The 288,358-nt window shown below is 39.8% G+C and overlaps 5 protein-coding genes across 6 annotated transcripts; 3 read left to right on the top strand and 2 right to left on the bottom strand.

Moving 5' to 3' along the window:
• The first annotated feature begins 17,571 nt into the window (after nucleotides 1-17,571).
• Nucleotides 17,572-23,345, top strand: LOC129771353 (mucin-2-like). The gene has a single exon (XM_055774904.1). The coding sequence runs from the start codon at nucleotides 17,694-17,696 to the stop codon at nucleotides 23,187-23,189; it is 5,496 nt and encodes a 1,831-aa protein (XP_055630879.1). The 5' UTR covers nucleotides 17,572-17,693; the 3' UTR covers nucleotides 23,190-23,345.
• A 529-nt stretch (nucleotides 23,346-23,874) lies between these two features.
• LOC129770055 (salivary glue protein Sgs-3-like) lies at nucleotides 23,875-25,462 on the top strand. The gene has a single exon (XM_055772657.1). The coding sequence runs from the start codon at nucleotides 23,892-23,894 to the stop codon at nucleotides 25,347-25,349; it is 1,458 nt and encodes a 485-aa protein (XP_055628632.1). The 5' UTR covers nucleotides 23,875-23,891; the 3' UTR covers nucleotides 25,350-25,462.
• A 1,041-nt stretch (nucleotides 25,463-26,503) lies between these two features.
• Nucleotides 26,504-28,833, bottom strand: LOC129768396 (mucin-2-like). The gene has a single exon (XM_055770030.1). The coding sequence runs from the start codon at nucleotides 28,788-28,790 to the stop codon at nucleotides 26,562-26,564; it is 2,229 nt and encodes a 742-aa protein (XP_055626005.1). The 5' UTR covers nucleotides 28,791-28,833; the 3' UTR covers nucleotides 26,504-26,561.
• Nucleotides 28,834-46,028: 17,195 nt separating this feature from the next.
• Nucleotides 46,029-47,127, top strand: LOC129768658 (uncharacterized). Its single transcript, XM_055770436.1, has 2 exons — nucleotides 46,029-46,488; nucleotides 46,557-47,127. The coding sequence occupies exons 1-2, from the start codon at nucleotides 46,032-46,034 to the stop codon at nucleotides 47,015-47,017; spliced, it is 918 nt and encodes a 305-aa protein (XP_055626411.1). The 5' UTR covers nucleotides 46,029-46,031; the 3' UTR covers nucleotides 47,018-47,127.
• Nucleotides 46,869-197,849, bottom strand: LOC129768657 (protein gooseberry-neuro). 2 transcript variants are annotated; one of them, XM_055770434.1, is made up of 6 exons: nucleotides 196,784-197,849; nucleotides 172,006-172,319; nucleotides 159,848-159,925; nucleotides 142,507-142,636; nucleotides 47,844-48,302; nucleotides 46,869-47,783 (listed from the first exon to the last, which is right to left on the bottom strand). In XM_055770434.1, the coding sequence occupies exons 1-6, from the start codon at nucleotides 196,857-196,859 to the stop codon at nucleotides 47,443-47,445; spliced, it is 1,398 nt and encodes a 465-aa protein (XP_055626409.1). In that variant the 5' UTR covers nucleotides 196,860-197,849; the 3' UTR covers nucleotides 46,869-47,442. The 2 variants fall into 2 exon arrangements, with proteins under 2 accessions (XP_055626409.1, XP_055626410.1); XM_055770435.1 differs by lacking the exon at nucleotides 159,848-159,925 and having other exon boundaries at nucleotides 46,871-47,783; nucleotides 196,784-197,845.
• Between the last annotated feature and the right edge of the window lie 90,509 nt (nucleotides 197,850-288,358).

Raw genomic sequence — 288,358 nt, forward strand, 5'->3', positions numbered from 1 at the left:
GTGTAAATTCAAACGATCGAGCAATGCTTTCTTCGATGACGAATGATATTCTTTGTTATTTTCGTCGATTTTTTTTTTTTTTTTTAATAAATTCGTTTATTTTTACAGGCTCAGTTACATAAGTTTAAAGGAGCCGAAATCTTAAATATATTTTTAAAACTATATATATGAACAATTTTCTTAAATCTATGGTTAGTAATGTGGGAAACCGATTACTCGTGGTGGACTCGAGATTAGAAGGGTGACATTTTCTCAGGAAAAGGATGGGGTATAAGGAAATTATTACAATGTTGATAATCACACACACTCAATTCTTAAATCTATTCGTACATCAGTTGTGAATTTACATTTCATTCTTCTGTTTATAGCAAGCGGACCAATTACTCACAAAGGAAGAAATGGAGGGTATAAGGATATATGGATAATCACACACGAACATCGATAGATTTAAGGAAAACATATATTTGGGACATGTAATCAAGGTCTAACCGAGCCAACACATCTCTCACCGGCACATTGGGCTGCCTTCCTCTAGCCCGAAGGGAGTCCTCTAAATTCGATCTGGCAACAAGATACACCTCACACGACCAAACAACGTGTTCGATGTCGTGGTAACCTCGGCCACAAACGCAGATATTGCTGCCGGCCAGATTGAAACGAAAGAGTAGCGCGTCTAACGAACAGTGATTGGACATGAGTCGGGAGAAGGTGCGAATAAAGTCCCGACTCAAGTCCAGACTTTTGAACCATGGTTTGAGGCTAACCTTAGGGATAATCGAGTGAAGCCACCGGCCCAATTCATCTTCGTTCCATTTGCGTTGCCAGTTAGCGATGGTATTTTTACGGACTAAAGAGTAAAATTCATTGAAGGCGATTTGACGCTGATAAATATCGCCTTCAATCGCACCTACCTTTGCTAATGAGTCAGCCCTCTCATTACCCGGAATTGAGCAATGAGAAGGGACCCACACAAAGGTAATGACATAACAGCGTCTGGATAAAGCACTCAAAAATTTTCGTATTCTCTCAAGGAAGTACGGCGAGTGCTTTTCCGGCCTCACTGAACGGATAGCTTCGACAGAGCTAAGACTATCCGTTACAATGTAATAGTGTTCAACAGGTCGTGAGGCGACGCTGTCCAGCGCCCAATGAATTGCTGCCAATTCAGCAATATACACTGAGCAAGGATTCTGAAGACTGTGTGAGGTGCTAAAAAGTTCGTTGAACACTCCAAATCCTGTGGACTCATTTATAGTGGACCCATCAGTAAAGTACATATTATCACAATTGATACCCCTATATTTTTCATCGAAGATCGTTGGAGCGATCCTCGATCGTTGGTAATCTGAATATCCATGGATATCTTGCTTCATGGACAGATCAAAATGCACAGAGGAATTGATGTAGTCAGGGAAACAAACACGGTTGGGAATATACGAAGAAGAATCAACCTGCATGGAGATGAATTCATGATATGAACTCATGAATCCGGAGTGAAAATTTAGCTCGATCAGCCGCTCAAAATTTCCGATCACCAATAGGTTCATGACCTTACACCGGATGAAGAACCGAAGAGATAATAAATTGAAGCGATCTTTTAGTGGGAGTAGGCCTGCTAAAACCTCGAGACTCATGGTATGCGTTGAGGGCATACATCCCAACGCAATACGGAGACAAAGATACTGAATTCGCTCGAGTTTAATTAAGTGTGTTTTGGCAGCTGATTGAAAACAGAAACTGCCATACTCCATCACTGAGAGAATAGTTGTTCTATACAACATTATAAGATCTTCGGGATGGGCTCCCCACCAGGTGCCGGTAATTGTACGGAGAAAATTTATTCTTTGTTGGCATTTTTTACTCAGATACCTAATATGGGCCCCCCAAGTACATTTGGAGTCGAACCAGACCCCAAGATACTTGAATGACATAGCATGAGTGATCGGTTTACCCAAAAGTTGAAGCTTTGGTTTTGCTGGTCTATGCTTCCTAGAAAAAACCACCATCTCTGTTTTCTCCGTGGAGAATTCGATCCCTAGCCCAATGGCCCAGGTTGAAAAATTGTTCAAAGTATCTTGTAAGGGTTCTTGTAGGTCGGATTCTGTTGATCCTACGACAGAGACCACTCCATCATCTGCAAGTTGTCTTAGGCTGCAATTTTGTGTAAGGCATTTGTCGATGTCGCTTACATAGAAGTTGTACAAAAGGGGGCTTAAACATGAGCCCTGGGGGAGGCCCATGTAAGAGACCCGACTTACTGCCGAATCTCCGTGAGAAAAGTTCAAATGCTTCTCACAAAGCAAGTTATATAACATATTATTCAATAGAGGCGGCAGACCCCGAGAGTGTAATTTGTCTGTCAAAACCTCTATTGAAACAGAATCAAAGGCCCCCTTTATGTCCAAGAATACTGAAGCCATTTGTTTTTTTCCGGCGTAAGCCATTTGAATTTCTGAAGAAAGCAACGCAAGACAATCATTCGTCCCCTTGCCCCTGCGGAACCCATATTGTGTATCTGAAAGTAGGCCATTCGTTTCAACCCATCGATCAAGGCGAAACAAGATCATTTTCTCCAACAATTTCCGTATACAAGACAGCATTGCTATTGGGCGGTACGAATTGAAGTCGGACGCGGGTTTTCCGGGTTTTTGAATAGCTATAACTCGTACTTGTCTCCAATCATCTGGAATAGCATTATTCTCCAGAAACCGATTGAATAAATTCAACAAGCGATGTTTCGCCACATCAGGGAGATTTTTCAGCAAGTTGAACTTAATTCTATCCGATCCCGGAGCAGAATTGTTACATGAAAGCAGAGCAAGAGAGAATTCTACCATCGAAAACTCGGAATCAAGATCGCACCTATCTTGTGGTATATCTCGAACAATTTTTTGCACAGGAGCGGAATCAGGACAAACCTTCCGTGCAAAATTAAAAATCCATCGATGTGAATATTCCTTGCTTTCATTGGATGAAGAGCGATTTCTCATGTTTCGAGCCACTTTCCATAATTTTTTCATTGACGTTTCTCGTGACAAACCTCCCACGAAATTTCGCCAATAAGCACGTTTTTTCCCTTTGATCAAGTTTTTAAATTGATTTTCAAGGTCCAAATACGATTGAAAATTTTCAATGGTTCCACGTTTCCGAAAAGCTTTGAATGCGTTCGATTTATCCTGATAAAGCTTGAAACATTGGCTATCCCACCATGGATTGGGAGGCCTTCGACGAATAGTGGAGCCTGGGATGGGTTTCGTTTGAGCGCGAACCGCGCTGTCATAGATCAAACGAGAAAGGAAGTTATACTCCTCCAATGGAGGTAAACCATCTCTGGAATTGATGGCTAGAGCAATCGCGTCCGCATATTTTTTCCAGTCAATGTGTCTTGTGAGGTCATATGCCATGTTTATAGATTCAGAAAAATTCGACCCAATGGTGATGGAAATTTTGATTGGCAAGTGATCACTACCGTTGGGGTCCTGGATTACATTCCACTTGCAATCTAACGATAGTGAATTCGAGCAAAGCGAGAGGTCAAGAGCACTTGGGTTAGCAGGAGGTTTAGGTACACGTGTTGTTTCCCCAGTGTTCAAAAGTGTCATATTGAAGCTGTTACAAAGATCATATATCAACAGTGAACGATTGTCGTCGTACTGTTCCCCCCAGGCAGTTCCGTGAGAATTGAAGTCTCCCAAGATCAATCGTGGCTCAGGAAGGAGTGAGCACATGTCAACAAGTTGCTTGCGGCTAACCGCAGCTCTCGGAGGCCAATACAAGCTGACAATACAGAGGTCTTTTCCTCTGATGTTTGCATGACAAGCAACAGCTTCAATCCCTCCAATAGGTGGAAGGTCAATTCGAAAAAATGAGTGGCACTTATTGATCCCCAATAGCACCCCTCCGTATCTGTCATCACGGTCCAAGCGTATAATATTAAAATCGTGGAAAGAGAGATCATCTCGCGAAGAAAGCCAAGTTTCGGACAGAGCAAAAACATCACAATTGAAGTTATGAATTAAAAATTTGAATGTATCCAATTTAGGGATAAGACTACGACAATTCCACTGTAAAACAGTGATATCTCCGACCTCTCTATTTGAATTAGACATCAAGAGAGATAATCATTGCAAGGAGGGGCCATGTTTGCATCAGTTGTTGCAAAATTGTCTTTAATACTGGAAGCATTGATATGACAATGGTTCTGATGGAGTCGGAAACATTAAAGCATGTGAAGATTTGAGTCACAAGGTCAGTCAACTTTATAAATCCCGATTGGGAAGTTGAACTGGACGGTAAAATAGGGACAGTTGGGGTTTTTGATGTCCCTTCGAGTGCTGGGTCGTTCGAAGGTGAATTATTCCCACGGAAGCCAGGAGGAACCTGATTTTGCTTGTCCGCTGCACTCGATTTTTTAGGCATGCTAACAGAGGGTATAACCGGAGGGGCTTGTCCTTGAACTTTGGGAGTGGTCACATTTTTGCGCCGGGGATTCCCTTGGAAGATGTACGGTGTGCCCTCGTTAGCTGTATCCGCTTCCATTTCGTCAACTGGCAGCGAAGCGAAGACATTGTTTGCGGTTAAAGGTTGTTGCTGTTGGGCCAATGGAGAAGCGCCCTTCAAAATTTCCGCAAAAGTGCGCTTCGAGCGTTCCTTTAAAGAGCGCTTCTGTTTCTCCCAGCGACTCTTGTAAATTTCACAAGCCGAGAGCACGTGCGGATTTCCTCCGCAATATGGACACTTTTGCTCAATCGCACTGCAGGATTTGTCCACATGTTGCTCTCCGCAAGTGGCACAGCGCTCCTTGTTGGCGCAGTAAGCTGCTGTGTGACCAACTGACTTGCATTTCAGGCAAGTCATGGGCTTTGGCACGAAGAGTCGCAGCGGTAGCCTCAATTTGTCCACCATAACGTAGTCAGGGAGGGCGGAGCCAGCAAAAGTGACTCTAAACGAGTCGGACGGCGTAAATTTCGATTCTTTCCCTTCCTGGGAGACTTTGCCGAGTTGTCGGCATTCTAAGATTTTAACCTTAATCAAAGGCAGCTTTTTAAATCTGCCATCTCCTTCCATAATTGATTTGCACGTCAGACCCGTTTCGGTTATCACCCCCGAGATTTCTACGTCATGGGAAGGCACGTAGACACGATATTCCAGGGTAAACCTCTGGTCGACGACAATACCGTTTGCGTCTTTCCGATCAGCCACGACAACACGCAGTTTGGTCGGTCTAACCTTCGTAATTTCTGTCACGGAAGAGTATCTTGCCAGATCTTTCATGATCTGAATAACATTAAGTGCTTTTCCGTTTGGCTTAGGCCTGAAGAAAACAACCCACGGACCAGTTCCAGGTGCATCTTCAGGATAGACCTTGACACGTGGAGAGAAGACAACAGGAGGAGAAGGAGATGACGAGGATTGAAGGGGATCGGGGACAACAGGATGGGGAGGCGAAATCTGAGCTGGGGTAGGAGCGAGGGGGGTTGGAGAGGAGATATTTGCAGGTTTTTTAGAGGGGGGCTTGCTAGAGTTAGCAGACTCGTCCCCGGACGAAACATCCTCTGATGTAGGAACGCGTTTAAGTGTCTTCGCTGTTCCTTTATTTGTTTTTTCAACCAGAGGGGAGTCATCATCAGAGATCTCCATATCTGGAGATCCTCTCCCTCCTTCTGCCATTCTGTAATTGGTACTTATAATCTAATATTTTGTTTCAATAATAATAATAATTAAAAAAAAAAAATAAAAATAAAAAAAAATCTTATATCTTATTTATTTCTATTCACCACAATGCACCCAGTGCTGATGAACTGGCAACCGCTGCTTGCTTCTCAATCGGAGCGCTTGAGCGCTCGGCACTATCACACACCACTAAGAAGTGATGCTCTCCTTCACACTGCTGTAAGTGAACAGCGAATCGCGCTGGTATTGTGTGCGTGCAACTGAGCACCGATGTCCGACTTCGATTGCGATGGCGACAAATCGGCGAAAACTGAAAGCCGGCTGGCCTTGCCAGGCTTTGATGATTCTGCTTTTCTCACTAATTCCGAGTTCACACTGCGTTTTACGATATCTCGAACAGTTCGAAAACGCGCGAAAAAAGCACACCCGGGCGATAAAAAAAAATAACAGCCAACGGTAACCGAAAACAATGCTTTAACGGAGACGCTCACAGCACATGACCGGTTACTCGAAGCTTATGCCGAAGAATGATTTTCGTCGATTTCATTCGATTGAGATTGAATCTTCACGGCACTGCGTGAGACGTCCCAAGACGCAGTATCTCCGAAGGCGAATGGCGTGACTATAGTTCGTTACTAGATAAGATTTGAAGTCGTGTCCTCATATGTTATCGGATATAAAATAGGAGTAAAAAATTAAGGCGGGGTCCAGAATAAAATGAGAAACTTTATTATCTAACGTCACTCGCGGTGCATATTAAAGGGAATTTCCGCAATATTTCGTGAGAAATTAAGTGCTGCTCGGCAAGTGCGTGTTCCATCGATAGAAACGAATGGTAATCAGGAGGAGCCAAGTCTGTTCAATAAGCCACAAGACAATAAGACAATAATCCTCAATGAATAACGGAAACTGTTCGGACCCGTTCCAATGAACCTTGGACACGAATTTTATTCACGACGAATTTTCTCGCACAAACTAAAAATAACTCGCGGTATTGAAAGTTCGATTTATTTCATCGCAGTGAGCAGAGATGCCTACCAATCTTTATTCATAACAATAGCAATTTTTATAAAAATCGAAAAAACTGGAAAAATACCGGAATAATTGATTTTTCGTTTGACTTAGGACTAAGACTTTCATTTCTGTACCGCGGTGTTGTAATATCCTGAAAATCTCGGATGAGCTTCTATAAAATAAAAACGACCCATAGTGTCTACGACTTATGCCTTTATTTTCCACACACAGACTAATCTTCAATCTCGTTCTCTCTATGAGTGCCACATCACTCTCTCGAGGTGTCACTCTCATTCTCTCAGGATACCACATCCTCCCAGTACACAAAAATATGAAAAATGACTTGAAATTGATTCATTCACTTTTTACAGTCTCAATGATGATCTGTTATTTCTACAGCATCAAGGTATCGTTGTGGACGTCTTGGATTCTGATGCTTACGAAATTCACTCTTTCCGACCGGCTCTTCAAGCTCACTCTGAAGTTTGTCTGTGGCTTCCTCGCTTGATGTTTCCCCAGGCTTCGTTGGATGCGTTTGAGAACGTGAACCTGTGGAGAAGTAACAATTTATAACAAAGGGTAAAAAAGAATAAAAGATACGAATGATAGTTACTTAATCCTGTTGGTGTGTTTATCCTGTTTTACTTCTGAGAAGAGGATTCGTTAACATTTCCCACAGCTTCTTCCACCTTTTGTTGAACAAATTTTTTGAGCAATTTTATATTACGATCGTATATCCTATTCGTTGACATATCCATTATCGTAGCTCGCCCTGCTCCAGTGATTTGGACGACCTTGTGTAGTATTTTATTATATGTGGAATCAGCCTTATCTCGCTTCTTTTGGTTAACCAACACCATATCTTCAACCTTGATCAGCGACTCCTGGGCATGACGGCTAGCATCTGCTCGCAGGTTTCGATTGAATTTAGCAATCTGATCTAGGTCCCGTCGCTCTCCATCAGCCTTATGGTTGCTGTTCGTTCGCGCATCTGGTAAAAAACATCTGACAGCTCTGTCAAACATCAGTTCTGCTGGAGTTCTTCGTTACATGATGCGGCCATGAATTGTAAGCTGCAACGTAATCAGCTAAAGATTCTTTCCAGTTTAGCTGTCCAAGCTTCGCGATAGCAGTTACTTTATTTATTCTCTGCACACTCCTTTCAACCAGCCCATTATCTGTGGGATTCAACGGCGTACTATGGATCAACTTAATACCCCATACTTCCTTCAGCCACTTCTCAAGTTCGACACTGTTGAAAGGTGGCCCATTTTCTGCTTTCAATATTTTCGGAACATAATAAGTATTAAAAACTCTTATAAGCGCTTTCTTTACGGCTTCAAAATCAGTTTTTCCCATTGGAATTGCAACTAAAAACCGAGAGTAGTTGTCTGTTAGAACCAGTGCTTTCCAGTTGTTTATCTCCGTTGCTGTTGAGAAATCCATCGAAACATAATCCCAAGATTTTTTAGGAAGCTCTGTCATTTACCTGCTCAAATCCAATACGAATCAAATTCAAACGATACGCTGTCTCATATCTAAGAAGCGACAAATTCGCCCCTTTCACAACGAATAATTTGGCTAATTGCGCTGATTGACTATGACCAGTAACTCTGATATAAGCCCTGAAGGAGCATTCGACATCGAGCAGACTACGATTAGTATAGCTCTTAAGCATTTCTTCAGGATGAACCACTACGTCCTGAATTACAGTCCGATAGTTACGTTTAATCGCATCCCACTCGCAACTCGTGATTGTGTTGACAGTAGCTATTGAGTCTACCAAAAACTTGAAACATTCTGTTCCAACGGTACAGTGAACAAACCTTTGATCTGTCGGTGATTCTGAAAGCTTTGCATGTCTGGTAATCAACTGTAAAATAAAAAAAATAATATTGACCAAAAAAAAATATAAAAATTTATTGATATAGAAAATTTGATTCATATGAAGTTTATTTATCGACTTTTGTTATCAAATAGCATTCGAGGAATGAAACAAGTTTATTCCAAAGGTTAGTCGCTATCTACCTGGTTGATCAATCCCGCCTCCTTTTTCAACTTCTCGTCACGGTTCTAGGTTCATTCGCTTTCTCGAATTCACGAAGCTTGAATTGTTTCTCGGCGACCGACAAAACTGAGCAAAATGCCCCACCTTATCGCAGTTATAGCACTTCCTACGATAAGCTTTACATTCCCGAGGGGCATAAGATCGTTCACACCTGTTACAGTTGTTGCTTGATGGCTGATCTCTAGAGCCCCAGGAACGGTTTAGCGATTTTGAGTTATAAGGCTCGAACCGTACATTGGATGGATCGCGATAACGATCAACATGAGTATTGCGGAACCCGAGTTTCCGATCATGTAGTACATTAATCGACTTCATAATTGTGGCCGAAGATGTGTCCTCTGTACTTTTAGAAATGTGGGCGTCTTCTTTTTTCGCCTCATCAGTTTCCGATCGTATATGATCTAGGTGCTTACCATGGTTGATGATACGATCTAAATTATTTCTCAAGAAATCGGACATCTCAAACAGCTTTTCTCCAATTCAGCGCCGTAATGGTTTCCTGGTAAATATCTACAGCTGAATCTGACAACGAATTTTGTTGTATCTTGATGATACTCAACAGGTAATCTCCAGCATTTTTAATTCATCTCCAGATTCTTAATCCAGCTTTGTTGAGCTTTGTTGCTGCATCAACAGACGGTTTGCAAGAGACTATACGCTCAAATTGGTCTAGATATCGGGTCCATTCGGCCTTTCTTTTATTAGTTGGCAATGATCCGTCGAAACTTTGCAGCGGCCATGATCCTGCAAGCCATTCCGATCTGACGCCCCCGCGTTCTAGTTTTTGCCCTGATTCAACTTTAGTATTCCTCGGTGGTCTTACAGCGGCGTCAATTTCATCACCAGCGTCATCACTAACCAAAATGTCGATACCACAGGTGTAAGTTCAAAGTTTCAAAACGAGAGCGTTACACTTGAAGTGCAAGTTTTGAACTATAACATCTCTTTGCTGGCTGAACGTGGTGGTAAAATGTCCAAGAGTTATATGCTTGCTACTTATTGACAATAGCCTAAAATTGCTTTGAAAACATGCTATTGAAATTACACAAATCTGTATTGAAACTGGCACCCACTCGGAAATACATTCAGTAGTGATTGCGATGTGACATGAGAATGTTCTCGCTCACACGCCTATGCATTATGCTCGTCTCTCCCAATCCCTTTTTATTTTATGCAGGCAGATTGATCGGAGGAATTATCGATGAAAATTCGATATAGATTGCATACAAATGGTGCTATTGGCTATGGATTCGATAGCGGAGAACACTAAATGTTTAATATAGAGAATATTTCACCATGTTATTGGTTTACATATCGGTGCAGAGAGTTTGTGTACACGCACAAGGGTTGTTGATTTTATTCGTGGACAAAAAAATGTATAATTGGGGTCGTTGAAGAAATTATAATCCGTGTGTTAAGGCAGCAAATGTCTAGAAGAAGAGATACCTACTGGCAATAAGGACATATGTCTTGTGCATTGTTCTCGAGGGAAAACGAATTAATTATGTATCAACCATCTTTAGTTGCTTCTACAAACAAACCATCGACCCTTTTCAGGACCACCAGTCAGTTCAAAAGAGTCGAGTTTTATATACTTCGCTGTATCAATTATAATTTGAATACGTATTCAGCAAATTCTCAAAAATCATTTATACATTGGCAATTGATTCAGATGATGAACTTCAAACAAAATATTACTAGGCTAACGGTAGTCCTACGTCCACCCTGCGGTTCTCTAGTATGCCCCCACGAGAACAATACGACAAGCAAAAATAATGAGCATGCATACACACATAGACACGGCTACATGCGATCACTAGTTCTGAAAAGAACTGATCTCTTACTACCTCATGAAACGGTAAAAAAAAAACGCGCGGCAACAGGAGTAAAGTACAAATACTAACGTTGTCCTTTATTTCACGTCGTCACAGAAAATTAAACACTCTCTTGTTGCAGCTGCCTTTGCTGCCATTTTTTGGAAAAAATAAAAATCATAGGGTATATATATATATATATATATATATATATATATATATATATATATATATATATATATATATATATATATATATATATATATATATATATATATATATATATATATATATATATATATATATATATATATATATATATATATATTAGGCTGTCAAAAAAGTCTTGCGTTATTTTTTTTTAATGTTCATTTGTTCATAAAATTAGTTACAATCATCTGTTTTTAGTCAAATATGCGCCGTTTAGTTCGATGACTTGTTCCCAACGAGATGCTCACTTCATAATACCCCTGTTATAGAAGCTCGCTTCCTTATTGGCACAAAAAACTCGGATAGCCAATTTCCACAGGCCTCTTTTGTGGCTAACTTCTGACTACCTAGCTCGTTCGCCATGTACAAAAATAGGTGGTAGTCACTTGGTGCAAGGTCCGGACTATATGGCGGATGCAAAAGAACCTCCCATCCGAGCTCCCGGAGCTTCTGGCGCGTCACCGAAGAAGTGTGTGGCCAGGCGTTGTCCTGATGGAAGACAATGCGGCCTCTGTTTATCAAAGATGGCTTCTTCTTCATGAGTGCTACCTTCAAGCGGTCCAGTTGTTGGCAGTACAGGTCCGAATTGAGCGTTTGGCCATAGGTAAGCAGCTCATAATAGATTATTCCTTGACAATCCCTCCAAACACACAGCAGAACCTTCCTGGCCGTTAGTGAGTTGTCGTAAGTGACCCACTTTTCATAGCCAGTCACCATCCGCTTGAGAAACGGGTCGATTTTGTTGCGATTCAGCAGCGATTCACATGCGTCGATACGGTCAAAGATGTTTTTTTGCGTCAACGTGTGTGGCACCCATACATCGAGCTTCTTTGTGAATCCAAGCTTCTTCAAATGGTTAATAACGGTTTGATGACTTATCCCCAGCTCTTGGCCGATGCTACGGCTAATTCAGCGATTTTGTCGCAATTTTCGACGACAGGCCTTCCGGAGCGTGGCGCATCTTCGACGACCTCTACACCAGAACGAAAGCAGGCCCTGCAAGCCATCCGTAAAAATAAAACGCACAGGAAAATTCACAAAGAAATTCGAGACAGGACAATCGGACTAGACCCACGCAAAGAACACGGACTAGAGATTGGAAACTCGGAACATGGAACTGCAAGTCTCTCAATTTTCTTGCGAGTACCCGAATTCTTTCGGAAATATTGAGAGCCCGCAATTTCAACATCGTAGCGCTGCAGGAGGTGTGCTGGAAAGGTTCGATGGTGCGATCGTTCCATGGTGGATATACCATCTATCAGAGCTGCGGCAACACACACGAGCTGGGTACAGCTTTCATCGTGATGGGGGAGATGCAAAAACGGGTGATTGGTTGGTGGCCGATCAATGAGAGAATGCTCAGGTCAGCCAGGAGGAGGAATTCAGACCGGTAATTGGTAGGTTCAGCGCCCATCAGCGAACCAACGAAAACGGCCTAAGACTTATCGACTTCGCTGCCTCCAAGAACATGGCCATACGTAGCACCTTCTTCCAGCACAGCCTCCAATACCGTTACACCTGGAGATCACCACAGCAAACAGAAACACAAATTGACCACGTTTTGATCGACGGTCGGCACTTCTCGGATATCATCGACGTCAGAACCTATCGTGGCGCTAACATCGATTCAGACCACTACCTGGTGATGGTCAAACTGCGTTCTAAACTGTCAGTCGTCAATAACATAAGACACCAGCGCTCACCACGGTACCACCTACGACGACTACAGGAGCCGAACGTTGCTCCAACATATTCGCAGCGTCTTGAAGCTGCGTTACCGGGGGTAGACGAACTGGATGCTGTTCCCCTCGATGAATGCTGGAACTCCTTAAAATCAGCAATTAGCAGCACAGCAGAGACCGTCATCGGGTATGAACAACGAGGACAACGGAACGAATGGTTTGACGACGAGTGCCGAGCGCTCCTGAACGAGAAGGATGCAGCACGCGCAGCCATGCTGCAACGGGCGACTCGACAAAACGTGGAACGATACAGACTGAAACGAAGGCAGCAAACACATCTCTTTCGGGAAAAAAAGCGCCGCCTGGAAGAGAAAGAGTGTGAGGAGATGGAGCTGCGGAAGTTCTTCAAGAAACTAAACGCCTCGCACACAGGCTTTGTGCCGCGGGCCGAAATGTGCAGAAACAAGGAAGGAGGCATCTTGACGAACGAACGCGAGGTGATCGAAAGGTGGAGGCAGCACTACGATGAACACCTGAACAGCGCGCAGACAGGATACCTAGACGGCGTTGAGGAGGACTACACCGGTGCAATGAACAACGACGACGTACCACCCCCGACGATGGGTGAAGTTAAGGAGGCCATTAATCATCTCCCGTGGCCGAGTGGTTAGCGTCATAACTAACATGCCGGGTGTTCGGGTTCGATTCCCGTTCTGGTCGGGGGAATTTTTTCGTCAAAGAAATTTCCTCCGACTTGCACTGTGATCACGCGTATTCTAGAGCTTGCCACTCAGAATGCATTCAAGGCGTGTTATTTGGCATAGAAATTTCAACTAAGTACTAATAAAAATGACGCAAGTAATACTACGTTGAGACGGCGAAGTTCCTCTAGGAACGTTAGTGCCATTGAAGAAGAAGAAGAATTAATCAGCTCAAGAACCACAAAGCAGCTGGTAAGGATGGCCTCGTAGCGGAGCTCTTCAAGGGAGGGCCGAGAAAACTTGTAGAGTGTAAAGGGTGTGTCACATCAAATTGCATCACGGAAAAAACACTGTAGAAATTTTATTTTTAGGAATTATATCTTCAGCTTTCGCTTATATTCAGATAAGAGTGTATAGATCACGTTGGCCATGCTTCACTGTCAATTTTTCGTAAATTTGGAAAAATGTCGTCTAATGAAAAAGAGCGTCGTAAATTAATCCTGCGCACTCATTTCGAGAATCCGGAGTTGTCACATTGGGACATCGGTAAGATGCTGGGAATCGTCCAATCCACGATCAGCAGAGTACTAAAACGATACTTCGAGAACCTAACCATCGACCGGAAGGTGAAGAACGGCAAAAATGGATGCTCCGTCAGTGAAAAAGATCACAAGCGCGTAGTTAAGCAGTTTAGACGTGATTCGAGAAGTTCGGTCCGGGATGTCGCCAATAAGCTGAATTTGTCAAGTTCATTCGTCCAACGGACCAAACAGCGGGAGGGCCTGCGTACATACAAGGTTCAGAAGGCTCTTAACCGCGACGAAAGGCAAAACATGGTGGGGAAGACGCGAGCCCGGAAGCTGTACACCGAAATGCTGACGAAGCCGCATTGCTTGGTAATAGACGACGAAACCTACGTCAAAGCGGACTTTCGTCAGCTGCCGGGCCTGTTGTTCTTCTTCGCAGAGGACAAATTCAGCGTTCCGGAGGAGATTCGCAAGCAGAAACTATCCAAGTTTGCCAAAAAGTACATGGTGTGGCAAGCGATCTGCTCTTGCGGAAAGCGGAGCGCCCCCTTCGTGATGACCGGCACGGTAAACGGGCAGGTTTACCTTAAGGAGTGCCTACAGAAGCGCTTACTACCACTATTGAAGCAGCACGAGGGCCCGACCATCTTCTGGCCGGATCTCGCTTCGTGCCACTATTCAAAGGACGTGTTGGAGTGGTACGAAGCCAACGGGGTCACCTTAGTGCCAAAGGAAATGAACCCGCCCAACGCGCCAGAGCTTCGCCCAATAGAGAAATATTGGGCGATTATGAAGCAGGCCCTCCGGAAGAACCCAAAAGTTGTCAAATCGGAGGCGGACTTCAAGAGAAAATGGATTTCTGTTCAAAAAAAACTACAACCTGACGTTGTACAGAACCTTATGGACGAGGTAAAGAGGAAGGTGCGAGCATACGGGCTTGGGCTCGAAGTATGAATAAAAAGAAAATGCCAAAAGTTGTTTAATAGTTTTTATTTTACTGTCTAAAATTTTCAAAAGGATCGGTCTACTGGGCGAATTTCTACTGCGTTTTTTCCGTGATGCAATTTGATGTGACACACCCTTTATGCACCGGTTGATAGTCAGGATCTGGGACACAGAACAGCTACCGGAGGAGTAGAAGGACGGGGTAATCTGCCACATCTATAAAAAAGGCGACAATTTGGATTGTGGGAACTATCGTGCCATCACAATCCTGAATGGTGCCTACAAAATTTTGTCTCAGATCCTCTTCCGCCGCCTATCGCCAATAGTAAGTAGATTTGTGGGAAGTTATCAGGCCGGATTCATGCCCGGTTGCTCGACGACGGACCAGATTTTTACACTGCGGCAGATCCTCCAAAAGTGCCGCGAGTATCAGGTCCCTACACACCACATCTTCGTTGACTTCAAGGCCGAATATGATACAATCGACCGACGACAGCTATGGAGGATCATGGACGAACACGGCTTTCCCCGAAAGCTGACAAGACTGAATCAGGCAACGATGAACGGTGTGCGGATCTCAGGTGAGCTGTCGGAATCATTTGAGACTCACAGGGGACTTCGACAAGGCGATGGAATCTCCTGTCTGCTCTTCAACGTGGCGCTGGAAGGTGTTATGCGGAGAGCGGGCTTCAACATGCGGGGCACGATTTTCAACAAGTCTAGTCAGTTTATCTGCTTCGCCGATGACGTGGACATAATCGGAAGAACACATGCGACGGTAGCCGACTTGTGTACCCGACTGAAACACGAAGCAGGGCTGATTGGGCTTGGGATCAATGCGTCTAAGACTAAATACATGCTAGCAGGAGGGACTGATCGCAACAGAGTTCTTCTTGGTAGTAGTGTTGTGATCGACGGCGACAAGCTCGAGGTGGTAGAGGAATTTGTCTACCTTGGCTCGTTGATAACAACTGACAACAACAACAGCCGTGAAATTCGAAGACGCATTGTCAATGGAAGTCGAGCCTACTATGGGCTCCGCAAATCCTTGACGTCCAACAAACTCCGACCCCGTACGAAGTGTACCATGTACAAATCCCTAATTCGATCGGTTGTTCTCTATGGGCACGAAGCATGGACGATGCTTGAAGAGGACTCACAAGCGCTTGGAGTTTTTGAACGCCGAGTGCTCAGAACAGTATACGGTGGTGTACAGGAAAGCGGAGTATGGATAAGGAGAATGAACCACGAACTGGCGCAACTCTACGGCGAACCCAGCATTCAGAAAGTCGCCAAGGCTGGACGAGTGCGATGGGCAGGACATGTTGCAAGATTGCCGGACAGCAGCCCTGCAAAGATGGTGTTCGCATCGAATCCGGTAGGAACAAGAAGTAGAGGAGCCCAGCGAGCGAGGTGGTTGGACCAGGTGGAGCAGGACTTGGCAAGAATCGGTGCAGCCGGGAGTTGGAGAACTGCAGCCATGGATCGGGATTATTGGCGAAAAATTGTGAAGAAGATCTAATCTCTCAATGGGATGTAGTATCATTATAAATAAAAAAAAACCAGAACGAAAACGTTGAAACCATCGTTGTGAGGTGGAAATGGAAACTGTATCGGGTCCATAAACTGCACAAATTTTATTGGCAGCTTGAGATGCATTTTTGCCTTTGTCATAGTAGTACTGTAAAATATGTCGGATTTTCTCTTTATTTTGCTCCATATTTGCGACACTATAACTCACGAACGACTTAACCAAACAAAACACTGAAAAGGACTATATTATTAAATACCTTTCCAACAAGCTATAGTATGACTCGATACAATGAATACAACTACGCGCTTGCAACGACACCTCGCGGAAATACCGCAGGACTTTTTTGACAGCCTAATATATACATATATATATATATATATATATATATATATATATATATATATATATATATATATATATATATATATATATATATATATATATATATATATATATATATATATATATATATATATATATATACATTAGTTGAATGTGAATCATTCGCTTCGCGTAATCCGTATGAATAAACTTTGTGCACAGAAAAAAACATGACGGTTTTGTTTGCGTGCTGATGTATCATGAAGTGCGAACCGAAGCAGAGTTGTCTCGTTCTCTTTTGTACCGTGATTTGTAGCACGTAACAATAAAAGAATGCCGCTGGGGGAAATTATTTCTGCAAGATCATATATGAACGAACGAAAGCGATTTATTCGATGAATGGATCAATTGGCAAACACTGCTATAATCCACAAATCTGGCAACGTTAATTTCGTCAATAACTACCGTGAAGTACCTGTAACTACAGACATATTTGATTTGAACCGAAGTTATTGCCTAATGAAGTAATACAAAATTAAATGAGAATGATGGTAAGTGTAAAATTTTGTATAAAAACATTACCATATGATTGCGTTCCGAAGACTTGAAAAGTTATCAAAATTGCCGTTTGATTTCTCGAACAGTTGGCCGTAAATGGGTTAAATCTTCAATGAGACTGTTAGAACCAAAACTGGATAATCCTAATTTATTGATCACTTAATTTTTCACTGTATTTAAATTTAACGCTATAGCTGAAAATTCAAAGGATGGTTCACTCTGACTATGACTGTTTTAAATAATCAACCATATATTGCAGTGCCAATAAAAGGTATAAGAAAAATTACAAACAAATGATTCAACATTCAGCTTACATGATGCATAGCGAGAAACCCAAACGTTCATTTCACCTAAATTACTGCGGAAAGAGCGCTACTGCAACATATAAACCCCCTTTCGTTTACAGTGGCATCATGCGTCAATCCCAAGTCTTATCTCAGTCGCCCCGAATATATTTAAGATAAACTTTCGTCAATAGTGAAGGTCGAGTTTTTCGAAGCTGTTAGTCGAAATGAAGCCGCTCTTCTTGATAAACGTAGGAATAGTACTGCTGTTTCTGCAACAAAGTTCGCAAGCTGAAATCAGTGAATGTGGGATTGTTCTGAGCAAGGATGTGGTCGGCACTAAATGCATCAACTGCGAGTCCATGCAGGTCTGCATTCTCGGCATGCCAACGTTGGCCTATATGAACTGTTCGCAAAATACATACTGCAATGAGGCCTCAACTGGGCCCGGGAAGGCATACTGTAGCGATGTGATGCCACGGGATTGTGTGGGACCGCCGCCACCTATTATAGGAGATTCACCGCTAGAAGATGATTTTTTGCAAATGACTCCTTCAGATGCAATTTCAACGAATACTACGGAAACACCATTGACCAACTCCACACTTAATGAGTCATCTCCAGTGGATACTTCTTCAGTAGAACCCAATACGGTAGCACCAAATACAACAGAAACAAGCGCGTCCAGTTCAAGTACGGTATCGCTCGAAACTAAGCCAGTGGACGATCATACGAAAGATTCTACAGGAGCGGAAACTGTAACCGATGAATCATCCTCAGTTGAGCCAAACACGACCGAACCATCATCGACAATATCATCACCAGCTGAGATTTCTACAGCAGAAATCACGACACCAGCTGAACCATCATCAGCTGATCAAACGTCAGTCGTATCAACTTCTATTGCACCGTCATCTACTGAACCATCGACCATAGCTCCAACTTTATCTGAACTATCAACGAATGCGCCATCAACCGTAGAACCTTCAACTTTTGACCCATCTTCTACTGAACCATCAACGAGTGGGCCATCAACCGTAGAGCCTTCATCAATAGCTCCAACTTCATCTGAACCATCAACGAGTGAGCCACCAATCGTAGAAATTTCGTCTGTTGATCAATCTTCTTCCGAACCATCAACGAGTGAGCCATCAACCGTAGAACCTTCAACTTTTGACCCATCCTCTACTGAACCATCAACGAGTAGTTCATCAACGAGTGGGCCATCAACCGTAGAACCTTCGTCTGTTGATCCATCTTCTACTGAACCATCAACGAGTGGGCCACCAACCGTAGAAATTTCGTCTGTTGATCAATCTTCTTCCGAACCATCAACGAGTGAGCCATCAACCGTAGAACCTTCAACTTTTGACCCATCCTCTACTGAACCATCAACGAGTAGTTCATCAACGAGTGGGCCATCAACCGTAGAACCTTCGTCTGTTGATCCATCTTCTACTGAACCATCAACGAGTGGGCCACCAACCGTAGAAATTTCGTCTGTTGATCAATCTTCTTCCGAACCATCAACGAGTGAGCCATCAACCGTAGAACCTTCAACTTTTGACCCATCCTCTACTGAACCATCAACGAGTAGTTCATCAACGAGTGGGCCATCAACCGTAAAACCTTCGTCTGTTGATCCATCTTCTACTGAACCATCAACGAGTGGGCCACCAACCGTAGAAATTTCGTCTGTTGATCAATCTTCTTCCGAACCATCAACGAGTGAGCCATCAACCGTAGAACCTTCAACTTTTGACCCATCCTCTACTGAACCATCAATGAGTAGTTCATCAACGAGTGCGCCATCTACCATAGAATCTTCATCAGTTGATCCATCTTCTACTGAACCATCAACGAGTGGGCCATCAACCGTACAACCTTCGTCAATAGCTCCAACTTCATCTGACCAATCAACGAGTGGGCCATCAACCGTAAAACCCTCGTCTGTTGACCCATCTTCTACTGAACCATCAACGAGTGAGCCATCAACCGTAGAACCTTCGTCAATAGCTCCAACTTCATCTGAACCATCAACGAGTGAGCCACCAACCGAAGAAACTTCGTCTGTGGATCCATCTTCTTCCGAACCATCAACGAGTGAGCCTACAACCGTAGAACCTTCGACTGTTGACCCATCTTCTACTGAACCATCAACGAGTAGTTCATCAACGAGTGGGTCATCAACCGTAGAACCTTCGTCAGTTGACCCATCTTCTACTGAACCATCAACGAGTGAGCCATCAACCGTAGAACCTTCGACTGTTGACCCATCTTCTACTGAACCATCGACGAGTAGTTCATCAACGAGTGGGTCATCAACCATAGAACCTTCGACAATAGTTCCAACTTCGCCACCAACCGTAGAACCTTCGTCTGTTGATCCATCTTCTTCCGAACCATTAACGAGTGAGCCTACAACCGTAGAACCTTCGTCAGTTGACCCATCTTCTACTGAACCATCAACGAGTGAGCCATCAACCGTAGAACCTTCGACTGTTGAGCCATCTTCTACTGAACCATCGACGAGTAGTTCATCAACGAGTGGGTCATCAACCATAGAACCTTCGACAATAGTTCCAACTTCGCCACCAACCGTAGAACCTTCGTCTGTTGATCCATCTTCTTCCGAACCATTAACGAGTGAGCCTACAACCGTAGAACCTTCGTCAGTTGACCCATCTTCTACTGAACCATCAACGAGTGAACCATCAACCGTTGAACCTTCAACTTTTTACCCATCTTCTACTGAACCATCAACGAGTGGGCCATCAACCGTAGAACCTTCGTCAATAGCTCCAACTTCATCTGAACCATCAACGAGTGAGCCACCCACCGTAGAAACTTCGTCTGTGGATCCATCTTCTTCCGAACCATCAACCGTAGAACCTTCAACTTTTGACCCATCTTCCACTGAACCATCAACGAGTAGTTCATCAACGAGTGGGCCATCAACCGTAGAACCATCGTCAGTTGACCTATCTTCTACTGAACCATCAACGAGTAGCTCATCAACAAGTGGGCCATCAACCGTAGAACCTTCGTCAATAGCTCCAACTTCATCTGAACCATCAACGAGTGAGCCACCAACCGAAGAAACTTCGTCTGTGGATCCATCTTCTTCCGAACCATCAACGAGTGAGCCTACAACCGTAGAACCTTCAACTTTTGACCCATCTTCTACTGAACCATCAACGAGTGGGCCATCAACCGTAGAACCTTCGTCAGTTGATCCATCTTCTACTGAACCATCAACGAGTGAGCCATCAACGAGTGAGCCATCAACCGTAGAACCTTCAACTTTTGACCCATCTTCTACTGAACCATCAACGAGTAGCTCATCAACGAGTGGGCCATCAACCGTAGAACCTTCGTCAATAGCTCCAACTTCATCTGAACCATCAACGAGTGAGCCACCCACCGTAGAAACTTCGTCTGTGGATCCATCTTCTTCCGAACCATCAACGAGTGAGCCATCAACCGTAGAACCTTCGTCAATAGCTCCAACTTCATCTGAACCATCAACGAGTGAGCCACCAACCGAAGAAACTTCGTCTGTGGATCCATCTTCTTCCGAACCATCAACGAGTGAGCCTACAACCGTAGAACCATCAACTTTTGACCCATCTTCTACTGAACCATCAACGAGTGGGCCATCAACCGTAGAACCTTCGTCAGTTGACCCATCTTCTACTGAACCATCAACGAGTGAGCCATCAACCGTAGAACCTTCAACTTTTGACCCATCTTCTACTGAACCATCAACGAGTGGGCCATCAACCGTAGAACCTTCGTCAATAGCTCCAACTTCATCTGAACCATCAACGAGTGAGCCACCCACCGTAGAAACTTCGTCTGTGGATCCATCTTCTTCCGAACCATCAACGAGTGAGCCATCAACCGTAGAACCTTCAACTTTAGACCCATCTTCCACTGAACCATCAACGAGTAGTTCATCAACGAGCGAGCCATCAACCGTAGAACCTTCGTCAATAGCTTCAACTCCATTTGAACCATCAACGAGTGAGCCACCGACCGTAGAAACTTCGTCTGTGGATCCATCTTCTTCCGAACCATCAACGAGTGAGCCATCAACCGTAGAACCTTCAACTTTTGACCCATCTTTTACTGAACCATCAATGAGTGGACCATCAACCGTAGAGCCTGTTGATCCATCTTCTACTGAAGCATCAATGAGTAGTTCATCAACGAGTGCGCCATCAACCAATGAACCTTCATCAGCTGATCCATCTTCTATTGAACCATCAACGAGTGGGCCATCAACCGTAGAACCTTCGTCAATAGCTCCAACTTCATCTGAACCGTCAACGAGTGAGCCACCAACCGTAGAAAATTCGTCAGTTGACCCATCTTCTGCTGAACCATCAACGAGTGAGCCATCAATCGTAGAGCCTTCATCAGTTGATCCATCTTCTACTGAACCATCAATGAGTAGTTCATCAACGAGTGCGCCATCAACCGTAGAACCTTCGTCAGTTGATCCATCTTCTACTTTACCATCAACGAGCGCGCCATCAACCATAGAACCTTCGTCTGTTGATCCATCTTCTACTGAACCATCAATGAGTAGTTCATCAACGAGTGCGCCATCAACCGTAGAACTTTCGTCTGTTGATCCATCTGCTACTGAACCATCAACGAGTGGGTCATCAACTATAGAATCTTCTTCTGTTGATCCATCGTCTACTGAACTATCAACTAGTGAACCATCAACCGTAAAACCTTCGACTGTTGACCCATCTTCCACTGAACCATCAACGAGTGGACCATCAACCGTAGAACCTTCGTCAATAACTCCAACTTCATCAGAGCTATCAACGAGTAAGCCATCAACCGTAGAATCGTCAATTGCTGAACCATCGTCAATAGCTCCATCGTCAACAGAACCATCCACGAGAAGGCCATCAACTGTAGAACCATCGTCAATAACTCCAACTTCTTCTGAACAATCAACGAGTGGGCCATCCTCCGCGAAACCATCGTCCGTTGAGTCATCAGACGAATTTGATTCAGCTGAACATTCGTCCGACGAATCTTCCTCCGGTGAACATAGTTCCGATGAACCAACATCAATAGAAATCGTAGCATCCGTGTCGAAAGCTACAAGTCTGCCCACGATTGAACCCATTTCTGTTTTGCCATCGTCCCCCGTCAAGCCAAGCCAAGTCACTGATTCGGATTCCTCGGAAACAGATTCGAATGAATCTGATAGTGAAGAACCAGGCACAACACCGAAACCAACCCAACTCGTCCTAAGTATGAGTGCTTCCTCGGAATCTAACGAATCCGATTCGGGCGAAGCAAACTCCCACGAATCGAATTCGTCCAAATCATCTAACCATCATGGTGTTACGATCCAGTGCACAGGATGTGGAATCTATCCGGATCCTCGTGATTGTAGCAAATACCACTTTTGTTTGGCTAGCGGTAGATATTCCGTGGTTAAGAAGTGCCCATCGAATCAGGTATTTGACGAATCAGCTACCACTTCGGATGGCGGTAGCTATTGCAAACGGAAGCAGGATCGGTCTTCCTGCTTCCAGGTGGACTGTTCCGGAAGGTCGTTGTACAAGCACTATGGTACGACCAGGAAGTACTACGCGTTATGTGGACCGTCTGGACAGAGCACGGTTCTTATGATGAAATGTAGCGACGGGGCCAGCTTCAACGGGGTACGATGTGTGTACAAGTGTCCACGCGAAGGGTTGTTCCCGAACACCGTTGAACCGAGAGAGTATTATCGTTGCTACAAATCTGGAGGAAGACTAGCGTATACTTCATTGAAGTGCCCCACCAACAGAATGTTCGATGACAACAAAGGCATGTGTGTCTAGCGAAAAGTAGTGTTGCATTAACTTCAATAAACATTGTGATTAGAACTAGCAGCATACCCATTTTGGTTTGTTTCATTTGTGATGTATATTTTAGAAACAGTTTAGTTAAGTCATGAATTATGAATCATTTAACCATCTGCTTAACAGGTAGATTTATTAGAAGCATATGAATGGATAATAAAGATTGCAGCAAAATAAACGACTGTTTATAGTGTTTTACATACGATAAGATTATCTGTCTTTTTCCGAAAATAAATGTTTGTCAGAACATTGCAGTACTCGTTATTTTGTATTTGTTCCGTGTACCTTTGGCTCAAAGATAAAAAAGTCGAGTGAATTGCTCAGAAAAGCGCAGTGGTCGCAAACAACGGATAATGACGAACGCACCGCTGAGTTGCGCTGTTTGCTATCCACCAAACAAATTAGAAGCTCCGAAATTTCATGAAATACAGTAGGGTAGCATTGGCATTTTTTGCCAAGCATCTGCTGAAATTAACGTTATATATGAATGAATGAATGAATGGTTTTCGAAGAAAACAAAAAGCCAGCCCGTCGAAATCTGTTTACTCCACCCTATGATTGCGGATAATTTATCTTTTTTGGAAGAGTAAACATATTCTTTGATTCCAGGGAGTGATATAAAAGATGAGTTTACGCCAACGGAAACAGTTCAACCAAAGTTGAAGCGGTTTAGCATCCAGAATGAAGATTTACATCAGTCTCGCAGTATTACTGTTGGGTCACTTTTCGGAATCAGCGAACAACCAATGTGGAGTACCGCAGGGTACCTGTGGCATGGTGTGCCAAGGGTGCACCAGAATACGTGTTTGTCCGGTTATCGGGGAGCCACTAGTACTAAATTGTCTAAACTACAAATTCTGTAACACGTTGACGACTGCACCATTTGTGGGATGCGGAGATGTTGTCCCGATAGGCTGTGAAATGCTGACGACAACGATGTCTCCAGTCACTCCAACGGTATTACCTAGTACCACGGAGCCGTCTACTATGCAGCCTTCTTCAGCTGAACCTGGTACACAAGAACCATCCACAGTGGAACCAAGTACACAGGAGCCATCTTCCGTGCAGCCCTCATCAATAGTTCCAAGTACGCTAGAGACACCCACAGCAGAACCAAGCACTCAAGTACCATCAACAATTGAACCGTTGACACCAGAACCGTCAACTGTTGAACCAAGTACTGAAGTTCCGCCAACGGAAGTACCATCCACGATAGATCCAAGTACACAAAAACCACCTACAGTAGAACCTACACCGGCGGAACCAACTACTCAGGCTCCATCTACAGTACAGCCATCTTCCGTTGAACCAAGTACACAGAAACCGGCAGAACCAACTACGGCAATTCCCTCCACCGCCGAACCAAGTACACCTGAGCCATCCACAGGGGAACAAAGTACCCAAAACCCGACTTCTCCGCTACCTTCTACAGCAGATCCAAGTACTCTGGAGCCGTCCACTGCACAGTCTTCTACAGCTGAACCCATTACACAAGAACCAACCACTGTCAAATCAAGCACTGAAGCACCATCGACTCCAGAACCATCAACGGCAGAACCAAGTACTAAGGAGCCATCAACTCCGCAACCAAGTACAGTTACACCGCCCCCCGTGATTACTCCAAGTCCAGACACCATTTTTTGTACCGGAACGGGTATCTACCCGGATCCCTACGACTGCACAAAGTATCATTTTTGCAAAGCAACGAATGGTTATTCAGCGATACAAAGATGCCCACCCATATACGTATTCAATCAAGTTTGGGCAGGCAGTAGTGGGTCTCCCTGTATACCATTCATGAATACGCCATTCTATTGTGTCAAGCTCAATTGTACGGAAAGCCCGTCAGTGAAGCGGTATGGTGCAAGTACGAAATACTACGCGAACTGTAGCACCAACAGCACAACGGGAGAAAGCAAATTATTGATATACAAATGCGACGACGGAGAATCTTTTAATGGAGCGGAGTGTGTGTATACATGTCCCAATGAAGGGCTTTTTCCCAAGATTGCGGATCCCAATAAATATTACCGGTGCTCCTGGTTTGGAGGTCAGCTGATGAATAGTGAGGAGAGTTGTCCTCCCAAAAAACTTTTCGACGTAAACGTTAAGGCCTGTCGTACGCCCAAGGTTACATAACACAACTGGACTATTGATAAAGAAAACATCTGGCGAAGAAGTAAGTAACTGAGTGTAGATAATGTTGGAAAACAAATAAATAAACGAAATGCAATATGAATATTATAAGTCAATATCAATCGTATTCAAAAACTCCTCGTCCCAAAGAATCAAACAAATGAAACACAAATTTCTGCATAACTTAAAAACTAATCACACAAATGAAGCCAAATTTGGCATATTAAGGTTTTAGGGGGCAAGATATTATTCCATGGTGACTCGACACTCCTCCCCTCTCTCTAAGGGGAGGCTACCATACAAATGAAACACAAATTTCTGCACAACGCGAGAACTAATCAAGCAATAAATTTGGCATGTGGAGGTTTCTATGGTAAATTAAATCCTCCCCTCTCTCTAAGGGGAAGGGGGGAGGGGGGGTACCATACAGATGGAGCATGAGTTTCTGCATAACTCAAAAGCTAATCATGCAAATGGAGCCAAATTTGGGATGTAAGGGTTTTTGGGTACGAGAAATGGTTCTATGATGGTATGACACCTCTCCCTCCTCTGGAATGGAGGGGGGTCCCATAAAAATAATACACACATTTCAATCAAACATATTCCAACCCATATGTTCTACAATTTCATAGTGACAAGCGTTGTTAGTCCCTTCGATGTTTGCGCTAACTAAATTGATCTTTGTTCGGAAGTGGAAATGGTGGAATTAATGGAAATAATGTGATAAAACTCACAGGGCTGTCTTCATTCTATAATATTTTCTGTATCAAACATTTATTCCATGTAACGGAGAAACATGCTATTTGCAAGTGGTTGAAAAACCTTGAACGAGAATTGTGTCTGAAAATAATCTGTTATTGAAATGACGAGTTTTGGTAGAAGTACTAGGAATTTTATAGTAAAAGGTTATTTTAAAGGGTAGATTAGAAGATCAATCAATGAACAGTTCTGCGATTGGACCCATGAACGTGCGCTTAATATTTTTTTGTTTTATTCTTTATTTTTGAGACTTTCAGCCTCCTGGGCTGGTTCGTCTCAAGTGCGCTTAATAAGAAAACGTGAATGTGATAACGAAAAATAAATTTTAGGCGGGACGAAGTTTGCCGAGTCAGCGTTAATAAATGTTTTGTCAACAAGAAAACAACTTTAAGTCGCCATTACTAATCAGTTGAAAAACGGCTATTTTATTTTGTATATACTTCTTTGTGAACACTCCTAAATACTTGTCTGTTTGAGACATACACGTTTGGCTTCGTTGAAAACCTTACCCGAAGGGCAGCTCCTCTCAACGTACGCCAACTGATTTCCTGACCAGAAGCACTGGTAATACTTTCTTGGATCCGCAGCATTGACCCACATCCCTTCCCTGGGACATGTGTACACACACTTCGAACCGTTGAACGTTTCTCCGTCGGCGCACTTGAACATCGATACTTTGGTTTCCCCAGTGGTGCTGTCAGTCTCGCAGGTTGCGTAATATTTTTTGCTTGACCCGTACCGTTTAAAAGCCGAACTTCCCGAACAATCAACCTTGGCACAATCGAACAACATATTTATAGCGCGTCTGCAAGGGAAACCCAGGCCTCCGGCCCAGGTTTGGTTGAACACGTAATTAGGTGGACACTGCTGTATCGACGAACCGAATCCTTTACCGGGACAAAATTGGTACTTCGTACAGTTGAGTGGGTCCGGATAGATGCCTGCTTCGGTGCAAAGAATGGCGCCCGGGGCTGCCGTGACCGTGGTTGGTTGCAGTGTAGTTGGTTCCGCCGTTGAAGGTTCTTGTGTACTTGGTTCAGCTGTGGAAGGCTGCGCAGTAGAAGGCTGCGCAGTAGAAGGCTGCTGAGTACTGGGTTCTAGCGTCGATGGTGCTTGTGTACTTGGTTCGGCCGTAGAAGGCTGTGCACTAGACGGAACTTGAGTACTTGGTTCCGCCGTTGATGGTTCTTGGGTTGATGGTGCTTGAGTACTCGGTTGTACTGTTGAGGGTTCCTGTGTACTTGGTTCAGCTGTAGAAGGCTGCGCAGTAGACGGCTGCTGAGTACTGGGTTCTAGCGTCGATGGTGCTTGTGTACTTGGTTCGGCCGTAGAAGGCTGGGCACTAGACGGAACTTGAGTACTTGGTTCCGCCGTTGATGGTTCTTGGGTTGATGGTGCTTGAGTACTCGGTTGTACTGTTGAGGGTTCCTGTGTACTTGGTTCAGCTGTAGAAGGCTGCGCAGTAGACGGCTGCTGAGTACTGGGTTCTAGCGTCGATGGTGCTTGTGTACTTGGTTCGGCCGTAGAAGGCTGGGCACTAGACGGAACTTGAGTACTTGGTTCCGCCGTTGATGGTTCTTGGGTTGATGGTGCTTGAGTACTCGGTTGTACTGTTGAGGGTTCCTGTGTACTTGGTTCAGCTGTAGAAGGCTGAGCAGTAGACGGCTGCGGAGTACTGGGTTCTAGCGTCGATGGTGCTTGTGTACTTGGTTCGACCGTAGAAGGCTGTGCACTAGACGGAACTTGAGTACTTGGTTCCGCCGTTGATGGTTCTTGGGTTGATGGTGCTTGAGTACTCGGTTGTACTGTTGAGGGTTCCTGTGTACTTGGTTCAGCTGTAGAAGGCTGCGCAGTAGACGGCTGCTGAGTACTGGGTTCTGGCGTCGATGGTGCTTGTGTACTTGGTTCGGCTGTAGAAGGCTGTGCACTAGACGGAACTTGAGTACTTGGTTCTGCCGTGGATGGTAATGGTGTACTGGGTGCAGCTGTGGAGGGTATTGCGGTTGCTGGTTCACCCGTTGAAGGTTCTCCTGTTGTTGGTTCTTCTGTTGAAGATTCTCCCGTTGATGGCTCTCCCGTAGATGGTTCACCTGTTGAAGATTCTCCCGTTGATGGCTCTCCCGTAGATGGTTCACCCGTTGGAGGTTCTCCTGTTGATGGTTCACCTGTTGATGGCTCACCTGTTGAATGTTCACCCGTAGATGGTTCACTCGTTGAAGGTTCACCTGTAGATGGTTCACCCGTTGATTGTTCTCCCGTTGAGGGTTCCCCCGTTGACGGCTCTTGTATACCTGGCTCTGCCGATGAGGAATCTGCTTCTGCCGAGGAATGTTCAGTCGAGGACAGTTCCTCTGTACTGGCTTCGGTATTGATGGACGAAGGTTCCTGCTTTGTGAGACCCTCCGTTGTTGTACTTGAAGACAGCGTTGTGGTCAGCGGTTCACAACCAAACGGGACGCTATCTCCACATATCGCTGGTCTAACGTTTAGGTCACAGAATGTTGATTTGGGACAGCTTAATTGTATCGGTTTACCATTTGGCATGCAAACTAAAATTTCCGTACATCCCGTACACACCATATCAAAGGTTCCAACCGATACACCACATTCGTTGTTCTGCGCCCCCGAAAGGTAACTCTGGCCTAGCAGCAGTATCCCAAAACCGACGCAGAGGTGAACCTTCATCCTTGATGGCAATTCGTTCGACACTGACCAAAATGTTTCCGTTGGTAGTAACCTACCTTAAATAACGCTGTAAACGCTGTAAGATAAAAGGGGTGTTTACACAACGGATCTGCACAATAAGATAAATGAATTTATAACCCCACCACTCCACGTTTTACGCTCGAAGGAAGCATCTGTCACACATCTGAAATGCGTTCGTTATTGTTCTTGTCTCAAAGCTGAGGAGTGATTACGTTTAGTTCGAAGAATGCTATCAGGAATGATAAAATGTCGTAAAGGTTCGGTCCAACACATATGAAAAAAAAAGATTTGGATGAAACTTCCTCGGAAACTATCTGTTTTCACAGGAAAATACTTACTCTCTATTGTCTCATCTTAATATGTGTTATCTTCCGTCTTCCACATCGTGCATTTTTTCACATTATTGACTAACATAAAATAGTTGAAATGCGTAATAGAAAGTGATAACGCGTAGTGAAATATTATCATTGATATGCATCTGTTAGCTCTTTCATTTCACTCAAATAGATAGGTGGCTACTAGTGCCATACTGTTACCTCGGAAAATACAAATACAAATTACTCCGTTCTGGTTCTACATCAAAGGAAAGTTTTCATAAGGCTTAGCATTCGGTTGAAGGTACTTAATACGATTTTACGGCATTTCGCATTCTGATTGAATTACGTAAGTAGCGGTAGTGCAGTGATTATTAAGAGATAAAAAACCTTGAAATACTTGTTTTTTACTTGGATCTTATTTTGTGAAAGCGTCGAAAATCCGCTCTCGTAGAAATACTCAAAGGCAATCGGTATAAGGATACTCAATGCTGGCAAGGGGTAAGACTCAAAGGTGGAAACAAACCAAATAAATCAGACGACGACTCAACCACTTCTTCAGCGAACGCAGTCGAACGGTCGGTTCAGACGAGCTACTCGTCTGTTTTAGTCGAGCTCGGCTTCTGGAATATGAAAACAAACGAGACGAGCGTTCGTCTTCTATTTCTCTTTCAAGTAATCAACAAGTTTTGCCATTTTTGTTAGATTTCGTTTTCTTCCTTACATGACTTCTCTGATGTGTGCAAATATACGTTGACAAAAAACAGAAGCCCACCAACAAAAAAATATTAATATCATTCAGGACCTTTGAATAACCTCTCTTTTCTTCACGTTATGACGCTTAGAGCTTTGCGGTATTGTTAGCAATCGATATTGAAGCGATATAAACAAAGTGTTGTTTGCATTGTATTAAAACCAGCATTAGATAACGATTTTCTTTATTTTGTTTGAATAAAAAACAATTTTATTAGACCGATTTTAAAAGCCCGAGTACGAGAAATAAGAAATCACCCAATAAAAACAAAAAAGTTAAAAGTTAAAGCATCAGTATTTATTATGGCCACCTGAAGTTTCATTACCTTTTGAAGACGTTTGGGCATACTTTCGACCATGTTCTAGAAGTGCTGACGATCGATTTCGTTCCACGTCTGCTGGAGGGCCGTAAAGGAGGAGGGCTGTTTTCAACAAAGTTGTTACATATAATAGAGGACTCATTTTCATGTTGTCATAAATAGGGCAAACCAAAATGTTCGATGAAATAAAAAAATATTACTTTCTTACCTTTATAAATGAAAGATAATATGAAACATAGCTCAACAATATTGTAGCCCTAGTTATTTTAAGCAACTTTGTAGAACAAAGTTTTTTTATTTATTCTTATAACCGATATAGCGCTTTATTTCGAAGTTGGGTTAGGGTCAACGTGAAACTAACCATTGTTTTGCTTCAACCGTTTGTTTGCTCTAACACTTTATATTTCAATTCTTATATGCAAACAGCCTTCAGAAGACTTTTAGAGCTTACTAAAACAAACATTTTGCTATGCAGAATTTGTCAGTATCTCAACTTTACTCAAAGTGATTGATATGTTTTCCCTAAAAATACGATCTCTTCCTTGATTGTGGTTTTTTCTGGGGCATGAAAAGTGTTTATTGGCGGCATTTGAAGGGGCATGTTTGACTCTACATAATGTGATATTTTCAAATCTATGTTATTTTTTGTATTCGAGTGAATTAAATTCGAATTCATGAGTTTTTACGTAAAAACCATCAATAACTTTGAGTAGAATGAAGACATTGACAAGTTCTGCATCGCAAAATGTTGTTCTCGATAAGCTCTGAAAGTCGTCTGAAGACAGTTTTAATATGGAATTTGAAATATAAAAGTTACCGTTTTTTCATGGTGATCCTAACGCAACTTAGAAAGCGCTAAAACAACTTAATGAAAGATATTTATTCTCTAGACAAAAACTGTCTTCGACAAAGTTATCATATATGATGGAGCGCTCATTCCGATATTGTCAAAAACAGGGTGATCAATTTCTTAGGTGAAATTCATAACTCGAGAACAAAATGAGATGAAAACCCAAAACATTTATTGAATGTATAAAAGTATCCAGAATTGACATTTTTGGCAAAATTATTCGGTCATCTCTTCTTCACGTAGAGTCCAAAACGCTAAAGCCAATCGTTGTTTGACGATTGGTAATTCCAATGAAAACTGTGAATAATCCGATGGATTGCCAAATGGCCAATCATTTGAGGAGATGAAGTTTGATAGGTTTGTTGCTAGTCATGTTTTTTAACCATTCTAAAAGTTTTTTTTTTTGCATCGTTCCAAACATACTCGCTTCAATCTGGGCGTTGATAAATGACTCACATATCGATCAATAAATTTATTCAATTCATTTCGACTGATGAACACTTTTGTGTCCGAAGAGGATTGTGTTGAATACGTTCACAAACAACATAAATAACATTGTGCAACCGTACCGACTTCGGACGTCCCTTTTTTGGGCCTATCGCTCACATCAGCTGGTTCACCATACTGTTGTAGTGTACAGAGCACGAATCGTTCATTGATAGAAAACAGTTTCAGCAGCTCGTAGATCTGTTTAGACGTTTTCCGCAATTAAATAACGTGACAATTGCCACACGCTTTATGTACAGACCGCACTTTATCGTTGCTAGGAAACCGAACAAGTGCTAATGGAACCACAAAATTGGTGAGAGTGAAGGGAAACATCGAACTACACGACTACAGTGTTACCACTATTCTTCACTCCAAACTTCTTTACCGAGAGCAGTCGTGATTTCACTGACAGAATTATGGCTATACTTGTTAATGTGAATACGATATCACGATTGAATTGGACGTTCTTTCACTGATAGTGACTGACTATCAGTGAGTTTATTCCTCGACTTTGATTTCACTTCTTTCATAACTGAAACAATTGCTAACAAATATTTGTGGATTCAAACAAAGAAGTAATAAAATGAACATGTTTTATTAGTTCTGGAAATCGCGCTTCTGGATCATATCTGGAGTAGAAATCCAAGACATCATGATTTTAAAAATTTTCACGTAACTCCAAAGGTGGAAACAGAATACCGCGCTATGCGTCACGTTGCGACAATTATGCTTTGACACTTCATTTTAAATATGTGTGTTTCCATTTAGTCGAACACAATAATGCGTTGCGTCATTTGCATCGTTGTACTAAACGCTACCATTTGTTCTAAACTGCTTGCGCCGAATTCGCGATGACAGTGGCACGGTTTCGACGTCTGGTGGCAACTTCAAATTAGTGCCATAATTTGGGTCCCGAACTCATTAGTGTAATCTCTATCAGATTAGAAGACACGAAGCCGGTTTTAAAATTCTAAAATTTGAATAAAAATTTTCACATCATGTTATTTGATTACTTGAAACACGTGTTCTGACTTTCATTCAACCATATGGCTAAACAATTCCAACATTGTTGCTGAATTTTTTCATCATAATATAGAGTTGTCTTCATAAACAATTTTCGTATGAGACTTTTTCCCCACCTGCAAACAAAAATGTTTCTCATTTAAATACTAGTTTGATATGGAGAAGCTAATTTTCATTCATAATTTTAATTTTGAAAACGTGTTCATTCCGACTGAAAATCAGCTATTCTTTCACGCTCCCTCAAACTAGTAAACGAAGCTCAATGCCGCCAGCGCGGATATGTCAATGTGTTGTTTTTAAAAACATTTAACTGATCCATGGATCAGATTGACAACAAGAACAAGATTTTCATACGAATTTTATGTTGTTTTTGTTTACATGTGGTGACGCGAATGCTAGATTGTGACTGCAAATCAACAGACTGCGTCGGGCGAATGTTTTAGTACAAAACGCAAGCAATGACAGCTGATGAAAAGCAACACACAACGCGGCATTCTGTTTCCACCTTAAATCACACTGCGTTTCAATGAGTTCCATGTTTTCAGCGGCATGTACATCATCTAAACTGAATGGGGAAGAGAAGATTGGAGAATTCTTTCATGTGCTTTGAAGTATCACAATCTGTGAGAAAAATCAGCATCAATCGGCTGGAGTGCATCAACATTTTTCCTAGTTGTCGACACTTGAGAAATTCTCAATGTCAGAAAATGGTGAAAATGAAAATTTTCCATCTGTTACTTGAACTTGAGTTTGTTTTCGAGTGAACAGAAAGAATGAAGAAAAGAAGAAAAGAAGCTTGGAACTCACGATGATCAAATGAATGCGAGTTGATTGATGATATGGACGATATCCTTCAAGACATTCTCGAATCCTACTCAAACAAACAATTTTCGCTCCTAACTCAGCCAGTTTTCCAGCACAGGATGTGGCAACAAACTTGTCCATTTTTGACGCATGTTTCGACTCATATTTTCGTTTCAGATTGAACCTTCGAAACAGCAGCAGCTTTATTACAAATCAAATAAATCATAATGCACGTGGAAAAATATATTTCAGACAATTTTCCCTTAGATACACGTCCTTCGTTAGCCACTTTTCTTTTTTGTTACTAGTGCAGGCTCCCACTTTGCTTCAGTTTACACAACACACAGCGATAAAAAAGCGATTGCCAATAGACACTGAAATGGTGAATGACTGCACTCCAATGGCGAGAGCACAGCAAAAATCGAATGAAATTTCTCCCAAACATTCTCTCTTATATCTCTCTCATAAGACTCTTGAAAATGTTTCCAGCAGTTAAGCTTGGCGTTGTCAGTTAAGGTAACACGGGGTGATTTGGTCATATGGGGTGATTTGGACCACCCCTTTATCTCAAAAATTACGACTCAACTTGGATTTTTTATAATGTCATTTCCTTCTATTGTTGAACCGTATGTACCTAAAGTAAAAAAAAAAAAAACTTTGGTAAAACTTCACAAGTAGAGGGAAACGGTAGCATAAACACAGCAAGCACTTTGATCGTCAAAAAATGTGAGTTTTCCGATCGTGGTTTTAAGGTTTTTCCCGTTGATTAAACAAACTTTCCGTGTATTGTGCAGTAAAGTTCTGTTCGCCTACAGAAGAGGAACAATCTGACGTAGCGAAACTGTAAGTTTGATAACAATAAATGGAATTAATTGCATTTTTATTTTTGCATGTTGTGTGGGGTGACATGGACATGTTTCTGTGAGGTGAATTGGTCCTACAGGTTTGAGGCTTTTCTTTGATATAATTGATTCGAGATGTCACGCAATTACAAAAAGAGAATGGGCAGACAACGTTGAAAGAAGGAGGAGCTTGAAAGAGCAACTCAGGCCATCAAGAACTGATTTTCTTTGACCAACAACGAAAGTGTTTGAAAATGCTCGAACAACAGTGAAAAGATTCATGCAGAATTCGAGATGGTGTCAATCCAATTTTTCTGGTCTGGAATCTGGCCAAGACACCTGGTATCGATCCCAAAACACTGTTACTGATTGTATCATTATCCCAAAATACTTTACATGAACATAAGTATGTTTTTTCGATGAAACACACACTGGACCAAATCGCCCCACATTAAATTTTAATGTCCAAAAATCATCTCTTTTATTATATGATATATTTGGTAATTTGAAGCTTTATATAATGATTAAACATTATTTATTGAGAGAAAACAAGTGTAACTCAGTATACAATGTGACATTTTTTATTTAGATCGTATTGGTTTGGAAATATTAGGCGATTTGCTTAGGTGGTCCAAATTCCCCCCTTTTCCCCTACTTGGTTGCGAATAAACGACAAATGATCCGAAGAGTTACGAACGTACCCACACTACGATATTTTCCATTTGATTTGCATGTATGGCTACTCGCAACCAAGCTATTTCAAAGTTTTTTTGGATACTCACCCGTTTACCCAATATATAAAAATCAAAAGTCAAATTTCATGGTGTGGGTACGTTCGTGAATCTTCGGATCGTTTGGTGTATACTGGCAACCGAGTAACTGACAACGCAAAAACCCGATTGTACTGCCGTTACTTGCACGAATTTATGCGAGTGTGAGTAGAACAGTATCAAAAACGTGAAAAAGTCGTTTGAGTACTAACGAGAACAATTGTTAAATTAGCACGGAAAAAAAGGAAAAAGAAAACAGAAGATGATCAGCTTGGATACACACGATTGACAAGAATTACTCACAAAGTTTTTTTAATTGAATTGAATGGAAGAATTTTCAATTAAAGTAAATGATTTTGGTTTGTCCAGTCGAAAATGTGATCATGGTTTGTACATTGTTTTGAATGCTCTAGTTCAGCGCACCTGTGCCAAATTAAGTATTCAAATATTCAAAACATGTAAATAATATTCTTTTTGCATGATTTACAGTAGTTATATAGTATACTAGCTAACCCGGCAAACTTCGTCCCGCCCATTTACTAGATTAATTCTCGAGTAATGCATAAATTTGTGTTTTATTTGTATGGCAGCCACCCCTAAGAGAGGGGGGAGGGGTATCTAACCACCATAGAAACATTCATTGCACCCTAAAGTTTCCATATGCCTAATTTGGTTTAATTTGCTTGATTAATTCTCGGGTAATGCAAAAATTTGTGTTTCATTTGTACGGCAGCCCCCTCTAAGAGAGGGGGAAGGAGTATCTTAACACCATAGAAACATTTATTGCATCCTAAAACCTCCACATGCCAAATTTAGTTTCATTTGCTTGATTAATTCTCGAATAATGCAGAAATTTGTGTTTCATTTGTATGGCAGCCCCCCCTTTGAGTGGGGGAAGGACTGTCTAACCATGATAGAAACATTTATTGCACCCTAAAACTTTCACATGCCAACTTTGGTTTCGTTTGATTGATTAATTTCCGAGTAATGCAAAAAATTGTGTTTCATTTGTATAGCAGCCCCCTCTAAGAGAGGGGGAAGGAGTATCTTATCACCATAGAAACATTTATTGCATCCTAAAACCTCCACATGCCAAATTTGGTTTCATTTGCTTGATTAATTCTCGAATAATGCAGAAATTTGTGTTTCATTTGTATGGCAGCCCCCCCTTTGAGTGGGGGAAGGACTGTCTAACCATCATAGAAACATTTATTGCACCCTAAAACTTTCTCATGCCAACTTTGGTTTCGTTTGCTTGGTTAATTTCCGAGTAATGCAGAAATTTGTGTTTCATTTGTATGGCAGCCCCCCCTTAGAGAGGGGGGAGGGGTCTCAAAATATCACGAAAACCTTCCCCGGTCCCAAAAACCCCTACATACCAATTTTCATGTCGATCGGTTCAGTAGTTTCCGAGTCTATAAGAATCAGACAGACAGACAGACATCACTCCATTTTTATATATATAGATTGTTTCGGATTCACATGTTTTATAATTATAAGATCCACATTCTATTGGTGTCAATGCGCCCCTCACTTGAGCTAACTTTTAAACAACCAACAGAAATTATTTGGCACGTATTCAGACCATTTCTGGATTATAACACTTACAAATATTGTAAACATCATTCTTGCACACCATTTGTATCAAATTATCATAGCTAAACCATTAAATCAACGCATTTTAATGAACTCAATTCTGATCATGAGTTGTCCAATTCAATAATGTTGTTTTGTCCACATGCAATCAACACAAATCTGCAGTTTGTTTATTGTGTCCCTCGCTTATAGCAGAAATAAAGTTTCTCTATGTTGATTGTCTTGAGGTTTTGGGCACTTTTAAAATGCCCAAGAAAATGCAATAAAGCCTAAATTATGAATGGATCAATATGAAGACAGTATACTCAAGCAATGATAAATGCAACATCTACTTGAGAATTCGAATGTTTTCATTAAAAAATGGTGATTTCTAAAACCGGACAATAATATTGGACAATATTTTTGGACAAACCAAGATCAGAAGTGGTCAAACCATGATCATAATTCCTCTTTGAGGAAAATCGTTAAAAACATAAAAATTTGAATAATTTCAACGCCCTAACTAGAGACTTGGGGCTTTTCAACAAACCCAAACTCGTATCGATTATATGTGATTTTCATAAAGAAAAATCGATTTGCATTTACTAGTTGCGTAAAAACAACCCAAATTGGACAAACCAAGATCATTTACGCAATATTCTTTATTTCGCTCATATAACTTTTTTCAAATCAGACTGCGGGATCTTTCCTTCTTCGAGTTTTGCGCTTAGCAACACATTTGGCCTTCCATTTTTATTTATATAGATATAGAAGATAGAAGATCGATTTCAATGGCACAAACATCGAACGGACCGACCACGCTTAGCATGATGTCATTTTAAAACATATTGGAAGTAGATTTTCCGAATTTTCCGACCTTCCTTCAGAGTTTTCTGAATATTTTCCTATTTTTCTCTCCATAACTTTGATCTACGGTCGTCTCTGCCCATCTAAATAAAGATGAATGCTTACAATAAAGTAAATTTAACGTCAGTTTCCTTCAAAATAGTCGTTTGTTTATTTATTGGGATTAAATATGATGATTTCAGCTGTCTAGTTTTTATATGATCACTTCAAAATTCATAAGTTTTATCAATGAAAAATTCAAAACAATCGGCAGATTTACATGTCAATAATTGGTAATTTTGCCACATATACAAACATGACACTTGACAAATACAAACACATTTGTTTACGCTCACACATATGAAAATTATGCAGTGTATAGTAATTTCCATTCCCAATACACTAGAATATAAATTGAAGCATTGTTTGTTTACAATGACACAAAGCAGCAAGAGCAGCACCTGGTCTGATAAAGGGTGTGTCACATCAAATTGCATCACGGAAAAAACGCTGTAGAAATTCGCCCAGTAGACCGATCCTTTTGAAAATTTTAGACAGTAAAATAACAACTTTTGGCATTTTCTTTTTATTCATACTTCGAGCCCAAGCCCGTATGCTCGCACCTTCCTCTTTACCCCGTCTATAAGGTTCTGTACAACGTCAGGTTGTAGTTTTTTTTTAACAGAAATCCATTTTCTCTTGAAGTCCGCCTCCGATTTGACAACTTTTGGGTTCTTCCGGAGGGCCTGCTTCATAATCGCCCAATATTTCTCTTTTGGGGAAGCTCCGGCGTGTTGGGCGGGTTCATTTCCTTTGGCACGAAGGTGACCCCGTTGGCTTCGTACCACTCTAACACGTCCTTTGAATAGTGGCACGAAGCGAGATCCGGCCAGAAGATGGTCGGGCCCTCGTGCTGCTTCAATAGTGGTAGTAAGCGCTTCTGTAGGCACTCCTTAAGGTAAACCTGCCCGTTTACCGTGCCGGTCATCACGAAGGGGGCGCTCCGCTTTCCGCAAGAGCAGATCGCTTGCCACACCATGTACTTTTTGGCAAACTTGGATAGTTTCTGCTTGCGAATCTCCTCCGGAACGCTGAATTTGTCCTCTGTGGAGAAGAACAACAGGCCCGGCAGCTGACGAAAGTCCGCTTTGACGTAGGTTTCGTCGTCCATTACCAGGCAATGTGGCTTCGTCAGCATTTCGGTGTACAGCTTCCGGGCTCGCGTCTTCCCCACCATGTTTTACCTTTCGTCGCGGTTAGGAGCCTTCTGAACCATGTATGTACGCAGGCCCTCCCGCTGCTTGGTCCGCTGGACGAATGAACTTGACAGAATTCAGCTTATTGGCGACATCCCGGACCGAACTTCTCGGATCACGTCTAAACTGCTTAACTACGCGCTTGTGATCTTTTTCACTGACGGAGCATCCATTGTTGCCGTTCTTCACCTTCCGGTCGATGGTTAGGTTCTCGAAGTATCGTTTTAGTACTCTGCTGACCGTGGATTGGACGATTCCCAGCATCTTACCGATGTCCCGATGTGACAACTCCGGATTCTCGAAATGAGTGCGCAGGATTATTCCACGACGCTCTTTTTCGTTCGACGACATTTTTCCAAATTTACAAAAAATTGACAGTGAAGCATGGCCAACGTGATCTATACACTCTTATCTGATTATAAGCGAAAGCTGAAGATATAATTCCTAAAAATTTAATTTATACAGCGTTTTTTCCGTGATGCAATTTGATGTGACACACCCTTTAGTAGTTGGACAGAGTGTATATAGGCTTTAAAATTGAAAGCTCATTCGCAATATCTGAAATGACGTTTTCCCTAGGCTCCTCAGTTTAGAAGTAGGTGTTAAGGAAACCGTAAATGGGACCGATGAAAACGTGGCAGTTAGGGCGATTAGATAACGACATTTTACAGTTGTTTATCTCATGAAAAATGACATTTTATTAATTATGATAGATGAGTGAAATTATTTCCTATCAATTTATCCAAACATTTTTTTGATCTATTAAGAAATGTTCGAGTTATAAGCATTCGAAATCTTTAATTTTTTCTGCATGTTCTGTGTTTAGGCTCTCATTTTACCCCCCATATATTCCGGTTAGACGTAGTCTCACGTCAAAAAAATACTTACGTATTAACGGCACCGCAACGCGATTTTGATCTCCAATAATCAAAAATATTCCACACAAAACACGACAAGCAAACATTCAGTTATTGGAGACCTAAAATATTTTTTTGGTCTGTTCGTCGAACCTGTCGGCTTGAGTATTTCAGTCAACCTTTTTTTTCATGTTCGATGTTTGACATTGTTTGCCACTGTCGATAATTGATGAGTGGTAAATAAAATAGTGGTTGTACAAATATCAAACCAACCTTTATCTGTCAAAAAATGACAAATATTTGACCTCTGTATATACAGTTTATGGCTTAAGGAACCGAGGCGGTACCAAGCCACCGAGGTGACACAATCCGAGTTAGCAGCCGACCCGCTGTCGGAAACGGCGGCATTTCGCTAGCAAACCAGTGTTCCACCGATTGCTCGCTTAGCGTCGGACGGCATACGTTTGCCCGGTTTATTTTTGCTTTGAAATACACGAGGGTCGTTCAAAAAATAAGCTTCAGTGCCTCAGAAATCGCGGAAAAATAAAGTTAGGACAAAAAAAAGGTGATTTTCGTTATCTACGTTTTATCTTCTATTTTTCTACATAATCGCCGTAGCGTTCGAGGAATTTGTCATAGCGTGGCACGAGTTTTCCTATTCCGAGCGCGAAGCGCTTCCGTCCAACGTTTGGAAGTACGAATTTTCGCAGTGTTATCGAATCATTGACCGCCGAACGCCTGTTACATCACCGGGAATAAATGATAGTCGCTAGGTCGCTGAACGACCCTCGTATCATTCAATTCTCTCGTTATTGCTCCTTTTCTCCTTTTTGCTCTACCCACGAATTGTACTAGTTTTGACGTAGGACTACGTCTTTCATTTATGTACCGGGGTTTGAATTCAAAGTTTCGAAAACGAGAGAGTGGCGCTGGACTGCAAGGTTTCGAGCGTTAATGTCTCTTTACCGGCTGAATGAAGTGGTATAATAATCACCTCATCCAAAAGATAAAATGTCAACGAATTATATGATTGTCCTTTATTGGTCCAAAAAATCGTTTCAATAGCTTCAAAATTGCTTTGAAATAGCTTCAATCATAACAATCTAGCTCATTGATGATGATTGGTGATTGCAATGTGTTCCCGAACACGGACGCAAAATCTAGGCACCTGCAGAAACCGTCATAGCGAATACATGCAAGTTGTGATTTGTTTTGCTCGCTTGCATTAGTGTTTGGGAAACCATAGCGGACACACGCAAGACGTGAGTACTTTCACTCGCATCAGTTTCTGTTCTGCTTTCGCTACTCAAATGCAAGGCCACTCAAATTCCATCGGTTCGGGACCACCAACAAGTTCGAAAGAGTTGAATTTTATGTTAATAACAATTCCATACTTATACTCATCCACCCAGCTTTCTGCAATCTTTCAAAATATTCATTCATTCATGCATTAATAATTGATTCAGATGCAATTTCAAATAAATGATTACCAAGCCAACGGTAGTCCTACGTCTACCTCGCGGTTATATCACAGATGTAACCCACTTCTTGTTTTTTAGATACTAGTTAATGTATAAATGTGATCATCTAAATAACGCTCATCAGAATCAAATATAAATATACCTTCTAATTGAATATAGTTAGAAATAGTACAATCGGGTAGTTGTTGCATTCGGATAAATGTTCATTCGAATAAATGTTTATTCGGGTAGGTGCTCCTTTCGGGTAACTGTCGCATTCGGGTATTTCTTACATTCGGGCGAATGTCTTTCGGGTAATGTGCGATTCACATAGAACGTTACGGAAAAAAAACGTCCACGTTCCGTTAACGTCTCTATCAATTCACACATGCAGTCTTTGCTTGCATCGGCACCGTCGCGTCAAATGTCGAACGAATGATTTATTTAATATTATTCATGGTGTCGCCACCTACAACAGTTCTAAATTGCAATGCTCTCATTCGAATCAGCATATAGAATCAGTTCTAAATTTAGAAAAGTTCAATTAAAATCATTGAATTAAGTTAGTTAAATACCTAAATCTTGTTCTACCGACCCTTATTGAACAATAATAATATGTACAATATTTTTCTCAGCTAACCGCGAATGATTTTGACTCCGACATTTGAAACTTATATCGGTATGTTGTATGATATGTTGGCATAACAATTCAACCAAAATCAGAACAAGAGCCGAGATACATATCCCAGACCGTCAATTATTCTTTTCTACAAACCCTGCCGGTCGTATTCGATGAACGGTCGCTGACGGGTCGTTACGTTGCCGGTGTATGTGAATGTTTCCATAAGAATTGCATGGGAGAATAATTGACGTAACGTAACGTGACGTGACGGAAATATGACGTGGATGTTGTATGTGAATCGCTCTTGAATATGACACAATCGGTCTCACACGGTTTAGGCAGTGTTGCCACATTTTAATCTGTACCAGAAGGGAAAAAAGCTTACTTATCTGTACTTTTTCTTCAAAAAATCTGTACCATTGGAATTATTCATTGAATAATCATGAAATATGAGGGAACACTCATTTGTTTACCAGAAAATATTATATTTACCTGCATCCTTTATATTTAGATTTTCTTACTACAATTACTTACATATTAATGAAATTTATTCTGAAGTCAATGTAAGGGGGGCGAAGTCACCATCTAACGAGGAGACGGCCCCAAGCCGCCGAGGTGACGTAATCCGAGTCGAATTCAATGTATATTAACATTTGCTAGCCTCGAATCATTCGTGTGTTTGATGATGCTTATACATAGTCTTTCTGAATTTAGATTGCGTACCAGTATTCAATAAAATTTTCGAAAGAAATTTCACACGCGGAAAAAACCTGTACCAATCTGTACTTTTTGACGAAAATCTTTAATCTTAATTTAAATTATATCATATACTGTACAGAATCTGTACCAAAAATAACGTACCTTTCCAGAAAAATCTGTGCGTGTGGCAACACTGGGTGTAGGGTTAAAGAATAATTATAAAATGAAATGAAGTGAAGCTTATCATGACATGTCATATCACAAGTATCATTGCCGTTAATCGTGTAAGGGACACTTTACAATTGCTGTTGGCATAATTTAGGTCAAACCAAAGTCGGGGCATTGAGCCGAAACCTTGGAGGTGTAAGTTTGATGGTGGGGTTTTTTTATTACCATGCAAAACTTCCGATTTGTTTCATCTGAACCCGAATGCATTCCAGAATGTGTCTGAAGCTTCTGGGCATCGTTTAAGTCGGTCACATTGAATGAGAACATCATGTTGCACAAAAATCGATATGGAAACACTGCAGAAACGATGCCAAATCGTATTTTTGAAGTGATCCGAAGCGACGGCGGCCATACATAGCTATCGGTTCTCTTCGAATTCTGCAATCTCTTTGCTGAAGATGTCTAACCAATTTTCTTACGTTATTAACAAAATGTGAAGTTATTTACGGTTTCAACAATAAATCACTTTTAATGAAGATGGACTTTTCAATACGTACAAAAACAGTAATGGATTGTGTTTCATTTTCGAAAAACTTAGGAAAAAGGACTCGGCTAAACGAACGTCTGCCACTGTATGCGTAAGTATATCAAGGTAGGGGAAGTGGGGGCATAGTGGTCACCCTAAGGAATATGACCATTTCCAGCGTCCACATACCGATTCAATTTCCGTTTCTCGAAGAATATTATAGTTCAACTCATTGTTCTTCAAGATAGCAAACAACTTTTACTATGAAAATTCAAAATAGTACGCTTTTCATCATTAGGAAAAAAGGTGAAAAATCGATCTTTTTTGCTTGGAAGCAAAGTGGTCACTCGCAATGAGATAGATTTATGCGTTTTTTTTTTCGCCCAAATTTGTTCAAATCATATTTGATATAGTAGGTACATGTATGAAATAAGCTTGGCCTATTCACCTAGAATCTCCATTTAAATTATATCATGCTTACAAAAACGTAGTAAGAAACACATAACGTTCCGCATAATGAGGTTTGGCTTAGTTGGAGTGGCATATTTATACAGTATCAAAGCTACAAAAGGATCTTCTTCAAGAGCAGAATGCGATGAGGTATATCAGCTTTAGTAAACAGAACATTATAAGTCGTTATCCACCCATGACCACTTTGCCCTCAAACATAAAAATAATTTCTATGCTAACTAATCGCTGATATTAAACAAAATATATTCACATCTCCTAGAATATGTGAACAATGATGAAAAAAAATTCATAATATTTCATGAACATGACGGTATAACACGACAAACATATTAAAAGGGATTATTCACTATAAAAAAGACAATAAATTAGAAATATTTTTTTCAATATTTCGAGAATGGCTACATTTAGAAGGAGATTGATAATAACCTTTTTTGTTTCAAATCACATCAGGATTCATAATTTGTGGCGAAAAATGATTGTTAACATACAAAAATTCGAAGTTTCGGAAATTCCTAAAAATTCGATGTTCCACAAAGTTCGTCAAAAATAGTTTTACCATCTTGGGCCCATTTTCTAAATTTTCTGCATGACTTCTATTTTGTATAAAAAAATTAAAAACAAAAATTTAAAAATATGTATTTTGGATATAGCAAACTGAATTTTTATTTTGTAAATAAAAAAAGAGTACTAATCTTTTTTCTCAGTGTACATTTTTTTCATATTTAACCATCAATACTCTATAACTCTTTCTAAGACACTATTTTGGTACGACTCATAGTTTTTGAGATATAAATTATCAAAGATTTCTCTTACTCAAATCGATACGCCCTTTTCAGAAGTTACGCTTGAGTCAAAAAATTCCCAATTGCTGTGGAAAACTCATATTTCCTCTAACAAAAACGGAATACACACTTTCATTCGAATCAAAAATACTCATGTTTTGTCATTTGTCGTTTCATTTGGAATTACTCTATTTTGACATGCGGCAGCTCTACTGAAGTACTGAAGTTCTTCAAACATAAGGTGACTATCAGTACGGTATCTATAGTCAATAGTTATACTACCAAACAAGCAGGTGAACATTTTGCCCCCCATGACCAATTTGCCCCCACTACCCCTACTGATAAAAAAAATTATTCTCGTTACACGACGTGTAAATTAACAGAACTACTAAATGTATTGAAAATCACAGCCCATGAGCATTTACAGTGCTTCCCAATTAAGATGGTAATATTATGATATCTGTCGGTGGAGATCTTGGATTCTGCGAATCTAACGTTAGCAGATATTTGTTTTAACTCAGGCTCGTCATTTAATCTATATAAATAAAAATGGAAGGCCAAATGTGTTGGTAAGCGCAAACCCCGAAGAAGAAATGGTTCGATTTGAGCCGTCTTCAATTTGTTGTCTTCGTCTCTTCCCGTAGATCAATATTAAGGAGAGAAAAATTAGAAAATTTTCAGAACCCTCTGAAGGAAGGCTTAGAAATTCGGAAAATTGGATTCCCATAGTTTCACAATCACATCATGACAAACATTGTTAGTCCGTTCGATGTTTGCGCTAACGAAATTGATCTTTTATCGAAAGTGGAAGTTGATTTTCAGGTGGAATAACGCGTGTTTGGACGTATTTAAGTATGCAAACAATATACAAAAAAGGTAATAGATATATTTAATTGTTTTACATCACCGTATTTGTTGACAGACATCGCGAATTTATTGATTTCTTTACTTTTCATTATAGAAGCGGTAAAGTACAAAGTTCATTCGCACCAGTCTTGAAAAAGACCAATTTGAAGATCCATTAACGAATAGTTCGGATACTAAGCCCATGAACGTTCGCTTAGTAAAACACCCTTAAATTTGGGCGGGACGAATTTCGCCGGGTCAGCTAGTCATGAATAATTTCACACTTTCTTCTTCCACTTAGGATCCGACAGAAACAATAATTTCCAATGAGAATGTGAGTAGCGCGCGAATTTGTTAGAATCTTCTCTGCGTTAGAAAATCTGTTATAAATCTGCTATAAAAGACGATGAAAATAAACTTTCAAATCATTTATGATATTATTAGTTCCATATTCGATATGAAATTTTCATCATATGTCACACTGAATAGGCTCAAAGCTGTGGGAATCCCCGTGGATTGTGTGAAAACATACTTTATCGTTCCAACTTTTGTGTAATAAATATTATATCGAGCTTATCTCACGAAGAAATATTCCCAGATGATATAAAACACATTAAATGAGGAACTTGCTGTTCTGCCTATTAGCTTATGTCGTAAACACGTTGAATCACGACATCACATGCACTTGTATCTTGAGCAGAAACTACCTGATAACATGTGTTTCGTAAACTATTGAATGAAGTTTCGATATCATTGCAATTTTTGGCGTAACATGAAGGACGTGAAAGATGGCAATCGCCGTTATCAGTTAATGGAGTATAATTGATAAAACATATCTGCCTCGATTGATTTTCGGGGTGCTTCCCGCGAAAATTTTATACGCAGTATAAAGCAATGTTCTCGTTCATGGAAATCACAGTACATTTGAACCTTTCAACTTGCTCACGATGATGCCGAAGAAAGTCGTGATCGTGTTAACCTTAGCGGCCCTATCAAATGCCGCGATGGTCTCGCCGATGGCGAAACAAGATACCATAGAACCTCCCGCTAGTGAACCTTCTACTCTGAGTCCCATCATCACAAGTTCTGCAATGACTAGTCCTACTACAACGGAACTGATTACTTCCACCGATGCCGTTACCAATAATCCTTCAACTACCACGATCAAGCCTTCCACCGAGGATCCCAGGATTTGCTCACAAAGTACAAACACTGCCGTATGCTTGGACTGTAACAAGATCTCCGTCTGCTTGAATGAACGACCTCTCCCGGGGAAGGATTGCCCTCAGCAAACTCCGTACTGTGTAAACGCCGAATCGGGTAGCCACTGTTCCGCACAACCTGATCCAGAGAAAGTGCAGTGCCAGGATAGGTTCCAATGCACATCGCAAGGTTACTTCCCCGGTAAGTAGTTCGCTGTGCCTCGTAACGCGCAAGGGTGTTCACTACAGTAGATGGTTCGTATCCAACAGATCCCCACGATTGCCACTACTTCTACGTCTGTGACGCCGACCTGAAACCGTTCAAGTACGACTGTATGCCTGGTTACGTGTACGACGTGAACTCCAACAACTGTCGCTGGCCTGGATTCCTGTACGAGTGCCGGAAACTTGACTGCTCTCGATCGAACGGAGTCTGGACCTATTTCGGCTCGAATAGGCAATACTACGCGTACTGTTATCATACGGAGGTGGGCCGCAACGAGGTGGCAGTCTTCAAGTGCAGTGACGGTGCCACGTTCGATGGAATTCAGTGCCAGTACAAGTGTCGGGGTGAGGGTCGGTTCCCCGATTCGCAGAGTAAAAGTCGGTACTTCGAGTGTTACGTTTCCGGCTTGGCGCTCAGGTCTCGCGTGAAGGAATGCTCCCCCGGAATGGTGTTCGATAGGGAGCGAAAAATGTGTGTGCCCCAGCGGAGAACGGTTTCAGGATAGAATGATATATGCGGTCGAAGAATGGTGCAATTAAGGCAATTTATTTAGTCCCGTGTCAATGGTTTCATAAATCACTACACTTTGTTTGGTAAAAGGCTTAATGGTGCTAATTTGGGATCCAACATGATAAACTTGGCGCCTCTGAAGACGTCGAAAAAATAAATATCGAATGAATCTTAACCTAAAGCGGGTCCAAATGTTCCAACCGAAAGCATCGAATAGTTTTTTGTTTAAATAAAATTATTTCACATTTCACATATTTGGGTTTTCTGTGTCTTAAAAACTATCTCTTATTTAAAATCTATTGCGATAGTAGGAAGCTTTACGAAAAAAATAATTATTCAATCTAAACGGATTTCACTAAACAAAGAGGGAATCGCTTCTTCGAGGTGCTCTCGTATAGGTTTGTATGTTTGCGTGACTTATCATGACCAATATTTGGCCGTTGTGAGGCTATTGTTGGTGTAAGCTTGCTGCATCTGATGGTACTCCACTGCACCGGGAGGTCCCGTCGGGGTGCAACCACTGCCCAGATTCATTCCGTAGCTCTGTCCCGGATGAGGCGGATAAGATTGGCTCCAGGAGGTTTCCTGCGGTGTGATGGTGGGACCAGCAGCCGAGCTCAGTTTGGTTACGTAGCTATCCGTAAGCGAAGTGCCGCCTCCGTGAGTTGCTGTGGGGCTCAGCTTAACCGAGGAGGAATTTTCGTGTGCAGGTTTGATGTACTCCTCGTTCATCATTTTGGTATATTCCGGCGGAATGAAATCTGAAACGTTGGAACTCGATTAGCGCCGTTTTCTAAAACTCATCTTATCATCTAACTTACCTTGACTGCTTTGGTGGAAACTCATCGCATTCGGGCCAAAGTTTTGTCCCCCGAAGTGTCCATGTTGGAAACTGGCCGAGAACGAGGTCGGGGTTTGGTTAACAAAATCATAATTTGCTGCCGCTGCCATTTGGTAGGATTCCTGCGTGGGAACACCCGGATGATACTGACTCATTGGTATCGAGCCGAGAGATCCTAGCGGTGTGGGCATCTGAGATCCGGCGTGTTTGCGTAACCTTGCCCGTCTATTGCTGAACCAAACCTGTATCCGGGCCTCGGTTAGATTCGTGTTGGACGCTAGTTCCTCGCGGGTGTACACATCCGGGTACTGGGTTCGCTGGAAGGCCTTCTCCAGCGCTTCCAGCTGTTCACCGGTGAAAGTGGTTCGAGATCGACGCTGCTTGCGTTTCAATAAAATCCCGGGCTCGGATTCGGTGTCGCTTGAATCGGAACCACGACCTACAGCAACGAAAAAAAATGTGTGGGAAACGTAAAGTTAGTAAGGGCGAACCGAACAAAAACAAGAATTTGTCAAGCGTGGCAAGGCAAAACCGATATACATCTGGTGTAGAACTGTTACTAATTGTTTTCGATTATCCATGAAATTAGTATTAAATTTTGGTTGCGAGGCCACTCGCTAATAGTCAAAATTTAATTTCACGCCCGATTGGAGCGAAATAGTCCGGAAACTCCCGTCGAACGAAAGTGCCGCCTGTGAAGGAAACAGAAACGCTGCGAACATGTAACGCCGTTCAGTAGGCAACCATACTAACAAGTTGTATGCAACGACTCAATGTCTGATTGGAAAGTGCGCTTACCCATGCGGAGAATTTGTTTATTGACAGGGTCGTATTCAGTTTTGTTGTACGATCTTAATCTTTGCAATTGTCACTGAATGACTTCGCTGTGAAGTCGAAAAGAAGGATTTGTTTTAACGAGAATGAATTTCAAATCTCATATATTGAGCGGTCAGTTATATCAGAGAAACGATCATTTGTGATTTTCATACTGCACAACTATCCATTATCCCACATATCCCGCTAATTCTAACTATCCGGTCAAGTACGGAGTATTCAATGAATCTAAATATTTTCTTATACTCGTATAAATGGTATAAACCGTGCCATTATTGAATTCACGAAACAAAGATCGACTACTAGCATTCAATCTCCTGTCAAAAATATTACTATTATCAATGAATACTCGAAATTTACAAAACAAAATGGAAGTTAATCGTCATAACTTGTTCCAACAATTATAAAAAATGCTAAAATTGCCAACAATTACAAATACTTGTCTCAGAAATGATCATCATTCAGTACTCAAAATAATTATCAGAAAAATCCAGTTCAACAAATATTTTTTTTTGTTGCAACAAGCGATTCCGTTTGGCTCCGTAAACGAGGATAGCTTTTGCAAGAGAAATATAAAATATGCATTCTAGCAAACCTGAGTCCAAAAAAAAATTTTCGCCTGCGATTGAAGGATCTCCATAGACAAATTTCATGCAATCTCGACTGGCCATTGATACGAGGGTCACTATTTATATTTCGGGAATAGGAACAAAAACAAATAGTTAAGCTGCGAATATATTTTGATTGTTTTTCAAAGTACTCGCCACGATGATCGATACACTTTTGCATGCGCTTAAACCAATTTTCAAAGCATTTATTCCAATCGACACGAGCGTCTTTTTTTTGAGCGATTGTCAAATTATGTGGGATCCAACGTGAACATAATTTTCGCACAACTAAGTGTTCATGTAAAATCGCATATATGCTGGTGGAACTAATGCTTAGGGATGCCTCAATCTCACAATAGGTTACATGACGATCTTGCTTAATCATTTCGTGCATTTCGTACAGTCGATTTTGGACGACCTTCACGAAACTCGTCGGACAGCGAACTACGACCACGATTGAATTCACTATACCAGCGATACACAGTGGTTTTTGATGGAGCTTCATCGCCAAAAGTCAAATTAAGTTGATTGACGCACTCTTGTTGTGATAATCCACGTCGAAAGTCGTAAAAAATCATCGCACGAAAATGTTCACGATTCAGTTCCATTTTTTTGCCGAGACCAAACTTTCAACTAAATATAAAATAAACAAATAGCGTCCGTATGACAAAATGTTCTGAGTACGTATATCGTCAAAAATGTCAAACTTTACGATGGAACCGTCAGATGGACTCACATGACATCAGTGTTGCCAATTCCCGAAATATAAATAGTGACCCTCGTAGTAACATCTCAGATTGTAGTGAAACGTTGTGGGTGTAAAGACATTGATCATTCAAGAAACTATGCATACTTGATTTTTTTTTTCCTTCATTTATTTAATTAGGCTCAAGTGGATAAAGAGCGACCTAAATAATAACATTAGCGCTTCTTAGGATGACATATTATATATGGGGAACATAAAATTAGGGTCGCGAGTAGCTGAGATATCGCGAACTGGCATGCGTGAGTGTACTCCTTGAGCCTCTAAATCGGCAACCATACTTGAAATCTTCAAAAAAGAATTAGACTACTTTTTTTGTAAAGGACCAAATCAAAACTCTAGTCTTTGTATAATATAAAACAAGTATTCTAGAAAAAATGCAATTTTTTTTTAATTTGCTCTAAAAAATAAAAAAATTAAAAATTGAAATTCTTTTTTCTCAAAATCGTTTTTTCTTTAAATTTAAAAAAAATATATATGAATAGCCCCTACAATGTCCAACAAGTCACCCATGATCGAAAGAAGAAATAGTCTAGAAATAGTTCAAACAACTTTTTTTCAGCGAAATTTTCTTCCAAAAAAATTTTTGGTATTTTTTTGAGTGAATTTAACAATTTAAAATTTAACATTTCATCCTTTAACAAAAATATTGTGGATATCAGAGTTTTTATGTTATAATTTTTTGTAAAAAAATCAAGGAAAAAATTTGGCCTTTTCCAAAAAGTAGTCTAATTCTTTTTCGAATATTTCAAGTGTGCAAGTTGCTTAAATGACCCATTTCATTACACTCACAACGTTTCACTACTATCTGAGATGGTACTGCCAACTCCTAAGACGAGTTGGCATGAAAATTCGTCATAGGCAAAATAGAACAGGCAGTTTTACAGAATATTTTTTTCTAACAACAAGTTTTTCATATTTTATTTGAAAAATTACTATTAATGTTCAACTCGCAACATTTTAATGAATAAATTAACGCGATTCATATATTCTGCAATTTTTTTTCTATTCAGAAACATGTCAAGAATGTGTCAAACGCGAGAATTTACACAAAAAAATGTTAAGAGGAATTTTGCATGAGTCTTCATACAAAAATGCCATATATAGAAAATATGAAAATAAGTGAAAAAAACTTTTTAAGCTAAACGGTTTCATTGTGATTAAACATAATAATGTACTAAAAGCAAGAAAATAATTAGGCAAGTAGCAGTTAGCAGTTATCACACCTCTCCTTCATTAGTCTAGGGCATTGATAAGACTAAAATAAAATCGTGGGGCACGTTGGATTTCCATTATCCACAATTAGCGACTTCATCATCGTTGAACATGATTTTATTTTAGTCTTTTCAATGCCCTAGACTAATGAAGGAGAGGTGTGATAACTGCTAACTGCTACTTGCCTAATTATTTTCTAGCTTTTAGTACATTATTATGTTTGATCACAATCTAATCGTTTAACTTAAAAAGTTTTTTTTACTTATTTTATTTCCTAGTTTTTAGTACATTATATGCTTCATTAGAATATTTCTCTATAATAAACCACTGTACTGTATTCTATCAGTCAAATAATTTCATTTGATACCGATATTGTGGGACAACCCTACAGACATACAAACATACAAACAAACAGTTCAAGGTCAATAAAACCGTTTAATAAAGTAATTTGATATTTTGTGATTGCGGTCATCTTGGATTTGGATTTTTCATGATCTACTGTGATCTACTATTCAAGCCCTTTCATTTGATACCCATATTAATGAAGTATTGAGAAAATATATAGTCCGCCATTTTGTAGCGGCCGCCACCTTGGATTGTCAAGATCATGAAATACGCAGTTTTATAATAACTACAGAGATAAAGGTGTGTTCCAAATTTCAGATCAATCGGTCAACAGAAAGGGGGTCAAATTTCTATTAATGTGAGTCAGCGCTACAGACAAACATGTTACAAACATACAAACATACAAACAGATTACAGAGCAAGCTAAATAAAACTGTTTAATAAAAATGGAGTGATGTCTGTCTGTTTTCTGATTCCAATGGACTCGGAAATCACTGAACGGCCGACGTGAAAATTGGTATGTAGGCGTTTTCGGGGCCGGGGAAGGTTCTTATGATAGTTTGAGACCCCTCATCCCTCTCTAGGGGGGAGCTGGCATACAAATGAAACTCAAATATCTGCATAACTCGAGAATTAATCAAGCAAACGAAACCAAATTTAACATGTGGAGGTTTTATGGTGAGAACTAATAAAGCAAATGAAGCCAAATTCGGGATGTGAGGGTTTTTGGGTACGAGAAATGTTTATGACACACCTCACTCCTCTGGAATGGAGAGGGGTCCCATAAAAATATTACACATATTTCAACCAAACATGACAATTGAAAATTTTGTTAGTCCATTTAATGTTTGCGCTAATGAAATTGATATTTGTTCGAGAGTGGAAATGGATCTTAATGTGATAAAACGCACTCTTATATCTTCTTCTATCTATATAAATAAAAATGGATCGTGGAATGTAAGAGCAAAACTCGAGGAAGGAATTGTCCGATTTAGGGCTGCCTTTATTCTATCATACTTTCTGTACCAAACATTTATACCATGTAACGGAGAAATATGTTATTTGCAAGTGGATGAAAATCAGGAACAATAATTGTGTCTGAAAATAATCTGATATTATAATGACGAGTTTTGGTAGACGTTCTAAAATTTTTATAGTAAAAGGTAATTTTGAAGGGTAGATTAGAAGATCAATCAATGAACAGTTCTGCGATTGGACCCATGAACGTGCGCTCTGTAAGAAAACATGAATGTTTGAAGATATTGAAAACAAAAAATAAATTTTGGATGTGACGAAGTTTGCCGGGTCAGCTAGTTGAACATAAAAAAGAAAAACAATTTGAATAAATAATTAATCAATTTACAGGAATTCTTGTTTGATCAATTTTTGATCGTGACACTCTTCAAATTTTAGAAAGATTAGAATATTCAAAAACGTTCAGCAAGAATTGTATGTTGTGTTCCAAACTTTATAAAATTTCTTTAAATCTGAATATAACCATATTCCTTTATATTTCTTGAGTCAGAACATATCATTTGTGGTTCCATACAGTCAAATAAATAATGGGTTCATGAATTTGTTAATCTAAAAACAGTCAAGGCGTGTTATTTGATGACCAAACAACCAAGCTCGAAACAAAAAAGAGAAAGAAGTTTCCTTTGCTCCAACTTTATAGTCCGAGATTCTATCGTAACCTCAACGTCATTTTCACCTGATGTCACACATTTTCTCACCTTTTCTTTCAAGTGTCCTTCAGACATGCCCTTTACGTTTACTCGCTCTTTTTTTTTTTTTTTTATTTAAATCGTTTATTTTTACAGGCTCAGTTACATAGGTTTAAAGGAGCCGAACTCCTTACTGTATTGTTACTAGTATATATATACATTTTTCCTTAATTCTAATGTTAATAATATAGGAAACCGATTACTCGCGGTCAACTCGAGTTTAGAAGGGTGACATATTTTCTTCAGGAAAAGGAGGGGATATGAGGATATGTTGACATTGATCACACTCACACTCTCAATCACACTCATCACACTCAATTCTTAAACCTATCTTATATCTAATATGTATTTACATTTCATCTTATTCTTAAGAAGGGATCCGATCTCTCACAAAGGAAAAGGAAAAGGAAAAACTAAGGGTATAAGGACAATCACACACGAAGATCGATAGCTTTAAGGAATACATATATTTGGGACATGTAATCAAGGTCTAACCGAGCCAACACGTCTCTCACCGGCACATTGGGCTGCCTTCCTCGGGCCCGAATTACTCGCTCTTGAAATGAAACAAAATCATTTGCGATTAAATGCCACATTCTTTGTGCTGCCCTTTTCTCGAAACGCGACCGCCCCTTCATCACGTTGGGAAGTTATAAATGTCAAAACCAATTTCATTTCCCGTAGCCCGAAGAGAACGATGCTTTGAACGAGACCGAGTTCCGGACTTTTTGGGCGGTATTGTTTTGCCGTAAAATATCCCTGATCACCAGACGCTGGGGATGACGATGGAGTAACTTACGATGGTCAATCGGAAGCGAGAAGCTGGGGGAAGGCAACTGGCCGGCTTATAGAACGCGTTACCATAGTTTACGATTTGCTTGACATAAACTGCTAATTCGGTGCTTTGCTTAAGCAGGATAAAATGGTGGTTTTGCTCGTGAGACCAGGTGTAAACTGGAACGGTATGTTTTATTGTTTTTGGCGAAATGAAGACGCATCCTCGTGAACTGGGAAAAAGATTGCAACTTTCTGCACGAGTTTATCGCTTGTAAAGATGAAGACAATTTATGAGACCCACAATTCGTTCCAATTGTGGATGGAAGATATTCGTGAATGAAACTTTGTTGAAGAGTTGCATAATCTTACACTTTGTTCTTTACTCTCTTCCTCTAAGCCCCAGGATGTATTCCTGTCCACGAGCTAGCCCATTGAGGAGGACTAGGTTTCATTCTCACCCCACTCGATCTACTCAATTAAATTTCCATACACGCACCCCGAAATGTCTCACGTCATTAATCTTCACCGGCTCAACGTCTCAACAGCGACAGGTTTCGTATTTCAAGTTCACCGCCACGAAACGGCAGTCCCAAAACTTGTCACCGGCGGCATCCCTTCAAAGTCGATCCACGCTTTGATTCATGGGATTTCTCTCCCACAGCAGAAAAAAGGAAACCAAACGCCCGAAGAATGGGCTGGCGGTTGTTTTTTTTTTCCTTTAGTGTCCTTTCTTGCGTACCGGTAAGGTACAACGATACCGAAACCACCCGGGAAGCAAAATAATGTTGTACGACAACCCTCTAAATGTTGTCACCTCGCACGTCACCGGCAGAGGATCGTCATTGATGCTGGGAATGGGGTGAGATAGCAAGGGAGGCGTGAGGAAGCAAACGATCTGTTTTTGACACCATCTAAGAGAGGCTGAGATACATTAGAACGAGATGTATTTCCGTAGATTTGCGGACGCGAAAAGTTACTTCCATCATGATGTAAATGTAAATAGTGAATATTGCGAGCTTATGTAAATGAGTAAAATATATTGGACTAAAAAGTAGTTTCGACTGAGAGGCAAATATCTTCAATGCTGTTCGATGACCTTTGCTGTCATTCTGGTAGCTCACATTTGTTGAAACCTATTCTAACAATTTATCAACATTGAACTTGATAAACAAAATCTATAAGAACGTTAAACAATTCAGAACACCTTAACTGGTTTTAAAATGACTGTAACACCGCGTTGAACTATGTAGGTTTTTTTTTGCTGAAATTTCCACTGACACGCGACATAAAATTGACATCGATATTTCTGAAAAACTAACTTCCAGATAAATGAACATCTAGCGCTAAATCATTTCTGTATTTTTTTTAAATCAAGATAAATATCGGGTAAGGGATAAAATATTCTGTTATTAAAGAATTTAGTAAACTAAGACAATATTGTTGTAATGGATCGGTTACCCAACCATGCAAAATTAATCTGTCATACCTCTTTTATCACCGATATATTTCAATCAAAAATATTTCTGTAGTAAAAGGTCGTACTTGTACTTACTACTACCTGGCTTCTTCTTGGATGGCACTAACGTCTCAGTGGAATTTTTGCCTTTTCAACGCAGGTTTTACTTGCGTCATTTTTATTAGTAGTACTTTGTTGAGATTTCTATGCCGGATAACACGCCTTGAATGTATTCTTACATATAATAAAACAAGTAAAGCATGTCACAAAACAAAAAGTACCCCTACAGGTAATCTTCGATATAACGTACATTTCACTTTCAAAATTGTACGTTGTATCGAAGCACAATGAAGTACTCACAAACGTAGTCTATAATACATTATTGTGTTGCTGTTTTAGTACAGTTGATGAATAACTTCAATCAGAAGACGAAGCCAGCCTTTCTCATGATGTTTCCCTTCGTACTGTTGATTAAAGCTTGATTCATTTAGAATCCAGAATCACAAAACCAGCTGTATTTCGGGATTGGTTGAAGGTACAAAACTTGTTTTAGCATCACAATATAGATAATTAATTGTTCTATCAGAAAAAAATAATACTTTGGAAATGTGTACGTTATATCGAGGTAAAATGTAACGATAATACGTTAGATTTGTATGAATCATACCAACAGCAAGTTGGAAATTTATATAATATAATTGAACAGGGAAGTTAACGCCTAAACGACAACTACTACCGTGTAACCAGCAATTTATATAATCATAAACATATATACATACACACGATTAAAACCCGACTCGGACTAGAAGATTTTTTTTGTTATCAGAGAGAGAGAGAGAGAGAAAGAGAGAGAGAGAGAGAGAGAGATCTTAAAATCATAAAATCTTTTAGTGAGGGCAAGTTGAGACAGATGTTTTTTCGTTGCTTTCAATCCATTGTTTGGCCTATTGCGTGTACGTGTTATTGTGATTGTTTGTTCATTGATTGTTTGTGAAAATCGCTGCTGATTTTTTTCTCTGAATAAACATTATGAAATATGATCTTACATCGAACCTGTGTGTTGTAAAAACAGAAAATAAGAAAAATTGCACATATGTTGTTCATATCAAATTATAACATGTACTTTTGTCGGCCGATAAACATATTTTCACATACAGTTTGCGACTTTTGAAGAAGAAACATCTTATCTTTTCCCACTAAATTTCAAGAATATAAATCCCATATGTAAACTATCCAATCCAACGATATCTATGAATAGCTGTCTATTGTTGTTGGGTTCCAGCTAACATTTTATGTTGTTATTAATACCGCTGGACGAAATAGCGAAAGAACGGTTCAAAAGAACCGAAAGGCTTTAAACTGTTTGTATGTATGGGAGGAGACATCTCTTTTTTTCTTTTTTCATCTGTTTTGGGATTGCACCCAAAAAAAGTCCCAATGATCTCAACGGAGATCGAACCGAGGCCGGCTAGAATGCAAGGCTGTTTTACACGACCACGCTACACACATAGCCGCTGGTGCTGTTGCATCGGTCTGGGTCGTGTATGTGGCAAAGTTTGCGAATAGCTTTAATGCGTGCTTATTTACTATGTGTTTCTTGTTTCGCTCGCTCAAACTGACCTTATATTGATTAGTGTATATATATTATACAAATGATATACAACTATTGGGGAGTAGCGTATTTTTTGTTATTTTCAGGTTCATTTAATGTAATAAATCGGGATGCCAAAACTTGTGCTAAAAATTAGTTTTGGGTGTAATAAATTCAAAACACAGAACACATTCATTGGCAGGATTTTTCTGTGTTCACAACTTTCTTTGATGATTTGCATACCAATCGATTCGGAAATTCTCTAAGATTAGTTTGATGTGCTAAATATTACTATTTCCTAATCCCTAAACAGTGTAAATTAATGAAAACTGGAAGCATTCCATATACATATTTTGAAAAAAAAAAATCATTGACAATATAACAATATTTTGAAAAAATAAAAATTTATTTTTCTCGAAAACATGTTTTTTTTAAATTCTGAAAAAATATATATAAATAACCCACAAACTTTTCAAAAAGTCACCCATACATCGGAAGATGGGCACTTTTACAGGGAAAATGTTTTTCGAACATCAACTTTTTCATGTTTTTCTTTGAAAAATTACTGTGAATGTTTATTTCGTAACATTTGTATGTATAAATTACTGCGATTCACATGCTCTGCTACCTTTTTTTTATTCAGAAACATGTCGAACACGAGAATTTACACACAAAAAATGTAACGAGTGAAACATTATTTTTTTCCAGAGGTCTCCATACCAAAATGTCCTATATTCCAGAAACTATAAAAGATAGAAAGTTGACGTCTTCGAAGAAAGTTCATATTTTAATTAGATCTAAAACTTTGTTGAATACACTATATTGACGAATTTCATGCCAACTCGACTGGCCGTTGGCAGCACATTTCCTACATTTCATCCTTTGACATGAATTTTGTAGGTATCATAGTTTTCATGTTATAATTTTTTGTAAAAAATAAAGAAAAAAAATTGGTTTTTCCAAAAAGTAGTCTAATCATGTCTTTACACCCACAACGTTTCACTGCTATCTGAAATGGTGCTGCCAACTCCTAAGACAAGTTGGCATAAAATTAGTCTACTGCTGTCTTGACTTAAAACAAAATTAGGATTAGTTGTAATTTGTTCAAAGAAAACATGAAAAAAAACACGCTTTTCGTTAGAAAAACGTTGATCACTGACAGTTACAAAATAAGGAAATCTATATACAGTCAACTCTCCCTAACTCGATATCCAAGGGACCATCGAGTTAGGGAGGTATCGAGATACAGAACATTTTTTCATATTTTTTTTATGCCACAAATTGCAAATATATGATGTTAGGGTAAGTATCCCAATATTAGGGCTTAAAAATATGGCCCAATTAGGAATAAACTAATTATGGTACATGGGGTTTACTATAATTGGTACCATTGCGTATACAGGATATTACTATAATTGATTTGTTTTTGTGCATTAGTACATTTACCCTATATGTACTAATGCGCATGTACTATTATACATTCTTTTCTCAAATTTTAATATAAATTTAAAATACATAGGATGTTTGTTTAGTAGGCCAATTTTATTGTAAAATGGAATTGGAAATGGAAAAGGAACTAGGTTAACAAAGAAAATATTAATTATGTATGTAATTCAAACTAAATTGTAACGATCACGCAGGAACTGTTCAATCGCAAAGAAATGTTCAAATAGTTTCACGGGAACATTTTCAGTTGATTGCAATATTTCGGACATATTCTTTAGGTTCGATTTAACGTTCGAAGGTGTAATTTCAAAACAATCAGCTGAAACTTCCTGAACCTCCTCTAACTCCATAGGACTACTATTTTCAACGTTTTTTTCAGCTTCTTCAACACTTTCCAGTATATCGGTATCAGTCATTAGATCACAGCAAATCACGTTTAGATCCATTTCGCAATATTCATCAAATGACGATGAACAATCGAATGGTACTGCACTGTCGACAGCAGCAAGCTCACGACGCATTAATTCTGCCAGCGGAATATCATCATCATCATTTATGGAAAATCCGGCTTTCCTGAAGCAATTTTGAACAGTCTCAGATTTAACCTTGTTTATCCAAGAGCGTGAAAGTAATTCAATTGCATCCAATACCGATATATCTGAAGGGTCCTAGAGTATATTTGAATACAGCATGAGTGCTGAATAACACTCATACTGTATTCAAGGAAAAAAATACCGTTGTATCCTCCATTTCTAGCAGTCTTCGTTTTACTAATTCATGGCGATAGTACTGTTTCAGGTTCTTGATTATGCCCAAGTCCAGCGGCTGAACTACTGAAGTAGAGTTTGGTGGAAAAAACTGCAAATTTATCGATTTAAGCTTTGGTTGGATAGATTTTGGGTGCGCTGTACAATTACCAACGAACATGACCACCTTTGAGGAGAAAGAGATATAAGTATGATACATTCCCATTACACATAATTCTCGAGTCAATACCTTTCTATTTTCTTTGGAAAATCTTTCGTCTAGTTGCATAATCCATTTCTCAAAAAGAATAGAGGTCATCCAGGCCTTGGTGTTACTCTCGTATATCACTGGTAATGATTTCTTCTTTTTGAAACACCGTGGGTTTTTACTCTTTCCAATGACCAGCAATGGTAGTTTATCGCTTCCGTCCATGTTGGTTGCACACATGACTGTCAGACGTTGTTTCGAATATTTTCCTCCGTGGCAAGTTCTGATCGAAATGCAAATGTTTCGTCTGGCAAACATTTGTAGAAAAGTCCTGTTTCGTCTGCATTGTAGATATCACGTGCATCATACTCGGCGATTATACTGGGTAGGGTTTGCGAAATCCAGTTGTCCGTTACACTGAGATCTACACTGGCACTCTCGCCACATAGCTTCCGAAATGTCATCTTTTGCCGTTTTAAAAATTTACTTAGCCATCCAGAACTTCCTTTAAAATTGGGAATTCCCAGTTTCTGGGCAAATTCGCAAGCCTTCTCCCGAAGAATAGAACCTGAGAGAGGTAAATTATTCTCTCTGGCTTGATTGACAAAAATTTTCATTGACCGTTCCAGCTTCTCGTTCCCAACCAACCTTATACGCTTTTTGTCCACATTCAATTTTCCCATCCGATGCCATTTTTCCTTTTGCTTGAATAGTGTTGACACCGTACTTTGTGCAATACTGAAATCTTTTGCAACTTCAGACACCTTTCGCCTATACTTTTCGACCTGCTCGATGATGCTAAAACGTTGCGCTATGGTTAGCGTTTTAATCGTTCGCTTGAAAGGTTTTCCCTGGTTTTCCATACTTGAAAAAAAAAATCCTTGATAATACGAACACTTCGTCTTCACTTTCAAGAGCAATTGAAATGACAGCTAGAAGCGCACAAAAACAAGTACGCGAAAATCAATCGAGTTAGCGAGGTAAAAATCCATGGAAAAATGAAACAAAGCCCATCGAGTAAGAGAGGCATCGAGTAAGGGAGGTATCGAGTTAGGGAGAGAAGAATGCATGTAAAATCAAAGGTGCCATGAAATTCATCGAGTTAGGGAAAATATCAAGTTACAGAACATCTAGTAAGGGAGAGTTGACTGTATATATATATATATCTATATATATATATATATATATATATATATATATATATATATATATATATATATATATATATATATATATATATATATATATATATATATATATATATATATATATATATAAATCATATATATATATATATATATATATATATATATATATATATATATATATATATGGATTTCTGTCTGTCTGTCTGTCTGATTCTTATGGACAGTAGTTTCCGAGTCCATAATAATCAGACAGACAGAATCGATCGACGTAAAAAATTGTATGTAGGGGATTTTGAGACCGGGGAAGGTTTTTACGACAGTTCGAGACCCCTCCTCACTCTCCCAGGGGGGCTGCTATACAAATGAAACACAAATTTCAGTATAACTCGAGAATTAATTAAGCAAACGAACCCAAATTTGCATATTTTAGAATACAATAAAAGTTTCTATGTTGGATAGACACTACTCCTGCTCTCTAAGGGGGGGGGGGGGGCGGTGGAGTTTACCATACAAATGAAACACAATTTTTTTATTATGTCGTCTTACTTTGTCCTCCTCTATATGGATTAAAGTTGAATAATCTTTTCTCAATGATTTGCCAGTTGCCCTCCGAGAGACGCTGACATGATAGGGGAAGTGGGAGCATAGTGGTCACCCTAAGGAATAGCACATTTTTTATCATTATAAAAAAGGTGAGAAATGGACCTTTTTTTTGCTTGGAGGTAGAGTGGTCACTTGCACATATCAAGCTAAATGGGATAGATTTATGCGTTTTTTCGTTCAAATTTCTTCAAATCATATTTGCTTTAGTAGGCACATATATAAAATAAGTTTGGCCTATTTACCTAGAGTCTCAATTTAAATTTTCTCATGCATATAAAAACGTAGTAGGACGTAAGTCGTGACTTCATTCGTGTAATGAGTAGACTTATGTCCAACCACTACTCGCTAGATGTGCATCTCCACAGAATAAATCTTGTTCAAAGCAACGTCTGTCGGTGTGGAAACGGTTACGATGACATCGCTCACGCAGTTTGGCAATGTACGGATAATTACGCAGCCAGAGAGTACCTTTTGAATGCCCTTGAGGCCCGAGGAAGACCACCCTATGTTCCTGTTAGAGACGTGTTGGGAACTCGCGACATCTGCTATATGCAGTTGATCTATATGTTTGTGAAACGGTCTAGTATAAGAATTTAATGCTTTTGTGTTTTTTTTTCATTTTCGTTATTAGTTTGTTTGTCTTGTCCCTTCATCTCACCGTCGCCCACCCTCGACAGATAGTCGAGCACCAGATGCTATCCCTGGTCATTTTGCACAATGCTACAGTGCGTGCGGCAACTCTCGGTTGAGACAACGATACCACATATCCATATCCCTAACCTGATTCGTCCCACAAAAAAATGTTGCCCTTTTAACCTCGAGTAAACCGCGAGTAAAGGGTGTGTCACATCAAATTGCAACACGGAAAAAACGCTGTAGAAATTCGCCCAGTAGACCGATCCTTTTGAAAATTTAAGACAGTAAAATAAAAACTATTAAACAACTTTTGGCATTTTCTTTTTATACATATTTCGAGCCCGTATGCTCGCACCTTCCTCTTTACCCCGTCCATAAGGTTCTGTACAACGTCAGGTTGTAGTTTTTTTTGAACAGAAATCCATTTTCTCTTGAAGTCCGCCTCCGATTTGACAACTTTTGGGTTCTTCCGGAGGGCCTGGTTCATAATCGCCCAATATTTCTCTATTGGGCGAAGCTCCGGTGCGTTGGGCGGGTTCATTTCCTTTGGCACTTTGGTCCTTTGAATAGTGGCACGAAGCGAGATCCGGCCAGAAGATGGTCGGGCCCTCGTGCTGCTTCAATAGTGGTAGTAAGCGCTTCTGTAGGCACTCCTTAAGGTAAACCTGCCCGTTTACCGTGCCGGTCATCACGAAGGGGGCGCCCCGCTTTCCGCAAGAGCAGATCGCTTGCCACATCATGTACTTTTTGGCAAACTTGGATAGTTTCTGCTTGCGAATCTCCTCCGGAACGCTGAATTTGTCCTCTGCGGAGAAGAACAACAGGCCCGACAGCTGACGAAAGTCCGCTTTGACGTAGGTTTCGTCGTCCATTACCAGGCAATGCGGCTTCGTCAGCATTTCGGTGTACAGCTTCCGGGCTCGCGTCTTCCCCACCATGTTTTGCCTTTCGTCGCGGTTAGGAGCCTTCTGAACCTTGTATGTACGCAGGCCCTGCCGCTGCTTGGTCCGCTGGACGAATGAACTTGACAAATTCAGCTTATTGGCGACATCCCGGACCGAACTTCTCGGATCACGTCTAAACTGCTTAACTACGCGCTTGTGATCTTTTTCACTGACGGAGTATCCATTCTTGCCGTTCTTCACCTTCTGGTCGATGGTTAGGTTCTCGAAGTATCGTTTTAGTACTCTGCTGACCGTGGATTGGACGATTCCCAGCATCTTACCGATGTCCCGATGTGACAACTCCGGATTCTCGAAATGAGTGCGCAGGATTAATTCACGACGCTCTTTTTCGTTCGACGACATTTTTCCAAATTTACGAAAAATTTACAGTGAAGCGTGGCCAACGTGATCTATACACTCTTATCTGATTATAAGCGAAAGCTGAAGATATAATTCCTAAAAATTAAATTTCTACAACGTTTTTCCGTGATGCAATTTGATGTGACACACCCTTTATTCGGTCGAATCCTACTAAACATAGCAATTAGTTGAAACTTTGTATAAACGATTGCGATTGTATATACAAGTATGCGATTGAGCCTTACAAATAAATGAATTGGAAAAAAAATAAAAACGTTGTAAGATACACATAACGTTCCACATAATGAGGCTTGGCTTAGTTGGAGTGGCATATTTTCCAGGGCCAAAGCTACAAAAGGAGCCTCTCCCAGAGCAGAATGTGATAAGGTATATCAGCTTTAGTAAACAGAACATTGTAAGTCGTTATTCACCTATGACCACTTTGTCCCCAAACATCAAAGTAATTTCTATGCTAATTATTGGCTGAGATTAAACAAAATATCGGTTCATCTCTCCTAAAATATGTGAACAGTCGTTCAAACTGTTGATTTGTCCAACATATATGATTGAATGAACTAAATTTCACGAGAAATTCCTTAGATACCATGCGCACAGAACTACGGCCGAATGGATATCGAGAGAGCAATTTCTGTTTTTATGTATATTTTGACATGTAACAACTCTACTGAAGTACAGGGTGACTCAAAAGTCATTAAATTCTTCAAACATAAGGTGCCTATCTATACGTCATCCATAGTTAATAGTTATACTACCAAACACGCAGGTGACCAATTTGCCCCCACTACCCCTACACGAGTCAAATGAAGTGTTCGTTCTATGGACTATGAGGGAGGAGCGAGGAAATATAGTGATTTAAGCACCGTCATTTCTCGATATATATGGATATGACATATTTTTACGGATCTATTACAATAAAGAAAATTATACATTCTTTGATTCGATTTGTTACCTTAGCATCTTCGATACAAACCCTAGTCAAAAAAGTCATAAAAACTCAAGTCAATGTATTAAGTTTTTTTTCATAACATCAGATTTGGTAGTAGAATTCTCCAATTTCTACAGACAAGAAATTCTTTCTAAGTATCGTAAGAGTGAGTGTACATAAGTGTACATGTACATCAAATATTTGAATATGTTCAACGAACGAAAAATATGTAATTTAGATAAGACCCTCGCGGAGCTCTGTCGGACGTGGATCAACGGTTGGGAATCATTCATGAGTCACTTGTAAACCTTGTGTAGGTCTTGTCCCAGGAGATTGAAGTTCGCTGTCTCCTATCTTAATTCAGGCTAAGATATAAATAGTTTCAGGTACGAGTATAGAATAAATAAATGTCTAAAACTGCCCCCTTATAATCAAATTATGAGCTGAAACGCTGAACTATTCAAAACAATATGAATAATATAACCCTTCAATATTCTACACATTGTTGCATGTTCATTCCACACAAATTCCATCACTGTCCATTAACGTCAACAGCAATCCTCATCGATGTTCCAACAACACAAATCAATCTAATCAAGCCGCCGATCGGCAGTCTCGGAAGTCCGCAATGACAAGAGGGAGGCGCGAAAACATCGCTCACTCGTTTGTCTTACCAACCAAGGTTCCAAGTCGTGGTTCGATTCACGCTTCCTCCTATTTATCCCCCGAGGGTTTGATGTTTGCTGGCTCTGCTTTCCGACTGAGCGGGGAAACCAACAATATTCCCGTTCTCGTTCTCACACCCCCACCACCGGATTCTCGGCGTGTCAGCATGCATTCAGGGGGGGGGGGCGAAGGTGGAAGAAGAGAACATAACTAATCGACCGGCATTCCGCCTGGCGGTTGTCGGTTCCCGCTCCTTTGATAGGATTAATTTCAAACAATAATAGCGCCGAAAAAAAACCCTCTAGAATCGACTAAACTGGATCAATTTCAGGTCGGAATCAGGAACCGAACGGAAGATGGATGGATCCGTTACGAATGCGGTGTGTGCGGAGTGTTAGGATGTAACAATGATTTGCAGGATGAACTTTCGAAATTCCGACAGGACTAACTGTGAAAAATAGGTGCGGGACTTGCTGTAATTTCTAGAGGATGAGATTCATTTTTTTATTAATTGGAGAATTTTTTTTTCTTTCCGTCGCGGTTGTGAGATACTCGTTGGTAGCAGGTGAACAATTAATGTTCTTGACGTTGGCGTTCCCTGGTGGGTGGAAGCATTCCCGCGTGACCACTAGAGCTGAAGTAGAAGCTACACACCCGAACAGAAACAATTTCGGCAAGTGACACGCTGGGACTTTATTCGGTTGACCCAAACACGACAAGTGACTTTTGCGGCACCCAAGAATGCCTTCAAACATCCAGTCATGCCATCGAACAAATAAGGCACCGATCAAAAGGAGGCGGTATTCCCAACCTTGAAGTTCGGGCCAACAACGAGAGAATGAAAAATGGATCATCCTTGTTTAACTTTCACACGTCCCTGGAAGGCAAACACGCAGAAATGGCTCATTTCGGTGGTGGCTCAAAGGAAACAGTGGCAGTTTCGGCACCGAAATTGATGCTAGAGAGTTCGGTCGGGATGAAAAGATGAGAACACAAAAAAAAGAGGCGCAAAAGACAGCGTCGGTTAGGTTTGATTTCATTTTGCCAATGCCGAAAATAATTCTACGCCCATCAGCCAAATAATGGGATATAATGGGTTCAAATGAAAATATTTTGCCTTCTTTTCGGTGGCGGCGGCGTTGTTACAAGGATGTTATTGCGGAGAAAGAATTCCAATAAAACCGATGGTGGGTGGAAAATTGGATGACAAAGTAATGAATAATTGTTTGCGAAACAGCTCGAGAATCGGGTATCGGAGGATGATAGTTCAAATGTGCCGGCAACGACTTTGAAGGGCATTAGGGAGTTCCACTCGCTTCGTACAATAGTTACTAGGAAGTTCAGAGAATAAATTATGTATCGTTGTGAAGTACAACATCACGAGGCATCCAGCGAGAATTGCAATGTATGAAAATCTTTTCAGCCGTTGAATTGCTTCACACTCTCCAACCAATTTTACAACTCGAAAGGCACTTGCATTTTTATGCTTTTTTTTTCCTCGCCGGTTGCAATATATCCCCAAACCAGAACACGTACGAGAGCCCATCATGATGCGTTCTTCGTCCATCCTGCCAAACAGAAAGTGATGAACAAGAGCTGAGGGTGGCATCTCGAAGCGCGCCCGCGATTACGATACAAATGGTTCGTGTTTTATGTGTTCCATTCTCCTCCGCACTCGCACTCTGGCTCTGGTTCATAACAACTCCTCCGAAGGGCTGTCAGCGTGGGGAGGGGCCCGGGAGTCGCTTTTTTTAATAATAACCTTTTTTGTACTGCGCTCAAGTGACCGACCAAGAGGAGTCTGATCTGTACCGGACGTTTAGTGCGGATTGAGACGGAAAGCCCTCGGGCGAGGAAAATTGGAAACAAAACAGAAGAACAACAGTCGGTTTTCTTTGATGCCGGGCTCCACATCGGATCCAATTGAACCGAGCGGTTTATGCGTTCCTTTAGGGGGATTTGTTGGAGTGCGAACCAGCGGAATCCGGCTACCCGGCTGTTCGGTTGATGGACGGGTGGTTGGATGGACGGATGAGCCGCACGGATTTTTCTCATACGAACGCCGCGCTGTCTGGGCGAGCTTTTTCCCGCTCTATCCTCTTCTCCGTCCGGCACTTCATGCATTCTGGGCATGCTGCAGCATATCGATGGGAGGATCACGGGATAACGCTGGACATTGAAGAGGCAGAACGGAGCTCGCATATTGCTTGCTCCGTTTTATTTGTGGGGATCCTAGGGTCATTCAATATTTCAGAACTGTTTAACTCTGAAATGTGTTCCGAGATTGGAACTGGGCGATAGCATTTGCGGCATGGTTGGGAGTGCAAGATGATTCCGCATTGAGGGTTTTAGAGTGAGAAAATTGAGATATTTTTATGCTCGCTTTTTGTTCTTGAACGAAAATATTTGACAAGATTATTGAACAGTTTTATAAAGATTTGGAAAAGTTCAAAATGATTCAACTTGCTATGCGAACATAGAAATGATGCGACAAAAAGACGAGTGGGTAATGTCGGGGACATAACCGGAGTGACGTAGGACTATACAAATGGGGCAGCTTTATTTTAAATAAATTGTTTTATTTTCTTCTCCTACGTGAATACCTACTTATCTACCTGAAAAATGGATTAGTTTACTGTTTACTCTTTATGAACATGTTGGGGGTTCAGAAAAGAACCTTTGGTGTTGTGTTTATGCGTTTTTTTACAAACTTGATTCTTGATTTTTTTCTGAAGGCTTTGTACTTATTAAATGTTCAACGCCGGGCATCTTTTGGCGTATGCACATATCGTACAATCAAAATGATGGCTGTGATAGGGAATGCACAGGTGGTCATCAGCTCATTCACTATCATATATTTCACTATTGAGCACATTACCGTACCTTAAACTGTGGTTTCGGAGACGAATGAATTGTAAGATTTGTAGTCTCCACAAACAATGTAAATAAAAATGAAAAAGAACTGAGGTTCTGGAGACGAACTCTACGATCTGTCGAGAAATAAACGAGCTATAAGCGTTCTGAAAAACCAACAGTAAATACATGACCTTCGGATTAAAGTCCTTTAAAATAAGAACAGAGCAGCAGGAAATACATAGCTCATCATGTAGCTCCTTAGTTATTTTTCTATACAATGCAGATGTAACGTCAGTCAATTTTCAACATCAGTTATCAACCAAAGAAAGCAGTTCAGAGAAAATTCGTTAATGCCATCCTGCATACAAAGTGTTGTAATTTGAAGCCACTTTTTATTCGGAAACCATGCATGGGTTTGTGAAAACTGAATGATCAATTTAAAAGACCCCAACCACCAATAAGTTCAAGAACAAGCATAAACAAAATAAATCAGTTCATATTATATGTCATATGATGTAACTTTAGATTGCAATGGTATTGTGAATAACTTTTAATAACTCTTCTTTGAAAGGTTTAATGGCCCTGAAAAGCGCCGTGTTTTACGGTGGCTGGTTTTGCCACCAAAGCAGTCTGTATAAACAAACTTTTTCCTTCTTCTACCTGCAGCCGTCTTGCGATTTCGTTTGCCACTCGCTGAAACTAGTTGTTGCCACCGAACCGAATGTGCTCTGTTCTGTAGGCGGGTTTTCTTATTGTCGTGAGCAGCTTTGCAAGCCAACTCGAGCACTCCGGCGGCCGCAATTCTATAACCGCTATTAGGTATATTGTGATGTGAAACGATGCCATACAACCACACTAATTTACGTTTCGAAAAAGAATGATATATTTTTCAGCGGATCCGCACGTTTTATACTTTAGCGGTACACGCTCACAGGATAGAGACAAATCGGCAGACTCAGCCAAAGGGGCGAGTCCAACGAGACGAACGAATGAGCGTTAAAAGGCAGCGATGGCAATAAAATACATTCATTACGATTTGTTCGCTTGTTGGATTCAGATGCAGGCTAAAAAGGGTCCTTTTCAGGATCACAAAATTATTTTCAATCTAAAGAGTTTATTGTTTTGTTATCACTCGATATTCCCATCTTGTTCGGCTAAACCTTCCTGTTCAGCGATTTGTTGCCACTCGCCACAGCTTTCACAGTTGGAAAATTTCTTCCCATTCAGCCTTGTGACATGTTGTACAGTAAATTACATTCAATGCGACGTGCTGAAGCGCCACTCAGTGTCGCATTGGAGGCGATTTTAACCTGTAATTGAACATTTGCGATGACAGTGGTACAGTGTCGACTTTCAATGTGGGGTCATAATTTGGACCCCGAACTCTATGTTTACAAAAATGTCCAAATAAATATGTCGCATTACAGGTCCGTCCAATTAGCTAAATGTCGAGCTAAATGTAAATTACTGTACTTTCAATCTAGAAGTAATTTAAGAATTGGTGAAAATTGAATAATCGGGAAAGTCCCCAACCATCAATAAGCTCAGAACAACTGCCAAATTCTCATACTCAAACAAATTATCTCCTGGCAAACAAATTATGAAAACAATCAATTTGTGTTTTATTATTATTTGGGATATTGTTTTAGAAAGCATTGAACTGTATTTCGTAAACTCTTTTTTGGAAGGTTTATTGGCCCTGAAAAGGGCCGTGTTTTATGGAATGATTCCAATTTAGAAAACTTAGTACTCGTGGTTTTGAAAAAAATCATTTCGGACGCCCTCGATGCCGCCTTGTTCTGGATTTGCCACCAAAGCAGTTTGTATAAAGAACAAACTTTTTTCTTGTGCTACCTGCTGTCGTTTTGCGATTGTGTTTGCCACTCGCCACTCGCTGCAACTGCCTTTTGTTGTCTTGATGTCCACCGAAACGAATGTGGTCTATTTTGAATGCGTATTTTCTTATCGTCGCGAGCAGCTTTGCCAGCTAACTCGATCACTTCGGCGGCCGAAACTATATAACGGCGGCTAGGTGGACTGATGCACTGGTACTAACGCGCTCGGCCTAGCTATCCTTGCGGGGAACTCCAGATCAACACGCCTTTCCCTTCACTTTTCCTCCTTTGCCATATCCAACCATGGCTGCTTGTGTTGGTTTGTTGATGTAATGTGATGCGAAACGATGTGGTGTACGGTTTGGATGAGAATGATCGTTACGGCAGCGGAGCGGGGATTTTTAAGCTGACTGGCTGCATCGAGAATTACGCATGTGTGAGACTGCGACCAATGTTTCGTTCATTTTTTTTTTCTTTTTCCTTTCCAATCGTGCTTCATTGTATTTCGCTGCTGCTCTGGTTGCCCGTTTTGGTCGGTACGATTTGAGGAGCACAAAATGGACCAATCAGAAATGGGCACATAGTGCATTTGGACAATGCTTGATATTTCACAATTATTCAATTAATTATCTCAAGAAAAATGAAATGTTATTCGTTATGATAGGTGCGTAGATATATTTCCTATCAATTGATGCAAAAACCTTTGCGATCTATTGAGAAATGCTCGAGCTATAAGCGTTCCAAATCTTGCATTTTTTCCTACTTGTTCAGTGCCTAGATTTCCATTTCACCCCCTATATCTTCCGGTTAGACGTAGTCCTACGTCAAAAATGTCTGAACGTTCTCGATGGGAGCCTCTGATTGTAGATTGTGAAATGTATTCCCCAACGATACTTTACTTTATTCTCATCACATTAATTCACAATAATTTTTCATTCTTTGGCTTAATTTTCTGAAAATATGCAGTGAATATTTATCTAGTTCAACACTTGCTGTTTCATGCGTTTTCATGCGTTTGAAAATTGTGTCACTTTTACTCGAAAGACATTTACCCGAACTCCAATCACCCGAATGTAACAAATACCCAAATGCGACAGCTACCCGAACGCAACATTTACATGAATGTACAACTATATTTTATTAGAAGGTGTTATTATATTAAATTCTGATAAGCGTTATTAAAACAATCAAATTTATACATAAACTGGTATCTTAAAACCCGTATATCTCGTGGGTAGAACAAAAACGAGAGAAAACGGTGTTGCGTACTTTATTTTTCAAAGTTATCAGAAGGATATATAGTTTCACTTTTACATTAATCAAATTATTAATTTTGTATAAATGATGGATTTACAAATTCGATTTTAAACATTATTCAGTCATCTGGACCGCGTAGATCATACAGGTAGAAAAAAAACTGTCAATTTCAAGCAGTCGCCATAAAATTCATAGAATGAGATATTGAAATCTGTTAAAAAAATGGATGGGTTATATCTATGATATAACCACAAGTTTGACGTGGGACTACCTTAGCTTAGCAATCATTTGTTTGTATTGTTTAAATTATTGATTGAATGAAACGATTTCCGAATTCAATTGAATTCAATATATTTGCTTTGTGAGTAAAAAGATTGAACCTATGCCATGTAAGGTCAATTTATCCATTGTGATAGATCATGTTCTTCGTTACAAGTAAATTTAATGACAGTCTTTTTACGTTTGGTGCCTAGGACAAAATATGTGAACGGAAGAATTATCAAACGATTATTTTGACATAGGACTATGTCTTTGATTTTTTTATAGGGGGTAACTCTACGAAAAGTGTAACGATTCGTTAAGAGTTTTCAAACTCATATTATTCGAAATCGTTATTGCGACCAATGTTGTGTTGTATACCATTAGACAGGGAATTTATCCATTATTATTTTTTTTTTACTTGAGACATAAACAGTGAATATAGTGAAGAAAACATATATTATCGGTCTCGTTTTGCCGATAATATGCATTTATCAGTTGTCAGAATCAATGAAGAGATGATCTAGAAATGATCTTGAAGATGATATTGGATGATATCACCTGGTCTCTCTCAAAATGTTAAACGTTGATAGAGATTTTATTAGATTGAAGTTCAGGTTGTTTCAATCAATTTGTGCTCAATTCGCCTTTTATCGCGCAGGTCTGGCTACCAACAATTTATGGAATTGTGGAACAAGATGTCATTATATCGAGCATGTTGTTGGGTTATGCAAAAAATGCAATTAATGAATTTAACTTGCTGCTGATTTAGAAGTTCGAAAGGGTAGCTGGTATACTCACTCATATTTTTCAGGCACTCCATTTGATGAATCAAAAAAGAAAAAAACACAAAAACTCAAATGCAATTCAAATGCAATTAATACACACAATCACAGTCCTACGTCAAGATCTCGTCCGTACCCCTAGGCCCAGACCAATCAACTTTTTATTTTACATTTCCCTGTGAAGTTTGCATCTCTCAAGTGTACGTACTTATTGAACTGCTAATTTGCTTGGAACTTGAAAGTTCATTCGCCTCTAGTGTCTGTACGATTTTCCTAAGTTCCTATGTTTAAAAGACCGTGTTAGGGAAACATATTCTAGTCTGCACAAAGGCAACGAGTGCAAAATTACTCGCAGTTTGCATTTATTTGCAAAGCCGATTTCCCCAGAAAACTGGTTTAGCAGTCTGTGTTAGGCAAACATATTTCAGTCGGAATAAAAATGCCCCCGACTGGCATGTACTTGCAATGCCGATTTCTCCAGACACTTTGGTTCTGAAGTCTGTGGTGGGGAAACACATTTCAGTCGGAACAATAAAATAAGTAAAAAAAAACTTTTTAAGTTAAACGGTTTAATTGTGATTAAATATAAAAATGTACTAAAAGCTAAAAAATAATTAGGCAAGTAGCAGTTAACAGTTATCACACCTCTCCTGCATTAGTCTAGGGCATTGATAAGACTAAAATAGGCACTAGGCACTAGGTACTAGGCGTCAGATGTCACATTCCTGACTTGCGCTGATCTGGCTCTGAACACGGTCCCCATGAAGGACCGTGTCAACCCCTGCATGGCCTCACTGCTTGCATAGATAACCATGGGATCACTGGTAGTGACTATGTACAACGAGCGGAGATAGCGGCCCGAAGTTGGGACCCAGAAAAATATGAATAGTTGCAATAACACACCAACAAACGATGGAGAGGAGAATGTGTTCGCGAGAAGCGGACGAATGCTGAGGTCACCTGTCACTCGAGTAGCCACAACGAGTACAAGCAACACAAAACCACAAGAAGTGTTTGCCGCCCAAGCATTCCAAGGAGATCTTGGCTCCGTACAGAGCCAGTTGTTTACGCTGACCTCAAGCGCATCCCAAGAAGGGCAACTTGGGAGGCTCAGCATCACGGACGTTAGGAAAAAGGTCAACGAACTTTACGAGTTCGTAAAGGACAAAAACAATGTCCACTTAAAAATAAAACATCTGGTGACGAGCATCAGATCGGTCGTCATGGTTGCTGAACGCGAGCATAAGGAGCTGCAGATGAGAGCAGAGGGTGCTGAAAAGGCTCTGCTCGAGGCGAATGAGAAACCCGTCGAGATACTTGAGACGCCGAAGGGTCCTCTGAACACACGATCGGACAAGCGAAGGAGCCCAGGAGAAGAAGAAGAGCTGAAAAAGGCCAAGAACGATCTGAGTAACGCGAAAGGAGGTGAAAGCAGTGAATGGCGTACTGTCGATAACCAGGCAGAAAAACGCAAAAAACAGAAGGAGAAGAAGAAAAAAGTTGAGCAGGAAAAGAAGAAACTCGGACCTCGAGTGGAGCGAATCAAGGGCGATGCTTTGATCGTTGAAGTGTCAGCAGGAGTATCGTATGCAGCTATCCTTCGGAAAGTGAGAGACGATCCGGAGTTGCAGACACTGGGCGAGAACGTCGTGAAAACTAGGCGCACGCAGAAAGGCGAGATGCTCTTCGAGCTTAAAAAAGATCCAGCGGTTAAGAGCTCCGCTTTCAAACAACTCATTGAGAAGTCACTAGGGGAGGAGGCGAAGGTGAGAGCTCTCTCTCAGGAATCAACCATCGAGTGCCGGTATCTGGACGAGATCACGACTGTTGAGGAATTGAGAACTGCGTTACAGTCACAATGTGACCTTGGCGATGTGCCAATGACAATCCGGCTGAGAAAGGCATACGGTGGAACACAAACGGCCTCGATACGGCTCTCGAAACAAGCTGCGAATAAACTGGTGGAGAAGGGTAAAATAAAAGTGGGGTGGTCCGTGTGCCCGATGAAAGCTCCCCCTCGTATGGCCAAGCAAATGGAGAGATGCTTTCAATGCATGGGCTTCGGTCACCAGGCGAAAAACTGCGGTGGTCCTGACAGATCGAAATTGTGCAGGAAGTGCGGGACGGAAGGTCACGTTGCTAGAGACTGCACCAAGCAACCGAGGTGCATGTTGTGCAAGGAGGAGGACGGAAACGACCACGTCACAGGTAGCTTCAAATGTCCGGCGTACAAAAAGGCGATTGCGGGTTCGCAGTAATGGAGGTTACCCAGCTCAACCTCAATCATTGCGACATAGCACAGCAATTGTTGTGGCAGTCAACAACTGAAACTAAATGCGACGTTGCAATGATCGCAGAACCGTACCGAGTTCCTCGCGATAACGGAAAATGGGTGGTGGATAAAGCAGGGATGGCTGCAATACTAGTGATGGGAAGGTACCCCATCCAAGAAGTGGTGGAAAGCTCACAGGAAGGTTTCGTGATCGTCAAAATCAACGGAATCTTCATGTGTAGTTGCTATGCACCCCCAAGATGGTCAGCGGAGCAGTTTCACGAGATGTTGGACGTACTCACGGATAAGGTCAGCGGCCGCAAACCAGTCATCATCGGAGGAGACTTCAACGCCTGGGCTGAGGAGTGGGGAAGCAGATGCACCAACGCCAGGGGGTACAGCCTACTAGAAGCCTTCGCAAAACTAGACGTCACACTTCTGAACGAAGGCACTAGCAGCACCTTTCGAAGGGACGGCCGCGAATCCATCATCGATGTAACTTTCTGCAGTCCATCACTGGCGGCTAATACGAAGTGGAGAGTGTCGGAGGGATACACACACAGCGACCACCAGGCAATCCTGTATAGTGTCGGCCAACGGAATCCCGCAGCGGTACGGAATACAAAAACCTTTGAACGGAAGTGGAGGACAAAGGTTTTTGACAAGGAGCTTTTCGTCGAAGCACTACGCATAGACAGCAGAACTCTTAATCTGAGCGCCGACGGGCTGACAGGAACATTGGTGAGGGCATGCGATACAGCGATGCCGAGAAGACTGAACCCGACGAATGAACGACGTCCAGCCTACTGGTGGAACGAGACACTCAGCATCATCCGCGCTAACTGTCTACGAGCCAGAAGAAGAGTCCAGAGGGCACGATCCGATGTAGAGAGAGAGGAGCACCGCGCGTCTTTCCGAGCGACCAGAGCCGCCTTGAAACGAGAGATACGTAGGAGCAAATCGAACTGCTATAGGGAGCTGTGTCGAGACGTCGACGCAAATCCTTGGGGTGAAGCATATCGAATCGTGATGGCGAAATTCCGTAGTTCAACGACTCCCATGGAATTATGTCCGGAAAAACTCGAGGTCATTGTGAATGGACTCTTTCCGCAGCACGACCCACCGACGTGGCCACCCACACTGTACGGTGAGGACGAAGCAGAGAACGCACAAGTCACCAACGAAGAACTCATCGCGGTGGCAAAAGGTCTAAAGTTGAAAAAAGCACCCGGCCCCGACGGAATCCCCAATGTGGCCCTGAAATCGGCGATCCTTGCTTTCCCCGACATGTTCAGGGTGGTGCTGCAGAAATGCCTGGATGACGGTCTCTTCCCTGCGGAATGGAAGATACAAAAGTTGGTGCTGCTCCCGAAACCAGGAAAGCCACCTGGAGATCCAGCGTCGTATAGGCCTATTTGTTTGTTGGATACTTTGGGAAAGCTCTTGGAAAGGGTTATTCTCAACAGACTGGTGAAATGCACGGAGGATGACCACGGATTGTCGAAAATGCAGTTCGGGTTCCGGAAAGGAAAGTCGACAGTGGACGCTATTCGGACAGTTATCGAGAAAGCTCAGGTCTCGCTTAAACAAAAACGAAGAGGCGACCGTTACTGCGCGGTGATTTTGATTGACGTGAAGAACGCCTTCAATAGTGCCAGCTGGGAGGCCATCGCCGAGGCGCTACACAGATTGAAGGTCCCTAGCTACCTGTACAGGATACTGAGGAGTTATTTCCAGAATCGGATCCTGGTATACAACACAGACAGGGGACAGATAGTGAAGAATATCTCGGCGGGAGTTCCACAAGGCTCCATCCTAGGTCCTACGCTTTGGAACACGATGTACGACGGTGTTCTAAGGCTGAAGCTACCCAGAGGTGTGGAGATCGTGGGCTTCGCGGACGACATCGTAACAACGGTAATCGGCGAGACGCTTCAGGAGGTGGAAATGTTGGCGACTGAGGCTGTAGACATGATCGGTAGTTGGATGGACAGCGTAAAGCTCCAGATGGCACATCACAAAACCGAGGTGCTGTTAGTGAGCAATTGTAAGGCAGTGCTGCGGGCAGAGGTATCGGTCGGAGGACATACCATCGTTTCGAAGCGGGCGGTGAAGTACCTCGGAGTCATGATCGACGACCGGCTGAACTTCAACCAGCACGTCGACTATGCATGTGGGAAGGCGTCAAAGGCCATCAACGTGGTGGCGAGGATCATGCCAAATAGCTTTGGCCCAAGCAGCAGCAAGAGGCGTCTCTTGGCAAGTGTATCTTCGTCGATACTGAGGTATGGTGGCCCTGCCTGGTTGGCGGCTCTGGAAACCCACCGAAATCGGAGGAAGCTGAACAGCACATTCCGACTCATGGCCATGCGAGTCGTAAGTGCTTATAGGACCATTTCGACAGAAGCTGTGTGTGTAATCGCCGGAATGATTCCCATCTGCATCACTCTGGCGGAAGATAGCGAGTGCTACAAGCGACGGGAAAGCAGAGGTATCCGGAAATTGATGAGAGCGGAGTCGTTGGACAAATGGCAGTATGAATGGGATACGGCAGAAAATGGTAGATGGACGTACAGGCTGATACCGGTACTTTCGACCTGGTTGAACAGGAAACACGGTGAAGTTAACTTTTACTTGACGCAGTTTCTGTCTGGGCATGGCTGTTTCAGGCAATATCTACACCGGTTCGGGCACGCAGTTTCACCCCTCTGTCCGGAGTGTGGAGATATGGAGGAAACACCGGAGCACGTCGTTTTTGTCTGTCCCAGGTTCACCGAAAGGCGCGAGGGGCTGCCTGCACTTCATGTCGAGAATATTGTGGAGGAGATGTGTCGCGACGAGATGATCTGGAATGCCGTGAGCAGTGCAATCACACAAATCATGTCGGAGCTGCAGCGAAGGTGGAGGGCTGACCAAAGTGCTGACAACGTCCGACGGTGAAAGGTGAACAACGGCGACGGCTGTTGCAAGAGATGGTACCTCACGAGAGTAGCTGTGACGGGGTGCGCGTTGTGTTGGAGGGCACCACCTAATCGGCTCTCCGCTGGGAAGAGAAATCCTGCGAGGGTGACTGTGACGGGGCGCGCGTCAAGTTGGAGGGCGCTTCCTAATCGGTGCACGTCTCGACAGGTAAACGGATACTGCCGCGGAGAACAGCAAAAGGCCTACCTGACAACGCCTGATCGTGGCCTGGATGGAGGAACACCGCGAACATTTCGAAGGAACGAGCATCAAGGATGAAGCCACGATCAAAATGGTGAATACCCCACGAGAGTAGCTGTGACGGAGTGCGCGTCAGGTTGGAGGGCACTGCCTAATCGGCGCTCCGTTGGGAAGAGAAATCCTGCGAGGGTGACTGTGACGGGGCGCGCGTCAAGTTGGAGGGCGCTTCCTAATCGGTTCACGTCTCGACAGGTGAGAAACCCCGCGAGGGTGGCTGTGACGGGTTGCGCGTCAAGTAGGAGGGCAATTCCTAATCGGTTCACGTCTCGACGGGTAAATTCAAAATGCCTGCGAAGAGGACATCAGCGCAGTGGAATTAATAACGAATGGAAAGAAAAAAATATTGAGAAAAAGGAAAGGACAACGCTAGTTAGCGTTGAAAACTCGAGAGGTGCATGAGCACAGCCGCCCCCTGAAGTAGTCGCCTAGATGTGGTCCCAGGGGGAATAAGGCAACGAGTAGAGGGCTTGGTTTTTGTGGGTGCGATCCCCACTCGACGTCTGGGTTAACCCTTCCCAGGTAAGGCTGGTAGAGCGTTCCTCACCTCTTAAAAAAAAAAAAAAAAAAAAAAAAAAAAAAAAAAAAAAACTCAAATGGGGATCAACATAGGGTAGGAGCCTGCCTGTTGGTCTCAAATGTTCCTATCTCACGCCTCCACGAAGATCATATGACGACATTTTTAGATCGGGCGTGAACTGGAAACACACACCTGGTCTTGGCTCCGAGAACGGGTGTCGAAAGTGGCTAAGTGAGGGGGTGCGAGCGAGTCAGAGCGCTATATCTCTCCCGGGGAAGGCCTCCCGGGTCATGGAGGCCTTGCCAACCCGCTGTCTCCCGGGCAAAGGAGATACACCCAATAAAATGGAGCTACGATCACGAAGAATAATTAGAATGCGATCACCCGAGGAGGGTCCCCGAACTGGAGCTGGTCCTGGAACGGGCGTAAGAGCGAGCGGCCAGCGGCTGGAGGGCGATGTGCAAGAGCGGGCCACCAGCCGGGTTCAACCCGAAGAGCTACCGCCACACGGAAACAGCAGCCATCGACATCACCCAAGAAACGCTGCGCCTACGAGACGTGTTGCGACTGCCAGACGACAGTCGTCCACACTTGTGGGTACCACTAGGCGCCGGATCATGTGGACACACGAAATGAATGAATTCGTGATCCGCGCCTATTACATCTGCACTGCTTTGGAGACGGACATGAGCGGTCGCCCTCGAATACTAATATGGAGAAGGAATTGGCCGGCATCCAAAAGTCGGTCATCCTTAGCACCTGCGCGATTGTCCGACAATTTCTCGGTCAGGACTGAAACAGCACGAGCATGCAGATACGTGCATTCCGCAGAGCCTAGTCCCCCTTTGGCATTCAGAAGCCCGGGGGCAGGTGAAAATTCTGGCTAGGTTCGCCTAGTTAAGAAGTGAGATAAGTCTGAAAAAAAAAAAAAAACATGGTTCTCAAATGGGGATCAACATAGGGTAGGAGCCTGCCTGTTGGTCTCAAATGTTCCTATCTCACGCCTCCACGAAGATCATATGACGACATTTTTAGATCGGGCGTGAACTGGAAACACACACCTGGTCTTGGCTCCGAGAACGGGTGTCGAAAGTGGCTAAGTGAGGGGGTGCGAGCGAGTCAGAGCGCTATATCTCTCCCGGGGAAGGCCTCCCGGGTCATGGAGGCCTTGCCAACTCGCTGTCTCCCGGGCAAAGGAGATACACCCAATAAAATGGAGCTACGATCACGAAGAATAATTAGAATGCGATCACCCGAGGAGGGTCCCCGAACTGGAGCTGGTCCTGGAACGGGCGTAAGAGCGAGCGGCCAGCGGCTGGAGGGCGATGTGCAAGAGCGGGCCACCAGCCGGGTTCAACCCGAAGAGCTACCGCCACACGGAAACAGCAGCCATCGACATCACCAACGAAACGCTGCGCCTACGAGGCGTGTTGTGACTGCCAGACGGCAGTCGTCCACACTCGTGGGTACCACTAGGCGCCGGATCATGTGGACACACGAAATGAATGAATTCGTGATCCGCGCCTATTACATCTGCACTGCTTTGGAGACGGACATGAGTGGTCGCCCTCGAATACTAACAATGTTCGAGGAAGCGTATCCAGAGTTCGTTGGGAGGCTTGATCAGAACGCGATGAACGCGAGGCGTAGAGCGATAGTACGCAACAACATGCTCTCCCAAACGCAAATCGACGAGATCAAGCAGCAGGTGCAGAGAGAAATAAGCTCCAGGAACAACAGAGCAAGCGATGTGTCGAGACGAAGTTCAGTACGGCTGAGCAATTCATTCGCGAGTGGGGCACGCGAATCAGCACCAGTGGAGGCCACAGTACAACAACCCCCTGAGCCGGAAGACCCACAGCCAGATCAACAACTACTACGCAATCTGGTCTTCCACTACGACGAGGCGATCTCACAGTTCCGCGACACAGACCCATTGTCGCGTCCCAGGATCCCGAAGTTGCAGCATTCCCGCAGGCTGACAAGTGCAGTAAAGCTCATGAACGAGCACGTTCTTCCGCTGCACTTGGTTGATGCTGAGAACATGGAGGAGCTGCAACTGAAAGTTTACTGCGCTGCTGTGGCGACCGCCAAAAGTTTAGGATACCGTATTAGGCCAAGAGGCGGACTGCTCCAACATCTCCGTGAAAGGCGTGAGCCTCCATGGCGAAGGAGATTGGAGCAACGGATCCTAAACAAGCGCGCCGCAATTGGAAGACTGATGGCGTACAAAAGAGGCAGCAGATCGGTGAAATTATGTCGCCAAGTTGCTGTGATCGTGCGGCCTACTGAACTTCGCCAGCTGGGAGCTCACCAGCTGACGGAAAAACTCGACACACTGGTACAGCAATTGAGCGTCCTTACAAAACGGCTGAAACGTTACTCTGACTCTGCAAAGCGCCAGGAACAAAATCGGATGTTCAGAGATAACGAGAAAGCGTTCTACGACCACATTAGCGACGAGAAGCCCGACTACCGCGAAGGTTTGCCAGATATTAGCGATGTGACGAACTTCTGGGCTGGTATTTGGGAGACCCCAGTAGAACATCGCGACGGGCAAATGTGGTTAAGACGGGAGGAGGAGAGTTGTGGTGAAATTGGAGAGATGCCAGCTATCATCGTCGGAGAGAACGATGTCCGCGAAGCCTCGCGGTACCTGAGGAACTGGGCAGCACCGGGCCCCGATGGTGTTCAGAACTTCTGGCACAAGAAGCTGACCGTCGCACATCCAAAGATAGCTGAGTGCTTCAACAAGGTGCTACGTGACCCACACAACCTTCCTGAATTCGCCACCCGTGGCGTCACCTTCCTCCTCCCGAAAGACAGCAACACATTGAACCCATCAAAGTACAGACCGATAACGTGCCTATCGAGTCTGTACAAAATACTGAGCAGCATAATTACCGCCAAAGTTTCTGCTCACTGCGAACAGCATCACATCATCGCAGAAGAGCAGAAAGGATGCAGGAAAAATACGCATGGCTGCAAAGACCAGGCCATCATCGACGCAGCCATAGTCGGCCAGGCGGTTTATAACCAGCGGAACCTAAGCATGGCCTATATCGATTACAGGAAGGCTTATGACTCCATACCTCACTCGTTTCTCGTCCGGGTATTGGAGCTCTACAAAATTGATCCCGTCGTCGTTAGGTTCCTGCAGCATGCGATGAGGCAGTGGAGTACGTCTCTGCACCTCAGTGATGGGGAAAATGTGTTGCAGTCTAGAACGCTGCAGATAAAGAGGGGGATATTCCAAGGCGACTCTTTCAGCCCGCTTTGGTTTTGTCTGGCACTGAACCCCCTCAGTAGGACGCTCAATAGAAACGGTCATGGCTATAAAATAAGGTATGGCGACGGCGCCCACGAAGAAGTGACCCATACCTTTTACATGGACGATCTCAAGGTCTACGCTGATTCACGTCAGCGTCTAGGTGTAGCTATCCGGGTTGTCGAAGACATAAGCAGGGACATCTGCATGGAGTTCGGCCTCGACAAGTGCCGCTGTGTCCATCTGCTGAAAGGGCAGCTTACCGAATCCGGAGGTTACGAGGTCTATGACGGCGAGTTCATAAGAGACATGGTTCGTGGCGAATCCTATAAATATCTTGGATTCCGACAGCTCACCGGGATTCGCCACTCCGACATCAAGACGGAGCTGCGAGACAAGTTCTTGAGTCGAGTGAACTGTGTCCTGAGGACTTTCCTCAACGCGGGGAACAAGGTACGCGCGATCAACACATTCGCGGTTCCCCTGCTGACCTTCAGTTTTGGTGTAGTCAAATGGAGCAAAACTGACCTAGAGGACCTTGAGAGGAGGATGAGGAAAGCATTTAAAGAGGCCGGAATGCACCATCCTCAATCGGCACTGGAGAGAGTTTCACTGCCACGCAAAGAAGGGGGACTTGGAATAGTCGACATATCTGCACTGTGTGTTGCCCAGGTACGACAACTGCGCGAGTACTTCGCAGAACGCGCCAACCAAAACGCGCTATACCGGGCTGTCTGCGCCGCCGACAGAGGATACAGCGCTCTGCACTTGGCGCAAGCGGAGTACCAACTCAACTGCAATCTGCAGACAGTGGAGGAGAAGATTGCAGCTTGGAAGCAGAAGGCAGTGCATGGTGCCCACCCCCATCAACTGGACCGGCCACACGTCGACAAGGCCGCATCTAATCTGTGGCTAACGCGTGGTGAACTCTCTTCAGTAGTAGAAGCCGACATGATAGCCATCCAGGACAGGATAATGCCGACGAGAAACTGCAGGCGGTACGTCTGGCATCAAGACGTTGATGACATTTGCCGGATGTGTCATCAACCAGGTGAAAACATAGAGCACATTATGGGAGGCTGTCCCGTTTTGGCCAACGCAGCCTACACCAAGCGCCACAACAACGTGGCCCGTATTGTTCATCGACAACTGGCGCTCCAATGTGCTCTACTGGAAGACAACGTACCAAACTACCGGTACCTGCCTGCACCTGTCCTGGAAAATGACCGTTTCAAGCTGTACTGGGATCGCACTGTTCTGACCGACCTCTCGATCCACCACAACCGGCCAGATATAATGGTTTACGACAAGAGCGACCGCAAAGTCACCATCATCGCTATTCCACTGAACCAGAATCTGGAGGAGACCCACGGTCGCAAAATCTGCAAGTACCGACCATTGGCCGTGGAGCTCAAGGAACTGTGGGGGCTAAGGGAGGTCCCAAGAATTGTTCCAGTCGTTCTCTCTGGAACTGGAATTGTCCCGAAGACACTTCTGGAAGCGCTAAAGGTGTTGAATATGGAGAAGGAATTGACCGGCATCCAAAAGTCGGTCATCCTTAGCACCTGCGCGATTGTCCGACAATTTCTCGGTCAGGACTGAAACAGCACGAGCATGCAGATACGTGCATTCCGCAGAGCCTAGTCCCCCTTTGGCATTCAGAAGCCCGGGGGCAGGTGAAAATTCTGGCTAGGTTCGCCTAGTTAAGAAGTGAGATAAGTCTGCCAAACAAACAAACATACATAAGGTTCTCAAATGGGGATCAACACTAGGGTAGGAGCCTACCTGTTGGTCTCAAATGTTCCTATCTCACGCCTCCACGAAGATCATATGACGACATTTTTAGATCGGGCGTGAACTGGAAACACACACCTGGTCTTGGCTCCGAGAACGGGTGTCGAAAGTGGCTAAGTGAGGGGGTGCGAGCGAGTCAGAGCGCTATATCTCTCCCGGGGAAGGCCTCCCGGGTCATGGAGGCCTTGCCAACCCGCTGTCTCCCGGGCAAAGGAGATACACCCAGACAATGGAGCTAAGGTCAAGACGAATACTACGAATGCGATCACCCGAGGAGGGTCCCCGAACTGGAGCTGGTCCTGGAACGGGCGTAAGAGCGAGCGGCCAGCGGCTGGAGGGCGATGTGCAAGAGCGGGCCACCAGCCGGGTTCAACCCGAAGAGCTACCGCCACACGGAAACAGCAGCCATCGACATCACCAACGAAACGCTGCGCCTACGAGGCGTGTTGCGACTGTCAGACGACAGTCGTCCACACTTGTGGGTACTACTAGGCGACGGATCATGTGGACACACGAAATGAACGAATTCGTGATCCGCGCCTATTACATCTGCACTGCTTTGGAGACGGACATGAGCGGTCGCCCTCGAATACTCGCAATGTTCGAGGAAGCGTATCCAGAGTTCGTCGGGAGGCTTGACCAAAACGCGATGAACGCGAGGCGTAGAGCGATTGTACGCAACAATATGCTCTCCCAAACGCAAGTCGACGAGATCAAGCAGCAGGTGCAGAGAGAACTAAGCTCCAGAACAAGCAGAGCAAGCGATTTGTCGAGACGAAGTTCAGTACGGCTGAGCAATTCATTCGCGAGTAGGGCAAGCGAATCAGCACCAGTGGAGGCCACAGTACAACAACCCTCTGAGCCGGAAGATCCACAACCAGATCAACAACTACTACGCGATCTGGTCTTCCATTACGACGAGGCGATCTCACAGTTCCGCGACACGGACCCTTTGTCGCGCCCCAGGATCCCGAAGTTGCAGCATTCCCGCAGGCTGACAAGTGCAGTAAAGCTCATGAACGAGCACGTTCTTCCGCTGCACTTGGTTGATGCTGAGAACATGGAGGAGCTGCAACTGAAAGTTTACTGTGCTGCTGTGGCGACCGCCAAAAGTTTAGGATACCGTATTAGGCCAAGAGGCGGACTGCTCCAACATCTCCGTGAAAGGCGTGAGCCTCCATGGCGAAGGAGATTGGAGCAACGGATCCTAAACAAGCGCGCCGCAATTGGAAGACTGATGGCGTACAAAAGAGGCAGCAGATCGGTGAAATTATGTCGCCAAGTTGCTGTGATCGTGCGGCCTACTGAACTTCGCCAGCTGGGAGCTCACCAGCTGACGGAAAAACTCGACACACTGGTACAGCAATTGAGCGTCCTTACAAAACGGCTGAAACGTTACTCTGACTCTGCAAAGCGCCAGGAACAAAATCGGATGTTCAGAGATAACGAGAAAGCGTTCTACGACCACATTAGCGACGAGAAGCCCGACTACCGCGAAGGTTTGCCAGATATTAGCGATGTGACGAACTTCTGGGCTGGTATTTGGGAGACCCCAGTAGAACATCGCGACGGGCAAATGTGGTTAAGACGGGAGGAGGAGAGTTGTGGTGAAATTGGAGAGATGCCAGCTATCATCGTCGGAGAGAACGATGTCCGCGAAGCCTCGCGGTACCTGAGGAACTGGGCAGCACCGGGCCCCGATGGTGTCCAGAACTTTTGGCACAAGAAGCTGACCGTCGCACATCCAAAGATAGCTGAGTGCTTCAACAAGGTGCTACGTGACCCACACAACCTTCCTGAATTCGCCACCCGTGACGTCACCTTCCTCCTCCCGAAAGACAGCAACACATTGAACCCATCAAAGTACAGACCGATAACGTGCCTATCGAGTCTGTACAAAATACTGAGCAGCATAATTACCGCCAAAGTTTCTGCTCACTGCGAACAGCATCACATCATTGCAGAAGAGCAGAAAGGATGCAGGAAAAATACGCATGGCTGCAAAGACCAGGCCATCATCGACGCAGCCATAGTCGGCCAGGCGGTATATAACCATAACCAGTATGGCCTACATCGATTACAGGAAGGCTTATGACTCCATACCTCACTCGTTTCTCGTCCGGGTATTGGAGCTCTACAAAATTGATCCCGTCGTCGTTAGGTTCCTGCAGCATGCGATGAGGCAGTGGAGTACGTCTCTGCACCTCAGTGATGGGGAAAATGTGTTGCAGTCTAGAACGCTGCAGATAAAGAGGGGGATATTCCAAGGCGACTCTTTCAGCCCGCTTTGGTTTTGTCTGGCACTGAACCCCCTCAGTAGGACGCTCAATAGAAACGGTCATGGCTATAAAATAAGGTATGGCGACGGCGCCCACGAAGAAGTAACCCATACCTTCTACATGGATGATCTCAAGGTCTACGCTGATTCACGTCAGCGTCTAGGTGTAGCTATCCGGGTTGCCGAAGACATAAGCAGGGACATCTGCATGGAGTTCGGCATTGACAAGTGCCGCTGTGTCCATATGCTGAAAGGGCAGCTTACCGAATCCGGAGGTTACGAGGTCTATGACGGCGAGTTCATAAGAGACATGGTTCGTGGCGAATCCTATAAATATCTTGGATTCCGACAGCTCACCGGGATTCGCCACTCCGACATCAAGACGGAGCTGCGAGACAAGTTCTTGAGTCGAGTGAACTGTGTCCTGAGGACTTTCCTCAACGCGGGGAACAAGGTACGCGCGATCAACACATTCGCGGTTCCCCTGCTGACCTTCAGTTTTGGTGTAGTCAAATGGAGCAAAACTGACCTAGAGGACCTTGAGAGGAGGATGAGGAAAGCATTTAAAGAGGCCGGAATGCACCATCCTCAATCGGCACTGGAGAGAGTTTCACTGCCACGCAAAGAAGGGGGACTTGGAATAGTCGACATATCTGCACTGTGTGTTGCCCAGGTACGACAACTGCGCGAGTACTTCGCAGAACGCGCCAACCAAAACGCGCTATACCGGGCTGTCTGCGCCGCCGACAGAGGATACAGCGCTCTGCACTTGGCGCAAGCGGAGTACCAACTCAACTGCAATCTGCAGACAGTGGAGGAGAAGATTGCAGCTTGGAAGCAGAAGGCAGTGCATGGTGCCCACCCCCATCAACTGGACCGGCCACACGTCGACAAGGCCGCATCTAATCTGTGGCTAACGCGTGGTGAACTCTCTTCAGTAGTAGAAGCCGACATGATAGCCATCCAGGACAGGATAATGCCGACGAGAAACTGCAGGCGGTACGTCTGGCATCAAGACGTTGATGACATTTGCCGGATGTGCCATCAACCAGGTGAAAACATAGAGCACATTATGGGAGGCTGTCCCGTTTTGGCCAACGCAGCCTACACCGAGCGCCACAACAACGTGGCCCGTATTGTTCATCGACAACTGGCGCTCCAATGTGCTCTACTGGAAGACAACGTACCAAACTACCGGTACCTGCCTGCACCTGTCCTGGAAAATGACCGTTTCAAGCTGTACTGGGATCGCACTGTTCTGACCGACCTCTCGATCCACCACAACCGGCCAGATATAATGGTTTACGACAAGAGCGACCGCAAAGTCACCATCATCGATGTCGCTATTCCACTGAACCAGAATCTGGAGGAGACCCACGGTCGCAAAATCTGCAAGTACCGACCATTGGCCGTGGAGCTCAAGGAACTGTGGGGGCTAAGGGAGGTCCCAAGAATTGTTCCAGTCGTTCTCTCTGGAACTGGAATTGTCCCGAAGACACTTCTGGAAGCGCTAAAGGTGTTGAATATGGAGAAGGAATTGGCCGGCATCCAAAAGTCGGTCATCCTTAGCACCTGCGCGATTGTCCGACAATTTCTCGGTCAGGACTGAAACAGCACGAGCATGCAGATACGTGCATTCCGCAGAGCCTAGTCCCCCTTTGGCATTCAGAAGCCCGGGGGCAGGTGAAAATTCTGGCTAGGTTCGCCTAGTTAAGAAGTGAGATAAGTCTGCCAAAAAATAAACAAACATACAAACATACAAACATACAAACATACAAACATACAAACATACAAACATACAAACATACAAACATACAAACATACAAACATACAAACATACAAACATACAAACATACAAACATACAAACATACAAACATACAAACATACAAACATACAAACATACAAACATACAAACATACAAACATACAAACATACAAACATACAAACATACAAACATACAAACATACAAACATACAAACATACAAACATACAAACATACAAACATACAAACATACAAACATACAAACATACAAACATACAAACATACAAACATACAAACATACAAACAAACATGCAATAACCAAATGGAGGTAACCCAGATAAACCTGAATCACTGCGACACGGCGCAACAATTGCTATCACAAGCCGCATCAGAAACCAAATGCGATGTGGCGATCATAGCAGAGCCGTATCAAGTACCTCCAGATAACGGAAACTGGTTGACCGATAAAGCTAGAATGGCTGCACTATCGACGATGGGAAGATACCCCATCCAGGAAGTGGTATCCAATACATACGAAGGGTTCGTGATAGCCAAAATAAATGGAATCTTCGTATGTAGCTGCTATGCCCCCCCGCGATGGACAATAGAACAGTTTGATCTGATGCTATATAACCTAACAGACGAGCTCATCGGACGGAGTCCCATAGTCATCGGTGGAGACTTCAACGCCTGGGCAGTGGAGTGGGGGAGCAGATTTACCAACGCGAGGGGTTTTAGTCTACTGGAAGCCCTGGCGAAGCTGAATGTGAGACTGGTCAACGAAGGCTACACCAGCACTTTCCATAGAAACGGTCGAGAATCAATCATCGATGTTACCTTCTGCAGTCCGATGTTGGCAGTAAATTGGAGAGTATGTGATGATTACACTCACAGCGACCATCAAGCAATCCGCTACACTGTGCGCTGTCAGAGTTCATCTAAAACAAGAAATATAAAAACAAAAGGTCGCAGGTGGAAGTCGAAGAAATTCGACAAGAATTTATTCATTGAAGCACTCCGAGAGGAGCGAACAGTCACCAGTCTTAGTGCCGGCGAACTAACAAATTTGGTAGTGAGAGCATGCGACGTTACCATGCCACGAAAACTAATACCGAAAGGCGAACATCGCCCAGTTTATTGGTGGAACGAGACGATTAACTCCCTTCGGTCGAACTGTCTCCGAGCCAGGAGGAGGATGCAAAGGGCCAGAAATGCTATCGACAGAGTAGAGCGCAGGGAAGAACTCAAAACAGCAAAAGCCGCCCTTAAGCATGAAATAAGACGTAGTAAGATAAACTGCTTCAGAGAACTATGCCGCGATGCCGATGCGAACCCTTGGGGCAATGCATATAGGGTGGTGATGGCAAAGATTAAAGGTTCATCGACACCCAGTGAAAGCTGTCCGGTGCGGTTGAAGAATATTGTAGAAGGGCTCTTCCCGCAGCATGATCCAACGAGCTGGCCAGCAACACCATATAGTGAAAATGAAGAACACGTCGAGAGAGTGTCCACAGAAGAGCTGCTGGCGGCGGCAAAAGAACTGAAAGTGAATAAAGCACCTGGCCCCGACGGAATCCCAAATGTGGCCCTCAAAGCCGCGGTTGAAGCGTATCCAGATCTTTTCAGAGCAACGATGCAAAAGTGTCTGGATGAAGGATGCTTTCCAGATATTTGGAAGAAGCAGAAACTGGTACTGTTGCCGAAACCAGGAAAGCCGCCAGGGGAACCCTCTTCCTATAGGCCCATCTGTCTACTGGATACCCTCGGAAAACTGCTGGAGAAGATAATTCTGAACAGGTTGACGAAGTACACAGAAAGTGACAACGGACTCTCGAAGACGCAGTTCGGGTTCCGGAAATATAAATCCACGGTGGATGCCATCCTGTTAGTTGCCGAAGCAGCCAGAAAAGCCTTAAAACAGAATAGACGCGGCGATCGATACTGCGCTATAATAACGATTGACGTGAAAAATGCTTTCAACAGCGCCAGTTGGGAAGCTATTGCCGAAGCACTGCACCGAATGAAGGTACCGAATTATGTGTGCCAGATCCTCAAAAGCTACTTTCAAAACAGGGTTCTGACTTACGACACAGAGAAGGGACAGAAGGCATTGAATATAACAGCGGGTGTCCCTCAGGGCTCCATCTTGGGTCCAACGCTGTGGAACGGGATGTACGATGGTGTGCTGAGGTTGAAGCTTCCTACAGGAGTGAAGATTACCGGCTTCGCCGATGATATTTCCCTGACGGTGACAGGCGATACTCGTGAGGAAATCGAGATGCTGGCTACAGAGGCGATAAAGATAGTGGAAAATTGGATGAAAGAGGCTAAGTTGCAGATAGCACATCACAAAACCGAAATGGTGTTGGTCAGCAATCACAGAGTTGTAAAGCAAGCGAAGATCAATGTTGGGGCGCATACTATCGTCTCCAAACGTGAGCTGAAATACCTTGGGGTGATTATCGACGACCGACTAAATTTCAAGAGTCATATTAAATACGCATGCACGAAAGCGGCCAAAGTCATCGCGGCGCTAGCTAGAGTTATGCCGAATAACGCGGGGCCTAGCAGTTGTAAGAGACGCCTCCTGGCCAGTGTAGCAACATCAATACTCCGATATGGCGGTCCAGTTTGGACAGCAGCGCTTGAATGCCAACAAAATCGCAAGCTGCTGACTAGAACATACCGAATAATGGCGATGAGAGTAGCGAGCGCTTATAGAACTATATCTGCGGATGCGGTTTGTGTCATAGCCGGAATGATCCCGATCGATCTCACTCTGGCCGAAGACGACATGTGTTACAAACAGAGAACAGAAAGCGTGCAGAGTAACAGAAAAGTGCGGGTAAGAGCTAGGGCTGGCTCCATGAGAAAGTGGCAGCAGGAGTGGAACAACACGCCTAACGGTAGATGGACCCACAGCTTGATCCCGAACATCACTACGTGGGTAGCAAGAAAACACGGAGAAGTGAGCTTCCACCTGACGCAATTCCTATCCGGTCATGGTTGTTTCAGATGGTACTTGTACAGATTCGGCCATGCAAGTTCGCCGCTTTGCCCAGAGTGTAACACAATAGAGGAGACAGCAGAACACGTGGTTTTCGACTGCCCCCGTTTTTCTATTGAAAGGGAAGAAATGTTCCTCGCTAGCAGATCAACCCTAAATGCTCAGAACATCGTCCAAAAGATTTGCGAAAGTGAAAGTACGTGGAATGCAGTGAATCGTGCAATAACAAAAATGTTGACGACGCTCCAACGAAAATGGAGGGGCGAGCAAAGATTCAGCATAGCAAATCTAGAGAGATGAGTGCATGAGCACAGCCCCCTCCCGAAGTAATACCAAATGGTGGTTCCGGGGGGTCCAGGCATGAAGTACAAGGAGGTGGTTTTAGTGAGTAAAAATCTCACACTACCCAGTCAACATGGCGACGGGGAGTCTATGAAGATCTCCACCTCCTTGCCAAAAAAAAAAAAAAAAAAAAAAAAAATTTTTTTGGTTCTCAAATGGGGATCAACACTAGGGTAGGAGCCTACCTGTTGGTCTCAAATGTTCCTATCTCACGCCTCCACGAAGATCATATGACGACATTTTTAGATCGGGCGTGAACTGGAAACACACACCTGGTCTTGGCTCCGAGAACGGGTGTCGAAAGTGGCTAAGTGAGGGGGTGCGAGCGAGTCAGAGCGCTATATCTCTCCCGGGGAAGGCCTCCCGGGTCATGGAGGCCTTGCCAACCCGCTGTCTCCCGGGCAAAGGAGATACACCCAGAAAATGGAGCTACGTTCACGAAGAATACTCAGAATGCGATCGCCCGAGGAGGGTCCCCGAACTGGAGCTGGTCCTGGAACGGGCGTAAGAGCGAGCGGCCAGCGGCTGGAGGGCGATGTGCAAGAGCGGGCCACCAGCCGGGTTCAACCCGAAGAGCTACCGCCACACGGAAACAGCAGCCATCGACATCACCAACGAAACGCTGCGCCTACGAGGCGTGTTGCGACTGTCAGACGACAGTCGTCCACACTTGTGGGTACTACTAGGCGACGGATCATGTGGACACATGAAATGAATGAATTCGTGATCCGCGCCTATTACATCTGCACTGCTTTGGAGACGGACATGAGCGGTCGCCCTCGAATACTCGCAATGTTCGAGGAAGCGTATCCAGAGTTCGTCGGGAGGCTTGACCAAAACGCGATGAACGCGAGGCGTAGAGCGATTGTACGCAACAATATGCTCTCCCAAACGCAAGTCGACGAGATCAAGCAGCAGGTGCAGAGAGAACTAAGCTCCAGAACAAGCAGAGCAAGCGATGTGTCGAGACGAAGTTCAGTACGGCTGAGCAATTCATTCGCGAGTGGGGCACGCGAATCAGCACCAGTGGAGGCCACAGTACAACAACCCCCTGAGCCGGAAGATCCACAGCCAGATCAACAACTACTACGCGATCTGGTCTTCCATTACGACGAGGCGATCTCACAGTTCCGCGACACGGACCCTTTGTCGCGCCCCAGGATCCCGAAGTTGCAGCATTCCCGCAGGCTGACAAGTGCAGTAAAGCTCATGAACGAGCACGTTCTTCCGCTGCACTTGGTTGATGCTGAGAACATGGAGGAGCTGCAACTGAAAGTTTACTGTGCTGCTGTGGCGACCGCCAAAAGTTTAGGATACCGTATTAGGCCAAGAGGCGGACTGCTCCAACATCTCCGTGAAAGGCGTGAGCCTCCATGGCGAAGGAGATTGGAGCAACGGATCCTAAACAAGCGCGCCGCAATTGGAAGACTGATGGCGTACAAAAGAGGCAGCAGATCGGCGAAATTATGTCGCCAAGTTGCTGTGATCGTGCGGCCTACTGAACTTCGCCAGCTGGGAGCTCACCAGCTGACGGAAAAACTCGACACACTGGTACAGCAATTGAGCGTCCTAACTAAACGGCTGAAACGTTACTCTGACTCTGCAAAGCGCCAGGAACAAAATCGGATGTTCAGAGATAACGAAAAAGCGTTCTACGACCACATTAGCGAAGAGAAGCCCGACTACCGCGAAGGTTTGCCAGATATTAGCGATGTGACGAACTTCTGGGCTGGTATTTGGGAGACCCCAGTAGAACATCGCGACGGGCAAATGTGGTTAAGACGGGAGGAGGAGAGTTGTGGTGAAATTGGAGAGATGCCAGCTATCATCGTCGGAGAGAACGATGTCCGCGAAGCCTCGCGGTACCTGAGGAACTGGGCAGCACCGGACCCCGATGGTGTCCAGAACTTTTGGCACAAGAAGCTGACCGTCGCACATCCAAAGATAGCTGAGTGCTTCAACAAGGTGCTACGTGACCCACACAACCTTCCTGAATTCGCCACCCGTGGCGTCACCTTCCTCCTCCCGAAAGACAGCAACACATTGAACCCATCAAAGTACAGACCGATAACGTGCCTATCGAGTCTGTACAAAATACTGAGCAGCATAATTACCGCCAAAGTTTCTGCTCACTGCGAACAGCATCACATCATCGCAGAAGAGCAGAAAGGATGCAGGAAAAATACGCATGGCTGCAAAGACCAGGCCATCATCGACGCAGCCATAGTCGGCCAGGCGGTATATAACCAGCGGAACCTAAGTATGGCCTACATCGATTACAGGAAGGCTTATGACTCCATACCTCACTCGTTTCTCGTCCGGGTATTGGAGCTCTACAAAATTGATCCCGTCGTCGTTAGGTTCCTGCAGCATGCGATGAGGCAGTGGAGTACGTCTCTGCACCTCAGTGATGGGGAAAATGTGTTGCAGTCTAGAACGCTGCAGATAAAGAGGGGGATATTCCAAGGCGACTCTTTCAGCCCGCTTTGGTTTTGTCTGGCACTGAACCCCCTCAGTAGGACGCTCAATAGAAACGGTCATGGCTATAAAATAAGGTATGGCGACGGCGCCCACGAAGAAGTGACCCATACCTTTTACATGGACGATCTCAAGGTCTACGCTGATTCACGTCAGCGTCTAGGTGTAGCTATCCGGGTTGTCGAAGACATAAGCAGGGACATCTGTATGGAGTTCGGCCTCGACAAGTGTCGCTGTGTCCACCTGCTGAAAGGACAACTTACCGAATCCGGAGGCTACGAGGTCTATGACGGCGAGTTTATAAGAGACATGGTTCGTGGCGAATCCTATAAATATCTTGGATTCCGACAGCTCACCGGGATTCGCCACTCCGACATCAAGACGGAGCTGCGAGACAAGTTCTTGAGTCGAGTGAACTGTGTCCTGAGGACTTTCCTCAACGCGGGGAACAAGGTACGCGCGATCAACACATTCGCGGTTCCCCTGCTGACCTTCAGTTTTGGTGTAGTCAAATGGAGCAAAACTAACCTAGAGGACCTTGAGAGGAGGATGAGGAAAGCATTCAAAGAGGCCGGAATGCACCATCCTCAATCGGCACTGGAGAGAGTTTCACTACCACGCAAAGAAGGGGGACTTGGAATCGTCGACATTTCTGCACTGTGTGTTGCCCAGGTACGACAACTGCGCGAGTACTTCGCAGAACGCGCCAACCAAAACGCGCTATACCGGGCTGTCTGCGCCGCCGACAGAGGATACAGCGCTCTGCACTTGGCGCAAGCGGAGTACCAACTCAACTGCAATCTGCAGACAGTGGAGGAGAAGATTGCAGCTTGGAAGCAGAAGGCAGTGCATGGTGCCCACCCCCATCAACTGGACCGGCCACACGTCGACAAGGCCGCATCTAATCTGTGGCTAACGCGTGGTGAACTCTCTTCAGTAGTAGAAGCCGACATGATAGCCATCCAGGACAGGATAATGCCGACGAGAAACTGCAGGCGGTACGTCTGGCATCAAGACGTTGATGACATTTGCCGGATGTGCCATCAACCAGGTGAAAACATAGAGCACATTATGGGAGGCTGTCCCGTTTTGGCCAACGCAGCCTACACCGAGCGCCACAACAACGTGGCCCGTATTGTTCATCGACAACTGGCGCTCCAATGTGCTCTACTGGAAGACAACGTACCAAACTACCGGTACCTGCCTGCACCTGTCCTGGAAAATGACCGTTTCAAGCTGTACTGGGATCGCACTGTTCTGACCGACCTCTCGATCCACCACAACCGGCCAGATATAATGGTTTACGACAAGAGCGACCGCAAAGTCACCATCATCGATGTCGCTATTCCACTGAACCAGAATCTGGAGGAGACCCACGGTCGCAAAATCTGCAAGTACCGACCATTGGCCGTGGAGCTCAAGGAACTGTGGGGGCTAAGGGAGGTCCCAAGAATTGTTCCAGTCGTTCTCTCTGGAACTGGAATTGTCCCGAAGACACTTCTGGAAGCGCTAAAGGTGTTGAATATGGAGAAGGAATTGGCCGGCATCCAAAAGTCGGTCATCCTTAGCACCTGCGCGATTGTCCGACAATTTCTCGGTCAGGACTGAAACAGCACGAGCATGCAGATACGTGCATTCCGCAGAGCCTAGTCCCCCTTTGGCATTCAGAAGCCCGGGGGCAGGTGAAAATTCTGGCTAGGTTCGCCTAGTTAAGAAGTGAGATAAGTCTGCCAAAAAGTAAAAAAAAAAAAACAAACATACAAACATACAAACATACAAACATACAAACATACAAACATACAAACATACAAACATACAAACATACAAACATACAAACATACAAACATACAAACATACAAACATACAAACATACAAACATACAAACATACAAACATACAAACATACAAACATACAAACATACAAACATACAAACATACAAACATACAAACATACAAACATACAAACATACAAACATACAAACATACAAACATACAAACATACAAACATACAAACATACAAACATACAAACATACAAACATACAAACATACAAACATACAAACATACAAACATACAAACATACAAACATACAAACATACAAACATACAAACATACAAACATACAAACATACAAACATACAAACATACAAACATACAAACATACAAACATACAAACATACAAACATACAAACATACAAACATACAAACATACAAACATACAAACATACAAACATACAAACATACAAACATACAAACATACAAACATACAAACAGATTACAGGGCAAGCTAAATAAAACCGTTTAAAAAAGACAGATTAACGTGAATATATATTTATCTTGGACTGGGCCGTGTATGTGGCAAAGTATGCAAAAAGTTTTAATGCGTGCTTATTTGCAATGTGTCTTTTGTTTCCCTCGCCCATATTGATTTTATATTGTGATCAGTGTTGCCACACGTACAGATTTATCCGGAAAGGTACAGATATTTTCGCTAATTTTGGTACAGATTCTGTACGGTACAGAGAACAGATTTTCGTCAAAAAGTACAAATTGGTACAGAGTTTTCCCGCGTGTGAAATTTCTTACATTTGAACAAAACCACATTTAGATACATGACGACATTAATACCGCAGTATCGCTTGGTGCTGCTGGTCATAAAAGCATGTACAATGCAATAATTGATCAGTTTCGCCAAAACGGAATTCCTTACAAGGATCGTCTGAAGTCTTTGCCCCAGAAGAACAGCATTAATCGTTTGTTTCAGGCTGAAAAACCTGAAGTCACGATGCTACCTGAAGAGCTTAAGATTTTTGACGTAGGACTACGTCTAACCGGAAGATATAGGGGGTGAAATGGAAATCTAGGCACTGAACAAGTAGGAAAAAATGCAAGATTTGGAACGCTTATAACTCGAGCATTTCTCAATCGATCGCAAAGGTTTTTGCATCAATTGATAGGAAATATATCTACGCATCTATCATAACGAATAACATTTCCTTTTTCTTGAGATAAATAATTGAATAATTGTGAAATATCAAACATTGTCAAAATGCACTATGTGCTCATTTTTGATTGGTCCATTTTGTGCTCCTCAAATCGTACCGACCAAAACGGGCAACCAGAGCAGCAGCGAAATAGAATGAAGCACGATTGGAAAGGAAAAAGAAAAAAATGAACGAAACGTTGGTCGCAGTCTCACACATGCGTAATTCTCGAGCCAGCCAGTCAGCTTAAAAATCCCCGCTCCGCTGCCGTAACGATCATTCTCATTCAAACCGTACACCACATCGGTTCGCATCACAACACATCAACAAACCAACCCAAGCAGCCATGTCTGGACATGGTAAAGGAGGAAAAGTGAAGGGAAAGGCAAAATCGCGCTCGAACCGTGTTGATCTGGAGTTCCCCGCAAGGGTAGCTAGGCCGAGCGCGTTAGTACCAGTGCACCAGTCCACCTAGCCGGCGTTATACAGTTTCGGCCGCCGAAGTGATCGAGTTAGCTGACAAAGCTGCTCGCGACGATAAGAAAACCCGCATTCGGAACACGACACATTCGGTTCGGTGGACATCAAGACAACAGGCAGTTGCAGCGAGTGGCGAATGGCAAACGCAATCGCAAAACGGCATCAGGTAGCAGAAGAAAAAAGTTTGTTCTTTATACAAACTGCTTTGGTGGCAATTCCAGAACAAGGCGGCATCGAGGGCGTTCGAAATGGTTTTTTTCAAAACCACGAGTACTAAGTTTTCTAAATTGGAACCATTCCATAAAACAAGGCGCTTTTCAGGGCCATTAAACCTTCCAAAAAAGAGTTTAGGAAATACAGTTCAATGCTTTCTAAAACATTATCCATATTGATTTTTTCATCATTTGTTTGCCAGGATCTGATGAGTAAGTGAATTTGGCAGTTGTTCTGAGCTTATTGATAGTTGGGGAGTTTTCTGATTATTCAATTTTCATCAATTCTTAAATTGTTTCCAGATTGAAAGTACAGTAATTTACAATTAGTTCGACATTTAGCTAATTGTACGGACATGTAATGCGACTTATTTAGTTGGACATTTTTGTAAACATATGATCCCACATTGAAAGTCGACACTGTACCACTGTCATCGCAAATGTTCAATTACAGGTTAAAATCGCCTCCAATGCAACACTGAGTGGCGCTTCGGCACGTCGCATTGAATGTAATTTACTGTACAACATGTCACAAAGCTGGATGGGAAGAAATTTTCCAACTGTGAAAGCTGTGGCAAGTGGCAACAAATCGCTAAACAGGAAGGTTTAGCCGAACAAGATGGGAATATCGAGTGATAACAAAACAATAAACTCTTTAGATTGAAGATAATTTTGTGATCCTGAAAAGGACCCTTTTTAGCCTTCATGTGAATCCAACGAGCGAACAAATCGTAATGAATGTATTTTTTTGCCATCGCTCCCTTTTAACGCTCATTCGTTCGTCTCGTTGGACTCGCCCCACTGGCTGATTCTGCCGATTTGTCTCTATCCTGTGAGTGTGTACCGCTAGAGTATGAAACAAGCGGACCCCAAAAAAATATCTTATTTTCTTTAAAACCGTAAACCCGTGTGGTTGTACGGCATCGGCATCGTGGACGTAACAAAGGAGGACAAGTTAAGGGAAAGGCAAAGTCTCACTCGAACCGTGCAGGTTTCCAGTTCCTTGTTGGTCGCATTCACTGATTGCTCCGCAAGGGTAACTAGGCCGAACGGATTGGCGCCGGAGCACCAGTATACCTAACAGCGATTATAGAGTTTCGGCCGTCGGAGTGCTCGAGTTGGCTTGCAAAACTGCTCACGACAATCAGAAAACCCGCATCAAGAACAGAGCAGCTTCGGTTCGGCGCTCATCAAGGCAACAATTAGTTTCAGTGAGTGGCAAAGTGTTTCTCCGGCACGTCGCATTAAATGTAATTTACTGAACAACATGTCACAAGCTGGATGGGAAGAAATTTTCCAACTGTGAAAGCTGTGGCGAGTGGCAAACGCAATAGCTAAACAGGAAGGTTTAACCGAACAAGATGGGAATATCGAGTGATAACAAAAACACAACACCAAAGGTTCTTTTCAGAACCATCAACATATTCATAAAGAGTAAACAGTAAACTAATCCATTTTTCAGGTAGATAGGTAGGTATTCACGTAGGAGAAGAAAATAAAACAATATATTTAAAATATATATTTAACAAAAGCTGTCCCCTTTGTATAGTCCTACGTCACTCCGGTTATGTCCCCGACATTACCCACCCGTCTTTTTTTATTTGGTCATTCTCACTAATATCGGCGAGGAATCTTGTTTCAGTGTACAATTTTAGTATAATTCGTTTTCGTGTGAAATCTTTCGAGACAAGAGTGAGCCATATGAATTATATCAATAGATAAACAAGGCGCTTGAGACACTTATGCGATTATTCAAATAACATGAGACATTTATGCAAACAGTAGTTCTGTTACTTATGAACAATTTTTTTCCATCACACCAAAGTGTTACAATGACTGAATTCTGCTGAAGCGCACTGTGCGCTGTTTTGTTTGGGTGACTATTTTATTTGATGCTGAGTACCGTTATCTATTTCTCATAGGAACACCGTATTGATCCGTGAACAGGTTCACTAGACGTCAAGCTTCGTTTAGGAAAAGCATAAACTGATACTTGTTTGAGTAAAGTATAAGATTAGCATGGTATCTTACTGTGGTGGCTGAGAGCAGACAAACGACCACAAAGAGTTAAATCGTTTCGATTTGACTAACACGAAAATGTCGAGAAACGCACACTGTGTGCCTTTTATACAATATGCAACAATTCGAGTCTTCCGGTAAAATTTTAGTACAATTCGTCAAACAGGTCGCAAAAAGAGCGCACACAGAAGTGTCAACCGATGTAAGAAAAACATAAACGAAGTCAACCCAAAACAACAATAAATAATAGATCGAGCGTGCAGAGAATGCGGTCGGTGCCATCATCATAGTGGAAGTGGAATGGAGCGAAGAAGGCAAGAAGGAAACTCAATCATTCCCAGGATCATTACAACGCCCGCTGCCACGTCAGTTCCAGAACGAGGGTAAGGCTACCAAGCAACACTCCCAAATGAAAGAGGGCGGCAAAACATCAAAGGAATTCCTTAACACTTACTTCGATCTGTCTGTTTTCGATTCGACCACAGAACGGTATTCTCTCCGAATGGTGTTTTTCGGGGGAAAGACTTGTGAAAATATTTCTCAAATCAAACGCGATTATGAATTTTTGGCTGAGTCGGTCAGACATTTCGAATCCACCAACAAATGTATCCTTAAATTGCCAAACTTGATGTCATTAGTGACGTACGCAGAGATCTTCGGGGCAACCAAGGTGGCCGCCGTGAAAACACACATAAACCGACTTGCGTGGAACTCACAGCCAAGTGTCATTCGATATCCGATTAAGGAGAAAAAAGCCGTAAAGAAGGATATATCGTCTTGTGCCGCCAAAGGCGCGAAAGGCACGGGGAAAAAATCTGAGACTTTGCCTTGGGAGAGGTCCCAGAAGTAGCCGATTGGGCAATACCCAAGCGCTGTTATATTGCCTATGACGAAGTGTCGGTTTAACGGCGTAATTGTGTGACCGCAATGAACTTTTATGTTTTCCATATGTTGACGGGGGCTTCGTGTCGTCAGATCGGTTCGCAGCGGTGAAAAAGGACGAAAAGGCGTGAAAAAGGGAACTCGCTGGCTGGTTCTGCAGCTTTACGAGCTCTGGGAAATTTAGTTATTTGAGGCTTGTGGCAGACTGATGGGCCTCTATTAGGGGTAAATAATTTTGGGTAGACTTTAAGGATTGGGCGAGATAATTGGGCCACCGTGTGTTTGGTGAAAGCTGCCGCCACTGCCCTAAACTGTCACCGTTTCGGTCGAGTTGTTTTACTTTTTACAACGAGTTGAATCGCATCACGGTGAATTGACATCGGGAACGTGAGGAGCCCGGGAATTGCTTTTTGGAAGTTTTCCTCATTTCACATTTTGCTCTTTGTTCATATCACTGTAGAAGAAGAGTGGAAATATATCCTGAAGTTTCCTTTAGATAGGCTGATCAAATGGTTGAGGCATACAAACGGGACACGCTAGCAAAAAAAATTAATATTTTTTTGGGAAATGTTACTGAATGAATAAAACCAAGAAAAAAATCCAAACAATCAAACATTCTTAGATGGAACTGTTTTGTTCTCAATAACAAAGTAAGGTAAATTAAGATGGTGAAGCGAATTTACGAAGATGAATTTTTTTTTGAAATTTTATCCAAAAAATTGTTCATTCCAGATCAAAGTTCAGTAATCTTCATGAATTTCTCACCATTTAAAAGATTGTTTTCTGAAGATATTTGCACTAAACTATCTGCACCTGGCACGGACTCTATGTTTTACCTTTCTGTCTAATTAAATATAGTTCCTCTAATAATTGACCACTCATCGAACGAAATGTTTTCATCTATCTGAACAGCAAGTTTTTTTTTATTAAGGCTTCTAGAATGGACTTTGACACAATCCCTTAATTCTGTTGTTTTCCTCCTAGATCACCCTTCCATTTTTCAATGTACTTCAACGCAGTATCGTAAAACATTTCCACAGTTTTACATTCTGTCAAATAAATATATACCGGGAATCTGCGCTTTTTAAGAAAATGCTCCATTTATCATCTAAATTTCTATTATTTCCTTTAAAATAACTCCTTTCTGAAGCATTACACTTTTTCCAGCGAACAATCCAGTCAACGAAACACTTTTTATGGCTGTATTCAGAAATTGCGAATTAGTTTTTATGTCTTTAATGCTGTCAAAACGGGTTCCACGAAGCGACGAATTGTCTCTCTCAAATTCCCCGTAACCCCAAAGAAATACTATTGATTGACTGTTTGGTCATCCAAAAGGAATTCCGAACGGACAACACCACGAATATCGAAGAAAATAGTCAGCATTACCTTCACTTTTGATCAATTTCGACGTGTTTTTTTTTTCTGTTTCGACTCGTTTACAGCGGATCATGCAGATGATTGTTGATTAGTGTGCATGTCATACTCGTACACCCATGTCTCGACGCCAGTAATTCTGCGTTGAAAGAACGTGGGATCAGAATTTGATCGTTCAAGCATGTCTTCTGCCACTCGATTGCGGTGAAACTTTTGAAGAAGAATCGTCGAGCAGGAAAAAAGTTAACTTGTTGATAAACGTTCAGCGGGAAGATTCAAAATAACAAATTCCCTGTGTATATTTGACAGAATGTATGAAATTCGGCCTCTGTATTACCCCAAAATCAACTAGACATGCAAGAATAGTTGGCATCTCACTGGTCAAAAATACTTTATGCCCTTTTATGCTGGAAAATTCTAATATTATAATGAAAAATAAAAGTAACCTGAGCAACATTGTCTCAACAAGACCAGTAAATGTTTATGTAAATTTAAATGTCTTCAAATAAATCGTGTAGTACAACGAGACATTTTCCTCGTTAAACCGAGTTGAAAGGTAATCCGTCAAAAACATTAAGAATCCTCTCGATAAAAAATTGAAGAGAAAGAAATCGTGTGTTCCCATACTCAAGCATTTTAGCATAATGTTCACTAATGAAATTATACAAACTCTTCTACACGAATCCACAATTGGGAAACAAACTCGTACACTGTAAATACTCTGAGCAAAATTTTAATCCAAATTCCAATCAGAAATTCATTTAAAAAAAAAAAAGATTGAAAATAATGACAAAGGAATAATTTTTGTTTCTTAATATTCAAAATACGGTACAGATTGAGGAAAAGACGAGACAGTACAAATGCTCGAAAAACGGTACTGTCCCGTTCAGCGATAGGTTTGGTCAGCCTATCTTTAGAGCCTACGAAATCGTACTAAGACAATTATGAAAGAATTTCAGTTGAATTTTCAATATATTGCTTGCTTTCGTCGAATTGCAGCTCTTCGCTCACACAACCCGGATCAAAACGATTCTAAAGTCATAACCCCGTAAAAATACCGAAAAGCCTTGTATGAGTTTAGCAAATAAAAAAATAGACACATTGAGAAATTTGAGACGGAGATTATTTGAAGAAATGAGAGTAGTGAAACAGTTCAGAGACTTGAGAGAATTGGGGTTGTGAGAACTGTCGGGAATGAATAACTGAGAGCGAACTGAGAGATAACCGATTGAATTGAGAAAACCTAGATTTGAGAGGAAGATGTTAATATACGATACTGAGAATGCGGAGATTACATTTGATCACATTAGCATGTTGAGAACCGAATGTTTTTCACTGCGCTTTCCATTCAGTCCGCATCAAGACCGTTTTCACAATATCAGTGCGGGTTCCAGCTTCCAGTCTTATTTTGTAAAACAACCGAAAACATACCGTATATATCCTTATTTTCTTAATTTTCAACTGTCAGTCCCAATCAGTCAGCGCTTTCCTACCAAAAAGCTCAACGTCGACCCCAAGGGACCGACGCGGGGCTTAACGTGTTAATAGCAGATAAAATTGATAAACAGAAAGAATGAGGGAAAATTGAGAGAATTGATAGAACTAAAATCATCGAACAGTTTATTTATTTGAAAACTGAAAGAACAGTACGAATTGAGACAAATGAGAAAATTGGAAGAACTGAGAGAAATCTTAAAACTGTGAAAAAATGAGAACAATAGGAGAGCTGAGATAACTAAGAAAATTGCAAGAACCGAGAGAACTGAGAGATTTCAGAAAATTGGAAAAAAATATTTCTAATGTAATTCAGAAACCAACTGATAAAATTCAGAAATAAAGCATACTGATGAACTTTATCTGAAAACTTGCTATCAAAATTTATAGGTCTGTTGTAAGCACTCAATCTTTTCTGATCATATGTCAATGAATTTTTAGCAGACCTCAAATTGATATGCTAATTTGTAAAAGCGCTGTTCAATTTGCTACGCGTTTTGTATTACAAATTAAAAAATTAGTCTGTAGGGGAACATATTTCCAAGACTTCCCATGTTTCTTCTCCTTCCAATCGCCACAGAAACTCTCTTCGACTGTTCATGAACCATTCTACAGTATCTGTTAATCCTTTTTTGAGTAGAATATAAAAATTGATGAAAATTCTAGATCAACTAAATGGGAGTGCGGGTCAGATCGACACATTAAGAAAAACGAATAAAAACTTGTTACAATAATTTCGAAATTTCAAAAGTATTTTTTTTACCCTGATTTCCCCTAGAGAAAAATCATTTCATTCGCACCAAGTAATTGATCCAAATCTGACAATTAACTGAGACCCGAGAACTGACACATTTTGGAATCAACTGAGGGTAATCAGGAAACCTGGATCTGGCTGGAATGCATTGGAGATGAGATAATTGTGCGGACTTAAAAGAACGGAGAATAATTATATGAATTAGGTATTGGGATAATTAAGAGAAATAACACAATTTTAACACATTAAGTACCGCACGTTTTGGGGCAAACTTGAATGCTTCATTTGTTCGGATTGCACGAATGAGATCGTTTCCTTCGATGTGAATGAGACGAAGGCGAGGCATCGGTAGGTCTTGTTAGATTCTTGGAAACCAAGGATTCAACCTTCAAGTGTAGAAAACACTGGTTATTTCGTGATCCATCCGTAACAGACCGAACGCGAAACACGAGAAATCTCGTGAGCGGTGCGCAATGTGTTAAGAACTGAGAGAGACGAGTGAACTAAGGGTTAAGAAAACATCATACACTAAAAAAAAATCCTAGATTGAAGTATATTTCTGTTTTCACATATTGCACATAACGATTGTAACTAAATAGTTGAAACTCTTCAATTTAATTGTTGATTACAAGGATTTCCCAATAGTGTCCTTTATCTTCAGGAATCAAGGGACAATACTTCTTTTTTTTTATAAATTCGTTTATTTTTACAGGCTCAGTTACATAAGTTTAAAGGAGCCGAAATCTTAAATATATTTTTAAAACTATATATATATATGAACAATTTTCTTAAATCTATGGTTAGTAATGTGGGAAACCGATTACTCGCGGTGGACTCGAGATTAGAAGGGTGACATATTTTTCTCAGGAAAAGGATGGGGTATAAGGAAATTATTACAATGTTGATAATCACACACACTCAATTCTTAAATCTATTCGTACATCTGTTGTGAATTTACATTTCATTCTCCTGTTTATAGCAAGCGGACCAATTACTCAATACTTCTTGACGATGTTTATTTTCCTCACCTGCTAAATTTCTCTTCCGGATGAATTGAAGCTGAGTGTTGATTGAATGGTAATTGTCGGATTTGGTGAACAGTTGCATTCTTCTAAATTCTCCATCGAAACGCATCTTATAACAAAACTCAAAACATCCTCGCATAAACTGTATCTGCATTACATCGGATGATTTCGGACGGCATTATCTCATGTTTTCAATGTTTTCAATTGCATTTTGGATTGGAAAAAAATGGTGCTGTCCATAATTGTTACAATCGGGTTCTCAACTACCCTGCTCGACGCATACTAAAAAATCGAAAAATGTGTAGAACTTTTCTCCCTGATGCTTTCTCATGCTCCGCTCAACGGTGGCATTTTGAAGAAAATACACCTATCCCCCTATTTACACGGTACCTGTTTTACACGATTTCGCTTTTACACGGTTTATGGAATAACAAATTTTGAAAAACTTGAAAAATGTATATTTGTAGTTCATATGTAAGCAAGTAAAATAGGATTATAGTTTTGACTACGAGTACGATTTTATGTTCCAGAGCTGGCAAGCCATCAATTTACTAGCATTTTTGGAGTCTTGACATGTAATTTGTGTCAATTTTTCAAGCTCTTAGAATGCCAAGACTATCGACAAAAAATGAAAAGTAAAGGAGAGTTATATCTTCGGCTTTCGACTGGAAATCTCTTTATTAAACTCAATGATAAATAAAGCAAAACAAATCCACGCAGCTGTTTATTGAACCTTCTATCACTCAGTCTGAAGTCAAATCTGAGATCTTCCCGAATTCGTCGACTCAAACTTGAGCATCAGGAATGCTCAAGTTTTAAGGATGACTTTATACTAATCAGAATAAAAATACTGGTAGTTCCTTAAAGTGGCGATAGCGAATAAACTTATTACAATTTAGCTCCTTGAAGAATTCTTTGTTTATTTGTATCCAGAATCTATATTTAATTCCATGAGTAGATTTTTATAATTGTTTTACTTAAATAAATGATTGAATTGAGTATATATTGAGGGCTTATTTCGTTTTACACGGTTTTACATAGCAAAATCGTATATTTCACTCTACACGGTTTTATCGGGAACCTATCTCCAATGTAAATCGAGGGATAGGTGTAATTGGAGACAGATTCTCGCATTCTTTGATGGATGAATGCCAATCGGTTGTGGAAACAGCGATTAAAATTTGCTGTTTTCACAACAAACTGGCGTTGGTAGCATAGCTTAAATAAAACTGCATTTTTTTTTTAAATCAAGCCGATGGCAATGTTTTTCCATCAAATGTACACAGTTTGTACAGATCAGATTTTCGTAATGTACGCGTATGCTTATTATACATGCAATTTTGCAAAAAGTCTCGTACTGAAAACTTTTCCCTTTGGCGCTTGTGTCACTTCGGGAGATTACGGCAGTGGGGAACTTGAGAAAATTGAAAATAATCAAAAATGTCTGAGAAAAATAGTATAAGCTTTGAGAAATGGTACAATAAAGAGCAAGAGAATTTCAAAAACTGAGAGAATATAATATCTGACAATTGGAAGTAGCAAAGGTAGGTGCGATTGAAGGCGATATTTATCAGCGTCAAATCGCCTTCAATGAATTTTACTCTTTAGTCCGTAAAAATACCATCGCTAACTGGCAACGCAAATGGAACGAAGATGAATTGGGCCGGTGGTTTCACTCGATTATCCCTAAGGTTAGCCTCAAACCATGGTTCAAAAGTCTGGACTTGAGTCGGGACTTTATTCGCACCTTCTCCCGACTCATGTCCAATCACTGTTCGTTAGACGCGCTACTCTTTCGTTTCAATTTGGCCGGCAGCAATATCTGCGTTTGTGGCCGAGGCTACCACGACATCGAACACGTTGTTTGGTCGTGTGAGGTGTATCTTGTTGCCAGATCGAATTTAGAGAACTCCCTTCGGGCTAGAGGAAGGCAGCCCAATGTGCCGGTGAGAGATGTGTTGGCTCGGTTAGACCTTGATTACATGTCCCAAATATATGTTTTCCTTAAATCTATCGATGTTCGTGTGTGATTATCCTTATATCCTTATACCCTCCATTTCTTCCTTTGTGAGTAATTGGTCCGCTTGCTATAAACAGGAGAATGAAATGTAAATTCACAACAGATGTACGAATAGATTTAAGAATTGAGTGTGTGTGATTATCAACATTGTAATAATTTCCTTATACCCCATCCTTTTCCTGAGAAAAATATGTCACCCTTCTAATCTCGAGTCCACCGCGAGTAATCGGTTTCCCACATTACTAACCATAGATTTAAGAAAATTGTTCATATATATAGTTTTAAAAATATATTTTTTTTTCGGCTCCTTTAAACTTATGTAACTGAGCCTGTAAAAATAAACGAATTTATAAAAAAAAAAAAAAATTGGAAGTAGAAAACCAAGAAGAGATCTAAGAGAAAAATGTTTATTTAGGAAACCGACAGAATCGAGAGAATTAAGAGCCACGAAGCATGAGGAACTAAAACAAATGAAAAAAACTGAGAAAATTAGAAGAACTGAGTGCACCGAGATTATTTCACTAAAAAAAGGAAATAGTGAAAGAACTTGAGAGCAGTGAGGAAATGATAGAATTTTCAAGGAAACCTGACACATTTGAGAAATAACCGAGAGTGTTCTCTCATAAATAAAAAAATAAATAAATAAATAAATAAATAAAAAATAAATAAATAAATAGTACGCAACAACATGCTCTCCCAAACGCAAATCGACGAGATCAAGCAGCAGGTGCAGAGAGAAATAAGCTCCAGGAACAACAGAGCAAGCGATGTGTCGAGACGAAGTTCAGTACGGCTGAGCAATTCATTCGCGAGTGGGGCACGCGAATCAGCACCAATGGAGGCCACAGTACAACAACCCCCTGAGCCGAAAGACCCACAGCCAGATCAACAACTACTACGCAATCTGGTCTTCCACTACGACGAGGTGATCTCACAGTTCCGCGACACAGACCCTTTGTCGCGCCCCAGGATCCCGAAGTTGCAGCATTCCCGCAGGCTGACAAGTGCAGTAAAGCTCATGAACGAGCACGTTCTTCCGCTGCACTTGGTTGATGCTGAGAACATGGAGGAGCTGCAACTGAAAGTTTACTGTGCTGCTGTGGCGACCGCCAAAAGTTTAGGATACCGTATTAGGCCAAGAGGCGGACTGCTCCAACATCTCCGTGAAAGGCGTGAGCCTCCATGGCGAAGGAGAATGGAGCAACGGATCCTAAACAAGCGCGCCGCAATTGGAAGACTGATGGCGTACAAAAGAGGCAGCAGATCGGCGAAATTATGTCGCCAAGTTGCTGTGATCGTGCGGCCTACTGAACTTCGCCAGCTGGGAGCTCACCAGCTGACGGAAAAACTCGACACACTGGTACAGCAATTGAGCGTCCTAACTAAACGGCTGAAACGTTACTCTGACTCTGCAAAGCGCCAGGAACAAAATCGGATGTTCAGAGATAACGAAAAGGCGTTCTACGACCACATTAGCGACGAGAAGCCCGACTACCGCGAAGGTTTGCCAGATATTAGCGATGTGACGAACTTCTGGGCTGGTATTTGGGAGACCCCAGTACAACATCGCGACGGGCAAATGTGGTTAAGACGGGAGGAGGAGAGTTGTGGTGAAATTGGAGAGATGCCAGCTATCATCGTCGGAGAGAACGATGTCCGCGAAGCCTCGCGGTACCTGAGGAAGTGGGCAGCACCGGGCCCCGATGGTGTTCAGAACTTCTGGCACAAGAAGCTAACCGTCGCACATCCAAAGATAGCTGAGTGCTTCAACAAGGTGCTACGTGACCCACACAACCTCCCTGAATTCGCCATTCGTGGCGTCACATTCCTCCTCCCGAAAGACAGCAACACATTGAACCCATCACAGTACAGACCGATAACGTGCCTATCGAGTCTGTACAAGATATTAAGCAGCATCATAACCGCCAAAGTTTCTGCTCACTGCGAACAACATCACATCATCGCAGAAGAGCAGAAAGGATGCAGGAAGAATACGCATGGCTGCAAAGACCAGGCCATCATCGACGCAGCCATAGTCGGCCAGGCGGTATATAACCATAACCAGTATGGCCTACATCGATTACAGGAAGGCTTATGACTCCATACCTCACTCGTTTCTCGTCCGGGTATTGGAGCTCTACAAAATTGATCCCGTCGTCGTTAGGTTCCTGCAGCATGCGATGAGGCAGTGGAGTACGTCTCTGCACCTCAGTGATGGGGAAAATGTGTTGCAGTCTAGAACGCTGCAGATAAAGAGGGGGATATTCCAAGGCGACTCTTTCAGCCCGCTTTGGTTTTGTCTGGCACTGAACCCTCTCAGTAGGACGCTCAATAGGAACGGTCATGGCTATAAGTTAAGGTATGGGGACGGCGCCAACGAAGAAGTGACCCATACCTTTTACATGGACGATCTCAAGGTCTACGCTGATTCACGTCAGCGTCTAGGTGTAGCTATCCGGGTTGTCGAAGATATAAGCAGGGACATCTGCATGGAGTTCGGCCTCGACAAGTGCCGCTGCGAGACAAGTTCTTGAGTCGAGTGAACTGTGTCCTGAGGACTTTCCTCAACGCGGGGAACAAGGTACGCGCGATCAACACATTCGCGGTTCCCCTGCTGACCTTCAGTTTTGGTGTAGTCAAATGGAGCAAAACTGACCTAGAGGACCTTGAGAGGAGGATGAGGAAAGCATTTAAAGAGGCCGGAATGCACCATCCTCAATCAGCACTGGAGAGAGTTTCACTGCCACGCAAAGAAGGGGGACTTGGAATAGTCGACATATCTGCACTGTGTGTTGCCCAGGTACGACAACTGCGCGAGTACTTCGCAGAACGCGCCAACCAAAACGCGCTATACCGGGCTGTCTGCGCCGCCGACAGAGGATACAGCGCTCTGCACTTGGCGCAAGCGGAGTACCAACTCAACTGCAATCTGCAGACAGTGGAGGAGAAGATTGCAGCTTGGAAGCAGAAGGCGGTGCGCCACAACAACGTGGCCCGTATTGTTCATCGACAACTGGCGCTCCAATGTGCTCTACTGGAAGACAGCGTACAAAACTACCGGTACCTGCCTGCACCTGTCCTGGAAAATGACCGTTTCAAGCTGTACTGGGATCGCACTGTTCTGACCGACCTCTCGATCCACTACAACCGTCCAGATATAATGGTTTACGACAAGAGCGACCGCAAAGTCACCATCATCGATGTCGCTATTCCACTGAACCAGAATCTGGAGGAGAACAACGGTTGCAAAATCTGCAAGTACCGACCATTGGCCGCGGAGCTCAAGGAACTGTGGGGGCTAAGGGAGGTCCCAAGAATTGTTCCAGTCGTTCTCTCTGGAACTGGAATTGTCCCGAAGACACTTCTGGAAGCGCTAAAGGTGTTGAACATGGAGAAGGAATTGGCCGGCATCCAAAAGTCGGTCATCCTTAGCACCTGCGCGATTGTCCGACAATTTCTCGGTCAGGACTGAAACAGCACGAGCATGCAGGTACGTGCATTCCGCAGAGCCTAGTCCCCCTTTGGCATTCAGAAGCCCGGGGGCAGGTGAAAATTCTGGCTAGGTTCGCCTAGTTAAGAAGTGAGATAAGTCTGCCAATAAATAAATAAATAAATAAATAAATATATAGTATTAGCCTAAAATTTTAAACTTTAAAAAATTTACTGTCGACCACGTAAAGCGAATGCAATTGGCTCTTAAAGAAACTGAAAGAATCGGGAATCAAAAGAAGTTAGAGAACTGGAAGACTTCCAGGAACGAGGAGTAGGTAGAGAGCTACAAGAGCCGGGGCTTTAAAAAATAGTCTGGAAGAGTCTGGAAGTCTGGAATAAAAAAGCAAAACAAAGAGCAAAGCAAAGAGAACCACGAAAAAAAAAAGGAAAATTGAATAACCTAGAGAACATGATAGCAGTGAGAGCCAAATAATTCAGCGAACGTTTCTAACATTACTAGAACCGAGAAAAGTAAGAGAAGTTAGGTTAGTAAGGACAACTATATCAACCAAGAGTACTGTAAACACTTTGGAAAACGATAAAAATGAAAGAGAAAATTCGAGAAAATGCATAATTGAATGAGTTAAAATAGCTGCGATAACTGTGAGAATTGGGAGAGTGGATAGTTGGGATAACTGAGAGTACGCATAGAACAGGAACAACTATGAGAACCTACACAGCTTCCAAAACATAGTGAATTGAAGTGATCCGAGTGAACTGTCAATTATGAAGGAACTCTGATATTTTAAGAAGAAAAATAGAGCCGTGAGAGTTGAGAATTCAAAAATATGGATTATTTAAGAGAACAGACAGCACTGAGAGCAAACATAATCGAGGAAATCAAAACTGACAGAAGTAAGAGAAGTCAGAAAATTAAAATGACCGAAAATATTCAAAACACTTTGGAAAATGAAAAAAAAAAAGAATAATACGACTGAGAAAACTGAAAGAATTTTGAAAAATGATAAACATGATTTTTAAACAATGTATTGTAGAAAAATGTAATAGGGCCAACAGAGAGAACTTATCGCACTGAGAGAATTTAAAGAAATAAATTAAACTCAGTGGGCAGAAGTACACTGAGACAACCGACAGAAACTGATAAAAACACTTCGATAACTTCTTTCCGTTACTCAAGGAAAAAACAGAGCAAATCGAGAGCTTTGCGAATTAAAAGGCAGAGAGAACTTAGAGAATTGACGACACTGAGAGTTGAGAAGTTTAAGAGAATTCGAAGAGATGTTAGAACTGAAATATGTGCAGGAAGCTAGAGTATTAGAAGTACTGAGAGAGCTGTGAGAAGTGTGAGAGCTTCCGAAGATGATAGATAAGAATGCTGTGTATAAAAGGAAATATAAAAATATCGTTCAAAACAATATTTCAGCCATTTCATGCCAAACCGATATAGTGTTTCTCAGATTGTCGTCAAAAGTAGTAGTTTTGTTCTTTATCGCAAATTATTAGAGTCGTATTTTTTATTTTTTTGTTAGTGTGACCATTTCCATTATAGGGTGGTCCGAAATATCCATTCTTTCGCATTTTTTCCAAAAATGACTTTAAAAAAAAAATCATAACTTTTAATAACTTTTTTTTAAATATTTTTTCTGGAAAACTGAGAATTTTTAATAGCATATCACGAAACCGTGGAGGTGTGTTTTTCGTTTTTGGGTTATTATTTTAGAAAGTTAACCGATGCACAGTGAGGTCGTTCTGAAAAAAGACGGTCAAAAATCTTTTCTTGTTTTACCTTACATTTTAGAGTTTGAGTGTCTTCAAGAAAATTGTTCAGAATGTTAATTAAAAACGAAAATCGAGAAAGGTCCAATTTCTATCACCAATTGCAGTAAAACTACTGTAAAATAACTCAAATTTGAGGTCTGATAGTGAGATAGAATCAGAAATATAGAACTCAAGAGTGAATGGTCTCAGAACTCAGTTCAGGTCGGATTGAAACGGATTCATTTGTGGCACAGACCAAAGACGCAGCGCGATTTTGAGTATTAAGTATTCCACTACTCGGCGAGTTGTAAAAATTGAGGATGCAATGATTTGCGATTATTCGCTGGCGTTCGTTTGGCTGAGGATTCAATTTTCAATTTTCAACTAAACCCTATCTTTACATTCTTTTTAATATATTTTGCCTCCAGTATACAGGGAAGGATTTTTAAGTGGCTTTCCGAAATGAATGATGTCATAGAAATTGGAAATGAATATATGTATTTATTCCATTTGCAACTCATTCACACATCTACACACGGAACGGGAACAACGTGGAGGTGTTGATTCTACATCATGGCGTATGTGTATGTGTTGAATGCTCGCGGCAGTGTATCCGAGCAGCGTTGCCAGCTTCTATTTGTCTTATAGAGATAGCGTAAATTTGTAATATGTTTGATAGTCATGTTGTGTAGTCTTTGAAAGTATATGTGTCGAGCCTATTAGCTCTGTTTTGGTACTATAAGGGGTTCAATCATAGGGGTCTTTTTCATGCAGAGTTGGTCGGAGTGTGTAGATAATATCTACTAGAAATGGGTGACGGGATGCATTGAACGCATTCTCCCCATATGAACTCGTTGTGTTTCGTGTTTTTCTTGATAGTTTGTTTTGTCTCTCATTTCAGTGTTCGAGTGTTCGTGTCAAGAAGGGTGAAGTAGAAAGAGTTTTGATGCGGATTTTTTCTCAAGTTTCGGCCATAGGTTTTCGCTCTTTCATATTCATAGATCATTCTTTTATCGGTTCGGTGTGCTTATGTACCGCGCATATCCAAATTCAATGATCGCAAGCATGGGAGGGTGGAAGATCTCAGATCCTCTTTCATATTTCGGATTCCAGATACAGATTTTCAAACATATTAATGAATTAATTCATAAATGTAGTCATTGTTTGTAGCCATGTTTTCGTCGTACCATATTTTGTTTCAATCAAGAAAGTGCTGGTGTGCAATGTGCTGGTGTGTTTGTCTGTTGCCAATGGTGGTATATGTGTGATTAATTTAGGGATGTTCATTTGATGGGTGATGGATGAGTAATTTCAGATTATGTTTTCGTGCTGATTTGGTGTGTTAAGGAGCGTCCGCATTATGCCGAATGATGCCGATCGATCGATTAACTATCTGTTCGTTCTTTAATTTATTGACTCTGTACTTCCTCAATTATTTTATTTCTTCATTCATTATTAATTATTTCTTTAATCCTTCAACACTTGGATTCCCTCGGTCACCTTCTCAGGTTAAGAATATATCGTCGATTAGAGGAATACTAAAAGGGTTTCTTAGCGACCTTTTCAGGTTGCCAAAATAACCCTGGTTTCCGCGATTGAATGAAAATATATAGATCGAGAGTTTTCAAAGAAGTTTTTTATGATCTTCTTAGGTCAGGAAAAATATCTATGTACTACGCACGATGAATAACGAAATGCATGACCGGTCCGATAAGAATGTATGTTTCCTTCAAATCTACTTTCGCTGAATAGTTGAGAGCTCACTTCTTTAGAATCTTATCACTTACCGCAGTGAATCCTGATTTTTCTTAACCATTCCCACTAACAACTATCCCTTCCATGATAAACGCTAGGGAACCACGCTATAGAGGCGACCCTTCTGGCCTTCGGGCGGCGAATATCATACTAACATTCCTTCCCTTCCCCTGGTGACTGTAAGGACGTGCCCGGCGTCGTTATTGACCATTTAAAGCTCGAATCACCGAAAATTGCACAACGAGAATGATTTGCTAGACCCAAGCGTCATTCTGTGTGTTCTTTATGCAATTTGGTTGGTTCAGTTCAATCACGGAGAGCAACTACCAATTGTACAGTCTACCCAAGCTCAAGCTGAAGCTCAAGCTCAATATTTCTATGCGACTAGACAGGATGTATGTGATTATAATCCAATTAATTGGCAAGTGTGGCTAGCTAGTAGGCTTTAATTTGATATGTCGATCATCTGAATCGGTCCAGTAGTTCAAAAGTAATAAATTTTTGAAAAAAAGTCATTTTTGGGAAAAAAGGGAAAATGATTTTTTGAACCATCGGGTAACTTTGAAAAATCATAACTCAAAAACGAAAAAACGCCTCCCTGGTTGCAAGATATGTTATGTGAAAATCACCCAGCTTTCCATAAAAAATATAAAAAATTACATTTTTGGAAAAATCGATATTTCGGATCACCCAAAAACGAAAATGGGCACCCTAACAAAAAAATAAAAAAATACGGGCTTAATATTATGCAGTAAAGAACGAAACTGCCACTTTTTATGAAAATCTGAGAACTACTATATCGGTTTGACATGGAATGGCTGATTTAGAGTAAGTTTATTTTATTTTAATTCTTTTAAAAATATGATTCCATCACAACAGTTTCCAGTGTATAATTTAGTCTAAAAACATAATTTCTTCAATATAAAAGTTGGCTTTGTATTTCATGTTTTAAATGATAGTATGTTTCTAACATAAGAATACTTGTTGTGATAAATAAATTAGCGTCGATAAACTGTCTACTATTTTTTCGACGGGGAAAATTTGCTCAAAGTGTAAATGTTCTTATTGGAGATAAGCATTGCATTTAGGAACTAGATTCCAACCCTCAGTGAAATTCAAAGTGGAGAACAAACGGGAAGCTTTTCGAAAATAAACATGAAAGGCTAGTAACCTATTTATTTTGGGAAGTATTCCTATATTGATGATAATCAACAAAGCTTATCGTGAGATGGGGATCAAACCTATCACATTCTTAATTGCAACCATTGCTCCCGGAATCTGAAGTCTATTCTCCTATCTCTTTCCTATAACTCCGAGACACCGACACCACAATCTGACAATTAAAACCCTACCGAAAACCACTTAATTCGGTACAATATTCCAGATTCCCAATACATATCTGGGGGCAGCGGTTTTGTAAATAACCCGCCAAAACAGATGCCTGGTGAATTGGGACAAGATTACCGGGCCAAATCAACATAATAATAACATCGGAATCGGCTTCTCACTTTGGACATTCTGGCTGTCAGGGTGTCATTCATGGGAATTGACACCGGGAGATAACAAGTTGAAACTATTGGAGTGCCCCATCCGGCGGCAAGATAAATATCCCTGAGCCAGCGGAGAATGAAGAACAAAAAAAAACACACCAAGAAAACAAATCTCGTCACTAAATCGAACGAGACAGGACCATAACAAGAAAACAAGAATCAAATCTCAATTCCCATTTAAATGGAGGAGAAAAATATTTAATGATTTTGCCTCTTCTGTTGAGCGTCTCAACAAAAAAGAGCCGAAGGGGCGAAAGAAACGTGTCAGAAATGGTAGCAGTTGATTAAATTTTTATGACTGTTACATAATTTAATAACCTCAATAGAAGGTTCGGTGTCTTTTTGAGCGGTGCTTTTTTTGCTTGCTTCCTTCGTTCTCGTGTTCTCTGATCCGGTCCCATCCGTCGTGTGTCGGCGGTCTTTCCAGAGAATTTGTTAGTATTTGACCGTGATTTGAAGATTGGCTCTTTCTGGAGCTAATGTCGGTTGTGGTTTTATTGTTTGTAATGATTTCGTTCGTAATTTCATTACGACGTATTCTGATCGAAATGAAGATGAATTTTCTCCGGCCATAATCATCATTTTTACGGGACACTGCTTGCTGCAGCACGACGCTCAATTTATAACCCACGCAAAAGCCACTAACAGAGCTAAGAATTGCATTCGATCAATCATGCCAGCGCCAGTCGCCAGATCTGACAAGTCACCACAGAAACGCAACTTTATGAATCAACGCTCGCCGGACGGAAAAAAAAGTTGATGGGAGCGGTTTACGTGTCGTTCACACGTCACTTGGGTTTTGCCATATTTGCGCTCACAAGTTCATCACTTCGGTTGCTCATTTCCATCCCAAGAGTTTTGGGAGGGTTGGTAAGAGATTCCCGTCGACGAATCGAGACTGACGACGACGATGACGATGATGAGACGATGGGTGCGACATAAAGGACGACGCATGTCAATGAATTTCACTGGATATGCGATATAAGTATGACACTGAGAAGTGCAAACAAATCTCTTCCAGGCTGCCCCATATGCATTGCGTTGGAAGATAATCCGCCCCATGTTGGCCCATGGGATCGAAGAAAGCTGAGATTGCACGTCGATGTGATTTTTGGGCTTCGTGCTCGACTCGCGTCATAATTTGAATTGATAGGGTGGCACTGAAAAAAGGGCTTATTTTGGTCTGGAATAAAATTCTCGAAGAATTCATCGGTTACTAGAAGTGCGTGAAATTCATATAAGCGCACTTATACAATGAATTTCCCAGTCCAATCTTAACCAGTTATTTTAAATTATGAAAACATATTTTCGGAGTAGAAATTCTTGGAACGCACCTCATATTTTATTCTCAAGAATAGATTAAAACAAGGAACTGATGAATTCAATCTTTGGTAGATTTTCATTTTTTCAGAATCGTTTCATAAATTCGGTTTGGCATTGAATCAATCAGATTATCCAACATTTTTTGTGGAATTTTATTACGCTCACCTCTAACGCTCGTCTGCAGCTCACGAACTGTTCCAAAGTGTCGTTCGCCTCTGTAAACTTGTCTGCGCAGAATCCTCCAGAGGTTCTCAATAGGATTTAAGTCCCGGCTACGAACTGCCTAGTGCAAAACCTGGAGTTGAATTCCGCATTTCGAAACGAGTAAGTCGGTTCGAGACAAATCAAACTCGAATCGAATTGAATTTGGTATTACATCCAGATTTTTTACGCGGATTTCCCAACTAACGCGGTTTTTTTACGAGGTACATATCCCCCGCGTAAAAAACCTGGGTGTATGTGACTTATTCGAGTTAATTTTTTCAGTGTACTAGATTTCGAGCAAAATTTATCTCGAAGAGAAATGTCAAATTTTTGGGTTCGTAAACAAAGCAAAGTGTACGACTATTGCAAAAATAAAAAAAAAGATTCAATTTGATATTATATTAGAATTGTGATTAGAAAAAAAAAACAGATTGCGAAATGTTTTCCAATGACAGCGAATGAAGGAATTTGTCTTATTTACGTTTTCGATATAAGTGATAATAATTATTCTCTTGTTTCAAGATTTCGGCAGTATTTAAGGCATAGCCGAGAAGCATTTGAAAATATTTCGAATACATCCGTGTTCCAACCAACTTCCAGAAGCACTGCTATTCCTACAGTTTTAAAATTAGCGGCCGTTTTAAACCTTCTGGCTTCGTGCCAAATCAATAGAATAAAGGAGGAAGCTTTTTACTTGGTATGGTTCAACCAATAGTTTCATTAGTGTTCAATGAAATTACACCACTTGTGGAAAGAAGCTTTTGCGAAAATTGGATCGAATTGGAGACAACATCGTGTAATGAAACAAAGCAATGTTTCTTCGACCAATTCAAGATACCCGGTGTAGACATGGTACTCATATACCCATTCTAAGGCATACGGAAAATGAACGCATGTACTTTTTTCTACTCCGAAGCTTTCCGCACCGGGGTCTCTCGTTCATTAAGTGCATTCTTTCAACTGTCCCTGAGAAGTCCTCTTCACATCAGGAATATTTAGCAAATTTCGGGTGAGATCCGAATGTTCCTCCATAAACTTCGTCAAATGTTCCTTGGGAAGTGTTTATGCTTATTGCATTTCTTCGTTGATTCCATAGTGCTAAAAAACAAGTGATTATTTTTGCAATATACTAAGAGTATTGTAGGAAAAAGGAAAAGCAATTAACAATTTGTCTGATGTAAGGTTTAGGATTCAAATAAACGTTTCACTAGCATTTTCCCATACGACGATCAATCATTTCTTGTCGAGACATTTGTTCTCGTTTCGAGCTCAAAAACGAACTCAATGTTACGTAATACCTAACTTTGCTCGAAACTCTACTACTGTCTTTTTCGTTTCGCTTGTTTCGAGCTGGGCTCGAGATCCATAAGGGCAGAAGTGGTCGAAACGAACAAAAATGCCTCCCCTGAACGTTTCTTTGGGGAAACCTGTCATGACTTATCGCTGACGTGAATGGGAGCATTATCTTGCTGGAAGATGAAGCTGACGTCCATTACGTCTTCGGTAAACGGTATCAGTACACCGTCCAGCAGCTCCAAATAGGTTTCCGGATTCATTCTTGTCGACATTGCTGCTTCATTCCTCTTCTTGAAACAGCGGTCCATACCATGGACTGCCTTCTCCAAAGTTCCTGCCCAACTTCACCTGAGAATTTTTATGAAGATCATGCGCAGCAGTCAGGACCATCAAGATTGAACTTCTTTCCATCGGAAAGAAATCACCACATCCCAATCCGCTTTCCAGTTTGTGTGTTGATTCGCAAATTCCAATCTCGCCTGTACGTGCCTTGGGGTAAGGTTAGGGTCTTCGCCTTTTTAGTGTGAAAAAAATGTCTAGATCCCCGTAAAACTTGAGATACACGTCTTTTCGACATGGGAAGGTCAAGTTCCTGCTTTAATCAGAAGACATTGAGCTTTCCAGTCTCTCCAAGTTGTTCCGGTACCGGTTTGAAGTTTTGGTGATGGCTTAGTTTTTCTTCCTCATGCCATATTTGGGAAAATTTCTTACCACTGCACAGTGGGGAATCGATGGCCATCAGGAAAAAATAACGAAATTGGCGTCAGCTGTTTCATAATATTTCTACTTCCTTGCTACACTCTGTTCAACTTCTATAAGACCAGGTGATGATCTTGTTGCTTTATGTCATTGTAAACAAACAATGCTTCAAGTTACATTCTAGTGTGTATGTATTGATGACTACCATACATTGCATGATTTTCATTTGTGTGTGTGCAAGCGCTGAGCGCAAACGAATGTTTTTGTATTTTTCAAGTGTCAAGTTTCTATAAGACCAGTTACATTTTCCGTTGTTTTCGATTGTTTTGATCAATAAATCTGGGAAATGCCGAAGGGAAAAGTGCTCACGGAGGGAGAAGAAAGACAAATTGATGCATTTCACCAAGAAAATGTTGGTATCAGAGAAATTTCTCCATAAATCAGCTCCACGTGAATCGAAGCTCTTTGATCGGGATAAGCAGAAAATAGTTAGAACAGCTTCGAACACCTCAAAATCGCTAATGCAAATAAATTAATATTTCAATTTAAATGTTACTCGAGTGATAATTCTTCGAGTTTTGGTAAAAAGTCTCAGGAGGGACGTGTCCGAGACCAATCGCATAGTTGACGTAGGATCCCGTTAGGCTATCTGTTGATTTTGGATATGTTCGAAGAATTACATCGTTAAACTCTTTGATAATGATGTGGTGGACTCCACCAGTGTTTACCGAGTGATGATGACAGAAGGATGGTAAACAGTAGTTGGATGGTGCGTATCAGATAAATGATACCGAAATGAAACGAGATATGATAAAAATCGCCCTCTGTGATCCTAGACGAGATTTTTCCTGTGTTATGTATGGATGAAATAAATTAAACAAAAAACTCACCAATGCAATATAAGTTAATTACCAACACCGAACACAATTATCAATTTTTCTCATCAGTAAAAACGTGTTACTTTGATATAGAGAAAACATATTTGAAATGTAATGTAATTCTCTATTATAATTTTTACTTTCTGAGTTTTTATTCAACCCAATGCGAATTTTGATTGGACTAACCACACCTAATACTATATGTGGAGCATATTGGAAATCACTTTTTCTAATATTTCTTCACTTTTCCAATTTTCCCGCCCTATGAACTTTGCAAACGACCTGTTCTCGAGGGGGAACACACCTTGGTATTTATTTATGAGAATTGAAATAAATCGTTTCATATATTAAGAAATTTTTAACACAACTGATACCATATACACAATACACGATCGGTCATTGATATGGAATTTTACGAAGCAACCAACATTCAAGTTCCAAATTTAAAATTTATTTGCTAGAACTAATCGTATCACTCACCTTACTTGCAATATAAAAATGCCCCCGAGTTGCATTAATTTGCAATGTCGATCTTCCCCGGCCAGCTTGGTTTTGATGTCTCTGTTAGGAGCACATTTCGGTAGGAACAAAGTTACCCCTACTTTCATGTATTTGCAATGTCGATTTCCCCCAGGCAGCTTGGTTTTGATGTCTGTTAGAGACCCGCCGCATGTGTCGTCAATTTCGACCAAGTGGGTATTTCCGTTAGGACAGGAGTTGAGATTTTTCAATTGTTCGATAGTTAGTTTCATGACATATATAATTTTCTTCAAAGTGAAAAATCGTTATGGAGTACCGAAATCGATTGACGCAAAAATTTCATCAATCCATCAAGAAATGCAGATGCTTCTGCGACTCCACTGGTAGACAGTGGTCAAATCTTTGACCTATTGCACTGAATCAGGCGTCAAGGGTAATGAACGCTGCTAACGTATGTATCAACAAAATGGAGTAAATTCGGTTGGCGTTAAAAAAACAACAAAATATCTTTCAATGGACCATTTTTCGGTAAATCCTAAATTTATTACAAAAATGCATCGAAGCCCTTATCAGTTGATGTGCAGCAGCCTTGGCGAAAACTGTGGAACAACTACGTCCGATATTTTGTTCGTACTGCCAGTTTCTCCCCAGAGCGCCAAAAAGTTGGACATCGTGAGGCACTACGTGTTCGCCGGATATAGCCGATCCGGCATTTACAACATCCTCTCACTTCAGGAGAATGGCGAGAGAGACGAAAGGAAGCCTGGCTCTGATCCTCCGACAGTGCTGAGCAACCGTGAAGTGCAGCTGAAGCTGAAGAGGGATTGTTCCGGGAGCAAGGTAAAAACAGGTTCAGAAACAGGCTAATAAACCTAAGTGAATTTTTCCGTCAAATGCAGTTGCATTTAGACAACAATATTTTTCGAAAAGTTATGACTATTTTAGCATTCACAAAATGTTGCAAGTCTTATTCATTGTTTATCTCCTACATGATCTTCGGAGCACTCTTCAAAGTATAGTAACCCTAGCAATGAAACCATTAATATGACGTAACCACTCTTCCGCAACCATAGTGTAACGATACAATATGCAGCGATTTCCCAGAAAGAGCAAACGGGGACGGGAAAAGCTGCAGAACTTGGGCGAGATTATTAGTCGGTTACAAAATGCCGGGGCTGCTCTCGCACATGACATTTCGAACAGATGTGGCGCACTGCCATTGCAACCCAAGTTCGCTCCCATCGGATCGGTTGGAATCGGAGTGAAGGGGGCATTCATCGCACTATAATGTACCCTGGTGCGTTCTGGTTAGTAAGGAGGAGTAGGACGAGATGGTTCAACTCTGTGTCATATTATAACTGCTGATCTTTGCGGTTCGAAAATGACTTAATTTAGCCCCGGCATGCCTGACAGCGGCCCACGGCTTGCGGTTTTGGGATGTGTATAATCTCACGAAGAGACACATCGAGCTCTGGGGGATGACGGAGTTCATATAGCAGCGTCAAGTCACTCACAGACCGAGTCAGTGTGTGTACGTGTGTGTGTGCGTGTTTTTGTATGTTTTTCAAGTGTCTCTCATGGGACGTCAATCTGCACGGCTGTCAGCAACTGGTTGGTGGGTTTCCTCGCCGTGCTTGACAAGTTGGTTAGATGGCGCTAACCGACTTGTCTAGTTTTTGAATGACGCATGTAGACCACTTTTTCCGCTACTCGTCGCAGTTTGATGGACTATGAAATTGTTGACAATTCGAATTTTAGTGGTCAAGGTTGCAATATTCATTGCCACAAAAAGTTAAAGTTAGTTTTCCACAAACAGCCTTTCCATTTTACACACCAAAGCCCCCTAGGGTTCATCGATCTCTTCTCAGGAGCGGCACATGTTTATGTTTATCGAGAACAGAACATCACATCAGAGGTGTAGAATAATTGCTAAAGCTTTGTGTGAAGCTTTCCGGGCTATTCATTCATCTCGAAGGACGCACCAACACTTTTTCGCCGGCGGTAATATCTGAACGGCCGCCTCATTGACCTAGTCAATACATACGGCAGTTAAACGATTGGAAAAAATTGCCACCAGGGTGGCGGCCCGTTCCCTGTGCAGCCGGGCGGAAGGTACGCTCTGTTCTCAATGATCAGTTGTGTAATTTTCGGTTTTGTTCTGCCAGTGCTCTGCATTGCGAAACTTCCATCGAAGCTAAAACCTGTCGGCAGGATGAACTAATCGGTCCAGAAAGCACTCAGCGGGCGAAATTTATGCAGCATGTGCCAGAATCATTCATCCACGCTTGTTCTTGCTGGTTCCATCGATTCGGGAAGATGAATAATAGATATCCAACAGTTAAATCGAGGTATTGTTCCGACCAATTGTCTCTCTGCCGCTTCCTATCATCCGAATGCGGTCGGTCACTGAACTGGGACAAATCGGTCCCATTGTTGAGAAAGGCAAAATATTGACTTTGCACTTACGTCCGGGCGGATCTCCCTTTCGCTTCTTCCCTTTTCCAGCTTCCAACTCGAGCTCCTGCTCACCTGGGGCAGGCGGTACTCATCGGGGAGTCCGGAAGTGAAGGATGCTCACTTTGTCTATGCGGCTCGTTGTTGCATTTATCGTGTCGTTATTTAGGTTCAGCCTTTGGGCCCGAATATTGCGCATGAAAATCGGCACTTCCTCTCGAGTGTCGATGGCACATGTTGAATTGGCGGGATGCATTATTTTCAAGGATGCGCAGCCGGGATGTTGTCAGCTGTCGACAATATCGACGTGTTTCATTGTTTAGAACACTGTTTTGATTCCACGTAGACGTAAAATCACTTCGCCGATTTCAAGGACTTCTGCGAAAATCGTCATCCGTCGTGCAGGATATCCGCGCTTCGAATATTTCAGTTACGTTCATCAAACACGGATCGATATGCTGAGGTTCAGAAATTTCACAAGATGAGATTCAAATTAAACAGCACTCTTTTAGAACTAATTATTGGTTGTTCGTCTTTTCCAATATATTCTTTAGTATCGGTGATTCAATGTGTACATTGTGTCAATATTTTTATGCCATAGTACATCAATAGAATCATGTATAATAAGTCATTTTATTGCATTGAAGATTTCGCATTTTATTCATGATTCAATTCAAAATGCTGAAACAAAAATATAGGAAACCACTCAAAAAAGTCACAGGAGGGTTGTGTTCAAGACACGACCGCAGAGTTGACGTAGGATTACGTTAGGCTATCTGTTGCATGCTGATTTTGGATATGTTTGAAGAATTACATTGTTAAACTCTTCGATAATGATTTGAGTCTGTTTGGTCTGGTTGTTAGGTATTGTTTGTTCACTCCACCAGTGTCCATAACCGAGTGATAGTGATAGAGAAATGGTGAATAGTTATTAGATGGTGCGTATCACGTACCAAAGCCACCCTCTATTGTTCTGGACGGGATGGCTCCTGTGTTATGTATGGATGAAATGAAGAAAAAAAAGCTCATCAATGTAATATAAAATAATTATCATTATCGAACACAAGTTTTCTCACCAGTAAAAAAACTGATAATTTCATTTATAATTTTTTTTATTTTCTGGATGTTTATTCAATCCATTTTCTTTTCGCTTTAAACCCAACGGAACACGATGCTACATGCCTCAATCCGATTTTCAATTGGGCTAACAGCACCAAATACGATATGTAGAGCATATGTGAAATCACTTTTTCGAATACTTCATTTTTCCAATTTTGCTCATCGCCTGAATTTTCCTTGGGAAAAAAATATCGTTTCATATTTCAAATCATGTTAACACAATAGCTACCATATACAATTTTACACTTACAGTTGTGCTAAAAGTTTCACAATACATGATCGGTCGATGATATGAAATTTCACGAAGCTACCAACATAAAAGTTCCAAATTTAAATTTTAAATTAAATTATTAAATATATTAAATTATCTATCAAGCATAAGTTCTATTCAGTTCATTGAAACATCATTCTTCAATCAACCCATAGAAAGACTCTTTTTGGAACGAAAATAACAAAAAAAAACACTCGTTTATCGCTCCCAACTTATTCGCGGATTTCCCCCAGACACCTTGAATTTGAAATCTCTTTTAGGGAATACATGTCGGTGGGGAAAAAAACTCCCCCTTCATTCATATATCTGCAATGTCGATTTCCCTCAGGCAGCTTGGTTTTGATGTCTCTGTTAGGGACCCGCCGCAAGTGTCGTCAATTTGACCAATCATAAGCGGGTATTTCCGTTAGGATAGGGGTTGAGATTTTTCAATTGTTCGATAGTTAGTTTCATAACATATATTATTTTATTCAATCTGAAAAATTGTTATGGAATGCCGAAATTGATTGACGCAAAAATCTCATCAATCCATCATGAAATGACTTAGCAATAAGCATTTGAAATTGGACAATTTTCTCGGCGCGCTCGATTTTCGATTTTCAATTTGTACCTCAATATGTTCCCGAAAGACGTAATCCTACGTCAAAAAAAATTGAATCAAAAGGATTATTAGCAGAACATAATCAGAATAGGAACCACTATCGAATTTCTATCGGTCAACTGTTGTAAAACGTTCGCAAGTAATGGCAGTTGAAAAACCGATACGAAACCGATTTAAGCTGGACGATTTATCTTGAAAGTAATTGAATATTAAAAAAAAACAACTAAGCGGCCTGGTTTGTTTTTTATTATCTGGTCGGTGTTGAGGCAGAGGGGACCATGTCGCAAAATTAAAAATTTTGAGTTATTGATGGCATTAGGTTAATCAGTTTGAAACTCCGCCTGCGAATGACGGATCTCAATAATAGCATGTCCGAATAAGAACCTGAAATTATTGAGAAACCAGAGCAGTGGGTCCAAAGCCCCAGAAAAGGAGGATGGTTGTAATAGCTGTTATCCATGGTTATTATGGAAAGGAAGTAATGGATAAACCCCTAAACCAAGGTGTGAAGCGACCCGTGCCGAGGGATGAATGGTAGGGGGGGGGGTTTAAACCTTGCCGTTAACGGAGCCTGTGGAGCACCAGGGCACCCTCCACAGTATCGTCTGCCCTTGCTGCATTAAGCCGGTCACTGATGCAGTGGACCTTCTTTACCGCGAGACTCGTGGAACTTCTATGAATAATCCACATCCAAATGAACAAAACGAGCGGTCGAAAATAACGCAGAACACTAAGGTTCTGCAAATAAATCTCCATCACGCTAAAGCAGCGTCTAGCGTGCTGCCTAGGAGGTTTATTGAAGACGCTATCGATTTAGCTTTAATTCAAGAGCCTTGGGTCCACAAAGGAATAATACTTGGTATTCATACTGGTTCATGCAAGTTATTCTACGACGACAAGCATGACTCCCCAAGAACTGCTGTTCTAGTAAAAGCAAATATTAAATGCTTTCCTATAACAGAGTTCATTCAAAGGGACATCGTCGCGATCAGAGTTGAGATACCAACCGCCAAGGGAAGATTCGACATAATAATTGCGTAGGCTTATTTCCCTGGTGACGTACCTGAGGCACCTCCCCAAGAGGTTGCGGCGTTCGTAAATTATTGCAGAGAAATCAAAAAAGACTTCATCATCGGCTGTGATGCCAACGCTCATCACACTTTGTGGGGTAGTACTGACATAAACAGTCGAGGTGACTGTCTTTTAGAATTTCTCTCTTCAAACAACATTGACATTGCAAATATAGGCAATGAACCAACGTTTATAAACGCTATCAGACAAGAAGTCCTGGACCTTACACTCCGGTAATTTCTTCGAAAATACACAACTGGCACGTTTCGGAAGAGTCGTCTTTGTCTGATCACAGACACATTATCTTCGAATGGGATGGTGGCTTGACAGTACAGAGAGAATATCGTGATCCAAGAAAAACCAACTGGGAACGATATTCACTTGAACTCGAGTCAGAAACTCTTAACACAAGAATAAGCTCGAATCAACTTCAAAAGAATTAAATGATACGATAGTTTCTGTCTACAACAGTAATTGTCCACTTAAGAGAGTTTATTCGACAAGAAACGTTCCATGGTGGAACAAAAGGCTACGTAAAACGGCGCGGAAGCTGTTCAACAGAACTAAAATTAATTCGGATTGGTCTCAATATAGGAGCGCCCTAACCGAATATAACAGAGAACTAAGACGATCTAAACGAAAATCTTGGGTAAATAATTGCAAAAGCATTGAAAGTACCCCAATCGTTGCAAGACTAAGCAAGACTCTTGCAAAAGGCCACTCGAACGGGCTAGGTTCCCTCAAAAAGGACGACGGTTCGTTCTCAAAATCTCCCTCAGAAGTATTAGACTTACTGGTGAAAACTCACTTCCCGGGATCTACATCGGTTCATTCTGATACCAGTCCTAGCTACAACCGCGACATGAAATGCTCTCGAAGGTATTCTCAAAGTGCAAAGGATGTCGCAAAGATAGTTGCTGGAATGGTTTTCACGAGGGCCAGAGTAGAAAGCGCGGTGAAATCCTTTCAACCATACAAATCCGAAGGTGCAGATGGAATTTTTCCAGCCCTGATTCAAAACTGAGAATCTAAGCTGATTCCATCTCTAATCGAGATTTTTAAGGCAAGTCTGATACTAGAGCACAAACCTTCCACATGGAGACTCGTTAAAGTGGTCTTCATTCCAAAAGCTGGGAAACGTGATAAATCACTCCCAAAATCATTCAGACCAATTAGTTTATCATCAATACTGCTGAAAACTATGGAAAAAAGTATTATATGAATACATAAAGTCTGTATTCATGTCCAAATGCCCTTTATCTAAATACCAGTTTGCCTATCAATCAGGCAAATCCACAGTCACAGCGTTACACACGCTTGTGACTATAATTGAAAAATCTCTTTCGTCAAAAGAAACTGCATTATGTGCGTTTCTTGATATCGAAGGGGCTTTCGACAATGCTTCTTATGTATCAATGGCACAGGCTATGAGAAGAAGACATTTCGATGACTGCATAGTCGAATGGATCAAAGGCATGCTCACAAATAGACAAATCACCTCGGAGCTGGGTGGGTCGTCGACATCTGTGATTGCAACGAAAGGTTGCCCACAAGGAGGGGTTCCATCACCTCTACTTTGGTCACTGGTGGTTGACGACCTTCTGATTAGTTTGGAGGCGAATGGTTTCGAAACCGTGGGTTTTGCTGATGATTTAGTCATAATGGTACGTGGCAAATTCGACGATGTGATATCGAGCAGGATGCAGATGGCCTTAAACCTTACACAATCATGGTGTATCAAAGAAGGTCTGAGCATAAATCCCTCAAAAACAACAATTGTTCCTTTCACCAAAAAGAAGAAACTGCATCTGCAGACTCTAAATCTTGGAGGAGAGGAAATAAAATTCAGCGTTTCAGTGAAATATCTAGGCGTAATCCTAGACGCTAAACTAAACTGGAACGCACACTTAGATGCAATTATCAGTAAGGCCAACATTGCCCTATGGGCATGTTCTAAAATGATAGGCAGAACATGGGGCCTGAAACCAAAAATGGTTATGTGGGTCTATACAACAATTGTGCGGCCTAGGATAACCTATGCCTCATTAGTATGGTGGTCAAAGACTAAGGAGACTGTAGCTACAAAAAAGCTAAACAAACTCCAACGACTGGCATGCGTTGCTGTAACAGGAGCAATGCGAAGCACACCCTCAAAGGCATTGGAGGCTATCCTTCACTTGTTACCTTTGGGTCAACATGTTCAGCTGGAGGCTAATAGAAGCACTCTAAAGCTAAAAAGATATAAAAAAATATTGGACGGGGACAAAACTGATCACTTGAGCATCCTGAATCTCTTACCCGTTGGACCAACCTCAGAGATGACCAGCGATTGGATGGAACCAAGGACCAATTATGACATTCCATACAGTGTGATCGAACTTTCTCGTTCAGTATGGGATGAGGGTGGTCCCGATGTTCGTAATGGTTCAATCCTGTTCTATACCGATGGGTCGAAAATGGGTAACAGAACAGGTGCTGGAGTGTATGGTCCCAGAATAAAAAATTCTGTAGATATGGGGAACTGGCCAACAGTTTTCCAGGCAGAAGTAGCTGCAATAATAGAATGTATAAATGGCTGCCTTAAAAGAAATTATAGACATGCTAACATTTGCATCTTCTCAGACAGTCAAGCAGCACTTAAAGCCATCAATGCTTTCAAGTGCTATTCATAAATTGTCTGGGAATGCATTTGCCTTTTACGACAACTGTGTCAGAGAAGTTCGGTACAACTGTACTGGATTCCTGGCCATTGCGGTATAGAGGGAAATGAACAAGCAGATGAACTCGCAAGACGCGGCTCAAGCTCACCCTTCACTGGTCCAGAACCATTCTGTGGAATTTCTGAATGTGTGTTGAAGAGTGAGCTGAAGAAATGGGACGACCGGGAAGTAATGGTCAACTCAACCAGTCAAAAAAATTTATCACGCCGAGTATTAAAATTACTCAACAATTGCTGAGTCTTAATAAGAAAGACTTCAGCACATTCACTGGTCTTATAACAGGACACTGTCCGAGTAAATACCATCTCAAAAACATAGGTTTAGTGCAAGATGATATTTGTCGCTTTTGTAATGCCGAAAGCGAAACCTCGGAACATTTACTCTGCAAATGCGGAGCACTAACAAGACGCAGACTTCAACCCCTTGATAAGGCTATTCTGGAGCCCAAGGAAGTTTGGTCTGTGTCGCCGATCAGGACTATAAATTTTATCAAACAGATTATTCCTGATTGGCACCTATCTCGCTATAGCTTTCAGTCTACTTCTTCATCAATAAGCAGTAGATAAGCTTGAAGCGTAGTACAAAAAATGGGGCATACCACAATAGTTCAAACTAATGGACGCAGTGGTTCACACCCAATAAGCAAAAAAAAAGCAGTTTGAAAGCTGCATTCTACATTTATCAGATTAGAAAAACTACACGAACAACAGGAATAACAGATAGAAATTGTTTTGAATGAACAACGAAAACCGATCATAGTATGCAGTCAGAACGAACCTTGTACCATCGACCATGGCGAGTGTACACAAGTCATGCACTGATAAAAACGAGAAAATGGAAGATTTTCTCAGCGATTTTTCAGTTTTTTTTGTATCAGAGGAATCTTCGTTCTTCCCATCATCGATTTCTGGTAGGTTTCATGCACTGCAGTACACTGGGAGTGTATTTACGATTATTATTTGCTGTCTGTAAGCAGACCAGATATACATCTATATTATGTGCAGACAGAATGGACCATGTGTCAATCAGTTATATATATATATAATTTAAACGATTTCCAAGCACAACATACAAACAGCACTTTTTCTTGAAGCTACTAGATACCCCGTTGAAATGTGCTTAAATCCGTTTTCGTAGAAAGTACACATTTGGATTAAATTAAAGAATTAACTTGGTTCATTCTGACTGCACGGTTCAGTGAAAAATGCTAGTCTTCAATGGTAGTGATCGCAAATTGTACTATTTTAGAGTGCAGTTTAGTATGCAGCGATGGCACTGAATTCGAATTCGATGATACTATTGAGAAACACTGCCATCCGGTGGTTGAAAATGGTAAGTATATGCATTACATGTTAAAACCGTGTAATCACATTTATGCCTGTAGATGACAGAGAAGATTATACTGGACGCAGCACATAGATTGTCTCGAGCAATTTGACGAAGGTAAACTTATTCAGATCATTCATGTACTGACTGAATCTAAATTTGCTGTTTATTTAACTTGACAGAAGTGAAAAACCAACCGATACTCCCAGAATATGGTCCTATCGAGCGCCCCAAGAAACGCAAATATGCAGACCCTTCGTTGTGGAAGAAAAATCATAGAAAAAAGAAGAGGAATTCTGGTGTAGAGTACATCAACACTCAGGGACGCATTATTCCAACGAAAATTTGCGAAGATTTCGACTGCAAATGTCGTCTTAACTGTTCGGAAAGGATCAGTTTCATGCAACGTTGCGAAAATTTTCAGAGCTTTTACAGCAATGCAACTTGGGAAACTCAAACGGCGATTCTGATAAATTCGGTCAGAGTTAGAAACGTAAACCGCAGAAGGGACAAGAGTGCTACGCATTACACGAGAAATTTTTTCTCGTTAATATTTCCTTCGAGCTCACTCGATTGACCTTGAAGTGTACAAGGTGTGTTTATTTTTTTTTCATTTTTGACGTAGAACTACGTCTTTCATGAAGGGTGCCAAATCAGAAAACAGGTCACGTTTTTATGAAATAAAGTTAACGTTAATAACTATTGTTGCCGCGAACGGATTTTGGCGATTTACATACTAAACGAATCGGAAATTCCCTAAAATTCGTTTAATATGCTATACATTAGAATCCCCTGGTTTGTAAATGATTAAAATTCATGAAAACTTTAAGCGTTTCCATTTTCCCATACATTTGTTCTGTCCATTTGTGTGCTTTCCCGAACAGAGCTGTCAAGAACGAGCAACTTATCGACGACCAACGAAGGGGAAATCGTAGGATTTAAAGTCTCCGTGAACAAAGGAAAAGTAGAAGAATGAAGGGGAATACTTGCCTAGAGTATAAACAGTGGATCTCGCTGAGGCAAACTTTCATTCGGTATCGGACTGTTGAGTAATCCAGTACACTTTGCTTTCGCTGCGCTTCGATCTAAGATTGGACCCCACCAGTGGTAATTCAACTTGGATATCGTCGTTTGGTTTTTCTGTTCGTTTTTCGCGTTATTCGTATCGTGTGATTTTCTTTCCGCATCATAAATTGGACGCTTCGCGTAGTGTGTGATGAACAAGAAGAAGTGGAAGGCAGGCTCGAGCCTTGCAAAAAACGAACGCATTGCCAGGGGCAATAAAATTTCGAGGCAAGCGTCATCTATTGATGCACACGATGTTGGTGCAGTGAAAAGCGCTCGCACTAAACCGAGCCTTCGCGAGTGTGACACCGCATCGAACAACAGCGAAGTAGGCGATTTCGGCGCGTCGGTCGAAAATGTAAACGCCGTTACCCAGGCAGCAACCACCCCGCTGGTGGTGAATGCAGTCGTTTTTGACAAACTCATCAAACTCAAACAAATTCGCATCGATGGGTGTTACAGCAGTGTACAAGCTGTGTGGCATAATTCAGTCTTTTTCCAAGCAGTTAACATTGTTAGTTTTCCGTCATCATAAGGACTTCGTTGGTGTCTGAGAATGCATCAACGCAATAAACTGACGTTATGGCGAAGCAGGCGTTAAGGTTGTGCGCCAAAAAATTATTTGGGGAATACTAAGCATCTTGAATGTCTTACTGGGATGTTATAAATCATTTGGGTTCGCGTGCCAGTCGCAAAACTGCCTTCAACTAGGATTGCATTTGAGCTAATATTGATCATAATGAAGCAATGCTACTGTTTTCGAGGTTGTTGATATTAACAAAAATAGTTTATTTTGCTTGTTTAGTCACCAAGAAAGTAAATGTCGTTCTGGAATTTTGTATGTGATTAGGTTTCGCTTGCCAGTAGCAAAACTTCCTCCACTGAGGGTTACAGCTGCGCTTCTCTCAAGCATGAGAAAGTAATGCAACTTTTTTCGAGGCCAGTAATATTAACAGAAGCGTTTCTTTTGAGAATAGCGCAAAATGATGAGAAGTGGTTAAATTCCTAGTAGTTTGAAGCCACCAATGTAATGTATGGCTCTGTATGCATGCTATGGCGAACGCTTGTTTTCCATTGTTGTTGTTTCCATGCGGTGCCAACGATATATTTATGTAATTATGAGATGTGGAATAATGGTACTGGTGCAACATGTATATAATCGACTGTAGCCGAGTCTATGTCAATTGCGAAAAAGGCCACCGGAATAGCATTCGAGGTAAATTTTCAATGCATTGACATGAAATAAATTGCGATCAGCTAGTGTATTGTTTTGCGAGGGCAAGAATGAATCATCAATCAATTATCGTCAACTGATTCTACAATGAAAAAAACATTCCAGAGATTATACTACTAGGCAGTTGTTTCTAAAATTTCACAGCATTATAGAATAATATCCGAAGCTATAAACAAGCGACTTATATAAAATAACAGCGTAGTTCTACGTCAACAATGCGGTCGTATCTTGGACACAACCTCCTATAATTTTTTGATTATCTCTATCATTTATTTTTTATTAAAATCATTTTATTTTATTAAAACACATCCGATTTACGTTGTGTAGGCTTTGCCACTTACAAGAGAGTGTTCTACAAGCATTTCAACCTCAAATTTAAAAGCCCGAAAAAGGACACCTGCAAGATGTGTGACAGTCTAAAAATTTGAATTGATGCCTTGTCAGCGGAAGAAATCCTCAAGCCTGAGAGGAAAAAGGAAGATCACTTCAAACAAGTGGATCTGATGACCAACAGTCGGGCCATAGATGCTGAGCTTGCAAAGGAGACCGCAATACACGTGATCTCATTTGACTTACAAAAAACTTTGCCGTTGCCAAAAGTTCCCACCAGCGAAGCTTATTACAAACGACAACAGTCGGTCTTCAAGCTCGGAATACATGACCTTGGTACGAAACAAGGATTCATGTATTTATGGCATGAGGAAATTGCTCCGAGAGGAGCCCAGGAAGTGGGTTCTTGTTTAATTAATTATATAAAATGTAATGTCAAGTCGAATAGATTGGTCTGTTGGTCTGATGCATGCGGTGGTCAGAATAGAAGCACAAAAATTGCTTTGATCTGGATATATATATAGTGGATCTACATGATTGTCCCATTGATGTGATAGAGCACAAGTTTTGCGTTAGTGGCCATAGCTGTCTCCCAAACGACCGCGATTTCAGTCAAATTGAGAATAGAACCAGGAAAGCGGCTAACATGTTCTCGTTTGAGGAATTTTACCAGATTGTAAAATCCTGCAAACAGAGCAAAAAGAGGTTCGAAGTGAAGGAAATGGACAGCAGCATGTTTTTTCTACGAAGGCTTTCGAAGTTTTAATCACTAATAGGAAGAAGAACAAAAAGAAAGAACAGCTGAACTGGCTATCAATGAAGGTGTTTATTGATATTCATCATTCAATCTTTTCGTGTTTAAACTACAATACATTTTCAGAACCAATTTCTAAATTAACAAATGTCACTTAATTTGCAGGTGATTCGTATTGACAAATCGAAGCCTGGAATGATTCAGTACAAATATAGCCACGACCCCGATACGCCCTTCGCAGAGTTAGACGTGAGAAAAAGACTTGGAGGACTTGTGCCCAATTTCCAAGAGGCAGTTCTGAAACCGCTGTATCCCATCGGGCACGATATTTCTAAAATGAAATACAGTGACATCATGCACCTCCTTAAATACGTTCCTTCGGTACACCATGTATTCTAAAATTAATTTCAACTTATTTCAATCAATAACACGTAACGTATAGTCATTTTATTCGAACAAAATATATCTCTCGAGTGAAAAATTTACTGCAAAATAAATTGAAAAATAGTGGATATTAATTGCCGAATATTGATATTATTTGCTGAATATTGACTTCAAATATTGAAAAATTGTGATGAAACACATTTTGATTGCATAACTGTTCATTGATTGAAAAATATTTCGAAATTATTCAGTCATAGTGAACCAAGTCTTAAAAAGTGCTTCATTGGTTCAGTCAGAGTGGACTATGAACATATAGTATGCCAAATAACTGTCTGTTTTGAGCATAAAACGTGATGTTTTTTACAATTTTATCACGTCACAGTATTGCCAGAGAGTAGCTAAAATTTCTTAGAACTATATTGAACGAAAAAATTGAATGCTTAGAAAATTGCAGAGCGCTAAACTTCAACTTAGTTTTTCTCGAAATCATAAAAATGTAACATGGTCCGGCCTGACTTAACACCGACCATCTGTGAGTATAATTTTTGCCAAATGAACTAAATAAAGGCAATACGTGAGTGCAAGAAAATTTCCAGTCCAAAAAAATTCTTGCCGATCGGGAATTGAACCTTTAACCTAAAATGTGGAACATAATTAAATGAGCAAGGTTGGAAAGAGCTACCAATTGTATGAATGTGGAACCTGATTTTTTTTATTAAAAATCTATATATCACAGCTCGAAAAACAAAGATTTCCAATCAAGTCGCCACAGTTAACGTGAAAAAATTCCCAACATCTAGGTCACAAATACGGAATCTTACATCTTACAACCACAATCGACGCATTGCTAATAAAATTTGTATTGTTGTTTATTTTGACAGTTCTAGGCTAATCTCAGCAGCAAGGTGGTACAAAAGACTAAACAAGCGCAAGAATTACTTAACAAAAACCACAAAACTTGAACAAAATAGAGGTGTCGGTTATTCCTCATAATTATTTTAATGGTGAATGAGTGCTGCACTTTTTCCCCATCTTCCAGGCAATTTATGAATGCCTCGCTAAACGAAATTCTATTGTGTTTTGAGTCAAACGCGTGTCCCATCGAAGAAAAAAATGATAATCGGGAGGAGTCAAGTCATAATTGATCTCAATAGAGTAGTTTAACCGTTTTCTGGCCGATATTGCTCGGTGTGACAAGGTATTGTCATCAATAAAAATCACTTTGTGTCTGCTTTTTTGATATTTCGATCGTTTTGGGGCAGGGGTACAATTGAATCAATTAATTTCGGTAACGTTCACTATCGACAGTTTCACTGGTTTTCAGATTACAACTCGCTGATGCCAAACAAAAAGAAACAAAAATTTTGGAAAAGTGGCGATTTTTAGCTAGATACACTTGACCCAGCAGTACTCCAACTTCTTTAATCCATCTGAAAAATACGTTTTCTCGAGGTCTGCAAAGTTCGTGGCGGCAATGACCTCCTCATTCGACTCAAATTTCTGCCCGGCGAGTGACTTTTCCAAGTTTGGGAACAAACAAAAGCCGCACGGGGCCAAATCTTGAGAATACGGTGGATGGGGCATCAGTTCGTAGTGCAATTCGACCAATTTGGCCGTGGCGACGGCGGAATTTCCTTTTTTTCATTTTTTTCAAATCCGCGGACACGCCCGCTTCACATACGGTTAAAACAAAACTACGAGTCCGATTCGGCTGAAATTTTGACAATAGCCGTTTACGAGAATGTACTATACGATAAGTAATCTCTCTTGCGATACTGACACCATCGGGTTATGAGGCTATGTGCTTATCGGAACGCCCTCGTAGGGGTAGTGGGGGCAAATTGGTCACCTGCTTGTTTGGTAGTATAACTATTGACTATAGATGCCGTATTGAAAGTCACCTTATGTTTGAAGAATTTAATAACTTTTGAGTCACCCTATACTTCAGTAGAGCTCTCGCATGTCAAAATACAAATAAAAACAGAAGTTACTCTCTCGATTCGGCCGTAGTTCTGTCCGCATGGTATCTAAGGAATTTCTCGTGAAATTTAGTTTATTCAAACTGATATATTGGACAAATCATCAGTTTGGACGACTGTTCACATATTCTAGGAGAGGTGAACATATATTTTGTTTAATGTCAGCGATTAATTAGCATTGAAATCACTTTGATGTTTGGGGGCAAAGTGGTCATAGGTGAATAACGGCTTACAATGTTCTGTTATAAAAAGCTGATATACCTCATCACTGATATACCTCATCACATTCTGCTCTTGAAGGGGTTCCTTTTGTGGCTTTGAATCTAGGAAAATATGCCACTCCAACTAGACCGTACCTTATTATGCGGAACGTTATGTGTTTCTTACTACGTTTTTGTATGCATGAGAAAATTTAAACTGAGACTATAGGTGAATAGGCCAAACTCATTTCATACGTGTACCTACGAAAAAAACGCATAAATCTATTTCATTAAGCTTGATATGTGCGAGTGACCACTTTGCCTCCACTAGGTGACCACCAAGCAAAAAAAAAAGTTCGATTTTTCACCTTTTTTTCTAATGATGAAAAATGTATTATTTTGAATTTTTATAGTAAAAGCCGTTTGCTATCTTGAACAACAATGAGTTGAACTATAATATTCTTCGAAAAACACGAATTGAAGCGGTACGTGGACGCTGGAAATGGGCTTATTCCTTAGGGTGACCACTATGCTCCCACTTCCCCTATATCCATTGTCTATCCCCGTTTACGACCCGATGCAGAAATGACTTTCTTCAGTACCTAGCAAGCATGATTCCGCAAAATATTTTACGGTTTTTTTTTTGTTTTGTCGGTCTGTCAAATAGTGTGCAATCCATCTTCCATTCTTCAGGATCTTTCTCACGGCTCCTAAATGTCAAGGAACGGTCAATATTTAATTGTTCTGCGAGTTGTTGATGAGTTTAGACATCATCTTTGTGCAATAAAGTTTGAAATTCGGTGTTTTCAAACATGTTTGCTCAAAATCAACATTATTACTTTTAAACTTTCTGAACTAAATATAACGGAAACTTGATTATGTTAAGCTACACCGGAGCAAGTTGAAATGATTTTTTCGAAGTTCAACTTGAAGGTTATATTAAAAAATCACTAAATCACCAAATTGAAATCTGTTTGCAGCATATACAAGGTATAACAGATGTCTTTCGATAAAAAATAGGGATTCACACTGGATGTTTCAACTTGTCCTGAGAGCAGGGTAAGTTGAAACGCGAACTATCATGAGTTTATTGTGCGGTTTTGCTTCTCGAATTGATTTATAAAACACTAAATTGAATAATAACATCAAGAATACTATTTCAGACGCTTTCATGTCAGAGTAGAGTCACTTGAAACAGCCACTAATAAGGTTTATGGGATCATTCAAATATTCAAATATCACGTAACGCACTCAAAAATGGAGGAGCAGATGGCTTGTGAAAGCTTGTTTAGAAATAAATCCAACTAAATCTAAACGTTTTTATACAAATGATCATTACATGTTACATGTCATGTTATGTAGAGAAGAGGGAGTCTAAAATAGTAACAAATTGCGTAACGTAATATTTAAACGACCCCTTGTTGCAAAATAACAAATTCTACTTATATCATGTTTGTGTATTCATAAATTATGTAGAACATACTGAGGAACGAAATATGAATTATTCTTATTTTTTTAAATTTATCATCATTCATTCATACAACAATCACCGACAAATAACGTCTGGAATTTGCAGCAATGTTTGAAAAATATTCGATTTTCACTGGTTTCAACTTCACCAGGGTTGAAAAAACCATGGGGTGAGTTTAAATGCTCAGAGCTTCACGAAAAAAGATTTTTCAGTTTAATTTTCAAAACCACTACACTTGATTAGCCCTATTTGATTACCTGACGTGCGATTCTGGCGATATGTTTGAAAAAATCAGTGTTTTCGAACCGATTCAGTCAGCGCGCAAAATGTTTGTTTTGATTTCACAGAACAAGGAAAAGTAAACAAAGGCGCTGATTGCGTTAAAGCATTCCAATATTCTGGCAATGGCTGTCATAAGGTGGGTTGAAAGATAATGTTTACTATATATATTTTTATCACGTCAATCTATCATTCCTAGTAAAATTTATGACTTCCGTTTTAACCCCGAATTTCAACTTGCCCTGGTGTACCTTATAGAGCAATTCCTCGCCACATCAGCAGACCGCTAACCCGACCCTTTCATATTTTTTTCGAAAGTTGGTACCGGGGGCAAATTGATCACCGAGGTGAATTTGATCAAACGTACTAATTCAAACAAACTGAAACTTTTGAAGGTATTATTTTATGAAATATCTGTATGTTCTTTTCACCAGTGGTTCTCGTCGATTCACTTATTAAATTGCATAAAAAATATGTTTTTCTGAACAACATTTTCGTTTCCATTTTTTAACATGGCAAACATACTTTCAACACATCAAAACGATATTGATAGACAATAAAGTATTAATTCACACACAGCCGATTCTTTACAAGTTAAACAGTAACAGGGTGGTTACAATTACAATTACATTTAAAAAAATTGGGAAAATACATTTTACAAAAAGCACCACGAAAGACAACTTTTTTTGTTAACCGGACAACTAGTGTTGCGGCTCAGTTTTCTCTGAAACAGCTAAAACCGAATTGAATGTAACAAGTTTCATTTGAATAAACCCTTTAAAGTTTTATCCGAATGGATCCACGGGTTCCGGAGATATGGCCTGAACAAATTAAGGGATCATAGATTCCAGAACTCAAAACAACACTATGATGGCCATTGAACAGTGTCTCATTACTTAAAATAAAAAAAATAAAAAAATATTTTTGAATACAATAGGGCCATCTTTTTCATTTGACTACACACAAAATTTATGGTGAAGAACTAAAATCATGTTTAATCCCATTTGTCTCAAATTCCGAACAGCGAAAATGCATATAAAGAAAAAATCATAACTTTTGAACTACTAGATCGATTCATTTGATCGATATATTAAATAAAAGTCAATTAGCTAGTCTTTTTTTTTTTAATTTATCATATTGCAATCTTCATCTGCGACTCGCTTTATGAGCGCAAATGCCGTTTTGAAGCAAATCGCCCCGGGTGATGAAAATTAATCATTTATGAACATTATCATAATGATGAACGTAAAAAAATTGGGGTGAACGGATTAACCTCCCAAAAATTGTTTTTTCACAAACCAATTGTTTTCAAAAAAAATCTGTATTATGAGCTTTTACCAGGAAAACAGTCGATAAATTCCCACAGATAATTCACCAAACTAATAGACAAATAGACTAACAGACAAACTTCTCGAATTAATTAATTTGATAAGCGTCGTGTTCCATCAGGGCAACGCAAACTTCAGTACTTTCGACACCACGATAAATTAATTTGTAGTCTGGCTTAGATGTTCCATCCAACTAGTTAAACTCACCGTATATTGTATCACAGGTGTAGATCTCTGCGAAATTCTCTCAAGGTCAAGTACTTTGACTCTATGCACATCATAAAAATATATTTCTTTTATTTCTTTCATTTTTCGGGGAGATAGCATTTTTAAACTACGTCAAAGCTGGAAAGAAATCGCGGAACAAAACTGAGCATATAAAATTGACTAAATATATGTCTACTTATGATAATTACGCTTTTGTTTCCCCAAACATCGGTACGACCTTTCCGGACAACCCAATTTGAGCTATCCTGATTTCTTCCTAATTGTTGTATTCATTCTTCCTGATTTTTGAACATAATATTTGGCAACCCTGCCTGTAACTGAGGGTGTGCCACAGATCTGGCATCCATATTAATTCATTTATCACAAATTGACCATAGGTCATTTTTTTTTGTTTCGCAATTTGAGTGTGGTTAGGGAGTGATTTCTATGCTTAGGATTTTCTATGCGAGCCACAAAAAAATGGCGGCGTGCCACCCCCCTTACCTTAAAAAGTTATTTTAAAGTCGTTTGAAGACAGTTTTCATGTACAATACGAATTATGAAAGTTAGAGAAAAAAAACTCACGCAATTTAGTATCTGTTATAAAGATAAACCAAATTTTGTTAACCAAAGTTGATTGAAATGATTGGGGCTACAACACTGTCCAATAATGTTCACCTCTATCTATAAATATATGAAAGTTAGACCCTATTTATAATGCGTAGAGAATAACTGTCGAGCTCTAGAGGTATTCTAGTCTAGCAACTGAATTTGTTTACTGGATTTGCACAATGGTGCAATTATTTTTGTGAAATAAAATCCTTGTTCATACCGAACAAGTGAATCGAAACCATTTCGTAGTTCTACGTCATCGATCGATTGATTTTTTTACGAATAGTTATTTATTGGCGTTATTTAGTCTTTTTTAATATTTATTTGATTTATTATAGGCTTATTTTTTTAGGCATTCATTATTTTTTCTTTTTTTCATTTGAATATCTATTTCTTCTTTTATCTCTCTTATCTTATGTATGTCTGCGGAATGCAAGTGTTAGGTTTAACCCTTTGTAGTCGTTTGTCTGCTCTCATCCACCATTAGCGTAGACCGCAAAGGGTTAATGTCCAGGTAAAGTGTACTGAAGTCAGTGAGTGGTTCGGTTGTACACAAACAAGGAAGGGAAACTAAATTCTCAAGCTACAGAAAGGAATCATCAGTATTTCCTACTAACATGTTGCCCAAATCAAAATGCTGATGGAATCAACTTGAATTGTATACTCCGCATCGTGTGTCCGGCTTCTTTTTAATTGCGGCGTTCTTAACAGCAATCATTTTGGTGGGTTGGATATTTTATTTATAATTTTTTTGTCTATTGTATTTATATATTTATTTATTCAATAATTTGTTTATCTATCTATTGAAAGTAAGTGTTAGGTTTAATGCCCATATAAAGTGTGCTAGCTTAAACATTTGAATGTCGGTTGTAACACCAACCAAAATCAACAGCTTTACATTGTGTGAAGAGAAGTTTTCGGGTCTCTCATCATTGAATCGCAGAGGGCAGCGGCTTTACGAGAGAGTTGAAATGGAAAGTTACCACAATAGTTTAATAGAGTCTTGAGGTTTAGTTGTTCTTAGTAAATTGAAAAAAAAACGAATGAAAAAGGGAACAAGAAAATAAATGGAAAAATTATAGGAGGTTGTGCTGAAGACACGACCGCATTGGTGACGTAGAACTACGCTGTAGTTTAATTCTAGTCGCTTGTTTATAACTGCGGGTATTATTTTATAATGCAACGAAAATTTTGAAATAACCACTCTACCAGTTTGGTCGCCCTGAATTGTTTTTTTTTTATTGTAGAACCATTTGACGATAATTGTTTTGATGATTCATTCTTGTGCTCGTAGAACAATACATGCACGAGATATGCGCAGCTGTCATCCTTAGTGGAGAAAGTTTTGCTACTGGCAAGCGAAACCAAATCACATACAAAATTCCAGAACGACATTTACTTTCTTAGTGACTAAATAAACGAAATAAACTCTATCTGTTAATCTCAACAACCTCGAAAAGAGTAGCGCTGCTTCATTATGATCAAGATTAGCGCAAATGCAATCCTAGTTGGTACGCGAGCCCAAATAAACTAATAACTTAATCCGTTTTATGCCAAGCGTTCGAAAAATCGAACAGAAACTTCGATAATTTTTCATGGCTTTGGCAAACAACCATATGGTAAGGTTTTGGCATCAAATGATAGCTTAGTCTATTAGCTATCACCTTCTATCAATTTCATTCGAATTTGTATCACTTTATTGGGCATAAGAATCGATTTAAAGCAACTATATGCTGAAAGTACATAACCTCACATAAGTTTACAAAAACCAAAACCTTACAAAATTTAAAAATGTGTAAACTTTTCTACAATATTACTTTGATAAAAGATCATTGCTTGTGAAGTAGGAGAAAAACCATTGAATTGAACCTCTTACAGGAACAAAAATGTAGGTTTTGGCCAATGTTTTTGTTTGGCGCTTTTTGGATTTTTTGTCATTTTCCGGAAAAAAATAATTCTTGAAAATTGGGGTTTCTGTAACGTCAATAATCAAAATTACAGCAATGGCTTTTGTTAATAAAATATTTGTTACAGCTTGGTCGTTAATGGGTTAATATAACTTATTGAATAACTTGGTTTTTCCCAAATAATTTTTTGGTGCACAACCTTAACACCTGCTTCACCATAGCGTCAGTTCAATGCATTGATGATAGATGTTAATTGTTAACTGCTTGGGAAAAGGCTGAATATTTGCCTCAGCAGAGATGCATTACCAATAGCGTAAATATTTCCCTCCCGCTATCTCCCCTATTGTTTATATTTATCATTACGACTGCATAATTTGCAACACCAAACAGTCAAACACGAGAGCAGATACAAATGGGGTCAGCGTAGCGATCTCCGCTTTGCGCTCTTCTCAACAGAAGCCCTATGGGATTGTTATGTATTGCATATATATCAAACAAATCTTAGGGAATTTCTAATTCGTTTGATATGTAAATCGCCAAAATCTGTTCGCGGCGAAAATAGTTATTAACGTTAACTTTATTTCATAAAAACGTGACCTGTTTTCTGATTTGGCCCCCCTTATGAAAGACGTAGTTCTACGTCGAAAAGGGAGAAAGAAAGAAAAAAAGAAGAGAGCGAGAAAGAAAGAAAAGGAGAGACAAGTAGAGAAAGAAAGAAGGAGAGAGAGAGATAAAAAGAGAAAGGGAGACTGGAATAATTAGAGATCATGGTTTCAGTTATGGTTCAGTTTAGATTTAAAGATTTATTAGAATTAAAAACAAAAATGTGCATGATCTGATAATTATAAAAAAAACCTGTCCTTGTAGGAAGAGTGAATTAAATAAATTTTTATCTTATTAGAGACGGTGATCAACATTGGAAAAAATGCCAAAAGGACGATACTTATGGTTGATATGATTGATTGACAAAGCATCAGTGTTAAGTCCTTTATTGTTATTGTTTATAAGGGATATATAGCCCGTAGGCCATTCTGAAATGTTTTACGACTGGTTGTCAAAAATGAATTCTTTATTCTCAGCAAATATTGCAAGTATTCATGGTACTATTGTAAAACAGACAAACTTGTCTGTACAAAAAGGGAGAATATTGAATTCAACAGAATGTGGATATACTTGGGAAAACGTAGATCGTTCTTGGTTGTTTAGAATACATTCGAACCAAAGCTAAGAGAACACGCAAATTTCAGGAGAATTGAGGACGCTCGATAATATGCTGCTAAGTCGTTCGGACAATTTCTCAGAAACGGTTCATTAGTCAGGCCTACCTAATCTGTATATGCAACAATGAGTGACGATATTCCTATGTTGATAGAAACAAAATATCAATTTGCCTTAAATTAGGCTGTGGCTTTGTTTTAAATAAAATACGGATTTCATCGATACATATTATATCAATGTTTCAAAAGTGAGAAAATCGATCATTTATAGAAATTTGTCAACGCACTTTAAGGTTCAAATAATTAACCAAGAATGTTTTTTTTCAAATCCTGTCAAATCCTTCTCTATTATAATAAAGACATTTCATTCAATATAGTTGATATCAATGCTAGATGACCCCAGATTTTCTCGAGATACTGAATCGATTCAATTCCATCCCGAAAATTATTTCTCCATTGGTTTGCAACTAAATTACTGTATCTTTCATTCTCGATTAAACACATTTTTCAACAGCAAACAACTTACCTCCCAAAATCCCGTGGATGCTGTAATCCTTACGCCCGTCATCATCCCGCCGGGCTTCCGCTGGGCCACTGCTACCGCCCCGCAGCAGTCTGCTAATCGACGAGACACTCGGCGGATCCGAAACACCTTCCTGCAATTGAGAGATAAAGTAAAACTTCTTTGAAAGGTACTGTCTTGTTCTGATTGTGTATTTAAAGCCCGGCTTGGAAGTTTCCAAGGCCGGCGCGCTTCCTGCATCCGACGAAGGACTAGTTGTTGCGCTAAAATATATATCCAGCAGCGGAATGTATTGTGGTACTCAACTTAACCTTTGGATACTCAATGTCGTCTGGGGGAAAGTTGCGTCAATTAGCACAACGGTGTTATGCTGGTAACAAAGGGTTCTATTTTGTTAGAAGGTCAGCATTCAAAAAGCGTTTTGTTATCAAACTGGATTGCAAGGATTTTACGCAAAGTTTGACCTTTGTCACCATATAGTTCCTCGTCTATCCTGCTGCTATTTTTAATTTTTAATTTTTAATTTTTTAAATCTACATTGAAAGCATTCGAAAAAACGTAAGACTAAATACTTTGCTTTGAATTGTTCTAAAAACTGAATGAAAGATCAATTTTTCTCGGAATCACACCTCTCAAATACTTTTATGTGGTACCTTCCTATGTTTGATTCTCATTAGAAAGAAACTAAAACCCCGATTGATTCTACCGAAATCGCTTCCTCATGAATCCACCCTCCCTCAATGGATGCTGGATGATCGCCGGGAGGGGAAGCCACACCGAGAAAAACAAAAAAAGAAAACAATCAAATGCGTAAGTGTGAACCCTTTCACAGTTTTTAATTAAATTTTCTCACCTTTCGGACGCGCCTCTTTCGGGTGCCGGTGGTGTTTACCGAGCTATTTACCGTGGCAATTATGATTTTACATCGACCCCACGGAACGAAGCGCGTCTTACACCCAAGACACAAACATGGTCGGCATTCCGCTTGGAAATGAATGGCCGAAAGTGCGGTTGAGTATTCCGTCAAAAGTTGTAATGATGATAGAAACAGTTTTATGATGTTTGAGAAAATTATAATGCCTTTACACCTCCTGGAAACGGGTAAACACTGGGCCGGGGCCAGGAGACGGATTGCGGGGCTGGTGCTTTAATCGTGGGTTTGGGTCGTCCATTAGTGAGGTTTTCTTTCGCCTTCCTCTGTTATTATTGCCAGGGAATGAATAGTAGAGCAAGAGGAACAATCGGAAGGTCGATGAAATAGAGATCGTCCAGATGGTGGTGGAATGGTGCGCGAAATATGGCTTTCTCTTCTCCCAAATTGTGAACAGATGGATACTTCACAAAAAATATTTTCACAAGGCTCGAATATTTTTTTATATCTCTACTGTTTTCAATATGTATAATTTATGGAGTATTCATAACTTTATCTTCCACATAAAGGATCTTTTGAGGAGATGAATAGGATTTTCCCACAAGCTACAATAAAAATAAACCTATTCAAGTTCATTGTGAATTGAATAAAATTTGTGTTTACAATGGTTTACAATTTTGTATAGCTTGATGTCTTTAACTCCAATCGATTTTCTGGCTAGCTGCGAAATGACCTTGCTCATTTCTCTGGGGGAATGTGGTTGGTGAGTTACCTCTTTTTCGTAGCAGATTTTCTATTGTTGTAGTCGTTCTCTTTCATATTTTACAAGTTACCAAAAAAATTATACGTTATGCACCGATTCAAATACAAAATAATATACAAAAATACAAAATACAAAAACCTTGAAAAGTATATGTTAAATCAAACCAACATAACATTACATTTATTTCATTTATTTGAAAAACAAGAATTTTTTGTGGCTTCGTCATCAGAACAACCATTGTTACTTTTTTTTTTGAATCCTTATCTACTTCAAAAGTCAAGAAAATTGTGTCATGAAGACATGATTGAACGATCAAATTTTTATCAAAATTACGTTCATGCAACGCATAATCACTCGCGACGAGACAATGTGTAATTTTTTCTGAATCTCAAATTACCGCTTCGTAGGACCCGTAAAAACGAATTCGCTGCAGAAATTGAAGGGAATTCTTGAATACAGTTATAAAAAGTGTTTGGATGACTGGATTGTTCGTTGGAAAAAAAGTTCTTTACTTCAGAGGTGCTTATTTTGAAGGCGAGAAATTGGTTTTAGAAGATAAATAAAGCATTTTCTTCAAACATTCCCGTTATATTTTTGACAGAATGTATTTGCTATGGAGCAGTGCGGGGCAAAGGTGCGCACTTAACTGTTGTCGTCTAATAACTCTTGAAATAAAAGCAAATTAAATTCAGTTTGCTTACCACATTGTAACTATATATTAGGCTGTCAAAAAAGTCCTGCAGTATTTCCGCGAGGTGTCGTTGTAAGCGCGTAGTTCTAGTTGTATTCATTGTATCGAGTCATACTATAGCTTGTTGGAAAGGTATTTTTGCGCGCTATAACATAGTCCTTGACAGTGTTTTGTTTGGTGAAGTCGTTCGTGAGTTATAGTGTCGCAAATATGGAGCAAAATAAAGAGAAAATCCGACATATTTTACAGTACTACTATGACAAAGGCAAAAATGCATCTCAAGCTGCCAATAAAATTTGTGCAGTTTATGGACCCGATACAGTTTCCATTTCCACCGCACAACGATGGTTTCAACGTTTTCGTTCTGGTGTAGAGGTCGTCGAAGATGCGCCACGCTCCGGAAGGCCTGTCGTCGAAAATTGCGACAAAATCGCTGAATTAGCCGAGAAAGACCGGTATAGTAGCAGCCGTAGCATCGGCCAAGAGCTGGGGATAAGTCATCAAACCGTTATTAACTATTTGAAGAAGCTTGGATTCACAAAGAAGCTCGATGTATGGGTGCCACACACGTTGACGCAAAAAAACATCTTTGACCGTATCGACGCATGTGAATCGCTGCTGAATCGCAACAAAATCGACGACCCGTTTCTGAAGCGGATGGTGACTGACTCGAAGCCCGCTGAAGCGGCTCAGACGGTGGCCAAGCCCTCATTAACGGCCAGGAAGGTTCTGCTGTGTGTTTGGTGGGATTGTCAAGGAATAATCTATTATGAGCTGCTTACCTATGGCCAAACGCTCAATTCGGACCTGTACTGCAAACTACTGGACCGCTTGAAGGTAGCACTCATGAAGAAGAGGCCATCTTTGATAAACAGAGGCCGCATTGTCTTCCATCAGGACAACGCCAGGCCACACACTTCTTTGGTGACGCGCCAGAAGCTCCGGGAGCTCGGATTGGAGGTTCGTTTGCATCCGCCGTATAGTCCGGACCTTGCACCAAGTGACTACCACCTGTTTTTGTCCATGGCGAACGAGCTAGGTAGTCAGAAGTTAGCCACAAAAGAGGCCTGTGAAAATTGGCTATCCGAGTTTTTTGCCAATAAGGAAGCGAGCTTCTATAACAGGGGTATTATGAAGTTGGCATCTCGTTGGGAACAAGCCATCGAACAAAACGGCGCATATTTGACTTAAAACAGATGATTGTAACTAATTTTATGAACAAATGAAAATTCAAAAAAAAATGCCGCAGGACTTTTTTGACAGCCTAATATTACAAACCTGTCCATATTACCCCCACAATATGACCATTAGGGTGCCAATGAAAATGGTCATCTCGAGTTTCAAAAAGTTACCCCATAGAAAATGTTCACCACCTCGGAAAAACACCCTATGCCAAATATCAGCTCAATCGGACTCAAGGGAGAGTGGCGCAAAGCGGTCAAAGTTTGAGTTTTTTAAAAATCGAAAAATCACCCAAGGGGGGAGGAAATCGGGGATTTCGAAAAAAAAAATTTGATGCCAAATGTCTTAAGATTGCATGAAACGTCGAGATCTAGTGTCATCTCGGAATTTTTTTTTGTCAAAAATCGACACTATGGGACTTTTTTTCGGCATGCGAAACGAACAGTATGGTTTAGGGCGATAATAAAAATAGTTATCGCGATTTTTCATTCGGAACTTGCTACGAAATGTTGATTTGAACAATAATATACCCTATTCAAAATATTAGCTCATTCTGACTTTATTTACTGGTGTCACAAACGTTCAAATTTGAGTTTTTTTTTTTTTTAAAAACATAGGGTGTTTTTTAGAGGTGGTGAACATTTTGTAAAGGGGAACTTTTTGAAATTTTAGGGTCGATTTTTTCCCATACATTCATTGGCACCCTAATGACCATATTACCCGCATCGAATTTTTTTTGTACTTTTCGGTCTGTTTAATTTCAGTAAAAAACATTGAAAAACACTTTTTTGTGAAATATTTGGCCAATTAGGTAGAAAAAACATTATATTGAATTGCAAGAAACTGCATCAAGGTTTTGAGAAACATGAGTTTCAAAATATATAATTGAAGTTCTTCTTAACATGTCCGTTTTACCCCCACCTCCCCTACGTGTTCGCTGAATCACATCGATACCTTACCCTTCCCCACTAAGAATTATCTATTTCTTGCTAAGGGAACAACCTCGTGAATATCATACTAACATTCTTTCCTTCCTCTGGCAACTATAAGCTGTAAATCTCGACAAGTAATGTAATTTTAAGACATTTGGCATCAAACACAAAATTTTTAAACCTCCATTTTCGGTGATTTTTCGTTTTTCAAAAAAACTCAAATTTTAACGTTTTTGACATCAGTAAATGAAGTCTGAATGAGCTAATATTTTGCATAGGGTATATTATTGTGCAAATCAAGATTTCGTAGCAAGTTCAGAAGTGCTCCCTTGGCCGAGTGGTTAGCGTCATAACTAACATGCCGGGTGTTCGGGTTCGATTCCCGTTCTGGTCGGGGGATTTTTTCGTCAAAGAAATTTCCTCCGACTTGCACTGTGATCACGCGTATTCTAGAGCTTGCCACTCAGAATGCATTCAAGGCGTGTTATTTGGCATAGAAATCTCAACTAAGTATGTACTAATAAAAATGACGCAAGTAATACTACGTTGAGACGGCGAAGTTCCTCTAGGAACGTTAGTGCCATTGAAGAAGAAGAAGCAAGTTCCGAATGAAAAATCGAGATAACTATTTTAATTATCACCCTAAACCATACTTTTCGTTTCGCATGCCGAAAAAAAAGCAGAAGTCCCATAGTGTCGATTTTTGACAAAAATTTGTTTTTCAAGATGACACTAGATCTCGACGTTTTATGCCATTTTAAAACATTTGGCATCAAAATTTTTTTTTTCGAAAACCCCTATTTCCTTTACTCCTCCCTTGGGTGTGTTTTCGTGGTGGTGAACATTTTTTATGGGGTAACTTTTTGAAACTCGAGATGACCATTTTCATTGGCACCCTAACCATTACCTCCTTGAGGTTTTGTAGTACCATTCGCACCTAATCCCTTCTGATGAGATGAATGCATCGAACCTCGATCTGGGGCTTCTTTCGAACAAATCAACGCAAGTATAAGATAAAAAATTAAAGAGAACAAAAAAATCGCCGCTGATCTCAATGAGTCGACCAAAAAAGCAGGCAAAATAAAACACCCGAGGTTCAATCTCAAATTCTTATAATGAACTTTTACAAACAAATACCTTCAGCACCTCAACCTGCTGCCAGAGCGCGTCAAGAAGAAAAAAACACAACACGGCCAGGGTGAAATCAAGACGCGCTGCTAACCAATTCCCGCAGACAGACAGGAGGTAAAAAAACCCTGCGGTCCAAAGTCTGGGTCCAAAGCAGATGAAAAGGCTATTGTGCGTCCAACTGGTCGTACCTGTTGATTTCATCAATCAAATCGAAATCAATCGATTTTTTTCCCTTGCTTCGATTTCGTTCTTACTCTACCTCGGCATCAGGTGTCTGGTTTTTAAGGCTGATTTAGACGATGCCAGTCAGCTATCCAGTGAATAGAGAACAGACACTCTGTTTAAGTTAGAGGCCAATTACTTGTTTGATACTGGTACAAGTAACTTAAACAGAGTGTCTGTTCTCTGTTCACTGGAGACTTCAACTAGAGCGCAGACTGCATCGTCTAAATCAGCCTTTACTTTCGGTTGATTTCTCCGTGTATAAATCCGAGCCGATGAAGGCAATGAAGGTGCTACAAAGGTGTTATCAAGGTAATCATTTAATTAACTCGTAGACGAAACGCGTCCGCTTCGTTTGGTCCTGGAGAAGTTTTCTGCAGGAGAACCAAAACTTTCGCGATTGCTGGAAAAGATGTCATTTTCGCATTTTGAAACTTTTGATAATCGAAGCTGGATGATGCTTTGTTTCAGGAAAGGTAGACGAATTAAATCCTTGTTTGTATCAAAGTTGAAAGTTGAAAAAAAATTTCCTCGAATGTTCCAGCAAGCAGATAATTTAATGATCATTAAACCGATCCTTAAAGTGCTCGTTAATTAGTTGTTCGCAGCTGTATGTTATTGTCTAATCGAGAACGAACACCCCCTAAATGGGTAATGATACCTTTGCTCGAGTGATTGACGTGCGTTAAAAAGGTGACCCGTAATCATTCCCATCGGCCAGGCGAAAAAACGACTCGACGTCAGATTGTTTTCCAAAAACGATAGCTCAATTCTTCCTGGAATTTGACAACACATCACAAATCGGCCGACCCGACGGGAAGCGCATGCCATTGCGTGGAATTTGAAAGCGCGTGAAAAGTTGATGACCGAAACTGTTCCGCCCATTATCACTTTAAAGGCGCGCGCGCCTTCACACACACACATGTGCTCACGCTCATGTGAGTGGCGTATAGCCATCCTGATATTCTTGTCAGACAATTTAATATCGACAACCTTTCTACGCCCGAGCCTTTGTTGGCAGGCTCTATATAAGTGACTTGTTTTAAAAATTTATTAATATCTTTTCGTTGTCTTCTGGCCGAGCATTCAGAATCGGAAAAAAAAACAACGAACGGGATGCGAAAGAAGACGCGCCCCAACTGCCCAAAGGAAGAAGGATGAAAGAAAAATGCACCAAAGAAGCCGGCACTCATCGGAACCGCACGAATCGGCGCTCTGAGCCTCATTCGGGTTGGGACACACGCTGAGGAATTCCTGCGCCAGCCGAGACAATCCTGGCACGGAGAACAGGGAGAAAATGAAAGCAATACAAATATAATCTCCAAATTGATCTTGATCCGACTTTTGATATTAAAGTTACAGGCATGTTATGCAGATTTTGCTTTCTTCTGTTTTTATTGTTCTGGCACCTTTACCCTCGGGCCGGCACGGTATGGTTACGGATCAGGGGCTGCGCAGATCGGCCGCGAGATTAGCGTGGCTGCTTGGACGGGAATTTACGCCACAGCGCTCATATGTGAGAGCCCAGACGTCATAATTTTGAATAATTGGGAATTGGTGTTGTTCTATTTTTGATGAAAATCAACCGATTTTAATGATATTTTCGCTATATAATGTCGTACGATTCTATCCGCGGTTAGTGCATATGAACTCGCTAACTTTATAGTCATTGAGGCTATTTTGCCCCAATGGTCTGAAACCATTCAGCCAGCCCGTTTGGTGTTTTACTTTCTCAACCGCTTTAAGCTCACCGCTGGCAGGACTGGACGGAGCCCCTGTTTGGGATCAATCTGGGTTTCAGCTCTATAATCTCTAGTAACATAAAATTAATTTGGGAATGGGAGTTACTTACGAAAAATTTGAAATTTAGGGGCATACTTTGTTATGATAGGACTTTATGTGATTAAAAGGGCCCATCCATTAGCGACTTGACAGTTTTGTACTTTCGTGTGAACGAACCCTTGAAAAATTTAAATTATCTGTCAATGTCAAAACGTTAGTCATGATCAACATTTTCATAATGGTGCAGAAATTTCTTATTGTCAAAAATCGACACTCTGGGTTTTTTTGGAATTCGAGGCAAAACGTATGGTTAGGGTGCCAATGAAAATGATCATCTCGATTATTTATATGGAACTTCTGCGAAATGTCGATTTACACGATAGAATACTTGTACCGTCGAGCGGTAACCGGACCCTACGTTGTGTTATCTTTCTTTTCCGGATCCACTCCAAGCGTTTTATTTTTACTTAAGTATCTCTTCGGTTAACCGATTCCATCCACCTGTAATTTGACTACGGGAGATGGAATGAAGAGAGCGAAGTAGGAAAGATGGCGATTTTATTTGCGCACAACTTTTAGCATAGACCACACTACATCGACTGACTTGTATATTAAAAAAAGTTAACTATGCTACCGACCGCCGTCGCTGCCAGTGCGCGCTTGTGTTGGTGCAAGCGTTAATCGCTTTTGTCAGCGACGGGGTTCGGCTCCTAATGTCAACTAGGCATTACACCGCAAGCTCAAAAAAATAGCAGTGCAACAATACTCAATCTCTATATATAAAAAGGGATTTCTGTCTGTCTATCTGTCTGTCTGTCTTTCTGTCTGTCTGTCTGATTCTTATGGACTCGGAAACTACTGAACCGATCGACACAAAAACGGTTTTTGGGGCCGGGGAAGGTTTTCATGATAGTTTGAGACCCCTCCTCGCTCTCTAAGGTGGGGCTGCCATACAAATGAAACGCAAATTTCTGCATTACTCGAGAATTAATCAAGCAAACGAAACCAGATTTGGCATGTGAAGGTTTTAGGGTACAATGAATGTTTTAACGGTGGTTAGATACTCCACCCTCTCTCTAAGGAGGAGCTGCCATACAAATGAAAGACAATAACTCGCATAACTCGAAAACTAATCAATTAAATGAAACAAAATTAGGCATGTGGAGATTTTAGGGTGCATCAAATGATTCTATGGTGGTTAGATACTCCTCCCCCCTCTCCTCGCCCCCCTAAGGAGGGCTGGGGAGCAAACGAATCCAAATTAGGTATATGGAGGTTTTAGAGCACAGTAAATGTTTCCACGGTGGTTAGACACTCCACCCCCTCTCTAAGGGGGAGCTGCCATACAAATGAAAGACAAATTTCTGCATAACTCGAAAACTAATCAAGAAAATGCCAAATTTGGCATGCGAATGTTTTAGGGGACACAAATCGTTTCTATGGTGAATAGACACTCCTCCCGTCTCTCTGAGCGGGGAGGGGGGCTGCCATACAAATGAAGCATATAGTTCCGCATAATTTGAGAACTTATCAAGCAAACGGATCATAATTTGGCATGTGGAGGTTTTATGGGGAAGAAACATTTCTAAGGTGGCTCGACACTCGTCCCCCATCTCTTAGCGTGGGCTGTCATACACATTTCTGCATAACTCGAAAACTAATCTAGCAAATGGAGCCAAATTTGGCATGTGAAGATTTTAGGGAGCACGAAACGTTTCTATGGTGAATAGACACTTCTCCCCCCTCTCTAAGGGTAGAAGTGGGGAGGGATTTGTCTGTATTCTATCATGTTTTCTGTATCAAACATTTATTCCATGTAACGGAGAAACATATTATTTGCAAGTGGTTGAAAAATCTTGAACGAGAATTGTGTCTGAAAATAATCTGATATTATAATGATGAGTTTTGGTAGAAGTACTAGGAATTTTCTAGTAAAAGGTAAATTCAACGGCGTCGATTAGAAGATCAATCAATGAACAGTTCTGCGATTGGACTCGTGAACTTGCCCTTAGTAAGCAAAACATAATTTTCATGTACCCCCTTGGGTGATTTTTCGATTTTCAAAAAACTCAAACTTTGACCGCTTTGCGCCACTTTATGTTATGTCCGATTGAGATGATATTTTGCATACGGTTTTTTTCGAGATGGTGAACATTTTAATGAGGTAATCTTCTGAAATTCGAGATAACCATTTTTATTGGCTTCAAGCCACCAATGTACACCCAGGTTTTTTTACGCGAGGAATACGTACCTCATAAAAAACCGCGTTGATTGGAAAATCCGCGTAAAAAACAGGAAGTGTGTAATATCTGTAGTATAACCGCAAGGGTGACGTAGGACTATCGTTGATTTAGTGATCATTTGTTTTTAGTTGAATCAATCTCAAATCAATCTGAATCAATTCTGAATGAATGAATAATTGAATATTTGGTGGACTTCGAAAACGAGAGCGTTACGTTGAAGGCACAATATTCAGCAAAAGAAGCAATCACACAAAAGTTGTATAATACATAATACATGCTCCATTTTCAATAGACAAAATATCTGTTGCATCAAATCAGTCTACATAATTTTTGCGTTCGCTCATCCTTTCTCAAAACAGCCATTACTCGTTTGAGAAATTGTTGAGTAAACATCATTTGCCATTGCGCGTAGAGCGGGAAATCCTCCTTAAGATTCATTGCACCTCTAATAAATTGCCGAAAGACGTGGGCATACGTTGATTGCACTTGATTGAAAAATCACAAAACCAAATGTATTTGGTCGCAGTATTATATGGATAGAAAATATAATGAACTCTTTCGCTTGAATGTAATTTTCAATTCCAAGGGAACTGGCAGATTATTTTTCAGGAACGATAACATCTTCCCAGATTCTTCTCGATACTCGAAACCCACCAGTGTTTAATGTTAACTCGATAACCACCTGTTAATTGCACTTGATTGAAAAATCACAAAACCAAATGTATTTGGTCACAGTGTTATATGGTTAGAAAGCATTAACATAAACTGTTTCGCTTGAATTTTTTTTTCAATTCCCAGGGGAACTAGCAGACTATTTTCCTGCAACGATGACATCTTTCCGGAATCTTCTCGACGCTGGATGGCAACCAAACAAAAATAGTTCCGCGCGTATATGTGTGTGTGGTGGCTGCTCCGATGTCTCAAGCGGAACCGTTTGTGGCATCACTCTCCTCCTGATGGATTCCCTTCTGGCCAAAGGTGCACAAACAGGCTCTTGATGACACCGTTCATCAGCGCTTTCATAATAAACGAAGTTAGCTTCACCACAACAGCGACAACATGCTCCAATCGCTGTTCAATTATAACTGAGTGGATTTCCGAGCGGCTCTCGCTTATATACCGATTTGTGATTTCAATAGACTGTTTTGAAAGCAATTTTAAGGATATTGAAACAAGTTTTTGGAAGAAAAAGTAACAAGTATTTAACGCGTAGACAATTTATCTTTCGAATTAAGTGTTTATCATACCATTTCGTTCGGTTGTTTAGGAGCTATTAACGCTCAAAATCTCGGTCTCCGGCGTAATGTTTTCGTTTTCGAAACATTGATTTTACACCCCGATATAGAAATGAAAGACGTAGTCCTACTTCAAAACTCGCGTTAATTCGAAAATCCGCGTAAAAGAAACCAGGGGTGGCATTGCGCATTTCGAAACGAGTAACTCGTTTCGAGAAAATTCGAACTCAAATCGAATTGGGTTAGCATTATGTATCTTTTTCAAGTTAATATTTTCAGTGTACTAGACTTAGAGCAAAATTTGTCTCGTAGAGAAATGTATAATTTTTGGGTTCGAAAAAAAAGTTAAGTCAAGATGGTCGAAACGAACAAAAATCGCTCGTTTCGAAATGCGCAATGTCACCCCAGGTCACCTAAAATTCACTTAAGATTTCGGAGTAGGTGTGGCACTTATTTCCGTCATAAGCACAAAGTTCCGTCACAAGCACTTATTGCTAGAAATGTATATTCGGTAACTATCGGGTATCTAGCATATCCGGCAGGATACCGGATAGTGACCTACTATCCGGTCGAATACCAGCAATTAGAAAACATAAATAATTTCTCATTAACACAATTCATACATAATTAAAAAATGATGTTTGATTACTGTTAATCTAGCAAATCTTGTTAATTCGCGATACTTCTTAGATACATATTCGCAAATAAAAAGCCGATTATCCGGCTACCTGATTGTATTATGTAGCCTTTTGTAGTATAGTGTATTCAGCTTGCATTTTATGTAGCCTTTTGAGAATACATGCCAAATTTGTGACTTTGCAAATAGAAATTCAAATATAAGACAGCGAAGGAATTCAGATGGCCAAAACTGAATAATAGAAAATCATTTGTCAAGAAATTTCATCATCCTATGTATTATTCAAAGACATGTGCTTAAAAGTTAAAATGAATAATATCCATATTCGTGCACCGTATAAAATTGAAAATATTAAAATTGTCTCAAATTCAATGGAATATGTTCAAAGTATGGGTGGTTGAGCGAGAGATAAACAGTAAGGGAAGTGGGGGCATAGTGGTTACCCTAAGGAACATGCCCATTTCCAGCGCCCACATACTGATTCAATTCCCGTTCCTCGAAGAATATTATAGTTCAACTCATTGTTCTTCAAGATAGCAAACGGCTTTTACTATAAAAATTCAAAATAGTACACTTTTCATCATTACGAAAAAAGGTGAAAATCGAACTTTTTTTTTGCTTGAAGGTAAAATGGTCACCCGCACTTATCAAGCTAAATGGGATAGATTTGAGCGTTTTTTTGTCCAAATTTACTCAAATCATATTTGATATAGCAGGTACCCGTGTGCACCCGTGGCCGAGTGGTTAGCGTCTCACATTATCATGCCGGGTGTTCGGGTTCGATTCCCGTTCTGGTCGGAGGGATTTTTCGTCAAAGAAATTTCCATCGACTTGCACTGTGGTCACGCGTATTCTAGAGCTTGCCCCTCGGATTACATTCAAGGCGTGTTATTTGGCTGAAGAAATCTCAACTTAGTATTACTAAATGACGCTAGTTAATGCATACGTTGAGACGGCAAAAGTTCCACAGGGAACGTGAACGCCATTCAAGAAGAAGATAGCAGGTACCTTAGGGTGGTGATGGATGTATGTGAAAAATTTCATCATCGAATTTCAAAAATCGACCATGTAAATTTTGTTTATTGGCCCAAGAAAATGATCTGTGCAGAGTTTCAGCTCAATCGGACATGATTTAGGGGTGCCTCAAAGCGCTCACAGTTTTGATATATGTATGAAATAAGGTACATGTATGAAATAAGCTTGGCCTATTCACCTAGAGTCTAAATTTAAATTTTCTCTTGTATACATAAACGTAGTAAGAAACACATAACGTTCCGCATAATGATACGTGGTATAGTTGGAGTGGCATATTTTTCCTGGGTCAAAACCACAAAGGATCTTCTTCAAGGGCAGAATGTGATGAGGTATATTAGCTTTAGTAAACAGAACATTGTAAGTTGTTATTCCCCTATGTCCACTTTACCCCCAAGCATCAAAATAATTTCTATGGTAATTAATCGCTGAGATTAAACAAAACATCTGTTCACCTCTCCTAGGATATGTGAATAGTTGTCCAAACTGATGATTTGTCCAATATATCAGATTGAATGAACTAAATTTCACGAGAAATTTCTTAGATACCATGCGCACAGAACTACGGCCGAATGGCTATCGAGAGAGCAATTTCTGTTTTTATTTGTATTTTGACATGCGACAGCTCTACTGAAGTACAGGGTGACTCAAAAGTCATTAAGTTCTTCAAACATAAGGTGACTATCAATACGGCATCTATAGTCAGTAGTTATATTGCCAAACAAGCAGGTGACCATTTTGCCCCCCATGACCAATTTGCTCCCCTACCACTATATTATTTGGGTTGTGAGAACGAACATGCGATCCAGTAATAATTGGAATAAATCCGTCTCTTTCGATCCCATGCTAATGATCGCGCTATCGCGGTCATAACTTAAGAGATTATCGGAGAACTTTGTAATCTCTTCTCTTACATTACAGTTGTGTTGAAATCTGCCGTGTCTATTCGAGATCAGTCATCCAGTTCAAATGGTCTCCGTGTCCATGGGTCGCAAAATTATTTAGTATAAGAAATAAGACAGGTGTTTCCTTGGCCGAGTGATCGGTGTCAAACATTATCATGCCGTGAGTTCGAGTTCGATTCCCGTTCTGGCCAGATGGTTTTTCGCCAAAGAAATTTCTCCCGAATCACACTGTATTGAGACGTATTTTAGATCTTATCACTCAGAATATATTCAAGGGGTCTTATTCAGCATAAGAAATCTCAGAATTCAATGCTATTAATATAAGAAGATTGTAGCAGGGAAACCACAAAATGTGAATTAATCCTTATTATAATTCAAAGGTAGAACTGTAATATGGGGAAGCAGAAGAAAAATGATTGATCTGCTGAAATTCATTTTTTCTCTATAAAAAGAAATTGTTTGACGTAAAACTACGTCTTCCATTAAAGGTACCACATCATAAAACAGGTCACGTTTTTATGAAATAAAGTTAACGTTAATAACTATTTTTGTCGCGAACGGACAACGACGATATAAATACCAAACGAATCAGAAATTCCCTAAGATTTGTTTTTAAGCTATGTATTACAACCCCCTGATATGTAAACGGTTCAAATTGTAAAAAATAGAAGCTTTACCATTTTCCCATACATTTGACATTCGTGAGCTTCCTTACCCATGCCGTCAATAACGAGTAACTCATCGGCGATCAACGAAGGGGGATGATTTGAAGTTTCCGTGAACAAAGAAGAGAAGAAGAAGAAGAACGAGGGGGGATATTTGTCTAGAGCACAAACATTGGATCTCGCTGTGGCGAACCTTCAGTATCGTTCTAGATACGAAGCTATAACCATCGCTTGTTCTTCCTTGTTTTGCGTCATCACATGTCTTCGCTTCGGATTGAACTGTGGACGCGACCAAATTACTTACTCGCTGATGTCTCTGGCATTGCAATCATTACATCAAACTGACACCATTTAATTAATGTTCTGAACTATACAATCAAACTAGGCTCTAACCCACTCACCAAGAAAATGATTGTCCAGGAATTTTGTGTGTGATTTGGTTTCGCATGACAGTAAAATCTCCACCAAGGATGACAGCTAAGCTAATCGAGAAAGGGCTTCTGTTGAGAAGAGCGCAAAGCGGAGGACTTGAACAAAATAACAGGGTAGTTCTTCGTCAACAATATGGTCGTGTGTTGGACAAATCCTCCTATAATTATTTTTTAACAAATGAAAATAATGAGTTCTTACATACAATGAACTTTTTAGGAAAAATAACAATAGAAACACACCGTTAAAAATCTGACTCTGAAATTGAAATCAATATCATTTAGTTCCTATTAGCTTGAACTTTTTTTTTACCTGTACCTTGAATCAGGTCGGACTTGATTATATACAGACTCGATTATATGTGATTCGATTATATACAATTTTGGACTCGATTATATACAGTTTGAAAATTATTTTTTTTAATGGTTCAAGTATGATTCATTTTAAGAAAAAATGTCACCTTTCAACGTTAAGGAGAAATTCAAGTGGCTATTATAGGTAAAGTGGGGTAAAAATCGCGATTTTTGAAGTTTTTGCTTAATTTTTCAACAGGTATTGTTTATATCGATATTGCAGCGAAATCAAGAAACATAGAAGTTGGACGTCAAAGAAAAAATTGTAGACTGGTTTGACAGCTTTAATTTTATTGATAGAAGAATCAAGTTAAATATGAATTTTTCGGATAAAATTAATAATTGCGCATTAAAAATTACTAACTTTTCAATTTTTCACTTCCAAAGTGTTATTTAAATACACTAATTTAGATGTTCCACTAATATATCCTGTGCCAAATTTTGTATCACCTCCTGAATAATTCTGGGAAAAGTATGTTTTCCATGTGAGAAAGGCTTTGAGGGAATGAATCATAAATTAAATTCTTCTTTTTCTTTCAATAAACGAAAAATATATGCATAAAAAACAAAAACAAAATTTTTTTTTTACTCCATTACAGGGAAACTTCGATATAACGTACATTTCACTTTCAAAATTGTACGTTGCATCGAGTAGTACGTTATATCAAAGCACAACAAAGAACTCAGAAACATAGCTCATATTACTCTTATTGTGATGCTGTTTTGGGTAGAATTAGTAGATAATGATGACGAAATCCAACTAGAATTTGAAGCCAACCTTTCTTATGATGTTTCCCTTCATACTGTTGATTGAATATAAAAAATGACCGTTTACTTGTTAAAAAACTTTTGCCTTACAACAGTACCCTTTTTCCGATGTCTGGGAGTCTTGTCGGTAGTTGTTTTGACTATTTATATAATTTTCGTTCATAATTTAAAAACAGATATATTTTTTAGAAAAATGAATTTAATTTTTTAAAACAATTTTTCTCCAGCGCAATTTCTATAATCTTTTTCTGTATTCTTTCTGAAAGATTACTTTCTATATTTCATTTTACAACTAAAATTTTGTAGGTCTTAAAGCTTTTAAGTATTTTTTTCGAAAAATAAAAAAATTACTTGAAATTTCAAAATAATTTCAATTCAAAAACTATAAGAACTACATACTTTTGGTCAGACAATGAAATATAGAAAATGTTCAAGCGTTCATTAAAAAATAGCTCATTTAAAAAAAAATCATTCTACAAAAACATTTTGAAAATTTAAAATTTGTTTTTCTCAAGAACATTAATATATGAATATTCCATACAACTACCAACAAGTCTCCCATTCAATGGAAGAAGTACACTGTTACTTTAGGTAATTTTTATGAGAATTAAAAAAAACATTTTTGAGAAAAATTAATTTCATTCTCCAAAATATTTATTTTTTTAAATTAAATTACAATTTATGTATTTTTTACATGAAAATTTGAACAATTTCCTACATTTCATTCTTGACCAAAATTTTGTAGGTTTTGGAATTATAAATTTTTGTTGAAAATTAAGAAAAAAAAAACTTTGGCTCTTTCCAAAAATCTAATTCTTTTTTGGAGATTTCAAGTATGCCAAGTTGCTCAAATGACCCATGTGTTTACACACTCAACGTTACATTGCAATCTAAGATGGTCCGGATTCGTCTTTGAAAATGTGTACGTTATACGAGGTAAAATGTACGTTATATCGAGGGTGCGTTATAACGAGGGTACGTTATATCGAAGTTCCCCTGTATATACATGATTCGATTAGTGAAAAGAAATCGGAGACTGTATCTAATCGAGTCCGCGCTGTACTAAAATACGTTGAATATTTCAGTCAAATTTGTTCCATGTTCGATGTTTGACATTACTTCACACTGTTGATAATTGAAAAGTGACAAGCAAAGTAGTATTTGTATAAAAATTTATCCAAATTTTATATGTCGAAAAGCGTCAAATATCTGACGTCCAGTCAAACAGTGTACACCCACTTTTAGATGTCACACACATACCAGTTACAGTTGTTAATCAACCTCCGTAGAAATGTCAACGTTTTGCTTATGTTTCGCAGTAAATGTTTTCTTTTATTTTGTATCATAACTCATCTAAAAACTTCAGTCTCAAGTCTAGAACAAATGTGGTAAAATTTATGTTTTCAAAACCTCGAAGGTATCATGCAAGTTAAATTACAAAACCATAATGAATGCAAGCGGACACACGGGCTTGGAAATATTAGAAAATAAAATTAAATTTACCTCACGACATCGGTTCTCTGTGCCAGGCTGTCTGTGGAGGCTGCCGTCTGCGCTGCAACAGCCCGCGCTTGTATCGGCCTAGAACAGACGAGAGAAAGGACAAAAAATAATCTATTCCGAAAATATTTTTTCGATCAAATTCTAATTCATCAACACCGTCCCTCCCGTCCCGAGTTAGGTTTGGATTGAATAGTAGATGCTCCCGGGAGTGATGGACACACGTCGATTATAGATTATGGATTATTTACATGTCCAGCCGCGTTGGCTTTGCTGGCAGCCAAAGATCTCCACTGCTGGCAGCAACTCTCTTGATAGCAAACACACACGCACATTTAATCGGATTAATTTCCCCCGCGGCAATCCGCGGCATCGGTAGCCCAATTTTAAAGTGCTGCTGCGGCTGTGTTTCATTCATTGAGAGATTTGGCTGGCTTGAAATCGATCCAAATTTCAAACGAATCATGCCGGATCATGCTACCTGATTGGAATCGGAATTCAGCCTCTCTCTATCGGGCGGCTGAAAAGCTGCGCAGCGCAGAGATCATTAACCGGACAATTGAATGTGTACATTCGAAACAACCCGTGACCAAATATCGGCAACGCTACTGGAATTTTCGCTGCATTCAGCTCCATCACCATCAAAACCGCCATCACACCACTGTTGGAGTAACATACGAATCACTGCTCCAATAAAAAGGGGTTTAGAGAGACGGGAAGGGGTTAATTTTTTACGCCGCCCGGTAAGGAATTGGACGGCTGGCTGCTACCGTTGGATCGATTGATCGCTGCTCGTGATGTAGACGATGATAGACGGCGGCCAAACAAAAGCGTTATTTTAGCCCTCCCCGTTTTTACGCAACGGATCTCGCGGGAAGACGAAAACCGACCGGCTCTCCCCCTCAACCTCCTAACATTGGAGCTTTTGATTAATTCCAAAATGGTTGCTCGCAATGGTTGGGAAATTAATCATTCCACACCATCGCGGAGCGTTCGATCGATTGATGATTGGTGGTATCGCGCAGCTAAGATCGGCCGGTGAATTGTTGGTTTGGTGTTGGTGGCTTTTTCATGCTGTGAGGATGGCGGTTAGAGAAGAAGGATCTGAAGTTAAAAGTTTGTTTATAGAATAAAAGAAATAATAAAAAGGTAAAAATAAGAGAATTTGAAAACAACAAAGCCAGGAAAATAGAGGACATAATGTCAGACTGCCCCTATATCGACGATCACAACAACGTGGCACGGTCATGGTATGACCATAGACAACTGTCGCTCCAATGTGGTCTACTAAAAGACTTTGTATGCAATTAACGGTACCTGCCCGCATTCGTCCTTGAAAATAGGTACATCGACCAGATATTAAGATGCATGATAAGAGCGACCAGTCAATCACCATCATCACCGTTGCTATTCCACTAAACTAAAGTCTGGAAGAGGGACAACTTCGCATAGTCTACAAAGAACAAATGGTTTCATGGGACATAAATATGGGTATCAAATGAAAGGTATTGAATAGTAGATCACAGCAGATCATGAAAAATCGGAATCCAAGATGGTCGCAATCACAAAATAGCAAATTACTTCATTAAACGGCTTTATTTAGCTTGAACTGTTTGTATGTATGTTTGTATGTCTGTAGGGTTGTCCCAAATTAATAGAAATTTGACCGACTGATCGAATTTATAAAACACCTTTATCTCTGATCTCATTTTAAAACTACTTGTCTTGAAAAATCCTATTTGGAAGGAGAGTTGTGGTAACTGCTAACTGCTACTTGCCTAATTATTTTCTAGCTTTTAGTACATTGTTATGTTTAATCACAATTAAACCGTTTAACTTAAACAGTTTTTTTTTACATATTTTATTTTCTAGTTTTTAGTACATAGTCTGTTTCATTAGAATAGAATATTTCATTGTACTATATTCTATCAGTCAAATACTTTCATTTGATACCGATATTGAGTGGATTGCAGAAAATACATAGTGTGTTCTCCAAGTCAAATTCGTTCGTTTGATACACATATCTCAATCATCCTTTTTTTTTGAGATGATATGGAATCAGCTATTTTGTAGCGGCGGCCAAATAGGATTTTTCAAGATAAGCAGTTTTAAAATGAGAGCAGAGATAAAGGTGTTTTATAAATTCAAACAGTTCCAATTGGTCAGATTTCTATTAATTTGGGACAACCCTACAGACATACAAACATACATACAAACAGTTCAAGCTAAATAAAGCCGTTTAATGAAGTAATTTGCTATTTTGTGATTGACAGTTCAAGCGAACTAAAAACCGTTTAATGAAGTAATTTGCTATTTTGTGATTGCGACCATCTTGGATTTCGATTTTTCATGATCTGCTGTGATCTACTATTCAAGCCCTTTCATTTGATACCCATATTAATCGGGATTTGAGAAAATATGTAGCCCGCCATTTGGTAATGGCAGCCATCTTGGATTTGCATTTTCATAAATAACTGTGTTCTACTAGTCAAGCCCTTTCATGTGATATCCATATTAATGGGGCTTTTCATAAATAAACGTATTCTACTAGTCAAGCCCTTTTATTTGATACCCATAATAATAGAGTTTTGAGAAAATATGCAGTCCGCCAATTTGTAGTTGAAGCCATCTTGGATTTGCATTTTTACTCTTTGGTGATAGGATTGGCACGAGGACACTGAAGGTTTTGAACATCGGGAAAGAATTCAAAGGAATTGATCCGCAATCATCCGACATTTCCTTGATCCTAATATAGAAAAGCATGCGCCCAGTAATAAAATTCACCGTACGGCGATTTCTTCATTAAACTTAATTTCTATTTACTGCCGGATACAAATGATAAAGCGAATTTATAATTCACATGAATTACATGTTTGATATTTCTGGTTTTGATTTTTTCTTTCCCATGATTTTTTTTTAAAAGTACGTCAGGTTAAGTATGAATGGTAATCGTAGTAGCGTCTTTAACCTTTGTATAAAGTAAAGAAATCGGGAAGGATCTAGATAAATATTCTATGAGTTTTAACACGAGTATCATATGGATGGTGTGGACCATGAGAATCTTGCTGGTATCCCAACAAACATTGAATCGTATAAAATGCCAAAATTGGAGGCGATATACCGTTCTGAATCATATTTTGGACACTCTATAATAATCACTTGAAATGCTTAATGCCCTGATGATATAACTACAAAATTAATACCATAATTGATTTTTTAGAGAAACCCTTTAGTTATATCATCAGGGCATTAAGCATATCAAGTTATTATTATAGAGTGCCCGAAATACGATTCGGAACGGTACCTACTTCCAAGACAGATTTGGCAGATACATATAACTGGCATATTTTTTAAATAATTATTTTTTTATATATTCATTGTCTTCAATCTTTTGTAGACCAATACATTTTTAATAATACTTTATACTACTCACTTAAAACTAAAGAATGCTGGCTGGATAGTTAAATTATTCAATTTTAAAGAGGAATTTCACAAGTTACATAATGAATTACATATTTATTCGGTCAAACCAACGTAGATTACATCAGTGTTGCCACATTTTAATCTATACCAGAGGGGTTAAAAATCTTACTCATGTGACTTTTTCTTCCAAAAATCTGAACCGAAAATTTGGTAGAGTCTCGCGGGAGTTGTCATCGAGAGTAGACGCTTTTTCGTTTGCTCCTTCTTTAAATGTTTTTCGTGTTCGTTTCTCTATAAGTGGTGGCAAAGCGTTAGTTGTGATTGCAAAGTGTTGTTTCCGAAGTTCTCCGTATCGTTATTTGGAAAAAAAATCATAATAATGCCGGTTACAAACGTGGTTTCTATTAGTTAAACTTATAGAAAACGCCGACGGTGAAATTTTTCTCGCTTTGGTGCCCGATGTCAATGTGTTAGTTTTTTTTCTCGGGAGAGCGTATTAAATTATTTTTTTTCCTCCCGGGTGTGTTTTTAAATTCCCCTTCGCGTGTGATACACTCGTTATCAGCGTTGCCAATGTTCCAGCTTAAACTGGATTCTTCCAGTTTTTTTCACCCGGTCCAGTCAAACAGTTAAACCCTAAAATCTTCCAGTTTTTTCAAATATTATCCAGTTTTATCCAGTTTTTTATATGTGTTTATATGTATATGTTCAGTTTTACCCATTTTATGTAAAATAAATTCAAAATGAATGAACAATATCCCCCACTCACCCTTCCCAATTTAGTTTTTTTACATTCATCGTTCGTTCGATCCTATTTGTGTTTACCTTGGATTGTTATTTTTTTCTTGCTTACACTTCCGAATTTCTAGGTTCTCCTAGTTGAGACTAATTGAACTACCATTTTAACTAGCAACGTTCATAGGCTTACCCAAACAGGTTCATAGAGCCCGTGTGCTATGCTGGCTTTGAGTTTGTATAGTCATCCAAATCATTTTAAACTTCAGACCTTAGTGTCAATGAGTTCCATTGACTTTTATGGATATGAACATAAAACCCAAGATTACTTGGTGGTTTCCCGTTTACATCAATGGGATATTAGTTTTTATTTTTTAGTTCTGAATAGCTAAACTCTCCTATTTGATGGATATTTCGAATGCAGGTTTTGCATAAAATACATAAGTACTATAGTGTTTATTTAGCAAGTATGTATACTATGGATATTTTTCCAAAGATATATTCTCGAGCAGGAGGAAATACTTAAGGATACCTCATTTTGAACTTGATATCCAAATTTAGTTTGGACAAGTCTGATATAGAAGTAAAATACTAAAGAATAATCTCAAAATTGGAGAGAAATAGCTTTTCAATACCAATATTTTATAATTTCAATACCACAGTAACATTTGAGCAGTGTTGCTTCAGTATTGAATGTGCTCTTATTAGTATTGGTATAATATTATGGGACCCGATGAAAAAATTTCTGAATTTTGATACATAGACCACTGCATAAATGATTGCACGGAAACGACTGTTTGAGTTTTCATTCGTTTCCATTTTCAAGGTCTACATTCAAATGTTAACAAATGTGAGCTGAAACAAACCACGCAAGAACGTCAAACCGAAGATTGATTTTTCTTATCCTACGTTCTTCGTGAGTGAGAAAAAGATAGCAACGAATATGGTCAAACGGAACAATACAGAAATCGAAATTTGCGTTAGTAGAAAAAGAACAGGATTGGAGTTAAATTCCGTGTCACTATGCCCCTCAATTAATCTGGACATGACGTCATGAAGGACATGATGGACATGAAGCAAAAAATACGAGATTTTTCAAGTTTTACCCAAATGAAACCATTATTTCTAGAAAGAAAGATCCTCAAATATTGTTTTACAGTAATGTTCGAGTAGTGGAAAACATCATTTGGATCTCCTCGACTTATATGATTAATTAATTGTTTATTTCGCCATTGTATAAACTGCATATGAATACGATACGAAGCTTCAAAGGAGATTTTATTTCTCAATAAAAAAATAAATAAATAAAAAAAAATCATTGTGAAGTCAATATTTTTGAAATATAACGGTTTTACAGGATCCAGTTTTCTTCCAGTTTTTTAAAGAGCGATCTTTCAGTTTTTTGAAAATTATTATTGGCAACCCTGTTCGTTATGCTTGCTCTTTAGGTGAGAGAGCCGATTGGCACAGAGCCTGAGATATGCTCTGAGAATGAAAAATCCATTTTATTAGCATAAAAAATACTTATTTATTTACTACAAATACTATTTTTAAATTTGCAAGTCATTCGTGTGTTTGATGATGCTTATACATAGTTTTGACGTAGGACTACGTCTTTCATTTCTATACTGGGGTGTAAGTTCCATGTTTCGAAAACGAAAGCGTTACGCCGGAGAACGAGATTTTGAGCGTTAATAGCTTCTAAACAACTGAACTAAATGGTATGATAAACACTTCATTCGAAAGATAAAATGTCTACGCGTTATATACTTGTTACTTTCCGATCCAAAAACATGTTTCAATAGTCTTAAATTTGCTTTCAAAACAGACTATTGAAATCACACCAATAGTTATATAAGCGAGTGTCGCTAGGAAATCCACTCAGTTATTTTTTATTTTTTATTTTTTTTTTTTATCTGTATTATAGTGATTTTCAACTCATTTGGCTGGTTCGTCACTTTTACTTCCATTTTAGGAAGAATGTCGGGAGTGAGAATTGAACTCGTGACCTTTAGCGTGAGAGGCATGGATGTTACCACTACGCCAGATCGCCTCCGCATCCACTCAGTTATGATTGCGCAACGAATGAGGTACGATCGCTGGAATGGATGTTCCCCTAACTCAGACTTCAAAACAATGGGGCAATGGAAATCGGCATTGCAAAATAGATGCGAGCTGCGGGTACTTTTGTGCTCGCGGAATGTTTCCCTAACACAGATTTCAAAACTATGGAGCCTGAGGAATTCGGCATTGCAAAATAGATGCAAGCTGCGGGTACTTTTGTACTCGCTTGCGTTTTTGCAAACCGGAATGTGTTTTCCCAATACAGATTCCGAAACCAAGAAGTTGGCAAAATCGGCATTGCACATACATTCATGTCGGTAATACTTTTAGGCCCCATGAATTTTTACACTCCGGAATTCGTTTTACTAACACGGTCTACAAAAGCGGGTACAAATGCATCGCATTGGCTCGATTATTCAAAACTGCATTGAAAGATATCTGTCGCCAGCTCACTGAACTTCTATGCATACCGTTTGATGATTAGGCAAAATATTGATAACTACAACCATAATGCATGAATTGACTTAGATTGGGATTTGCTGCAATTGAATTCGTTGAGGTTTCATTCATTTACTAGTTTAATCAATAATTTAATCAATACACACAAAAGATAGCTCTGCGCAACGGCGTACCCAATGAGGAACATCCGAGGTGAGATTATGGCTAGTTGAAGAAATACAATTGATTACTAAGCCAACGGCAGTCCTACGTCAACCTTGCGGTTATATCATAAGTATAACCCATCCATAGTTTTTTGAATGGAAACCTCAAATCAACAGTCCTGCTGTGTATAGTCCAACTGTGAACATTCGAAAGATAGGAATATTCTTACGCCGAAAAAAGCGACATGTGTATCGTTAAGATTGGAATACTTTTACGCCTAAATGGCTACTGTGTATTAGATAAAAATGTGTATCGATAAGATAGGAATACCCGACTAAAATGGTAACTGTGTACTATTCAACAAAATCATCGTCAGGTAAAAATATACACGAATGAATTCGAGTCTGTTACAAATGGATTGCCAAATGAGCCTAATAAATAAAAATAAACAGATTAGAAAAAATTCACGAAAAAATGGTCTCTCAACTCATAATTATTTTATTAGGGTTGCTACGTTTTCGGTCTAGATAATCTAGATATTCTTATCTTCCTTTTTTTCCAGAAAAAGTGAATTGATTTATGTATTTTATTGATGAGCCCAATTTCGAAGCGTATTTGAGAACGATTATTTGTTGATGACCTTGATGGTAACCACGAAGCGCTAGTAATGCACTGCAGTAAAATAATGCTCTTATTGAGTTTCATTAAAAGTCCACACAATTTTCGGATTTTTTTTTGTTTACGCTGCGCTTAGTGAAAATTCTCATTGAGACATATTTTTGGTTCAGAATGTATTGGATGCAATGTATTGCACAACGGTCCAGAAGATGTAATTAAGTGGAAATTAGCATTTAGAGACAAAAACTGTCTTCGACAATGTTGTTACATACGATAGAGCGCTCATTTCTATGTTATCAAAAATAGGGTGACCAAAATTTTCGATGAAATAAAAAACCTAACATTCTTATCTTTATAGATAGAGGTAAACATAGTTCGACAAAATTGTAGTCCAAGTTTTTTGAGACATCTTTGCTACATCAAATAACCGATATAGCGCCTTTTCTCTAAGTTACGTTAGAGTCACCATGAAATTAACTGTTTATTTTTGCTATAACTTTTATATTTAAAATTCTACATACAAACTGTCTTCGGAAGGCTTTTAGAGCTTACTAATACAAATATTTTGCGATGCAGAACTTGTCAATATCTCAACTATACTCAAAGTTATTGATATTTCTTCCCAGAAAATATGCTCTCTTCAATTGTTTGTCATTCTTTCTGGGGCAAACATAACCAAAGTTTATTGACGGCATTGGAAAGAGAATATTTCACCCTACATGATGTGTGATTTTCAACACTATGTTATTTTTTGTGTTTGAGTAAATTCAAATTGAAATCATGAGTTTTTGGGTAAAAAACATTAAAAACTTTAAGGAGGATTAAGATATTGACAAGTTCTGCATCGCAAAACGTTGGAATTGATAAGCTCTAAAAGTCGTACGAAGACAGTTTTGATGTAGAATTTGAAATATAAAAGTTAAAGCAAAAAACCCGTTTTTTCATGGTTACTCTAATGCAACCTAGAAAAAAACGCGCTGAAACGATTATATTAAAAGATAGAAAAAAGCTTTGTTCTACAAAGTTGTTTAAAATGATTGGGGCTACAACTTTGTTCAACTATGTTTACCTCTATCTATAAAGATAAGAAAGTTAGATTTTTTATTTCATCGACAATTTTGGTCACCCTACTTTTGATAACATAGAAATGAGCGCTCTATTGTATGTAACAACTTTGTAGAAGACAGTTTTTGTCTAAAGAACAAATATCTCGCACAAATTTGTTTTTTGCGCTTCCTATCTAAGTTGCATTAGGGTAACCATGAAAAAACGGGTTTTTTTGCTTTAACTTTTATATTTCAAATTATACATCAAAACTGTATTCGTACGATTTTTAGAGCTTATCAATCACAACATTTTGCGATGCAGAACTTGTCAATATCTTAATCCTGCTTTAAGTTATTGATGTTTTTTTTACCCAAAAACTCATGATTTCAACCTTAATTTACTCAAACACAAAAAATAAGATACTTTTGAAAATCACGTATTATATAGAGTGAAATTTGTTCTTTCAAATTCCGTCAACAAACATTATTTATGTTTGCCCAAAAAGAATGACAAACAAATGAAAAGAGCGTGTTTTTTGGGAAAAAATGTCAATAACTTTGAGCGATGTTGAGGTATTGACAAGTTCCGCATCGCAAAATGTTTGTATTAGTAAGTTCTAAAAGTCTTCTGAAGACATTTTGTATGTAGAATTTGGCATATAAAATTAAGAGTAAAAAACAGTTTTTGTTCATGGTAACCCTAACGTAACTTAGAAAAGAGGCGCTATATCGGTTATTTCAAGATATAGAAAAAAAACTTTGTTCGACAAAGATGTTTCAAATAACAAGGACTAAAACATTGCCTATATTCTATATTCACTATATTTACTATATATACTATATATACTATATTCACCTCTATCTATAAAGATAAGAAAGTTAGATTTTTTATTTCATCGACAATTTTGGTCACCCTATTTTTGATAATATACAAATGAGCGCTCTATTGTATGTAACAACTTTATCGAAGACACTTTTTGTCTAGAGAATAACTGTCGAGCTCGAAATGCTAATTTCCACTTAAATACATCTCCTGGACCATTGGGCATTGAAGAAAAAGTGAACATTTTTACGGACATTGAACATTGTTCTTTTTTGTCTGATTCAAATGCAATGATGAAAGAAATAAATGAGGTAGGCAATAGAACATACCAGTTAATTGTGTAAGATGGTACAGACATTACGCTAAAAAAAATTACAATGAGAAAAATACTCTCAAGGTTAATTTACAACTAATGTTGGAACGTACATAAACATAAAATATGAATTCTGTATGAATTTGATTAACCGTTTGAGTGCGGAGCAAATTTTGTTAGCATATACCAAAAACATGGTTAAGAGGTACTAAGTCAAAAATAATATCGTAGAACAAGAAGAGCGCTATCGCGCTCCCCCGTATTCGAACGGTTAATAGACTCTTGGTTTGGAAGAATCTAAAAAATCTGCAAAAATATAAATTACTCTGATGTTTTGGCAATTCATTTCCAGGTATCAAAATCTCGCATTTTGAAGACTTGTCGATTAAAGGGTGTGTCACATCAAATTGCATCACGGAAAAAACGCTGTAGAAATTTAATTTTTAGGAATTATATATTCAGCTTTCGCTTATAATCAGATAAGAGTGTATAGATCACGTTGGCCATGCTTCACTGTCAATATTTCGAAATTTTGGAAAAATGTCGTCGAACGAAAAAGAGCGTCGTGAATTAATCCTGTGCACTCATTTCGAGAATCCGGAGTTGTCACATCGGGACATCGGTAAGATGCTGGGAATCGTCCAATCCACGGTCAGCAGAGTACTAAAACGATACTTCGAGAACCTAACCATCGACCGGAAGGTGAAGAACGGCAAAAATGGATGCTCCGTCAGTGAAAAAGATCACAAGCGCGTAGTTAAGCAGTTTGGACGTGATCCGAGAAGTTCGGTCCGGGATATCGCCAATAAGCTGAATTTGTCAAGTTCATTCGTCCAGCGGACCAAGCAGCGGGAGGGTCTGCGTACATACAAGGTTCAGAAGGCTCCTAACCGCGACGAAAGGCAAAACATGGTGGGGAAGACGCGAGCCCGGAAGCTGTACACCGAAATGCTGACGAAGCCGCATTGCCTGGTAATGGACGACGAAACCTACGTCAAAGCGGACTTTCGTCAGCTGCCGAGCCTGTTGTTCTTCTCCGCAGAGGACAAATTCAGCGTTCCGGAGGAGATTCGCAAGCAGAAACTATCCAAGTTTGCCAAAAAGTACATGGTGTGGCAAGCGATCTGCTCTTGCGGAAAGCGGAGCGCCCCCTTCGTGATGATCGGCACGGTAAACGGGCAGGTTTACCTTAAGGAGTGCCTACAGAAGCGCTTACTACCACTATTGAAGCAGCACGAGGGCCCGACCATTTTCTGGCCGGATCCCGCTTCGTGCCACTATTCAAAGGACGTGTTGGAGTGGTACGAAGCCAACGGGGTCACCTTCGTGCCAAAGGAAATGAACTCGCCCAACGCGCCGGAGCTTCGCCCAATAGAGAAATATTGGGCGATTATGAAGCAGGCCCTCCGGAAGAACCCAAAAGTTGTCAAATCGGAGACGGACTTCAAGAGAAAATGGATTTCTGTTCAAAAAAAAAAACTACAACCTGACGTTGTACAGAACCTTATGGACGGGGTAAAGAGGAAGGTGCGAGCATACGGGCTTGGGCTCGAAGTATGAATAAAAAGAAAATGCCAAAAGTTGTTTAATAGTTTTTATTTTTTTTCATAATAATGAGAATAAAATCCATTTTCACGCGTCGGCTAGTGGTTTCCAGCTTGTGTGAGTGCCTCAACTGTAATTCTGTGATTTTTAAATAACTTTGTGATTTTTATTTTTCCAAACTCCACTTCGAACAATCGAGATGAGAGTGTGACAGAGAGCGAGTGAAGGCTCGTATGAGTAGGGAGTGGTCTAAGTACAAACCCATTCAAGCGCACCTGGAATGATTTTCCCACTTCAACAACTCGTCCCAACGGGGAGTCAAAACATTTGCGGTATCAATCGGCAAAATGGTTCCCACTTTATTTTATCCAGAAGTCGAACAATGTTTACGCTTTGATTCACGAGCGCAAAAAAATGAATGTATTCGCTTTAATCGAAGGAAGAAATAATAGGGGGGAAGTTTTATTGTGACCAGGTGAAGGATAGCTACAAACGGAGGGGTGTAAAGCAGGCAGCCATTTCAGAAGCGCATAGCGTTGACTGAAGCGAGAATGAATTTCGTGTAATTACGTCAGGATGACTTGTAAGATTGCGCGTTCCTCGGGAAGGTTGCTGAATGGCATGACATTTATTGCGACCGCCAATGCTGCAAGGCCCCACCGTCAGTCAGCTAGAAACGAAAGCTATCTACGTCTTTGGTTGTTTATAGGTTTAATTTCGTCGTTGCTACCGGTTGCTGTGCAACAATGGATTATTGAACGAAGGAGGTATTAATAAGTAATGGATATTTCAGTCCGGCTATGTTTATGTTACGAACAAAATCAAGTTGGGATTCACTCTCTTGCTTGTTTTGACTCAATTTCATCAAATTGCTACTACAAGTCCGACTAACGATACAGCATGGGACCGTCCGACTCATCTTGATAATATCGTAAATTGCCCCCAATTTGTTAAAAAACAGCATGAAAACCAAAAATAACAAAGTACTCACTTTTATCAGCTTCTCGCGTATCTCCCAGCTGAAGATGCCCGGGTTCATCTTCTTCATCTCCTCGATGCGAGTCTCCACTTCCGGTGTGGCCACCTTCGGCTTGGAGCCACCGATCACGCCGGGCCGTATCGAGCCCGTCTCCTGGTAACGGTTGAGTATCTTCGAGACGCAGCCATGGGAAACGCGTAGCTGGCGGGATATCACACAGGGCCGAACGCCCGCGGCTGCCATCTCCACAATCTTGAGCCGGATGTGATTTGGCAGCGGGCGACCGTTGATGAATACACCGCCGAGCTGGTTTACACGGCCTTGACCTGAAATGATGGGAAGTGAAGGAGTGCCGGGGGATGAGAAATGAGCTCAATCTGTGCTGGAGTTGGTGATAAGCATGGGTTTTGGGGTTTCAGAGTGTATTTTTCTCTGCGATGATAAGGAGTTATAGATGCATGACTTCATCAGTAGACTCGGAAGAGTACTTACAAATTTCCAACAGCGATTAGATTATCAGTTTGTTTTCTGTCGGGCCATTCTGAATGAAACGTTGGGAACGTTGCCTAGATTTAGAATAACTTTAGTTGATAGAAGAATACAACGAGGAAAATGGCCATTCATTCAAACAGATAAAAAAATAGTTCATTTTGAAAGTTTTTTTTTTCAGTAGAGTGAAACTTACATAGTTTTGTGAGCACATTCAGTTGCGTTAAAGCTGGGAGATACTTGATAATAGATCATTCATAAAGCTAATGTTTTTTTTTCTAATATGATTTCAAAATTAATCCTCTTGTCAACTTCGAGTAACTATTGTATATTCCCAAAGATATGACGAATTGATATAGGTATAAATTTACGTCAACAGCTATTCTATTAATGAATCTTAACATATAAAAATCAAAAATAAAATGTCAATGGATAATTTTCAACCACTCTTTCTCGACAATCTACAGCCCAGCGCATTTCACTTTAAGGAATTCTAGATAGCGATTTCTGAGCACATCTCAACCAGGGTTGCCAATATTTTTCAAAAAAGTGCAAGATTGCTCTCAAAAAACTGGAAGAAATCCGAATCCCGTTTTATTTTAAAAAGATCGGTTTTGATTTATCTAAAATGATTTTTTTACCCATTCCAATGCTTGAGAAATATAATTTCCTTCGGAAAAGTCATTTTGATCTGTTCGAAGGGTATAATCAATTAATGGTTGATTTCATCATTTCATGAACTACAAGTTCATGAGTTCATGTAGTTCATAAAATCAACCATTACCATTGCCATTACCTGATCTTATCCTTCGAGCAGACCAAAATGACTTTTCATACCACTCGAACATTAGTGTAAAGGAATATTTGAGGATATTTTCCTCTAGAATCTTTAGAAGATACGGTTTTATTTGGCTTACGCTTTAAAAATCCCGTAGTTATTACGTCATGTTCATAAAATAGAAAAAGAAAACTGCTCGACAAGTGATTAGAAAAGGGGACATGGTTTCTGGTTATATCTTTTTCAAACTCACGGATAATGTAGAATAAAAGAAATCAATAAATCAATGCACGGGGTCTAACTTTACCTTCTATTTGGCGTTTTTGCGTAGTTTATTTCAGCTCCCATTCGTTAACATTTTAAAGAGACGTGTAATATTGCAACAAATGTGAGCTCAAACGAAACACGCAAAACTGACATTGTCGTGCACTGATTTCTGTTGCAATCTATGTATAAGAATACTGGAATATGTTTTGATTAAGTCCCACAAAATTATTCCACATTCACATTCATTACCAAAACAACATAACTCGATTATTACTTTGGTATTGAAGTTATCTAATGTGGGTATTGAAAAGACATTTCTCTCTCCAATTACATGGTTTTGACGAGGGACTACGTCTAACCGGAGTATATGGGGGGTAAAATGAAAACCTAAACACATAACATGCAGGAAAAAATTAAACATTCCGAATGCGTATAACTCGAACATATCTTACTGGATCGGAAAAATGTTTGCATCAATTGATAGGGAATATTTCTATGCTTCTATCGCAATTAATAAAATGTTATTTTTCATTAGATAAACAATTGAACAGCTGTAAAATGTTAAGCGTTATCTAAACGCCCTAACTGCCTCATTTTGATTGGCCCGATTTACGGTTTCCCTAACACAGCCATCAACACCAAGCAGCCTTGAGGAAATCGGCATTGTAAATACATGAAAGTATGGGGACTTTTGTTCTCACCGAAATGTGTTCCCTAACACTGACTTCAAAACCAAGCAGCGTTGGAGAGATCGGCTTTGCAAATACATGAAAGTTAGGGGTATTTTTGTTTCGACTGAAATATGTTTCCTAACACAGACTTCAAATCCATGGAGCGTGGGGAAATCGGCATTGCAAATACATGAAATTCGGGGGTATTTTTGTTCCGACTGAAATGTGTTTCCCCAACACAGACTTTAGAACCAAGGTGTCTGAGGAAATTGGCATTGCAAATTCGTGCAAGTCGGGGGCATTTTTGTTCCGACTGAAATGTGTTTGCCTCCAACACAGACTTCAAAACCAAGATGTCTGGGGAAATCGGTCAGCAAATAAATGCAAACTGCGAGTACTTTTGTACTCGCTTGCCTTTGTGCAAGTGCCTGAAGTTCATCAAATCAAGCAAATTCGCGGTTCGAGAAAAACGTACACTTGAGAGATGCAAACTTCAGAAGGAAACGTAAAATAAAATAATCGTTTGATGGTTCTTCCGTTCACATATTTTGTCTTAGGCATCATACCAAACGTAAAAGGACGGTCATTAAATTCACTTGTAACGAAGAACATAATCTATCACAATGCATGAATTGACCTCATATGGAATTGTACAATATTTTTACAAAGCAAATATATTGAATTCAATTGAATTCGGGAATTGTTTCATTCTATCAAAAATTTTATCAATACAAACGAATGAATGCTACGCTAAGGTAGTCCCACGTCAACCTTGCGGTTATATCATAGATATAACCCACCCATTTTTATTCTTAGGTATTTTACTCTTATATCAGGCTCGTCAAAACCAAGTTTTGGTATCAAGATAAAATTCAGGTATCTTTGAGTATTTCTTCCTGCTCAATAAAGTATTTTTGGAAAAAAAAATATACATAGTATACAAACTTGAAAATTAAAAATATAGTGCATATGCATTTTATGCAAAATATGCATTTCTCATTTTATTACGAACTATGCGTCAAATGAGAAAGCTTAGATCATGCGTACTATTAAAGTTTTTAGAACTAAAAATCCTATGAGTGACCATGAGAACCTAATATCCTATTGATGTAAACGGAAGCAAGGTGACTTGGGTTTTATATTCATAAAGTAGCACATTGACTCTATGATTTTCTAAACTTTAGAATCATTTGGAAGAACTAGAACATCTGATATTTATATAAATTCAAAGACACTGTAGCAAGTTTCTGCTTGGGTAGACACTACACGCACTGCGCGCTAACCGAATTGAATTCGGTAATAAGCAGAAGCAAAAAAACACTGTAAGAAAATAAAGCTCTATCAAGGTGTAGAATTGATCGAACGATAAATGTCAAAAAAGAAAATTTTCGAAGGGATAGGAAGGATGAGGGAGGGATAATATTGACACATTTATTTTACATAAAATGGATAAAACTGAAGCACACATATAAAAAAAACTAGGAAAAACTGGATAATATTTAAAAAAAACTGGAATATTTTGGGATTTAACTGTTTGACTGGATCGAGAGAAAAAAACTGGAACATTCCAGTTTGAACTGGAACATTGGCAACGCTGATCTCAACTGGCGTTTCGTTACGGTTAGCTTTGCCATATTTTATTACTGAAATCTGTTTTCCAAAGTTGACCCGCGGAAAATAACCGAACAAGTAAGTAAACTGTAGTTTCGAAAACCACTCAAATAATATCTGAAGAGATTATTAGATTTTTTTCTTCAGGATATTCAATAGTTATCGATGTCAAAGTATGATGTGGTTTTCTAGTGAAGAAAACTGTAACTGTAACACAGAACAAAATAACTTATCTCCTCTACTCGTTCCGTAATCAGTGGCATTTGAAGATGTGGCTGAGCAATAAACCAAACACGACTTTTTGCGATTTGTGATAATGAATAATGCCACAACTTCCAAGTTCCACATTTTAATAGCTTACATACAAATTAGTATAAACATCGCTAGAGATTGTTTTGTCAACCACGACGTTGTTCACAAAACACGGAAATTCATCGGTTCGTAGCAGGGAAGCTATAAACAATGAGACTGTCCATAATTGAATGCAAATTGTGTGCCAATATTCAATCGACAACAAATTAGAGTATCAAGGTACAACACCGACTTTTTTTTATTTTTAGATGGCCGTAACTTCGGGTTGAATGAGCACATAATATACATAATGATAAAGCTACAAGGCTCTAGGTTTGGAGTTGCCATTCTCCATCTATCTATTCTATTTCCTATCCCGACAGTTTTTCCAATTACACGCACACACTTTAAAGCAAAAAATGTTAATCATAACCATTCAAAAATTATTAAGAAAATATCGATGTGGCATCTCGTTTGTATAATTTTCGTCGAATGTAGATTCGTATAATATCAACCAACCGATGCTAAAAATGTGATTCTGAAAAAAAAGATTTTTTTCCTGGAAACGAAATACCCCTAAATTTTAAAACAAGGAAAATAAAACAATTTATTTTTATTTCTAAAATTATACTCGTTGCAATCAGTTTAGCCTCATGTATAGGTTTATCTGGTTAGATACAGATTTTTTCAATATTTTGGTAAAGATTCTGTACAGTACGAATTTCAGATTATTGTTCTAAAATACAGTTAGGTACAGATTTAGGATTTTTTAAAGTGTTAAAGGTATAACACGTGGAGTTTTTCATACAGATGAGGAATCCATTTGAATAAGCTGCTGTGAAGATGAATCACAGAAACTTTTCCAATCTAATTAGCATCAATGTGGTATTTTTTTCCAGGGTGGGGATTTACAAGAGCTGTACAATGTATACCATGCTCTAAAAGAGGAATTTATTCGTAAGGAAATCGTTTACAGAAAACATACACATACAGGATTGTTGAACAAAAATCGGTTGTATGAAAAAAATTTACGGCTCGCTCGCATTTCTGGCGCTTTGATACCATTTTTGATTTATGCAAGACTATCTTTAACAAGAAGATATTGGGTGTAAAAAGAAAACCCAAATCTAAATATGTCAGGGATAGTGAGGGCTTTACTTCGAACGTTCATTGCTTGATAGATCGCAAAGTGTGTATCAATTGATTAAAAATAATTATACGCATCTATCTCATTAACCCTCTACAGCCCAAGCCCGCCTTTAGACGGGCTTCGCGGATTCTCTTTTCAAATTATTCAGACATTTTTTTAATGTTCACCCCCACTAGAACGTCTTTAGAATATTTTCATCTATCACACATACACATTGTTTTTATGCTGGCAGCTTTCTGCTAGGAGTATTTTATGTTGAAAGTCGGAAATTCAAGATAAAAGTGGAGTAAGTTTTTTTTAGATAAATGAAAAACTTGGGCGGTAGAGGGTTAAAGAAAATTATATATTTTTTGAGCTGACAATTGAATAATTGTAAAATGCCAAGCATCATCTAAATATATTATATCATTGGTGGAATGAACGAGTGTAGCGAGACAGTTATACCTGGCAGTGCTGCCGATTTACATTTCGGAACCTACTTATCCTCCCACTCTCCGAAAACAAAAACGGAATCATAGGAATACATGAAATCAAAATTTGCCTCTCTTCAGTTTTTGTTTTATTTCCAAATTTGTTTCCAATCTTCGATTTAATTGATCACCAGTGGCTAGAGGCTGGGGAACTTGAGATGGTGGAGAAATTTCGCGGTGTCGAGATCCGCTTCCAATTAACCCTAACGTGCTAGTCACGAGCCGGTTCCATTTTTATTCAACGCGAAGTCTTCCACTAACCCGTTCTTGTAAAGAAATAAAAGGGTGGTGTCCAAGAAACGATCGGATCATTATTGTAGGACTACAAAAATATTGTCGGCGAGAACAAACATTAAACATTAAATACAAGAATGAATTCATTAGTACAAATATTTGGTGGCACTGACAAGCGTCAATGAATCGATACATTCATTTAGCGCAACGAACGATTCGCAAAGTAATAAAAACAAAATTTAAGCCTATTGACAAATTATTTTTCAGCATTATCATGTGCTGTTCATTGCTCGCTGTCTAAAGCGAAACAGAACTTATTAAACATCCAACTAGTTCTCAATATTTTTTGGCAAAACTACAGTTCCTACTCTCCCAAAAATATCATTTTCAAGGATAAAACTCACGAATTATACTTTGCAGCATCTTTCGCAGAACGGCAATCGGAAGTCCAAATCGAATGGGTAGAATAGTGGCGGCGGCGGCCATTGCGGAACTATCTTTTATCTTAGTTTTCACCAAAGAACACAACACTCACCACTCGAAAAAACCGTAATTACATTATGCTGTATTTCGATGGTACTTTCAACCCGGTGATCATGATCGATTATATTTTGTTCCATCATCACCATTATCCATTCTTCTTCTTCTTGAATGGCACTAACATTCCTAGCGGAACTTCGCCGTCTCAACGTAGTATTACTTGCGTAATTTTTACTAGTACTTAGTAGAGATTTCTATGCTAAATAACACGCCTTGAATGTATTCTGAGTAGCAAGCTCGTGACCACAGTGCAAGTCGGAGGAAATTTCTTTGACGAAAAATTCCCCCGACCAGAACGGGAATCGAACCCGAATCCCCGGTACGTTAGGTGTGACGCTAACCGGTCACGGGAGCACCATTATACCATACTTTTTAAACTTGGTTATTGAAATCTATCATTACCAAATTAGAAAACTGGAATGCGAATTTTTAGTGCCGCAGTGAATGTATCACTCACCACAAAAGGAATCGCTGACATGTGAAGACCTAGGATAGCAGATAAGTTTTCTATCTAACGATAGCACCCCTCTGTCATACACATACATATTGAATTTGCATTTTTTTTCACACTTCTACAGGTAACATGTGAAGTAGTTTCATTAATTCATCAGTTCATTTGTATCATTCAAGAATTCATAACTTTGAATTCTGGAAATCAGATATTGAATGTCGTATTTCGAACATCGTATTTCATTTCAGATATCATAATCAGGTACTGGTTAGCAACGGCAAAACAAACGCGTAGTATAAAATTGAATATGTTTGCATATTGATCAGGCCCTGTGTTATTCGTGCAAAGTAGTGTAGGGTTGATGCTTACTGTGTGTTGCGAGTGATTTCAGTTTTTGGATGTTAGGATCAAGACTTATATAATTAAGACTTTTGCCTTATGTAATTCTTCGATTTATTAATTAATTAATTCTTCAACCCTTTATTAAGTTTCAAATCACAAATCATATGGTTCAATATAACGGAATATATGGTGAGTCGATTGGTTACAGAGGTTCTCTCGGTTGCAATCTCGGGTTTCCCGCAGAAGGTCCTCCGCCGTCGCGATTAGATTCCTAATCGTGACGGCGAGTGATGTCATTGCAAGGGGTCTGATGGGGTGACCGGGAGAGCTCGATTGTTTCTAGAGAGTTTTTTTTCGGTGACCTTCTCAGGTTTTCCAAAAATAACAAAATTAAAGTTGCGATACAGAGAGCCTGATTACGAGCGCCACTTCACGGTGAGAACGAGATGATTTGTATGCAAGGTTTCATACACTTCATCTCGTTTTCGCCGTGGGATGATGTTCGTGATCAGGTCCGAAGTAGGCGTGATGAACAGCGAAACATATCGCCGAGTCGATTGGCCTTGGAGGAGTTCTCTCGGTTACCTTCTCAGGTTTCCCAAAGTTATTTTTCTGCGATGAAATTTCGACTAAAAAGATGCGTTAAATAATCAAATAACAATAGCTGGTCCAATAAATTGTTTAGACTTTTCTTCTCAGGTAACCTAAAGATAATCTCTGCTACGCGTTGTGACACATGAAGTTTTTGTTTCGTCAAGTAGTCAATAGTTCGCGTTTACATAATCACATCACTTACCGCAGTGAATCCTGATTTTTCTTAACCATTCCCACTAACAACTATCCCTTCCATGATAAACGCTAGGGAACCACGCTATAGAGGCGACCCTTCTGGCCTTCGGGCGGCGATTATCATACTAACATTCCTTCCCTTCCCCTGGTGACTGTAAGGACGTGGCCGGCGTCGTTATTGACCATTTAAAGCTCGAATCACCGAAAATTGCACAACGAGAATGATTTGCTAGTCCCAAGCGTCATTCTGTGTGTTCTTTGTGCAATTTGGTTGGTTCAGGTCAATCACGGAGAGCAACTACGAATTGTACAGTCTACCCAAGCTCAAGCTCAAGCTCAAGCTCTATCATTACCAAATTAGAAAACTGGTCACGATTTTATGAAATAATGTTAACGTTAATAAGCACTACGAATCAATGTTGACGATTTGCATACTAATCGAAGCGGCAGCGGTTTTGAATGATTTGTTTTATATGCTTTAAAATATGATTCCATAATCGGTTTAAATTAAAGAGAATTATTGGAGCATACGCATTTTACAACACATTTATTTTACTCATTCTTGTGCTTATCTACTCGTGCTGTCATAAATGTGCAACATATGCATATGTGAGATACAATATTTATATACCACTGCGTAATACAGATGAATGACAATATCTAGAGAGGAAATATTGCAATGTAAACTTCGTCTGTTTCCAAATGAGTATAAATAACCATTGGTGCTAGGGAAACGAATGTATGATCGCATGTGTTCGAATGTGTCACATGCGCAATAAAAAAAAACTGTAGGTTCGCGTTGAATACTGCATTGTTGCAATACTATGATGAAACAAATTGCATGTGTATTCCAAACCACCCATCGGATCTTTTATGGCCCCCAAAACTTTCTGCAGAATATTTTTCGATGCCGTAATATTAAGTATAATATAAAGTTATATTCGAAATATTAAAAACCGAATTGATTTTTAAAACTTTTTGTTCGGCTTATGAATTCGGGAGTGTGTTCGAACTTATTGGTGACTTTTTCCGATCGATCGTTTAATTTTCGTGAATTCGTGAATTCATCAGTCAAATGACTGATGTTATCGGAAGGAGGTCAGTAGCGGCGAAGCTCCTAAATGGTCTTCCTCAAGGCCGATAGTTGAAGTATAGCGTAAGTTTTACAAAACGGCGGAAAATCGAATCGTTCGCGCCTTACACTCAATGCAAGCATTCATTTATCAGTCGTTGTCAGTACAGTCAAATAGTTTTATTGAAGAGTTTCATCCCTAGATTTCCATAATGTTCATTCCCGCCGGCAATAATTTCGCAGCCCTACGTTAACAATAAGCTCCTGTCTTGAACACCACCTTTTCTATTTTTATTTAAATTGACCGGGATGTTTAAATAAAAAAAAAAAAAGTTTTCAAACAACAAAATACACTCGACAAAAAAACTAGAGAAACAGAATGCGAAGTTGTAAATTTTAAACATTTTTTGACAGACTGTAACTTCGTGAAAAATCAACGCATATCGATGGGATATACGTCATCTTGAAACTACAACTTTGAGGTATTATAATATTTTACGTTATGTGCTCCCGTGGCCGAGTGGTTAGCGTTCCACATTATCATGCCGGGGGTTCGGGTTCGATTCCCGTTCTGGCCGGGTGATTTTTCGTCGAAGAAATTTCGTCCGACTTGCACTGTGGTCACGCATATTCTAGAGCTTGCCACTCCAGAATACATTCAAGGTGTGTTTTTCGGCATAGAAATCTCAACTAAAGTTCTACTAATAAAAATGACGCAAATAATACCTACGTTGAGTAGGCCAAAGTTCCACTGGGAACGTTAGTGTCATCCAAGAAGAAGAAGAATATTTTACGTACACGTTTTTGTCTTGGTGTGTATGTGTACTGGACAACAATAACGATAAGAAATGAAAAAAGCAATTTGTTTCTGTTTTTTCAAAGATTTTGTGGACTGACACATTTTTTTGCTAACTAACTCAACAACAAATCCAATTAACGTTATTAACCAGCTTTCATTTGGTTCTACAGAATGTTCCTGTAGAACCTTTCCATACCTTTCCAATTCTGCACAAGGATAATTTGTTCCTTTGACGAAAAAAAATTCTTTAAATATTTTGCATCGCTTTCAAATAAATACCGAAAACAGGATTTTTATAGTGCTTTACAAAATCTGCTGTAAACCTGCTAATACCGCAGTTAGTTCTAATGTTAATGTTCTAAATTTTGAGCCTAGCCTGCCAAAAACTTTAGCCTGTATTCCCTAAACATCTGTGAACGTTTTATATTGATACTTTTAGCCGTTTTTTCTAGCCAATTTTTCAAAGTTTGGAGTAAATTGCAAATCATACCAGAAGTACAAAATCCTACGCGACTCTCAGAATGAGCGATTCGTAACTTTCGTTTTCATGCGTTTGTAGGTACGAGGATTGCAAGGAATGATGATACTCACACGTATACATACGCATTTCCACACATACACGCACTCACGCACAAATTCATTAAGACGAAAGTAAGCTTACTGCAATACAGGTCGGACTCGATTATATACAGACTCGATTATATGTGATTCGATTATATATAATGGACTCGATTATATACAGTTTGGAAAAAAATATTTATTTTATATTTCAAATATGGCTTATTTTACGAAGAAATGTAACCTTTAAACGTTAAGGTGATGTTTAAGTGGCTATTATATGTACAGTGGGGATAAAATCGTGATTTTTGGAGATTTTGCTTGAATTTTCACCAGGAATTGTTTATATCGATATTGCAGCCAAATTAAGAAAGATAGAAGTTGTGCGTCAAAGAACAAATTGTAGAGCGGTTAAAGAACTTCAATATAATTGATAGAAACAATCTAGTTTAATATAAATTTTCAGGATAAAATTTTTTAATAACACATTAAAAATTATTAACTTTTAAGTGTTTAACTTCCAAAATGTTATTAAAATCTACTAGTTTAATTGTTCCACTAACATATCCTGCACTAAATTTTCTCATCTTTCAAATGAAAGAATCGTCTTCCGTAGCGTACTTTTTAATGTAGAGCCAGTTTGAGGCAACAGAGTCCGAAGCAAAAAAAAAGTTCTAGAACTCTGTCATTTTTGAAATTGGAATTGGAAAAACTTGTTAACTTTGAGAAATAATAACTCAAAAACAAAAAAAAAACAACTCTCTGATTTTTGGATACATAATGTAAAAGAAATCTCAGCTTTAGAGAAAAACTATAAAAAATAAAGCGCCCTCTAACTTTAACCGAGTAAACTATGAAAAACAAATTCAATCAATAATTACGAAAACAAAATCAATTTTTTTTCGCAAGTGTAATATTTTTGCAAGAATTCATTAAATCCAATTAGATATGCCGATCATCTCAATCGGTTCGTAGTTCAGAAGAAAAGAAAGTTCAGAAGAATAAAAAAAATCATTTTTGGGAAAAATTGATTTTTCGAACCATTGGTTAACTTTGAAAAAATCATAACTCAAAAACGAAAAAAAAGCCGTCTCCCTAATTTTTGAATATATTATGTAAAAAACCTCAGCTATTTAGAAAAAAATATTAAATTATATAGCGCCCTCCAGTCCAAAGCCATGTGAACAATAAAAAAAAACAAATATGTTAAATGAAAAATTACGAAAACGAGATTCAAATTTTTCGAAATTGTAGTTGTAATTTTGTCTAATTGGCTTTAATTTGATATATCGATCATCTGAATCGGTCCAGTAGTTAAAATGTTATTTTTGTAAAAAAGTGGGAAAAAGTGATTTTTTGGAGTACTCTAAAATGGAAAAAGACACCTTGATAAAAAAATTGTTTTGCCAGTCTATCTTGAACAAATTGTGTACCCTTGTTATACTCATTCCAATACTTATGTTGACTTTTGGTGCATACATGTTACGGTTTTAATAATTATATCTGGTCATTTCAAAAGTATTTGTGGTTATTTGTCTCTAGATGTTGTTGATGGTGATATAACGGGCAATACCTATCTAATTGTAGAATGCGTACCTGATAGATGAAATTTCATGATACATTTTATAAACAAAGTTTGGTAATATACTAACTTTGTCGAAAGTTTTATTGATTTGAAAATGAGAGAAATGTCTAAACAAATTCGCTATATGATACGTTTCACTACAGAGTATGAAATGTCAAACAGAAACATTCTAAAAAAATGATGACACGGACACGGATGCTATAATTGAACGACGGACGCATATATTAACAAAAAGAATCTAATTAACCGAAATTCTATCAACGAATCACAGCTAAGACGCAACGAAATCGACCCATTTCTGAAACTATTGATCACGGGCGATAAAAATTGTAATGGGTTGTATCTAGGACACGACCGCAGTGTTCGACGTAGAACTACGGAATTATGTTATTCAATCTACTTGTTCATCACTTCGGATATTATTTTAGAATACATCGAAATTTTTGTAATATCTTTTTAGCTATTTAATTTGTTATTGCTTCAGTAGACTCAAGAGAGCCGAGTAGAGTCGAAAGCTATCAGCACTTCTCGTTTATTTGGTTCAACTCGCATCAGACTTTCTCCTTCCCACTCAGATATCGATCACAAACTATGAACCCTTTTGCTCCTATATTCCGCTTGAGATGCGATCGAACCCCACAACATGCAACAGTAAGGTTACCCTGCTGGAATTTGAAAGCATACTTTCATGAAATATACGTTTATCTAAATAAATGCAGTGTATATCTATATTCCAAAATTATGGATACTTTCCATATCCACACTAGCACAGAATTCTCGTATGCTGCTCTTCTTTGTCGTAGCACACCTCGATACAGAAGGCTTCCTCTCCTTGTATCGAGCTGTGTGTGTATGTATGTGAAATCAGCATGAGGCAATGATGATATCCGCTTGTTGTGTTATGCAAGATCACTCGCATCTGTGTTTTCATTCTATTCTATTTTCGGTTTCCGCCTCTAGCCCTGAGAAAGGCCCTTGTGGAAAGAAACTCTATTCTATACTATACCCTATTCTATACCCTTCACCTGTCAAGAAAAACAATCCTCTCCCGCTCGACGCTCTGCGTCAACCATGTTGCCAAACGAGAAGTAGTGTGGCTTCAAATCGCGGATGGCTTATTTAAACCAAATATGTTGAAAACGGACAGAAACGAATGTATCAGTTGCTCGTTATTGACAGCTCTGTTCGGGAATGCACAACAATCGGCAGAACAAATGTATGGGAAAATGAGAATGCTTCCAGTTTTCATTAATTTAAACTGTTTAAGCACTAGCGGATTGTACTGTATAGTACATCAAAAGAGTCTTAAAGAATTTCCGATTCCATTGGTGTTCAAAGTATCAAAATTGGTTCGCTGTGAAAATAGTTATTAACGTTAACTCTATTTCACAAAAACGTGACCTATTTTCTGATTTGGTACCCTTCCTGAAAGACGTAGTTCTACGTCAAAAATGGGTAAAATACAGGAATATCGATCGCAAAAGATTATAGAGTAAATGTGGCGAGCAACCACGAACAACTTCAGAGCCGTGGTAGACGCCAACTTAGAGTTTGGCGGAAAAGTTTATAAGGTAACACAGTCAAGCTATTTTTTTTTTGCAAAATTCAATTTTATTATTCAACATAATTGCCTTCGAGGGCGATACAGCGATTATAGCGATTACTTTGCGATACCATTTTTTACTCTTTCGGTTTTTCCTCAAAATAGGCCTCAGTTTCTTAAATGTCTTGCCAGTCTGCATTCTCTTCAGGGCTGCGAACAGAAAATAGTCGCTGGGGCCAGATCTGGAGAATACAGTGGATGCGGAAGCAATTCGTATTCATGCAATTTTGCCAATCATCCAATTCATGCAATTTTGCCATCAATACACGAAATTCGGATTTTTCCATTTTTTTCACAATAACAATAGTTACATCACTCTCAATGCTGTAACTCGCGAACCAATCGACCGATCGCTGTCAAATTCTGACACGTATCCATTGAAAGATGGTGCTTCGTGATAGTCAAGTAGAATTTTGCATGATTTTTGCATCTAGACGTCAACCTCATGAACTTTTCAGCCGAACTGTTAAGGTTGTGCAGTGTTTTTTTTTAAGTTTCGCATCTGAGCAAAAGTGCTAATGTGCTCCCTTGGCCGAGTGGTTAGCGTCATAACTAACATGCCGGGTGTTCGGGTTCGATTCCCGTTCTGGTCGGGGGAATTTTTCGTCAAAGAAATTTCCTCCGACTTGCACTGTGTTCACGCGTATTCTAGAGCTTGCCACTCAGAATGCATTCAAGGCGTGTTATTTGGCATAGAAATCTCAACTAAGTACTAATAAAAATGACACGAGTAATACTACGTTGAGACGGCGAAGTTCCTCTAGGAACGTTAGTGCCATTGAAGAAAAAGAAGAAGATCTGAGCAAAAGGTTATAAACCTTGTTTTATAAACAAAAAAGAGCAATTGTACTTTATTTTAACTATCTTACGATCTATAGAGGATAATTGTCCAAAACATGATACAAATTTTCATAACCATGCAATGAGAAATTAATTCAAGTCAATAAAGATGATAAATACAACACATCATTAATCGAACGCACCAATTGCCGTCCCACAAATCCACCCTCACCCACCCAACCCTGTCCTCATAATTACTTCATATATATCAAACAAATTTTTCAACTCATAATTTTACCGCAAAATGTATCCAACCCACGGTGGGAGAGCATTCTATGAATGTGTAAGCAGAACGGGCCGGCCATGTATGGCATAACTAGCGTAGTAACACCTCCACGCCTGTTACCTTTCAGGCGGGACCTCGTGCCACATTTCTATGCACACAATAAATTAACAATTTTTCAACAGCAACATGCAACAACATGGAAACAAAGGGCCTGCCTGCCGGTCGGGAGAATTAACGGAATAGAATACAAAATGCCCTTTGTTCTATTAGCATTATCTACCACCCCCGCGTCACCCCTCTGCACTCTCACTCTCAGCCCGAAATGACTTCAACATTCCGGAATGGATTGTTTGAAAAGCCCACACATTGACTATCGCTCGCATCCTGGCCGGCATCATCGGAGACAGCAGCAGCAGCGGCGGAAAGCGAGCAAGTTCGTCGTTTGGTTGCCTTCGACGAGAGTCTCCAGGCTGGCTGTCGGGTGTGTAAGCAAATTAACCGTATCGGAAAACGGTATCCCGAACGATACCACAAGAAAGAGCAGCCGATAGGCGAGGAGAATTCGTTCCCGAAAGAAGATCCTTCTTCTTCGGGGGAGAGTGTGTCCTGGAGACCTACTGCTCAAGCAAAATGGGCAAACGAGCCAATCGACCATATGCCCGAAATTAGCCATACCTGAATTCCGATGAATAAAATTTTAATGGCCAAAAATCGAACACCAACCGAAATGGAACCCCCTGGAAAATCGGAATTTTTCACGCTCCGAGCCAGATGTTTTCGCTGCCTTCTGTCGGTGGGACGATCGGGACGTCGATTGCGTAGTTACTCGGTGGGCCAATGGGCACAACGTGTATATTCGATGGCAGCATGGAATAAACGGAAACTGCTACGGGCGTGAAACAGCTGAGCATTGACGCTTTCATGGCTGCTAATCACCGGAGATTTTCCTGACATCTTCTCTATGCTGGTCGCATAGGAATACACATATATAGAGTCTCCAACATATTCGGGTATGAATGATTTTAATGAATCGATTCTCTAACCATCCCTTCTTCTGAGGAGTAGAGTGACACGTGATCTCCAGGATGGTGGATATCAGTTGGGATGTTATCGGGTAATTGCATGACAGCACGTTCAATCATACTGGATGTAAGCGCTCCGAATCATTTTCGCATTCGCGGTGCAATCGCAATCTATTAGTGAGAGATTTCCCTTCAGTGACTGGATTAGTCCTTGATTGATCGGTTTATTGCACAATAGGCCAGACAGATAGCGTTTTTCTGATGCTGGCTCTTTGCAATAATATGAAATCAGAAGACTACAAATATTTGGTAGAAATGGCTGCTTCGAATCGGATGAAGTTTTCCTGATCCACCGATAGTCGTTTCTAGAATTTCATATAGATCCAAGTTTAAGAACATTTATTGTCCTAGTTTATAAGGTTCCAATGTGAAACAAGGAAATTTCAACTCCGTGCGAAACAAAACCACCCAAACAAGATAAAGGGTGAATTTCTATACGTTTGGGTTAATTTAGAGAAGAAAAAGACACAGAAAAAGTGACAGGAGGGTTGTGTCCGAGACACGACCGCATAGTTGACGTAGGATTTCGTTGGGCTATCTGTTGTTTTGGATATGTTTGAAGAATCACATTGTTAAACTCTTTGATAATGATTTGGTGGTCGGGAAAAGGGCCATTTTGTCTGGTTGTTGGGTATTGTTTGTTCACTCGACCAGTGCTCACAACCGAGTTATGATAATAGAAGGATGGTGATTAGTCATTGGATGGTGCGTACCACGATAGAAGATGCCAAAGTGGAATGAGATATGATGAAAGCCGCCCTCTGTGACGCTGAACAAGATGGATCTTGTGTTATGTATGGATAAAATGAAGCCATCAATGTTAAATAAGATAAATATCATTATCGAACCCAATTATAAATTTTACTCACCAGAAAAAAGTGTTACTTTATTATAGAGATAATATATTTGAAATGGAAAAGTTAATTTCATTTATAATTTTTACTTTCTGAGAATTATTCAACCCATTTTCATTTTCGCTTTAAACCCAACGTGACACGGAACTACTTCATTTTTCCCAATTTTTCTTGTCGCATGAACTTTCCTTGGGAGGAAAAAATCGTTTCATATTTCAAGTCGGCAATGCCCGTGCTAGTTACAATGAGCATTATCCATTTGTGCGAGTCGTTTGGTTAACTATCGACCACGAGGGTATTTATATGCTGATTTCCCCCAGTTGATGTATTGGCAATGCCGATTTCTCCGTATCTTCAATTTCGACCAATCAGAACGAGTATTTCCGTTTGGAGATTTTTCGATTGTTCGATTGTTTCGTATGATATATTATTTTATCCATTGTGATGAATTGTTATGGAGTGCTCAGATCGATTGATGCAAATATCTCGTAAATCTATCGGGAAATAACTGACCAATAATTGTAAGCACATGAGCCGCCGTATATTTCGTCAATTTCCACCAATCAGAAGTATGTATTTCCGTTAGGATAGGGATTGAACATTTTCAATTGTTCGATAGTTAGTTTCATGACATATATTATTTTATTCAATGTAAAAAATTGTTATGGAGTGTCGAAATTGATTGATGCAAAAATCTCATCAATCAATAAGCAATAAGCGTTTGAAATTGGACAATTTTCACGATGTGCTCGATTTTCGATTTTCAATTTGTACCCCCATATGCTCCCGAAAGATGTAATCCTACGTCAAAATTGTAAAAGTATAAAATTGTTATTGGAGGGTGGATGGTCAAATTAGTGCCCCCGTGGCCGAGTGGTTAGCGTCTGACATTATCATGCCGGTTCGGTTTCGATTCCCGTTATGGTCGGAGTATTTATCGCCAAAGAAGTTTCCTCAAAAAATAGTCTTACCGCGTCAAGTCGCACGATCTAGTCGCAGACAATTCAATTGTATTGTTTGTGGCTGTTAAAAATAAGGATAAAATACGGTAATTTTGACAATGAAAGTATCCATTCAATCAAGTGTTTCGGTAAAACAAAAAAAAACACATTTTTAACATAGTAAACTCCCGTTGTAGCTCAATGGAGCAATGTGTTTTACGGCCGTCTCTATGCTAGCTGTCGCTATGTAGACACTATAAACATCGTCAAACCAACAGTAGCTATGCCAATAAATGGTAATAAAACTGAGATTATGATGAAAATAAGACTTCGTACAGATATCAATACAGATTTTTGACAAGAAATCATGATGAAACTTTTTTTTTTGGGGCCAAATACATAATTTTTTTTTTATGGCAAACCTGCTCCCAGCAGTCTTAAGAACGCTGCAAATACGGAATCTGAATGAAAAAATGTGACAATTGTACATTTAACTCAGAAAAAGAATATAACAGGGTAGTCTAAAGTGATAATCAAAATATACACAACAATAATAGTATTAGCTGTTAACTAGCTATAAAGATTTTGACCAAAGAAAATGACGTCCCAGAAATAACAGCTTTACTTGATGATGATGATGATGGTCCCACCTCATACCCCTACAAAGGTTTGAGCAGGACAATTTATCTTTAAGATAACATTAAATTTTAATAATGTACATGAAAATTCAGTATGCAAAATAAAACGGACTGGTTCTGCTGCAGACATAACTGTCATATGAACATCAAGAAATAGGCAAAAACTGAAAAAAAATGATCCCAAGACATGTCAAGCATACTTCCAAACCTCCTCACTGTTTGAGGTTTATTTCCAGTTCGTCTGATTTCAATTTTAGTAAAAGTTTAGTGAACGTTTGAGCCACGCGCGCTTTTTGGTAGACATAGAATCTAGATTTTGAACTCAGGAAAAAACAGATATACATTGTAATTTTTTAGGATCTGTAGTGGAAACCGAATTCAATCTTGAGATAGCCCCGTCGGAATACTCATAATCTATAGTATTAGCAGATGGTTATATCGAGGTTTTTCTGTACTGTGGCAGATCTCAGAGTATGTCTCTAGTGGAAACTTCAAGATATCGGGTTCAATTCCCGATCAGTCAAGCAAACTTCCAACCCGGGAAGATCTGAAAATCGACCCATATTACCCCTAATAATTCAAACGCTTATTTTAAACATTCAAGATACTGTATGAATTATAAAATATTGTATTGTTATAAGAATGATTAATACTTTAGTACAAAGTATGATTGTTGTAATTTGCAAAATCTGCGTGCACAGGTTCGTACAAGACGAAAAATTCGGCAAGTAAAAAAGCGTGAGAAAGTTTTGACAAAACAAAGAACTCCCCAATATTGAACCGGATTCGGATATACAGCAATTCCATGCCAAACCGATATAGTGGTTCTACAATTTTCAAACAATGTATTTTTCCAAAAATGATTTTTTTTAAATTCATAACTTTTGAACAACTGAACTGATTTAGATGATCGACATATCAAATTAAAGCCAATCAGAGTCTTTTATTAAAAATATTAATAGGGTAAATGATCTTGGTTTGTCCAATTTGGGGTGTTTTTACGCAACTAGTAAATGCAAATCGATTTTTCTTCATGAAAATCACACATAATCGATACGAGTTTGGGTTTGTTGAAAAGCCCCAAGTCTCTAGTTGCTAATACTACATAAGGTGTTGAAATTATTCAAATTTTTATGTTTTTTAACGATTTTCCTTAATTATGATCATGGTTCGACCACCTCTGATCATGGTTTGCCCAAAAAAAAGATCATGGTTTGTCCGGTTTTAGAAATCTCCATTTTTGAATGAAAACATTCGAATCCACAATTAGATGTTGCATTTATCATTGCTTGAGTTTACTGTCGTCATATTGATTCATTCATAATTTAGGCTTTCTTCAGAATATTGCCTTTTCTTGGGTATTTTAGAAGTGTTCACCTCAACACAATCAACACAGAAAAACCATACTTCTGCTATGCGCGAAGCACACCATAAACAAACATAAACATACTGCAGCGCGCCAAGCGGTTGCCATAGAAATCATGTGGACAAAACAACATTATTGAATTGGACAACTCATGATCAGAATTGAGTTCATCAAAATGCGTTAATTTAATGGTTTAGCTATGTAAATCCGATACAAATGGTGAGCAAGCATGATGTTTACAATATTTATAAGTGTTGTAATCCAGAAATGGTCTGAATACGTGCCAAATAATCATCTGGTGATCGATTAAAAGTTAGCTCGAATGAGGGGCGCATTGACAAAAATAGAAGGTGTATTTTATAATCCTTTAAAACATGTGATTTCGTAATAATATACTATCAAACTACTATAAATCATGTAAAAGGCAATTTCATTTATATGTTTCGAAACATTCGAAGGCCTTATTTTACACAGGAGCGCTGAATTAGAGCATTCAAAAAAGTGGGCAAACCATGATCATATTTTCGACTGGACAAACCAAGATCATTTACCCTATTTGCAAAAAAAAATAAATTATTTTGCTCTCGAAATGATTGATTGTATTTGTTTTTTATAGTTTTATAGGTTTTATAGGCTTCGGGCTATATTTTTTTATATATTTTTTTTGAAAGCTGAACTTTTCTTGCATAACATATCCAAAAAATCAGAGATGTGTATTTTTTTCGTTTTAGAGCTATGATTTCTCAAAGTTAACCGATGATACGAAAAATAATCTTTCCCCTTCTTTCCAAAAATGATCTTTCTCAAAAATTCATAACTTTTGAACTACTGAACCGATTTATATAATCGAGATATCAAATAACAATATCCTCTTTGAATGAAAATATTACAAATGCGAAAAAATTGGATTCTAGTCGCATAGATCTAGTCTAGTTGCATAGGAATATTAAACGAAGAATGAAAACTTGACTTTGAAAAATCATAACTCAAAAACGATAAAAATAACATCTCTGATTTTTGGATATATTACGTAAAAAAATCTCATTAAATTTTGGTCTACGGGAAGAGAAGAATACAAAGCGGAAAAAGTAATCCTTTATTTTCGGGTGAAATTTTTTTTTTAATATGCTTTGGATTGTCCGACTTGAGTCAAAAATGCACCGTTTTGTTTTCAATTTTTTACGTATTTTGCTGTTACAATATCGGCACCATAAACACCATTCACAATTTCAGCGTCCTGGCTTGCATTTTCACCTTTATAAAAAAAAAGTGTAAAATATACCTAGTTTTCTCTTTGTTGACCTCCATTGTTAACACCCTATAACCAGGGTTGCCATAATAAAATTTGTGTTTTTGCTCTCAAAAAATCTTTTGATCTGTGTTTTTTTCTCAGAAAATCTGTATCGAAATCTGTATTAACTCTTTGCGGTCATTTGTCTGCTCTCAGCCACCACAGCAAAGAAGTATACTAATATTATAATTAGGGATTGTTAACCGGTTTTATCGTTACCGGTTTAACCGGTAATACTGGGTCATTCTTCTTTACCGAATTACCGGTAATTTTACAATCATTAACCGGTAGTTTCGGTAATTTTCATGTTTACACCATAAATAAAATTTGTCTTTATGCCGCTTTGAAATATGACTCGAGAATCAAAATAAGACAGAAAAATCACAACTGGCAGTGTTCCCCGATCCTACGACATCCGAACTTCAGCAAAAATCGCCGCTCGATCTGAAAACGAAACACAAGATAAGTTTCAGCGATGAAGGAATTGGTTGATGCCCTCGAAGAAATGCACCCTTTATGACGCTGAAGTCAGATTGCATTTTATGCTGGAACAGCTATCGGAGCAATCATCAGAAATTTCGAAGCAGCAGCTTGAAGCCCTGATTGGAAGGATTGCAGAAGGACGCTTCGTATATGCAGATTCGTTCTCGTATATGAATAATCATTTTGCTCGTGGTCGTAACACAAATAATGATGACTTTGGCGTCTTCAATCAAAAGTCTCGGACTGCATTCATCAATCAGGCATTTGAAATTGATCCTGACTTGATCAAATTTGACGATGATGATATTGATTCAGTAGCTGGACACCAGGAAGGAAAAAATCCACTGGACGATGCAGAACCTGCAGAACAGTTGAGCATCAAGGAAGAACTTGAACGACGATTGCAACAACCAAACGTCCATAAATGGATTGATGAAAACCCTCGGACAATAGTTTTCGTACAGAGGGCATCAGAGACAAATACATGACAATGTTATTCGATGCTCTTCGTACTGTATGCCCAACATAATTGAACTCAGAACGGGCGTTTTCCTCTTCTGGAAACTTTGTTAACAAGATCCGATCTAGATGCTACTATTAAATTAACATTCTCTGTGTCCTTAAATATTACTTTACCACGTTGACTGCAACGTCAGTCACCGGTGACTGACAATACAACAAATGATAATAAAGGTAAATAATGTAAGCATATAAGCTCATTAGCATTCTCTTTCGAACGGAAATATCTTCCACTACGATAAGAAACGATGGTCCTAATACGTTTAAAAAGTTCCATCCATCGCTATGAAACCGTGGCACTCAACGTGTTAACCAACTTTTTGTAAACTAATGATTATCAATAAAAGCCGTTTCTTCAAGAAAATGGTTTTATTTTAAAGTATTTTTTACCGGTAATTTACCGCTTTTACCGGTAATGAAATTTTCATAACCGAATAACCGGTTATTGAAATTTTGGCACGGTAATGCAATCCCTAATTATAGTTTATGCAAAAATGTATCAGTTCACACTTTTTCTAAACGAAGTTTTATGTCTTGTGAACTTATTCACAAACCAAAACGGTGCTACTATGAATCATGGATAATGGTACTCAGGTACTCAGTATTAATGGAAAACTCCATGTATTGCGGCACTGTATAGATGTAAAGAGCATTGTTTTGTATGTTTGTAAAAGGCGAAAGACGACAAACAAACTATTTCGGTGATACACGCGACAGATATCACGTGAAAAAGAATTAAAGCAAATATTTTTTAATCATAAACATAAAAACATTGTTTAGTACATACTTATCAGAAGTTTACGAAAATAAAGGAATCTTGTTCATCTTACAAAGTTATACATCACTGCTTCTTCAAGTAAAAATAATTGCGATCAGTACGACATACATGTCGAAATTTAAAACCACCGCAAAGAGTTAAACTTATAAATTCATTTAGCTGACCCGGCTAACTTGTCCTGCCCAAAATGGATTTTTTGATATGAATACTTCTGAACAGACACGTTTTTTCAAAAAGCGAACACTCGTGGCTTGAATTCCAGAAAATGAATTGATCAATCTTTCAATTGGCATTTGTCACTGCTAGACACGAAAATAAATAGATACATACAAAATAAATATCAATGTATAATTTGCAATAAACTCTATTAGATTAGCAAGCTCGAGAGCAGTTTCAAGTTGCTCAGTTTTTTTCCGATTTTTTTCGTTCTTCTTTCAAAATTTTCAAACAAAAAAACAATTGTTTTCACCTTTACATTGATTTACGGGGGGAGCTCAGCTCAAATCGGACAATCTTTACTCGAATTTGATAGCCACATTTTGGCGATTCATTTTCATTTTCCACCTGAAAATCCATTAATATTTACAAAATGGCGAAACATAGATATCAATGTCGTCAAAATTAAGTCCAAAAATTAATTCCAATCGGACAAACTTATCATTGTAGAACAAATGCGTAATCATTTTTTACGATTCCACTTTTCTCTGTAGTACATATGCGTAGCCCTTTTTTAAAATTGTCCCTTTTTAAAAATGTTTTTCTAAGAATTCTATCATTTTAATTTGAGTGGAGACAGACACAACAATATATAGACGACTCAAATCTGATCAGCCGTTCTCTTGTGATGATGAGTTATACGCAAAAAAAAGGTGGGAAAAACCTTGATTCATCTTTATATGCATAAGATTTTGAAGCATAATCTTAGCTTTAGTAACATTGGTTGGCATAGTTATTATAAATTTGACGATGTTGATGGTATCCACGTAAAAGTTCGCATTTACTGTGCTTTAGTAGGAAAAAGATAAACAGTGATATTTATTTATTGTAAAGCTAGCTGATGACGCAGACTTTGGCATCTTTTAGCCTTAGATTGAACGTGAGAAAGCAGTATTACATGCTACACATGAATGCCAAAATGACTCTCATTCAGACTGCTTCGAATGCCATATGAAAAAAATTGGTGAGTTGGGAAAATATATTATTGTGATCAAGCCATAACTAATATTGAATCGTTATTTTGAAAAATCTGTAAATATGTATCGAAACCTAAAAAATCTGTAATCTGTATCTACAGATTCTTGGTTTCAAAAAGACTGAAAAATCTGTATAAATTCAGATTATTCTGTAGATATGGTAACCCTGCCTGTAACTCATAACTGAATGCAACAAACAAAAACAGAACAGAATATTGTTTAGGATGAAATGTCACGTTTACAACGAGTCTAAACTTGGTATTGTATGATCGATAAAACGCGAGATATCGACCACTACAGCCAGCTACCGAGAAAATAATGAATAACTTTTTCCCCAACCTAATATGTTGCATCCATTTTTGAGGTATACTCTCCTATACGAATGATGTGAGATGACTTCAGTCATAAGATGAGATTTGAATTCGTCGCAGAATGAGGAGGATAATTTGTACTTAGAACAAGTAACACAGTCCTTATGATAAATCGAGGTGAAACGAGGTATTGACAACGAAAATTGTAAATCGTTTCCGATGAAAATAGCGAGAGAGTTGCGGGTAGATCCATTGGCAAAGCGTTGACGGGACATATTTTGAACTTTATACTTATTATAAATCATCCGTTTTTGAAAAAATAGTCGGTCGATGGAATAAAATTGATTCTGATAGAACCCCCTCTAAATTGTTATGGTTAATGCTGTTATGGTATTGAGGATTGTTTTCAAGATCTAGACACATTGTTATGTTATCTTTTACTGCATAAGGTCACTTTTAATCACCTATAATGAAAACTAAAATCTGACAAAAAGACTAGTGTTTTCCAGTCTGATGAATTTCATAGGGTCTTTCCATTATATTCAATAAATGTTAACTTCTTAAATACCTTGGAAAGGATATCCACTGAAGAGTGGTCTCATGTTGAGCGAATTCGCTCCGGACATAGCCCCTGACATATCCATGTTTCGTTCCACTTTTGACACTTCACACCGGAACCAAGAACACAATCTGACAATCGTCCACTGTCGGTTCCCAGCTTTCCCGCTATTTTTTACTAGTAATTGCAACCGATCCGCACTTCTTCTTCACATCTCTCACGCGACGACTTATTCGGGGTAATCAATGCACTCACTTTCATTAACAGCCCGTGATGAAATAATTATTTAATTTACAGCCATTTGTGCTGTTCCATTTCGGTTTCACTGTCACATTAGCTTTCCAGTTCACGTCTTTCCACGGTTTCCGCCACCAAATGGCAGACAGATCGTCTCACATGCTCCAAACTTCACTCAGCAAAATTCGGAAGAAAAAATATCAGGCGTACGACGATCTCTATCGCATCCCCGCGCTGTACACAGCAACTCCTGCTCCAATCCTCCGTTTCCCGCCGACGATGGCTCCAAAATGATAGGTTGCCCAGATTGAATTAATTTAATTATCATAAACAACAAAATTGCTACCCATCAGCACTACAATTAAGTGTAATCATCGCGCGCTTTCATTAGGTTCGTTAGGAGAGAAAACGGCAAGGCTCCAGCGCCGACCGATCGACCCGTCGATGAAGTGCCGACGACGATGATGATGATGACGAGGACGACGAAAGCGACGGCTCGTGTGTTTGCACTTCGAGTGTACCCCAATAGATCACGCGTTATCGGGGACCCATCATCCGAAACAACAAGAAAAACACACCGCACGATCACACACCTGTCTACGCGGAAGGATGACGGTAGCGTCCGGAGGTTCCCCGTCGCGCGGGATTATTCCTGCTGATCTGATCGCGCAGCGCTGCCCGCGCACACTTCCAAGTCCCGAGCGCACAGTTTCGCGAGTTTAGTGCGACGGCGCGACGGTGTCCGCGTGTGTATGTCCGCTTGCCGAAACTCTTTCCACGAAACTACGCCGAGGGAAAAACAAAAAGCATAATTTTAATCCACCTCTTCCAAGCGGCTCTCGGAAAGGCGCACAACAGCTGGGCATGGCCTGGGAGCGAACGAGCAAGAGCGAAAATGTATCCGGCTCGAGATGCTCGTTGTGGCCCGAGAGGAGTTATCGGGTTGGTTGGATTACGAATCGTGCGGCCCTATATTATGGTTACCACCCCACGAGGGAAAATAACGACAACGGAAAAATAAAACAAGCGAGTACGTCAATGACGACGGCGGCGAACTGAGAGTTGTGTTTGATCGATCGTGTACACGATTAAACCACACACAGATACTCGCGGTGTTCGAGGAGACTCCGAAGGGACGCCCGATCCGCTTTGGATCGCTTCGCGGTGGTTTGCTCGATTGATAATGTCGTCGTGCCTTGTTGAAGGTGGCGAAGTAATTGTGCGTTATGTGATGAAGGTGAGATCAATGCGAACGCCTGGTAACTATGCGCTAAATATTTCAACTATTTAACACTCCTATACTCGCGCATTGGTCTGTCAGACCGAGAAATCAATAATTCGTTCATTTCTCAGAAAATATCAATACTACGACTTTGCGATTCTCTCTAGCTTCGTTTTTCGTCGTTCGTCATCGTTTAGCGTATCGCATGTGTTGGTACAAAGGGGACGTGTGCCACTTTTTTAACACTTTCGGTCTGACACACCGACGCGAGTATAGGAGTAACTTTTTTGGAAAATTGCCTTTTTTCATATTCTAGAATATTGTTGAATGAAATGTATAAATTAATGTTTGTGGCGTGGAATATTTATTGCATATAATGCATGAAATCATTATCGGACTATTTTTATTTTAATGCAGTCCCTTTTGTAACTGGATTGAACGCATCCATATATTAATTCTGACAAGTGGAATTGGAATTGCATATTCACTATGTAGAATGAAAGCGTTTTAACTGAGATGGAAACCTTGCATGCTTGAACAATTTAATTTCTTGTCACTATTATGAGCATTCTGTACTTCGTTATCTTCCTCAACGAATTTCTCCGTTTCGTCAGTGTCCGAGAACGATGCTGATAGTGAATGAACTGGTATATTAATATCAATGAATGACAAAACTAGGGATATTTTCTTTTGCTCACAACCCGTGAACGCGGAACAGAACGAAAAAGAGAATGAACAAAACTGGATGAATCAACTGTGAGGGGCTTGCTGTGATTGTGAGGTTCGGCGTTGGTTCATTTTCGGTATCCCGAATGCAATGGTATAATGATCGAATGTGGTCGGAAATTCAGCTGAAAAGATTGATGTGATACAGATATTTCCAAGCACTGACAAACACTACACGAAACCAGGGTTTATATACAGCAGCCGCAACACTGCACGCTACGAAAAAAAGGCTTTACGAGTGGTACAAGTGGATTCCTGGCGGGATAAATCGATCCCAATTGTTACTCCACTGGTTGGAGGAAATTTCGGCCTGAGAAGTTCAGACTGCCTTGAGACACGAGACAGTGGATAGACGTATTCGTTCCATCACCGTTCACAAACCTGTCTGAAAAGTTGTGTTCAGACTCCACTGAATAAGACGTCGAAGTTCATTTGTACGCGAGCTCTGTTGTACGCGATAGCGGTTACTGTGCCAACAAAGGGAAACGAGTGGAACATCCCGGTTCCTGTGCACCAATCAAGAAACGGGAGTTCGAGGAGATATCGAGCCGAAAGAAGGAGCATTCTCATACCCAACCGGGGCAATATTCCGGTCAGCAACTGGTCCAGAAGAGGCGGTCGATACGGCGATACACAGCACCCCTAACCAGTGCAACGTTCCTGTCTAGGACTGGTCCAGCGGATGCAGAGGCAGCGGCGGGCCCTGACACAATACCGAATACACCTGTGAGTACTGTAATACCCAATAGGAGCTAGGGAAGTAGGTCAGAACCGAGCTAATAAACGCCGTCTCGTTGGGTAACCTATAAGAGTGTGTTTTCCTTTACTAGTTAATATAGAAATGCTGAAAGTGAGCCAGCCTTGGGAGAGAATATAAAGAGTCCATGCGGGCAGTTGGACGTGACAGAAGGCTTAGTTTCAAAGTTTAGGCATTCTAGAACATACTGTTGGAAGGATTTTTCGAAAACTCCATTATTTTCCGAGTGATAGCCCTTATAGTGATGCGGTATCTGATCTAGTACAGTTACAACAATTAACTTCAAACGCGTTTTTCTCGAAACTAGTTTTTTCAAACTGGCATACATGATATCTCAAATTCTACTGCACCGATTTATGTCGAATTTATATAAATACAACCTGTATGTATCTCTCTATCACATGAACCAAAATCATAATTTTTCAATTTAGCTATTTTCAAAAAAAAAGAAGAAACGTAAAACTAAGTTCAAACATACTTTTTTTTCTTCAAACTGTCGCCATCTTGTAGTCGTTTTTAACTTGTCCTAGGTTCATGCGAAAGTGGCATCTTTGTTGATTCAGAATCTGTTCATGTGCGGCATAACAAAACTTTTTTTTGGACCCCCTCTCTTCATCAGCTTGCAACTATTCCAATTATAATATTTTTCTGTTTTATTTTTAAAAGATAGATAAACAAATAATTAAATAATTGATAGTAAAAATGGTTCCCGGAATAAATGACCGCTTAAAACGATTGAGAGAGCACCGAGACACCACCGCTTTCGACGGCGTGTTGGCGGTGGACTTAGATCGCGTCATCTTGGCGTTTAGGCCGTTTTGATTCGTCATCCTCGTTAAAAGGGGACTTCGTCCCTCTACACTTTTCCATGCGGTTGTTTCTGTTGCAGTTGTTTACTGTGGCGGTTTATTCCGGTCACGAGTAAAAATATACATTATTTTATTTTTTCGGAGCATGGAAACACGTCCGAAATTAGTGCCTCTAAACTAGAATACCCTCTTAAGGATTCTAATGTGGCTAATAAAGGGTGTGTCACATCAAATTGCATCACGGAAAAAACGCTGTAGAAATTTGCCCAGTAGACCGATCCTTTTGATAATTTTAGACAGTAAAATAAAAACTATTAAACAACTTTTGGCATTTTCTTTTTATTCATACTCCGAGCCCAAGCCCGTATGCTCGCACCTTCCTCATTACCCCGTCCATAAGGTTCTGTACAACGTCAGGTTGTAGTTCTTTTTGAACAGAAATCCATTTTCTCTTGAAGTCCGCCTCCGATTTGACTACTTTTGGGTTCTTCCGGAGGACCTGCTTCATAATCGCCCAATATTTCTCTATTGGGCGAAGCTCCGGCGCATTGGGCGGGTTCATTTCCTTTGGCACGAAGGTGACCCCGTTGGCTTCGTACCACTCCAACACGTCCTTTGAATAGTGGCACGAAGCGAGATCCGGCCAGAAGATGGTCGGGCCCTCGTGCTGCTTCAATAGTGGTAGTAAGCACTTCTGTAGGAACTCCTTAAGGTAAACCTGCCCGTTTACCGTGCCGGTCATCACGAAGCGGGCGCTCCGCTTTCCGCAAGAGCAGATCGCTTGCCACACCATGTACTTTTTGGCAAACTTAGATAGTTTCTGCTTGCGAATCTCCTCCGGAACGCTGAATTTGTCCTCTGCGGAGAAGAACAACAGGCCCGGCAGCTGACGAAAGTCCGCTTTGACGTAGGTTTCGTCGTCTATTACCAGGCAATGCGGCTTCGTCAGCATTTCGGTGTACAGCTTCCGGGCTCGCGTCTTCCCCACCATGTTTTGCCTTTCGTCGCGGTTAGGAGCCTTCTGAACCTTGTATGTACGCAGGCCCTCCCGCTGCTTGGTCCGCTGGACGAATGAACTTGACAAATTCAGCTTGTTGGCGACATCCCGGACCGAACTTCTCGGATCACGTCTAAACTGCTTAACTACGCGCTTGTGATCTTTTTCACTGACGGAGCATCCATTTTTGCCGTTCTTCACTTTCCGGTTGATGGTTAGGTTCTCGAAGTATCGTTTTAGTACTCTGCTGAGCGTGGATTGGACGATTCCCAGCATCTTACCGATGTCCCGATGTGACAACTCCGGATTCTCGAAATGAGTGCACAGGATTAATTCACGACGCTCTTTTTCGTTCGACGACATTTTTTCCAAATTTACGAAAAATTGACAGTAAAGCATGGCCAACGTGATCTGTACACTCTTATCTGATTATAAGCTAAAGCTGAAGATATAATTCCTAAAAATTAAATTTCTACAGCGTTTTTTCCGTGATGCAATTTGATGTGACACACCCTTTATGTTGAGGAAACGATTATTTGCAAACGACCCGAGATTAACAGGATGACATATTTTCTTCTGGGTCGGAAGGAGATATTAGAAAATTGAGATAATATGACAGATTTTAATTGATTTCACTCGAGTTTATTGATGGGTGTTTAGGAAGCTAAGACTGCTATATTCCATCACTGAAGGATTAGTTTTTTTTTATCCCATCTGTTTATTTTTATTAGGCCCATTTAGCAATTCAGCTGTAACAGTAGAAGCAGAAGATCGTAATGTGAGCGGTAAGGGCTGGGATAAGTTGCTCGGTACGACTTTATGATATCTTTTGGGCACTCCAATAGATACCGGCAATGGTACAGAGATGGTTTATAGATACCTAAAGTAAGCCCCCCAAATACACTTGAAATCGAACGTGGCCGCCACACTATTCTTCTAGGAGAACTTAATCCTAGAAATTGTTGAAAAATTTGTTTAAAGAATCTGACAGTGAAATAACTGTCGACGTCGCTAACAAACATGTAGTACAAATGAGAAGAGGGTGAGGAAGACCTATACAGGAGACCCAACCTACTTCCGAATATTTGTAAAAAAAATCGTTTCACACAAAGTAAGGTATACTACATGTCAATCAATGGAAATGACAAATTTCGAGAGTGTAATTTGCTTGGCAGAAGCTGTATTGAAAGTGAATTGAACGTCTCATTCACGTCCTAGATGGCTGGTTGAGCGAAAGATGAAATTATTTTTATTTAGATTGAGAAATCCATTTCTTTCGGTCGCATCATGAGGATCGAGTTATCGTGGTCACAGTATCAGGAATTCTTGGGGAATTCTGCGATCTAAGCACTCCTTTGACACTGTTGTGGTATTTCTGGAGACCCAAGCAATAATTGAGATCCAGTTGGAAGACGAGTCAACTAAATGTGACGAAGTATAGACCACTGATGCTTAACGTGCGAGGGAGAGCTTCAGAGTGTTGTAGAAGTTTAATGTTGAGCTTTGCAACATCAAAACGTTGATGAGGGTCATCGAACAACGTAATGAGGTGGACTATTTTTCAAAGTGAAGCTTCTGGAAATTAGTCTGCCCGTATTCAGTAGAAATATTCGTGAGTGGGTTACATTGAGAGACATGTTTCGCAGTTTCATACACAACAAAACGCATTCGTCGCCAATGGATCGATTCACCTTCCTTCGTTCTTCACTTCCTGAATATGCACTTGAGAAAATAAGCTCCATTGGGTTATATACAAGTTGATTCGAATCTGACTCTGAAACTTCGAACCGGGACGTTCGTAGACATTTTAACATTCCATCGTCTGAATCTGCTCCAGATGTTGAAACGACTCGAAATATGTGTACAGCAACCTTAAAAGAGTTGTTCCTTGTGTTTCCTTGAATGTGCAGCATCCAGTACATCATTGTATTTTACATTTCCTCCGAAATTATTGCACATCTCATGTTTACGTAGTTCTCGAACCGCGGAAGTTCATTCATCTCTAGTATCTGCAATGACGATTTTCCCAGGCTTCTCAGTTTAAAAGTCCGTTTTAGGGAAACATATTCCGGTCTGCCAAGCGAGTACAAAAATACTCAATAGCAAAAAAATGTCCCCGACTTTCATGTATTTGCAAAGCAGATTCCCCCAGGCACATTAATTTTGAAGTCCGTGTTAGGGAAACACAGCTCAGTGGGGAAAAATACCCACGACTTTCATGTATTTGAAAAGCGGATTCCCTCGGGCACATTGATTTTGAAGTTCGTGTTAGGGGGAACCGTAAATCGGGCCAATCAAAACTTGGCAGTTAAGGCGTTTAGATGACGCTTCACATTTTACAGTTGTTCCATTGTTCATCTCATGAAAAATAACATTTTATTAATTGCGATAGACGCGTAGAAATATTTCCTATTAATTGATCCAAACATCTTTTCGATCTGTTGAGAAATGTTCGAGTTATAAGCGTCCGAAATACGGGTAGGGTTAGCACACAAATCGGCAGAACAAATGTATGGGAAAAAAGGAAGTTTTTCCAGTTTTCATGAGTTTAAACCGTTTAGAGATTTGCGAATTGTAATGTATAGCATATCAAACAAATCTTAGAGAATTTCCGATTCGATTGGTATGCCAATCATGAGAATTCATTCACCGTGAAAATAGTTATTAACTTCTTCTTCTTATATGGCACTAACATTCCTAGAGGAACTCCGCCGTCTCAACGTAGTATTACTTGCGTCATTTTCATTAGTACTTAGTTGAGATTTCTATGCCAAATAACACGCCTTGAATGTATTCTGAGTGGCAAGCTCTAGAATACGCGTGACCACAGTGCAAGTCAGAGGAAATTTCTTTGAAGAAAAATTTCCCCGACCAGAACCGACCATATATCCCAAGCTTTTGAACAATGAGAGATTTCATTTTCAAAGTAACATAAATCGATATGATGCATCCCTATTTCATCGAAATATTATTGAAGATTGCTTTGTGCTCTCGTGGTCGAGTGGTTAGCGTCACACCTAACATGCCGGGGGTTCTGGTTCGATTCCCGTTCTGGTCGGGGGAATTCGCCACTCAGTATGCATTCAAGGTGTGTTATTCGGCATAGAAATCTCCACTAAGTACTAATAAAAAATGACGCAAGTAATACTACGTTTGGAGGGCAAATTTTATCTAGGAACGTTAGTACCATTCAAGAAGAAGAAGAAGAATAATATTTCTTGTTACAAATTACGAAATGAACTATCATTGTTTTTTTTTACGTAGGACTACGTGTTCCATTACGGTACCAGGATGTAAATTAAAAGTTTCGAAAACAAGAGCGTGACACTTAGGGTGCAAGGCTTGAAACGTTAATACCTGTTTACCGGCTGAACGGAGTGGTATAATTATCACTTCATTCGGGAGACCAAATGTCCAAGAGTTATATGATAGTTAATTATTGACCCGAAAACTTAATAACGAAAACTAAATAGCTTAAAATGCTAAAAATAGCTTATATTGCTAAGCACTATACTCTTCCCTCTCAATACCATTTCTTTTCTGCAGCCGAACTGAACGCAGAATTTACTGAAAAACGAAGTATTTATGATAATTCGATACAGTTTGCTTATGAATGGTGCCATTGGTTATGGCTATGGATAATTATTTTATTCGAAAGGTAAAATGTCTAAGAGCTCTATACTTATTACTTATTGATTGCTGAACCAACGTCCACCTTGCGGTTATATCACAGATAGCTGTTCTGTTTTTTTAAGGATGAATAGATTCCACTACCAGAGGGCTCTATGCGAGAAATCATCCAGACATCGTTTTTAGGAATATCTCAAAGTCTCCGCACAGATCTTTTATTCATTCTATGTGTTCTTGATGCTTCCCGTGGCCGAGTGGTTAGCGTCAAACCTAACATGCCGGGGGTTCGGGTTCGATTCCCGTTCTGGTCGGGGAAATTTTTCTTCAAAGAAATTTCCTCTGACTTGCACTGTGGTCACGCGTATTCTAGAGCTTGCCACTCAGAATGCATTCAAGGCGTGTTATTTGGCATAGAAATCTCAACTAAGTACTAATGAAAATGACGCAAGTAATACTACGTTGAGACGGCGGTGTTCCTCTAGGAACGTTAGTGCCATATAAGAAGAAGAAGAAGAAGTGTTCTTGATGAGGTAAACCCTTATTCCTCAACTTATCCAAACAAAACACTGTCAAGGACTATATTATAGCGCGCAAAAATACCTTTCCAACAAGCTATAGTATGACTCGATACAATGAATACAACTAGAACTACGCGTTTACAACACCTCGCGGAAATACCGCAGGACTTTTTTGACAGCCTAATATTTACCATAACGTTTGCACCGAATGTGTTTGAGAATCCGTCAAATCTAATCTAGTTTTTTTAAATTATTCTATGCGACGGTTAAGCCTTTCCCCCCGTAATATCTAGTGCTATCATTTTGCACTCTCATCCAAGAAATTATTCTATTTTCCATCTCTTTTCCTTCTAACAAATTTCTTTCCTCTTTTTTCCCGTGCCCTACCCGATTTCCGATGATTACTTTCCATTCTTTCGTGTTTCCTCTTTTGTCGGTTTAGTTTCCAAATCGAACCATCAAACCTAGAAAGAAACCTAATCATCGCCAACAATCGTCGCTCGAAAAGCGGAAAAAGTGAAGCATAATGAAGCATAAACTATGGGAGAGAAGAAAAGGAAACGGGTGGGGGGAAACTATCACAACCCGGAGCGGAAACCCGGCGAATCCGTACCTCGAGCAAGCGATCACACGCGCTGAGACGCTGATGGCTGAGTGAGTGAGTGAGAAGGATAGCGCGCGAATGACGAACATACAAACATAAAAGACCACCATCACATAGGGTTTAGGGGACGGAATAATTGAATTGAAATGCGATATGCTTTGTTGTTTGGGTGCTGTTGGTCGACTCAAAAGTCGGGAGAGGGAGAAATACTCGCGGTTCATAGAATAGCAGCGACTTCGATGATGATTTGACTCCGCCCACTTTGCGTGGTAAGGTGGTTCCCAGCCTCGAACCGAACGGTGAATGAGTTTCTCATTTTGATCCGACGCGGTTGGCTCAACTCGGGGGACGGTTGATCGATTCTCGATCAAACCATTCCTGTTGAGTCTAAGGCTTTGACGATTGGTAAACTTATTAACATATTTGTGAATGGTTTGTTTTTTTTTGTTTTTGTTTCGATTAGATCAACAATCATAACTGCTGGTTTTTGTGAACTGGTTGGTCACGGATGTTGGGATCGATGTGTGGACTGCTGGTATTTGACGATTTTGACGTTGGTAGCGCTCTGCATAAATCAAGAGCTTGTTGTTTTCGGGTGGTTTATGAGGTGGAGCGAATGATGAACGCCGGAATAAAACGGATTATGCCGAAAATAGTGATCGCATTGTGTCATGCTAGTTTGGACCGATAAATCATCCCAACAAGTTGATTTTCGTGATCTCGGTGGGGTTATTTGGACTTCGTCGGAGAATTCGGGCTGTGATAGTTTCTAGATTGGATTCTGTATTTATTCAATATAATCTCGTTCGCTAAATTTCTTCTGCATGATTGGTTTCATTAAATTTCAATTTCATTATCAGCACCCATAGATGAAATAAGTAAAACTTCATAATTGAATTAGCACCAAGCAGAAAGGGTCAATTAAAATTCTCTAGTCAGAAAATACCAGTGAATAGAGGTATAAATCTCCCAGAATGAAAAAATACCCGCTGCATTAGACTCTTTTGAGCCAGTAAAACTGTCCCCTCACGAACGATAAATTCGTCAACCAAGGCGCCCGGGTGACATAACCGAATTTAAAACGAATCTCCACAACAACACAATAAGTTGCTTTCTGCGCGTAATCGGATGCGGGGACGAAAACCACCATAAATTGTATGGTGTCTTAAATTAAAGCCCTATTTTTGGTGCACTGTGCGCTTTCTGTGCCGAGAAGTGTAGTTTATAATTTAGAGCCATGCGAGCATCTTTAAAATGCACAGTTTTGGACGCGGGTTGATTGTTGGACCGAAAGAGCACAAAGAGCAGTGCTGCAGTTTCCCGCAGCTAGTTTGTTCATTTGGGAGAAGTAACAATTTCGGTGGGATGTGGCGGGAAGTGAACCTGGTTGGACGTTGGATGAAGGCGATATTTTTCTCAAACTTCATTATTGAATCGATGTCAATATATATTTTTAACTGGGAATCTCCATCGCCATCATCTCTAATATCATTTCCATTAAAAAATCACAAAAAAAAATCAATTTGGGCTGCTTGAACCTCCATTCCGTATGAAGAGAAAGTAAATGTCATGATATATTGGAACCATATCCATTGTCCTTGAACGCTATATCGGTATGGTGACCAATGGTACTTCCACTGCCCATATTTCTGTAGATGACGTAAGCGAAAAAATGAATACAATCGGCTTTTTCATTTTCACCAGAAAATAAGTGGTTTAAGCTTTTATTCTCATCTATTTGGCCGGTGACACACAAATAATCAAAAGATCAAAACCAACTTTAGCTTAGTTTGGAAACTTTCAAGTTACAGAGTCGAATAAATTTATTCTAATTTGAAAACATCATCATCTTTTAAGTCTTAGTAAGTGCAATCTCAGTCTCAAGGAAGCCTGTAGATAGTTGTTCTTGTTTTTATTTATATGGTACTAGCTGACCCGACAAACTTCATCCCGCCCAAAATTTATTTTTCGTTATCACATCCACGTTTTCTTACTAAGCGCACGTTCATGGGTCCAATCGCAGAACTGTTCATTGATTGATCTTCCAATCTACCCTTTAAAATTATTTTTTACTGTAAAATTTCAGTACTTCTACCAAAACTCTACATTATAATATCAGATAATTTCAGACACAATTCTCGTGCAAGGTGCTCCATCCACTTGCAAATAACATGTTTCTCCGTTACATGGAATAAATGTTTGATACAGAAAATATGATAGAATGAAGACAGCCCTAAATCGTACTATTCCTTTCTCGAGTTTTGCTCTTATCAACACATTCGGCGATCCATTTTTATTTATATAGATAGAAAAAGATATAGAAGTGCGTTTTATCACATTAAAATCCATTTCCACTTTCGAGCGAAGATCAATTTCGTTAGCGCAAACATCAAATGGACTAACAACGCTTGTCAATATGTAATTGTAGAACATATGCGAAATGAATTTTTCAAATTTTCCCATTTTGCTTCAGAGTTTTCCGAAAATTTTCAATTGTCATGTTTGGTTGGAATAAGTTTGGTTGAAATATGTGTATTATTTTTACGGGACCCCCTCTTCATTCCAGAGGAGGGAGGGGTGTCATTCCATCATAGAAACATTTCTTGTACCCAAAAACCCTCACATCACGAATTTGGCTCCATTTGCTGGATTAGTTCTTGAGTTATGTGAAAGTTTGTGTTTCATTTGTATGGCTGCACCCTTGCCCTTAGAGAGGGGGGAGGAGTGTCTATTCTTCATAGAAACGTTTCGTGTCCCCGGAAATTTTCGCATGTCAAATTTGGCTCCACTTGCTCGATTAGTTTTCGAGTAATGCACAAATTTGTCTTTCATTTGTATGGCAGTTCCCCTTAGAGAGGGGGAGGAGTGTCTAACCACCATAGAAACATTTATTGCATCCTAAAATCTACACATGCCAAATTTGGTTTCATTTGCGTGATTAATTCTCGATTAATACAGAAATTTATGTTTCAGTTGTATGGCAGCTCCCCCTTGGAGGGGGGGGGTGTAGTGTCTTACCACCGTAAAAACATTTATTGCACCCTAAAATCTCCATATGCCTAATTTGGTTTCATTTGCTTGATTAATTCTCGAGTAATGTAGAAATTTGTTTTTGATTTGTTTCAAACTATCACAAAAACCTTCCCCGGCCCCAAATACTCCTACATACCAATTTTCATGTTGATCTGTTCAGTAGTTTCCGAGTCCATAAGAATCAGACAGAAATACAGACAGAAATTCATTTTTATATATGTTGACTGGTTGACTCGACAAACTTCGTCCCGCCCAAAATTTATTTTTTGTTATCACATCCACGTTTTCTACATGCACATGCCAAATTTGGTTTTGTTTGCTCGAGTAGTTTTCGAATTATGCAGAAGTTTGTGTTTCATTTGTATTGCAGCCCCTTTAGAGAGGAAGGAGAAGTGTCGAACCACCATAGAAACGTTTATCGATTCCTGAAACCTCTATATGCTAAGTTTGATTCCATTTGCTTGATTAATTCTCGAGTAGTGCAGAAATTTGTGTTTCATTTGTATGGCAGCATGTATTTCGAAACCTTGACGTACCGCGTAATTCACCATCCTTGTTGTTTGCACTTGGCAAAAAGAAGAGTAAGAAGCTAGTTGTCAGGTCCCGTCTCAGGAAATAATCTTCGACTGGCATGACAGATGGAAAATTGAACTGGTCTTATAGAAATTGGACAGAGTGTATCAATAGAATTGCTGCCATATAAATGAAACACAAATTTCTGCATTACTCTAGAATTAATCAAGCAAATGGAATCAAACTTAGCATATAGAGGTTTCAGGAATCGAAAAACGTTTCTATGGTTGTTCGACACTTCTCCTTCCTCTATAAAGGGGCTGCAATACAAATGAAACACAAACTTCTGCATAATTCGAGAACTACTCGAGCAAATGGAGCCAAATTTGGGATGTGAGGATTATCGGTTACGAGAAATATTTCTATATTGGTATGACACCTCTTCTTCCTCTGGAAAGGAGAGGGGGTTCCATGAAAATAATGCACATATTCTAACCAAATTTGATAAGTGAAAATTTTCGGAAAACTCTGAAGGAAAATGAGAAAATTCAAAAATTTATTTCGCGTGTTCTTTACAATTACATATTGACAAGCGTTGTTAGTCCATTTAATGTTTGCGGTAACGAAATTGATCTTCATTCGAAAGAGGAAATGGGTTTTAATGTCATAAAACGCAGTTCTATATCTTCTTCTATCTATATAAATGAAAATGATCGCCGAATGTGTTGATAAGATCAAAACTCGAGGAAGGAATTGTCCCATTTAGGGCTTTCTTCATTCTATCATATTTTCTGTATCAAACATTTATTCCATGTAAGGCGTCGTGCTCAAATTACGTAGCGTGAGTAGGGGGGTGGGGAGAGTGGGGTTAAGGTTTCGTTACTTAATGTGACATAGGGGGGATGGGGCGCAGCCGTGATCGTTACGTAACAAAATTCCATTTGGATAAATTCATGCGCCCCTCACTTCGATTCTGAGACCGAAAGAGGTGTGTTTCCTAAGCTAAGATAGTAAAGCATGTGTTGTAATGGGCAGTAAGCAGGCACCGTTTAAGGGGGTATTCTAGTGTAGAGGCACGAATTCGGACGTTCTTTCGAGCTTCGAAAAAATAAAACAAAGAATATTTTTATCATCAATTTTTGTTAACAATAAAACAAAAATTGAGCGGAAAAAATGTTCATAATTAGAACAGTTAAAATCTAATAAAGTGAGACGGTTCAAAATAAAGTTGTGCCATGGCGTTCACGATTCAAGCCCTTCTGATTATCTGGAACAAAAGAAAACACAACAGATTCTGAATCAGTAAAGATGCCGCTATCGCGTGTACTTCGGATAAGTCAAAAACATGTGTTTTGACTAAATGGCGGGTTTTTTAGCAAATAAAATGCGTTTTAAATCGTTTTTTCTTACGTTTCCCGATTCTTTGAAAATAGTAAAATTTAAAAATATTATTTCTTATTGGTTCATGCGATAGAGAAACGCGTACAGATGGTATTCATATAAATTCGACATAAATCGGTTCAGTAGAACTTGAGATATCGTGTGCGCCAGTTTAAAACAAACTAGTTTCGAGAAAAACGCATTTGAAGCCAAATGTTATGGCCGTACCAGGTTAGAAACCGCATCACTAAAATGGCTACAACTCGGTAAATAGTGAGATTTCCGAAAACGTTATTTCCAGGGTATATTCTTGAATGCCTAAACATTAGAAATATGGAGAAGAAAAATTTGGATTTTTTTCGAATTTCTAGACTAGAATACTGCCTTAATGCATCTCAAATATCGCATCGATCTACCGAATTATGATTTTGTCATGGCTGGAAAACATAAGCTTATTCCGTCTGTTATCGCAGGATGCAAATAAAGCTCGATCATGCTGAAGTAGTCCTATGCAGTGTTCCAATATTCGTTGCAGTTTGTTCAGGAAGGAACTGTTCTTCGAACGCATTTTCTCATGGGCTCGGTTTTCACAGTGTGTGTGAGGTGCCTGAATTCGAGATTATTCGGTACAAAAGAATAATCAAGCCAGTAGCCATAATTAATGTGGATGGAGGACCAGACGAGAACACTAGTTTTAAAAAGATTTTAGATATTTTCAATCTGTCATTTTAATCAAGTGAATCTTGATGCAATATTAGTTGCTATAAATTCTCCAGCACGCAGTGTATTCAACTGAGTTGAAAGTCGGATTGTCTCTCTTTCCCGGTAGGTTAAATATTTCTTCGTGATCATAAGGGATCTCTCTTGAATGAATAACTCAAAACAAGGGACCCGGAATCGGAAACAAAACATTTTTGGTATGCAGGTGATTCCCCTGCGATTAGCTGATTTGTGGAATAACCTAGCGATCGATGGATATCCCGTCAAAGTAGAATATATTAAAAGCACCAATCCCAACATATGTGAGCATTAATTTTCCGTCCCGGTTTGTTCGAAATTCTATGAACTTGACGAGAGTTTTTCCGAAGTCACCACTTGCATATACGGGAGAGGGGGGCACATTCGGACACTTTTTTCCTTGACTTTTAATATTTTTTGTAAACTTAAAAAAAAATCCTGAATTCATCCTGGTTGTCATTTGGACATCAATGTATCATATGAGCGTGTTATAGGTGTGATGCGATTACGAATGGTTTATTCTAATTTTAGAAAATTGCCTCTTTGTTCGAATGTGCCTCATGTGTGGGGCAGTGTCGGACAGTCCTGGGGCACTTTCGGACAACGAAAAAAAATTAAAATTTTATGTTTATCAACAATTATTTCCGATTCCTCTTATTTCCAGCATTTTCTGCATTTTTCTGTTTATCAGTATTTGTCTGAAAGGAAACTGCATGCTATGAGAGTCAGTAGAAATTCGTGATTTTGCTTTCTTCCATTTTAGAGTGGTGGTTTTCCGCAGCGAAGTTTTTGGAAAAGGTTCAACATTTTCCGGGAACAAAGTTGCCAAAGTAAAATCTATCTGTGCCGTAGACACAATGTTTTGCAGCATTGTTGTATTACCCGATGAGTCAGTTGCTACCTCCGCTTCAGTAGGTGAAATCATTTGGGCATTCAAAATCCTTGTCCGAAATAACCTTTCTTGAGAATGGATGGCAACCTGTCATTTTGAATTCAGCTACGATATTACTTAGATTGAAAGAAACATTATAAGCCGATGCAACTATACCTGAAAGGTCGTGTATAGAAATAGTTCTTCCACGATGTTTGAGTAGCCAATCATTCTGGGAAACTGAGAGCTTTTGCTTGAAAGGGCCCATAACAGAAAAATCCAGCGGTTGTAAGCGATTTGTGACATAAAGTGGAAAAGATACATGAATTGTGCAATTTTTTTGGCAATATTCAATTGTTTCCAAAGTGCAATGACTTTTTGATATTGATTTTTGATTTTTTGAAATTGATTCATTTACGTTGCTTTTTGCTACCTTTTTCAAATGTTCCAGAACATTGAGAAACAGTTTTCCCGTTATGCAACCGTTAGTTGGGAAATTAGCAAAGACAATGGACCCAATGGAATCATGAAAACGTTCTATTCGAAACTCGTTCGATAGCTCTTTCCATCTCATCTTCGTTCTATAGGTTTTCTTGTTGTAGTTTCGAACTATCATTAGGTCTGAGAATCAGAATATATTGATGTTGGTTAGTAAACAACAATCAGACACAAATTTTATGAGGTATTAAACAGTGTCCGAATGTGCCCCACCATCATCCGAAGACAAATCATAATTTTATCTAATAAATAGACCTTTATTTCCCCGTTGTATGCACGTTTTTCTCATTTCATATTAGTTACTGACTTAGGTGGTGTACTTGAATTTCTGAATCGTTCACAAAGGAATTAGAGAAATACTTACAACTTCAAGCTTAAACGTTTCGAAACGTGTATGAAAAAGAGCACTGTGTTGTTTTCGTAAGTAATAAACGACCAGGAGATATCAAACCATGTGACAGCTGTTGGTGGAAGGGCTGTTAACTTACTTATATTTTTAATTTGGTTGAAAATTGTACCACTTAATTTTCACAAGCCTTGTCCGAAACTGAAGAGAGTTCACCACGCGTTAGCCCCAGATTAGATGCGGCCTTGTCGACGTGTGGCCGGTCCAGTTGATGGGGGTGGGCACCATGCAGTACCTTTTGCTTCCAACCTGCAATCTTCTCCTCCACTGTTTGCAGATTGCAGTTTAGTTGGTACTCCGCTTGCGCCAAGTGCAGAGCGCTGTATCCTCTGTCAGAGGCGCAGACAGCCCGGTATAGCGCGTTTTGGTTGGCGCGTTCTGCGAAGTACTCGCGCAGTTGTCGTACCTGGGCAACACACAGTGCAGATATTACGACTATTCCAAGTCCCTCTTCTTTGCGTGGTAGTGAAACTCTCTCCAGTGCCGGTTGAGGATGGTGCATTCCGGCCTCTTCGAATGCTTTCCTCATCCTCCTCTCAAGGTCCTCTAGGTCAGTTTTGCTCCATTTGACTACACCAAAACTGAAGGTCAGCAGGGGAACCTTGTTTCCCGCGTTGAGGAAAGTCCTCAGGACACAGTTCACTCGACTTAAGAACTTGTCTCACAGCTCCGTCTTGAAGTCGGAGTGGCGAATCCCGGTGAGCTGTCGGAATCCAAGATATTTGTAGGATTCGCCACCAACCATGTCTTGTATAAACTCGCCGTCATAGACCTCGTAGCCTTCGGATTCGGTAAGTTGTCCCTTCAGCAGGTGGACACAGCGGCACTTTTCGAGGCCGAACTCCATGCAGATGTCCCTGCTTATATCTTCGACAACCCGGATAGCTACACCTAGACGCTGACGTGAATCAGCGTAGACCTTGAGATCATCCATGTAAAAGGTATGGGTCACTTCTTCGTGGGCGCCGTCGCCATACCTTATTTTATAGCCATGACCGTTTCTATTGAGGATCCTACTGAGGGGGTTCAGTGCCAGACAAAACCAAAGCGGGCTGAAAGAGTCGCCTTGGAATATCCCCCTCTTTATCTGCAGAGTTCTAGACTGCAACACATTTTCCCCATCACTAAGGTGCAGAGACGTACTCCACTGTCTCATCGCATGCTGCAGGAACCTAACGACGGCGGGTTCAATTTTGTAGAGCTCCAATACCCGGACGAGAAACGAGGTAGGTATGGAGTCATAAACCTTCCTGTAATCGATATAGGCTATGCTTAGGTTCCGCTGGTTATAAACCGCCTGGCCGACTATGGCTGCGTCGATGATGGCCTGGTCTTTGCAGCCATGCGTATTTTTTCTGCATCCTTTCTGCTCTTCTGCGAAGATGTGATATTGTTCGCAGTGAACAGAAACTTTGGCGGTTATTATGCTGCTTAATATCTTGTACAGACTCTATAGGCACGTTATCGGTCTAGACTTTGATGGGTTCAATGTGTTGCAGTCTTTCAAGAGATTGTGTGGGTCACGTAGCACCTTGTTGAAGCACTCAGCTATCTTTTGATGTGAGACGGTCAGCTTCTTGTGCCAAAAGTTCTGAACACCATCGGGGCCCGGTGCTTCCCCATTCCTCAGGTACTGCGAGGCTTCGCGGACATCGTTCTCTCCGACGATGATAGCTGGCATTTCTCCAATTTCACCACAACACGCCTCCTCCCGTCTTAACCACATTTGCCCGTCGCGATGTTGTACTGGGGTTTCCCAAATACCAGCCCAGAAGTTCGTCACATCGCTAATATCTGGCAAACCTTCGCGGTAGTCGGGCTTCTCGTCGCTAATGTTGATTTTGTTGTTGGCGCTTTGCAGAGTCAGAGTAACGTTTCAGTCGTTTAGTTAGGACGCTCAATTGCTGTACCAGCGTGTCGAGTTTTTCCGTCAGCTGGTGAGCTCCCAGCTGGCGATGTTCAGTAGGCCGCACGATTACAGCAACTTGGCGACATAATTTCGCCGATTTGCTGCCTCTTTTATACGCCATCAATCTTCCAATTTCGGCGCACTTGTTTAGGATCCGTTGCTCCAATCTCCTTCGCCATGGAGGCTCACGCCTTTCACGGAGATGTTGGAGCAGTCCGCCTCTTGGCCTTATACGGTATCCTAAACTTTTGGCGGTCGCCACAGCAGCACATTGAACTTTCAGTTGCAGCTCCTCCATGTTCTCAGCATCAACCAAGTGCAGCGGAAGAACGTGCTCGTTCATGAGCTTTACTGCACTTGTCAGCCTGCGAGAATGCTGCAACTTCGGGATCCTGGGGGTCGACAAAGGGTCTGTGTCGCGGAACTGTGAGATCACCTCGTCGTAGTGGAAGACCAGATCGCGTAGTAGTTGTTGATCTGGCTGTGGGTCTTCCGGCTCAGGGGGTTGTTGTACTGTGGCCTCCATTGGTGCTGATTCGCGTGCCCCATTCGCGAATGAATTGCTCAGCCGTACTGAACTTCGTCTCGACACATCGCTTGCTCTGTTGTTCCTGGAGCTTATTTCTCTCTGCACCTGCTGCTTGATCTCGTCGATTTGCGTTTGGGAGAGCATGTTGTTGCGTACTATCGCTCTACGCCTCGCGTTCATCGCGTTCTGATCAAGCCTCCCGACGAACTCTGGATACGCTTCCTCGAACATTGTTAGTATTCGAGGGCGACCGCTCATGTCCGTCTCCAAAGCAGTGCAGATGTAATAGGTGCGGATCACGAATTCATTCATTTCGTGTGTCCACATGATCCGGCGCCTAGTGGTACCCACAAGTGTGGACGACTGTCGTCTGGCAGTCGCAACACGTCTCGTAGGCGCAGCGTTTCTTGGGTGATGTCGATGGCTGCTGTTTCCGTGTGGCGGTAGCTCTTCGGGTTGAACCCGGCTGGTGGCCCGCTCTTGCACATCGCCCTCCAGCCGCTGGCCGCTCGCTCTTACGCCCGTTCCAGGACCAGCTCCAGTTCGGGAACCCTCCTCGGGCGATCGCATTCTTAGTATTCTTCGTGAACGTATCTCCATTTTCTGGGTGTATCTCAGCGCATTGGCAAGGTATATTAGAGTCCCACCTTGCCAGAGAAACCTTTTCGGGGTGCCGCCCCTAACATGGAGACAGACGCACCCCTAAACCTCCAATGACCCGGGAGGCCTTCCCCGGGTGAGATATAGCGCTCTGACTCGCTCGCACCCCCTCACTTAGCTACTTTCGACACCCGTTCTCGGAGCCAAGACCAGGGGTGTGTTTCCAGTTCACGCCCGATCTTAAAAATGATCTTCGTGGAGGCGTGAGATAGGAGCATTTGAGACCAACGGGCAGGCTCCTACCCTAGTGTTGAACCTCATTTGAGAACCAATTTTTTTTTTTATTTATTAAAGACACTTTACCACTACTATGGCATTCGTGTCGCGTTATTTGTAAGTGGATGAAAAATCTTGCACGAGAATTGTTTCTGGAAATAATCTGATGTTATAATGTCGAGTTTTGGTAGTAAATATATGTTAAATATTAGAGTTTATAGTAAACAATAATGTTAAAGGTTAGATTAGAAGATCAATCAATGAACAGTTCCGCGATTGGACCCTTGAACGTGCGCTTAGTAAGAAAACGTGGTTGTGATAACGAAAAATAAATTTTGGACGAGACAAGTTTGCCGGGTCAGCTAGAACTATATAATTTCATGAACCGAATTCCTTGCTTTAAAATAACTCTCCCTCGTTCTAAACGTTGTTTAAATTTCATTATTAATGTTCTGAACAAACTTTGTGAAGCGAAAAACAAAAAAAATTACTCAAATGCTCTCTGATTTCCTATTTGGTTTCGGATGGTGGCGCGAAAATACCATGGCGGACCGACAATATTTACCGTAGTTGTTGTTATTGTTCACGGCAGTCCCTCCCGCTGAGGGGCTACGGGCAACGGGTTGGAGTTTGTAACAGAATTTGGCCATCGTCGCCATGAGCGACGGAACAATTCCAATATATCATTTCCCCTTGATTTTCCGGAGCCGAGGAGGAGGAAACAATAGCCGTGTTGCTGTGGGGAGGAACAAAAAAAATCAAGGACACCGGAGGGTGGGTTGAGGGTCGGAACTCGGCAGAACGCGAGCAGGCGCGTAGGTTTAGGCAGACAAACTGACAGGCATTATGTTTGCAGGCAACAGTCAGCAAATAACAGTAATTTTATTGGCATAGGGTCGGGTTCGTTTCCGGAAAGCTGCTGGCTGCTGGAAGCTGGGATTTGGCGAAAATTTATTGTTAACGGGTTGGTGCCTGGTAACAAGCGGGGTACGTGGACTTTGTTTTCCGGGTGGTATAAATCACGCGGCTAAATGGAAGCTGAAATAACGTACCGGTGATATTGGAAATGTAGCGGTTGGGCAAATATTGTTTCAATGAAGAGTAATTGAAATATGAATGAAGTTTCCCATGAATACGAATGCACATATTCAATATTGCTCGCCGATATCAAAATGAACAATCCCTTCCGGTTGTCCATAGATTAAACTTTTTTCAATTAAAGTTAAAAAAAGAACTAATCTTGAGGACCGATGGTCAACAGCTGCTCAGCGGTTCAGTTTTGTGTCGCCTTTCGCTAATCATTCATCAAAACAGTCAACAAAAAGAAAACCTGATAATCATCTCAGCGGATAAAACCCATGTCGTCACCATATTGATTACGCTCAATCTAAATTTCTTCGAAAGTAAAACGATGTTCGGTGGAAAACGGCGATGTCAATGTCGCCCGTTGACACAGTGTTTTCAGAGAAAGAAAAAGTTTCCCCTCCATGATTCGGCGAAAACAGAATCGTTCTCCCCCTGGCGTTTATTTCCTGTGAAACTAGTTTACGTTTACATGTTCGCCAGCTTAAACACACATACACAGGGATCGAAACTATGGCGATGGCTGCCGCCAAAATCCTTCCTCCCTGATGATTTTTTTCACCCGTTCTATGAATTCTCCCATTCGCTTCAGCTGGCCTTGGCCCTCATCACCGAAGTCGGAAGATCCCTTCCACCGGCGCGCGTTATGAATGGCTGGTTGACATTGTCTGGATGGAAATTTTCTCGGGTGCATTTGTGCTGGGGTTCCGAAAATAGATATCATCGAGGGAGAATGGCGAATGGGAAAAGCCACTGCCGATCAGAAAGCCATTTTTTGCTTGTTCCGCTGACACTGTTTGCAGGCGTTCGATTTTATGGGCTGGCATAATAAGTTTCTGATTGTACTTCGCGTGGGAAAGATGGAACTTATATTTGGGCGAACCGATCTTGTTTAAAGAGATAAAAAGATTGGCATTCGTTATGGCAATTGTTTTCAATGCCACAGATTGATCAGTGATAAGAACTCACAACACCATGTTTACACATATCCATGGAATCCACTCAATATATCATCGATGTGTGTACGCAAGCCTAGAAATCGGGGACACGTTTCCAATCGATTGGCCATTTACAACACCCGTGGCATAATTGTATCACGCTGCTTGTGATTTTCCTGCAGTTTAGTAATTGATTTTTTCAGCCACTTGTGAACTTGGAGCTCCAAATGAGCCATATCAATTCGACCTGTGTTACTAATTTCTGCAATGATTAAAAATTATCAACAAGCTGTGAAGTGGTTTGGAGTACTCGCGTTTTTCACTGCAAATCGGTACGTCGCGTAGATAAGTGTTAATCAGTTGATGGCATATCCAACAGCATATTTTCGTTTCTTCTGAATTTCGAAGGGGTTAATTTGTTGTTAGTCTCCGTGATAGACCTGAAGTGGGTTTATTGTGCAATCCGTATGAAGTTTTGTATCTTGACACATTAAGGACCGCTCGCGAGTTTTCTCTTGTTTTGCGTCGCATCTTTTTTTTTTATTAATTCGTTTATTTTTACAGGCTCAGTTACTTAAGTTTAAAGGAGCCGAATTCTTAAATATAATTTTAAAACTATATATATAAACAATTTTCTTACATCTATGGTTAGTAAGGTGGAAAACCGATTACTCGCGGTGTACTCAAGTTTAGGAGGGTGACATATTTTTAGGAGAACGATGGGATATAAGGAAATTGTAACAATGTTGATGAACACTCATTTCATAAATCTATTCGTATATCTATAGTGTATTTACATTTCAACTTATTCTACTATTTATAGCAAGGGGACGAATTACCCGCAAAGGAAGGAAAGGAGGGTATAAGGATGTAGGGACAATCACACACGAAGATCTATAGCTTTAAGGAAAATATATATATGGACATGTAATCAAGGTCTAACTGAGCCAACACATCTCTCACCGGCACATTGGGCTGTCTTCCTCGGGCCCGAAGGGAGTTTTCTAAATTCGATCTGGCGACAAGATACAACTCGCACGACCAAACAACGTGTTCGATGTCGTGGTAACCATGGCCACAACCGCAGAGATTGCTGTCGGCAAGATTAAAACGAAAAAGCAGTGTCTTGTGAGGTCATATGCCATGTTTATAGATTCAGAAGAATTCGACCCAATGGTGATGGAAATTTTGATTGGCAAGTGATCACTACCGTTGGGGTTCTGGATTACATTCCACTTGCAATCTAACGATAGAGAATTCGAGCAAAGCGAGAGGTCAAGAGCACTTGGGTTAGCAGGAGGTTTAGGTACACGTGTTGTTTCCCCAGTGTTCAAAACGGTCATATTGAAGCTGTTACAAAGGTCATATATCAACAATGAACGATTGTCGTCGTACTGTTCCTCCCAGGCAGTTCCGTGAGAGTTGAAGTCTCCCAAGATCAATCGTGGCTCAGGAAGGAGTGAGCACATGTCATCAAGTTGTTTGCGGCTTACCGCAGCTCTCGTAGGCCAATACAAGCTGACAATACAGAGGTCTTTGCCTCTGATGTTTGCATGACAAGCAACAGCTTCGATCCCTCCAATAAGTGGAAGGTCAATTCTAAAAAATGAGTGGCACTTATTGATCCCCAAAAGCACCCCTCCGTATCTATCATCACGGTCCAAGCGTATAATATTAAAATCGTGGAAAGAGATATCATCTCGCGAAGAAAGCCAAGTTTCGGACAGAGCAAAAACATCACAATTGAAGTTATGAATTAAAAATTTGAATGTATCCAATTTAGGGATAAGACTACGACAATTCCACTGTAAAATAGTGATATCTCCGACCTCTCTATTTGAATTAGACATCAAGAGAGATAATCATTGCAAGGAGGGGCCATGTTTGCATCAATTGTTGCAAAATTGTCTTTAATACTGGAAGCATTGAGATGACAATGGTTCTGATGGAGTCGGAAACATTAAAACACTTGAAGATTTGATCCAAAAGGTCAGACAACTTTTTAAATCCCGATTGGGAAGTTGAACTGGACGGAAAAATAGGGACAGTTGGGGTTTTTGACGTCCCCTCGAGTGCTGGGTCGTTCGAAGATGAAATATTCCCACGGAAGCCAGGAGGAACCTGATTTTGCTTGTCCGCTGCACTCGATTTTTTAGGCAAGCTAACAGAGGATATAACCGTGGGGACTTGTTCTTGAACTTTGGGAGTGGTCACATTTTTGCGCCGGGGATTCCCTTTGAAAATAAACGGTGTGCCCTCGCTAGCTGTGTCCGCTTCCATTTCATCAACTGGCAACGTGGAAAAGGTATCGTGTGTTGAGATTGGTTGTTCTTGTTGTTGGGTCAGTGGCGAAGCGCCCTTTAAAATTTCCGCAAATTTGCGCTTCGAGCGTTCCTTTAAAGAGCGCTTCTGTTTCTCCCAGCGACTCTTGTAAGTTTCACAAACTGAGAGCTCGTGTGGGGATCCCCCGCAATATGGACATTTATGCTTAGTCGCACTGCGTCGCATCTGTTACGGATGGAAATGGAAATGACCCAATTTTTCTACACTTGATGATTAAATCCTTGGTCTGCCAAGAATCTAGCAAGTCCTACCGATGGCTCGCCTTCGTCTCATCCACACCGAAGGAAACGATCTCATTCGTGCAATCCGAACAAATGAAGCGTACAAGTTTGCCCCAAAACGTGCAGTCCCAGGCATTTGTCTTACAGATTTCTTTGCGGTCCTTAATACCGATCTGAACCATATTTCGGACACATTGTTCTATTATCTTGAAATGCTGATTGCACTGATGATATTACTATTGAATTAATATCATAATTGTTTCTTTAGATTAATACCTTGGTTTCACTATCACTTCATTTGAGAATTACATTTGAATTATTTCATAGCAGGAAAACATCCAACAACTCTACTCATTAACGTTTTTGTTTGACGTTTCCTTAGCGTGAGCACGTAGAATTTACCCGTTCCTCAATATCTAAATTTCTCCCGTGTTTCATCAGTTCTCATCATCGTTAACAGTTTACTGTGATTGCTTGGTAAGTGTTTCGCAGTTGATAATCAAGTGTAATGTAATTTTCGTTCAAAAAATTACAAAATAAAGTGTCCGAAATTTGAATTCAATCTGTCCGAAATTTGATTTTTTTATAAATTGTGTCCAAAGTTTGATTTTTATTCGCTTGATTTGAAAAGCATTTCATTCGATGTTTTTTTTTATGTTTTCAATCAAAAAGGTAACAAAGTGGGAAGCTTGAAAGCATATTGAACTAATTTAATGAAAATATCAACCAAATAATACCTGTGTGTTCTGTCATAATAATTATTTCTAGTGAATATTTTGGTTGTTGAATAAAATATAACTAATGTATAGTATGTGTTTTTAATGTTTTAACGATCAATAAAATTAATTGAATGCCATCGATAAAATAGAACTAATAAAACACTTTCGTTGCCCAAAGCGAAATTTCTAAGTGACACAAAACACAATTGGGTCTGCAATTGGGCCCATGAACGTGCGCTTAGTAAAAAAAACGTGGATGTGATAACAAAAAATAAATTATGGCCGGGACGCAGTTTGCCGGGTCAGCTAGTAAATTAATAAAAAGCATAGTATAAACATTATAATAATACATAATAAATAAATTACATCACGGAAAAAACGCTGTAGAAATTCGCCCAGTAGACCGATCCTTTTGAAAATTTTAGACAGTAAAATAAAAACTATTAAACAACTTTTGGCATTTTCTTTTTATTCATACTTCGAGCCCAAGCCCGTATGCTCGCACCTTCCTCTTTACCCCGTCCATAAGGTTCTGTACAACGTCAGGTTGAAGTTTTTTTTTAACAGAAATCCATTTTCTCTTGAAGTCCGCCTCCGATTTGACAACTTTTGGGTTCTTCCGGAGGGCCTGCTTCATAATCGGCCAATATTTCTATATTGGGCGAAGCTCCGGCGCGTTGGGCGGGTTCATTTCCTTTGGCACGAAGGTGACCCCGTTGGCTTCGTACCACTCCAACACGTCCTTTGAATAGTGGCACGAAGCGAGATCCGGCCAGAAGATGGTCGGGCCCTCGTGCTGCTTCAATAGTGGTAGTAAGCGCTTCTGTAGGCACTCCTTAAGGTAAACCTGCCCGTTTACCGTGCCGGTCATCACGAAGGGGGCGCTCCGCTATCCGCAAGAGCAGATCGCTTGCCACACCATGTACTTTTTGGCAAACTTGGATAGTTTCTGTTTGCGAATCTCCTCCGGAACGCTGAATTTGTCCTCTGCGGAGAAGAACAACAGGCCCGGCAGCTGACGAAAGTCCGCTTTGACGTAGGTTTCGTCGTCCATTACCAGGCAATGCGGCTTTGTCAGCATTTCGGTATACAGCTTCCGGGCTCGCGTCTTCCCCACCATGTTTTGCCTTTCGTCGCGGTTAGGAGCCTTCTGAACCTTGTATGTACGCAGGCCCTCCCGCTGCTTGGTCCGCTGGACGAATGAACTTGACAAATTCAGCTTATTGGCGACATCCCGGACCGAACTTCTCGGATCACGTCTAAACTGCTTAACTACGCGCTTGTGATCTTTTTCACTGACGGAGCATCCATTTTTGCCGTTCTTCACCTTCCGGTCGATGGTTAGGTTCTCGAAGTATCGTTTTAGTACTCTGCTGACCGTGGATTGGACGATTCCCAGCATCTTACCGATGTCCCGATGCGACAACTCCGGATTCTCGAAATGAGTGCACAGGATTAATTCACGACGCTCTTTTTCGTTCGACGACATTTTTCCAAATTTACGAAAAAATGACAGTGAAGCATGGCCAGCGTGATCTATACACTCTTATCTGATTATAAGCGAAAGCTGAAGATATAATTCCTAAAAATTAAATTTCTACAGCGTTTTTTCCGTGATGCATTTTGATGTGACACACCCTTTATTCAATTTGAACGAGGGAAGTGTCACCCATATCTGGGTGACGGGGCGTCGAACGTGTTAAGAAGAAAAATTTTGCAGCGTTGTTGCATGTTGCATATCGTGGCGGAGCGACTCAAAAGTATCGGCCCATTCAATTGACAAGATCACTAAGCTATAGACGATGATAGCCGATGAAAATAAAAAGAAACAAACCATTCATTTTTTGAATTCCATGCGTGTAAAAAAATGAAATAAGTAAAACAAATTTTTAAGTTAAACGGTTTAATTGTGATTAAACATAATGATGTACTAAAAGCTAGAAAATAATTAGGCAAGTAGCAGTTAGCAGTTATCACACCTCTCCTTCATTAGTCGTCGTCTCCTTCATACATTCGTGAGATATATGAGGAAGTTGCTAATTGTGGATAATGGGAATCCAACGTGCCCCATTTTATTTTAGTCTTATCAATGCACAAACAAACACTGAATGATTTTAATATGTGTGAGTGCGAGCGCTGAGCGTAAACCAAAGGTTTTGTATTCTTCAAGTGTCAAGTTTCTATAAGACCAGTTACATTTTTTCCGTTGTTTTAGTTGTTTTGATCAATAAATCTGGAAAATGCCAAAGGGAAAAGTGCTAACGGAGAGAAAAGAGAGACAAAACGATGCATTTCACCAAGAAAATGTTTGTACAGAGAAATTTCTCGTCGGATTGGACGATCACATCAAGTATTGCTCAATTATTGTTGAGCAAGTTGAGCAATTGTCCTCAAGGATACGGTAAGAAGGAGAGAACTCCACGTAAATCGAAGCTCTCTGACCGGAATAAGCGGGAAATTGCTAGAACAGCTTCGAATATCTCGAAACCGCTTATGCAAATGAAGCAATATTTCAATTTAAATGTTATTCGGGGAACAATTCGTCAAGTTTTGGTAAAAAATACTCACATAAAGAGGGTTTATAAGGTTAAAGCTCCTCATCTTACACCATATCACATAGAAAGACGTCTGAGTTTTGCCAAAGCTCACATGAACCGACAGTGGGACATGGCATGTTGTTACAAAGAATGTTTCAAACAGAATACATTTTGCTATATACCATAACGAAAGGTTCTTCAATATATAGGTTACCTTCACTGACGAAGACAAATTCAATTAGGATGGTTCTGATGGTTTCAATGGGTACTGGCGTGATTTACGGCAGAAGGAACAGTATTTTCAACCAGGAATTTTGGAGAAAGCTCGTGCATGGTTGGGGCGGGATTCTGTGTAACCGGAAAGCTCAAGATAGCTTTCACATCATTCAAGGATTACATACATGTTCTCGAATCCTCTCTCCTACAGTTTTTGCGTGGATATCGTCACAAAATATTCACAAATCATATCATATTGAAAATCATCGGGGGATTCTTGTACGCAGAATCTACACTGAGGGAAAACGGTATACCACGATTGAAGAGCTCAAGGTCGCAATTTCGGAAACATGGGAACAATATCGAGAAAATCGTTCAGCAGCATTTGGTAAATAGTATTCCAACACGAATTTTGCAGGTTTTTAGCCGAAATGGCAAGGTTGCCAACTATTGACATGTAAATCAGCCGATCGTTTTGAATTTTTCATTGATAATACTTACGAACTTCGAAATGGTCTTATAGAAACTGGACAGCTGAAATGATCATATTTAAGCACAATAAATAAGCAAGCAACTCTTTTGGAATAGTCATCGAGAGTACACCCAAACTAGCGTTGGCACTAAACATGCCATCTTTGGCAGAAAAGATGCCATTTCCTGGTCATGAGAGTCAAATGCGCAAATAATGAGCTATTTTGAAGCTTAAAATGGTTTGTATGTATGCGAGCAAACATCTCTTTCTGTTTTATTTTCTCTTTTCATTTGGGATTGTGCAAAAAGAAAGTCCATACGACGTCAATGGGGATCGAACCAAGGCCGGCTGGAATGCGAAGTTACTTTACACGACCACGCTATCCATATAGCTGCCAGCGCTATTATAAAGGATCGTGATAATATTACACCTCATCATAAAAGGAAGTTGGAAGGTGTTTTCTAAGCCGATAAAGAAGAACATGAACGAGAAAATATCTTTCTCTGTCTGAGCCGTGTATTTGGCAAACTATACGAAAAGCTTTCATTTAATGGTGTCTCCTGTTTCGCTCCCTCATATTGGCTCTAGCATATATATTATACAAATGATATACATGTATTGGGGAGTAGAACATTTTATGTTATCTTTCAGCTCATTTAATGTAATAAATCGGGATGCCAGAAAATGTGCTAAAAATTAACTTTGGGTGTAGACGTGCTTTTCGTTCGCTCCGTGCTTAGTATTGTGTCGTGTTATTTTGCTTGGAGTGGTGCCGAACCGTCGGTTGTGTAATGGAGAAGAGCGGCTTCCGAAGCATTTCGGAACAATTAGTTGGCGAGATTCATTATGATGCCATTTGGTGAAAATTATTCACGCATTGTTTGTCCGGTGTTCGTTGTCTCTCGTTATTCTGTATGCTATGTCCCAAATCATTTGTGTATAAATTGGAGAATTTCGAGCAGACCTGCATTGTATAACAGATTGTATTACATAATACATAATACATAATTTGTTTATTCCGTTTTTCTGTGACGTGGAACAAATAACGACCGGTTCGGATAATTTCATGTTCGTTCGTGTTCCCATATGAGGAAAAGTTCATGTGTGTAAGTGAAACGCTGCGCTCCATTGAAGCAGCGCAACGGCAGCGATAGCAGAAAATATTCAACTGTTCTCCGGGATGCATGCAATTTGCATCAGTATTTGAGATGCGCAGTGATGCTATCACCAACATTAAGACGTCGCAGCAACAGCACAATAAAGCTAAGAAATTGAATGAATTTGTCTCTCTATAATTTTCCATGTTGTAGCATTTTTCTTCTGTTTCACTATTTTAGTCTGCTCAATATTTGTGCGCATGTGAGGTCCTGTTTTGGTTTGTTATCGATGTCATATAGAATTTGGACTATTGACATCTCTTGTTTGTTTATCATGTGTTTCTGTGTGCGTATCATACTTGTCTGTGCCTAGAACAGCTTCATAAAATATGGGGAGGGTGGTCCTAGGCGTACCGGCTAGTATTTAGGTACTTTACGGTTTCTACATTTTGGGGACTAGATCAGTACCACCCTTCTCCCACTCTTTAGTATGCAGTGCTTTTTTAGTTCATTGAAATTTTATGAAATTTTGTATTTCAGTTTGGATTTGCAATCCATTTACGCAATCATACTTTAGATTAGGGATCCAAAATTAACATTCACAGGAAATTCTGTCAATCCTAAATCGAATTACTGATTTGATAATGCAGTTTTTAAACTTGATAATTTCATTCCAGATTCCAAATTATGGATTCAGATTCCGGATTATGGAACTGGACTAGACAAATATTGCTATGCATATTGCAGATATAGTAGTGGATCGACATCATATCTAATAAAATAAATGAAATTTTATTATAATGATGTTTCGTGTGTAGAAGAATATGTTTATCTTTGTTTGGGTGCGTTTTTATGTGTTTAGGTAGGTTGCCTTTACTACATAGGTTCATATTCCAGAGAGTAATCACAGTTGCTGTTTCGAAATGTTAGTTTAAGATTTAAAAAGGTTGATATGAATGTCAAATATTGATATTAGGTATCAAATTTCAATTGTATAATTGGTTTGTTTTCGTAGTTATGCATGAATATCTATATGCATATGAGTTCAGATTCAATTTTTCAATTTATTTTTCTTCAACTTGGTTGCTGTGTATGATAATTTTCTTCAAAAAAAAAAACTCGGTTGCAGTGTACGCGCGATAAACGAATATATAGTAGGTCCAATTCATTTTAAAGGTTTTCCTTCTCAGGATACCTAAAGATAAATTCTGTCGCGTGTCGTAACATGAGGTTTTAGCGATTTCTTTTCATTAAGTGGTCATTAGTACGCGTTTACATAATCACATCACTTTCCTCGGTGATTCCTGATTTTTACCACTCTCCACTAACAACTATCGCTCCCATATACTCATATTTGATACGGGAGAGCTAATTTTCATTTATAATTTTGGTTTTAAAAGCATGTTTGTTACATCCAAAAATCTATTATCATTTTCGCTTCACAGAAATGGAACACGAAGCTCAATGTCGTTTGTGTCGAATTGCGTGGCAAGATTGCCACATTTGCACAACTCGGTTAAACTTTAGTCGGAAAGATATGAAATTTCCCACTATTGATTTCCTCAAGGCGTATTTTGTCCACTAACCAAAATAGGGTTTATGAGGCAATCTTCGCTACTGCCTTTCAACCGAATGCAAACATGTGGGACCGAATATACTGTTGCCCCGCTAACGTCGAGTAAACCGCGAGTAATCGGTCGAAACCTACTAAACATAGATTTAAGTTGAAATTCTGTATAAACAAATCATGAATTAGTGGCTCCGCAAAGCTCTCAATCTCATGAGAGCTTTGCGGAGCCACTAATTTAAACAAATAAATGAATTGAAAAAAAAATGTGGGACCGAATACGTGAAATGTTGTCTGCTACCGAGAAAATAATGGATTACTTTTTCCCCAACCTAATATAAATCAATATTTATAAATATTTGATACATGACGCGTTCCATTGTAGAGGTTTTATCCCAGTTTCCATCTCAAGTGGCATATGGATATACTTGAATGCACTAAATACACTAAACGCAATTTTTATAAATCTTTCTCAGTTGGGGTAGTGGGGGCAAATTGGTCACCTGCTTGTTTGGTAGTATAACTATTGACTATAGATGCCGTATTGATAGTCACCTCATGTTTGAAAATTTTGATGGCTTTTGAGTCACCCTGTACTTCAGTAGAGCTGTCAAAATACAAATAAAAACAGAAATTGCTCTCTCGATAGCCATTAGGATGTAGTTCTGCGCGCATGGCTTCTAAAGAATTTCTCGTAAAATTTTGTTTATTCAATCTGATATATTGGACAAATCATCAGTTTGGACGACTGTTCACATGTTCTGGGAGAGGTGAACAAATATTTTGTTTAAACTCAGCGGTTAATTGGCATAGAAATTACTTTGATGTTTGAGGGCAAAGTGGTCATAGGTTAATAACGACTTACAATGTTCTGTTCACTGAAGCTGATGTACCGCATCACATTCTGCTCTTGAAGAGAATCCTTTTGTAGCTCGGACCCTGGATAAATATGCCACTCCAACTAAAATAAGCCTCATTATGCGGAACGTTATGTGTTTCTTACTTCGTTTTTGTATGCATGAGAAAATTTAATTTGAGACTCTAGGTGAATAGGGCAAACTTATTTCATACATGTACCTACTATATCAAATATGATTTGAACAAATTTGGACGAAAAAACGCATAAATCTATCCCATTTAGCTTGATATGTGCGAGTGACCACTTTACCTCCAATCAAAAAAAAAAGTTCGATTTTTCACCTTTTTTTTTCTAATGATGAAAAGTGTACTATTTTGAATTTTTATAGTAAATGCCGTTTGCTATTTTAAACAACAATGAGTTGAACTATAATATTCATCGAGAAACGGGAATTGAAGTGGTATGTGGGCGCTGGAAATGGGCATATTCTTTAGGGTGATCACTATGCCCCTCACTTCCCCTACTCGTTCGGCGACATTCGTATAAAAGGTAAAAATTTCTAATTGAACAGTAGAATTTATTCTGAGTAATTTTTCATAGACCCATCTCACTCTCATATTATCGTATTCCGAACCCAAGGCCCAACCAGTTTCCCATGAACTTCTACCGACTGCAATTCCTCGAATGAAGTCCACAGCGCTCATATAGATGTCAAATCAAAATCCAATTTCTGCGAACTCTTATTGACTCAATAGACGAAAATCAACACTGGTGGCAACTTGAGCTCATCCTTTCCCGATATTTCCAGCAGCAGGTCCGAATATTCGCACTGACAACCCCAAGGGAAGTAATCGCTCATACGAGCTAAATGAAACAATAACACACACATCTTCCCAAAACATGCGGTGGAAGAGGGCAGGGGGAAATCACGAAATAGACAGCTTCTGACTACTTTTTCTCACCCCTGCGGCAATCTTTTCACACTTTTCATTTTCTTCGGTTCTCTGCGGCACCCGTAACCTGAGTGCGAGGTCGTCTTGGGAGAGTTGATTGTTTCCATCCGCTGTATCTGTCTTCCTCACTCATCCTCATCACAGAAAAAATATATATTAAATAAAAAAGCCAATCGATCGATCGAATCCCATTGTTGGTCAATAGTGATGTGGTGAGGATATTGGAAGGCCTCGTCTTAATATTACTGTGTTTTTTTTTGTCTGAAGAGAGTACAGGATGCGCAACAGACAACAGAGGAAAAAAACCTCAAGTAACTACTGGTATTTTCTCTCGCTTTTTTCCCTTTCAATCGATTGTTTTGGCTTCTGTGCTGCTGGCTGTTATCCGTCCCTATCCGAAAGGCAAGTGGTTGTTGCGAATTCCAATCAATCATTAGCATTGACAGACCCCAACAGACACGGGACACAGAAACCATGAGCTGCCAGTCTTGCCACCCTGGAAGAGCAAGGCAACTTCTATTTTATCACTTTTCTTTTTTTTCTTCTTGGGAATAACCGCCGAGAGATTCTATCGCGATTGACCGCTGGGTGGGATGACGCGTCGATTCCTTGTTGAAACTGAAATTGTATTTCAGAAGCAGAAAAATCCAATTAACGTCACGCGGACGGTATAATTGTATCACCTATGAATCGTGCTTCCGGTGTTAGAAAGTAATAACAACATTTTGGATATCTGAAGGTTTCACCAAATCATATGCATTCCGTAACTCCCTGGTGCTTCTTTAGACATTTCCAGGCAGAATCTCATCACTCACATTTGCGATGGTTGGATGAATACGGTCTGGAGAACGTCACCCGTTCGATGAATACTGATCGATTATTTCACCCTTCGACAGCAGCTGATCGCGGATAACGTGGTCATTCTATTGCAACCACCGCGGGTTGATTATAATATGACGACGTTCCACAGCTACCGGAATTTTGCGGTCTTTGTTGTACCAGTCTCGGGGCAAATAATGATGAGCCCTGGTGGACTAGTATAGAGGCTCATTAACAATCACCACTAATGATAGCATAGTGATATCACACACTCAGTAGACCAACATACAAAAGTGTGCTGGTAACGACATTACAGCACCGGACAACTAGCCTTATATATAAAAATTTCCCAAAAGCAATCGCGAAGTGAGGGTTTCTCGAAGACGAGTTATATCGTCGATCAATCTTCAAAATTGATTATATCTTCTATATAACAGTTCGGCTGAAAAGTTTCTAAGGAAACACAGTAAAACTATTTTTTTGTTGCTAAATTAATTTTATTATTCAACATAATTGTTGTGTGAGTGTGATCATTGTCAACATATCCTCATATCCCCTCCTTTTCCTGACGAAAATATGTCACCCTTCTAAACTCGAGTTGACCGCGAGTAATCGGTTTCCTATATTATTAACATTAGAATTAAGGAAAAATGTATATATACTAGTAACAATACAGTAAGTAGTTCGGCTCCTTTAAACCTATGTAACTGAGCCTGTAAAAATAAACGATTTAAATAAAAAAAAAACATAATTGTCTTAGAGGGCGATACAGCGATAACAACGATCTAGTACTCTTTCGGTTTTTCTCAAATAGGTCTCAGTTTTGGTAATCACTTCATCATCGATCTCGAATTTCTTGCCAGCGAGCATTCTCTTCAGGTCTGCGAACAGAAAATAGTCGCTGGGGACCAGATCTGGAGAATACGGTGGATGCGGAAGCAATTCGAAGCCCAATTCATGCAATTTTGCCATCGTTTTCATTGACTTGTGATTTTTCCATTTTTTTCACAATAACAAAAGTCACTTCACTCTCAATGCTGTAACTCACGAACCAATCGACCGATTGCTGTCAAATTTTGACACGTATTCATTGAAAGATGGTGCTTTGTGATAGTCGAGTAGATTTTTGCAAGAGGTGCCATCTAGACGTCAACCTTATGAACTTTTCAGTCGAACTGTTATCTAAAAAATCTCGTGTCATGGTGTTTGTGGTCGAGCTCCTCCGAAACGGTTCTACCGATTTTGATGAAATTATGCACAAAAAACTAGGTAGGCATGAGAATGGGTCGTATACTACACTCGACAAAAAAAAAATTAGAGAAACAGAGCGCGAAGTCGGAAATTTCAAGTGATTTTTTACGTGCTGTAACTTCGTGAAAAATGTACGCTACAAATGAAGCTACAACTTTAGAATATTTACGTACATATTTTTATCTTGGTGTGTGTATGTGCAGTGAGCAACAATATCGGGAAGAAATGAAAAATAGATTTTTCTTTGTTTTTTCAAGAATATTCTGGACTAACACAATTTTTTGTCAACCAACTCAACAGCAAATCCAATTGATCTTATCATCCAGCTTTTATTTGGTTCCAAGAACGTTCCTTTAGGACCTTCCCACACAGAGATATTTCAGTTTGAATGCAAAATTACCTCTTCGTCTTTGATGATGAATAATTCAATAAACAACCATCGCATCGCAAATCGAAAGACAGTTTTGAAAACTCCAATGAATTCTACACAAGAGTAATTTATTACTTTGACGAAAAAAAAAATGGAATTTTTTGCATCGATTTTAAAAAAGTGTCAAAAAAAGGATTTTTATAGTATTTTACAAAATCTACTGTAATTCTGCAAATATCGCAGTAAGTTCAAATGTTTGCAGGCAAATTTTTAGCCTAGTGTATTCCCTAAACATCTGTGAACGTTTCATATTGATACGTTCAATCGTTTTTTTCTAGCCGAATTTTCAAAGTTTGTCCGGTCTGGGATGTCGCCAATAAGCTGAATTTGTTAAGTTCATTCGTCCAGCGGACCAAGCAGCGGGAGGGCCTGCGTACATACAAGGTTCAGAAGGCTCCTAACCGCGACGAAAGGCAAAACATGGTGGGGAAAACGCGAGCCCGGAAGCTGTACACCGAAATGCTGACGAAGCCGCATTGCCTGGTAATGGACGACGAAACCTACGTCAAAGCGGACTTTCGTCAGCTGCCGGGCCTGTTGTTCTTCTCCGCAGAGGACAAATTCAGCGTTCCGGAGGATATTCGCAAGAAGAAACTATCCAAGTTTGCCAAAAAGTACATGGTGTGGCAAGCGATCTGCTCTTGCGGAAAGCGGAGCGCCCCCTTCGTGATGACCGGCACGGTAAACGGGCAGGTTTACCTTAAGGAGTGCCTACAGAAGCGCTTACTACCACTATTGAAGCAGCACGAGGGCCCGACCATCTTCTGGCCGGATCTCGGTTCGTGCTACTAATCAAAGGACGTGTTGGAGTGGTACGAAGCCAACGGGGTCACCTTCGTGCCAAAGGAAATGAACCCGCCCAACGCGCCGGAGCTTCGCCCAATAGAGAAATATTGGCCGATTATGAAGCAGGCCCTCCGGAAGAACCCAAAAGTTGTCAAATCGGAGGCGGACTTCAAGAGAAAATGGATTTCTGTTCTAAAAAAACTACAACCTGACGTTGTACAGAACCTTATGGACGGGGTAAAGAGGAAGGTGCGAGCATACGGGCTTGGGCTCGAAGTATGAATAAAAAGAAAATGCCAAAAGTTGTTAAATAGTTTTTATTTTACTGTATAAAATTTTCAAAAGGATCGGTCTACTGGGCGAATTTCTACAGCGTTTTTTCCGTGATGCAATTTGATGTGACACACCCTTTATATCATTTCATTCTTCCCAGTCAAATTGTCCTCATTGCATTTTGAAGTGACTTCCCTCAAAACGAATTCGTTTCTCTCTCTCTTTCTCATGTATCTTTCTTAGAGGCGAATGAACTGCAAAGTTTAAAGCCTCTTAAAAACAAAGAAAGAAAGAAAATGTATCTTTATGCATACATCGATGTTTGAGTTCACCGTGGTTTGACAAACGCTACAGGTGAGCTAGATTTTTTTTGTGTCGTACACGAAAATTACGCACACGTATAAAATAGCGTGCTGTGTGTGAGCTATTTTGCACGCCTAATACTAACTAATACTAACGCGAGGATAAGGCATACGAGTCATACTTGATAAATGTCTAAGTTCGTTGGTTTGAGTTCACGATGGGTAGAAAATAAACCGTCCATTGATGGGGTAACTACTTTTTTGCATCAGGAGTCAAGTTTTAGTTCCTCTTTATATGGACGTACAATAAGATTGCATACGGTGGTACACAATTAGTGTCAGGGGGAAATGGAAATGTGGATTGAAGTCAGTTGAATGAAGAGGCAGATTTGTATTCATTAGTCGAGTCAGTTAAAATAACCACTGACTGGACTAGTTCACCAGTCATCCTCGCTAGTCAACGCTAGTCAATTCATTTTCTAGTTAAGTCATTTTTTTGTCGGCGGTGACTGCTGAAGCAGCTCTGATCGAAACGGAGCTACTGGGAGTAGAGTCGGTCTTCATTTTTCACCGCCGAAGATTTCGGGCTCTGACACTGGGGGACAAACTCTACTATGTGTGTGACAAATGTGCAAATCAGAAAAAATTTCTTTTACGGAAAATCACCCGCCGCTCTAAAGGAAAAGACGGATATTGCCTGAACATTAAACAACGAGATCCTGCCACAGATACTTCATTCATTCATTTTGAATTAATATTTCTGAACATGTGAATAGCGGAGATGAAACAAGCAAGCACTCTCTTGTTAGGCTCGATGAATTTCTATGCATATCATATGATACATAAACGCGATCAGGACAACGTCATTCTACGATATCGTGAGCTGTGCCAACAATTTATTAAAGACAGTGCCTGAAGGTAGAGAGTAAACGACTGCGATTCCTACGACATAATTAACAGAAGTGGCGTAAGGAGGAATACATTCACTTGAGAGACGTTATCATGAGAAAAGCCGACACAGCCATTTCTATTGTCATGCCAAAACGCAATGCATTGTCATGATATTACAGCATGTATTCCGGAAAAATGGTAATGGATTTACAGGTGGAATAAACACGCTTATGAAACAAAAATCATAAATTAAAATTAACTGTAATCTCTATTCATGCAAAATCTTGAACGAAAGTTGTGTAATACTTAATGTAGGGTCAGTACTATGTCTCCTAAGTATTGAAATAACATCAAGTAATAATGGCAATCTAAAAGAGAGCGAATTGCTTCTAAAAACGGATGAATTATTTCGACGTTTGATTTGCGTCGAAGCAACGTTGTCAAATTTTCATCGCACGATGGAATTCGCATGGCGTTTTGCATTGCAATTGGAATTTGGAAAATGCGAAAAATCGAATTCGATCGAATTGTGAGATCCAAATGAGTTGCAAATCAATGGGTTTTAAGAATAGGGGTTCGATATTGTTATCACAAACAAGGTTCATGGTCCACGCGGTGATCTGAATCTTGGATTGTATGGCGTGGCAGATGGTTAACGATCACAAGCGTAGGTGGATATCCAATACATCAATGAAGATATCAATGAAGATATTCTAGCATATTTGTCTACCAGAAGCTTAAAGCATTTCGGTTTAGCAATACACTGGGTTTTTTCCTAAGCATCAATTGCATCAATCAATGTTGGTTACGGGCTTAAAAATTCATGTTGGGACAGTTATGCCTAGAATATTAACATGGGACAATTGAGCTTGAAGTTGTTTTTTGAAATACTGGGAAAAAACAATGGGTTTATTCGTGTTTTTTTCAAAGAGATTATGCATAAAAACATCGTTTTATGAAGAGCGGAGTGATCTGCAATACTTTGCAGATTATGAATTTCAGTGTTTTTAGACATTCGCTAACAAGTGTACACGTGTGCTGTTAAACTTTATTTTATTTGTTTAAGAATTTGCTCGTTTTTCCAAACCAGAAATGAGTGCATTAGCCCTGCTGAAAACGTGACATAAAATTCTTGTGCTTGAACCGATTTATTTGATATGGATCTACAGAAAATTCATGGTGGGACAGTTATCAACATGAATAGAATATCAACATGGGACAATTGAGCTTGATGTTGTTTTTAAAAAAACGGGGAACAAACTATAACTTTTTTTTGTGTTTTCCGGAAGATTCGACATAAAAAATCTTTTTATAAGGAAAGGTGAAAATTGTCAAAAGGTAACATGGGACAACTATGCGTAGAACGGCAGTATGGCTGTATTTCAAATTCAGAATACCGATATGAATATTCGTCGATTGAATGACAACGATGAAATAATACCAAATTGGCAAATTGGTATATCAGCTTCAATAAAGTTGTCTACCGTGTCTTTGTTTTTCCAATTAATAAACGGCACCCAGCAGACGTAAATTTAGCCGTCCATCTTGAAATCGGCATGCGCGTATTTTTCACCAACGAAATAGTAATTCGACAATATTAATATAATTAATTTTTATTCCATCTTTATTTTTTCCGATCAAAAATTTTTTTTTCACTTTACAAATTAACTTTTAGGAGATCGAATATGTCAGTTAAGTTACTTTTCTTTAATTTGGTGGGCCGCCAGCAATTCGAGTGCTATATGGGCAGTCATGTTGATAAAATACATTGAATTAAGGAAATATATTGTTAAACCATTCAAACACACTTACAATACATTAGTTACTTTTTGTTTTACAAATTAAATATTCATTAAAAATAATTTATATGGCAGAACAACGTTTGCCGGGACAGCTAGCAAAATGGAAAAAAATATACATAGGGCTATCGATTTCCCGACTCGGAAAATAATGTCCTGTACTCTCTGTAAGCTATCTAATTTTGAAGTCATTCATCTTGTGATTTTTTTTAAATTTACAGCAAGCAGTAAGATAAGATGACGATAGTCCCACCACCTTCCCCTACAGAGGTTTGAGCAAGACGAGTTATCTAGAAGATATTTACTTTTTTTTTCTTAGCTTTGAAATCAGTTTAACAAAAAAATAACGAACTGATTTTACCTACAAATATAAATTCAAAAAATGTTATTTTATTACATTATCAAAAGAGAAGCCAATACTCAGTCTCATCCTCCACTGAGCCGATACGGTCCCGACGAGGCCCTTGCAGCCAATTGGTCCACCAGAGCACAAATAAAACCGCCAGCCTAGTTTTGGATAGACAATGACTATCCCCATCTAGAGAAGTCGAGAAATTTTCCATTACGAAAAAATCCTAGACCGGCTCTCACAAAAACTTTTATTTTATATCCTTTATATCTGTGAGACGCGCGCGGGCCTTATGTGGACTACTTCTATTTATTTAAACTCGTACAAAAGAAAACAACAAAATGAAAAATAAAAAAAAAAATATTCCATCATCACCAAGATCATGACAAACATAATACTGATAAATACAAATTAAAAAATAATATTGAAACAAAACAAAACAAATTCCACACCGTATAATCCGTTAAAAAAACTTCATCAGATAAAGTATTCATTAAAAAATTATAGGAAGTTGTGTCCAAGATACGACCGCATTGTTGACGTAGAACTACGCTGTTATTTTATATAAGTCGCTTGTATATACCTTCGGATATTATTCTATAATGCTGTGAAATTTTAGAAACAACTGCTTAGTAGCATAATCTCTGAAATGATTTTTTCATTGTAGAATCAGTTGACGATAATTGATTGATGATTCATTCTTGCCGCAAAACAATCGTATGTCGCAATTTATATCATGTCAATGCATTGAAAATTTACCTCGAAGGCTATTCAGGTGGCCTTTTTCGAAATTGACATAGACTCGAAATTGACATAGACTACAGTCGATTATATACATGTTGCACCAGCACCATTATTCCATATCTCATAACTACATCAATATATCTTTGGCACCGCATTTAAACAACAACAATGACAACACTTGCAAGTATCAAATATCATGCTACATGTTATTTAGTATTGCCTCAAAGGAATCGCACCTCTAGATATCGTTCGTACAAACTAAGCGTAAACCAAGCGCCAAACAAGCGTTCACTATAGCATGCACACAGAGCCATGCATTGGTGGCTTGAAACTACTAGCAATACAAACATTTCTCATCATTTTGCGCTATTCTCAAAAGAAACGCTTCTGTTAATATTACTGGCCTCGAAATAAGTTGCATTACTTTCTCATGCTCGAGAGAAGCGCAGCTGTCACCCTGAGTTGTGGAAGTTTTGCTACTGACAAGCGAAACCTAATCACATACAAAATTCCAGAACATTTAATTTCTTGATGACTAAACAAGAGAAATAAATTCTTTTTGTTAATAACAACCTCGAAAACAGTAGCAATGCTTCATTATGATCAATATTAGCGCAAATGCAATCCTAGTTGAAGGCAGTTTTGCGACTGGCACGTGAACCAAAATAACTTATAACATTCCAGTAAGACATTCAAGATGCTTGGTATTCCCAAATAATATTTTAGTGCACAACCTTAACGTCTGCTTCGCCATAACGTCAGTTTAATGCATTGATGCATTCTCAAAGGCACCAACGAAGCCCTTATGAAGACGGAAAATAAACAATGTTAACTGCTTGGAAAAAGACTGAATTATGCCCCACAGCTTGTACTATGCTGTATACCCATCGATGCGAATTCGCTGATGAGTTTGTCAAGAGCGACCGCCTTCACCACCAGCGGGGGGAGCTTGATTTTGGTTGCTGCCTGGCCGTTTACATTTTCGAGCGACGCGCCGAAATCGCCTACTTCGCTGTTGTTCGGTGCGGTGTCACATTCGCGAAGGCTCGGTTCAGTGCGAACGCTTTTCACTGTACCAACACCGCGTGCATCATTAGATGACGCTTACCTCGTAATTTTATTGCCCCTGGCAATGTGTTCGTTTTTTGCAGGGCTCGAGCCTGCCTTCCTCTTCTTCTTGCTCATCGCACACTACGCGAAGCGTCCAATTTATGACGCGGAAAGAAGAACACACGATACGAATAACGCGAAAAACGAACAGAAAAATCAAACGACGATTTCCAAGTTGGATTACCACTGGTGGGGTCCAATCTTAGATCGAAGCGCAGCGAAAGCAAAGTGAACTGGATTACTCAACAGTCCGATGCCGAATGAAAGTTTGCCTCAGCGAGATCCACTGTTTATACTCTAGGCAAGTATTCTCCTTCATTTTTCTTCTTTTCCTTTGTTCACGGAGACTTTAAATCCTACGATTTCCCCTCCGTTGGTCGTCGATAAGTTGCTCGTTATTGATAGCTCTATTCGGGAAAGCACTCAAATGGACAGAACAAATGTATGGGAAAATAGAAACACTTAAAGTTTTCATGAATTTCAACCATTTACTAACCAGGGGATTCTTATGTATGGCATATTAAACAAATCTTACGGAATTTCCGATTCCTTTAGTATGTAAATCGCCAAAATCCGTTCGCGGCAAAAATAGTTATTAACGTTAACTTTATTTCATAAAAACGTGACCTGTTTTTTGATTTGACACCCTTATTGAAAGGCGTAGTTCTACGTCAAAAAATATATAAATAAAATCTACAATAAACTGTCCACACAAAGTTATCCGTTCGTATAAAACTTCGTCAGTCGACGATTATTCGTCAAAAATTAGAAAAAAACATTATTCGGCTGTTAAGAATACAGCTTTAATGTTTGAAATACAGTGCCTCTTGAATTCTGTAAGTGTTGTTGCGCATTTAATATGTCTTGGCATCGAGTTGAAAACATTTATTCCTTTGAAATACAACGAATTTTGTGAAGCACATGACAAGAAATGAGGTGTTCTTAATTCATTCGCGTTTCTAGTGTTATATCTATGAAAATCACTTCCTCTTTCAACTCGATCACTCAAATATCGAGGCAGCAAACCGTTAACTACTTTAAAAATGAACACCATAGTTAAATAAACAATTCTTTGCTTCACGGATAACCATTGCAGAGCATCCAGCATCAAAGATGAGGAAGAGAACCTATTACATTTTAGAATCAACCGCATTATTTTGTTCTGCAAGCGCTGTAACCTCGATATTTGTGTGTCATTGGTCCAAATGAGGAGAGATGATTGATTTGTACAGTAATATTATGCTGTGAATGGTCAAATCGTTTTTCAATCGACATAATATTCCATACTTTTTGGCAATTTTCTTGATGACATTGTCAATGTGAGTGTTGAACTTGAGTTTGTCATCAATAATCACGCCAAGATATTTAATTTCCCGAACACGATCAATAGTCTCATCATCAATTAAAATAGAGACGTTTTCATTAGAACGATTTCGCGAAATTACCATGTATTTAGTTTTATTTATGTTCAATTTTAACTGCTTATACTTCAACCATCTACTTAAAGAATGTAAATCTCCATTCAAATGTAGCACGACCTGATGTAAAACTCGTCACATGTCATTAATGTACATAATGAATAAAAGGAGCCCTAATACACTTCCCTGAGGTACTCCAAGATTATTCCCTACGGGACTGGAAATGAAATCGTTAAAAATAGTCCTTTGAGTGCTGTCATACAAGCAGCTTTCAAACCATTTATATGCAGTACCCGTAAATCCAAAGCGCTTAATCGTATTCAACAACAAGGGCCTAGAAATTGTCTCGAAAGCGCGTTTTAGATCCCAGAAAACAGCAATGATGGTATCTTTATATTCTAATTTCTCTTTCCATTTTGCTAACACCAAATTCAATGCGGTTTCACAGGAATTACCTTCCCGATATCCCGATTGTTCTGGTATTAGCAAAGCGTTACGGTTTAAATAGTCCATCAGCTGGCCTTTAACAACTAGTTCCAATATTTTCTCTAATGTGTGCAACATGTTGATGGGACGAAACTTTTCGGATTTAATCGTTTCAGCAACCTTCTGAATGGGGACTATTAGGGATTCCTTCCATACCACAGGCACATGCTCAGTTGATAAAGATTTATTAATAAGGTTCAGCAAGATGTAATCAATGACTTGGAAGCAATCTTGAATAACTCTAGCGTTAACATTATCTACTCCAGCTGTTTTTCCTAAAGAAAAACAAATACTTCTAAGTTTGTTCATTCAAATCTACAACTACTATTGACTGGCTGTTTTATTTCATCAGGGTCATCGAGCAGTTCAATGGATTGATTGATCAATGAAACACTATTGATGAAATAATCGTTAAACTTAGATGCTATTGCCTGTTCAGACTGTTCAAATGTGCCATTAAAAGTTATGGACCGTGGTTTGATATTGCTAGGCTATAATAAGGATTTCAAAATTTTCCATAACTCTTTGCTGTTGCTTTGATGCTGATCAATCTTCCTTCCTTTGTGAATATCTAGTGCGCGCGATCGTGTACATATGCCAATGATTTCCATCATTTGTTCTACGAAATTTGTTGTACCACCTGTCTCTCTTACGTTTAAGACGCAACAGATCCAAATTGTACTAGTCGATTGGTACGCGTTTGCAAGGCAGTAGTTAGAACAACTGCTGATTCATCCAAATTACTCGTCCCGAATGGAAAATCCAAGCTTCTCAACACGAGATTCGAAACAGCATGTTTCGAATATTTCCTCCAACACTTTAATTTCACAAAATCGTCGTTACTAACGAAATTATCTGCAACATTCAAAACTATGGTCTCATGATCGGTTATTTTCAAATTTTCATCAGTTACAGTACAAATTGTTTCAAAATTGGAATAAACATGATCAATCAATGTTTTACTGTGCCTGGAAAGACACGTAAAATCATTTACTGTTTGTTTTAAATTGAAGAAGTCAGCTAAACTCTTCAAATGGTTCGAATTATGGTTGTCTATCCAATTGATATTAAAATCACCAGTCAATATATTCAATCTACTGGAATCAAGGAATATTTCTAGCAAATCAAGGAATTTCAACAAAACGTTGGTCGCTAGAGCTGGGAGAATGATACAAAACACCATAGTTGCCTATCTTCATGCCACGTTCAACTGTAATGCCCAAGAACCAGTTTCCTTCAATAACTTCGTTGAGGCGAAGATTGAATTGAACCAATTCTTTGACATAAATTGCAACACCGCCAGTGTGCCTAGAATGTGATAAACAAGCAGCAACATTATATCCCGGAATACTGTACTGATCAAATGACTCAATTTCAACAATGTGTGTTTCAGACAATAGGACTAAAAACGTTTTTCCTCAACAATCTGACGTAAAGCTACGTAGTTTGTTGACAGTCCCGCAATATTCAAATACAAAATATAATATTGGTTTACAATTCTTCTGGAACCTGGTTGTTATTGTATATTGAAATGCAGGCTGCTTTTTTACTAATCACAAAGTCTTTTATACACTGAACATTCTGAGCTAAATGCGCCATGATTGACGTCCAAATTCATTTTCCGTTCTCTATTCATTTTCAAACAATTTACACATTTCAATACAGTTGACCTGCATTCAGATGTCTTGTGTTTATGACTACACCTAGAGCACGTAGTAGTGTGTCATAATTTCGAATGTTGTTGTACTGGGGGCACCAATAAAAAAAATGCTAAAATATTTCCGTCTTTTTTTATGTTATTTTGTCAATGACCAGTTTACCGCATATCCAAAAAAAAAAACCAATACAGATTGCGGAGGTTGTTGAATGTTATTTGACCACTATGTACCGAATAAAAATTTTTCTACAGTATCGTATTATGCGTCGAATGCCAGGAAGTGGACGTTCGCGACCCACGCGTACACGAAAGGTAATTCTATCAGTCAAATCCAAGATTTTGCGTAATCCAGTATGTTTTAGTAGGAAAATAGCCAACGACACCAACATTTCCGCAACATCCAAGCGAAGGATCATCAAAGATGATTTGCATGCATCTCCTAGACCCAGGAAGAAAAGCACAACTTGACCACAGATCACAGATAATGAAAGTAGAGTGAATCGGTAATACTTGTCTCATAAGGGAAACTTCTCAGCATTGATTCTGCGTCCTAATCAGCTCAATCGGACTTAAGGGAGAGTGACGCAAAGCGGTTAAAGTTTGAGTTTTTTTTCGGAAAATCACCCAAGGAGAGAGTAAAGGTAATCGGAGTTTTCAAAATAAATTTTTTGATGTCAGATGTCTTAAAATTGCGAGATCTACTGCCATTTCGAAAAAAAATGTTTTGTCAAAAATCGACACTCTGGGACTTTTTTGGGAGTTTTTTTCGGAATACGAGGCAAAACGTATGCCAGTAGGAATAGTTATCTGAATTTTTCCTTCGGAACTTGCTGCGAAATGTTGAGTTGCACGATAATATACCCTATGCAAAATATTAGCTAATTCGAACTTCATTTACTAGTATCACAGACGTTAAAATTTGAGTTTTTCGAAAACTGAAAAATCGAAAAATCGAAAAACCGAAAATCGGGGTTTTCAAAATCACGTTTCTTGTCTTTTCCTTCACGTTTATGCTCTCCTTTTTACTTTTAAAATACATTTTTTTTTTGGTAATATTCTCAGGTATTTTGGTAAGGTCAAGCAAACCATTTGTCATGCGAAAATGCGAAAACAGAATAGAAACTGAGAGAGGTTGGCGTCGACATCATGCCTCATACCGTATGTTTCTATTCTATTTACGCATTTACGCATGACAATTGTCATGTCAAATGGTTTGCTTGGATAAGGTAATAGTCTTGGTTCGATATATCCTTGGCATTGCTTGAACTTTTTTTGAGTACAATTTCATGCTGACTTTTAGTCTGAGAGAAAGAGAGGTCTGCTTCTATCTCACAAACATTTTAAAAATTTTGAATAAGGTGCCTTTATTTGTTATTTCACCCTTCAACCCACGAAAAAGCATTTTTTTCTGCCGAAGATGATCCTTTTTCTGCCAACGATAGTTTGGGTGTAGAGAGTTTTAATAATTCTAAAAATTGTGAAAATGGCGGCTCTATGATTTTCTCCCAATTTTTGTAGCAAATTCGTCATTTGAAATGTGCATATAAAATCGAAAAATCGTTACGTTATGCGATAGATTGCACTGCATTTTCATTCCGAGCGAGCGAATTACGCTTGACTGATTCGCAGCGGTACAATTGTGCCTCGCCGCTACGTAAGTTGCTCGTAATTGACTACATGTACGGGAAAGCTATTAGAACGAATGTATGAAAAATTATAAGATCTCGTTTCAACGCCGTTTTTGACAAATTGACTATTGGAAGTTTTTAAATTTTCCATATTATAATAGATTGTTATGGAGTGTCTTAACTGAACGGAGTACAAATTTCGTAGATCCATCACGAAAAGACTGAGTAGTGAATCAATTGGACTGTTTTTCGGGGCGCGATTGATTTTTAATTTTTAACCCTCCTGTACTCGCGTGCAAAATCATAACACGTATACTCGTGCTCGGTGTCACAGACCGAAAGTTGAACTTCTCTGTAATGTTGCCATTGTGTATTTTTCAGGCTTTATTGGCATTTATTTCAAGAAGAGGGTATGATTGAATGAAAAAACTCTAAAAAATATGTGTTCTTCGTCTTTATTATGTTTTAATAGTCATCTTATTCAGCCTCCTTAAAATAGAGTAATTTTTGACACTCCAACACAAATAACGAAATTCGAGTTTTTCACTGTTATTAATTAAATGTAAGCAACTGAATATAATTCATGGAAGTATGAAGAGCTATGAAATAACATAAAAACGCATTAATCGATTGTGGTTTCATTGGAGTAAGAATCAGAACATAGCATAACTGCATGCTCGAAACAAACATATTGTTTACATTTCATGCAGTTGATGCGTGTTTTTATGGTCTTTTATCGAAGAGAAGAACGTATAACGATCTTCTAGATAATTATCAGATGGTAGAGATTCTGGAATATAAAGTTTGCATGTTTCTAATATTCTTTGTCTCTGTCTTCTTGGTAAACTAAGAATTAATGCCTTTTTTTTAGATGGGGCATAAAAAGATGATATAAAAGGATTTCTAGGAACTTCCTTTTCTTTTTCTTGTTTTCTTGTCGATATTGTCCATTATAAAAAAAATACCCCCGAAACTGTAATTGTTAAAAATTACCATAAGCTACCGATTAGTTTATAGTTTACTGTTTACAATTCTTTTACAAGTGTGTATATGTATGACCATTACATTTAGCGAATAACTATACGAAAGTCAAACATTTATATTATGCTTTTGAACGTATGAATCTAACGACGAATATATCGACGAATAGTTAATATATGGATCCGTTCAATCTAGTTACAAAAGGGACTGAAATCAAATAAGAATAATCCGGTAATGATCTTATGCTTCTTCTTCTTGAATGGCGTTAACGTTCCCTGTGGAACTTTTGCCGTCTTAACGTATGTATTAACTAGCGTCATTTATTAATACTTAGTTGAGATTTCTTAAGCCAAATAACACGCCTTGAATGTATTCCGAGGGGCAAGCTCTAGAATACGCGTGACCACAGTGCAAGTCGAAGGAAAATTTCTCTGACGAAAAATCCCCCGGCCAGAACGGGAATCGAACCCGAACACCCGGCATGATAATGTGAGACGCTAACCACTCGGCCACAGGTGCACTTAATCTTATGCATTATATTCAATAAATATTCCACGCCACTAACATTAATTTATGCATTTCATTCAACAATATTCTAGAATATTAAAAAAGGTACTTGTCCAAAAAAGTTACTCCTATACTCGCGTCGGTGTGTCCGACCGAAAGTGTTAAAAAAGTGGCACACGGTCCCATTGTACCAACACATTCGAACGCTAAACGATGACGAACGACGAATAACGAAGCTAGAGAGAATCGCAAAGTCGCAGTGCTGATATTTTCTGAGATATGAACGAATTATTAATTTCTCGGTCTGACAGACCAATGCGCGAGTATAGGAGTGTTAAATTAGTACCCCCAATATATTCCCGAAAGACGTTATCCTACATCGACAAATGATTCATTGTGAAAAATGATTTCCCCGTGACTATAGTTGTTCGTGAGTTTATGCCAAAAAATAAAACAAACACAACTATTCATAAAGTACGTAATTTATTTGATCTGGTTGGTTTCTGCTGAGCTCTTTGGCAGGTGACATCAATTTCAGAACCAGAAAACAAGTTTTTGAGAACCTTCGAGATTTGAGTCTAACGATGAAACAATTGCATCACAACCGACTATTTTGTAAGGGGACTATTTAAATTTTGGATATTGGAAATATAATGTAATGTGAATAAATTTCGGTGAATTTAAATAATTGTACTATGACAATTATGCATGTGTGATTTTACGACTGGAATATATGGATACTCCGGTTAATAGCGTCGTTTTTTAAATTGAATTCCAATGTGGGATGAAATATCATACAATCATAAATTGACGATCACTTGCACGCCTCTGTTAAAGGTTTATTATTATGTATAATTCTAAATATACAGGGTAACTTCGATATAACGTACATTTTACTTTCAAAATTGTACGTCATATCGAAGCATAATAAAGAACTCAGTAACATAGCTTATATTATTTTATTGTGTTGCTGTTTGAGTAAGGTTGATGAATAAATTCAACTAGAAGACGAAGCCAACCTTTCTCATGATGTTTCCCTTCGTACTGTTGATTAAAGTTTGATTCATTTAGACTCCAGAATCACAAAACAGTTGTATTTCGAGCTTGATTGATTGAAGGTACGACACAAGCTTTAGTATCAAAATACAGATAATGTATTGTTCTTTCAGAAAAAAATATTCAAAAACATATTCCTTTGGACTTTGATAATGTGTACGTTATATCGAAATTGCCCTGTAATATGTATTTTATATTTTCAAACTATTTTCAATTGTATTTTTAAATTATTGTTTGAATACTGGAAAAGAAGAGCGATATCAGCTTCTCATGCATTAACATAAAATCGTCTCGTAATAACCTGGAGAACAAGTTTTGTAAAAAATAATTCATCTACAAGTCTTATACATTGTTTAATTGTCAAACGATTCACATTGTAAGATGTCCGTCTGGAATCAGAATCAGAATTTGCATGACATCTAAATGTGACGGCTGTCAGAATGCGCGGCTAAATATTACCGAACCACGAAATGGAGTTGCTAATATGCTTAACACTCCTATACCTGCGCATTGGTCTGTCAGACCGAGAAATCAATAATTCGTTCATTTCTCAGAAAATATCAACACTACGACTTTGCGATTCTCTCTAGCTTCGTTATTCGTTATTCGTTATCGTTTAGCGTATCGCATGTGTTGGTACAATGGAGACGTGTGCCACTTTTTTAACACTTTCGGTCTGACACACCGACGCGAGTATAGGAGTAACTTTTTTGGACAAGTACCTTTTTTAATATTCTAGAATATTGTTGAATGAAATGCATAAATTAATGTTAGTGGCGTGGAATATTTATTGAATATAATGCATTTGTTACTAGATTGAACGGATCCATATATTAACTATTCGTCGATATATTCGTCGTTAGATTCACACGTTCAAAAGCATAATATAAATGTTTGACTTTCGTATAGTTATTCGCTAAATATAATGGTCATACATTACACACTTGTGAGAGAATTTCACTTGTGGAAGAATTGTAAACAGTAAACTATAAACTAATCGGTATGTTAATTTTTAACAGTTACAGTTTCGGGGATATTTTTTTATAATGGACAATATCGACCAGAAAACAAGAAAAAGAAAAGGAAGTTCCTAGAAATCCTTTTATATCATCTTTTTATGTCCCATCTGAAAAAAGGCATTAATTCTTAGTTTACTAAGAAAACAGAGACGCAGAAAATTAGAAATATGCAAACTTTATGTTCCAGCTCTTTATACTTCCATGAATTATATTCAGTTGCTTACTTTTAATTAATAACAGCGAAAAACTCGAATTTCGTTATTTGTGTTGGAGTATCAAAAGTTACTCCATTTTGAGGAGACTAATTAGATGACTATTAAAACATAATGAAGACGAAGAAACGTATTTTCTGGAGTTTTTTCATTCAATTATACCTTCTTATTCAAATAAATGCCAATAAAGCCTGAAAAATACACAATGGCAATATTTCAGAGAAGTTCAATTTTCGGTCTGTGATACCTTGCGCGAGTTAACGATCGAGCATCGCATGGAATTTGCAGACCAGGCGAATATTATGCTGCTTGGCTGATAAACAAAACATCGGATCCGCTAGCGAAGGAATTGGAAGCGTGATCATAAAATAAACATCATCCAAGGCCCGCCCGCATGGTGCTGAGTTGACATATTTAGGGTTTAGCTGATAAACGATCATGTTAGCATTAAGAGAAGAATAAAGTTAGTCTTAGTTTGACCGTCAAATGGAATACATCATTTTTTAAAAAGTAATCCCGTACCCGTTTATTTTAAGTGGCGCCCGAATAGGGACCCTTGTAGTGGAAAACGGATAACGTCGTGAGTGTTGTGAAAATTTCCTCAATCCGAAAAAAGTGAATATCCGATAGGAACATCATATCCGGTCCCAGGAGCCGGCACCACACCCGACTAAGCGAGATTGCAGACACCGAGGGACACTCCCCGATCGGTACTACGGACCGTAGTAGCTAAAAGCAAATGGAGCATCTGGAACTACCTGCTGTAGCCTCCTCCACATCGAGGGTCAACCTACTACAAGTCCAGATTTGCAAATGCTGGCCGTACTAAGGACATGGTCCTTCATGTAAGTTAATTATCCTCATTAATAATAATTTAAAATAAAAACCAGTGTGATTAGAAACGTGCGTGTGAACAACGTGTGAAGATATATTTTTTTTGTGAAAATTTTGATTTATTTTCTTTATAAAACTGAAGAACGTTAAAAAATCCAGGTTAGATTTCTATTTTTCAAAGATAATGAATCCTGCCTTCGTTCCACCACAACTGCCAGTAGCAGGACAAGTGGAGATGATGGAAAATTTCACAGAATTAGGGAGAATTCCCGATTTTGTAAAAGGACTTAATAATTTTACCGGGAAAGCCAATGAATTGATGAACTGGCTTATGGACGTCGAGAGTATTTTCGCGATGTATAGAGATTTATCTCAAACATCGCTTCAATACAAAATTATTGAAAAAACAATTCGTAGGAAAATTTCCGGCGAGGCTGCCGATGTTTTAAATGCCAATAATATTTCTTCCAATTGGAGAGATATCAAAAGCACCCTTCTGATGTATTATAGTGATAAGAGGGAATTAAAAACTCTTGATCACGAAATTACAACCATAAAAAAGCTTCCTAATGAAACTCTGAGTATTTATTACGGCAGAGTGAACGAACTGCTATCATCGATTATTGCACAAATACAAACTGACGAAAAATACAGAGGGAATGCGACAGTCCATATTCAATATTTTAGAGAAAAAGCATTAGACTCCTTTATCCGTGGTCTGGAACGTCCACTTTCAATGCTTCTTAAAACTGCAGAGCCTGGTTCATTGAGCAAGGCTTATCAATTTTGTTTAGAATATTATAATCTAGACGTGCGTTTAAATTTCAGGAATTAAAGTAATTCGCACTTTCCTCCAAAGCCAAAAGAGCTTGATTATTTAAAAATTGCACATAAACAGCCACCACAAATTCCCCCAAGGAGGCAACAATTTGTTCAACAGCAGCAAGCATTCATTCCTCGGCCACAATCATTTATTCCACAGCAGCAACCATTCAGGGGAAACAATTTTTATTCTCCTCGCTTTCCCCCAGCGAATGTTTTTAGGCCTGGACCTTCAGAAAATTTACCACGTCCCGAACTGATGGAAGTAGATCAAAGTTTGAGGACAAGAAATATTAATTACGGCAATCGACCAAATTTCAATTTCAAAAGACCAAGGGAACTATCAGGACAATTTCAAAATTTCAAAAGACAGGCACATCCTTTAGAAGGATCGCCAGAAGAGTATTACCAAAACTATGAGGAATACTATGATGAATACTATGATCAAGAAGATCAATATTACGACCAACAAGGAGAAATCGAAGAAGTGCTTCAAACAATAACGTTGTCTCCGAAAATAATGAAACAATCAAAGATACAACTACTTCTCCTGAAAGTAATTTTTTAGGGTGGTGCCCCCAATGGTAAGACCAGCCTTGCCATATATTAATCTGAGAACCACAATCGGAACCTTACCTTTTCTAGTTGATACTGGTGCAAACATTAGTGTCATCGACCCTAAGCTAGCTTATTCATACAGAATTTCGAAACCATACAATTTTACAGCAAATTCGATCTCAAGTGCGAATGGTAAATTCAACGCAACTTCTGCTATTGACATCAATTTCTTCTATCCAAAAATTAATCATTCTGCACGATTTCTTTTACACAAATTTCACGATTTTTTCTACGGAATAATAGGTACAGATATTTTAGAACACCTTAATGCACACATTGATCTTGGAAACAAAATTTTGTATTTACAAAAGGAATTCGAAACATTGACAATTCCTCTTCTTCAATATTGCCCAACAGAAAATTCTTCTAACAGCCTATTCAGAACTTCACATTTATCTTCAAATGAAAAAGACAAACTGCATAAAGTGCTTGAAGCCAATAAATCAGTTTTCCACGAAATCAACTCAAAATTAACTTGTTCAACAAAAGTTGAATGTTCTATAAATACAACCGACGATATTCCGGTACACCAGCGAGTTTACCCATATCCGGCTGCCTACACTGAAGAGGTCAACAAACCAATCAGTAAACTACTTGCTGATGGTATTATCAGACCTTCACGTTCCGCTTGGACAGCTCCTGTTTGGATAGTTCCAAAGAAAACGGATGCGTCTGGTGAGAAAAAATTCAGGATGGTCATTGATTATAGAAAAATCAGTGAAAAGACAATTGCCGACAAGTATCCAATGCCCGAAATTAAATATAGATCAGGATGAAAGAAAGCGACATTGATAAAACAGCTTTCTCCATAAATAATGGGAAATTCGAATTTACTAGAATGCCGTTTGGGCTAAAAAATGCTCCAGCAATTTTCCAGCGAGCCATTGACGATGTTCACAGGGATCAAATTGGGAAAATTTGTTACGTCTACATAGATGACGTAATAATTTTCGGTAAAAATTTAGATGAACATTTGAAAAATTTGAATACAGTTTTGACGCTTTTGAATGAAGCCAATTTGAAAGTTCAACTTGATAAATCCGAGTTTTTGCGGACTGAAACAGAATTTTTGGGTTATATAATTTCATCCGATGGAATAAAACCTAACAGTAAAAAAATTGAAGTTATTAATAAATATCCCGAACCTAAGACAATGAAGGAACTTCGCGGATTTTTAGGTATGATCGGATACTACCGGAGATTTGTGAAAGATTTTGCTAAAATAGCAAAACCCCTCACAAACCTTCTTCGAGGGGAGAGAAATCCAGCCTCTGCCAAAAAAATTTCAATGACTGAACCTGAGAAGCAATGTTTTTTGAAAATGAAAAAAATACTATCTTCAGATGATATTCTTATCTACCCCGATTATAATAAACCGTTTACTTTGACGACTGATGCCTCAGATTATGCCATAGGAGCAGTATTATCTCAAGGTGACGTCGGAAAAGATTTGCCAATACATTTTGCTTCGCGATCTTTATCCAGAACAGAAGAAAAATATTCAGTTCCGGAGAAAGAGATGCTAGCAATATTTTGGGCTCTTCAAACGTTTAGGAATTACTTATATGGTGCTAAATTCAAAATTTTAACTGATCACCAACCGCTTACATTTGCTTTGTCCCCGAAAAACACCAATGCCAAGTTAAAGCGTTGGAAAGCTTATCTCGAAGAACATTACTACCAAATCGTCTATACACCTGGAAAATCGAACGTGGTAGCGGACGCTTTGAGTCGTGTTGTATTTTCAATGACCGGTGCTCAGCATTCGGCTGAAAATACCGATGACTTTTACATATTATCTACGGAAGCCCCATTGAATGTATATCGCCACCAGGTAATAATCAAAAAAGGACCTGATAAAATTGAAACAAAAAAAATTATTTGGAAATTTTACTAGAATAACAATATTTGTAAACGAAATAACTTATCAGTCTTTATTACAGATTCTGAAGAATAATTTCGATTATACAAAACTGAACGGACTGTTCACCACAGAAGACATAATGGGACAATTACAAGAGATCTATCGAGAACATTTCGGTCAACAGAGATTATTGAAAATTAGGTACACCCAGAATATATTGGAAGACATCTAGGAAGAAGACCAGCAATGGAACGTCGTCCGGAATGAGCACCATAAAGCTCACAGGTGTGCTGAAGAAAACGTGTTACAAATTCTTCGCAAATTTTATTTCCCTAAACTTCGTCAAAAATGCAAAGATTTTGCAACCAACTGTCAAATTTGCCATGAATGCAAATATGACAGGCGTCCTATCAAATTCCCGATTCAAGAAACTCCTATACCTAAAAGCCCTTTCCAAATCGTACATATAGATATACTTTTCCTGGAAAATAATCACTTCCTTACCTATATCGATTAATTTTCAAAGTTCGCTCAAGTGACACACATAGAATCCAGATCTGCAGTTGATCTGACACCAATTATAAAAGATATACTTTTAAAATATAAAACGCCTGATATTCTTGTAATGGATGGTGAAAAATCCTTTATGACTGGTGAATTAGTCAACTTTTACAATTTGCATAAAATAACTCCATACGTCACAGCAACTGGTCGAAGTGAAATGAACGGTATAGTAGAACGTCTTCATTCGACTATATTGGAACTTTATCGAATCAACAAAACCGAAAATCCAGATAGATCTATCCTTGAATTAATCCAACTTTCTGTCCAAAAGTACAATGCGACTATCCACAGTACAACACAATTTACACCTTATGAAATAATACTTCCTTCTCCTCGGACTACTGAAATAATTGAAACTGCATACAAAAACCTTCGAAAAAAACAGAAAAAGGACATACAATACCATAATAAAAAGAAAAAACCTGTAGACATCGAGCAAAATCAAGACGCATACGAGACAACAAGACAAAGACTTAAACACAAAAATAGATATAAAAAAATCAAAATAGCACATGTTCACAGAAGCACGATTACTACTGACAAGGGACGAAAAATACATAAAGACGACATAAAAATCAGGAAAATTTAACTGGACATTTGACTTTCTTCTTTTACAGACTGACGATTTGCCTTCTACTATACAACTGCACAATAGACGCAAACGAAAAACAAATTTCAATAAGAAGCTTAAATCAACAACCGCTATTTGTATATGACCAAGGAATAGGAAGAATTCGCTATGATTTTCACTATTATATACACCACTTCAACATCACATCTCTGCGAGTTAATATTGACATATTGCAATCACAATATAATAAAGTAAAAACGAATCAGTTCAGCCATCTTATCCAGGATAAATTCCATAAAATTAATGATGGATTGAAAAAACTATCTCTCACTAGAAGACATAAAAGATGGGATACTTTAGGATCAATTTGGAAATTCATTGCAGGCAGTCCCGATGCAAATGATTTAAGAATGATTAATTCAACTATCAATCATATAATTGATGAAAATAATAAGCAGGTCAAAATAAATAGAAAAATTACAACACAAATGAAATAATACAAATGTAAAACAAGTGAAGCAATATCCCTCTTTAATTCAAAGGCTTTGGAAATTCATTCCATTAATATTTACCTAAACTTAAAATATCTTTCTGAAAAACTAGAAAATATATTAGACAGTATGACATTAGCAAAGTTAGGACTTATCAGTGAAAAAATTCTACGCACTGATGAATTAGACGTAATAATACAGGATCTAAGAAGCCAGAATTTGACAATTCACACTAATCTCGAGGCGCTGAACTACATCGAAACATCCGTGGCCACCAACGATAAAGAGATGGTACTTCTTATCAAAACTCCCGTTTTGGACAACCGGATCTTCAGGAAAATCCATGTTTACCCAACCATACAGGATAACAAGCAAATATACCTTACAAACAGGCTATTTCTAGCACACTCCAGTGGGAATTACATTACGAAGAATCTGAATCAAACAATTTTCGACAGAAATGAAATCAAAAGAGATGTATCTGAATGTGTACCAAAACTACTAAACGGTGATCAAGCCAAATGCAATTTTACATCCTACATTCCTAAACAAGAGGTTCTACATCTGGATAATCAACATATTTTGATGAACTCAATAGATAACATCCATGTGGAAACCACGTGTGGAATAACTAACAAAACCCTGAACGGATCATTCTTGATCACGTTACACAATTGCACCACCATACTCAATAATGTAACCTACAACGCAAACAGGATAAACCTAGGTGGAAACCCGACTTATCTACCATTAGACAGTATCGTTGTCGAACAACAACACGAAATAGTCAACATCAGTTTGGAACATTTACATAATCTGCATTTAGAAACAAGGCAAATATTGGACCATATACAGTTGGAGAATAAAGGCTTACACTGGAAAACAACTTCAATTCTGGGTTCATTCCCTATTGTAGTTTTTGGTATCATTATTCTGTTCTTCCGTTTTCACAGATCTGAAGTTAAAATCACAACCCAAACAAATCAACCCACAATTACTGAGAACAGCAGATACAGGGAGCCGACCATTGAAGATGTGATGGATACGGAGCATCATCACTAAGGAGGGAGGAGTTAACGATCGAGCATCGCATGGAATTTGCAGACCAGGCGAATATTATGCTGCTTGGCTGATAAACAAAACATCGGATCCGCTAGCGAAGGAATTGGAAGCGTGATCATAAAATAAACATCATCCAAGGCCCGCCCGCATGGTGCTGAGTTGACATATTTAGGGTTTAGCTGATAAACGATCATGTTAGCATTAAGAGAAGAATAAAGTTAGTCTTAGTTTGACCGTCAAATGGAATACATCATTTTTTAAAAAGTAATCCCGTACCCGTTTATTTTAAGTCGCGTGTTATGATTTTGCACGCGAGTACAGGAGGGTTAAGTGGCTGGTAGGTTTCGAGCAATTATGTGTGTAAAATCTTCCAAAATTCCAGTTCTCTTTATTTTTTCTATTAAATAAATTTTAGTTCGATTTCGAATCTTATTTCAACGGTATCAACAGCGATGGTGAAAATCAGGCGATCATACAATGTAAGTAATGTGAAATGAAGTTGATACCTGTTAGAAGCTGTTTACTTGAAAAAGTTTATGCTTCCAACAGTTCGATTGTTTTGTTCAGTCTACCAAACTAATTTCCTAATATCTCTGAGAGAAATTTTTTAGTTTCCATTTTCACATATGCAACCACAGTCAAAAAGGCGAGAACGAGTGTTCATATACCAAATATGTCATTTCAATTTACAAAATTTCAAACATAATTCTGACCCACAATAGTGGCTCTCTTAAAATAAACCATCGCCCGAATAACATTTCAACATTGGAAATCGTCAAACATGGGCAATGGACTGTTTCAAAATTGATACCAAACTTCTTCCCAGTTAGCACTGTCGCTATATTTACCCCCACAGTTCCGCCTCAGTAGTCACACCTATGGCTTTGGCCATTGAAGCGTATCAAACATTGGAAAATAACTGAAGGTAGTAGTAGCAGCACCAGCAGCAGCCCAACAGCAGGTGAAGTGAAAATCCATTGACACAGAAACCCGAATAACCTTGTCGCCAAGTTACTCTCACTGTGTGTTCCAGTCGCAGAAAACGATAACTTAATTGAGTTGTTTTCCTCCTAAATCGGCCAACAGCAGCAGCAGTCACCGAAAATGCAACCGAATTTCACACTTGCGACCTTCAGACGTTGACTCTGCCTTTGGGAGACCCACTCCGAATAAGAGATCCTATTGTCTCAGCCAGAATCGAATCCGTAATGGGTTTTAACGAATTTCACGGATTCTGACTGTGACTTCCATAAGCACACACAACAAAAAACAAATCCATCCAATGGAACAAGTGTCCAAGAGTGATTTTAATATCGAAGCTGACCTTCCTCCGTATGGCCAGCGTTTTTGGCTCCTTGATGCCACATACCCTGGAGCAGTGCAGTAGTGGCAGAGAAAAAAACGGCAACGAGTAGTAGAGCAAACTGTGCCTACGATCGATCTCCAGCAGGATTTCCCCGAAGTCTTTAATGAAGGACAGGGCACAGGAAGAGAGCTGTCACCTAGTGCCTAGTAATCCGGCCAATTTCTCGCTTCGACCAGCGATCGTAATGGGTCGTCCTCCCCCGTTGTCTCTGTTTATGAGTTTATTTGTTTATTGATGCATCCAGAAGGTTTTGTCCGGATTGCCTTTCACCCACCCTCTCTTGTGCTGCTCTGTTCAGCGATGAAGCATCACCGCGCTGCCGATCCCGGGATCAGTTTATAAATATTTTACATCGATGCCTCGGCTAAGCTGTTGTTGAGGCTGGCAAATAAAGCGAGAAGCTGCCAAAACAGGCGACCCCCAAATGAAACGAACGAAAGAGGTAAGGTCAGTGAGAATGCGATTAGAGCCCAAGGACGTGATGTGGACGAGTTGAGATAGGATGACAGGTAGCGCGCGAAGACGGAATCTTTGGCCGAAAAACAAACAACACAAATTGGATTAGGACTAATGTTGTGAGCGCTTATCTGATAGACGCCCATTTTTTGTTTGGTTCGTTTATCTAGTTTCTCCAATTTCGAACAGGGGTTTAATATAATTATTGAGTAAAACCCCAGGGATGGTTTGACTATGAACAGTTCTTTTCTAGTCCAGGGGCTTAGCGAAAGGGGCTGCAAATACTTTACAAATATTAGTTTTTCATCATATTGGGGGCAATTAACAGATTAATACCTTTCATGGAAATGCGCAAAGCGTTTAACGAATGGAATTCTGAATCGACCTGAATATGAAACGGGATTTTAATATAAGGTGCTAGGTAGCTGACCCAGAATCTTTCAGGAGACGATAGAGGAGCATATTTGATGAAAACATTTCTTCTATGCAAGTGGCCAAATTTCAACTATTGCATACCATATAATTCCACATATATCTACCCTTCATGGGAGATTTTTTTTCTAAGTAGGGATGTACCCAGTGGAACTATGTTCTTTTGAAGGGGGATCCTTTAGATGTATATGAAAATCTAGTATTTACTGCTCGTTAAATATTTAAGCACGCTTTGAGTGCAACGTGTACTGATGATTGGCACGACAACATGTCACAAGGTCACCGATTCCTAATTTCTATCGCTGCTTTCAGCAGGTTTTAAATAATAGTCGACTATTTAACCCGGAAGTACGCAGATGGACCGTAAAATGATATCCCCATTTGGCCTAGATTTGTGGAGGTTCTCGAACGCATTAGATTATGCGCATATCGAGTTAAAATCGGTTCAAGTTTTCAAATGATTTTTAAGGATCTATTTTGTAACTCTTGTAATTTTTTAAACTACAAATGAGAATGAATACATCCTCGGTAAAAAATTTAAAGGAGGTTGTGGTCATGACACGACTACTTCGTTTACGTAGAACTACACTGTTACTTGTTCAAATCGCTTGTTAATCTCACCCACACACACACACGCATTTATCTTCGTTTTGCGCCCTTCTCAACAGAAGCCCTTTCTTTTAATATTTCCGGTCTTGTTTAGCTTAGCTGTCATCCTCGGTGAAGATAGTTTTGCCAATGTTATGAAACAAATCACATACAAAATTCCTGAACAATTATTTACTTCTCTTGGTGAGCCGATGATAGCCTAGTTTTATGATTCCCCACACAATTGTATAGTTCAGAGGACGCCTTAATGGAATGGCGTCAGATTAATGTAATGATTGCAATGCCAGAGACATCAGCGAGTAAGTAATTTGGTCGCGTCCACAGCTCAATCCGAAACGAAGATATGTGATGACGCAAAACAAGAAAGGACAAGCGATGCCCGTCGTTTCGTTAATTTTATTTCAAAAAAAGTGAGCTGCTTTCTGAATTGGCACCCTTAATGAAAGACGTAGTTCTACGTCAAAATCAATAGGGCATTCCATTGGCTAGCTAATTGGCTTTAATATAAATATATCTTATATTTAAATATTTAAATATATATTATATGTATATATATATATATATATATATATATATATATATATATATATATATATATATATATATATATATATATATATATATATATATATATATATATATAATAGATTTAATTTAAATATATAAATATATATTTAAATATGTCGATCATCTGAATCGGTTCAGTAGTTGAAAAGTAATAAATTTCTGAACAAAGTCATTTTTGGAAAAAAAAAAAGGGAAAAATGATTCATCGGTTAACTTTGAAAAATCGTAACTCAAAGACGAAAAAACGCCTCCCTGGTTTCGACACATGTTATGTGAAAAATTCTCAGCTTTCCAGAAAAAATATAAAAAAATATAGCACCTTTGGTTCCGAAACTATGAAAACAATAAAAAATGAAAACAATCAATAATAACGAGAGCAGAATTCGAATTTTCTGCAGGTATAGTATTTTTTTTTCAAAGAAAGACCAGGTTACTGGCTTTAATTTGATATGTCGATCATCTAAATCTGCCTAGTAGTTCAAAAGTTATGATTTTTATTAAAAAAGTCATTTTTGGAAAAAAGAGGAAAAAGTTGATTTTTACGACAACCCTAAAATGGAAATGGTCATCCTACTGAAAAACTAAAAAAATACGGGTCTAATATTTTGCGATAAAGAACAAAACTACCACTTTTCATGAACATCTGAGAACCACTATATCGGTTTGGCATGGAATAGCTGATGGCTATAATGGATTCATTAACATCTTTGACACAAACCTATTATTTTCCGAGTTAAAGTCATGTTAGTGATGCGGTATCTAACCTGGTACGGCGGTATATGAATAAACCTCTAGGAAATGACATTTTTTTAAAATTTTACTATTTTTAAAAAATCAGATAACTTGAGAAAAAACGTTTTAAACGGCCATTTTGTCAAAATAGATGACTGATAGACTGATTCAGAATCTGTCCGATTTGTTTGTTTCTGATAACCAGAAGGGTTGGAATCGTGTACGTGTACGGAATGGCACAACTTTTTTTCGAACCCTCTCACTTCATCAGCTCTCAACTATTCTAGTTGTGGATATTTTTTCTCCGTTCAATTTTTATTTTATTGTTAAAAGATGAACAAATGATGATATGATGGATAGTAGAAATATTCTTTGTTTTATTTTTACGGAACTCGAAAAAACGTCCGAAATTCGTGTCTCTACACTAGAATACCCCCTTAAGAGCCGAGCAGTCGGATAAGTTTGTTTCATCAGTAATTTACTTGGTTAAAATAATTGTAATTGCTCATTTTAAGTAAGTGACAATTATTAAGTGGTCACTGATATCTGTATAAATGATATCATTTTGTAGGCTAGCAAAACCTTGTTTTCGCCCAATACAGTGATCCAATATATTATCACTGTTGGGGCGAGTCGTGATCGTGGTAGTACAGAGGTAATCAGATGATGTCTGTAGATTTTCATAGCGACGAACAATGTTATTGTTAGCTAAATTTATTGAAATATTTATATCTCCCACAATAAAACGTGGGTGTGAATTACCAGTTGACAATAAGCTCTCCAGTTGGTCATGAAATTCATTGAAGTCGAACCATGTCGGCCTGTATACTCCTACAACATCATATAACAATTCATTCATTTTTATTTCTATTTGAATTAGGTGCATGCCATCATTAGATACATTTTTATTCATATCATAACAAGCTGACCCGGATAACTTTGTCCCACCCAAATCTTTTTTTTGTTATTACATCCACGATTTCTTACTAAGCGCACGATTATGGGTCCAATCGCAGAATTGTTCATTGATTGATTTTCTAATTTACCCTTTAAAATTACCTTTTACTATTAAATTCCTAGCACTTGTAACAAAACTCGACATTATAATATCAGATTATTTTCAGACCCAATTCTCGTTCAAGATTTCACTTGAAAATAACATGTTTCTCTGTCACATGGAATACATATTTGTTACAGAAAATATGATAGAATAAAGACAGCCCTAAATCGGACAATTCCTTTTCGAGTTTTGCTCTTATCAACACATTCGGTGATCCATTTTTATTTATATAGATAGAAGAGGATATTAGAATGCGTTTTATCACCTTAAAATCCATTTCCACTTTCGAACAGAAATCAATTTCGTTAGCGCAAACATCAAATGGACTAAAAACGCTTGTCACTATGTAATTGTAGAACATATGGGAATTTAATTTTCCGAATTTTCTCGTTTTCTGAAAATTTTCAATTGTCATGTTTGGTTGGAATATGCCTGGTTGAAATATGTGTTTTATATTTACGGGGCCCCCTCTACATTTCAGAGTAGAGAGGGGTGTCATGCCATCATAGGAACATTTGTCGCATCCAAAAACCCTCACATCCCAAATTTGGCACCATTTTCTTGATTAGTTCTCGAGTTATATAGAAGTTTGTGTTTCATTTGTATGGCAGCTCCCTTGCCTTTAAAGAGGAGGAAGGATTACCAAACCACCATATAAACAATTATTGCCCCCTAAATTCTCCATATGCCAAATTTGCTTCCGTTTTCTTTTTTATTTCATGAGCAGAGATGCCAACCGTCCTGATTTTTCAGGATTTCCCAGACTTTTTGGCTCGTATCCTGACAAACACTCGATTTTGCCTGATTTTTCTGAAATGTTCCTGATATTTTAGTTTTTTAATTTTATCACAAAAAAATGGATCCGTATTATCGTATTACCGGGATTCCTGTCATAGTTTTACTGGTTGGAAATGAGAACTGTCAAAATAGCCTATATAAAAAGCTCTCCGATTCTCCCTTGTATAGTGATTGTTCTTTCTTTCGTTTGTTATTTATTATTGCGTATTCATATTTATTTGAATGTTTAAAACACGTAGTGCGTTTATACTACCTGAAAATTCATTATGATATCATGAAATGTTTCGCTTCACAATGACAGAAAATGAAACCGTCAACGCCAATTTAATGAATTTCTCTTATGTCAAAGATCACAGAGTTATAGATATTTAGTAAATGTTTGTAAAGTCTATAATTATAAATTATTCAAAACCTGTAAATAATGTATGACAATTATTGTCGTAGTCATAGTATTTCGAACCACGATACTAATAATGCATAGTTGTGGAAATGCCTAAAAAAAGGCAAGTGAAAGTTTGCTCAAGTATAAATAATAAAGTAATAAAACAAAGATTATTAATAGACTGGATACGGAAATAATGGAAAGAATATTAGCCACTAATAATTGTGTAGAACTGGAAAAAGAAGACAAAGGTTCCCTTATGTTTTAGCAGCAAATTCGTGCCGCCATTGATGATGAATAAATCGAGACGTTGATCAAGAGTAATCCTCAGTATACGACAAATGAATTAGCAAATTCAATGCACCATCTAAATCCACCGTTTATGAGCATCTGCTGAAGCTTGGTTACGTATTTCGAGACGATATGTGGGTTCCACACAATTTGAATGAAATGCCTTCAATGGATTGTATTTCAATCTGCGGCTTTATAAATTTAACGAAAATACCGTTTTGAAGCAAATCGTCTACGTGATAGACGTCGTCTTTCCGAAAGGCCAACGCCAAACTGCATGTCTCGATAAATAGGATAGAATTTTAAAGCTATATGAAACATGGCGAAAGATTGTGGAAAAAAACTGTACACATAAAATTGAATAAATGTACAGGGTTTTCCAACTTTAAATTCCGAAAGTAAATTGAAATAAAACACACTTAGAATTCGAATTTCGATGAAACTTTCATTTCAAATTAAAGTTTGGTTTATGCCATTATGTGTGAAATACAACATCATTCAAATGTCCACCTAGGGCTTCCTCGCACACCTAGATCCGGAACAGGTAATTTTCGATGACTTTTCGGCACATATGGGGCGGTATCTCGGACATAACTTCACGAATGTTGTCTTTCAAATGTTCAAGAGTTTGCGGATAGTTGGCATAGACACGGTTTTTCGCATAACCCCACAAAAAAAAGTCTAGCGGATTCTAATCGCATGATCTGGACGGCCAATTGGCATCACCAAAACGCGAAATTATGCGTCCCACAAATTTCGTTCACAATATGGCCATGTTCGGTCGTGTTGTGTGACACGTGGCGCCGTCCTGCTGAAACCACATGTCATCCGTATCCATATCTTCAATTTGTGGCAAAAAAAATCGGTTAACATGCGACCATAGCGCTCACCATTCACAGTTACCGTCTCGCCGTCCTCATTTTCAAAGAAATACGGCCCGATGACTCCACCAGACCATAATGCGCACCAAACAGTGACTTTTGGCGGATGCAATGGCCTCTCAACAATCACGTGTGGATTTTCTGAGCCCCATATACGGAAATTTTGCATTTTCACATAAAGGGTATGTCACATCAAATTGCATCACGGAAAAAACGCTGTAGAAATTCGCCCAGTAAACCGATCATATTGAAAACTTTAGACAGTAAAATAAAAACTATTAAACAACTTTTGGCATTTTCTTTTTATTCATACTTCGAGCGCAAGCCCGTATGCTCGCACCTTCCTCTTTACCCCGTCCATAAGGTTCTGTACAACGTCAGGTTGTAGTTTTTTTTAACAGAAATCCATTTTCTCTTGAAGTCCGCCTCCGATTTGACAACTTTTGGGTTCTTCCGGAAGGCCTGCTTCATAATCGCCCAATATTTCTCTATTGGGCGAAGCTCCGGCGCGTTGGGCGGGTTAATTTCCTTTGGCACGAAGGTGACCCCGTTGGCTTCGCACCACTCCAACACGTCCTTTGAATAGTTGCACGAAGCGAGATCCGGCCAGAAGATGGTCGGGCCCTCGTGCTGCTTCAATAGTGGTAGTAAGCGCTTCTGTAGGCACTCCTTAAGGTAAACCTGCCCGTTTACCGTGCCGGTCATCACGAAGGGGGCGCTCCGCTTTCCGCAAGAGCAGATCGCTTGCCACACCATGTACTTTTTGGCAAACTTGGATAGTTTCTGCTTGCGAATCTCCTCCGGAACGCTGAATTTGTCCTCTGCGGAGAAGAACAACAGGCCCGGCAGCTGACGAAAGTCCGCTTTGACGAAGGTTTCGTCGTCCATTACCAGGCAATGCGTCTTCGTCAGCATTTCGGTGTACAGTTTCGGGGCTCGCGTCTTCCCCACCATGTTTTGCCTTTCGTCGCGGTTAGGAGCCTTCTGAACCTTGTATGTACGCAGGCCCTCCCGCTGCTTGGTCCGCTGGACGAATGACCTTGACAAATTCAGCTTATTGGCGACATCCCGGACCGAACTTCTCGGATCACGTCTAAACTGCTTAACTACGCGCTTGTGATCTTTTTCACTGACGGAGCATCCATTTTTGCCGTTCTTCACCTTCCGGTCGATGGTTAGGTTCTCGAAGTATCGTTTTAGTACTCTGCTGACCGTGGATTGGACGATTCCCAGCATCTTACCGATATCTCGATGTAACAACTCCGGATTCTCGAACTTAGTGCGCAGGATTAATTCACGACGCTCTTTTTCGTTCGACGACATTTTTCCAAATTTACGATAAATTGACAGTGAAGCATGGCCAACGTGATCTATACACTCTTGTCTGATTATAAGCGAAAGCTGAAGATATAATTCCTAAAAATTAAATTTCTACAGCGTTTTTTTCGTGATGCAATTTGATGTGACACACCCTTTAGCCACAGAGCTCGAAATGTGCCTCATCGCTGAAGAAAATTTGATGCGAAAATTCAGCATATTGCTGCTGTTGTTCGTTCACCCAATCGACGTATGCCCGACGCATTCCATGGTCACCACGCTTTAATTTTTGTACCAGTTGGACTTTGTATGGATGTAGCTGCAAGTCCAAATGCAAAATTCGCCACAATGATGTGTTTGACAAGCCCAATTGCTGAGCACGCCGTAGGACCGAAACATTCGGGTCATCCTCCACACTGGCAGCAACAGTAGCAATATTTTCGACCGAACGTAGATTACGATGATGCACAGGTTTCACAATATCCGCTACGGATCCAGTTTGTTCGAATTTACGCACTACATTAGCGATTGTGTGCTCTGTAGGCCGTCCATGACGACCAAAATCCGTCCGTAATGCTGGAAAAACATTTTCCGGTTTTTCATCATTTTTAATGTATAATTTAACAAAATTAACACGTTGTGCGATGCTAAAACGATCCATATTGTAAAATGGCAGACATTCAACTAGCGATATGACGCTTTGGTTGACAGCTATGTAAACGGTTGTCAGCGCAGGGCTGTATACTTTCGGAAGCCCGAAATGAAAAAAAAATAGGAGGTTGTGTCCAAGATACGACCGCATTGTTGACGTAGAACTACGCTGTTATTCTATATAAGTCGCTTATTCATACCTTTGGATATTATTCTATAATGCTGTGAAATTTTAGAAACAACTGCTTAGTAGAATAACCTCTGAAATGGTTTTTTCATTGTAGAAGTTTGTTGTCACACACGCGAAGGCTCGGTTCAGTGCGAGCGCTTTTCACTGCACCAATATCGCGTGCATCATTGGATGACGCTTGCCTCGAAATATTATTGCCCCTGGCAATGCGTTCGTTTTTAGCAGGGCTCGAGCCTGACTTCATCTTCTTCTTGCTCATCATACACTACGCGAAGCGTCCAATTTATGACTCGGAAAGAAAAACACACGATACGAATAACGCGTAAAACGAACAGAAAATCCAAACAACGATATCAAAGTTGGATTACCACTGGTGGGGTCCAATCTAAGATCGAAGCGCAGCGAAAGCAAAGTGAACTGGATTGCTCAACAGTCCGATGCCGAATGAGAGTTTGCCTCAGCGAGATCCACTGTTTATACTCTAGGCAAGTATTCCCCTTCATTCTTCTACTTTTTCTTTGTTCATGGGAACTTTGAATCCTACGATTTCCCCTCCGTTGGTCGTCGATAAGTTGCTCGTTATTGACAGGTCTGTTCGGGAAAGCACTCAAATGGACAGAACAAATGTATGGGAAAATGGAAACGCCTCAAGTTTTCATGAATTTTAACCATTTACAAACCAGGGGATTCTAATGTATAGCATATTAAACAAATCTTACGGAATTTCCGATTCGTTTAGTATGTGAATCGCCAAAATCCGTTCGCGGCAAAAATAGTTATTAACGTTAACTTTATTTCATAAAAACGTGACCTGTTTTCTGATTTGGCACCCTTAATGAAAGACGTAGTTCTACGTCAAAACCCTGTATGTCCGCCTATAAAAATGATGCCTTTGTTCTCCTAACGCACGAACTCTCCGGACATCCCAAAATGAGCTATCCTGATTTATCCTGATTTTTATTTGCATTTCCCCTAATTTTTGAAAATTATAGTTGGCAACCCTGTTCATGAGTTATGTAGATTTTTTTTTTCATTTGTACGGCAGCCGTCCACTTGGAGAGGAGGGAAGGGTATGAAACCACCATAGAAACATTTATTGCACCCTAAGGGTCTCGCACACTGCTGACCTTTTTCAGCCGATAGTTTGGTCAGGTTGAGTTGCCAGTGCGCACACCGAGCCAACCAAACATTCGGGTTGGTCGAGAGTGCGCACACTAGCCAACTGTTGGACGAATATTCTCGAAAGACTGTATTTAATTTGTGTTTGACAACGGAGAAGAGAACGGACAGAAAGACACAAAGTCAGAAAGAAAGAAAGACATACATGCATCATCATTTTTATATATACTGGAGTCGCTTTTTACGCGGGGATACGTGTCGTATAAACAAAAACCGCGTAAATTCCAAAATCCGCGTAAAAATAAACCGGATAAATTTCAAAATCCGTATTATAGTCTAACAAACAGTTAATTATTAGCTTAAAATGCAACCCATATTCTAACAATTGGTTGACTGATTTTTTTTTGCATGCTACAATCATGATATCTTTACCTCCTTTTGTTTCTCAGCTTGTTTCTAATCAGTGAAACAATACAAACTTATTTCGTGAAAAGTCACATCAATTAGCATATTGAATTTTTACGCGGTTGATACGTGCTGCGTAAAAAACCGCTTAAATTACGAAATGTGCGTAAAAAAACCTAGTAAATCCCGAAATACACGTAGAAATAAACCGTGTAAGTTCCTGAAACCGCGTAGAAAACGACTTCAGTGTATATAGATATTCTAGAATTTGTTCTAATTTTTTACGAAACTAGCTGAACCGGCAAACTTCCTCCCGCCCAAAATTTATTCTTCGTTATCACATCCACGTTCTCTTACTAAACGCTGTTCATGGGTCCAATCGCATAATTATTCATTGATTGATCTTGTAATCTACCCTTTAAAATTATCTTTCACTATAAAATTCCTAGTATTTCTACCAAAACTCGACATTATAATATCAGATTATTTTCAGACACAATTCTCGTTCAAGATGTTTCAACCACTTGCAAATAACATGTTGTTTGATTTGGTTTTATTTGCTTGCTAAATTCTCGAGTGATGCAGAAATTTATGTTTCAATTGTATGGCAGAACCAGCCACCCCCTCCCCTTCCCTTCAAGAGAGGGGGGAGGAGTATCTAACCACCACAGAATCATTTACTGCACCATTGAACCTCCACATGCTAAGTTTGGTTTTATTTGCTTGATTAATTCTCGAGTAATGCATAAATTTGTGCTTCATTTGTATGGCAGAACCCACCTACCACCCCCCCACTAAGAGAAGGGGTGGGGTATCTAACCACCATAGAAACATTTATTGCACCCTAGGATTCATATGCCTAATTTGGTTTAATTTGCTTGATTAATTCTCGAGTAGTACAGAAATTTGTGTTTCATTTGTATGGCAGCCCCCCCTTAGAGAGGGGGAGGGGTATCAAACTGTCACGAAAACCTTCTCCGGGCACAAAAACCCCTACATACCAATTTTCGTGTCGAACGGTTCAGTAGTTTCCGAGTCCATAAGAATCAGACAGACAGACATCACTCCATTTTTATATATATAGATTCAATTTTATTGACGAATCATAGCCCATTTTTTTTACAGTTGTATCTTCCACAAGATCTTACATCCGAATTCATCCAGAGTTTTCGCTTCTCCATTGTATTTGTTTTTTGTCTCGCTGTTCCAAGTTGATTTTAAAATGTCTATATGGAAGTGTCATTTCACCGACGAATTGCGTCGGGAGTACCTTTGTCTCACGTAATGATTATGAGATTAGATGCTGCATGTGTGAATCATAAGTGTTCATAGCCAATAGCGATATGTGCATTTTGTAATTTTGTTTGAACAGAAGCTTGGACTCCGCAAAAAAACATTACAGGTAAATCTGATTTGGCAAATCATATCCAAACACCGAAACAATACAAGAATATTCAATTGAAGTCCACTTCTAAATCCATGCTAAACTGATGGTGTAAAAATCAAATCACTCAGAAGATTAGGGTTTCAGAAGGTGATCTTGCGTTTCATACGTTTCATCAGAAAAGTTTCAAATCCATGGATTGTCTCCAGCGCTATTGCGCATGATATTTGATGACTCGGAAACCGCCCAAAAACCTCCTGTGTTCGTACCGAACAGAAGCCATCAATTCCGAAGTATTTTCAGCGCATTGATCGTCCGAGAAATATGTTGATTTTTTTGATTTTTTATGATTCGTTTAACCGGAGTGAAAAAAAAATACTCCGGATAATCGAGTCTGACCTATATATCCATGCTAGAAATGGGGATGGAATACACTGAATAAATTCAAATGCAAGATAAGCCGAAAGAAAATTACACCGCCAAACAAGCCCAGCCGAAATACCAAGATATTCAGAAAAAAAAATTCAAATTTGAATTGTAAAGAGTGAAGCACAAATGTAGTGGGGAAGGAGGCACATTCGGACACTTTGTTTTCCTTGGTGTTTAATATTTCTTGTAAGCGCCAAGAATAATCCTGAATTCATCCTAGTTGTTATTTGGACATCGAAGTATCGTAAGAGGCATGCGTTGTTGAGATTCCGAATGGTTTATTCAAATTTTTGAAAATTGCCTTTAGGTCCGATTGTGCCCCATGTGTGGGGCAGTTTCGGACAACGAAAAAAAGCTTAACTAGCTTAATGAAAATTATGTGTTTTCAACAATTACTTCCATATTACATCCCATATAAGAGACTGAGATCAGATGCATTAACAAAACTTAAAACTTACCCATTTATTTCAAATTAAATTCAACACATACAGATAGAAAGAACTGATTAATTATTGATTTAGAAGAACATGATTAAAAATACCGTGGCATCGCCGTAGTCTCAGAGCTTCAGCCTTTCTGCTCTCTTGTTTTGTAATGCCACTAGGGTTTGGCGTTTCTTTTTATTTATAGTCTTTTTGCATTCTTCTGTTTATCAGTATTTATCTGAGTCAGACAAAGAGCCAGTCAAAATTCGTGATTTTTGTTTCTGTTTTGCAGCATTATTGTATTATCCGATGAGTCAGTTGCTTCTTCCGCTCCAGTAAGTGAAATCATTTTATTTTTAAAACGTCATTTTTTTAAAAAACGTTTCTATAGAATGGATAGCAACCCGTCATATTGAATTCAGCTAGGATATTACTCGGAGTGAAAGAAGCACTATAAGCCGGTGCAACTATACCTCCAAGGACGTGTATAGAAATAGTTTTTCCAAGGTGGTTCAGTAGCCAATCGTTCTAGGAAACTGAAAGCTTTTGCTTGAAAGTGCCTATAACTAAAACATCCAAACATTTGAGTGCAATGAGGTGGAAAGGATACAAGAATTATGTCGTTTTCTCGGCAATATTTCATTGTTTTCGAAGTGCAATGGCTTTCGTGATTGTCGAGCAACAGCAAAATTGATTTCCCTATACTGCTTTTTTCTACCTTTTTCAAATGTTCCAGAACATTGAGAAACAGTTTTCTCGTCATCCAACCACTGGTTGGGCAATTGACAAGCCAAGAGACCTAGTTGGACCATCTATAAGCATAGAATTATGAAAACGTTTCGTTCGAAACTAGTTCGATAGATCTTTTCTTCATATTTTCGTTGATGCTGGATCTATCGGTTCTCTTTTTGTAGATCCGAACCATCATTAGGTCTGAGAATCAGACTAAATTTATGTTTGTTAGTAAACAACAATCAAACACAAATTTTAAAAGTTATTAAACAGTGTTCGAATGTACCCCACCACCATCCGAAGACATATCATAATTTTATGTAATAAATAAGATAATTTTTTCCCCGTTGAATGTACGTTTTCATTTTAGTTACTAACTGAGGAGGTGTACCTAAACTTCTAAATCGTTCACAAAGGAATTGGGGAAATACTTACAACTTCAAGCTCAAAAGTTTCGAAACGTGTATGAAGAAGGGCACTGTATTGTTTTTGAAAGTAATAAACGAACAGATGTTGTCAAACTATATGACAACTGGTGGTGGAAGGATTGCTCACTTACTTATATTTCTGATTTGGTGTAAAATTGTACCACTTAAACCACTTAAAACCACTCCGAAACTGTCCCCTTTCCCCTACGATGTAATCCGAGCAATCTTATACGACTCCTCATTCTCAGGGTACACACCATGTGTGAGATTTTCGACCCGTCGTTACTCTTACATTGAATTTCTATCGTTTCTCAAGCGATTCCACCCAAACCAAGGTCAAACAATCGAACAGGAAATCGAATGGGGAATTTCATCTCAACGGTATATAAAAACTCTATTAATCAGCGCCCTCTTCCCCGCAATACATCCCGCATTGGGCCAATCTTGCAAACGTTTGAATATTTCATTCTTAACTTTTTCATGAATGAATAGAGATTGGATCCCAAATATCATCAAATCAAGCCTCCGGCGGCTGCGGCTGGAAGGCGATGAAGCGAAGATAAAAACATGCCACGGATCAGCCCAACAATGGCCCCATGAATACGCTCATTCCAGTAGCCTGAAAATAGTTAATTAACGATTTTTTCCACTCCCTAAACTCTCCTGGCCCATCCTCGGAATGTGAAACGGGGGAAAACAATTAGATGCTCCGCCGGTCTCGGTGGCCCAAAGTCGCCAATAGAGGGAAGGGTTTGGGATACAATAACAGTATCATCATCATTACGTGGTATAATTTCCGTGGTGCGAGATAGCGGACAGTTGTTTGGGAAGAAAATAACGATAAACAGGTCCCGAGAAGTGATTTTCCATCAACTTCTGTATTCACAAAGTTTTTATTTTTTCTACCACGACCTGTCGATATACACCCTGCCCCTGCTGCTAACCCTGTTGAACGCATCGAACCCGAAGTGTTTTCTTTTCCATTGATTGTCGGTGCTTTAACCGTTTATGATTGAGCCACGATCATCATTTTATCATTATTCACTTATTTTCAAATCTTTCCCACCCCTCAGCGCTTCCATGGTTTTTCGATGGCTGAGTATCTCCGTCTTGGAGTTAGGCCATCTTGTTTTAGCTACCAGTAAATTCTCTTCAGCAATGAGAGAATTGAAACAAAATAAAAGATCTTACCATCATTTCTCAAGAGACCGTAACAAACAATCCCTGCGACAGCACCGAAACTGGTATCTTATCCCGTTTGACCAGGATTTAATAGACCGCTACTGTGCTACCGACACTGATGATGCTAATGATGTGAAGGATCTTGACTGTGTCGGAAGAAGAAGAGCGGCACAGTGGAGGCAGCAAGATTCAACGATTGATGGATCAGTCTTTGTATTGACCGGGAGACTATCGATGATTCGAGCAGAATATAATAACACCTTATAAGAACATCGAGGTAATAAACACAATATTACCAACAAAAGGAAAGGTAGCAGCGGCCGCAACAGCTTCTCCAAGACATTAGAATTTAATGTGGATTCATCTCCGTCCGAATGGCTCATTGGTGGTGGCCCCACAAAAGACCGCAATCCACGGGGGATGGCGAGGAGGGAGAGAATACACGGGGTCCACAAAAGAATAGGACGAATGAAAAATTGCTTTTCGATCGGGTGGAAGAAAATTAGTCTAGATGTAATGTGCTATTTCCTCATCACTGTGGGATACGGACACACTGTTTGGATCGAGACGTTGAGCTGAAACATATTGACGGCTAGACCAGAAGCCTGGGGCGATTGATTTGGTTTTTAATGATTTCATATTATGTTTATTGTTCCGAAATACAAATTCGATGTTATGAAGCATGGTAAAGATTTCCGGAATAAATACTGCTATGGTATAGACAACAAATATGATAAAACGATATCAGAATATCTGGGAATTCCAGACAAAAACAAAAAGACTAGCCGAATTTCATGCCAACTCGACTGGCCATTGGCAGCAACATCTCAGATTGCAATGAAACGTTGTGGATGTGAAGAAAGCGGTCATATTAGCAACTTCACATACTTGAAATTTCCAAAAAAAGAATTTGACTATTCGCTGCGAAGGTCTTTCTTGATTTTCTACAAGAAAAAATAGCTCCACTCTTTTCAAAGTAAGAAATTTAGTTAATTGTTTAAATTTTCGTAAAACAAATACCGTAAAAATTTAAAAAAAATGTATTAAAAATTGAGATTCATTTTTCTCAAAACGTTTTTTTTAAAACTTAAAAAAAAATATTACAATTTCCATCAAAAGTTTCAATTCAATCAAAATTCAATAAGATCAAAAACATTGTCGCTATCGTGACTTTAAACAAAATTATGATTAGTTGTAATTTTTTCAAAGAAAAGATGGAAAAGTTGTTAGAGAAACTTTTTTCTCTATGAAGCTGTTAGGGCGATTCATATCTATTATTTCAGAATTTAAGAAAAATCATATTTTTGAGGAAAATAAATTTAAATTTTCAAAATATGATTTGTGTCATTGTAAACAAACAATGCTTTAATCGATATTCTAGTGTGTAGGTATTGGTGACTACCATACACTTCATGATTTTCATATGTGTGTGTGCAAGCGCTGAGCGTAAACAAATGTTTTCGTATTTTCAACTGTCAAGTTTCTATAAGACCAGTTACATTTTCCGTTGTTTTAGTTGTTTTGATCAATTAAATCTGGCAAATGCCGAAGGGAAAAGTCCTTAAGGAGAGAGAAGAAAGACAAATCGATGCATTTCACCAATAAAATGTTGGTATCAGAGAAATTTCTCGTCGGATTGGACGATCCCATCAAGTAGTGCTCAATTATTTGGCGAATCCTCAAGGATACGGTAAGAAGGAGAGAGCTCCACGTGAATCGAATCTCTCTGACCGGGAAAAACGGGAAAGCGCTAGAACCGGTTGGAATACCTCTATATCGCATGTGCAAATAGAGTATTTTTTAAACTACTCAACTGCTCGGGTGACAATTCGTCAAATTTTGTTAAAAGATCCTCATATAAATAAGGCTTAAAAGGTTAACACTCCTCATCTTACACCATCTCACATCGGATGACGTCTGAGTTTTGCCAAAGCTCACATGAACCGACAGTGGGACATGGTGGTTGTGGCAAAGAATGTTTCCAACAGAATTTTGCTATAAACCATAACGAAAAGTTCTTCAATGTATAGGTTAATTTCACAGACGAAAAAAAGTTCAATTTGGATGGTCCTGATGGTTTCAACGAGTACTGGCGTGATTTAAGGAAGAAGGAACAGTATTTTTCAACCAGGAATTTTGGTGGAGGCTCGTGTATGGTTTGGCCGGGATTCTGTGCAACCGGAAAGCTCAAGATAGCTTTCACATCGTTCAAGGGTTACATAGATGTTCTGGAATCCCCTCTCCTACCGTTTTTGCGTGGATATCGTTACAAAAAATTCACATTCCAACAAAACAATGCTACTATTCATACCAGCAAGGAAACTAAGTAATGGACTAAGGACCAAAAACTTAATTTTTTGGACTAGTCGGCTCGCTCGCCAGACTTGAATCCTGTTGAAAATCTTAGGGGGGGTCCTTGTACGCAGAATCAACACTGAGGGAAAACGGTATACCACGATTGAAGAGCTCGAAGTCGCAATATCGGAAAAATGGAAAAGAACGAGAAATCCGTTCAGCAGAATTTGGTAAATTTTCAAGGTCCTAAATCTAAATGGCAAGGTTACTAAGGTTACTAACTGACATGTAAATCAGCCGATCGTTTTGAATTCTTCATTGGTAATACTTATGAATTTTGAAGTGGTCTTATAGAAACTGGACAGCTGAAATTATCATATTTAAACACAATAAATAAGCAAACAACTTTTGAACAAAATCTACGTTAAATATACTTTATTATGAATGAAATGTGAAAGTGAGTTAGATATTTATGCTGCCGGAAATGACGGTGTGTATTCTTATTCGATAAACAAACGTGAAACGCTCGTGACTCATCTATTCTATCCTCTTCTATTGTGTTCCATTAAGATGGAAAATGTCATAGCACTATATCGTGACGGAGCAATTCAGAAATATCAGTGGAATCAAGCATTTCGTAGCATATTTTCTTGAGTATGATTATGGCTCATTCTTTTAGAAAGGTCACACGAATATGCGTGGATGGGATCTATCACAGGCTGAGGAATGGAGTGTTATAGACGATTACCGCCGATAAAAATAAAAATAAACAAACCACTCATTGTCTTAATTCAACGCTAAATATATGTAAAGAATTGTTACTCGACGTTATTTGATTACCTAAGAGGCATATTCCTGACCTTAACTTAACTATTTTTCTAAACAACCTCGCCTTTCCGTTAAAACTTTATCCACTATATAAAATTATTATCAGACACAACATTCGTTCAAGATTTTCCCCACTTGCAGTTAATGTGTTACTCTGTTACATAGAACACCTATTTCATATGGAAGAGCGTGTTTGTTACACCCGAAAATCTATTATCATTTTCACTTCAAAGAAATGGGACTCAAAGCTCAGTGTCGTTTATGACGAATTGTGTGACAAAATTACTACATTTGCACCACTCGGCTGGACTTGAGTGAGACGGATCTGGAATTTCCGATAAAATTAAATTATTGATTTCTTCTGGGCGTATTTCAACAAATCAAACTAAAAATGGGTGTATGAGGCAATCCCCGCTTCTACTTCTCAGCCGAATGCATTCTACAACGTGTGAGATCGAATACGTCAAATGTTGTTATAAAGCTCAATAAAGACACCATTTTTTTGTTTACACACACGTGCTGTAATGTCATGAAAATGTATTGCGTTTTGGCCTGACAATAGCAAAGGCTGTGCCTGCGTTGCTCATGATAGCGTCTCGTAAGAGAATGCTTCGTAGGAATCGCAGCCGTTCGCTCTCTACCTTCGAGTAAACGTCGTTCTATGATGTCGTGGGTTGTTGCGACAACCCACGACATCATAGAACGACGCTGTCCTGACCATGTCGAGTCGTCATACAATCCACATTAAATTCCTTCGAGCTCTCACCACTCTCTTGCTTGTTTGGTCTCCTGTAACCGCATGTTCATATGTATTGATTTAAAATGAGAATTGACGTTCATATTGAATGTAGTAATTGTGGCGAGATCTCGTTGTTTAATGTTTATGCAATATCCGTCTTGTCTGTTCAGAACGGCCGGGGATTTTTTCGTCAAAAAATGTCTTTCTCTGGATTATTGTTTCTCTTTTCGAATCACAATTTCTCGCGTCGTTCGGCAGTTGCCTACCATGATTCCAGTAACATCTTCAACAGCGCATGCGAATGTGCATGATCTATAGCGTGATTATCATTTCGCGATCCTAGCATGTGTGATTTGAAGAATTTTCAATAATTCATTGTACTCATTCAAACAGGCTTTCAGTTCTCTGGCTATGCACCTGGCTTTAGACGAATTGAAGATGAAATGTGTGGTTAAAAGTTCAAAGAAGCAGATGTCTATCATCTAACAACGTATATAAATTCGTTCTGTATGAAAAACAAACGACGATTAAATTATTTTGATATTTTTCATACATAAATACTACAATCGCTAGTTCTATCATATATAGTTTACGAACTATTCTCATGTCTGTTTTTTTTGTGCATGATTTCACAGAAATCGGTCGAGCCTTTTCGAAAGAGTTCGACCTCGAACATCGTGACACGAGATTTTTATATATATACAATCATTCTATGCCAACCCGATATAGTGGTTCCCAGATTTTCGTCAAAAGTGGTTATTTTGTTCATTATCGCAAAACATTAGACCCATATTTTTTATTTTTTGTTAGTGTGCCCATATCCATTCTAGGGTGGTCCGAAATTTTCCACTTTTTCTTAAAAAAGACTTTTTTTTAATTCATAACTTTTGAACCACTGAACCGATTTAGATAATCGACATATCAATTTGAAGCCAATGAGCCAATGATGTTCTTTCATTAAAAAATATTGAACTTGGAAAATAAACGAATAATAACGGGTGTTAAATAAAAAATGAGAATTTTTTCATGCCTTTGAGTAACTCAAATAAAGAGCGTAAAATTTTCTTTCTCCAACAAAATTGCTCTTTGGGCTCCCTAGAAACAGTAGGCGTGTTTGGTTTTGCTAGTTTGAATTTAGTCAAAGTAAAGATGGCGTCGAAACAGCACGTGCTCCGCGAACGCATTGTACGGTTCTACGAAACGCATTTCCAGCAAGGAAAAAAATTCACGGTGGCACATTTTAAGGAAGAAAATGTACCTGTCAGTACGGTATATCGTATCCTGGGTTCCCTGAACGTAGAGCGGAAGGTCGGAAGTGGTCGTCCGGTGACGATAATGACGAAGCAGAGGAAGACATCGTTAAAGAAGCTGTTTGACAACAAGGACGCAACCAGCCTGCGTGACGCCGGTCGGAAATATGGCTGCTCCCACGTATTGATCCATCGGACCCTCAAGATGGAAGGAATCGTCTGCAGGAAGAAGACGAGGTCGCCGGAGTACACGGAGGAGCAGATTGAGACGGTTAAATCACAGTGTCGGTGGATGACCAAAAAATACCGCGGGACGTCTTTCGTTCTGGACGACGAAAGCTATATTCTGCTGTCCAAAACGCATATTCAAGGAAATGATAATTACTACTCCAGCGACAAGTCATCCACACCGCCTGAAGTGAAATACAAGTTCAAGCACAAGTTAGAAAAAAAGGTTATGTTGTACATCGCCATTTCCGACTGGGACATTTCAAAGCCTTGGTTTAAGCCGAGCGGTCTGGCAATCAACCAACAAATCTATCGAGAAGAGTGCCTCGATAAAATCCTGCTGCCGTTCCTGAACGAGCATCACGCGGATGGGAAGTACGTCTTCTGGCCGGACAAGGCGTCTTCCCATTACGCCAAGAAGTCGCTGGCGTATCTTGAGGAGAAAAAGTACCGTTCGTGCCGAAAGATCGTAACCCAACAAACTTGCCCCAGTGCCGCCCAATAGAGGATTTCTTTGGCTCACTCAGTGCCCTAGTGTATAAAAACAATTGGAGGGCCAAGGGCACGAAGCAACTGACTACAAGAATCCGGAATTGTATCCGGAAAATGGACGTAAGTGCCGTACAACGTTCTTGTGAGAGCATCGCGACAAAGTTGCGTCGAACAGCAGACCACGGCCCTTACTCAAACATTCTCTGACATTTTTTTGAAGAAAATACATTATTAATAAAAAATACTGAAATCGATGAAAAAAAAAATTTTTTATATGTGATTGAAAAAATTCTTATTTTTTATTTAACACCCGTTATTTTCGTTATTATTGATTGTAGTCGTTATTTATTGTTTTCATGGGTTTTGACCAGAGGGCGCTATATTTTTTGTATTTTTTTTTGAAAGCTGAGGGTTTTCTACATAAAATATCTCGATATCGGAGATGCTATTTTTTCGTTTTTGAGATATGATTTTTCAAAGTTTACGTATGGCTCGAAAAAACAATTTTTCCCTCTTTTTCGCACTACAAAAATTCATAACTGTTGAACTACTGGACCGATTCAGGTAATCGATGTATCAAATTAAAGCTTATGAGTTAGTTATTTGATAAAAGATCGCTTTTGCGAAGAAAATCGGGTTTTTGTGATTATTGATTGAGTTAGTTTTTCATGGTTTTCTCGGTTAAAGATAGAGGGCGCTATATTTTTTGAATATTTTTCCTGGAAAGCTGAGGTACATAATATATCCGAAAATCAGAAAGATGTTATTTTTCGTTTTTGAGTTATTATTTTTCAAATTTAACATGTTTTAAATCTTCATTCAATATTCCTATGTGACTAGACAAGACCTATGTGACTAGAATCCAATCTTTCCGCAAGTGAGATATTTTTTAAAAGAAGGTTAGCTAATTGTATTCAATTTAATATGTCGATCATCTGGATCGGTTCAGTAGTTCAAATGTTTTTGATTTTTTGCAAAAATTCATTTTTGGATAAAAGGGGAAACATGATTTTTCGGACCAGCGGTTAGCTTTGAAAAATTATATCTAAAAAACGAAAAAAATGGCATCTCTAATTCCCCAGATTTCAAGAAAAAGTATAAAAATATATAGCGCCCACTAGTCCAAAGCCATGAAAACAATAAACAACGATTACAATCAATAATTATGAAAAGAAAATCCATTTTTATGACAAATTCATCATTTTTGAATGAAGGCTAACTTATTGGCTTCAATTTGATAGGTCGATCATTCAAATCGGTTCTGTGGTTCAAAAGTAATACATTTTTGAACAATGTCATTTTTGGGAAATAGTGGAAAAAATATTCAGACAACCCTAAAATAGAAATGGGCACCTCAATAAAAAACTAAAAAAAATACGGGTATAATGTTTTGCGATAGAGAACAAAATTACCACTTTTGACCAAAATCTGAGAACCACTATATTGGGTTGGCATGGAATGGTTGTATAGATATATATTTTTTATTTCTATTTTGTAAATTTTCTCATTATTTTTTCCATTTTCCTAAAATCTATAATTGTATTGTATTGAATGCTCGTGAAAAGTGCCCCCAAACCATATCACCAGCACTACCTATATGTTTCACTATGAGAGCTATGAAAACGTAGTTTTCCTTTTTTTTCACTCAATTCACTCAACCCACCATACTTAATTGGATTGGAAATGAAAAGTTGAGAAAATAATGCATAATTACAGAAAGTAAAATTTTTAAAATTAAAATAAGTTTTTTGGTATTCCGAAATTTTGGAATTTTTTATTTTTAGATACATAAGAACATGATTTTCATTTAAATGTACCTGTTTTGATGTGTTTCTTTTTCAAAATTTTAGAGCGTTATGCGGTACATGTTTTTAATAATTTGAAATTTTGAAATTATATAATTAGGTTTTGAAACACAGCATTGTTTTGAAATGTGTTCGTACGTGTTTTTCTATATTTAAGTTTTTTCTCATAATGTATCGAGGATTTAACTTACTATTTTAAGGAAATACCTGAATAGTGCTATGAAAAATGTTTCGATGACTGTTTTTTTTTATGAAAAAGTATATTGATTCAGAAGGGTCATATTTGGAAGGCGATAATACAATAAATTTTCACGAAGATAATTTTCGTGATAAATAAAGCATTTTCTTTCAAAACGTAAATTGCCGATATAAATTCAACAGAATAAAGGGTGTGTCACATCAAATTGCATCAGGAAAAAACGCTGTAGAAATTTAATTTTTAGGAATTATATCTTCAGCTTTCGCTTATAATCAGATAAGATTGTATAGATCACGTTGGCCATGATTCACTGTCAATTTATCGTAAATTTGGAAAAATGTCGTCGAACGAAAAAGAGCGTCGTGAATTAATCCTGCGCACTCAGTTCGAGAATCCGGAGTTGTTACATCGAGATATCGGTAAGATGCTGGGAATCGTCCAATCCACGGTCAGCAGAGTACTAAAACGATACTTCGAGAACCTAACCATCGACCGGAAGGTGCAGAACGGCAAAAATGGATGCTCCGTCAGTGAAAAAGATCACAAGCGCGTAGTTAAGCAGTTTAGACGTGATCCGAGAAGTTCGGTCCGGGATGTCGCCAATAAGCTGAATTTGTCAAGTTCATTCGTCCAGCGGACCAAGCAGCGGGAGGGCCTGCGTACATACATGGTTCAGAAGGCTCCTAACTGGGACTAAATGCTAAACATGGTGGGGAAGACGCGAGCCCGGAAGCTGTACACCGAAATGCTGACGAAGCCGCATTGCCTGGTAATGGACGACGAAACCTACGTCAAAGCGGACTTTCGTCAGCTGTCGGGCCTGTTGTTCTTCTCCGCAGAGGACAAATTCAGCGTTCCGGAGGAGTTTCGCAAGCAGAAACTATCCAAGTTTGCCAAAAAGTACATGGTGTGGCAAGCGATCTGCTCTTGCGGAAAGCGGAGCGCCCCCTTCGTGATGACCGGCACGGTAAACGGGCAGGTTTACCTCAAGGAGTGCCTACAGAAGCGCTTACTACCACTATTGAAGCAGCACGAGGGCCCGACCATCTTCTGGTCGGATCTCGCTTCGTGCCACTATTCAAAGGACGTGTTGGAGTGGTACGAAGCCAACGGGGTCACCTTCGTGCCAAAGGAAATGAACCCGCCCAACGCGCCGGAGCTTCGCCTAATAGAGAAATATTGGGCGATTATGAAGCAGGCCCTCCGGAAGAACCCAAAAGTTGTCAAATCGGAGGCGGACTTCAATGGATTTCTTTTCAAAAAAAACTACAACCTGACGTTGTACAGAACCTTATGGACGGGTGAAAGAGGAAGGTGCGAGCATACGGGCTTGGGCTCGAATGAATAAAAAGAAAATGCCAAAAGTTGTTTAATAGTTTTTATTTTACTGTCTAAAGTTTTCAATATGATCGGTCTACTGGGCGAATTTCTACAGCGTTTTTTCCGTGATGCAATTTGATGTGACACACCCTTTATATAACATATTTAGTGAATATAGAGCTGTGAAATCAAAACTCGAAAAAATAGAATATTTCCAATTGTGATAGTAGAGCGTTGAAAATTGTGTGACAATCAACATACGGATGTAATAAAAATTGTAAGAAATACTTTATTGATTTCCACAATCTGACCAAAAAAGTCAGTGATAGGGGGTATCCACTTGGAGTCAAGTCCGGACTGCATGATATTTTTCCAACAAAGCTTCCGCGTCTTTGCCTAAAGACTGAGGAGAAGTAACAACAACTTGCAGTAAATCAACTATTCAACAACAAAAAATCATAATTTCACCGTCTGCATTTTTTTTTATTTTCATGAAACCGATGATTAATAAAATTCATAAGACTAAATATATCAACATTCGATCTATTTATAGAATTATCCGAAAAAAATCGAAAGAAAATTAATTTTAGATAGTACTTTTATTATAGTAAGATGCACTTTGAGTATTTTTTCTATATTTTCCTTTCCAAGCTATTGAGAATGTCGTGGAAAAAATAAAATGCTACGTTTTTAGCCAAAGGATTAATAGTGTACCATATAGGGATTCAGAGAAATAATCTATTTTTCTTATTTACAACCATACTTTACATAACGAATACATGAATACAATACAATAACAGATTTGAAGAAAATAAAAAAAAAATATCAAAAAATTATTAAAAAATTATTAGATAGTTTCGTACCGCGTAGTTCTCAAAATATTCTGAAGAAAGATCACCAATATCACAAAATACATACACAAACAAATAAACATACATATTTAAATTTAAGTTTAACCCGTAAGAGATCTCAAAATTAAAAAAAAAAAATCAAAATTTAGAAACATATTTTTTTCTGTGCCCACAACACTGGTAAAATTCTCAAAAAAATCGCATATCTATATAGATTTGGAGAATCGATCCGATAACGGTGTTTTTTTTTCACGCAGATTTATATTGTGCTTTTTTCATCAGCGCTTGCGAGTGAAGCGAGCTCAATTAAAAGTGGTGCACGATCGAGACGCTGAGGATCCAGTTCAGATCAACACACATTCATCACACGCTACACAGCAGCGGCAAGTAGAAGTTTATTTTTCTATTGTTCCATATATCATTCCTTCAACCTCCTGTGTACGATTTACACCATTGTCCAACATTGTATTTACCAAATCGGCAAGCGTTGGCATTAGGGGTGTACATTTTTTTTACATTACCGTTGAACTTTTGTTGAAACTTTTTTTCATTTTTGAATTTTACAATAAAACAATACAATAAAAAATTGAAATAAATATAATTTATATATACCTTGAATACAAATATAATTTATTTACTCATTTATTTTTTTCTATTTTTTATTATTATTCTACACTGTTCACATCGAACAGGTGACTAATTCATTATTATGGCTGAGGGTGGGGAGGATCCCCCATCCACGTCATTGAATGTTTCTGATGCTGACCCACCTCCTGAAGAGCAGGAGGATGAAGCAGACGTTGAGGAGGAAAATTCTGTGTATGAAGTAGAAAGTTCTGAAGATGAGGAAATTGATGAAAAACATGATTTTCGTCTAAAGGAATACCCGGAGGGATTCAAAGGTCCATTCATTGTATACTTTAGACGAAAATCAAAACCTCTTAATGTCATTCGTATCTCAAAAGAACTAACGCAGAAATTTTCCAAAGTTACTGAAATTACTCGGATGGGGCCAGACAAATTACGAGTTGTCGTCTCTTGCAGGACCCAAGCGAATGCAATAACGCACTGTGATCTCTTTGCGATTGAGTATCGCGTATACGTACCCTGTTGCAACGTTGAAATAGACGGTGTAATAAACGAAAAGGGTTTGACTCGAAAAGAGATACTCGATGGTGTCGGTCGCTTCAAGAATTCCTCACTTAAAAGTGTGAAGATTCTTGAATGCGATCGACTGAAGTCTGTGTCACTTAAAAATGACAAACGAGTTCTCAATCGGACAAACTCTTTTCGAGTGACATTTGAGGGTTCCGCTCTTCCAAACTACGTTGCAATAGGTGCACTTCGTTTACCTGTTCGGTTGTTTGTACCCCGAGTAATGAAATGCAACAAATGTATGCAACTCGGTCACACGGCCGCCTATTGTTGCAATAAACAACGTTGCGCAGATTGTGGAGAGAGTCATGATGGGACTTCTTGCGCAAAAGAGCGCAAGTGTCTTCATTGCGACGGGGCCCCCCATGATATTTCTCAATGCCCGGTGTACATACAACGAGGGGAAAAAATCAAGCGTTCCTTAAAGGAACGTTCCAAGCGGACTTATGCAGAAATGCTTAAGAGTTCCGCCTCAACGACTCAGGACAATCCCTACTCCATTCTGCAGAATGACGAGCCTGTTGCAGACGCTCCCAATGCAGGAAGTTCCGGTACATCGCAGGGTGCCATTAGGAAAAGAAAAATTACTTCTTTTCCATCACTCCCCAGAAAGAAGACCGAAACTTCCCGAGTTGGAATGAAACCTCGTATCGAACGTGCTGAGAATAAACCGAAGCAAGTACCTCCTGGTTTAAGCGGTTCTTCTACGCACCAGGGGTCCTCAGCACTGCCCGGAGCAGAGCCCAACACGTCTGTTCCTTTTTCGCGGTCGAGGCAACAGCCACAATCTGGTTTGCTTGCGCTTTCTGACCTGGTGGACAACATTTTAAATGCTCTAAATATAAATGACCCTCTTAAAAGCATAGTATTATGTTTGCTCCCGATTGTGAGAACATTTTTGAAAGAAAAATGTGGTTTTTAGCAGCGTTCATTTCCCTCGATGCCTGATTCAGTGCAAGAGGTCAAGGATTTGACCACTGTAATACAGTGGAATTGCAGAAGCATCATCCCTAAACTAGATCAATTTAAATTTTTAATTCATAGTTCTAACTGTGATGTATTTTCCCTCTGTGAAACATGGCTTTCTTCAGCCGACGAACTGAATTTCCACGATTTCAACATTATTCGCCTCGATCGAAATGACTCGTTTGGTGGCGTACTATTGGGGATCAAAAAATGTCACTCCTTCTATAGAGTCACTCCCCCATCGATGACAGGCATTGAAGTTGTCGCTTGCCAGACACAAATCAATGGCAAAGACCTCTGCATTGCCTCGATATATATTCCTCCAAGAACCATGGTCGGCCGCCATCAGTTTTTTGATTTCATCGCGGCATTGCCGGAGCCGCGGCTAATCTTAGGTGACCTCAACTCCCATGGAACAGCATGGGGTTCACTCTACGATGACAACCGTGCCACTTTGATTTATGATCTGTGTGACAACTTCAAATTGACAGTTTTGAATACTGGGGAAGCAACTAGAATAGCCAACCTTCCTGCACGGGCAAGCATGCTAGACATATCACTTTGCTCTTCTTCGTTATCCCTGGATTGCACGTGGCAGGTAATCCAAGATCCCCACGGTAGTGACCACCTGCCAATAATTTTATCGATCGCCAATGAATCAGGTTCTCGTGAGTCAGTCGATATTGCGTATGACCTCACGAAAAATATTGACTGGAGAAAATTTGCAGAAACAATATCTGAAGCACTTGTTTCAATGCATGAACTTCCTCCACTCGAAGAGTATAACTTTATATCGAGTTTGATTTACGATAGCGCACTTCAAGCTCAAAAGAAACGTGTTCCTGCTACCACTTTCCGACGTCGTCCTCCATCACTTTGGTGGGACAAGGAGTGTTCAAAGGTCTACCTTGAAAAATCATCCGCTTTCAAAAAATTCCGGAAAACTGGACTAGTGGAATGGTTTAGAAAGCACCAAGCTCTAGAAGCCAAACTAAAAGGTCTGATTAAAGCAAAATAGCGTGGATATTGGCGAAAGTTCGTCAATGGATTGTCAAGGGAGACCGCTATGAGCACTCTTTGGAATACGGCTAGGAGAATGCGTGGCTGGAACCATACAAATGAAAGTGAGGAATACTCTGACCGTTGGATTTTCAAATTTGCAAGAAAGGTTTGTCCCGATTCCGTTCCTGCACAAAGCGTCGTACGCGACATTCCGCTCCAATGCGACTATGAGAATTTTTCGATGGTGGAATTCTCAATTGCCCTCCTCTCATGTAACAATTCAGCTCCGGGGTCGGACAAGATTAAATTCAACTTGCTGAAGAATCTTCCCGACTTGGCGAAACAGCGTTTGCTGAACTTGTTCAACAAGTTTCTGGAGCTGAATATTGTCCCACATGACTGGAGGCAAGTGAGAGTGATAGCCATACGAAAACCCAACAAGTCGGCTATCGATCACAACTCGTATAGGCCGATTGCAATGTTATCCTGTATTCGTAAATTGTTAGAGAAAATGATTCTACTTCGTTTGGACAAGTGGGTTGAAGCAAACAATTTGCTGTCAAATACGCAGTTTGGCTTCCGCCGAGGTAAAGGGACAAATGATTGTCTCGCGCTGCTATCTTCTGAAATCCAAATCGCATTTGCTCGCAAAGAACAAATGGCTTCCGTTTTTCTCGATATCAAAGGGGCATTTGATTCAGTTTCCATGGAAATTCTCTCAGAGAAACTTCATAATCGTGGACTTTCACCAATTCTGAATAATTTCCTGTACAATTTACTGTCAGAAAAGCACATGTTTTTCAATCATGGCAGCTTGAAATCTTCTCGATACAGTTTTATGGGCCTACCACAAGGCTCCTGCCTAAGCCCCCTCTTGTACAGTTTTTACGTCAATGATATAGATGATTGTCTAACTAGAGACTGCACGCTGAGACAACTTGCAGACGATGGAGTTATTTCCATCACGGGTACTAATCCCGCCGTTCTGCAAAAATCCTTGCAAGATACCCTGAACAATCTGTTCACGTGGGCTCTCAAGCTGGGTATCGAATTCTCTACGGAGAAAACTGAAATGGTCGTATTTTCTAGAAAGCACGAACCCGCCCAATTCCAGCTTCACCTATCCTGCAAAACGATCAAGCACTCGATGTTTTTCAAATACCTTGGAGTATATTTTGACTCTAAATGTACCTGGGGAATACACATTGCGTATTTGAAACAGAAATGCCAGCAAAGAATCAATTTTCTCCAAACAATAACCGGAACATGGTGGGGTGCCCATCCATTCAGTTATACAAAACAACGATATTATCAGTGTTAGAATATGGCAGTTTTTGCTTCCGATCAGCTGCCAAGATTCATATTCTCAAGCTGGAGAGAATACAATATCGTTGCTTGCGTATAGCAATGGGGTGTTTGCATTCGACACATACGATGAGTCTCGAAGTTTTGGCAGGAGTACCCCCGCTTACTCTTCGGTTCACAGAATTATCCTACAGATTTCTCATCCGTTGCAAGATCATGAATCCATTGGTGATTGATAACTTCGAAAATCTACTCCAACTGACTCCTCAGTCAAGTTTTATGTCTTTATACCATGAGTACCTTACCCACGACGTGCACCCTCCACCAGGCATCACCAACCAAGTTTGCTTCCCATACTTTTGCAATTCCTCTGTCATTTTTGATCTGTTCATGCGACAAAAAATCCATGGAATCCCAGATCATCTACGCTCAGATTCTATTCCGCCGATATTTTCGGCAGAATATGGGGGCATAGTTAGATCTGATAAAATGTTCTTTACTGACGGTTCATTCATAAACGGGTCCACTGGCTTTGGCATCTTCAATGAAAATTCCAGTGCCTCTTTCAAACTCAAAGATCCTTGTTCCGTGTATTTTGCAGAAATGGGTGCGATATACTACGCACTGGGGATCATTGAAACATTGCCCATCGACCACTATTTTATTTTTTCAGACAGTCTCGGCTCAATAGAGGCAATCCGCTCAATGAAGGTTGATAAACGCTCATCTTATTTCCTAACAAGAATAAGACAACTATTGAGTGTTTTGGTCGAAAAATTATTCAAGATTACCTTAGCATGGGTTCCCTCTCATTGCTCGATTCCGGGGAATGAGAAAGCGGACTCGCTAGCTAAGGTGGGCGCTTTAGAAGGCACTCTTTTTGAAAGGCGAATTGCTTATAATGAATTTTTCCACATTCCTCGTCAGTATACGCTCGTAAGTTGGCAGCGTATGTGGAGTGGAGATGAGTTCGGTCGTTGGTTACACACGATTATCCCTAAGGTCTCAACGAGGGCATGGTTCAAGGGATTGAATGTAGGTCTTGATTTCATTCGCGTGATATCTCGGCTTATGTCCAATCACTACAACCTAAACGCGCATCTCTATCGCATTGGGCTCGCAGCAAACAATCTTTGTGATTGTGGCGATGGCTACCACGACATCGAGCATGTTGTCTGGTCGTGTATCCGGTTCCATGCTGCTCGCTCTCAGCTCTCTAGAGCACTAAGAGCACAAGGCAGACAATCGGATATCCCCGTCCGGGATATCTTAGGTAGCCGTGATCCTGATCTTCTGCTTCATCTATACCTGTTCCTCAGAAACGCCGATGTCAACGTTTAATGATGTTTCCTTCGTTGTGTCCCAGTTTCATATCCCTCCTATCCGATTGATAAACTTTTACTTAGTCGCGGCAATACATACACACACTCTTTACAGACACACAGGCCAAAGGTTGTGCAGTCCACTGATCATTCAACAAGAGCCAAAGGTTGTACCGCTCATGACAACTCTACACGAACTGATGATTGCGCCGGCTAGTGACCATTCTATCCTGGATTCCTCGAGTCGAGAAGACGCACCACGCTAGATATGGGGTACAGACTAGGGGGGCGTTGCTGATTAATGGTCAGCTGCATCCCAATAGGAAGTATCCCGTGTCGGGCACACGTACAGAGCATTGGAGACAGCAACATCCCAATTACGAAAACACTTGTAATACTAACCTCGAGCCAACCGTGAGTAATCGGCTATCGAGAATGGTAATATTCCCAACTAATGTTGGAAATCTGACTTTTGATGATGGAATCGTCTCATTCTCATCGCTGAAATGTTGATTGGTGTTATTGGTCTGGTAAATTTATTACACGACCGTTTGCCAATTAACAAGCGCTGAACTGACTGGTTTCTAATGGGATTATCTAGCCAGTATGGATTAATCCTATCAGCATCTATAAATATCGATACACAGTAAGTCTAGAATGTTCCCAACTTACAGCTCGGATTCGACCTGGAATGGAACTCAACACCCCGCAGGGCGGTTCAAATTGGCCCCGGTGACCTCTAGTTGTTTATGGCCGGTCTCACAATTGCTGGGCCAATAAACGCATTATTTTCGTTAATACTTTTGTCTTCAACGTCTTAAACCAGTTGATATTGCTGTCGGATAACAGCAATATTTGCCTTAGCAGACTAAAGCTCGAAACTGAGCTCACACTCACAGAGGCGCAGTTGGGCTTCCGAGAGGGAAACAGGACCGATTGGAAGTGGGAAATAGAGAAGAGGGGCCCCGAAGCCGAAATTGTTGAAATTTGAACAGTTTTCCACAGCAGCCAGAGTTTTGCCATTTCCAAAACTTTACGACATGCCCGTAAAGTGATCAGGTGATGATGGGTACAGAATTCAACGTATAATTAGACGTTTATAAAATCGTAATAAAGGTGTAAAGCTGCGGTTGCGTGCTTCGGTTGAGAGGAGATGGTGTCGTTTTACACACGACTATATGAGGGGGACTGTTAGTATTTTATTGGTCGAACGTGACTGCAAGTTTCTCATTCCTGGTTTTTGGGTATGCGGTGTGACTGATGTGTCAGTAGGCGCGGGCCGTTAATTATGATGGCACTATTGTGAAATTATTGCGGTTGTTCCGTTTTTGGTGGCGTTCTGAGGTGTGCCTCAAAATTTATGATGGCCAATATTATCGAGAGCTCTTTAACCGCAATTTGTAGTTAAAGATTTTATAGAATCAATATATGGTAGCGATAAAATGATTAAGTATCAATATTGATCTTTGAAGGAGTCTTTCTCTTCTCATTATCTCTTCCGAAAATGATTGGAAAATAAAATAATCTAGATCAATATCCATAATTGACTTGCAATATAAGAATTCTTCATGCCACCTGATAGTTATTCCGTGAAAAAAATGGAGTGATACAATAGTATATATTGTTTATTTTTTTTAATTCCGATCAAAATTGAAATAATAGATGTAGATAGCATTACCGCAGTTATATCTATAATCCAACTATTCATTGTAAGTATAACATGAAATACACACGACAAAAAATACAAAAACAAACCGAAAACGAAACTTTTGTACGGTTTTAGAAAGGTGTAACTTAGTTATAAACGAATGGATGAGAATTAGATTACCTATAATTTATAAAAATTTGACATTTAACATTTACATTCAAAAAATAACATGTAGTCAAAAAAATCCCGTTAGCCTAAACAATAAGTTTTCATATTAATCCTAAAACATTCTCGTAGCTTAAAACAACAGAGATATTTCAATTGAATAAAAAGTTACCCTTCCGTATTTGATTATGAATATTTCAATCGACATCATGATTTCAATACGAAATACAATTCAAGATTTGGCTTCGATTTCAAGCCTGTTACAGTAGTGTAGCATTGCGACTTCTTTCACCAAAATATTCAATTTTGTATCATATTTGAGATCTTCCATAAACGTACACTCTAATTGTATGCTCTTTAGAATGCGAATACTTGC

This window comes from Toxorhynchites rutilus, chromosome 2, assembly GCF_029784135.1.
Source record: "Toxorhynchites rutilus septentrionalis strain SRP chromosome 2, ASM2978413v1, whole genome shotgun sequence".
NCBI classification, from domain to species: domain Eukaryota; kingdom Metazoa; phylum Arthropoda; class Insecta; order Diptera; family Culicidae; genus Toxorhynchites; species Toxorhynchites rutilus.

Excerpts from the sequence above, each read along its gene's own strand:
- LOC129771353 (XM_055774904.1), top strand. The coding sequence starts at position 17,694 with ATGCAGGTCTGCATTCTCGGCATGCCAACGTTGGCCTATATGAACTGT.
- LOC129770055 (XM_055772657.1), top strand. The coding sequence starts at position 23,892 with ATGAAGATTTACATCAGTCTCGCAGTATTACTGTTGGGTCACTTTTCG.
- LOC129768396 (XM_055770030.1), bottom strand. The coding sequence starts at position 28,790 with ATGAAGGTTCACCTCTGCGTCGGTTTTGGGATACTGCTGCTAGGCCAG.
- LOC129768658 (XM_055770436.1), top strand. The coding sequence starts at position 46,032 with ATGATGCCGAAGAAAGTCGTGATCGTGTTAACCTTAGCGGCCCTATCA. Across the intron at positions 46,489-46,556 it reads ATCGCAAGGTTACTTCCCCG|ATCCCCACGATTGCCACTAC; the intron begins GTAAGTAGTTCG and ends CGTATCCAACAG.
- LOC129768657 (XM_055770434.1), bottom strand. The coding sequence starts at position 196,859 with ATGGATATGTCAGGGGCTATGTCCGGAGCGAATTCGCTCAACATGAGA. Across the intron at positions 172,320-196,783 it reads CAGTGGATATCCTTTCCAAG|GTCAAGGCCGTGTAAACCAG; the intron begins GTATTTAAGAAG and ends CCATCATTTCAG. Across the intron at positions 48,303-142,506 it reads CATCCACGGGATTTTGGGAG|GTCGTGGTTCCGATTCAAGC; the intron begins GTAAGTTGTTTG and ends TCGTTGCTGTAG.